The sequence below is a fragment of the Citrus sinensis genome, chromosome 9 (genome assembly GCF_022201045.2).
Source record: "Citrus sinensis cultivar Valencia sweet orange chromosome 9, DVS_A1.0, whole genome shotgun sequence".
Taxonomy (NCBI): domain Eukaryota; kingdom Viridiplantae; phylum Streptophyta; class Magnoliopsida; order Sapindales; family Rutaceae; genus Citrus; species Citrus sinensis.
Window position 1 is genome coordinate 31365983 of NC_068564.1, and position 205780 is coordinate 31571762.

A 205780-nucleotide genomic window follows, 5' to 3' on the forward strand; every position below is an offset into this window, starting at 1 on the left:
AGCACCAGCAACACCAGCACCAACAATGATAACATCGGGGCCGGAAACATTCTCCGGCAGAGAATGTTCGTTATCTGCGGATGTCAAAACGACGTCATTTTCCATCTTGTTGTAATTCTTTCTGCTCTTGGGTAACTTCTTCATCTTGTTAGGGCGCAAAATTATGAGAAGAAGCAAGCCAATAAGAGAAGTAGCAAAGAAAGTGCCAATGAACTGATCAATCATCAACATCATTCTTTTTTCGGTTCTGAATTCAGACAAATGTCTGCGAAAAATGAATGCAATATCTTGATTGTCTTTCTTGATTTGTTGGTAAGCTTTTGATTCGATGAGTGATTGTGAGCAGAGGCCTGAGAGGCTTAATAAATAGAAAGATCACATGCGGGGTGGTGGTGTTTTTGGTCAAGAGAACTTCAATGCCAAATTGTAACTTCTGCAATATCAACTGTTTTTTGAGTCAGCAGCCAGCTACGACGACTGGTCCTTCAGCGACTCTAAACTCATCATGTTTCCTATTACTTTTATTTTTTATTACCAGTATTTTGAAGGATTTTTTTTTATTATCACTAAAATGGAATCTTGCTAAGTCATTTAATACAAAATTTTACATCAATTTAAGAATTGTAAATTAAAAAATTAATTGTGAAAAATATAGAAGTTCAAGCCCATTTTAAATTTATGAGCATACTTTTAAGTAAGATTAAGCTCGTAGGCTTTTATAGTATGTTTAGAATCAGACTTGTGCACAAACAGATCCACACTATTTTTTTTTTCACATAAAATGAACCAATAAGAAAAGCGGCTTGTACACTTAAAAATTATTAAAGGATAAATTTTGCTATACTCCTTAGAGTTTGGGTCAATTATTCTATTAGTCCTTGTATTCTTATTTCAAAATATCAAGATTGTTATTTCTATCACTGTTTGATCTAATTTTTTGAGAACAAATTTAATATGCTACAGGTGAAAAGTAGAAAATAATTAAGTATATTTTATATATTAAAAATAGATACACAAGAAAATATTTTAGGAAACTTATAAAATACAAGAATTACCAAACCCTTAAGGAATAAAGCAACACTTTCCTTTATTAGAATTAATAAAAGTTGATATATGGAATATTGAGAACGAGTATAGTATTGTATATATATTTGTACCCTTTATTCTCCTTGTTGCTTGACGACGAAGGACCACGGCCATGACAAAATAAGTTATAATTACCGTCAAGTTCAAGTCTTTATGAATCTATGTATTGATAAATAAAAGGATTTTTCTATCTGGAAATGCACTCACTTGGAGGCTGAAACTAAGGGAGTTACCAGAGAAGATATGTTGAGTGTTATGCACAGATTAGTGGGTACGCTGGCCAAGATTGAGCTTGATTTTGTAGCAGCTATATGGTGATTTACGTGGCATGTAAGGAACAAACTCGTCGTTGAGGGAAGAAACCAAACCCCATGTTTTCATCTACTAAGGGTAAAACAGTCATGGATGTTAGAACCAAAAAAAAATTGATAAAAACCATTACCTACAACCCATGAACATTCATGTTGTACCAACAAAAATCAATAACAAATTATGCAAAAACATACATGAATCCATAACACTAAATTGCTCTTTAGGATTGTGTGGTTGGCCTTCTAGATCAACACGTTCTCCTAGTGAATCCTTTGATATCATATGCACTGTCTCTCTAATGATGGTATGTCAGTAGAGAATAGAATGATATACGTGACTTAAGGATCATAACCACTTATATAGACAACCTTTTCCTGTTGTCATTAGGTATTCCTAATTCTGTCCATCATAGAATTAGAATACAATTAGGTCTCTACACATTAAAGGCCCACACCCGTTAGATACATTAAAGGCCATAATACCAAACACCTTAATAGATCACTTTTAACTAGGCTTAAACTTATATAACAGTTTGCAATACATAATTATTCACATATAAGCCTGATGTTGGATTAAAAATCCAACAATGCTAAATTAAAAATCCAACAATGGATGCTTATCAAAAAGTGAAGGTGAAGGAACAAAATTGCAAAAAAAAAAAGCAAAGAAGATAGAAAACTGCGAGAATAGAGTCCACTACCTATCAATTGCTTAAAAGTCAATGTTGATGTTGTTGTCCATAAAGATAAGCAAGTTGTAGGTTTAAGGGAACTCACTAGGCCAAGTGATAGTTGCAGCAATGAAAACATAAAATTTCAAGGGAATATTTCTCTTGTAGAAACTCAAGCTGTCAAATAGGGGATAGAGGTGGCAAAAGAGGCAAGCCTCACAGATGTGATTTTTGAAACAAATTGCAGTGAATTGGCTGACTTAACCAACAACAAAACCAACAATAGAACAGAAATTTGGTGGACTATATCATAGATTCAAAGAAGTAAATAAAATTTTCAATCGGCAATAGTCCAACATGTACCAAAGCATTGTAATATTCTTGCTCACTCTCTCACTAAAAGAGCTTTTAGAAGCTCGAAATATGTCATATGGCTGGATGGATTCCCAGCTAATATATTGTATTTGTTTTTTTTATTATTATTATCTCAAATGAATGAAAGGGTTACTTCAATTTTTTCTAAACAATAAAAAGATTTTTCTAAGTTACATGTATTTTAACTTACAATCAAATTTTTTTAGTGTAAAAATGAGTAATACAGTAGTGGAGTCTGATGGGCTTGTGAGTGAATTTTACTTAGCTATAAGTTACAATAAACATAACTTAAAGTGACTCTGAATAAAATTGATATTGTTCAATTCCTAGGATTGTCAATATTTACATTTTAAGTAATTCACAATACTTTTGTGTCAACTTTAAATTCTATTTAATATGGTAACGTTGCAGTAGCCATTCACCGCTAAAAAAAAGTATTATTTTATGGGAAATACTTGGTGTAAAGAAAGATGAGAGAAATAAAGAAGAAAAAAGAAGAAAGAGAGTGGGTGGGTAGAGAGAGAGAAGACAAATATTTCTCATCTTTCTCTACACCTAGCACTACTCTTATTTTATTGTTATAATAGGTAGCTAGTCTATATATACTAGAGCAAGCTATTTGTGAGTCTATGTAAATTTAAATAAAATTGATACCATTCAATTCTTGGGATTTTCACTATTAGTGTTTTTAAACCGTTCACATACTGAGACTCTATTTTGGTTTAAGTCTTAATAAGCGAAAAAATATTATTATTGAGATTCATTAAAAAATAAATAAATAAATAAAAGTGATCTCTAATAGAACTACAAGTTTTAGATTGATCAATTGATGATGATTCACATTTTTGTAGTCATATTATCCAACCTAAATACCCTCTAAAATAAAATATAGAAAGTAGGATGAGAAAAATTGGTCCCATCTACTTTGGGGCATGATCACTTTCCATATTTACAAAATGATCAAGATTTTTGCCATATTTTTGTACATAATAGTTATAATTCTTGGCATACATGTGCATGTGCATGCTATATATACTTGATTCTTATCATACAAGCACCACCTAAGGGTCTTGATGGTTATAATATATATCACATAATAAAATTGATTCCTGTCATATATATTTACATCCCATGTCAAAATGCCATGATTGAAAAGGATCTGCATGTGATTCCTAGAAATGATCATTTAAATTTTAGCAAGTTGTTTTACAAATTCATGAGACTTCAACATAAGGATACGCTGGAAACAATTAATGAAGTTCTTCATTATATGCATGATGTGCATCCGGCCGATTTAGATTTGTCACAAATTAAAAAATAACGACAACGATTATAATTTTTTTTTTGAATTGATCGAATACAAAAAAGTAATTTTACAAATTAAAGAATCACGCTTGAGATAATTAAAGAGCACCCCTCCTAAAAATCTCAAGTAACACACCCTTAATCACTTTATGGACACGTAATTGATAGCAACAAAACACGATTAAGAGACATTAATGTCGATAAACAGGAGGAGCTCTATACAACGCCGGAACAGTGGCAGGGAAAAACATTTGCCTCACTCCCTCCGCTTTGATGATGGGAAAAAGAATTTCTGAAGCACCCTGTAAGAATATGAAATTTTTTTTATGAATCAAAATAATCCGAACGATTATTTAAATCATTAATTGAAAAGCAATGTCCGGATAAAAAATTACTTCTCTCCTACAAATATTTGTACTTTACAAAATACAAATTGTGGTAATACTAATATAGTATCACTTTATGTTTACTCCAATTAATATTTTGTAAAATACAGATATCCGTGCCTGATGAGAATTTTGATGATAGAAAACATACGTACCCAAATTAGCTTAGCACCAATCCACAAGCGTTTAGGCGAAGGAAATGGTAGTAACAAACGGCCAACACCAAATACTGCCATTGCTAAGAAATGGAAAATTAAGCTTGACGGGCGAGGATTTAGGCCTGAGAGTAGAGCCATTGCTCCTGATGTGTAAATTCCTCCAAGCCCTAAATAATCAACACTTGCTTGCCGCATCATCTCTCTTGCTTCATCTGATGATGCTGAAAACACTTGGTAAACAGAATTTGCCAGAGTGTTTATTGTAGATGCCACCGGCTGCGTGCATGAAAGAAAAACAATTTTATTTTCGGGCGCAAATTAAATTTTATAGTATGTTTGTAGTAACGTTTCTTAGTAGTTAATATTATAACTAACTTCGTGCCGTTATACTTGATACCAAGTGATTAAATTTGACGTTTACCTTGCGTAAGACGTAAAAGGATTCGAGGTACTTGTTAAGAGAAGCGGCATCATGAAAATCATGCAGAGGCTTAATAAGATTTCTAAGCACGACGATGTCAGAGAGAGCCACGGTCATTCCACCACCAGTTAAAGGATGGCGCATGTTGAACGCATCTCCCAGCAAAAGGGCTCCGGGTGTAGGCTTCGGGACAGCCGGCATACTTTTGTTTGTCATTGTTCTAATGTTGCCTTTTCCAACTGTAGAAATGAATGCATCACGAAACTCAATTGGTACCTGAAATAAACACCAAGTTCATAATTAATATGGGATTCCTTATGTATACATTTTTTTGGAAAAAAAAATTATATGTATAAATATAAATCATTTAGTAACATAAAGATGCACCTGCGGTGCTACTTTGGTCTTCAAATATTTTGTCATTTCACCATTGGCAACTGAAGGTAATTTCTGACCGGGAACATCAACCAAGCACCTCACTTCTGTGCTACTAATTGGGTAAAACAAGATGGGTGAAGGATCTGCTAAAACTACGTGCCCGTGATTTGGGACTGGAAGCTGACAGTTCTCCAATACCATACCGACAAAACATGATGGTATTTCAACCTGTTGAGACAAGTCAATTCGATACTATCAATTAGCCAGCTGCTTGGTAAGAAAAGACTAATTAGGGATACTAATAATTAATTTGCAGAGACCAACATATAACTAATTAAAAAATAAGATAGAAATTTCCACCTTTGGGTTACAAAGAGACCGGCGCAAATTGGAGAAGCCACCGTCACATACAATCGTAAGAGGAGCACAAGATTTATGCTCTTGACCGTCCTTAGTTTTGTAATGAATTCCTTTTACGATTCCATTTTCTTCAAACAGTGATGTCACTGTCCCTTCCTCCATCCGTACACTGAATTGATCATTAAATTGTCAAATGTTAATTAATTAATTAATTGATTGATTTGTACTTTGGAATTGAACAATTAATCATCATGATCATGTAACAATCAGTCAAAGCAAAGCGCAAATTAAAGAAATTAATTAATATATGCATGCTTTTCTCTTTTGTTGAAATCTGGACCAATCAATGCATTGGAGTTGACGAACTTTTTATCTTTAATTTACTCCAGACAATTTTAACGTAATCAATGCGAAAATGTGTACGTACTTCGGAAGAGAAGCAGCTTTTTCTCTCATTCTTTGAATGAACCGGCCATTGTGAAAGCTCCTGCCGGCGACATTGGCCTGAAATTTCCCCAGTGGGTATGGAGATTTCGTAATTTTTCCATTCTTGAAGAGAGCATATCCAACTACAGGTTGAGCATCGATTCCTTCCACACAATCTGCATGCATTCACCAAATTAAACAAGTGTAATAATTAAATTTTAGTGATGTTATGGTCGCACATATTATTGTGATTTAATTTCAACAAAATTAAATTAATATGATACGTACCCTCGAGGCCTAGTTCAATTAGTTTCAAGTATCCTCCAGGCTGAAGCAATTCACCAACGATTCTGTCAGGCTGCGTCATATCTCTTTCTATCACATGAACTCGCCTTCCATCCTGCATATATATTTTTCAATTGATTATTACTAAGTCATCAAGTGACTCGAGATAAACATCCAAAAAAAAAATGAAAATAAAATTTTACGTACCGTGCCAAGGGTATGAGCTAGGGCAGCACCAGCGACACCAGCGCCAACAACGATGACATCAGGTCCGGCAACACTCTCCGGTGAGGAATGTCGGTTGTTAGGGGATGCCATGACGACGTCGTTATCGATCTTGTAATACTTTCTGTTGTTCTTGGGTAACTTCCTCATCTTGTTAGGTCGCAGAATTAAGAGAAGAAGCAATCCAATGAGAGAAGTAACAAAGAAAGTGCCAACAATGAATTGATCAATCATCAACACCATTTTTCCTTTTCCCTCTTGGGATCCAAAAATTCAAGCAACTGTTTGCAATAATATTAATGCAGGATATATCTTGACTGTATTTCTTGATTTGTTTGGTAATTTTTTTGATGGGATGAGAGATTGTGAGCAGAGATGCTTTGTATATATAGAGATCCCATGTGGGGTTGTAGCGTTAATAAATTTCTGTGTCAAAATGTAAACTCTTTCATTGACTGAAATATCAACTGTTTTCTCAGTTAGCAGCTAGCTACGATGACTCGGCCTTCAATGACTTTAAACTCATCGTATTATCGTTGTTATTATTTTTTAAGATTATTTTTTTTAAAGATTATTGTCATCAATATCTTTTGACGTATGGTGTGATATTATGAAAACCAATGACTGAAAAATTTAGGCAATAATACATTTAACCGTTACTCGAAAACTGATCGAAATTAATTGATTCATATTCTAATATTATTGACATATGGAATTGAGAAACGATTTTATACCCATAATTCCTTTGGTTCCTTTACAACAAAAAGATCACAGCAAACGACGACAAGTGATATATAATTGCGGTGAAGTTGTTCGTCATTGTGGTTGTGATATACAATTGCCGTGAAGTGAGATATAATTTTGGTTCCTTTAAAATTCAAGCAATAAAATTTAATCCATTTATCAATAATTCGTGTCACTTATTTAATATTTAATTTTTTTTAAAGGTTTGCTTAATATAACTTTTAAAATATTTGTAGCAGTACCTATTATTACATAAGAATATTTTCGTGCCCAGACCTTGAGGATTACATTACAGCCGAACAAACGATCATCTTGTGCGGAACACAATAATATAATATAGGAGTCTTAAAACCACTTGAAAAAAGATTAGGATTTAGGACAGATATCAGTTGTGTTTTGATATTTATACAAGGTTGTGAGTTATAAGATCACTTTTGATAACTAAAATTTTGTGATAATTATTACACAATAAGCAAAAAATACCACTATATATTATTTCATTACTGAAGATTTTTATTTTATCATTTTGACATCTGCATGAGTAAAATTTCACTAAGGTCCTTCGAGTTTGTCTTAAATGTACTAGATTCACAGATGTTTTAGAAATATCACATATGCCCCAAAAGCTTTGTTTTTGTTTTTATTTATTTATTTATTTATTATTATTTTTTAGTTTCCATTAATCTTAAAGGTGGTTCTCGTCACAAATTTGACAAAAACATTGTTACATTATTGTTATCCTTTTCAAGTTGATTATTGTTTTCACAATCCCCAACTCCTAAATATATGTTTGAGTATAGGCCCTTGAGATTGTGGTCGAGTGATTTTCAAGTAGTTTTATTTAGTTGGCCACTCAAGTTTAAATTTTGGAAAGGTAAGGGATAAAAAGTAAATTTGGACTTTACTCACCTCCTTACCGAACATATGCGGGGTATAAAATTTTCATGTTCATCACCTATTTTATTTTATTATTATTATTATTATTATTATTATTAGGCCCTCACTTTTGAGTCCACAGAGGTAATGCTTTCACATTCAATTATTGTACCTCGTCTTCATGGTAGTTCATACCATGTCTACACAGTTGCAAAAACCAAATTACAATTTCTAGCAGGTTGTGACATGACATCTATCAGTAGCTTAGATTCGATAAACTATATTCAATAATGCTTCAGACATTTGTTTTTATTGCATACAAATGGCGAAGAGAGATAACAACAAATCCCTTTTGTAAGACATTTGTTTTAGTGTTCAAACGTTAAAATGCTTTTAACAATACTCGGTCAAATTAATCCTCGCCTTCGTCGCATTTTAATGATTTTTAACAGGAATTAGTAGCTGGGTCTTGACTCTTGATCAAATTCACTAGCATTTGCCGAAATTGTTTCTGCCGAAAGACAAGAATGTGGAACCGCTTCCATCGAAAATCTTGACAGCTCGAAATTTCTGTGTCTGATCTCTTGGATTTTTGCCCATGTACTCTTGTGCCGCTGAAGCATTATTGACTTGTGAGGAGAACGCGTGATGTGGTACAATATAGTGGTTCATAAGTAGTGAATTAGTCAACATTAATGTGATACAATATAGTAGTTCATAAGTAGTGAATTATTCAACATTCAAGTCAAATTATGACCCAAGTCATATCTATATCTTAAATAAATTTGGTTATTTTTATAATCAGAAAAGGACAAATACACTTATAGTTTTAAGGTTTGTTCTAATAGATTGTTAAACCCTTAACATTTTAGAAATAGACAACTTAGATCCTTTCATTTTTAGAAATCGATAACTAAATCTTATTTGTATTAGTGAATTCTATTTTTTTCTTTTTGAAGAGAGAGGGAGAGAGTTTTAATATGATGAGCAATTAACCTGAAATCAGATTAATAGAATGTCAAACACAGCACTTATAATCAATATTTTCACTTAATCTACTTCGTTTGCCAGTTGTTCTTACAAGTATAATATTATATATGATCCAATACTAAATAATTACCAATGTTGAATACTTCAATCTTCTTCTTCTAGGAGACTCGATTTGACTTAATTGTATCTCTTTTCTTCATGATCAAAAGTTCTATGGCTTCCCCTTCAAGGTGTATTGTCCTATTCACATTGTCCTATATATATATATATATATATATATATATACATACATACATATACCAAAATTAAGCATAATCTATAAATAGCTGACTTATTCAGATGGAGGGAAAAAATAATAAAACACCTACTGAATTAAAAAGTTTACATGATGCAGCTCACAAATAATGCCGCCTACGACTCTTTCAGCAGTATACCGAGCAGCGAATTGGCAAATTCAAATTGTTAATTAGCGGCTACATGGCTTTGTGAGGCGGACAACAAATAAAAACAGATGGTCCGAATATTATAACAGTTAAACACGACTTTTTAATTTCACTATAATTATTTTAAAGAGAGTATTTAAAAATCTTTGTTGTTGAAGAAACTTTAGCTAACGTACCGTTTTACTATTCTTTCATTTATTTATTCATTCATTTATTATTATTGTTTTGGGGTAAATTACTCCAACTTATTCCTAAGATTGAATTCATCCATTAATCCAAGATACTTAATATTCCGCAAAATCGGGGAAGCTTATTCGGATAATATATAGACAAACGCCAATAGTCAGTTTGAGTCTGATCCCATTTTAGCTAATTAATCATGATCTTTCCAGTTTTCGAATCTGGCAAGTCCCTATAAAAATTGCATTTAATCAACTCAAAGAATATTGATGAAAAATGATCATAGGAGTTCAGAAGATAGGTTGATGAATTAATCAACTCAAAGAATGTTGAATATTAGCTTTCGTCCCTTTTCTTTCCATTTTCTTTTTTCTTCTTAGGACTGCAGAAAGCTAGATAAAAAATTCTATCAAAAATTTGACTAAATTGAAAATTTTATCATTTTTATGCCCATTTTTTTTGTTTAGCAAACTCATTTATATATTTATTTTTTAGGCGTCTAAATCTGACGGTTTATTCATTAGGGCCCCAAGTCAATTTTACAAATGTTATGTTATAACCCTTCCAAGTATTTGATATTTTTCATTAAGACACAAGGAACCAAAATTCTTGTTCCACCATTGATTAGGAATTTGAACTCTATACATACATTTTGTACTATTTTAAAGGTTTTACTAGTTGAACTAACAGGCATTAGGATATTGTAATTGTTATTTTACCTTTTAAAATTACGCTAGATTATAGTTTATGATTCATAGCATATGAAATAAAATGCCAAAATTATTGACTTTTTCAGCACCAAATTAAGCAACTAGTTAATTTAGCAAATGGCAAGGCTTGTATCCATGTTCCCATCAGTTTGAATTAATCAACGTCTACTTTTGTCCATTAAGGGTGAAAAAAAAAAAGGCATATGCTGCTAGTTTTTCCCAATAAATCATAAAAAAACTTTTAGACGCGTTCATGAATGAAATAAATCTGAGGGCCCTAAAATTTAGTGCAGCAATAATTATCACCTTTTCTGGAGTCTTGAAATTGAATTAAAATCGTCAACTTCTTTCCACTAACCGGAGAATCAAGATTCTCTTCTGATCTGATCATGTTCTTAGCAAATAACTCAATCACTGATTGGTTTTTTTTTTTTTAAAGGATCTCACTGGTTATTTGCTCAGGACATGATCAGATCAGGAGAGAATTATGATCCTACAATTAGTGGAAAGAAGTTGACGATCCATGCGTTAACTCGATAATATTTATAAAGCTACCAAATGCCATATCTTTATTTAATAACTTAATAAAGATCTCCTCCTACTCCATTGGCAGCTATGTAAAATTCCCATTCATCCAAACTCCAGTATCAACTACTTATCATGACCCGCTTTTAATGTCGTATGTGAATGCACAACATCTTTTTTTTTTTTTTCTATAATATACGGTACAATTTTTTTATTATTGTTTAGCCCAATAGTAACTCAATTTCCTCCGTATCAATATGACCAGAGTTCAAACCCAGATCTTATTTCTTAATATTAGATTTTACCATCTCAACTAGATAACACTTATAATATATATTACAAACTTATTAATACTATTATAGGAGACTAACTTTGATATCGTAAAATAGAGATGAGCACAGTTTGAAAATCAATTTTCAGAGACAGAGATATACCCCAAACAAGTGGTGCAGATACAATTGAGAGGATTTGCATTCTTCTTTGACATTCTCTAACACTGTTTAATGCATGCGAAAATATTGGCAGTGGAAATTCCAGTTTTCTCTCCACTGGTTGTTGTTTTGGCAAGATTCTCATCTTGATCAATTTATGGAACCTCGAATAGCTTCCATGCTGTAAACAGAGTGTTAATGCTCGAACTGAATTCTCTCCCAATAAGATCTAATAAAAAAGAAAATTGATGAAATTATATCAGACGCTAATTACAAAATGTGAAGAGTATCGACGAAATTATATCCTTTAACATAAAAAGCAAATCACTCGCTGGTTTTCTCAATGTAGAGAGTTTGAATCTCCTCGTGTTGTGAGAGTATATTTTATTTGAATTTGGACTTGACTTATTCTAACTAATGTGCCTGGACAAGATTTCTCAAGTTTACCAAAGCTTTTAAGTTTTAAAAAATTGATGATATGTGTACACTACTGCCCATGTACGAGTACTAAGTGAGTATTCTTAAGAACTCTAAAAAGGAAGAATAAACTTTCACTCATACTTATTCATTGTGGTGCAAACACTAATAAATTTTTACTATATTATAATTTTTAAATGAAAGGACCCTAATCAGTCACACATATTTAAGAATTTACACCTTATTTGCATTATTGCATGCTTACTATAATGGGCACAATACTTGTTATATTTAGATGGGGAGATTGCTAGTTTCACCCAAATGGAATCGATATATACCACTTACCTCCTATTGTTTTTATAATATCCGATAACTCGCATGGAATCATAATTTTACATTATTAACCTTATTTTTAAATACACTTTTATTCATATTTATTATAAATTAAATAAATCATATAAATTGAAATTAAAATAAATACTCAAATACAAAAAATAAGAAATATAAGTTTCTGTGTGGATAAAAAATTAATAATAAGATATTTTTCTTGTACTTTATGTTATTTTTTAACATTTTTTTCTTAAAATATTTATATACTTCACATTCCCAAGATAAATTATCACGAAAAATGACCAATTTACCCAACTTTTCCTTAATTTTTTTTTTATACCAGGAATTTTTTGGACATTTTAAAAAGAAATAGGAGATAAATGGTATATACTAATTTAGTAGGGGAATTGAAACAGACAATTTCCCTACTGACAATAATTTTTGACATACATCTATATAATTGTGGTCGTGATTTTGGTTCATTACGATAATGAATAAGAAATATCGTAGGATCATAAATTGATCTCGTTAAGATTCGTTCTTTTGTTATTATTTTTAATTAACTACGAAAGAAGAACCTTTTGAATCGTTAGAAGTGGAACATGAAAATTAAAAACAAAGCATGAACCATACAGAAGAACAACAAACAAACAAACAAAGAATCAACCTGTGTTCTCATCATGATTTATTTAATTATAATAAATATTTGTAATGTTTAGATGAAACACTAGAGAAAGAAAAAATAATAGAAAAAAATTTGATTGGTGAGCAGTGATTCATTCTAATAATAAAACAAAAGTCACGTCATATTTGAAATCTTGCAACTTTATTTTGACTGTAGATTTGTCTCAATTGGAAAAGGTCGGGTCTAAGCATCGAGAATATAACAGGCCATGCAATGCAACAAAGGATACAAATAATAAAAAAGTAAAACAACAGTAACTCATAAGTTTATGAATCCTCATGTGGTTTTCCCTCTCCTATATAAATGGAAAGCAATGCTCTCTTCTCTCCACAAGTAGCTGCTTCCCAAGAAAATCAATCTCAGGCATCAGTATTAAAGTTGTGGGTTTATTTAATTAGGGCAAAGTTAGGAAAAAAAAATGTGGAAGCTGAAACTTTCAGAAGGGATTAATGAACCATGGGTTAGAAGTTTGAACAATCATGTTGGCAGACAAGTTTGGGAGTTTGAGCCAAGTCTTGGAACTCCTGAAGAACTAGCTCAAGTTGAAAAACTTCGCAATGACTTCACCAAGAATCGGTTTCAAATGAAACACAGTTCTGATCTTCTAATGAGACTTCAGGTGATTAATGTTTTTTTTTTTCTTTTTTGCGTTAATAACAAGTAACCTCTTAATTAATTACGTATTGGTTTTGTAGTTTGTAAAAGAGAATCCATGTGATATGAAGAGGCAGCTGCCTCAGGTGAAAGTCGAAGAGAATAGTGAAGAAGAAGTAAATGAGGAGGCTGTAAATACGACATTGAGAAGAGCTCTGAGGTTCTATTCAACTCTGCAGTCTGAGGACGGCTTCTGGCCTGGTGACTATGCCGGCCCTTTATTTCTTCTACCTTGCTTGGTATGATCCTTACTTTGTACTTTACTTTTTACTTTTTAATTCTTCGTGTCATTTTGATCAGTAATTCTCCTACGCACGATAAGACTTTATTAGTAAAATCTCGCGACTGTAAGAAGTCTGAGGTCCATACACTGTTTGTGTCAGCATTTTATCTCTCTATCATTTTTGCACTCTGACAAGTTTCAATGTTTCATTGTGCTTTAAAATGGCTGAGTGAATAAGGGATGGGAGGATCCGTGGAGTAAAAAGGACAGACTAAAAAATAAATAATTTTTCTTCTATAAATAATTAATTGATTATTTCAAACTTTAAAGTCTAAGGAGCCCATAGTCCATGCGATCTTTTTATTTATTTATTTTTTAAACAAAAGGGCTTAGTTAAAAACTAGGCAACAACCATTCGCGGGTAAGCAGACCCAAATACATCATGCAACAGCCACCCTTGAGTTCCGGATGGAGGAGTTGAAGCAAAAGAAGAGTTTGGTTGGCAAGGTAATCAGCTGCAAATTAGTTTCTCGATAGTTGTGCGACAGAGATACCTGCCAATTCCTATTAAGAAGTCTTTTAATTCCCTGAATAAGAGAGGAGTAAGTATTGGGATGACTGTTATTTGTGGCCAGGATCTTAGTGGTACACCGACTGTCAACTTCAACTCGCAGTTGTCGAATCCCAATATTCCAAGCAGGCTGCAAACCTTGAAATAGACCCCAAAGCTCCGCCCCAGTAATAGTGCAATGACCAATATTCATACCAAAACCATGAACCCATTCTCCGCAATAATTTCTGATGAGGCCACCTGCACTAGCACTAAACAACCTATATGATAGATTATTTTATATTATTATTATTATTTATTTGCATAGCATCAGAAAGGCTGTTAGAGAACTTTTGCGGGTCATTATTATTATTTTTTACAAAAACCTTCGAGCCTCGACTCTTTTATACCATTACAGAAAATTATAATAATTCAACCCATTAACACTCACAAAAATCTTATACACAATTCACAGATTAAAATAACTAATAATATAATTATTAATGTTTACATTAATTTTGTTGTTACAGGTGATCGGTTTATACATAACGGGTGATTTGAACACAATTTTACAAGTGGAATATCGTCGAGAGATGCTGCGCTATCTATATAACCATCAGGTATTGCATTACTATTACTATTATTTTCATAAATTTATTTATCTGAGTTTCTGTTGAACATTAACGAATAATTTCATACAATTCCCTAATGTGGCCTTCCTGTGTATTATAGAACGAAGATGGAGGCTGGGGATTGCATATAGAAGGGGAAAGCACAATGTTGAATACAGTACTTTCCTACGTAGGGCTGAGATTGCTTGGAGAGCGAATGGATGGTGGAGATGGCGCTATTGAGAAAGCCCGAAAATGGATTCTTGGTCGCGGTGGAGCTACCTACATTCCTTCATGGGGAAAGATATGGCTTTCGGTATAATCACATATATTAATAAAATCATCACCATCATCATTGTCAATTATAGTGTTATTTTTGTTTTTAACATGATTTATTTTGTAAATTTGGTAGGTACTCGGTGTATATGATTGGAGTGGGAATAATCCAATTCCTCCGGAGACATGGCTTCTCCCTGATTTTTTACCTACTCATCCAGGTTACTATTACTATTGTTGTTATAAATCAATACTTAATTGGTAGACAAAAAAGTTCACATGTAACATATATATAATGTGACATACATAATTGATTTATTAATAATATGCAGGACGAATGTGGTGCCACACTCGGTTGGTACTGTTGCCAACATCGTATTTATACGGAAAAAGATTTGTGGGGAAAATCAACTCTCTTGTTTTATGTTTAAGAGAAGAGCTCTATACTCGTCCTTATGAGAAAATTGATTGGAACCGTGCCAGATTTCTTTGTGCTCAGGTATTCAACTCTTCTTTAATTTGGTGCCAGATTTCTTCTTATGGCTTCAAATGAACATTATAAAACTTTAATTTCGTGAACATCACTGATAAACAGTGTTAATTATTGGACAAAATTAATTAGTTGTATGTTTTTGCAGGAGGATCTTTATCGGCAACACCCCATGTTCCAAGACATGTTATGGAACTTTTCTCACAAGGTTGCGGAACCCCTTCTGAAGAAATGGCCTTTTTCTAAAATTAGACAGATTGCTCTTGACACTGTCATGAAACATATTCACTATGAAGACGAGAACACTCAGTACATCTGCATTGCTGGTGTCAACAAGGTACTTCACATTAAATTTGTAACAGAACAAAATTAGGAAAGAACTAAACATACTTTAGATGAATGGCCTAATTAATTAGTTAAATGCGTGTCACTGTTATTCAGGTACTAAACATGCTTTGCCGTTGGGTTGAAGACCCTAATTCTGAGGCTTATAAGCATCACCTTGCAAGAATTAAGGATTATCTCTGGGTAGCGGAAGATGGAATGAAAATGCAGGTTCGAATCTAAGATTTAATTTCTCAGCTTGCTATTGCAGATATTCGGATGTTGTAAAATTCAAATTCACAATATTACTTAAGAATCATATTTAAATTTTATAATGTACATACGTGCAAGATTTTCAGTTCGCACGTGAGAATTCTCAATGCATGAGCTAATAATGAAGTTCAATTAAACTATTGATTTGCAGGCATACAATGGGTCACAATTATGGGATACCGCTTTTGCGGTTCATGCAATCCTGTCTACGAACCTTGTCGATGAATATGGTTCAATGCTAAAGAAAGCAAACAATTACATTAAAACTACTCAAGTAATTAACTCACTTCCAAATCTGAGCTATTTAAGGTTTAATTACCCATTTGATATTTACACTAACTAATTATTTTGTTTATTATGTTTTAATTAACTTGTTTTGATCAGGTTCGGACAAAGAGCTTTGAAGATCCAAGTTGTTGGTATCGCCATGAATTCCAAGAAGGCTGGCCTTTCTCAAGTCTCGATAATGGCTGGATTGCAACTGATACTACTGCTGAAGGATTGAACGTATATATTCACGCTCTTGCCTCATATTTTACTTTTTCCAAAATTTATGCCTACATTTCTTTTCTAACCAATGGGACATATGCTAAATTTCAAAAGCACGTCGAATAAAGTGTTTGATAAACACCCACTTTTACTTGGCAGCTAATAGTGATTCCACAATGACTGTGAATGAAAAGCCACTGCTCGGTGTCAAACATAACTTAATAGTAGTTCTGGTTTGTTTACAGGTGTCGGTCTTATTATCAGAGATGTCTTATGACCTTGTGGGAGAAGCAATACCATTGAATCGGTTATTTGAAGCTGTAAATGTTGTGTTGTCCTTACAGGTATTACTTCAGGCCACACATGTTAACCAATAATATGCCACTTACAGACTTTGTGTACAAACTGACGTGGCGTTATCGAGTTAATATTGCATGCCACAGCCTCTGCATTGATAAACATTTCTCTTTAAAATTACAGAACAGCAGCGGGGGAGTTGCATCGTACGAACGGACAAGATCTTATGCTTGGATGGAGGTGCAGATTCTTTCTGCTTCAAATAATTTTTTGAAAGGAAAATTAAAAACTTGATTGAAGTTTCAACAATTTGTTTCCATAATTGCAGATGTTAAATCCAGTTGAAAATTTTGGAGAGAGCATTATAGATTACCAGTATGTGGAATGCACTTCATCGACAATCCAATGCCTAAAATCATTCACAAAGCATTATCCGAAACATCGAAGGAGAGAAATTGAAGAATTTATAGCCAAGGGAGCCAACTTCATTGAGAGCATACAACGACCCGATGGCTCGTGGTATGCTTTTACAGGAGTTTTTTTCCCCAGGCTGTGCTATAATAGAACTGATTCGGACACAGTTTTGACATAATCCTGACGATTAACATGAATAATTTTATGAATTTAGGTACGGGTCATGGGGAGTGTGCTTCACATATGGAACATGGTTCGGTATAAAGGGGCTGGTGGATTCTGGAAGAAAATATGAAAACAGCCAGAGCATTAGAAAAGCTTGTGATTTCTTGCTATCCAAACAGCTTGATTCTGGTGGCTGGGGAGAAAGCTACCTTTCTTGTGTTGATAGGGTAACTCATTCAACTCTTATTTTATTTTCTTAGCTTGGTCTGAGTTTCTTAATTGCCCGGGGAAATGAAATTTATTTATTCAATGAAATTTTTGTGTAGGTTTACACAAATTTGGAAGGAAACAAGGCACATAATGTAAACACTGCGTGGGCAATGTTAGCTCTCATCGAAGCTGGCCAGGTGATTTTTCTTTTTTCCTTTTAATTAGTTTCAAATTGTACATATTTTTATCTATTCAGTTAACAAAATCTTAGCACTAATGACCGTGTTCTTTTATTTCATTTACTGTTTGATGGATTAGGCACATAGAGATCCAACCCCATTACATCGTGCTGCTAGGGTGCTGATCAATTCACAAATGGAAAATGGTGATTTTCCACAACAGGTAAATAATCTATGATGACAAGTTCTATAACAAGAATTATAATTATAATTAATATAAACTTAACGATATATTTTATCATTATACATGCTTATGTGTGTTATTTTTAATTTTTTTGCACAGGAAATCATGGGATCTTTTACCAGGAATTGTATGATCAGTTACTCGGCTTGGAGAAATATCTGTCCGATTTGGGCAGTTGGGGCATATTACAATCGTGTGTTGCTCCCTTCTAAGAAATTTTAAATATACAAATGTTCATTTAATAAATTGTAATTATTAAATTAATTTAAAGAAAAGCAATTAAAATAGTCATCTACTATGTGACTCCACATGTAATTGAATTGAATTCAAGTATACATTCACTCTTATCAAATATACATATATAAAATACGTGCTTATTTACCAAAATTCCTTCTTTTCATACTGTCAAGTGTAAAATATTATTTTCCTTCATTTACTTTTTACCTGCGCAACTCATTTAAGGATTCCAAGGCTCGGTTAGTTTTAGCTTTTTGGCAGCACAACTGATGGTGTAATAAAAATATAAGTTCTAAAAATGATAACAAATAACTTTTATTTGACACAACAGTTGGAGTTTTCATTTCGCAACATGTTGTGAATTTTAAGCCACAACACTAAATACCAACTAGAGCCTAAAACCAATTATATCAAAGACCGTAAACATCATGTATTTATCTAACATGCACATACGGCACACAATAAAGATCAGTCTACTTTGTTTCAAGGACTCCTCACTTCACTTGCATGAGTGAAAACTTTCAATACAATATCAAAAATTACAAATATTACAAACATGAAGAATTTATCCAACAGCTAGACTCAATTCCTTTGCTGATCTGCAGTTCCTAATATATAGGGGGGTCCTAAATACAAAATTTGTGACTGTGATTTATAATTAGAAGCAAGAGAGGTGACTGCCTATGACATTTAAAAAAGAAAATAATCATTTAAGGTGTTAAATCAAAATTATATTTGAATACAATAATACCTCAGGACTCCTATAATTGTGAGTTGCTGAGGAAACTGACCACGCATCTAGCACTTTGGAACATTTTATCAATTTTCTGCCATACTGCACTTTGAACTTCCAGAAGCTTCCTTGCCTTATCCTGTAATTTTGTGTGGCATCGTATCGTTTCACCATGTATCTGACCAAAAAAAGATGGATAAGATACCAAGACAACTGTATTATTGGAAAACAAGTTTGGGAACTCGGCATGCAAAGTGTTACTCTTTTGTCACATCTCTAACGTATCACTGTATTTTTTGCTACAAAGAATTTAAATAACAAAAGAAAAATGCTTATTTTAGTAAAACAATTAGCAGACATAAAAAAGCAAAGGAAAATTTATACCTTCAGAAACAACCTGATAACAGCTTGTATAAACTCGAAATTATTTCTGCATGAAATCTCGTGAATCAAATAATCCAGAAGCAGTTCAATCGATAAATACTCAGGTCTTTTATCAAGTTCTTGGTGATCATCATGATCAATGATCTGAAGCATTCGAAGTTCCATATCCAAAGTAGATGGGGACAGACTTTTAATATAATCAGTAAATGCTGAAACTGCAACACGTTAAAGTAAGCAATCTAAGAGATTGAGCAAAAGTACTTCATAATAATTGCAAAAGAAAATTTCAGTTGAAAAAATGATTAGCATATAGGAAGACATGCTCACAATTTTTCATCTCTGCACAGGAATGAAGAAGTTGTATAAATTGGGACACTGGGATGTCAGGTTTTGTCTTGTTTTCCACCTTAAGGTTTTCTGTATCCTCCTTAGTGGACTCACTAGGCTTAAACAATATTTCTCCTGAAAGGGATGGAACTGAAGGCAAGAAGAAAGGAGCCTTCTCTGGTTTCTTAGGAGGCTCAATTGGTTTATTGCGGGCCTGAAAGATATGGGATTGTGTGCAAAATTAATATTGAATGCTGATCAATGAGACATGAAACAAATAAACTGCAATATATGTGAAGAACTCTCACTGCATAAAAAGGTTAAAAAGTGAAAAGCAAAGATGCATAAAAGAGAGAAGAGAGACCTTAATAATATCCAGATTGATCAAGCTTTGCCACTGGCTTTTAGGCAATAATGACAGAGTAACTAAATCTGGGATCTGCTGCTTGAAAGTTGGTAAACCAGAACTGTCCTTGGGTACTCTGTCTGTACGGTGAACATCAGGCTGGCTAGAATTCTCGTCTTGGCAACCTTCAACTGACGAAACGGATGGCATTTTGACGCTCACTATTTCCTTTCCACTTGCGTAAGAATCAATATTTGAATCTCCAGAGAACATACAACGATTAACCCTGACATAATTATCAGCTAAAGATATTTAATATTAGATTAAAAGTAGTCCAAAAAAGTGATGCACCCTCAGACATTTTAAAAGATTGGTTGACATTGCAACTGCCATCACTCAATGCATTTTAATGCATTAAATTCTGCTAGAAGAGGTCCAGTAGATAAAAATTCCAACCAGTGTTCAGATGCTCTATTAAATATACCATCCAAGATGAGTAATAAATGATGGAAAACTTACCATAGATAAACCCCATTCTGATCAACATGGGCAGTTGCTAAAACATCCATATTTGGTGAGAGAGACAATGCTGTGATAGACACATCAACATGTATTGCGTCAATTTGTCTTGCCAAGATAACATCCCAAATTCTGAGGCTCCCATCCATGCCAGATGACAAAAGCCATTTCCCATCCTCACTGAAACAAAAATCTGTAATGCGGTCTGTGTGACCTTCAAATTTGCGAACCATACGTAGTGCCACAACATCAAACAAACGGATAACTAGATCATCCGCCACAGTAGCCAAAAGCCCTTGGAGATTATTTCAAAACAACCTTTGATTATAAAATCATCCAATGAACATGAAATAATGAAAGATAGATGAGAAACCAGGCATCTGTTCCCAGGTGCACTAATTTTTTTTTCCCTCTTTTTTTCTGTGTGTGAGAGAGAGCGAGAGAGAGAGAGAGAGATGTCAGATTACCATTAACTCGATGGTAAACAATCTTAACCAAAGAACAGCCAACTTCCCATCTGGATTTTAGATCACGTCCCTTGAAATCCCAAACCTGCAGAGGATATCTTAGAGCAGTAATACAATACTTCACCATAAACTTTGTTCAAACCAACCAACATTCTCTAGCATTTTTATCAAGGATTATAAATAATGAGTTTCCATACAATACTTCCACATTTTTAAGCTATTGAGCATCATGATAGAAAAACTTGACAGTGACCACAAATGAGACTTGCCGTATGCAGAATCGAGACAGTTGGCCACTTATGGCTTCAAAGGAACCACAGAAATCCAGATCCTTGCAGTCATTCTCCAATAAATTCTACAGGTATCAAATCTACCTAATTATTTCTATCACCCCCTGAAAACTAATATATAGTTAAAATGCAAATTGTTATGTCCTTTTTTAATCCACAATTCAAAACTCATAATCTTATCAGAGCCCACTTCAGTTAAGGGTCTGTTCATGATTTGCTCATTCTATGAATAACACAGGACAATCCATTGTATGGAGCGACGTAGGGGTGTGCATGTGTTAATGTGCATATCAACCCGACAAGCTTGTTAATTGAATTGAACCATGGATCTGAGGACATGTTTTAGAACTTAGTTTCTATCATGGAACTCTTTCCAATCAACTTAACCTTTTAAAATTAATGGTTTTTCAAGAAAAATTAACATTAAATGAACTTGAACTCTACAAATCTTGAGTGGGACATTTGATTCACATTATCTGTTCTAAGATTGTAATTATTATTCAATAGTTAATCATTTATTTCCATTTTTTGATTAGTTGTTAGACTATAATGGAGATTACCATTTTTTTTTTTGGTCTAACCATTTGTTTTCATTTAATTAGTTGAGACTCATCGTCCATGAAGAGCTAATGGGGAAGAGGTCACCTCCAAACCACCATACACTCATTTCATTCTTAAAAAACCATTTTACTCAGCCAGTTCACACGCTTAGAATTAGACCCTCTATACTTCTGTCTCCAAAAACTAAAGGCAGCAGATGGAAGGAATAGTGTCATCTAAAGTAAAACAGTTATATATTATTTTTGGTCAATCCAAACATAGGAATGTAATTTATTTTTTTGCCAAAGATAAAACAAGACACATCAAGATTAATTGACATTATCGGAGGTTAAAAGTTCTTTGAAACAAGATCTACAATGGGTCCGTTTGGGATTGATGTTGGGCAGCACTAAAGTGTTTGATAAATATTAACTACTATAACTTGAAAACTATGTTGATGTGATTTTTCACTTGTATGATGGAAAACCTATCACCTCTTTAATAATTTTGTTAGAATTATTATTTAAAATTTATAATTACTATATACTATTAACTTTTGTTTCATCATTACAACTTTTTTCCATAGTTACAGCACCTCACTCCCAAATAAAACCTTTATGCACGTACACACAACCACACAGGTAAATCACATGTGTGGTAAAGAAAGCAGTGCATACAAATCTGGAGAAAAAAATGCAGACCTTTATATCACCGTGATATCCAGCACTAATCATTAGAGTATTTGTTGAGTCACAAGCAACTCCAACCACTTCACCATTATGGGCATAGTTGCTTCTTTCTGACATGTCCAGATAACTTCCTCGGCTGATTCCTGATTGAAGGTTAAATCGTTCAATCCAACCACCGGCTGTTCCAAGAACAGCAAAATTTCCACATGCACTGATAGTGCAGGCCTATTACCAGATTAAGAAAAAGTCAACAAGTCATCATCTCTATCCATATAAAATATAAGGAACCATGAATTCAAGGAAATATTTCCTTGAATTTTCAGATTTCATTAACCCACAATTTCTGCAATCAAGGGATAACTAAATACAGTAACCAATACAGCCGTTATGTGAAAAATCTGTCTAATGCAAATTTCAGAAAAAATAAAATTGAAGAGATAACAAGATAATTAGACAATGATAGATGGAGATGAATAGAAGATTGAAATGCAGACCTTGACAGCTGTTGGATTTTCTGGACATGGTCTCAGGATGTGCTCACCAAGAACGAAGTTTTGAAGCCTCCACACATATGCCTGTGCAGTATCCATATGACATGTAACAACGTTGCACCAATCCCGCTCCCTAATTTCAGCTGAGACAAATATTTTGACAGAATTGGAGGAAAATCATATTAATTTGCAGAATGAGCTGACTAAGCAAGTCATACTGGAAAAAGGTATGCATAATAGCCTTTTGGTCAATTCCTTATTCAGACTCCAATGCTATATTTCTTACTTCTTCATATGATCATTAATGTGGTAAACTAGAACATAAATTAACCAGACTAATGAATTCCAAGGTCACAATCGTTTAATTTACAATGGATTACATCCCCAACAGATGCACTAGAGTTCAAATATGAATCTTTCAAAATGCATGGCAAAGCAATAAATAGTATCTGAAAAGTATCACGATAACGAATCAATGAAAATGTATGAAATACATAATAAAAGTATCAAGCAACATGCTCGAAGCACCCCCTAGTGTTCAGGTGATCTTTTGAATCATTGCCAATGTCAAGCCCAGATAGCGATAAGTCTCTCGGTACAGATTAACTGTTTAAATATACTAGATAAACTACACTAACCTGAAGCATGAAGGAAGAAAAATGTCAAATTAACTTCTTATCTATTAAAAGAGCAAATTAATCATATAGCCCGATCTTATACAAGATTATTTCCCCTACATAATGGCTTAAGTATAGTTCTCATGACAGGTCAACTGAATGTAATCAGTCAAAATTAGAGAAAATAAGTCATTCAATGATATTGTACCCACTATCAGAAGCATCCATCTGAGATAGCACCTGAACCAAAACAAATGAAGTAAGAAAAGTCTGAAACGAAGATCATACCACAATCAAATGCAATAACGGGCTTTAATTTCAACTCCTCTTCCTGAAAATTAAGCAAATAAAATAAGAAACTGATTATTTATAAAGTTCATAGTGAAATAGATTATTCAACAGTAAGAACTACAAATATTTTGCCTCAATTACATCAATAGAAACTGAAGAAATCAAATTATATAAAATTGCATGCAACTACAATAGACTCACAACAAGTATTGAGGGATTAGACACGTCTGATGGATGGGTTTTCCTAATTATGAAACTAAGAATACGAGCTCTGGATAATATATAACTACTTCCAATCTTCACATAATTATACATTGCTCACAGATTAAATATTTATACAGCCAGAAAATTGAATTAAGAAAGAACTATTGCCCTCAATTAGTTTGAACACTAACAGGCATTGCACCAATCATACCTTCATTTTGAGTTTCCTGGCTCGTTTGGCTACATGTCGCTGAGAAAGCTCCCTACTTTGTTGATCCTAATAGCGACAAAAAATAGAAAAAGTGGCATCATGTGAATACAAATTACAAAGGGAAAATGAGTAAAGTAGCATTTTTCCAATGGTTAGCTAGAAGTTCTACAAGCACAGTGAAAAATATATTTGAAGCAAACCAAGGTTCATATTCTATTGATGAGTAAAGCCGACCTGAATTACAGAGAAAAGGCGAAATGCACGATCTTGACCAGCTGATAGAATGTGTCTCCCATTGGCATAGAACCTGTCATAAGTAGAAAGCAAAATACAAAAAAAATGAATGAGTGAAAATGGCATCCAATTTCCCTAACAAAATTTTTGCAGATTGAATAGAATCGGCATTAGCTGATAGCTTAGGGGAAAAGAGATAGAACAGGCACAAAGTTGTATAGAAGTGACGGACCTAGAATTCTAAAATACCAAATTAAAAAGAAAAGGACAAGAAGGGCTATGTATAACTGATTGGAATGAGAAAATGTTTACTTATGTTCTATTATGACTATGATTTAGCCTAAAATCACACCAGAAACATCCAACCTGATGCAAAGTGGGGGAGCACTATGCCCGCTTCGAAAGCGCAAAAGACGAGGATCTCCGTCAGTTGTGTCAAAAATCCACATCTACAAGAAATATAATGTCACATACTTATTTGAATTCAATGTGATAGATATGCAAACCAACAATTGCAAGTTAAACTACTTTTGCTACTGATACAAATTCTTTTAGCATACCCACTATCCAATAGAATAACTTCCTTTAACATTCACATGGACAATTGTTTGAAATTTAAAGAGGCAGACTTAGGGTTTCATCAATTTTCAGGACTTGGCACCACAATCAACAAATTTATTTGTTTATTTTTTTTCCATAAGAAACCAACATTTTATAAGGAGGAATAAACAATAAGACAATATGTACAAAAAGTCTATGGGGGCCACCTAAATTTTACCCGAATTGACTATGACTTGTAATAATTATGAACTCTTCTCCATGAAGTTCATCAGAAAGTTAGAGAATAAGGATAATCAATAATCTTACTTTAATTGAGTTGTCTGCTGATGCACTCATCAGCACAGGCTCGTTAGCAAAGAAATGCAATGAAATAATTGCATTGTCATGAGCTTCTCTTATGACTGATTGAAGCCTTCTTTTCTCAAGATTCCAAATGCTTATGACACCAGATGAAGCTCCTGACGCCAGAAGCGGCTGCCCATCTAAACATGTGCACCATTAAGCAAAAATACTTGATTATTTCACAAGTAAACATCAAGACCAGTAGAAAACTAGGACACACATAATCGGTGATCAGGCAACTATGACATATTATTTATAATTACAACAAAGAATTCAAATTATGCATGCATCCACAATATCAATAAAGGACAATCATGTAATGTAAAACATAATGAAAAGATTTCTAAGTCTAGGATAATTCTCACACGATCATGAGGGTATTATCCTATGATGAGATTTAAATGTTCTGGAGACCTTGAAGAATCTGCACAGAAGTGTTTCCTGAATTAGGGATAATCAATCAAATGCATGGATTTGTTTTATCTTCCTAGCGTATGAAAGGAGTATTTTGCAAGTTACTGATAGAAAGGCATCCTTTTCTACCACAATATAAATGTTTCAATTCTTAAAATTATAGAACAGACACTGCAGGCCACATTTATAGGAATCTGGAGGCTTAATTTAATATAAAAGGACAAAAGAAGTAATAGCAATAGCTGTGAAATGGGACACCATTTTTTAGCTGCAATAGAGAACCCAAGATACTGAAAATTTCTTCAACATTTTTTCTTTATCAGTTTCCCAAGAAAAATAAACATGGATGGTGCTAGAGAACAACTAGCTACATAACAATTTAGCTTCAATAGATACAGTAGCAATAATAATGGTATTGAATTATAAACACAAATATCTGAACTCTTACCTGAGCTGAATGCCAAGGCAGTTACAGCACCTCTCATAGAATGCGTAAACGTAACCAACTCCTCATCATAACGAACATTATGAACATGAATTTTCCCATCTGAACAACCAACAGCAACAACATCAAGTGCAGGTGACGAAACACAACTAGAGATGGATGATCCCCATCCCTTAAACTCATAAAGCTTTTTCTTTGTACTAATATTCCAAAGCTGTAGAGAACCCTCCTGACTACCTACAATAACCTGTCACATACTTCCCCATGTAAAACAAAAACAAAAAGGTAATAGAAACACATTCTTAGTGTAAGTTGTTAACTGCTATGCTTATGCTTAATATTGAAAGCACGAAAGTTAAAAGCTGCAGCAACTCAATCGCAAACATACCATAATAACAAAGCCGTAAAATGAAAACTTTACCTTGTTTAAGTAAGTATCCGGATGCATTATACAAGTAGGAGTAAACTTATCATCTAACTTAACATGCCCAACCGGAGCAAGATTCTCTTCAATTCCTTTAAATGCCCATATGAACATATTCCCATCAATGTCAATGCTTAGAATATGTTCTCCAAATAATAACAGCAAGTTCACTTTAGCACTATGCCTACTCCAAGTAGCTACCTATTGAACCATAATCACAATAATTAGTTTATTCAATGACTCAAATGAAAAAAAAAAAGGAAAAGAAAAAAAAGAGACCTCTATTTTTTTTTTCTACTGGGTGAAATTCATACCTGATGTGCGCGTTTAACAACAGCAATGTGATTACCATAAGCAGCGAATGTGTAATCACGATATGAAGCAAGAGCTCTGATTTTTTTGGGCAATTGAGGGCCAACAAGGACCAAATTCAGCTTAGCGCACTGCAAAAGAGAAACAAAAAAATAATTTTTTTTCAGTTGCTTCGAACAATTACAACGTATACAAGCAAAAGAACTAATTAGTTGGCTGTTTGTACATACATTGTAAATGTGAAAAGCTTTGCCGACGCTAACGGTGACGAAATTTTCGGTGCCAAGACGCTGAACGGAGAAAGGAACGCTGCTTGTTATGTAGCCGATTGCTTTGTACGGCTCGAATATCCCCATTTTTATTTTTTATTTTTGTTGTTTTTGCAATCGGAAATTGGAGAAAATTTCAAGCTAAGAGAGTTTAGCGGTCACAGCAGAAGGAGACGTAAAGTGGGAGAGGGTTTAGGGTTTAGGGTTTGTTATTTTGTTTTCGCCGTTATGGCTGGCTGCACAGATTTGGGTTAGTTTTCAAATTCCAAGTTCTTCGTGGTTGGTTTTCTCTAAACTCTTTCAGAAAAATGGTTTACTTTTGCAAATTTTCAGGTTGGGTTTTCAGGTGCATAAATAAATGGTGCCAATTGCATACGTTAAGAGAGATATGATGAAAAATATTAAGAATATGATTGAGATTGCATTAGATTGTCAGATTAATAATTATTTGATAATTTAATATTTAAAAAATATTTGATAAATACCTTTTAAAATAGGTTATTTAGAAATTTAATTCTTTAAAAATTTAGTAAATAACTATCAATTAAAAAGTCGTTGGAACTTAGAGTGTGTTTGGGATTACTTTTGCTTCTCAAGGAGTCAACATCTACCTTGATTTAAAAAAATAAAAAATCAACTTTATAAATAATTTAGAAAGGTGTTTAATAGATGAAGATTATTTGACAATCACTTTTCAAATAATTAACTATGGATGTTTGGTAAGTAAAAGTTAAAAGTGTGATGCTCATGTGCAACGATAGTTAATTATTTGAAAAGTTCATTTTTATCGAAATCTTTAAAACTATTATAATCAAAATAATTCATAAAAATGTAATACTATAGATATATGTGTGCATAACAAAAAAATTCTACTCACTCATTAAACTTGTAAGCGATTTTATTTCTTAATCTCTCCATCAGGACCATCACTCAACATTTAGGAACATTGCTACATTGAAATGCTCCTTTTCTCCACTTGTGTTTGTTATAAGTGGAGAACTAGACAAGGAATTCGTTTAAGAGTGAAAAATTAAGTTACATTGAAATGCTTCTGACAGTGTAATAATGTGAAAAAGTGTATAATTTTTTGAGTGAGTAGAAAGTTCATTGAAATAAATTATTAATGTTTATTTATTCTTTTTCCTATGCTAACTGCTACTAACTATTGAATATGAATAATCATTGGACGGAATCTATTAACTTTTTGTCATATGACTCTGCTTTCTTGCCCATTCTAGTACATAGAGCACTTCAGCTTGTGCAACCTCCTCATTGTCTACTCTATGCACTGCAATTTGCCATAAAAAACTAATGGGTAATGCTACACATCCTAAATTTTTTATTCCAAAAATTTATCCCAAATGATGTGTCATTTATCAATTGGTTGGTGAGATAATATAACTAATTCACTTGGATCTTGTAAAGAATTATCAACCATTCAATTAATGACACATCATTTGGGATAATTTTTTGGAATAAAAAATTTGGGTGTGTAGCACTATTGAAAACTAATGCCGATAGTAAACAAGTCCATTTTTGTCGTCGCACATGAACATCACACTTTTGGTTTTACTTACCAAACATCTATAGTTAATTATTTGAAAAATGATTGTCAAATAATCTTCATTTACTAAACACCTTCCTAAATTATTTATGAAGCTGAAAAAAATCAAGGTAGAAGTTGATTCCTCGGGAAGCAAAAGTAATTTCAAACATACTTTTAGTTCTGGCTACTTTTTAATTGATAGTTATTTACTAAATTCCTAAGGAATCAGATTTCTAAATAATGTATTTTAAAAAATATTTACCAAATATTTGTTGGATGCTAAATTGTCAAACAATCACTTATTTGAACTTTGTTCACTTTTTTTTTTAATTTTTAAATAATGACAAAATATAAAATATTTAGAAATTAGATATAATAATTTATTTACATAAAACATTAAAATTATATTTCTGAAAGTCAATTCTAATAATTCTCATTTTAAGAAGACTTAAGTGAAATTTTACAAGATTGCTTTGACTATTGTGTAACTCCAAATAACACCACATAAAACCTATGAAAAATTATGTGCACCTCAACATAAAACCCATCATAACTGGACTTAGACAAATTTTTTGAACATCTTTGTTCTAATTTAAACTTCAAATGCACCCATTAAAATTTTAAAAATTTCAATTTTTTTTTTAACTCATGCATGGGTTTAAAGTGAAATTAATTTCTCAAGACCCATACGACAACTTAGAAAAATGATATCTTCCAATTTCATTCTTTCTCGGATTACTGATTTGGCTTCTCTTCTCGACGAGTCGCTCCCTCGATGCCATATGGAAATGATTAAAGAACACCCGACCGTTGAATCATTGTAAAATGTTTCACAATAGTTGGCACGAAGATTACAGGAGCTAGTAGGCCATGAGAATGGTGCTACTATCAGAATAATCGGCAACCATCGGGTTAGATGAGAATCCGAGATCGAACTGAGAGAAGAATCGTCGCATTATTTCAAAACTTGCATTTTTTTTTCCCAGCATATGCAATTGTTTTGTCGAGCAGCCATGCATGTAAATCAAAATCGTCCATACATACAAACAACAGTCAGACGCTACAAAAATGAAATTTCTTTTCATGATTTCTTCAATAAATCAAAATCAATCCATTTCCAGGATACCGCATGGCATAAAATATCAAATCCAGTTATCTCTCATCAAATACAAGAAAAATTATAAAATTTTATTGTTCAATGTACAAATGTTGTAATTCTAAACTAAAACCAACACTTGCAAACTAAATTGAAACCACCTTCTTTTTCTTTTTCTCCTTGCTGTTATCTATTCCCTGCATGTCGACATATGTGAAAGATACAAAAAGACCAGATAAAAGTTCTCTTCTCCTACAAGAAATAAGGAACCAGAGAAACAAGTAAGAATGAAAGGCCTCAACTACTTCGACTCATCCATGGAGTCACTACGGTTACAAGATTGAGACATTAAATTCTTGTCATCCTGCCTTGACTCTTCAGACTCGGACAACTTGGAAACAGAATCTTCCAGTGCTTCCAGGAAAGATAAAACAGTGAATTTGTCTGCAAGATAAAGTGACAAGGCATAAACTTCTTAGGTCATATACACAGTTTTTTAGTAGCTCTGTTACTAGTGAGGAGTTGTAGAATCTTAAAGAAGCTGCAGAACTTATTATAAAGCCAGCATCAGGCAGTGAGTTCCACAAACAATTGATTTTCACAAACAAAGGTTGTCACATAGCTTCAAAGGGTAAGAGTTTGACGTCACGATTCATGAACAAATAAGCTAACTCATAGAATCATAATTATTTTTTCCTCAACTTTTCCATGTAGCTTCCCACTTGAAGACTCGATTATTCATGGATTACACAACGATATATTACAACTCAATAAAAGAAACAGTAACTAATCAACAGTTAGAAAGGGTTTCTCTGCAATATCAGAATTTATACCAATAATCAGATTGATATCCACGAGTCTAACAGAACCCCCAACCCAGTAAAAAAAAAAAGCAAAGCAAATTATTTTTACACTTGCTGAATACTTACATTTACTTGGGTCAACCCCAAATTGAGACAAATCTATCTGTCCTGTTTTTAATACCTGCAAGCAACAGGTATAAAAGTCATACTCGTAAATTGGCTACTCTCTTGCCAAAATGAAAAGTAACAAATATGGGTGTCCAATTTCTCACGTAAGTAAATGAATCTACTTGTTGACGAAAAGGTGGGCTCTGCAGCAACTCTAATAACTCCTCTGGAGTCCATTGACCCTGCAACATCATAACAGTCTCAACTCACAACAATATTAAAACATTAGAAAAATTCAAAAACAAAAATAGTATATACCTCAGGTAAGTATGGAGCTAATCTCTGCTCCAATGGCAATGTTTCAATCAATGGCATTATCAAATCTGGCTTCAAGATGTCTCCCAATCCCAAGCCTGACATAGCAGAAAGAGAAAGCATAAAGATATGGTCCAAATAAAACAGAAGAGACAATTTATCAGCTATCAGCAACACAAGATCACCATTTTGCATCATGCAGAGACATGATTTACTAGGATCTATCATTTTTCTTAGACCCGGAGTCATTTTCTAGAAATAAGTGCTTGATTCTTATTACGTATCAAAAGGGCAGCATGATCAAACTGATATATTGCAAACTTATCTTTTGTGACTCCACTTCTGCTATGCTTTGCTTCTTCATTTCAAGTTATTTTAATAATTTAGAATTCCAAAAGGAAAGAGACTAAAACAAACACCAGTATCTACAATATGGAGAAAAAGCAAGGACAAATCACTCAAAGCTAATTTTTATACAAGGAAAGAATGATTTATGAAAGAAACTGGTGATTCAGATTGAGAACACCTACAAACAGATAACTAGAAAAGAGAGATTCCCCTCAAAAGACTCTAAACCCCAAAAGCAATATAGAAACCAAGAGGAATGTATGTAATGGCATCAATTACTGTCTTTAAACAGACATCTTCACACACTAGAGAATATAATAATCTCAAATTATCACCTCCATCTGGATCTTCTGTTATATCTGCAACATATTAGTGATGCAACAAACCTGTCAGAGCTCAGAGCAATTTAAGGCGAAAATTTAAAAACAGAAAAAGAATTATGTGACTAAAGAACAGACCTGCAGGTCCAATGTTACTAAAGATTCTTTGCAGATCTTCCAATTTAACTGGTCCTGATGAAGATGTTACGTCACTAATTGCTTCTCCACCTAAGTTTGGGACCACCAAATTTCCTGCTCTGAAAGTCATTTGAAAACCTCAATATAATAAGTCCAGTTAATCCCAACTAATATCTTTAAAAAAATATCTTGTCATCAAAACTGAAAATCAATTACAGCTACTTTCAGAAATGTGCATGGCTGCATCACAAATACTGCCCAATAGGAAGTGCAAGTGAAATATCAGAACAATAAAATCAGATGAATCGGCTTAACAGCCTATCAGTTGCAATTCATTCTACAAGGTTTTATAACAGAATAACAATTAAGTCAATTCCCCGTTATCTTTGGAAATGACTTCGGCAACATTGATGATTGATACTAACAAGACCAGCCTACCAATGAAAACTAGTGGATAATATTCAGTATCAATTTCTGATAGAAATAATTAGACGACTACAAAATCTATTACCCTAACATAAGGAACTGTCATAAGAAAGAAAAAAAACATACAAATAAGACAGCAAAAAGGATCAGTCACATTAATATTGGAGCCATCGGGAATCTCTAACCTACATTGTTCAAGATAAATCAGTGATTCATGACAGAAATGCAACAAATCCTAACATTTCAAGGGCAAGGAACTGGCCCTTCACAAAACTACATATCAAGACCTTTTAATTTTTCATTTATAACTGAAAAAAAATATGAAGAGTGACACAACATCATCCAGCACCCATGTTGAGGTTGCCACATTCAATGGGACTGTAATAAGGTGGTTTCTATTGTCTATTCATTTATCTTCTGTACTTTATCATATTTTTCTTTTCCACATTGCCAATTCCTAAACCACCTCTAATTTTAGGCCTTGCAACCTTAACCCACTTCATAAGATGAAATTCGTAGCCATTTCCATATCCTTCCCAAAAAAGCCTCTCATCATCTTCTCAATTCTTTTCACAATTCCGCACGGAATTTATAGAGCTCTCTTAGCGCTTTGGAGGTTTCCCTAGGAGAAGATCTCCCTTTGACACTCAGTTATTCGAAGCAAGTATGGAATTCATCCAAGTGGATGAGATGCAAACATGATTAGGAATGGGTCCAATAGAAGCCCTTGGAAAACTATATCTAAAGAATACCCCATTTTTCTTGGTTTTGTTACTTTAAAAATGGGTAATGGGAATGCTATTCGTTTTTGGGGGATAAATGGAGGGGTGATGTTCTGTTTTGTGAGAAATTCCCTCACTTGTGTAGATATGTCTTTCTAGGAATATCATGATTTTCTCTAGCAAGACTTTCTTTCTACTCACAAAGAATTGGAATTGGATGTTCAATTTTAAAAGAAATTTGAACGATAGAGGTTGAAGAACTTGCAACACTCAAGTCGAGTATTCAAAATATTTGTATTGACGAATTGGAGGAAGACAAAAGGATATGGAGCTGGAAGCCTCAGGAAGTTGTGCGATGATTATTCTGCTGGAGAGGGTTTTCCTCCTTCAAAATGATTTGGGAGGCTAGCATCCCCCCTAAAATCCAAGTCTTCTTCTGGACCTTGGCACAAGGGAAATTAAATTCTGGAGAACTGATTTCAATGAAAATTTCCTAATTTTTGTCACTCTCCTTCTTAGAGTGTGATGTGCAAGAGAAGTGCATCTTTTTCTTCATTGTTTTGTGGCTTCAAAATTGTGGTATAAATTGTGCAAAGAAGCTAAGTTTTTGTGGGTCATTCCGGATTCGTGTGATTTTTTTCTTATGGAGTATATCCTTTGCTTTTAGCAGAGGAACAAAGGTTAAAACTGTTTGGAAACGAGCAATGGCAGTACTGTTTTGGGTGATCGTATTTTTGAGGGGAAAGTGAAGATAATGCTGAAGAACTGTGGGATAGATATTGTTTTCTTGCTTTTTTTTGGGCTTCAGTTTCTAAAGAGTTTCAAGATTCACCTTTTTTAAAAAATAAAAAATAAAATTCCATGCATCAAAACTGGAATGGGGTTTTGAGATAGGGAGCTAGAACTAATTCTAGCCTTGTACAGGGGTGATTAGCTATACTTTTGTATAGCACAAATAGTCATAGGTCCACTATAAAGCCTACCGGCCAGAAAGTCCTCCAGAATGGGAAAGCCGATCAAAAGACTATTCCATAACCGACACTTGTTGCCGAATTGAGGGGGCTTGGCTTGTACCAGGCTCTAAAAGAGTTTTCTTCAAGCGACCAATCTTTCCATCCACAACAAACAGAAAAGAGAAGACCAAAACAAAACACCCGAATTAGATTATGTCATCCTTCCTATTTTCAATAGTCTCCCATTTGGGCCCAAAATGGGTCCAAGAAGAAAAGTTGGGTTTTTCATTAAAACTAATTCAGCTTTTTCCCCACCAAAACATTCTTTGGTCATAAAGAGGCGTCCCAAATGGGAGGAAATAAATGTTCGTATTTTTGAGGAGAAAAGTGCAGATAATGCTGAAGAACTGTGGGATAGATATCATTTTCTTGCTTCTCTTTGGGCTTCAGTTTCTAAAGAGTTTCAAGATTCATCCTTTTTCTTCATACATCAAAACTGTGATGGGGTTTTAAGATAAGGAGTTATGACTCTAGCCTTGAGTAGGAGTGATTAGGTATACTGTCGTATAGGACAAATAGTCATAGTTTTTGTTTTCTTAGTGGACAGCTGGTCCACTTTCTGTTTTAAATCTTCTTCATTAATACATTTTTTAGTTTCTTATCAAAATATATTCATGCACAATTGTACAGATTATGTAAATAATAAAAGGTAACCTATTGTCTTCCATTAAATAGAACAAACAAGTTATATATAACATAATAGGGTTTTAAACTTACATACAATGCCTAATGCTGGGATATTAACTTGTAAAGTAAGAATAAGCAGAGGATCGGGTTCAAATTCACGGAGAGCAAAAATGGCTATATTCCAATATGATAATTACTCTGTTTCTTGGTTAGGTTGCAATTTAACAGTTAAACTGTTTCAGAATCCTATCTAATCAAGTTGATCATGCAGTTTCACGGTAAAGTCTCAAGTCAAACCCAAAGCAACTAAACCCACTAAAAAACCTAATAAAAAAAATTTCCAACTTTCCTTTTTTTCCTCTACAAATAAATGAGTTTCCAATTATAGTAATTGTACCTTGATGAGACATCATCTTCAACCATATCTTCAGACACTTGTAGAGGAACAGAAGCATCGAGCTCTTCTTCATTAACAAACACTGCAAGTGGGCAAGATAAACATATCACCATAGTTGAACAAATAATTATCAATGCCTGTACTCAGTTTTCTAACTATGATTATGGGCTTTGACAAACAAACCCAAAATCCACCAATCCAAGGTTTCTAACATCCCATAAAACTCTGTCATCCTACATAAGATGCATATCTATCGAAGATTAGAATATAAAAGAAAGTTAAAAAACATCAGAAATAAGGAGAGACGACGGAAACTTTTTTTTTGGGGGGGGGGGGGGGGGGGGTTCAAATACATGAGAAAAAGGTATAGCTACAATGCTCCGATATAAAAGTTGAAAAGAGAAGAGGAAAGATGGAAATAAGTCACATGCAATCCTAGAAAAATATGAACTGGAAAGAAACAATAAGTCATGCACATTAATTAGGCTGAAAAGAGATCTGAGAAGCAACAAGTCATATACAAGAATGAGCAGTATGATCTGTTCTGGGAGTAAGGAATTATTTGAAGAAAACTTATCTGAAAAGAGGTTCAGATGTTTTATGACTATATTTTGGATAAAATTAAAACAGGAATTAATATTAGATACCTAAAGGTCGATTGATGAAATAGTTGACAGAGTTACACAATTGTGAATCTTCTTCAGCTTTAGGCTCCTGGAAACAATATGAACACAAATGTCAGAGTCCAGAGAACAGATAACAAAGAAGCAAAACAATGACTCTAACCTGCATCCAGAGAAAGAACTTCCTATCATCCGTATTGAACTTTAGAATATAGACCCTTCCTGATGCTTGATTAACCTGAGCAAAACAAAAATATTAGATAAAAGATAACTCAAACAGGTTGAACTCCTATGAAAGCTGTTATTTCAAAATAATATACCTTCTCAAACACTGCCTCATGAGGAAAAACAATCTGATCCTGTGATTTCTTGCATTAAGGAATAGCAAAAGATGTTCCAGGAACAAGAATCACTAGTAATGGGGACATTAGCGAGCAACCAATAACAACAGAACAATAGTATAGGAGGTGGATTTCAAGCAGGCAGACCGAGTTTTAATGGCCACTGAATCTAGATTATGTAGTCAGGACAACAAAGGGCAAATAGTAAACATCACACTGTGTCAGTTTTCATGCACGTATAATCCTCAACAAGTGAACCTGCAGCAACCACAGATATATGTACATAGAATACAAAACTAGATGCTGTATTCGCTTTCTAGCACACCTTGAAATGTCCTTCACAACAAACCCATGTTTATTCATTCAGTCCATTGATCGAAAACAAGTCCCGAAAAGTGCAGACTCAAAACAAATGGTGGACTGTCACACTATTGAAATTACTATGATTATGAATTGAGCTTTAAAGGGAACTAACAAGAAACTGGAAACAGTAGCATAAATGAATCCAAGAAGACAAGCGTGAACATAATCTAGTAAGTTGAAGAGAAAAATACATAACATGATCATTTGGATACATCTTCAACAACATTGCGAGTGCGATCAAGCCACTGAAAATGGATTAAACCATGTTCACCCTGACCCAAAAAAAGAAAAAGAAAAAAGTGAACAGGTTTTCATTCAAAGATTGTAAAAAATAATTGCACCAAATGCTACCGAAGTGTAACACTCTTCAAACTGCCCATACCCTTGCTATGCGAACAAGTCCTTTACGTGAATCAGGAACAACCTTCTTTCCGTCAAAAGTCATTTTACCAGCACGAAACTCCAGCAAAATTTCCTGAACAAATATTCGTTTATACGATTTTTAAAAAAAATAAATGCCAAATCACCATAAAATACAAAATGAAAAAAATTGCGAAAAGAAATAAAAAAAAGGAAAATCAGACATATTAATAAAAAAATCTCACACTTAATCTGTACCAACTGTTAAAGTAATTATCAATTGCCGTATTATACAAATCATCAAATAATTTCACTTTAAAGAGAAAATCACATGAAAAATATGACCCTTAAATAAAAATAATAACAATAATAATAATATTTGTAATAACATTAAAGTGCCTGGCGAATGAAAGAATTATGAAGTTACCTGCATTGCTGGAGAAGCTGCGGTCGACGATGAGCCCATTCCTCCAGTTTTCTATTGTGAATGTTTGTTTCAATCAACACAAGGAGCAAATTGGGGATTCAATTAAGTGCGATAAAAAATTATCCCAATTTTTAATTAAACCCTAGAAAGGAGACGACGAAAGAATTCTCTAGGTGGTTTATACTTTATCATGAGTAGAGAGAGAAAACGGTGCCGGATCGGGCACTCAAATTCAAACGTTAGTTATCAATTAAAGGGATTTATCTGTTATTGTCCTTAGCTTTTTGTCTTTTTCTATTTTTAGACATAGTGTGCATGTTTTCCCACAGAGGTCCTCACTTGGGTAGTGGACTTGTTAGTACAAATGGTCAAACTATGTACCTCTTCAAGAAATAATAACAATTAGGGATCTAAATGTTATTAACCCACTTGTTTTAGTATTTTTTTGCCGTAGCTTTTAATTTGATGTGCAATCTATCAAAGCGGCAGCGAGAACGAGAGAGATGGGAGATAATGGCATTAGCACATGCACATCCCCTTCAATTTGGGAAGAAGTTGATCAATCTGAAAGGTGAAGCATCGCTTTTTTTTTTTTGCTCAATTATTTGATTTCTGCCCATTATTTTAAAATTAATATAATTTCCATTTGGTTATACAGTTACCTTGTGTGTTCTATGTATGAAGAGGCAGCTTCGCTAGGTTCATCTGTTTTAAAGCGTCTTCGAGACAGTAACAATAATTATAATGAAGAGTCGTATGATATGATGGAATCTGCTGGCATGGTCTTCGTTCAGTCGTTGAAGGAACTTGGCCGGTACATAACATGTTTCTTTATTTACCGTAAATGCTGGCTTTTGTTCTTTGAGGTATTGTGACTTTTAATCTACAGCTGTTGTCAAATTTAAGTAAGTAGATGGTTGGGTGTTTATCAGCTGCTCTGTAATAGTAGTGGGTGTTTTTCAAACACATTAGCTGCTCTGCTTTTGAAGTTAAACAGTAGCTGGACTGTTACAAATAAACCCTTATCATGGAACATGCTTGAGACGATAATACTCAAGTTGGATTAAGTGGAAAAGCAGAAGTTTCAGTGATTTCATTTTTTGCACCTCAATTTCATAACTTGGTGTTTCTCTCTGGGTATTGTTTTTTCTATCATGACATGGACAAGAAAATGGGTATCCAAGTGTAAAACATTATTTAAAAACAAATACTAATAATTGTTGCTTCCATTGGTCTATGCAGGGTGGCAGATATTCTGAATGAGCTTAAGTTATTGTTCACATCTGTTACAGATATCCCTGTTCAAGTTCTTCTCACTGGGTAAACTAATTAATCTCTCTCTTTTTGCATTTTTCTTTATTATATTATATAATCCATGCAAAATGATTTTGATTTAAATGTGAAACTTCATTTGCTATTATGTTTGAGTGGTAATTTGTTTGTAAAGCTATTACAAATTTGCAGAAACATGTCAAAGTTATTATTGATGTAATTGAACTGCCCGTGTTCACCTACCGTTTACTGCAGCCTATTAGATGTTTCAAAAAACTTTAATAAGTTCCTAAGACCCTCATAGACAATAAGTTTTCTACCAATATTATGTTTTCTGAAACTGTTAATTTTTGTTCCAGCGCTATTTTTATTTATAAAAAATATCCTTATGACATTGGAGGAGATAACGAACTCTGGAGCTGTTAATGGGTTATATTTGTTGGCATTTGTTCATCATGTTTTTAACCTGTGTGCGTGAATTTATTCTGATTTGAAGAAAGTGACTCGATGTTTCTGGCAGTGGTTTCAATTTTCTTTTGTAATTTGTGTTAATTAGGGTGTGTTTGGAGATATCAGAAGGATCGTATGCTGATGTTCAGGAATTTCTTGAGGAATTCCTTAGCAAGTGGAGCTGTGTGGATGGAAAATACTATGTAATTACTGTTGCAGAAAAAAAGGCGGATTCAACTGAAGGATGTGATGGTCAGTTAGTTTTGGGAATTGATCAGTATTTAGAAGTTGTTGAGATGTATGCTGTGACTCTCCTTGGGACCGTTTTGAATGATGTGGATCTTGCAATCTCCTGGATTGAGAATGCTGCATTACCTGAGGAAAATCGCCAGGTAAAGTATAATACATTGCATATTAGTCTTCCAACAAATTCTGACCAGATATATAGATGTCAATGAAAACATCACAAATGGTACTAGATGCTAGGAAACATGACTTTGTAATTTGGTCACCCATCAATTTCTATACAGCTCTTAGAAGATTAGATCCGGTGGTATAATAATTTTATTGTTGACCAATATATTTCTCAATAGAAAGTCAAGGGAGACTAAATTTAAAAATTTTGATTGCTAGTGGAATTGCTGGAAATTTTACTGTTTTATCACTGCCATGAATTTTCTAGGATCTTTTGAGAAGATTACACTCTCTGTACTCTCTCAAAGCCAGCACTGGGTCAGAAGGCTCATCACTGCTGCCAGATGATTTCCAACAAGCTCATCCTTTGAAAGATCCAAATGTATCTGAGAGGTCTTCAGAAACCTTAAATACTAGCTACCTGCCTATCAGAGAGAATGTGACCAATCAAACAATTTTGAAAGTTTCCAGACAAACTTACCCAGGTTTCTGGTGGTTCTGGCCTATCACCTTGAAGCTTGGTAATGCTCGGATTGTCTTATCTAACAAGAAGATTGTGCTTGGCTGTTTGATCTTTCTCGCATATTATGTTATTCAGAGGAAAAGAACTGATATAAGGAGGTAAGATATTGTATTCTTGCTGGTTTTATATATCTCTATGGTATTGGATTTCATATAAAGGAATCATGCTCCTCCTGCTGACTGTCTTTTTCACTCCATAATTGCAGCTTGGCTCTGCTCAGTCATTGTTTATAAATTGTTAATCAGTTAAAGTTTGGCAATCCTCTCTTGGGTTAAAAGGACATGCACTTTCATATAATGTAAATTGAATGAATATTCCATTGGTGAATTGGAGGGAGTTGGATATCATGAAAAAATGATTATTGATGTACAACAGCTAAGCATTTGAGTTTGTAAAACTGGAGTGATCGTTGGGACTGGCGTACCCCAGTCACTTAAATGTCAACTGTTCACCTTACTAAGGGGAATGGACGCTGATCCTTTTGCGTGAAATATTGAATCGTTTTGTTTATTCCTGGTGTATGTCATTGAATTGCAGTGAGAAACAAGAAATATTTTTGGAGTTATTTCTAAAGAAAACTTGTTATTGCTTACTAGTGCTTAGGATGGTTGTAATTATTTCTTATGTGGCCGGGTACTTATTTAGCTGCAAAATGCAAGCATTCAGTTATAGTAGTATCATGATTATTATAGCACAAATATCCATGTCGATCTTGAAGGAATACCTGTATAAAAGATGGTTTAGTCCAAATACAAATTTTCCATTATAATTCATTTGAAGTTTTAAATATATCTTATTATTCATTTCAGGAGTGCTTGGAGAAAAATTTTATCCGTGAAGAAGGCTTTGGTAGACTTGTGGCAGCTAGCATTTTCATACCAAGTGAATCCTCTAGCTGCGGTTCAACCTCTTCCTGCTGCAACACGAGGAGGGCGCTAATGAGATTTCAAGTCCTTACCATCTTCTGTTATGCCGCTTATTCTTATTCTTTGATGGATGACCTTCAGAATGGCAAACTCTATTATGTTCCTGGTCATGATGCTTTGAAATTGATGTCAGGCATGCAGAATTGCAGAAATGAGGATGTAGCTTGATAAAAGTGCATGCATGACAGACTGGGCAATCTTTGCTGTGTTCTTTGCCCGGTGAAAAATAATAAATCGGAGATCCTAGTCTTTAGTTGAAATAATTATAATTTTGCTTATTTTTAAGCAATTATGTAAATTGTAGAAATCTGATCAAATCGGCAATGGTTATGTGTCACAATTTTATAGATTGACTTCCCACAGTCCGACTAATCAAAGTGACACATGGCCCGCACACAATAACATGACGATGCCTAATCGCGACGGCTCCATAATGTAAACGTTGCTATACATCAAAAAACATGCGATCTCGATGCTATGTATATTCTGTTTTTGTTATTTTTTTATTTGCAAATAAAATTGTGTGATTAAAAGTCACTTTTGTATAACAAGGACAAAGTATGGTGCTATAACAATCAATTTGAAGAAAATTTTGATAATTTTCTTTTCGATTTAAAAAAGAAAAAAAGAAAAAAAGAAAAATGACTGCGATGCAAAAGGCTCTCTCCACTCTCTTGAAAATGGGGTAAAAATTTGAAAGGCTTTAAATTTCAATTAAAAATTAATGAGGATATTTCTGTCATTTAGGAAAAACAAAAACTGGCTTCCATGGAATGCGCACGGTTATAAGAATAATGCTTTCGCTCTGCTTCCCCACTGAAGTTGCAAGAGTTGCAGCTGCTGCAGCGGGGAAAGCGTTTCGACGACTCTCGATGGAAAGCCAAAGTCGTGCGGAGAAAAAAGTATACGTTCATTATAACCACACTGATTCTTGCAAATTCGCCCGTTGGACTGCCAAAGAAAGTTATGAATTCATGCGCGCAAGGCCCTGGCAAGACGTCGTCGATTTTTATTCCGATATAGTCAGCGGCCGCTTAACTTTGTCAGACTTGTTTGGAACTGAGGTGGGTTACTTCTAGTTTTTCTGTTTCTTGTTATTTTAGAGAAATGCTGAAACTGGATTTGTTAAACTTATTGTAGAGAACAAGAACAAGTTCTATTCATAACGATGAAAATGAAATTCCAGAAGTTGAAGCCGGCAGTGATGCAAATGAAGATAGAGCTGGGTCTGGGAGATGGGCTAGAGCTAATTTTAAAATAGTTGTTTCTTATCATGGACCTTCTTTTGATGGGTGGCAAAAACAGCCTGATTTGAACACCGTTCAAGGGTAACTTTTTTCTCAATTTCCATTTTGAAATTAATTCGAAAGTAAGGGATCTACTTATTTGGTAAAAACACACTTTTATTACTTGACAGCTAATGATCCCTAAACATATCCTTAGATTCTGTTTGGGATTATGGTAATGTGACAATGCTGTGAAATGAAAGCTCTACTGTTTGGTAGAGGTTAATTTCGACAAAGTAGTAACAGTAATATAGATTTTTTATTAAAAACCATGCTGTAAAATCACCTTAACTTTGAAACCAAAGTTGCAAGTGTTTGCCAACACTTTACAGCTGCTGCCAGAGAGCAATGCCAAATGGAGCCTATTGCTACCACCTTTTGTTTTGATGAGGTCAAAAATAGTTTGGAACTTGTTCAGCATTACTTCGATTACACCCATACTATTTGCTGTTTTCAAGTTTTCCTCATATGCCTTTGCTACTCTTTTTTTTCTTTTGTTTTTCTTTCTTCCCCAACTGCAGTTTAGTAGAAAAATGTCTTGGGAGTTTTGTTGATGAAAAGAGAGCTAAGTTGTTGAAAGAGAAGTGTAAACCATTGGAAGGCTGTGCTCTTGTTGCTGGTCGAACTGACAAAGGAGTGACAGCACTTCAACAAGTGTGTTCTTTCTGTATGTTATTTATTATAAACTCGTGTTCCTATAAAATCAGATCGCCTATCTACAGTTAGTTCATTTTTAGATATTGCTTATTTTTTCCCAATCCTTACATAACATAACATTTGATATGATAAGAAAATTCTAATATATATAGACCTAAAACTGCAATTCTTCCTTGTTGGAATCTTCTTTTGGCTCTTGTCATCTGTCTGTTCTTAGAGATGCTAATGATCTCATCTCACCATAAATAACTGGTTTGGTTGACTGATAATTCATGTGTCACTCATAAATGCTGCCTTTGTATTATATATGGTATGTGACTTCTGTATGTATTCTCTTGCGAACAAGATATTCCTAGCTTGTAAGCTTGTAGCCTTTTTTGAGAATGTGCGCCAGTGAAAACAGATGAGAAATGATTTCTTTGAAGCTTATGGGATTTACAGGAATAATATTGTCACATCTACCTTTGTTGGGTTACATGTTTCTGACCTTTAAGTGATGATAATTTTAGATACCTGGAGGAAGGATGTAAAACCTTCTGAAATTGAAGATGCAATCAACTCAGCGGCACCAGGAAAAATCAGGGTAATATCTGTTTCTCAGGTAAGATTTGCTTCCTGATCTACATGGGTTTTTCTCTTTGTTTAAAACTGTAACTGGCACATTATTATCTGTCAGAATAACTATCTACTATCTTTAAGATATGGATTTCAAATATTACATTAGGTGTCGCGAGTATTCCATCCCAACTTCTCTGCCAAATGGAGGCGGTATTTGTATATATTTCCTCTCAATGATGGAGAAAAAAGGGAGCAAAGCATTGACAGTGAGGTAGAAGTGGAGAATTTCCACACCAGTAACAATGTTGGTAAGCAGAGTAATGGATGCTATGAAAATATTGAGAACCTACTTATCAATGATGAGGGTGGGTTCGGAAGTCATGAGAAACCTAGAAATTTTACCATATGCCGTGTCAATCTGCTCCTACAGAGACTGGAGGGAAAGTTATTGTCCTACAAGACTTTTGCTCGTGATACTAAAGCCTCCAGAAACATGTAAGAAATTAACTCTCTGTAGCTTAGAAAGCCGTTTGTCTGATTATTTCTGTACCTTGGTTTTAGAATACATTACTTTGTTAATTATATAATAACACTTCCATTTCACTGATGCAACTTGAAATGTTGGTATGCTGCGATGATTACTGATATTAGAAACTAGACTTCTTTTCTAATATTTCTTGAAATTAGTTCTTAATTTGCAACTCATCTGCTGAATATTCGGTTATTGTTATCAAGTCCTATCAAACCCGACTTTTGTTGTAAAGCTGAGTTGAACTTAAGTTTCTTGGCGCTTATGGGACTGGACAAGTTGTGTTGGCTCAAGATTACTATCAGTGTGTTAATTTGATTCACTTTAAGGAATAGCTAGGTGACCTGAAGATTCTAGTGACATGTCTTGAATTTTTGCTCATTGTCTAATGAACTTCCTAATGGCAACATTCTTTATGTTTCAGAGGTCCACCAACCGAATGTTTCATCTACCATGCTCGAGCCACTGAAGCCACATTACCATGTCCAGTAAATGTATGTCATCATTAACCAGCTTGTTTTGCATCTGGATGGGAACGCAAATTCTAATTACGGGAATTTTTTTTTTTAGCTAGTCACACCTGGAAGAATAATGCTTCTACTTGCGGCTGGGTAGAAATTAAAAGTAATTCAAAATGGCTTGCATAGAATATCTATTGCAACAGCATAGTTTTTTTGCATTAAAACAAAAACAAAAGCAGCTATGTTTTTTTCATTTTTTTTTCCCCTTTTTCATTCAAATGTTGCCTTAAACACACAGCTATATTTATATCTTCTCATTACTTAGATCTTATAACTGCTTTTTAACTTCCTAGAAATAAAATTGCATATAGAAAATACGGCTTTGCATTGAGCTTAAAAACTAAACTAATGCCATTAGATGATTTGGGACAATTTGACAGATGATTTGGTATTTAGGATTTACTGTGCACTGAGCAAACTTGGAATATCTGAATCAGACATTAGTAATATAAATTGATGGAGGAAGATTGGTTGACTTTTTGTAATTACTCAGAATAATTGGAAGTTCAAAAATGTTATAGACCATGTGTCCAACAAGATATATGGTAATGATTGTCAAAATATTTAGTACAAGACTCTTTGGGTTTTATTTCCGCCACAATCATTTATCAAAATTAGGAAATGTTTAAGAATGATTTGATGAATCAGTTGATTTTTCATTTTCCAACTCTCTTGGAAAAACGTTGATGATTGTTATTCTTGTCTGAAACGGCTAAAACTAAATAATTCTGGATGTTTCTTTTACTGATACTGATTTTCTATCCCTGTAGGATCATGGGGAAGGAAGAAAGGTAATGTGTGTTGAGCTGGTTGCTAATCGCTTCCTACGCAAGGTATTCAAGTCACTTGTTTACTAGTCATTTAGTTAACTTGTCATTTAGTTCACTCATGAAGAAGTGACTTTGACATATTTATCACAAATATATGACATATCAGAACTGCAAAAGCCATTATTGATGTCCAATTGTTTGGCTTTCTATTTAAGGTCCTCATTGAATTTGTTACTCAATTAGCTCAGTGGGATTCTTATTAGTAAATTCATCTTATTCTTACCATGATTGGCCGGGTGATTTTGGGATTTTATCTAAGTTCACTGTATGTACTGCATATGATAGATGGTACGTGTTCTTGTTGCCACATTGGTAAGGGAAGCAGCTGCTGGGGCTGATGAGGATGCACTGCTGAAGCTTGTGGATGCTACATGTAGACGTGCCACAGCTCCCCCAGCACCGCCTGAGGGCCTGTGTCTCGTGGATGTTGGATATACAAATTTTGATCCTCAAAATTCTCTTATCCCTTGAGATTTATTTTCTGTCAGTGTGACTAATGTTCATATCCAACTTTTTTTAATATTTAAGTAGGAAGCTTGGCTTTAGTTTGTATGTACAGCAAAACTTCTGTATAGTCATATTATATCAGCTAATTTTATTACTATAAGGGGATTATAACTTAAAAAAAATGTTGTTACAAAATAATTTTGCCTTAATTATTTTTAGCGCAAGTGAGATAGAGGTAAAGCATGTCATACATGAATAATTTATGAATGGAGAATGTCAAATCTAATGCGTAAGATAGATATGGTTTCAAAAAATTATTTAGTGCTAGAAATATTTAAAATCATCTTATTAAAAGTATAAAGAATAAATTATTATTTCAAATGATTTTAGAAAAATATTTTATTTTATCTTAAATCTTTAATATAATGTATAGATAATTATTACTATACATGGGTAAGTTTGTCTAACAACTTCTTAAAATGAGAATTAAAAAGATTATAAGTTTTTGTAATGTCAAATTTATTCTTATTTATAATCGGTTTAAATTGGAATTATAATTTTTTATAACTATTTGAAATTTAATCGGACTATAGGGAAGTTTAATACTTTCATGGCATTAAATTTTTACTTGCTAATGTTAGGACTAGCATGTGAGACCTATTGAGAGTTACACCTTCACGCCATTTGTATTTGTTTATTTTTTCAAATCTCCAGGAAGAAGGTTTGGGCGGGGCTGGTGTCAAGATAAAAGGGTTTTCCCGACAGAAATGATCCTTTTGTTATTGGGACAGCAGCATGCGAGCTGATCTCAGGCTCTCTTAAACTCTTTCAAGCAATTAATATTTAACCGAACGCTAAACAAAACGTTTGCCACCTCAGCAAAATTCGGCATTTACATTTGATTAAATGTAACAAAATCTTATGCTTAGTGCTTTTTTAGTGAGAACATCTTTACTTTAAAATGTTACTAAAATATAAAAAATTATATTTTTTTATTTTTTTACTGCATCCTTACTTTAACAAAATAAGAATTGCCTCGTCAGAGAATTGGAGAATAATTTTACATACACCCACTACATTAAGGTTTTAGTTTACTTTGCTAGTACCTTACAGTCTTGGCCCGACATTGATTATAATCCTGTAGGAATTGGGATGCTTCTTGATACCAGTGAGGTGATCAGTCGAAATAATAAACCAACAGTTAAAAATGAAAAAAAACTACAGACTAGAAATTCTGTCAAAGGTAAAGGTAAAGGCTGTGCGGAGATTTCTGAAGCATAGAAAGAAAAGGAGACCGAGTCAACAATCGAAAGGCTCCGTTTGATATTTTCTGTTACCCCTTCGTAAAATAACCTCATTGTGAGAGGCTATTCTTAGCACCTCCAGTTTCTGCTTTCACCTCTCTCCTTGAATGCCATCAAATTTCAAGCTTCAATCCCAAGCTTCCTCTCTCCACCCCGGCGCCCGAAAGAGCAAAAAGCAAAAGCACCAATTCGTCATTGCAGCCCCTTGTGTAAAGGGCGCGCACGACGCCCCTCTGTCGTTTGTGCGCGTGCAATTGCTGCAACGTCGTCGTCCACCTTATAATTACTATGCTATGTCTAAAATTACTAGACATGAACCACTCCTTCTTATATTTTTTAATATCGTAATAACGTCATGTTTCTTGTCGTGTTCGAGCTTAACGGATTCTCAAACCCTCCTCACTTTAAAACAATCTTTATCTAATCCCACTGCCTTGGCGAATTGGGATGACAGGACGCCGCCATGCAATGAGAATGGTGCCAACTGGAATGGCGTTCTTTGTCACAGAGGTAAGATATGGGGTCTGAAACTTGAGGACATGGGGCTTCAGGGCAATATTGACATTACCATTTTAAAGGAGCTGCGAGAAATGAGAACCCTCAGCTTGATGAGGAATAATTTGGAAGGTCCAATGCCTGACCTGAGACAACTTGGTAATGGTGCCTTGAGAAGTGTGTATTTGTCGAATAATCGATTCTCTGGGGAGATTCCTACAGATGCTTTTGATGGTATGACTTCTTTAAGGAAGCTCCTTTTGGCAGATAATCAGTTTAATGGTCCAATTCCAGAATCATTGACCCGCTTGTCTAGGCTTGTGGAGTTGAGACTTGAAGGCAACAAATTTGAAGGCCAAATACCAGACTTTCAGCAAAAAGATTTAGCGTCTTTCAACGTTTCCAATAATGCTTTGTTTGGTTCCATCCCTCCAGCTCTCAGAGAATTGGATCCTAGCTCCTTTTCAGGTCAGTGTTTTCTTGTCTCTATTGTCACTATCTTGTAACGAATGCATGATTGAATTAAATTACAAAGGCAGAATCACACTTTCATTTCTCGATATAGTGGAAACATAAACTTAATAATGCATCATCAATTATTCGCCTAGTATTAAAACATTGACCTAAAGAAAGTACATTATACGAAATGGACATTAAATTAAACCTTTATTATTTGGTGTCTCACACGTTGTTTGTTCAAGCAGGCAATAGAGATTTATGTGGAGAGCCATTGGGATCACCATGCAATAGCCCTACCCCCAGCCCCAGCCCGAGCCCGGGTCCCAGCCCCGAAAGCAGCCCTACTCCAAGCCCTATCCCTCTCCCAAACCATCCTCCTAACCCTATCCCCAGCCCCAGCCATGATCCCCACGCCAGCTCCCACTCGCCTCCAGCCCCGCCACCTGGTAATGATTCCGCCGGTTCCGGGAGTTCTAACTCAACATTGGTTATAGCATCTGCTACAACAGTTTCCGTAGTGGCAATTGCAGCTGTAGTTGCAGCTATCTTCGTCATTGAGCGAAAGAGAAAACGGGAACGGGGAGTCTCAATAGAGAACCCGCCGCCGCTACCGCCACCATCATCAAACCTTCAGAAGACATCGGGGATCAGGGAATCAGGGCAGTGCTCGCCAAGCTCAACGGAGGCCGTGGTGGGTGGCAAGAAACCTGAGATCAAGCTTTCGTTTGTCAGAGATGACGTTGAGAGGTTTGATTTGCATGACTTGTTAAGAGCCTCGGCTGAAATACTGGGTAGTGGCTGCTTTGGATCTTCTTACAAGGCTTCGCTTTCGACTGGGGCCATGATGGTGGTTAAGAGATTTAAGCAAATGAACAATGTTGGCAGGGAAGAATTTCAAGAGCATATGAGGAGACTAGGTAGATTGAGACATCCGAATTTGCTTCCTCTTGTTGCTTATTATTATAGGAAAGAAGAGAAGCTTTTGGTCCATGAATTTGTCCCGAAACGAAGCTTGGCTGTTAACCTCCACGGTATGTACAAGTCTCTTTCATAAATCCTTAATTTGCAAATTATATATTGAGAGACTCTATGTATTGTAGTGGCGAAATTAGGGTTTTGGTAATTAAACGAGACCATAAGGCAGAAACAAAAAAATTTTAGGAGGTCGTAACATAAAATTGTATTTCTGAGGAACCAAACCATATAATAATTTTATATAAAACTGAGCTGAGTTTCAGTAAAAGCCCTTGTCTTTTCTGGCTTCCTTGATTATTTGCCCGCTGAGGCAGAATCAAGATGGGAATTAAGAAATCAGAGAATGGAGAGGCCCCATTACTATGCTCATGTTTAGCATTGAAATGATTAGAAGATGATTTTGATTTTTTCTGTCCCCCCGACTGTCCTTACTCGAAAAACATTCAGCCCTTTCACATAAATTCCACTTTTCCTTTCAGGTCACCAAGCTCTAGGGCAACCAAGTCTGGATTGGCCATCGCGCTTGAAAATCGTCAAAGGAGTTGCCAAGGGCCTGCAGTACCTTTACAGAGAGTTGCCAAGCCTAATCGCACCACACGGTCACATCAAATCCTCGAACGTGCTTCTCAATGAGTCCTTGGAGCCTGTACTTGCCGACTACGGCCTCATCCCCGTAATGAATCAAGAGAGTGCACAAGAGCTCATGATTGCCTATAAATCTCCGGAGTTCTTACAACTCGGCCGAATTACAAAGAAGACCGACGTGTGGAGTCTTGGAGTTTTGATTCTCGAAATCATGACCGGAAAATTCCCCGCAAATTTCTTGCAACAGGGAAAGAAAGCAGATGGCGATTTGGCTAGTTGGGTTAATTCAGTCCTCGCAAATGGAGACAACAGAACTGAGGTGTTTGACAAAGAAATGGCGGACGAAAGGAATAGCGAAGGTGAAATGGTGAAATTGTTGAAGATTGGATTGGCTTGTTGTGAAGAGGAGGTGGAGAAGAGATTGGATTTGAAGGAAGCTGTTGAAAAAATTGAAGAGGTGAAAGAGAGAGATGGTGATGAAGATTTTTACTCTTCATATGCAAGTGAAGCTGACCTTAGGTCTCCAAGAGGGAAGTCTGATGAATTCACTTTCTCTTAAATAATGATCATCACATGCAACTCATCGTGCATTGAGATAAAACGATTAATTTATTGATTGATTTGAGTGATGTGTTAAATTATTTTTTTTACCCAGAACAGGAAAAAAAATTAAAAAAGAAAAAAGAAAAAAGAAAAAGAAGAAGAAGAAAGAATATTATTTGGTACTAACTGAGAGTAGCTTCTCCGGAAGAATTGAAAGAATATGGAAGGTGGAATTGGGATGGGGGGGCACGCATGCAATGGATAGTAATTGATGTTTTAACGTGAGAGTGTGAGTGTAAAAGTAAAGGTGTGGGATGGAAGTAAAGTTGAGGATGTGATTTTGTTTCGCTCTTTACTTCTCTCTTTGAGTTTTACTTTGTTTGCCAAAAAACAACAGGCATGTTATGTTCATTATGAGAAGTGGATATATACATGATTGATGGATACCGTTATGTTTGTTTCATACTTGGCTTGAACTGTTCTGGGTAAGTAATATAATAAATTGATTTTTTATAATACAATACCTAGCAAACTATCTCTGACCCCCAGGTATATATTTTTCTGCCGCTTCAGTGTCTTAAGTGATATCAAATGAGCAATATAATCCATTGTCACCAAGGGTTCCAAATAATACACCTCACACAAATGTGAATATAGATTGATTTTTTTTTTTTTTTTTGGTTCTCGAATTAGCAAGAGGCCAACCATGTGTTCATATTTTGCAGTGCAATTAATATATATAAATGGGTCTGCAGCCTAAATAAAATACATCAAATTTTACAGTAGTAAGATTTTATTAAAAGTAGAAAAATTTGACTTATATTACCATAACCAAAAAAAAAAAAACTGGTTTTCTATATTAACCAAAAGAAACAAACGATCATGAAATCATAATTTTTCTGCCCAAACTTAATATAGCACATTATTCTAAGCCCAGACAGGATTTTTCATTTTTTTCACGAATCCTGCCACAGCACGCGATTTGCTAGGCGTTTTCGTTAATTGATGTCATATTTGGAGGACATTTTCTGTCCTTCATTCTTCGAGTCATAGTGGCAATTAAGTTACGGGGTTAATTAAGAGCTTTACAATGAATTCGATACTTTCGGAATTTGATCTTAATAACTATCATTCTTCTATTATAATTTTTCTTCCATATTTGCAGTATATTTATTTATACGTATCATTCATAATCAAGTAGCAAGATAGCTGTTTCCAAAATTTATATCTAGAAAGATTTGGCTCTAGCTAGGGTCAATTTTCTCAACCGTAAAAAAGATAAAACAATATAGAGACTGACATGGCAATGTATGGTTGGTAATTTGACTGGACGAGAGATGATTTATTTCAGTCTTTCGTTTTATGCGGCGAAAATCTCAACTGCCCTTCAATCGTGCTAGACTCTCGAACTAATGTTTGGTTTAACTTTTATACCCATTTACCGCACCCTTTTTAGTTTTGTTTCATTCTCTCATGGAAGCTGGAGAGGTGAGTGCGTAATTTTTTTTTTCTTTTTTTCAAATTGTCATAATTAAAAGTTGTTGATTGGTCAGTGCTGCTAACATGCATGTTTTCCAATAGATATTGGTCTTTCGTGTTCCTCTCTCCATTGATGGGATCTGTCGCTTGACGCTACTTAGAAATTTCTTTTCTACATAATATCATTCTTGAATGTCATGGTTTTATGAAGGATAAGACTTATTATGTTATGTTCTCCTGGTTAGATGTATCTTTAGTAGTGATTTTTTATTTAATAAAGTTATCCTTGTGGCCTAGTCTAGCGGAGGTTACTTGTGACTTCTATAATATTTTGTATTGCAGTCACTTTCACTTGATGAATGAACATGTGGAATCCAAGGGAGAATGAACAAGAACAACAAAGGGAAGGAAGGGAGAAGATAGTAGCTGTGGCAATTGATAAAGACAAATTCAGCCAACATGCTCTCAAATGGGCTGCTGATAATATTCTTAGCCGACACCAAACTATCAAACTTGTTCATGTCATTCAAAAATCACATTCCAATAGCCAATATTCAGGTCTCTCTCGCTGTCCCCTTAATTTTCTTGATTCATTTTTTTTTTCCCGTATGATTATGTTACAACAAAACATGAGAATTTCAAGCATATTTGCATATTCAGTCATTTTCCAGTGCAGTATGTCTGGATATAGGATTATATTTTAATCAGATATGAAAATACTTTGAGCTGATAGGATTATATTGAACTTCTTCGTCTACTATGAACGTCTGCACTTTTTAAAATTTAGACGAAAAGAATTAACAAATAACAAAATTTTCTTAATGTAGCAAACAAAAAAAAAAAACTTTTAAGAGTTTGTAATTTTTTGTGTTTTAACGCGGATCGGCACTAGATAATTCTTGTCGGTGGGATTAAATTTGTGAGGAACAACAAGTTTAATTTTGTGCAAAAAGGATACATTAAATTTATAATTTTAATCAATTCTCTCTTTAATTAATTACCTGCAGTAGGAATTAGTGAGGAATTGATTGAACAACAGCAGCACGATATTCATGCCATGGAAGTGTTCCTTCCATTTCGCTGTTACTGCACCCGTAGGCATGTGAGTTTTTAATTTACCATCCTTCTGCTTATTTTCTTTTAAGCTACTTATTGCTCTATAAAATTATTAAAAAACTTTATTACCTTTTCTTAATCATTCTAAATATAGTTTAATTTCATATATTAGATACAATGTGAACTTGTTGTATTGGAGCGTCAGGATGTAGCAAGAGCACTAATTGAGTATGTCTCCCAATATGGAGTGGAAACTATGTTGCTCGGTGCCCCAACAAAGAATGGACTCTCCAGGTATATATATATATATATATGTATAAGTAACAATTTCAATTTGTGGCACTGTTGCTCACCAATACTCTGATAAGCAACGGCGCCCATTATGTGCATACGAGAACATAATGGAACTAATCATTAATTGAATATGTGTTTTAATTTGTTTATAGATCTTCTTTTTGCAGGCTATTCAAGGCTTCAGATACTCCGGGCACCGTATTAAAATGGGCACCTGATTTTTGCAATGTATACATTGTCTCAAAAGGAAAGTGCCATGCCCTGCGATCTGCAACTCGCCCAGTCCCTCCCGTCCCAACAGAACCTCTCACTCCTCGCACTCGCCTCTTGGCTGAAGCAGCCGCAAATGCCATGTACACACACACACACGCATTCGCAAACTCAGTTTCTAGGAAAATTATATAAAGTGAAGCTAAACTATAACCGATGATAAAAAAAATAATTGATTTTTTGTAGAAGGAACTATGATGAATTTTCAACTGCGGAGATGGAACTGACACTTTCAAACTCAGGGAGGCTGAGTACTGACAGCAATTTCTTTTCATTTTATGAAAGTCTGGGGCTTAACATGGAGGGGAAGAGCTTTGATTCACCGCGAGCCAGCAGGGGTTCAATTAATCTCACCTCTTTACCTGAATTGCCATCAATTTCAAATGACAGCTCAGGAACTTCCAGTTCATCACAGAATATGGTAACTTAATAAATCAAGTTCTACATATACGGTGTGTTCCATCACTGTAACATGAATATGTGCATGCAAGAGACTTAATATTGTTTCTTTGTTCAATGAAATTTAATTTCTAGGAGGATATGGAAGATGATGTTAAACGGCTTAAAATGGAGCTCAAGCAAACAATGGACATGTACAATGCAGCCTGCAAAGAAGCTCTTGCTGCTAAACAGAAGGTACCTAGTGCTTTGAATTTCCGTCTTCCGAGAGTGATTGCTCCAGTAGTGTTCAAACTTGTTCCCACCACTCTCATTTTATAACCTTTAATTTTTCATTACAAATTTTGCAATACAAATATCCTACGTTTTACAGTAGTATACACAATATATCATATGCAAGTTGGGGGTAGCCATAAATGAAAACTTCTGTGAATCAACAATAAAGAACTTCCAAGGCTTAAGGACTTTCAATGAACAGCTTAAATCATGGCATAAGACCGGTTCTTGTGATCGTTGGCTCATATATATTTTGGTCTCGGTCTCGGTCTCGGTCTCTTAGCTTTCACACCTATTTTGGTCTCTGACGCTTGTCATTAATCGGACTCTTACCGAATAACTTAAATTTTTGGTCTCTCACAGGCAGTGGAACTAGAAAAATGGAAAATGAAAGAAGAGAAAAGACTGAAAGAGACACAAATGGGCGAAGAGAGGGGGAAAGCAAAAATAAAGGCAGCAATTGAAGCAGCAGAAGCAGCTCAGAAAATTGCCAAGTTAGAGGTGCAGAAGAGAGTGAATGCAGAAGCTAAAGCACTGAAGGAAGCTGAAGAAAAGAGAAAGCTGTTAGATGCTTTATGGCAGTCCCATATGGTTCTTAAATACCAAAGCCTATTCCATATTTTGGTTGTTTTAATTCTGTTTTATTTTTATTTTACGGTGCTTAGAAAAAGTTTTTAAAGAACTAAAGTATCCTAACAAATAAAGTTGGGTATATTTTGCGGACTGCTTATTAATTTCAGCTGAAAAATTTGACTTGCTACATAGTTTTTTAATTATACTAAGTTCAATTAAAACATCATATGCATGTCACTCATTATAAACTCTACATGACTATCACATTAATAACAAAATAAACCATTTAATCAACATTCGCTTGCTGCAATATCATTTTGAAATACAAATTTCGTATTAAAACTTTCTGTCTATGACTTTATTTTTGTGGGTGAATGTAATACCGTCATCTTTTAAAAGAACGACTGCAATTGAACGTGTGTATTATTGTTTAAACTTATTTGAATTAAATATGAACTATTGTCAAGGTTGTGATTTTGACCCTCATCTTTAACTACAAATTGTTAATAAATTTGCCCCAAATCTAGGGGAAAATACAAAAGCTATAAAAAGAGATTAAATTATTAATAAATTTATAAAACCTTTGCCATCCAATTTGTAATGAAATGGTGCAATGGCATTGTCTTTTAATTGAAAACGATATTCGGCAGCATATATGCCGAATAGATAATGGTGACATTAAATTAAATTGCGCAGATTGCTTGATTTTATATGCTTGATCTTCTTTAGAGAAGACTCGATGAAGTTTTACTTTGTGATGGATGGAATATGATCCTCTCCTGATCTAAGCATTGCTGAATTTTTAAGGATCTTTTGTAATGTGTCTTTTAGTGGCAGTATATGGGTAAGATTTAACTTCTTTTACTTTTTTATATATTAACAACCAATCAGCAATTGAGTTATTTGCTCAGAATATGATCACATCAGGAGAGAATCCTGATCTGTGATGGATGTTATTCTTTGAGTTGTAAGAGTCCTTTGGCCTCTATTTATAGTTAAAATTGAGATGTAATAAGAGAATTAGATCATTTTTAATTTGAACAAATGACAAATTTATCTATTTCCATTTCAGTTAATGTCATTTTATATTTCTCTCATTTCAACAATCTCATCTAGTTTCCTCCAATATCTGAAAATTCGTTTTACTATCTCTCTAATAAAGAAAAACTCGGGTTCCGCGTTAGGAAATTTCCAACTACCGTGCTAACATTGCTATTATTATTATTTCTCAGATTATGAGAATGATAACAGAACATGAGACGTGCATTTAAAAATTCTAGAGAAAGACAAAACAACTTAAGTAACAATACATTGTTGGGTTAGTTTCTCACACAATATTTAAGGAACAATACATTGTTGGGTTCGTTTCTCACGAAACAAAACTGTGGTTGTAATCAAAACAAACACTCGCAACTTTTTTATTTCGTGTTCATGTTAAGTAATTTCTTAGAGCTCAACAAGAAGAATCAGAGAGCTGCGTGCACTAATCATCAAAGAGGAAAAGGGAAAGAAACGGGAGACTACGATGGCTAGAAGGAATGGAGATAAACAAGAAGAAGCAGTTGCGGTGGCCATTGACAAGGACAAGGGAAGCCAATACGCCCTCAGATGGGCTGTTGATCATCTTCTGTCTAGAGGCCAGAATCTTACTCTTCTTCATGTTAAACAAAGAGTATCCTCCGTTCCAAATCCATGTAGGAGTTTCTCTCTCTCATCATCACCATTGTTGTTATTATTATTATTCTTTTTCGCCCGTATCCTTGTTTCGATTTCGATTAACATTTTCTCATGTATGCATGCAGCTGGGAACAGTGTTGCCATCTCCAAGGTTAACAATGAGGTTGCCAGAATATACAAGCAACAAGTTGATAATCAAGCCAAAGAGTTGTTCGTTCCATTTCGATGCTTTTGTACAAGAAAAGAAGTGAGTCCTGCTTCCTTGTCGCCCTTTTTTTTTATTTAAAAAAAAAAAACCCTTGAAAATTTAAATTTATTGGTGTTTTGTTAACATCGTGCTTTGATTATTATAAACTTGCAAAAGATCAAATGCAAAGAAATCGTACTAGAAGACACGGATATAGCGAAGGCTCTAATCGACTATGTTTCATCCCATACAATCGAGACTTTAGTACTCGGGGCAGCATCAAGAACCGGATTCGTCAAGTAATATAAAGATTCTGATGCTGTAACAAAATTAATTAATTAGTATCATGCATGTGAAACCTCTGAATGCTGATCTCACAACCTTATTTGACAGAAGATTCAAAACTGCAGACATTCCAAGTAATGTGTCCAAAGGTGCTCCGGATTACTGCAATGTCTATGTTATAGGCAAAGGAAAGATCTCTTCCGTACGATCTGCAACCGCGTCAGTACCGGTAAGAGCTTCCCCAGGTAGTCAGCTGCAGAGCCAATCCAGACAACCCAGCCACAGTTCTGATTCGTATGAATCAGCTATGACCAATAGCCAAAGTTCCCGAGGTTAGTTTGCTTCTGTATCTAGCTACACCAGCAAAATTCAACTAGATTTTTAACGTTTTACATCACTTACATGAGTTGCTATTTCTGCAGCTGAGCGAACACCACCTACAACCAGCAGCCTGATTAATGACGATGTCCCAATCAAGTAAGTAAGAATAAAACAGCTGCCAAATCAAAACTGTAAATAATGGTGTAGAAGCTCAGCTGACCTGATAAAAACTGCAACAGATCGCCATTCTTAAGAGGCAAAGGCTCTATCCCTAAATACGAGCCTTCACTGCCGGAATCTGACATATCATTTGTGAGCAGTGGAAGACCAAGTACCGATCGGATGATTTATGACATGGATTTCGGAATGACCCCTTGGCTCTCAACCGGCTCAGATTATGAGTCCAGCAGCTTTGTTTCATTGCAATCAGGAAGCAGGTCAATAGATAGGAATTCTTCACCCGATGAATTCTCGTCATACTCACAGGAAAGTGGGAGAACGTCATCGTCATCACAAAGCCAAAGCGTGGTAAAGGCATAAACATGCACATAACGAGTCTATGTTTATGTTAAGTAAACTCAAGACACAACATGAATTTCTAATTTGCTTGATAAAATGACAGGAAGAAGTAGAAGTTGAGATGAGGAGGCTCAGGCTAGAACTCAGGCAAACAATGGATATGTACAGCGCAGCCTGCAAGGAAGCACTCGCAGCAAAACAGAAGGTATAGAGAGCTGAAATTTCCTTCAAGCATATTAAAAGTTCATCAAACAGGCCCTCAAAGATTCAACCTAACAATGTATCATTGTAGGCCAGGGAGCTTCATCGCTGGAAATTAGAAGAAAAGCAGAAATTAGAAGACGCGCGTATGGCAGAGGAAGCTGCACTGGCACTTGCAGAGAAGGAGAGAGCAAAGTGTAAAAGAGCAATCGAGGCAGCTGAAGCAGCCCAAAGGATTGCTGAACTAGAAGCACAAAAATGCAAGAACGTCGAATTTAAGGCCCTAAGAGAAGCTAAGGAGAGGAAGGCAGCGCTAAATTCTCTAACAGTTGATCTCAGGTATAGAAAGTACAGTATTGAGGAGATTGAAGAAGCGACAGAAAATTTTTCAAACTCTCGCAAGATTGGAGAAGGAGGTTATGGACCAGTTTACAAGAGTTATCTGGACCATACACCAGTAGCGATAAAAGTTCTACGTCCAGATGCAGCTCAAGGACGATCACAATTTCAGCAAGAAGTAAAAAAAACAAATTTTAAACTGCTTACTTACTAAAACTTAGAATTTTTTAAGTAATAATATGTTGCATTAGTTTATGAGTACATCTTATCTTTAATTATTTATGTCCTCTATATTCTAAAATATACAGGTTGAAGTATTATGCAACATACGGCATCCAAACATGGTTCTCCTCCTAGGAGCTTGCCCAGAATTTGGCTGCCTAATCTATGAGTACATGGCTAACGGGAGCTTAGAGGACCGTCTCTTCCGTCGAGGTGGCTCTCCTGTTCTTCCTTGGCAAATAAGATTCCGAATAGCTGCTGAAATTGCCACAGCTCTCCTTTTCCTGCACCAGACCAAGCCAGAACCACTTGTGCACCGTGACCTAAAACCTGGAAACATTCTTCTTGACCGTAACTATGTCAGCAAGATTAGTGATGTTGGCTTGGCCAGGCTTGTCCCTCCAGCAGTAGCTGACTCCGTAACTCAGTATCGCATGACTTCAGCAGCAGGAACTTTCTGCTACATTGACCCAGAATATCAGCAAACGGGCATGCTTGGAGTTAAATCTGACGTCTACTCACTAGGCATTCTACTTCTACAAATAATAACAGCCAAGCCACCAATGGGATTGGCTCATCAGGTAGAACGGTCTATTGAAAATGGGACTTTTGATGAGACACTCGACCCCGCAGTTCCTGACTGGCCAGTTGAAGAGGCATTAATCCTTGCCAAACTAGCTCTTCAGTGTGCTGAGCTAAGACGAAAAGACAGGCCAGATCTTGGGAAGGTTGTGGTACCTAAGCTGAACATATTGAGAGCACTCGCTGAAGAAACGATGCCTGCCGTCAATCTTGCAAGTGGAGCAGGGTCTTCTCCAAGTTATAGTCAAGTTTCCACAGTACAGGTGAGCTGCCAATACAAAATGTAAACTATCTTTCATTTTATTTCATGGACTATCTATGCAAATCTGATTAGAAATGAAATTCTAGAACAATCATGTAAATTGTTTCTGCTTTTCTGGTGCCGCAGAAAAATGAAGCATGCAAGTAATAATCTATTTGTTCAAAAGTAATTTATTAAGGACATCACAGGAGATCAATTAATTACACGAAACCAAATCACTCTTAAACCTCCAGACTACAAACCTTTGAAGCTTTTTTATAAAAAAAAATTTCTTTGTCAGGAACTGATCAGTGATTCTCAATCACTGCAATCTGGAGATAGCTCAAGGAGCCGTTCAAGCTCTACATCTATTCCAGGAAGGAGATATAAAGTACAAATGAAATATTTCTTCTTTAAAAATTGAACATAGCCAGATTTCAGTCCAAACACCACTTGACTCTTGTTTAACTCTCTTGGCAGGGCATGGAAGAGAGGGGATAAAACAAAAGGTTAAACCTGATTCAGCAACATAGAAGGATAATTGCTCAGCTATTCTTATCAAGTCCTAAGTTTGCAATTGTTTCTCCTGCTGAACAAAACTAGTCATAGTCAAATCCTAGAAGAATTGTATGGTAGCAAAATTACATACTTCCTGTTCAGCTATACTTTCTAACTTTGCAATTACCTTTTGAGCTTTGATGATTACATTCAATAAGGATGCCAAACTAATATTGCTGGACATAAAAAAATAACATTAATAAATTAATAAGCATAAATAAACAGATTTTAAAAGATGGTCAAGTAGCTGGATTTAATGTGAGACCATTATACTGATTTTTGATGTCTTGAAAAGAATGACTTCAATAACTCTGCATAAGCAGTATTGACAATCACATAAAGTAGGAAATGTGAAAATGTTAAACTAAAGAAAAGACTGAAGTAGGGTACAGCAGAAGTCTGCAGTTGACTCTCCAGGATAATCTGCCTCTTAGATGGATATCCTTCTTTGAGGATTGAAAAAACTGAATTGGGATTCGAGATATATTATAAGAAAAGAAAGCAGTAACAAAAAAAATTTTAGCACGAGCAGTACCAAAGTGAACAAGTCTTCTCTTGCTATAATGCAGGACCTGCAAAAATGTCATTCTATAAACAATGAGCAACAAGATCAATAAAGGGTTCAAAGAATGAAACGGTGTAAGCAATAAGTATTTTGTCCATTAAAGAGAATAAACTTTATATCTCTTCCAAATATGTGGCATTCCATAAGAATATAATATATACAACTAGGTAACATGTCCTTCTTACCTTTATCCAACATCCGTGGTCTCCTTTATCAATGAATCCTACTTCACTAATATCATGTCATCCAGTCTCCAGTGTGTCACTGGTTGCTGTCCAACTCAATGAAGCATAATGCTTTTGAGACAAAGGAAGGACAACCATCAAAGATCTGGACCATAAGAGAAAGGCATTGGTCCTGGTAACATTTATTCTTCGAAACAATTAAAAAAAAAATTATGCAGGAAACACCATGCAATACTTAGGAAGACCAATGTCTTTGCAGAAACAACTACCTTTGTCATATAAGAATTCGAGACAGATGTGAGTTGCTCTTTGATTCAAAGTGTAATCACCTCGAACTGAAAGTAAGCTCTCACAAGTAAGCATTAGTAAATGGTCAGGTTATTTCTCCATACAGACAGCAGGCAACTAGTCAGTAATTCCAAAATATCTGGTTTCTTCGAAGTTGTTTCTTGAGATATACTGCAATTAACTTCCTATATGTCCATTTCCTCTGCCTCTTAAATTCCAAAAAAGCCTCTGAGCTTGAGTGGAAATCCCCTTTACCAAAAGCCTCAAACACGTAGGGATCCGTTGATACAACTGGAGAATCATCCAAATTCATTTTACTCAAACCAAAGTCCAAGTTTCTTCCCAGTCTTTTATCCAGGTAAGCATCAACAACACAACCATAAGTCACTAGATCAGGACCAACACTTTCATGTTTCATATGCTCAAGACTAAGATGGAGATCCCAGAACATAGACATTCTTGAAAAGGCCACAGCTCTTATATTAAATGTAGTGAGATCAGGATGGAAACCGGCCTCAGACATTCTCATAAATTCTCTTTGCAAGCTTTTCATTTTGAAGTTTCCAGCATAAGATAAGAGCAGAAGGTTCCACAGAAGATTTCCCAAATCTTTCCTACCAAGACCAACATCCCTCAGAAACTCACCTAGCATAAAAAACTTTCTTTCTTTCAAATAAGTGAAAGACACTGCCCTGATTCCTTCTTTATCAATAAGATGTCTAGACCTTTTAAGACGGCCATAAGCAGTCTCCATTTCGGTCAAGGAACCAAACCTGCTATAATATATAATAAAGGCATTCCCTGTGGCAGAATCCACAGAGAAACCCCTCGAAACCATTTCTTTCAATGTATTCTCCATTAATTCAAGCTGCCCTTGCTTCCCAAAGCAAGAGATAGCTCGTGAGTACACCTCAGGTAATAGGTCCGCATTTCTACAACTTACTTGATCAATTATACTGATTATTTCGTTAAAACACCCAATCCTCCCATAAGCATCCATTAAATCCGATAATACTTGAACACTAAGCACAAAAGAACTACTCAACAACTCTTCCCAAACCACCTGTGCCTCGAGTACAAATCCATTATTTGCATAACACAGCATCAAAGCACACAAAGTAGAGTTGTCGGGCAAAAGCCCTTCAGATTTCACCGTATTTACAAGCTGGTGTGCCAAATGAGGCTTCTTTTTCCTACCTAAGTCTTCAACTAATGAAGCACAATCAACAAAACCTTCTTGCTTCCTATAACGAATTATCTGTGTGATTTAAGAAAAGTGACAAATGCTGATAATGCATCAGACTTACCCAACAAATTTGGAAAATTTATCAGGATAATACAAAATAAGTGCCCCAAAAAAAGAAATAGAAAGATCGTACCTTTCGCGCCAAGTCCCCATTTTTGGGATGGGTTTGATGGGAGGGAACGTTAAAACGCTTGAATTTGAAAGAGCCATGCAGGCTGAGAGAAAAAGTTTCCATTTTTATTTTATTTTTTTGAACTTTTTGCAGAGAGAAAAAAGAGAAACTAATGGCAGAATCTTTATGCTTGGAGTTTGAGTTTGTTAATGAAGAGCTTTTGGTGTAGGCCCAATTGGCCCAAATGTAGAAGAGCATGGGCCCGTGGTTGTTCTCATAAACTTTCTACAGAAAAATACACTACTCCCCTTCCCCTTATTATTTAGTGAAAATTCAATTCTTGTAAAGTAATTTCAGAATCGTACAAATACCCCCCTTAGCTTTTAAAAGGAGACACATCCCCATTTCATCTTTTTTTATCCCATTGTTAAAATTGAAGTCCTGATGAGTTATACTTCAAATTGGAATTTAATAAAGGTTAAATATGAATGTTAAGTAGTACTATTTTTTTAATTTGTGATATTATTGCTATTAAAATATAGCACAACATATGTTTTTAGTGATTTTTAAGCTTAAAATTAATTAGTTTCAAATATAAAATGAAGTACTAGACATACTTTTATATGTTTTGAAAATTTTTATATAGAAATACTTTCAAAATTTTAGCAAAGACACGTATTGGTATCTTCCTAGTTTTGAATTGGGAATATGCATTATGTTGTTTGAACTTAAACAAGGGGAAAAAAAAAAAGGCAGTTTTGGACAAAAATAAAATTGGATAGCAAACACATTATTTTTATTGGATGAAATAAAGTTGAGTAGCTGTCACCTTTTTTTAAAAAAATAAATAAATAATTGATTTGGCTATCTTCTTCTTTTTCTTTGGTCCTCAAAAGCCTCACAAGAATGCCGTGAAAACTTTTGTTGCATTGAGTCACATCACAGAAATTTCAATATTTTGATGATGCCATCATGTCCAAGATTAATTTTAATAGTGTATAGTTTACTAATATCTTGACAAGTGATCACTATGAATGAAAGTACCCACAGTGATTAATTTTTTTAACACCTAAAGCTTTTTTAAATTGGCTGACTGCTATACAATTCTAAATAAATAAAATAAGGCGTTGTTATTTTATTTCAATTTCATGATCAACAATTACAAGTATTGACATGATTTATTATTTTATAAATTTAAAAACGCATTAGTTGGTAATTTCCAATAGGAAACAGTTGTGAAAAAGAAAGAGCACTATGTATGTAGTAGGGAGATTTGTTTTGTCTCCACCCACTTGTCTTAAGATGATGACTTTTTCTCATGCAAGTGATTGGCCTTGCCCTGTGATTTTTATTACTATTGGTGGCCTGCTAGATTTTCTTTTTGCTTTTTTTGTTTTTCTTAGAATGCTTTTGTTAATTGAAAGCACATGTAAGAAAACCCCTTTTTTTTAATATATATATATATATATATATATAATTTTCCATGTAAATTTTTTTTAAAAAGATATTTCTGTAATATACAATAATATATGCTTTGTAAAATAACTATTCTTTTTAATTACAATATTTTTATCTGCTCATCCCAGTTTGAAAGAAATTAGACTATGTCAAGAAAATTTAATACAATCCTTACAGATGTAATAAGGCAATGCTTTACACATGCACAGCATTCTTTGACCTTGTAAAACTTAGTTTTTTCTCTTTTTTTTAAATTTCTGTAATTAATAAGGTAAAGATGAAAAATCATTATTGAGACCTTATTATTTATATCAATTTCCTGTTTTATATGTCATTATTATTATATACATATATATATATATATATATATATATATATATATATATATGCTTATTACATAATCCCAACTCTTAAAACAATATTTAAGAAAATGAACTCATTTTAATTGATTACAGCTTAAAACTTACTCAGAATACTTTTTTTTAATTTCTTCTGGAAAACAGTTACAAATGAGTTGTACAAACCATAATAATATATATTGTAGTTTAGAAACAATAATCAAATTACCATATCATCTGATGTGATAAAATATATATATATATATATATGACACATATTTACAACAGTTTCGGAAAATGATAGTTATTGATATAATTAATACATTTGCTGAGGACCAAGCTTTATTCATCCTTATCTAGTGATATGTTCACATTTTTTAAACTACTGACACATACTTTAAACAAAATGTGGACATGGGCACAAGATAATTAAATTTTATATCTCAATTATTCCTCGAATTATCTATCAACAACTATATGAAACTCTTGAGGCAATGCTTGAAAAGGGGAAAAAGAAAACAAGATATAAAAAGACAAGCAAAAAAAATAAATCATAATAAACGATAATAATAATAATAATAATAATAATGAAAGAACAATAATTACGCAAACAAAAAGAATCAAATATATTATTATAACTCACACATAAATAGAACTGTTTATATTCCCATTCTGTTGAAGCAGCATGAGTTAGAGAATAGGGAGAGAGCAGAAACTTTTCCTCCTCTCTCTTTCTTTCTCTCTTTATTATCATCTCAAATTAGGCAGCTTCACAAGAGCTGCTGCTGCTGCTGCAAGTCTCTAAAATGAAGGGCTTCAATGGCAAAAAGAAACTCACCATCAATCTTTCACTTTTCACGAATTTAGCAGATTCATTGGCTGCTGCTTCGTCATGTTTAAGTCCAAACAAATCTCCAAGAATTTTCCAAAACACTAGTGTTGTGGGACTCAGTATAGTGGCAGCCATGATGACGAACAACCCATCAGATGAAAATATTTTATCTTCGTCATCAAGGCCTGTTCCTATTGTTTGCTCATCAGCAGCAGCAGCTAAGAAGCCAAGAGTTGCGATGAATGATAATATTATTAACGATGATCTTGGCCGTCGTCAAGTTGACGAATTATCCGAGAGTTACACTTGTGTTATTTCGCATTTTGGAAGCAATTTGGTGCACAAACGTGTATTCTTTGATGAAGATGATGAGGAAGATGATGATGATAGTGACAGTGTGTTCTTTGCTTCTTCTTCACCCATGAATGTTGGTTTTGAAATCAAGAGAGAGTTCTGGAGCCGGGATTTTCTCAGTTCTTGCTTTCTTTGCTGCAAGAAGCTTCATGGACTTGATGTTTTCATGTACAGGTCAGCGTTCTTGAATCTGCAGTTTGTTTTCGTTTTCTTGATGAATTATGAATGATATTATATTTCTTAATTTTTAATTTTTAGCAGATTTTTTATATTTCTAGTTTATATTTAGAGAACTTTTCAATCAAGTGTGATCAGTTCTTTGTTCTTAATTTCTGTTTCCATTTTGTGAAAACTGAAAAGAGTGTTTTTGCAGCAACAGGAATTTCCTCATCAATATCTTGAAAGAATTGCATTTCTTTTACTTTATTTTTTAATTTTTTTTCTTTCTCAATTGTGAGATTTCCAAATCAAATGTGTCCAAATAATTGCTTAGCTGTTCCTGTACAAGGATCTCGGCTCATGGAAGTTATTGCCTTTTTTTTTTTTTCTTCTGCCGTTTTAACTTCCTTACGAAGTTATTTGACCAAGAAAATGCAATTAACTTTCAAAGTCATACACAGATTCATTTGCATCAGCATTTGCTGGAAACATTCATTATTCTTTCACTGCAAGATTGAAGCTCATGTGATTAGTACTAATGTTGTTCATTATTTTAATCACTTGTCCCAAATATCAATCATGTATTGGTTCGGTTAAAAACTCAGATCATTAGAAATTTTAGTTCAACTCGATTAGATTTTTTTCTTATTATTCCCCTTGTACACATTAGTTTCATATAAAAGCCAATGTCGATTTTACAAGTCGGTGTGCTTCTTAATGAAAATTTATTATTGATAAAAACAAAAACAAAAATCCCATTTGGCTGGCTTTTATGTGGATCACAAATTTAGAGATATTTTCCCTTTTATTTATATTATTCATGACAGTGAAATGCCAATAATTGATACAGAAATGCCCAATAGTCTTTTTCCTTCTACCGTGTGTGGTGTTCATTCTCTTGGGACTTTATGTCATGAAAATAACTTAAGATTTTTTTTTTTTTTTAATAATTCTTCTTGCAAAGCATTCAATAAGAACATTATACGAAAGAAAATACAAATTCAAGCTATGGTCGTACATTTACAACGCCATTTATATATTTTTTATACAGTATAGTGTTGTTTGTAAACGTGGTGTCATAGTTTTAAGTTGTTGAGAAAATTTTGGAGTCACTAATAGTAAAACATTCGATGTCCCTCTCGTACGCAGAGGGGAGAATGCTTTTTGCAGCGCAGAATGCAGGGACAAGCATATTAGAAGTGATGATGATCTCAAAGAGAATTGTGGATTCGAAGCCCGGAAACAGCTTGATTACTCTGCCTCCCCCTGCTCTCGGCCACAGCCGGTCTTCGCCGCCGGAGTTACCGTGGCATGAGCAAAATTTTAAATAAATAAAACTACAGAGCATAAGTTGGTAGAGCCAACAACTAGGGAGAGAGAGAGAGAGAGAGTAGATAGCATTGCAAGGATATTGCAATGGGGTAAAGAGATTTTGGTTACTATAAAGTTTGCAATATGTTTGATTTGAACCCAAGGAGACATGACTGTGCATTTTCTATATAGTCAATAATTATCATCGATTATATTTATAACTCTTTCGCCTATTTTTTCAGACCTATGGATTTTTGCGCATGTTTGTGTAATTTTTACTTATAAATAAGACAATGGACACTAGTATAAAATTGAAAAAGGAAAAATGTTATTTTGTAGAAAAACACGCCAAAACAATTTGACATTATGATACATTAATACTATTAAGAAATGGAAAATTAATCAAAGCACCAACGAAAGTGGCATAGATTTGATTTGAAGGCAAGCTCTGATTGGTTGCAAGTTAGTGCATTTAAATTAAGAATTTTAAAAGCAAAATATTGTCATATTGATGCTTATAGGTTGTGATTGAAATCAGCCTATTCAAATATTAAAAAATAAAAATCTTTAGCGAGATGGCGTACCAAATCATCCACTCGCCTGATCAATAAAATCTTGTTACATTTATTTTAAAAATTTGACCACTTACATATATTATGATTTCGAGAGAACTATGGTCCTGTCGAAATCATTTTACTAAGACTTTCTCCAAACATTAATAACAAGGATCCAGTTACCTTGCAACAGTTGAAGGGTACCACGGCAACAATTTAAGCAACCACCCAATTATCAACATTCAAACTGATTGCCACTTAAAAAACCACAGAAGTTTATTTAACAATACAATTATTTTTGTGAAAAAAAAAAAGAAAATTACTGAAAAACCCACTACCCAGTTTCTAAGCTCTGGTTATTTATCACAGTTTCTAAGCTCTGGTTATTTATCACATCTTTCTAACCCCTAATTACATCTTTCGGCTCCATAAAATTAAGACAACACTCATCACCACCATCAAAATCAGTAAATCACTAAGAGTTTATGCACCGAATATACTATTTTACAGTATTCCTAGAAAAATGACAACACCCAATGTGGTTAATGGTACCAGTAAGTGTAATGAGGAAGAGTCATGGCCTTTGACTTTGACTGACCAAAGCTGTTAAGTGGTTGCAATTCCAGAAGAGACTCATCTAAGCAGTTGCACCAGCCATTTCATTTGGAGTTGTTGCCAAAACAATCTTCTGGGGCTGTAGGCATACATGCAAAAGATCAAAATGAATTGGGGAGAGGTAGTCGTTTATGGTAACAGAATGTTTATAAGAAATTGGGGCATGTAAAACAAAATTCATCCGTATGTTATGTTTCAACTTTTAGGAACATAGGAGTCCCAAAAACTTTACATCATTGATAAAAACTAAAAATGTGGCTTGTAGATGTGCAAGATGTGGAAATATCGGTCCAGTTCATCTCATTTCTCAAGAGTTTCCTCAAACAGCTTTAATTGTGTAGAAAAAGGAATGGTTAGAAATGGAAAACAAAGGATAGGAATATTTATGTTCAGGGTCATTGGTTTCTTACTGCTTGCAACTCCTGTTCATGTTTTGGAATGAACGCAGTGTCAACCTTCCCATTTTTGAAGTCCTGTAGAAAAATTTGGAAAATTAGGAAGATCCAACAGTTTAAAACTGAAACAAGTGGTGGTCTTACATAGAAGATGCACAAGACTTGTATATAATAGCTTTACTTACCTCAACATCAAGGATAAGTTTATGGTATTCGATGGTTGTAGGAACACCTGGAAATAGTTCAAACAATGTTATGAGACACGGAAATATGATAGATTGTGAGTTCAGATGAAACAAAACTCAAATTTTAAAGGTTGCTGAGTGGTGAACCACAATGCAATGTAGAAAAGGCCATGACTCTACCAGGTAAGATAATTGTTTTACAGGCGTATAGTGTCAAATGAGCCCAAGACGGCCCATGTCAAATTTCCACACTCAATTATTATATGCATGATAATAAAATTGCTTTTTGTAATTTATCCTGTTTCTGTAAGAAGCGCATAACTTGAGACACTTATTTCTGAAGTATGTAGACTTTACCTGTGATAATAGTGTCATTAAGAGCCCTTTTCATGCGCTCAATTGCCTTTTCTCTAGTTGGAGCCCATACAATAAGCTACAATGAAATATTTTCCCAATTAGTAAGAAGACCATGTTAAACTTGTACGTTCAAATTAGATGAGTAATAAAAATTAGCATGGTAACTTCATTTGATGAAATTAGCACAGTAGCTGTAGAGTTCAACTGCAAGATAAAGAAAAGTTATCCAGAAAATGCCTACGCAGCACCAGGTGAAAAGGACTAAAAGAAAAATATTTCTAATGTAAATGGAAATTACTAATTTGTACTGTATTAGACTCGTATACACGAAAAATTTCAAAAAAGACAACATAAGATATCAGAGTAAAAATGTCTATCATGCATAAATCTCTCACTTTTAAGCCCCAGGCCATAATATATATTCCACATTTCTCTCGTCCACTTTCTGTTTCTCATTTTGTCATAAATGTCCATTGTTCAGGGTAAAGACATTTTAAACTTATGGTTGAAAATGCAACTTAAATAGTACACATTTTTACTAATCAGAAACTATTATGTTCCAGTTGGTTTGAGGTCTCGTTGTAGTTGGGATTAATAAAACATGATTTCAGGCATTTTCCAGTCTATATAGAGCGGCCATCCCTAAGAAAGATGACAAAATTTTATTCACCAGTTAAGAAATTCTAATCAAACCCTCATGGACAGACACAGAAGCTACCACCAGTGGATTAATATTCTAATCCATAGACTATATAATTGAGTGCAAACCTACTGAAATGCTGATACCTAACCCCTCAAACGAAACTCTCCTTTGTATTATCTGACAAAATACACAATTCACGGAACCAATGGGTATTCCTCTTGTGAATACACCCATACAAAATAGCATGCCATGTCTGCAGATGATGAAATAAACCACTCATACATACGCCAAGCCACCAAGCAAAAACAAATACATGTAGAGGGAAGAATATGGCAAACCTTTCCAAGAAGAGAATCATAGCTTGGAGGAACCACATAATCAGGATAAACATGGCTATCCATTCTGACAAATGGGCCACCAGCTGGCAAGTATGCTGTTATTCTCCCTGTGTTCAAAGAAGAATGAGTATTTTGCAGAAAGTGAGAAAAAGGACTCTCCCAAACTATTTCATGTCTTTTCAAAGTTTATACTTTCTCTCGAGTTTCTGAAAACCTTGTTGGTGAATAGACATGCATGGATGCACTATGATTCCAAACAGAGAGAAAAAGAATATGTGAAGGAACATAAACCTAATGAAACAGGCAAAAAGGGTAAAAGCCACTGTTGTTTCACAGTGAAATCATTTAGCCTCGGATACATACTAAATGAATGAAAAGAGATTTCATTCGATTGGCAAACCTCATCTATTGTCCAAACAGGTATGACAAGTTTGGAAACCATAAAGAAAGAGGAAACCTGGCACAAGAGGTGCCAACTACAAAAGAGACACGCACACAAACACTGCACACATTCAGTGTGCAATATACATGTTATACAAACATACCTGGCCCAGGTCGGAAGTTTTTAAAAGGATCTTCTGCATTGATACGGCATTCAATTGAATGTCCTTGGAGCACAATATCTTCCTGTAAGTGAAAAAAAACCCAGCAAAAGCTTAAAAAGAACGGCCTATGGTGAGTATTTATTTTTATTCTTCCTTTGAAAATATCCCTTTCTGGATACCTGTTTGTAGCGGAGTTTTCCTCCCATTGCAACATAAATTTGTTCCTCAATCAAGTCAACAGAGGAAATCATTTCTGTCACAGGATGCTCAACCTGAGTTTTTCTCAAAAGGGAAAAATGATATTTAGTAGGTGTTATAAATAATCCCATGTGCAGAGAGTTATAACAACAATGTATTCAGTAGTATTCAGAAGCATAACCCTAGCACTTAGACTACCTGGATACGAGTGTTCATTTCCATGAAGTAGAAGGAACCTCTTTCATCCAAAAGAAACTCAACCGTTCCGACACCAATGTAACCAATGGATGCTGCTGCTGCAACAGCTGCATCACCCATGGCTTTCCGCAGTTCAGGGGTCAATGCAGGAGACGGAGCTTCTTCCAAAAGCTTTTGGTTACGTCTCTGAATAAGTCATATTCAACAGCACTGGTCACTTCAATAAGCTAGTTTTCCAACAAGATGAAATGACAAAAGTAATGATATGAGAAAAGAAAGAGCTCCCAAAAATAAAATAATTCTCAAGCCTGAAGGTTTTAATTCAAATATACAGAGTAGACACTTCACTTAACACCAGAACATGCTTAGGGTTGTATGAGAACTCCAGGTAAATGAATGCAAGTCCATTCTTCTACAAGATGAAATAAGGGAGAAAAGCAGAATCTATTTTCATTTTAATTAATCCACTTTATTTGGTCAAATATTGTACTCATGCCGAGTAATTTCAAGTAGTGGCTTGAAAATCATAATTTGATCTCTGTGTGTGTGTGTATTTCAATTACCTGGATGCTGCAGTCACGTTCACCAAAGTGGACAACATTGCCATATTTATCAGCAAGAACCTGTAGTGACAAAATGATTCAGGATGATTTTTTACAGAATAAATTAGAAGAGAGGGGGAAAAAATGTTGTTCTACGCCAACAGTATGTTACAATTCAACATGAAAATGTGTTAACACCTTATACATTGACGAGATTGAATACTACATGACTTTACTTCTTTTCCAATTCCAGTGATATAAAACTATTTTCAGTTTCTGAGGTACTCTATAATCAACTCAAATGAAAACTTTTGGTTTCATAATTGCCCATTTCACCCATATGCCACTATCATGAATGTGTACCCTTCTAGGGACAAAAGCATTTTTCAAAATTTGTCCTTTTGTGTAAAAACCTAACCCTGAGTAAGCCTGCTACAATGTTATTTGTCAGGAAGAAAACTCAGCTAAAATGTGTCCTCTAAGTTTCCTTAGAAGTAATCAATTTTTGGTCATTCTCTTTCTATGGCTTAGACTGTATAATTTCCGTAGGTCATTGGTGCAATTTTTTCAATAAAACGCTAATCACAAAGATAACACTTTAAGAACACTAATTACCTGGAATTCAATATGTCTTGGATTTTGAACGTATTTTTCCAAATAAACTCCATCATTTCCAAATGCAGCGGCAGCTTCACTCTTAGCTTGCTGTGAAACAAATAAAATACACACAATCAACTTATAGCAAACATCACTCATACAATGCATATAAGCTTTTCTAGAAAACTGAAATAGTAAGATTTAAATGATATAAAATAAATTGAGCAAGTGGGATGGCAGTCACTGCTATGACATCAAAATTTGGAAAAATCGTATCCTTGTTCAACAAGAGTATCAGGTTCAATAAGAACATGAATGAAACACTAACACATGGAAGCAAACTATTGGTACGGGCATGAGAACTTTCTTGAGCAAGAATCCGGACCGACTTCAAATTATACAACAGATCAAGTATTAAATTAACTTTTTTTGGGGGTGGGGGGGGGGGGGGTGTTGCCATACTTCGCAATTTTGAGAAAGGAAGAAAATTACAGACATGAATATAGTCAAATATTTGAATTGGTATTATTAAATAGAATTGATATTATCTCTTTCCAAGAGGCAAATGGCATAATTTGGAAATGCTACTTCATTCTTGGGAATTCATCTATCTTTGAAAGGGTAAAAAAAGTATATTTTTGTCATGTTTTTTTTTCTGGTTTTTCAGCTTTTAATTCTTTCCATCATTATTCCCTCTTAAAATTTTGAAAAAATCATTAATATTATATCATACCCAATCCAACCCACATCAAAGTCTTTCCATCCTCCTAATACCTAAATTTAGCCATTTTTTTAAACAATCCTAGCATTAAATCTCTTTGTTGGGCAACTAACATATTACAAAGATCCAGCATATTGGACCAGCATGTCTTCTACCACCAGAACAACTGGGTACTCGTAAGTAATAAGCAAGCAAATTGCATCAGCTACCAGTTTCATATCAAATAGGAAAAACATATGCTTGTTAATATAATGATATAAGCTCAATCCAAAAAGATTATACCCAAAAAAAAAAAGAAAGATATTCCCCTGCTGGACTTGGACACCTAGAAAACACTAAGACAAATTTTGCATGTTGGAAAAGAATTGTGCTTAACAGCTAGAGAGAAAATATTACAAGAAATTGCAAAATAAATGGGAGTCCCTGGAATAACCTCATGGGAACAGCTCAAATTAAGGGCCAAACCTGAAGCAACTTAACAAATTCACCAGGTTCTTTAGCAAGACGCATTCCACGTCCTCCACCACCGGCAGTTGCCTAAAAAACATAAAACAGGTTTCAAATCAATGCAATTGAAAGAACTAAAGTTTGTCTTGTGTTTCATTTGATTGCTTATAAGTACTAAGAACAAGATCAGAAATTTGAGTCTCCGCAAATCCATTTCCACAAATCTCTCATAAGGTTTTACATTTTCTAGAATTTATCCTAACAAATGGAGTACTGATCAAGAACAATATATTTCAGAAAACACTGAAATCTATTCTGCATCAGTTATGTAGAGGCAATGGCTGTAGCCAGAACAAGGCACAAATTGTTCAGAGAGGAAACCACTGACCTTGATCATCACAGGAAATCCTAGCTCATCGGCTAGCTTGACTGCTTCTTCTGTGCTCTGTAATGACAATTAACACAACAATGTTAACCAAAAATATGCAAAATCACTTTTGTCACTATTTGGTGGAAAGTGTGATACCTGTAACAATCCATCACTACCCGGGACAGTAGGAACACCTGCATTCTTCATTGTTTCCCTAGCAGTTGACTTGTCGCCCATAATGCGGATGCTGTCAGGCTGCCAAACCAAAAATTCAAATGCTTTTTTATTTTAATTTTATTTACCAAATACAGGAGCAAGAGATACCTTTAAGCATCAGTTTTAGTAAATCCTTTATGAGCTAAACATGAATACAAAATTCATTCCTGACACCAGCTTTGTTTTGTAGAATCCCCCCCCCCCCCCCCCCCATGCTCTCCATATTTAACTACTTACAAGATGTTTAACTCAGAATGCTACATTAAACTAAATATGCTACATACTAATAATTTGAAATAACAATAGAGCAAATTTATTCAAAGAACAAGGAGTAATATTACATTTTCTATTGTCATTGTATGGATCCCTGATTTTGATGACTTACATTGGGACCAATAAAGTTAATTCCGTGTTCTCTGCACATTTCAACAAAAACAGCATTCTCAGCAAGGAATCCATATCCAGGATGCAACATTGTACATCCTCGGCTAATAGCAGCAGACAGTACGTTTGGAATCAATAAATACCTGTTAAAAAAAAAAAAAGCCAAATGGATTTAAAAAAAAAAACTACACTCGAGACTCATGGAAAAGAACAAAATGATAGGGATGCATGCATGTGTGCATGTATGGACATCCCCACTTACGATTGGCTACTAGGAGCTTCACCAATGCAAACGGATTCATCCGCCAATTTAACATGAAGGGCATCCTTATCGATGGTGGAGTAAACAGCAACACAAGGTATCCCCATTTCATGAGCCGTCCTGATAACCCTCACAGCAATCTCTCCTCTATTGGCCACTAGGATTTTCTCCTGACGACACGTCACTTTGAGAGCTCCGCCGCCACTGCAACGCCTCTTTAACTTACCGCCAACTCCAGCCACTACTTGCCTCGGAAAGTTCACCGTCCTGCTCCCCACCATAAAGCTACATTGCGAACTTCTCAAAATCCCCTTGCCCCTCCCAACAAACAATCCCTGAAAAACCAATCGATCGATCAATCGATAATAAATTTACATGAACAAAGGGGTTGGAAATTAAAAAATGACGTACGGGAGAAGTGGTGGTGACAGATTTGGACATGGTCATGGAGGCGTCCATTGCGTGCGTAGAGGTAGGATCTGAATCCAAGCAAGAAAGCCACCAGCACAATGAGACTTGTGAGATTTTAGTTTGAGATTTTGAAGGGGCAGTTGGCGATGGAAACGAGGGGACTCACTGATTGAATGCTCCGCCTCTTTTGGTTGGAAACCAAAATGAATTTGGGCTTATGCTTACTCTTTTGCCTTACTCACACAGTCAGACTTTCTCTTCAGAGTCCATTTGGTCCAATCATATCATGCCACCTCATCTGCATGCTTGTTGCCGTTGGGGCCCGCTTTTTTTTCTCATTTTTAAATGATTTCGGCAAAATTGAAGCTGTTTTGACTTTTATATGACTTGTATTGGCGTGTTGTAAATGAGTAGGAGTTTGTTGGGTAGTCTAACAAATACAAACTATCGATTCAGTAGAATTGTATATTGCTAAAAAATTGGATACTTTCTATGAATTGTATTTTTTCTGAATTCTTATTAATCAATAATTTTAATAAAAAAAAGTTGAGAGAGATGGGCTTAAAGTTTAGTAAATAAATGAAAAAAAAATGCACTTGATTTACACAGAAAGAATTTCACTAGAGAAAATTTGAGAGCTTTCACTAGCGAAACAAATACGATGTTAAACTTAAATGGAAAAAGCTATTTACCCCGAATTTGTCCCTCGAATTTGCTCTTCGAAAGACAAAACGCACCGTTTAATAATTTGATTGCTATTTACTTTTGAAGCACGTGTTTTTTTAGTTGTTTTATGTAAAAAAAAAAGACAGTCAACGTGCAGCATTTATTTCATTTGCTGCGTTTCAGCTATGCGCACTTATTTCCTTTGCTTTGCTTTTGAAAGTAAAAGTGAAAGTTAAGTGGAAAGTAAATAAAGCAACACGTGTGGAGAGAAAAAACCAAACGATGCGTTTTGTTTTTCGAGACGCAAATTTGGGTAAATAGCAGCACTCTAACGCTTCCTGCTCCCTTCTCTAAAGGATTTTGTACGAATCAGATCCTTAAATTCAGATTTTCATTAATTTTTAGCCCAAAGCGTTACTCGACTGGACTCCACTTTAGTTGGGCCACATTTTCTATTCGAATCTAATTTTTTATTTGACAGGGACTATTCGCACCTCTAGAATTTCTTATAAAACCCCCCGTTGTCAAGACCTATTTTCATTTTAGAAATATCCTTTTTCTATTTTTTCTTTCCTTTTCTTCTGTTCAACTCCAATTATAATTTCTAAATCAAAATTTTGAATGAACAAATCATATATGTTTAACTGAAAAAAATCATGTATATTTGAATTAATTAGAGTAAAAAGTGGACTTAGGTAGATAACTTTTAATTTTTTTAACATAAAAAAGGAAGAAAAATAAAAAAAAAATTCTTTTAAGATTATATGTTAAATTAAATATGAATGAGTCGAGTGATAAGAGTAAGAATTTATTAGTAGAATTACATTAATTAGAATGCAAAGTGTTTGTAAAGAAACAATATATATATATGGAAAACAGTAGTGTAGTTGTAGAGGTGTAAATAGTTAAAGAAAGTATAGAAATCTAATTAAAGTTATTATGTTCTTTAATATAATTAAGATAGAATAGGAGTTTTATAAGGTTTATGAAAGGGTGTCAATAATCCAACTGTTTTTCTTTAAGAAGGTGAAAATCTTAAATAATTAAACCACTTACATTACATATATAGAAAGTCATCATTTAGAATCATTCTCATCATATACGATGAATTTGAAAACTTTTTAATGAAATTTGAATTTATTAATTATGTATGCTCTCGTCCAACCCTTTTGTCTACAAATCAAATATCTAATATAGTTTAAACGCGTGCAATGTATCCAATCTAGTTCACACACTATACTCCTCATTTTTTTTTCCTTGTGAAACCGCATTTGTAAATCATATTCATAGTTTTTGACGAACATCTTTTTAATTCCAAAAAATAAGCCTACTTGGTGAGTTGTTCTCGTTCTCGTTCACATAAGTCGTCATGCACTTGGGTGGAGGGAGGAATTGTCAAAGAGACGATGTGAAAGTGATATAGCTTTAGTGGTGCATGACATGTAAAAACTTGTGTACGTAATTTTGCATTGACAAAAGAAGAAACCAACAAGGGTTTACTTGTTCGTAATTAATTAAGAATAGAGCCGTCCAAAGTTATTGATTATTGGAGGCTTTAGTTTGACGCTAAGCAAGTTGGGATTAATAAGAGAAATGAAAGTTTACCTTGAGAGGCATTACACCTAACCACAACAACTACAAAATCTGACTCCTCCTACCTTGTTTTCAAAAAAGCCAATGGATTTTTTTTTGAAACCATTGGGCACCGACCATCTCAAGTCCCACCAACCACCATCTCCATTCATATATAATCCCATGCTTCCCTCCTTCAACATTCAAAATTAATCAAACACGTCCTCTCTTCAAACATGGCAAATCTTGTTACAATTTCATTCTTTAGCATCCTTCTCACAATCTCACTGCTTTCGTTCAACAAATCTTTAAATCTTATATCAATCACTCTCCCTCTTGTTCCTCTTATTGCATACGTTTTGAAATCCTTTTTAAAATCTTCGAAAGCCTTTTACCCTCCAACTCCTATCTCTATCCCAATATTTGGCAATTGGCTCCAAGTTGGCAATGACCTTAACCACAGGTTACTAGCATCAATGGCACAAATTTACGGCCCCGTATTCCGTCTAAAACTTGGTTCAAAAAATTTAATAGTGGTATCAGAGCCAGACCTAGCTACCCAAGTACTACACACGCAAGGTGTAGAATTCGGATCCCGCCCACGCAACGTGGTTTTCGATATTTTCACGGGCAATGGACAGGACATGGTGTTCACTGTTTATGGTGAGCATTGGCGCAAAATGCGTAGGATTATGACACTGCCATTTTTCACCAATAAAGTTGTGCACAATTACAGTGACATGTGGGAGCAGGAAATGGACCTAGTGGTGCATGACTTGAAAAATGATTATGAGAGTGTGAGCACAAAAGGGATTGTTATTAGGAAGCGTTTGCAGCTCATGCTATACAATATTATGTATAGGATGATGTTTGATGCAAAATTTGAGTCACAAGAGGATCCTTTGTTCATTGAAGCAACTAGGTTTAATTCTGAAAGGAGTCGGTTGGCTCAAAGTTTTGAGTACAATTATGGAGATTTTATTCCTTTGCTCAGGCCATTTTTAAGAGGGTACTTGAACAAGTGCAGAGACTTGCAGAGTAGGAGGTTGGCTTTCTTTAACAACAATTTTGTTGAGAAAAGAAGGTAAAAAACTCTTTTTTATTTTAAAAACATGCGAACATTTGCACATGGGAACTCTTTTCATTTTTTTGGCTTTTTAATATTCTCAAAAGGATATTAGTGTACATACTTGATAATTCTAATTTGCATTTTCTTTTTTCTTGCAGGAAAATCATGGCTGCCAATGGAGAGAAGCACAAGATAAGCTGCGCCATTGATCACATAATTGATGCTCAAATGAAAGGGGAGATCACTGAAGAAAATGTTATTTACATTGTTGAGAACATAAATGTGGCGGCAATAGAAACAACACTATGGTCCATGGAATGGGCAATAGCTGAGTTAGTCAATCACCCAGAGGTTCAACAGAAGATCCGTCGTGAAATCTCGACAGTCCTTAAAGGAAATCCGGTCACAGAATCAAACCTGCATGAATTACCGTACCTGCAAGCCGCAGTAAAAGAGGTACTAAGATTACACACTCCAATTCCGTTGTTGGTGCCACATATGAATCTAGAAGAAGCAAAACTTGGAGGCTTCACAATTCCTAAAGAGTCCAAAATTGTGGTGAATGCATGGTGGCTAGCAAACAACCCCAAATGGTGGGAAAAACCTGAGGAGTTTCGGCCAGAGAGATTCTTGGAAGAGGAATGTAATATTGATGCTGTTGCTGGTGGTGGCAAAGTTGACTTCAGGTACTTGCCTTTTGGCGTGGGAAGGCGAAGCTGCCCTGGAATCATACTTGCATTACCAATCTTGGGGCTTGTGATTGCAAAACTGGTGACATCTTTTGAGATGAAAGCTCCACAAGGGATAGATAAGATTGACGTGAGTGAAAAAGGAGGCCAATTCAGCTTGCACATTGCAAATCATTCAACTGTTGTCTTCGATCCGATAATGGAATCACTTTCCCAACCAATGCCACAGTAACTTCTCTTCAGAATGTTTCACGTGTTTACATCATCAGACTATTGAATAAATAATTGTTTTGAGTAAGTAGAGATGAATGTTACCAATTGTCCCATCACATGTATTTCCATTTTTCACTCCAAATCTGCGTTAAGTAGATAATTCCAGCAAAGGAAACCTTTTCTCGCTTCACAAGTTGGGAAATTAAGATGACTAATTTTATTGGAAGATGGTAGAATCTACACTTTTTGTACACTCAATGGTCAAAAGTCAAAATTAGGCCATACAAACTTTGATGCTTTTGCTTTCTACAATTCACCTGACCCGGAATACAATCAAGTGAAAGCAAAATGGTACCGACTAATCCACTAGTTTAAGGACATGCCGCACCTTCACTAAACTTCAATTTCCAATTATAACCTTAAGTCCTTAATTTGCAGGCTGTAGCTTGTGTCGAATTTTGAGAAAGATGCGAATTATGAACAGAATCCCCATAAACAATGTAATGTCCAAAAGCTGAAGAACTGTTAGCATTTTGGTAGGCTACTGTTAAGCATTCCCATTATCGGAGCTGCTACAGGCTTGATGGGGAAGGACAGAATTTCCAAAATCTCCATCCAAGCTCATCTGCTGTACTTCTTGTGGAGATAAAATCTTTATGCAACGGACACAATTCACAAACTCCCTGAAAAATCCCAAACCAAACAATGTATTAGGCAACCCAAGTTTATTGACATATGGATTGGAAATCAGTCGCAAAGATTTCAATATAGAGGTTTTTGGTCAAACAATACTACGACATGTAACAGTAAGAAGAAATTTTCTCAGTTTAGAATGTATCTCAAAAGTTCAAGATCAGGTTCCAGAAATATGATAAATAGGGACAAAGCAAGAACAATACAGGTTTAAAAATGGAAAATAATAATAATACTACGTTAGGAAGCTTGGAGCCTAGTAAATAAATCACCGAGGGCTGAACCTTGTCATACTTCAATAGAATCAAACTATAGTTATTTGGTGGAGGGCTGCACTAATAAATATTACCCAACAATAATGAAAACTTAAGCATTAAAATTCATTTATTGGAAAGAAGCAAAGGGCTTACTTCCAAGGGTCGTCACCAACTAGCAGGACATCGTTCTCGTGATCCACATACACAAGCTTCCAGCCTATCCTTCCTCGATCTTCAAGTTGCCCCTCTATGCCAAACCTACGAGCAAGGTCTTGCTTGAGCTCATCATAACCTGAGTAACGTGTGATATCAATAGATCTTCCAACAGCTCCACGTTTGTACACCTACAAAAATTGTACTTAATATAAGATCTTGACTATTTTAAATTTCAGTCTACTGAAATTCAATTCGAGAAAATCAAACCTTGGTATAAGTCCTCATTCTCTGTGGAAATTGGGGGGGCGGGGCCCAAGGACCTCCATTCAAGAAACTGCTGTCATTTATCGTGGAATCAATTGAATTAAATGCCATATCTGGAACTCCAAATGACTGCGAAACAATTGAGGATGACAGCTCCTGCTGAGCATCTTTTGAATTTTCATAGTTAGCAAGCATTGCTCCTGAAGAGATATTATTCGAGAAATCCTTCCCCAATCCCATCATGCCCTTTGTAAGCAATGGATCAGGATTCATGGATCCCAACGGTCCATCAATGTTAGCCCCATATGGAATGTTACTCCTGGGATCAACCGGAACTTCCCCAACTTGACTTGTGTCTCTCAACGTTGACTGCAGATTGTAGGACAATGAGTTGTTGTTCTGCTGTAAATGGACATCATTCTGAGAAAGGCAAACTGAAGTTGTGGAAGATGATGTGTCCAAATAGTCTGTCTGTGTAGCTGCACCATTTAGGTATGTTTGTGGGGTAAAAAAACCTTGGTTCTGAGTCTTGGATATATTCACTGAAGGCTTCACATCGGACTTGTGCGGCAAATCTTTGACCAAGTTAGCATTAGATGGCATGGTTTCCAAAGCACTTGGATTCAAAAGTGCGGAAGCAGATTGAGCCACTTCCTCTCCAATTCCAGCACTTCGGTGCGTCCGACTATTTATTGTTGGTTGAATCAAGCGTTGACAGTTGTTTGTGGAAGGTGAAGTGGAACAAGAAGGATTATCATCAGTAATCACAGACTGCCCTACTCCTGCAGCTCCTGTCAATGCACTGTTACCAGCAGTAGAAACTGGATTGATAATATGGGATGCAGGGAGCCCCATATGTCCGGGCATTTGAGGCAGTATGCCAGGTTGCTGTTGCTCGAGCTTCGGCTGCTGGGGAGGTTGGGAGAATTGAACATTGTTTAAGCTGCCACTATTTGCTATCTGCTGCGACATAATGTTTGACTGAGGAAGTGAGGTTGGTGTTACTTGATGCATTTCCAGCATCTGTGTGGGTGTCCCAGATCTAGAGAAGCTCTGGGATGCATCTAAAAGCTGCCTTTGCTGATCTTGAAGTTGAATAAGTTGAGCAGGCTGTTGAAGTGCAGACTGTTGTGATAAAAGTGATTGCCGTTGTTGCTGAAGCTTCTGCAACAGATGCAGCTGAATCTGCTTGTCAGACATTTGTAAATTTTGGTTTATTGGATCAGGAAGCTGGGTTTGCATAAGGTTTTGCTGTTGGTTCTGGCCCATTATGTGTTGTTGTTGCTGCTGCTGCTGCAGGTTTTGAGGAAGGTTTGCTGGAAGCTGAGGGTTTTGAATAGATGGCTGCTGCTGAAGAATATTACTAGTTTGGACAAGATTTTGAGGCTGAAGAACTTGAGCCTGAACTGGACCAGAGGGTAAATTTTGAGTAATCATATTTTGCCTTGATTGTTGAGAAATATCACCCAGTGGCTGCTGCGGTAGAATATTTGACCCTAGTGGGTTCACAGTGGATGGCAGCTTCGCGAGCTGATCAATCTGCGGCACTTGCTGTGGCAGGCTCTGGCCAGTATACTGCAAGTTATTTTGCTGAGGCATTTGTGAAAGACCTCCATTGAGGTTTTGCAAAATGGACCCTGGTAAGGAATGCATGTAACTTGACTGCATGGCATTTGCCAGGGATGGATTTTGCTGCATGTTCATCCACTGGACCAAGCTTAGTCCAGGAAGAGACTGCGAATCCTTCACACCAAAATCATCACCGATCCATGGCATAGTCCTCTTGAATACGTTATCCAAATCAGATGCATCATCATCTGCAATAGCATATAACCTAAGGTAAAATGTCTCATCAATACTATGGTTGCGAAATAAGCCCTTTCTTCGCTTTTATTGGACCGGAAAAAGATATTCTAATGCCAGGAATAGTGTAAGAAAGCATATTCAGGAGTAAATCATAAGCTTAGCACTCTGGCATTCTAAACCATTTCACAGACCAAATACATTTTAAGGTCAAACACTGCCAAAAGATGACAGACAGAGAGAATCTACGTTCAAAACCCTGTACAACTGCATTCAATGCAATCAGTTTATTCCATGCACATTTATGGTCCATTGAATGGGATGGAATACACACATCAAACACATACACAGTGCCCATAAAACTCAATGGTAGGATCAGTCAATGGAAAGTATAACACACAACAAACAACCACCAAGCAAATGCCAATGCAAAGGGGTACCCAGGAGAAGACAATCTAAGAAAGAAGGAAGTTATATCTTAACCAATCAAAATATACTTAAATAGACATCAAGTACTAGGCATACCTGCTTGCCTTGGATGCTTGGATCTAAAGAATGGAGGAGGGCAAATGAAAAATGGAGCAGTCACTGGTTCAATCTCCCAAATTGAGACACGATTGCGCTTTTCCCCAGCAGTAGACTCATCCCAACCAACCTACTAACAGATATGGGTTAATAACAGTGAATATGAAAAAATAATGACATTGTTTAATTTGCTTAAAACGGCATTGTATCAACCTGCAAATTGCGCCATTGAGAGTTCTTCCATCTGACAGGATCAAGATCACTGATACCCGTAATTGTACCCATATACCTGCAAATCACATGCCTTTAGATTAGTAATTTGATAAATACTTCATAAATTTTGCAGGCCATTTTGTTCAAATTCAGGAACGCAATCTGGGATCTTAATAAAAATGAATCCAGACCAAGAATTTACAAGTAACGTTTTTAGTTTCATTTTAAGCAAGGTACCAAGAGATTAAAATGCAAAATTAAAAATTTCAAATTTGGACCAATCAGAGGCCATTCTCTTGAGTATTTTTCATGTCAAACCAGATTCAAAATCACAAAGAGAATAGTAACTTAAAAACAACTACCTTCTTGTTCCTGACTCTTCAGTTTCAAACATCATCCTAAAGCGCATGCCAAGTGAGATTTGGTTACTGTGCACTGCTTTGTAGTACTTGGCCAATGGGACAACAAATTCTGAAGGACTAGCCCTGCATTAATAAGGAAAAATGTAATTTAGGGTAAGGTCTCAACACCTAGAAACTTAAGTCATCCTACATAAACTGATTTGAGACACACACTAGCATACGGTTATTTCCACAAAGGTTTTGCTTCATCTCACTACCAAACCATAGAGTTGTGCCACAAATAAAAAAGCTAAGTTTCTGACCTTGGATTATAAAAGACAGTGAAGGGACTATTATTTGCAGCTGCATGTGCTGCTGCTGCTAGGATTCCAATATGCATACTGTCACTTGAGAGTACTGATGAGGATAGATTGGCGGGCTGCCTGTTAGCTCGCCTAATGCCTAAGAGTAGCTGTTGCTTTTCATCTCTGCACACACATACAAAGGATCAGAACAACAATAAAATGGATTTTTGATTGCAACAAGAGTTTTTTACATAAAGAAAGCAAACATTTTTCTGAAAATTATATCAAGAGAAAGAATTTCCAAGGAATCTCAGTTCACTACCATTTCCTAATGAATAATTTCCAGGGAGTCCAGTTCATTACTCTTACCTAATAAACAAAACAGAGTCACCAGCAAAAAGCCTCTTTCCACTAACAAATAAGCTCCAGCCTGTTGTAAGCAAGTGTCGTTTCGGTTGTCCTGAGTACAAAGAATTGTTATCAAATACTTGCAACTGGAAAAGGTCAGAGCATGAAAAGTAATAGTAAAAAAACTTTATGGATTAAAGTAGTGAAATACCAAGGCTGCAAAATGGACATACCCCGATAGATATGACGGAAGGTCCATATATTATCATGCAAATCCCTGGCCATAAGTTCTTGAGCAGGTGGTTGCATTGAGAAATCCTATCACAGGAAAAAGAATTAAGATCCAACTGCAAAAGTACATAGTGACCTTCGATATAAGAGAAAGCTACTCACAAGAGGAGGGAAAATCTTCTCAGCAGCACGACGTGGCACAGAGAAACCTCCATGAGTGCTCGTATCACTTGCTGTCAAAGTTTTGCAGAAGAACTCTGTTTGTGGTTTGTTTGACTTCAGTGCAAGATCCGATCTTAACAACGCCTCCCTATCATACTGAAAACAGGATGTTGGTGGATTAAGTTTTTTGAGGCAGCAACTTAAATTTGAAGCAGCATTGGGATTGGGCATGTCATTGCTAATTTGCATCTAGTTGCCTTGTTTGATTTGATGAAACAACTACATTATATTCTATAAAGTATTTCAATGGCATATAAAGTGTTCCAATGGCATGTTCACAGATCAAGTACAAAATGAAGATCCTTTAGTTATTAGAAACCAAGCCCTTACAGAAGGAACAGGTTGGAGAGTCATTTGAGCATACACTTCATCTGTTTCTGTGTCGGCCTACAAAATCAAACACAAGAAAGTTGAAATCACTATTCACTGTGAAATACAACCTTATGAATTAGGTTGTTGGGTAAGAAAAATGAAAATCTAATAAGGTCAAGTGCATACATGCAAGGTGACATTGAGAAGAATACACAGTAGCTTTGATGGAAGATTTGGATAGTTTGGTATTTGGCCATCAATATCCTTCTTCATAGATGCTGCCACCTGTAGCCATAAATTCCAATCCAAGTCAGAGAATGAACTTAGTCCAAAAAGAAGACACCAACAAAAAGGCACAAAGCATCCATATACAACAATCCATCAGTCCTTTAGCTGACAGTGTTTAATGCTTAGAGCATAGCAATAGCTTTAACTGGAACAAGAAGTAATAATTAACCTCTTCCCTCCTAGTCCTGGTTTAGCGACGGTAAACAAAGCTATCCACAATACATAACTTTTGGGAATTCTTAAACTATTATTGGAGGAGAGTAGAGCATGACAGTGAGTAAGATTTTCCACATTTTGATGAAAAAGAAATTCAAGAAATATATAATGAATAATAAATGCTAGACACAAAACTATTGTATATAAATTGACCTGGTATGATTTTGAGTTTGACTTTGAGTTTTCATTCAGCCAATAATCTCATATTATGTAAATTTGTCCATAATAGTTTGTACATGTACAAATACATGGTAATGATAACAAGTAACAACACTAACTGTACAAATTCCCATACAAACTACATAGTGATACAAATGTCATCAGTATATCACTCGCACGCTTTGTAGGCATAGTAGAATTACACTATCAATTGGTTGACTTTAAGAAACAGGAAAAATGCAATAAAAAGTCAACAACACGTTACTAGCAATTCAGCAGTAGTTAGAAAGTTGAAGAGGCAACACCATCTAAACTCAGGGTAAAATGGTAATTTACTTAAACAACCAAAGTGCTCGCTTTAACAAGATCGTTGCAATCTAATCCGCAATTATTATTTCACCCAACCAACAACCGATATTATTATTATCAGGCAGCAATACAAAATGTAATGAAAAGAGAAACGAAGAAACGGAACGGCACCTGCTCGCTGTGGCCTTGTGGGAAGTACACGACGTGGGTCCCAGCAGCGGGCAAGTTCACCAACGGTCCTGCACACGCGTGCCATAGCTCCGTGTTTATAGTCTTCTTCTCCCCTCCTCCTCCTGCAATCAACCGTCACCCGCCCATTCGCCCAACGTATTTAATTTTTTTATTAAAAAAAAAAACTTTTTTTTGGTAAGAGAAGAAAAATCCAATAAAGTCTTTTCTTTTTAATTTAAATAAAGACAACTGAGAAAACTACAAAAGCTTGAAAACTGATCCGCGATTCGTTCTATGCTTCCTTCTCAGTTCTTTATTTTTTTGATTCACCTTGCATATACACAAATCTATAAAGACGAAAAGAGAGAGAAGAGCTGACCTTCGCCGGAATTTGAAGCAGCTCCGGCAGTGTTTGCCGGTGTCTTCATTGCTCTTTCCGACGCTCTATTCCAACTTTATAGGAAATTTGATCAGTTAATTTTTCACTGACTCATTGATTTTCTCAACAAGTCAATAACACTATCAACCAAGCTATAACTAAAACTGGTGGAAGCTCAGATCAGCTGGGACAAAAACACTCCCCAAAAAAAGTGCTTTTGAGGAAAGCCAAGTCAACAAAAAGGAACTGAAATTTTACCGGCTGAAATTTTCCCGGCCAAAGTCGCCGGGAAGTGAGGGGACAAGTGGCCGGGGAAAGGGGGGACGGAGACAGAAAGAAGAGGAAGAGAGTACAAATAAAAAATGAAAAATAAAGAAATTAGTCTTTGTTTTTTTTGGGTTTGTTAAGTTCTACAGAGACCAAAATGCTGAAGCTTTGCCCCCTACCTTCCCCTACATTACCCAGACATTTTCTTTCCTCTTCTCTCCTTTTACTCTCTCTCAATTCTCAGTCTCTGTCTCTCTCTCTCTCTCTCTCTCCCTTTTTGCCCCTTAAATGTAGAAAGTTGTAATATATTGCATAAACTAAGTTAAGCTAATTTTTAAATTTAACCATGGTTAATCTGTTCTACTACTGTTCTTGTTGTTTATTGAGCAAACAACTTCTAGGTCTCTGCTTTTAAGAAATATTACAAAGCCATGTCAGATTATGGTTTTATGTTCAGGGATTACACCATTTCTTCTTTACATAGATAGAAAATAGAATTTATGAGACAATTACTTAAAAGTACATTTTGTATAATAGCTATCTCTCTCTATTTGATAAAAAATCATCTCATGATCTTGAACCGAACTTACTTGGGATCGCAAATTCCAAATTTATTTATAAAGAATAGATGTAATTATATTGGTGTCTATAATTGATTTTTTATTCTTTAAAGTATAGAAGTATTGATGGCAACTAAGGGCCGTGCCAGGAGGTGGAAGGAGTGGCCTAAGCCCTTGCTAACTTAAATAATAATAATAATAAATTAATGAATTTATTTTTGTTTTAGTGATTGATTTATTATTAATTGTCTTAAAAAATCTTTTAATTTATGAAATTTTTAAAATTCAATATCTTCTCTTAGTTCCTTTTTTCGCCTTTTTCTCTAGAATATCATAATTTATCATTTATGTGTTATAATAGATTCTATTATCTTCCTCTTGTTTGTTAATTTATTTATCAAATTAAGATCATTTATGATAATTTCTTTCTTTTATCTCTATTTCAATTATTAAAGAATTTATCATCATAAACAAACCCATTGACAAACTACAACTGCAAGCTCTTATTAAAGCTAAAATTAAAAGTTGTCAAGATTTTAAATTCTAACAAACTAATAGTTTAATGCACATCATAGGATAAATAACAAGATATTAATTGATAAACTAATAAACCACTAAAAATTACAGGTAAATCGTTTTGGAATTTAAACAATATCATTGAATGAAATTTAGTATCTCAATATTAAAAAATAAAATAAAATTGCGATGTTGTATAATTTAGTCCATCCAGTATATAATTCTTGGTTTGGCTCTAATCAAGGGATGATATAGAATATAATGTATAAGTAGTGATTAAAGAATCTATCAAATAGATGAGGTCGAGAATGAAACAAAAAATTTGCATTAAAATTACAATGTTATAGGATTTTTTTTTTTTCCAAAAAAACAAAACCAATATTATAATACCGTGGTGATTTCAATTAAATAACAATTATGAGGTTATAGTTGGTAAAGCATCCAGGAACATGACAGTGGGACTTGTATGGAAGCGATCACAATCTATTTCCTTTCTTGTAATTTATAGAAAGTAACAGATCCGTAAGTTATTATTCAATTGTTTATTTTGATCACTTATCAACTAACCCACCAGGCAAGTGTAGACAAAATGATGCGTTTATTGACCCATTGTTTTGACCATCGCCATCACTTTCCACTTTCTAATTACCCCCCCCCCCCCCCCCCCCCTCCATTATTAACCTGATGCACATGTTTATTTATTTATTTATTTATTAATTTTTCCTCCCTAACCTTTCTTTTTTCTTTTTTTTTTTCTTTTTTTTCCACAGACCTTAATTAGTTTCCACTCTCGGTTTTGGCAAGTCAAATTCTTTAACATCATGTTTCAATGTTCCACGCTTTGTTCCAAGAAAACTCGACATTATCTTTACATTACGCTCCAACTAGTTTTCATCTACAGCATTGAACTTTTTTAGCACAATATCATTTGCAAAACTTTCATATACAAATGCACAGGTTAGCAGTCACATAAATAATTGAACGAACATGGCCAAGCTCAATGGCTTAAGTATATTAGAGTGATGCAACAACTTTCGGACTCAAAACATGATCAGGTGGATTGGAAAAAGATTGAAATACTATAAAATTAAAAATAATACGATCATTAACATAAATAATGATAATTTACAACTTCACTACACACACACACACATATATATATATATATAGTCCTTTTTTTTTAATGAGAACATTACTTCTTTAATCAAGTGAAGATACTACTCAAATATTAAAAAAAAACAATTTTAATACATTAGAAATTATTTTTTATCTATTACTTTATTGAAATATGCATTTTAATACATTGAAAAAGACATTTTCATTTTAATCAAGTTAGGATATCATTAAAATTTAAATAAAATATGAATTTTAATACACTCGAGATACTTTTTTGTATCTCTTAATCTCTTAAAATTTATATTTTTATTTGTCAATATAATCCTTACGTTAATAAAATAAGAGTAAAATTGTATATATATGGACTAAAAAAATGGATTTCCTATTTAAAACATTACAATAAAATAATATAAAATAATAATTGGAATTGGTAGATGATTAATGGCTTCTAATGGGATCTTGAAACTTGGAATTGGTTTCCATTATTGAAGATGAGAGCTGGACACGGCTGCCCTCACATGGGGGACTGTACGGTCAGTGGGTCACCTCACTTGCAATATAATCCTATTCTTAAGTGAAAATTAAGAAACGTAATTGCACAATACTTTTTATTATTATTTAATAGTTTTGATACAAAATCGAAAGGAAGTTCCCACCGGGCCTAATAACCACTAGCTGACGTGGCGAACATGTCGGCGGCCGTGGGCCCATCGTGCATGTGCGATGTTGACAGCTCCACAATTTTTTAAACATTCTATTTTCCAGTGTCCCTGTACTTTTACCTCGAACCACTGACGATTACTATGAATCCACAGTTCGTATATCTTTTAGTTGGTTTCCAAATTTTACTATTCCTGCATTATTACCAATGTTCTATGCATTTATGTCCTTATCTCCCCTAACATGCTTTATATATAATGGATAAAAAAAAATTATTAATAATAATAAACCAATAAACCTGAATCCATTATGCACAAAAGTTAGTTTTAAAATATTATTTTTGACAAAAGTTAAACCATAAAAGTCCATATATCTTTTATTCAAACACCATGAACAAGAATAATTACATCAAGCTAATAAAAAATTAAATCAAATTGGTTCGTTATTTTAAAACTCAAACTAAAGTTAATTAAGAATCGGTTGGTTCTCTAACCAAACAAGTTCCAATGTGTCAGTTCAAAAATTTTTGTCCATCCCTATCCCCATAACATTCCATGCTCATTTATATGATACAAATTATATTTTCAGTGTATTTATAGGTGTGAGCGTAATTTTAGAAATGATTAATGGACCATTTGCTAAAGGGGGTATTTACGTGCAAAAATCTTTTTCCTAGTGAGTTACATTATTATTCATCAGGGTGCCCAATTTTATAATACAAATTGCTGCACGTATAATAATTTATTGGCCAATCACGTTCTCCCTTCACAGTGAAGGGCTGTGGCCGCGTTTCCTGGAAACGTTCGTGGTAGGGGCCACTTATTTTGACCATCTACAGCAACAAGCGTCTGATGGGCTGCTGACATGGCATGATCAACGGCCATAACGGATTCCAGTTGGAAAGACAATATTGGAGCCGTTGATTCTTGTGGTCACTTGGTGACTGGGCTCCGTTCCCGAATATTATTGCATTATCGGTCAGGGCCGTAGAATCTGTGAAACGGTTAGGCCAAATTTCCTCGCTTAACATGCTACATTATTTAATTTCCAGTATCTTATCATCCGCTTAATTAATGTACTCATGCAATTTTCTCAAGATTTATAATATTTCCCCTAATACACTAGAATAAAGCCTTTTTTAGTATTGAAGTATTGTAACTTGAAAGTTACGCGCTACTGCTGTTATAAAAAAAAATTATAAATATGAAATAAAAATTAATAATATGTAATAAATATAATTTTTAAGTAATAACTTTGATAAAATTAAGAAAGATATAACAGATTTTTCATCATACAAGTGTAAAATCAAATCAATTTAACTTTTAATTTATTACAGCTAGTGTTTATTATACACTTTAGTACTGTAGTTTTTAAATTATAGTCGTTCAATCTCAATTCCAAATGGAGTCTGAGTAGAGGTTTCATATATTGTAAATTAAAAATAAATAGATGCACAGAGCTATCGTAAACCTGTAAGAGGTTCGAGTATAATGGTATCAATCTATGTTCATAATTTGCTCATGAAATTCATGGGCTCAGGTTGTCATGTTACAGAGCTGGCAAAACAGGTTATTGAGTCATATTCGTGACGTGTCAGTTTCATACCCTGTTAAATTTAGGCCGACCCAAACATGATCCCTTTTCGTGTTAAAATATTAAAATCCTTACCCAACACGGAAAATAGATAGATTACCCAATAATCTGCTTAATATCTATATATTTAATAAAATTTACACACACACACACACACACACACATATATATATAATTTTAATGATATTATAAAATATACATATTTGTCGAAATATTACACATTTGCACTATTGAAATTTTAATTATATATATGTAAATAATATTATATGTGGATATTATAAAATATATATGTCTACTAATATTTTACATATTTTCACTATTGAAATTCTAAATCTATATAAAATTTTATAAATGAAGCAATGTGTATATGTTCATCTTTTCAACAAAAATGAAAAGATATATTTTGTCCAATATTTGAGTTTTAATAACAATAACTTATAAATTAATTTAGAATAAAAAATATAATCGTACCATTGGTCGAATAAATGGGTCAATAACTTTAACCCTAACTTGACAAGGGAAAAAATCGTGTCAACTCACATCGCGTCTTTTTAATAATCGTGTCAAATTTAGCGATGCATACCCATTTATTCATATTGTGTTCATGTCGGGTAATATGTTTGTGTCAAATTTTACTAACTCTAGTCATGTATATCTTCTCTTTTAATTAGAAATTTAGTCTAATTCAGCTCAAAATCATCGCAGTTATGTTATAATGGAATTAACTTTGGTTAAGTTGCAAGAGATATATAACTACTGGATATCAAGATGTTGAAAAATGCATAGGTTGAGGTAAGCCAATTGATAATGTTTAATGACCAACCATTGAAAAGCAGGAAAAAAATAAAGAAAGAAAATGACATCTCATTGAATTGATGTAAGGAGTCGTTCATTGTACTTGGCAAAGAAAGGCCTTTGCTAACATAAAAATTTAGCTTGACGACATCCACATCCTACATAACCTAACATTTATGCAATGGCAATAATTGTGCAAACAAAGATTTCTTCTTCTTATTATTATTCTTCCTTATGGAATTTTGATTCTACGGTATTTCATCTTCTATTTCCATACGGACGTCATTGGTTGCCCACCACTTAAATTCATTATAAGGCAAATATATTTTGTCCTTTTAACATATAAAATACTAGTTTAATAATTAAAAAAAGTTTAAATTCCACATTGAATTGAGTAGATGTTAATAGATTCAAATCATTTAATATCGATTTAAATGATTTCACTGCAATAACTTAATAGATTTGAAGTTATTCCCAATAATAACCTAAAATGAAAAGTTAAAAAAAATATTCTTTAGTTATAAATAAATGATAATCTTCCTTGATGTTAATGGAATTTGTATACTTTTTTTTTTTTTTACCTCTTCAAATGAAATTTATCAAAAACTTATTTAATACAAAAGTACAAACTATGTTCTCGACGGGAAATCTTAAAAAGATCAGGGATCTCGATGTTATTACTCCGAAACAACAAAATATGACAGATGAAACAACCTTCGAAGAGAGTGAGCGTGAAGAACTGGCAGCCCAAATCACGGCGGACTTGACGGGGTTGCAGAGCCGTAAATGCGCCACGTGGCAGGAGTGCGGAAGGAATAATAGTTAATTTATTGGTGAAGTAGAAACCACAATGAGTGAGAAATGGACGTCTCCGATTTAAATAAAGTTTTTTTAAAAAATATCGTATGAATCTACAAAAGTTAAAAAAAAGGCGAACCACATCGGTGGCTACGGACTCCGGCTAAGTCGGCTACTAATATAATATAATAGCCCACTCTTCACGAAAGCACGCCTTCTTTTGTTGGGATTAGCCAAAAGCTTTTACTTTTCTTTCTTCCTTTCTTTTTTTTTTTTTTTTTTTTTAAATCTTTTCATTTAAATAATATCGTATTTAAAATTATGTCCGATTCAAATTTTTTGTCATTGATAATAATAAGGCAAATGCTATGTTATATGTAACATACACATTTCATAATAATCACATAAAATATGTGGGTTCATAATTTGTGTGGTTGTTGTGGAGTGTGTATGTTACATTCATAGGGACTCTGTAATAATAATATCATTACAGGTAACAACTTACTCGTCAAGCCTATAGAAGTCAAGTCCCTCCCAAATTGTGGAAAAATATGCATAATTTTATAAACTATAGTGGATTACCAATAGATATTTAATAAGAGAACACTTATTTTTTACAATGTGTGAAAGTAAGAGTTCGAATGAAATACTCATAAAAGTAATTATTTATTTAGCTTATGTAAATAAATGCACCGATGAGTTGCTCCCAAAGAATTCTCATCATAATTACTTGGAGATTGAAAAATAAAGATAATTAATCAATTAAAAGGAGTATTGGGTAGCCTTATTTTTGGTTTTGAAAGAAAAATAAAAAATATAAAATTGTGAGGTGTTTGTGTTTGGCGGCATTATCATCTTTATGAACATAATTTAACTTGTCCTATTCTCTCGCTTGTCGTTTAATGGGGCCCTCATGTCGTCGTATAGAGATGAAAAATTGAAAATCTGGAGATAACATGTAGGGACAGACAATTTAACCAAAGAGCATGCAGCTCACCAAATGCATACAACAACTGAAGAAGAAGGTCAACTTCTTTAAATAGTTAACATTAAGAAGTAATGAGGTAAAAACTAATTTAAAAGCCAGCCAAGTACACATCTATCCGAGAACCACTTGCAATTTGGATGATAATGTGAAAAACAAAAAAAAAAGTTCAAGACCTTTCAAATATAAAGTAAATCGAATCTAATATTAGTTTTAGATATTCAAACCATCGAATCTAATATTATTTTAGATATTCAAATCATACTAAAGTAGAGATGATCCAATTAACAAATTCAAAAAAAAATTATATAATTAAACCAATCGAGTAATTCATTCACTCTAATAATATACAACTTTAAAAAACAAACAGTATAATTTTTTTTCTTTTTTAGAATCACACGAGATTGTTATTCAAATTATAACTCATATTATATGAGAATATTATTTTTTGAATGCTTTAACCATGATATAATGTTATTGAATGATCTCATAACCATCTTAAATAACTTTTTCTATTGCGTAATTAAAGTCAATAAATAAAGAATAGACGCGTGGCTTGGTTATTTTAAAGGATATTCGAATGCCCCCATAAAGATTTGATCCCATTCTACCCATTGATCATCCCTCCACTAAAAGGCAAAAGGAGTAAGAAAAAAGAGTCGAAAGTGGTGGAGTGCATTCATGAAAAGCACATTCTCTTTGCTTGTGGAAATTACAAGGTTCTCATTTTAGCAATAACTAAGAATCAAATGCAATGTAAGGAAGAAAAAAAAAAAAAGAGCCCACATCCTCCCCCATCCTATAGATCGAAATGAAGATATGTTCTAAGCCATCTATTGCTGTGAATTTATTTGGATATGAACCACACACCCATTCGATTTGACTAGAGGAATGACAGCCACAAAACAGCGCATATATCATACATGGCCGCCATGGGTTAGTATTTTGGATCGACGCTACTAAGAGAAATATAATAGGTCAAATTGCATTTAATTCAAAGCATATGCCAATTCGATATGTTTTTTTTTTTAAACATAGATCCCACAAGCCAGCTCACGTGTCTCTTTCCATTATTTTTATGTGACAGCCCCTGTTTGTTCAAGTCCCCCTTGTATCATTTAAGGGAATGCCTATAAATGCGCCTATAAATTATAAAGAGTTGCTATTACATACAGACGTTTGTAAATTTAAAAATGATATAGGAGACCAGACAGTATTATCTAGCTACTATATAGTATGAAATCATAGTTAAAAATGCCGTCTAAACTCAAGACAAAGTGAATTTTGTTATAATTAAAAAAAAATTATAATCCAATTTTTTTATACGAAAGCGGCGATTATTCGTAATTAAAATATATAGGCATTTGCACTTGAGAGTTTATAGTCAATAATAATAATAATAATAATCTAACATGCATGCATGGTGGGTGGCTAAGTAATATCAAGTATTCGTCATAGTCTAAATAGATGATACATCTACATCTAATTAATTTGAATGATAAAATCATAAATTGTGATTGAGACAAATGAAAAACAACATGAGACCCCCCATTTTTAATGCACGTCCATCGTCACATGGAATGTTGTGGTTAAGTCAACATCTGAAAGTAAAAGTTTTATCTATGAATAATGTGTTTTTTTTTTTTTTGGCCTTAAGAGAAATAATTATAAATTATAATCTAATACATCGTGGTAATTAGCAGAGAATATGTGTTAACGTTTGGAAGCTTTGAAAGGGAATTTGATTGAGTGTATGATGGAATCGAGTATAAATAACTTTTGATTGAAAAGCACTGGTCCTCGTTCAGCAGTATTTTCCAGAATTCAGATAAGAGGATTCTCCTAATTCTTCTTCTTTTTCGCCTGAAAGGAGATTCTAATTAAGAATTTGGGACCAATATGTTTATGTCTGTAGATGAGCGTGATGGAATATTGGCAAGAAGCTCAAACGATATCAAGAATTGTAAGTGACATAAGTGTGTCGACCTAGGAAATGACCTATCTTGTCTCCTCGCCATAGAGACAAATTCACAATTCATGAAAATAATCGAAAATGTTACCATGAAATGCCCTGAATTAGATAGATGTTGTAGAGACAAGAAAACACTGACAGAAATTGAAATGGTCTTGGTGCACAGGCCGCCAATTTGCAACGGTTTTTATCCCCCAAAATGTATACTTTACAATGAACTAATGGTTACAATCATGAGCTCAAAAATCTGTCGCGCTACCAATACCCAGTTACAAGTGTTAAAACAAATGTAAAAATGGCCGGCAACTTAATAACAACTTCCCAATTCATTGCTAATGGGATACCGCACGATACCTATATGCAAGCGTAAAGTCTTTTTCTTCAAGAACAATGCTTGAGGTACAAAATATGGCCCGGACCAATTAATCAATTTGGGTTACGAGAAAAATGGCCGTTTTTTACCAATGAAAGCAGCTACACCACTTCATGATGGCTAATGCTTGGTGGAAGTGGATAGCAGCTGTGTTGCTCAGATGATCTCTAAGCAAGCAGCTGTGCTTAATGTTTTCTATGCTTTAGTTGTTACTATTCGAGAGTTATTAAGCAGAAACTGACAGATTTTTATCACTCACATCTATCGTGAAGCAAATTCAGCTGCGGACTTCATGCCTAATATGGCTCATGCATTTCCTTTTGGTTTACACTTGTTCCCTAAGCTGTCTGTGTGTGTTTATTCTATTATTTCGCAAGACATATTTGGAATTACTCAACCCCATCTTGTTCCTATCTCTCTCTGACGAGCCCCCATTAATAAAAAAAAACAAAAAAACAGCTACACCACTTGAACAAACTCTTTTTTCTTTTTTTAATTTCATTTGTTATTTTTTTTAATATGACAAACCTTTCTAATCAGCAAGAGACAAGAAATTTGCTTAAACAAAGAAATATAATTCCAATGACTGCGTAAGTACCGATGACTCACTAGCGCCTCACTAATTAAACACATTCTCGGTAACATGTTTTTTCAGACTAAATACATATATTACCTGCTAGTTAGATAAACAGGAGATGGTCTTGCAAAAAGAAATCAAAGAATATTCACAACAAAATTTGATCCCACCCTCTGACGATGCCACAATACACTCTGATATGTATGCACCAAGCATGAAGTAAAAGACATGCACAAACGAACATATAGAAATCATATGTTCAAGAGACATGGATCTGGTATAGAAACTTATATAACTTTTTTTTTTCTAAATCCCAAAATGAAGCTTACCCAGTTACCCTGCAGCACCTGATACTCTTTCGCTTCTTCTCTTGAAACATAACCCAGTACTATAAGTTGGTGTATGAAACAAGTACAAACATTAACCACTTCATCGACGAAAAGAGGATCTATGTATTAGGCCTCATAGAGTTTAACTGTTATTTCCGGATTAACCAGGTTCTCATTCTTCAGCTCTGAACTTATGGTCACTAGAGATTGGACTACCACTGTACATCTGTTTTGGTGCTCTCCTTGCTTGCTTTGCTGGCCGAGGATTGGGATCGGAAATGGGAGCTTCAACAGGTGGAGCTGGGAGAGCTGGCCTACCAAGCTGCAAGTCTGTAAAATTATCTGGACTTACCCAAGAAAGGGGACTCACTGCAAAAGGAAAGGAAAAAAAGAAAAGGAATTTTCATCGGTTGTGTTGTATTTTTTCTACTTACATCAAACGAGAGTTAATTATTTAAAAGCTTTTTGGATGGCCAAATATTCCTGGTTCCTGTGGTTATAGAGATCACATTAAAACCATAGGAAGATATCCAGTGCAAAGCATATTGGTGACATACGGACATCCTGATGTTCAAGCAGGACAGCCCATATTAAGGTGATCATATTGGCTCCAATTTACCCAATGCCAAAAGAAAATTGCTGCGAGAGTTGACCTCAAAGTCTATAATACAAAGTGACCAGGCCTTAAATGTCAATTTGGATGTAGAGACAATGTTAATAACAGAAGAAGATGTGAAATCCAAAAACGGCATGAGAATCTGACACAAGAAAACAGTTAAAAGCTTTCAGGAGGACCAAACCAAAACCTACTGAGAGAATGAAGCAAACAAGCCTACAGTATAAAAAAGGACCTTCAGAAAAAAAAGCTTTTCCAGCACAACTGCCTTGCTTCTCATTTTAACAAATAAAAAAGGAATGCATTCTAAAAACTTTTCCCTGGAAATGAGTTTTACTGCTGGGAGAAATGCTTCTGTAAAATATGGTTAATAGACATCATAAAATACAATTATTACATTTTTTACATAGGTTCCTGGACAGTATAATTTCAATCTTGGAAAGAAGTCAATGCCAGGTAGGAGAATCAAGAAGATACTTTTCTATTTTTTGAAAGGTAAAAAACAGTTTTATTTATTTTAGTCAAGAATAAACTGCAATTATGTATTTCTTAAAATATTGAATCAGGTAAAAGAATAGCAGCCAAATATATTTCCTATTCAGAACAGAACAAGTCAGCGAGTACATAAGTTTCATCGTCGTACCTGCTCTAGGTTCAAGAGCTTTAGGAGTATCATGAGAAGTGTGAGCTTTAGAAACACGCTTTCTCACATAGTTTTCCTGCAAAGGCTTGGGGATTTGAAATGAAAACTGTGACATTTTCACACCAGCTCTGGCATACTCGGGATGCTCTAACAAGTACCTACAAGGTCATAGCACAAAGAATAGAATGTTAAACAAATACATAAGAGAGCAAATATGCTGAAAACCTACAAGAGACACTCCTGAATATACAAGTTAAAGAAATATAAAATAAGTTAACGTAAGAAAAACATATAGCAGAAATAGCAAACACAATAATGGTTCATTTAAGGGAAAATGCATACTTCTGAATCTCAACCATTGAGCGAAGTTTCTTGCCAGATGGTGCTTCGTAATACCTGAACATATTGAGAAAAAGAAAAATAATAATAAAGAAGTTAATTACTGAAATGCATAGCTTTAATAAGAGCTTCACAGCTGAGAAACAATCAGTGCACTTTCTAGCACAATATCAAGCTATAGAATAATTAAGATATGTGTGTCTTTCAGTTGGTCAAATAGAAAAATGTTGAGATGTTAAGAAGGTGGGAAATGTAAAAATTATTTACCAATAAAATGAAAAGGTAAAATAGATTAATAAATCAAATAGGAAAGGACACATACACATCAGCAAACTTGGTACTTCCTTCACCTCTGATTCGTAGTAGCCGTTGCCAACCAGGAGGCGGCTGAGCAATGTTGGGCTTATCTATAGCCCAAAGCCGGCTACCATCTTGAGAGATGTCTGTTGGATCATCACATGAAACATCAGGACGCCATTCACGAGCTTTTTCGCAGGTAAAAGGATTTTCCAAAACATGCTCACGTATTTCTTCATATTTCTCTTTTGTTGGAATGAGTCTCCATTTAAAACAGTCAGCACACTGGACAGTGAATGCCCCTACAGATGGCAAAACTCTAGATTGCGTATTTGGACCTGAATATCTCCCAAATGGTGCACGATTATACTGAAAAGATTCAGGGACAGGCTCAATTTCACTTGTGCCATTGGCTGTGGGATCATAAAGCACCAATTGTTTAGAGGCATCCCCATTAATTTGGTCATCTCCCTCCACTGTCTCATCAGATTGACCCTCTGAAGCTGATGAAGAGGTTGAAGAAGGCACATCTATAGGTTCGTGAAGAGATTCATCCAGGTTACTTAATAAACTTGAACCAAGAAATTCATTTGCTTCCTTCTCCACCCTAACAGAAGCTTTTCCAGAATGCGACTGCATCTGAATAGATCTCAACTATCTGTTAGGCTGTTACATAAAATACCAATGAGTAAAGCATGAAACCAGATCTCAAAAGTTAAATTCTTTAGATGTTATGATATCAGCCATGAACTTCAAGTAGAAACATATCTTTGTTTAACCAAATCAACATCCAAAAGTTCAAAAATCATGTTTTATCATAAAAGATGACATATATAAGAAAATAAGCCAATTTCTGCCAGCACAATTGCCCAGAACCCCCATCAAAAGATAGTACATAATTGGGATATAAAATTACATGCGATTCGCAAAGGGTTCAATAAAACAATCAAGAAGTCTAATATAGACTTCCCAATTTCAAGGGTGAGAGTCATATTCTTCTCGTCTAATTGATACTCAGGCTATAAGCTGATTAGAAAGCTCAACTTTACGGTGTATTATAGTTGGCAGGGATGAAAATTAACAAATGCTGTGAGATCTTCCATCAACCAAGCCCAACAATGCTGTGAGCTAGACTTAAACTTTCAAGAATATAGAAGTTGACACTATCATCAATGAGTATGGCAATGCATTCGATAGCCTGGTTGGGTAGCAGATAATCGCTCATACATATAGCATACTCAGTAAAGATACGTACCCCTTATCTGACCACAATGGAGCATAGTCCAGCAAACATATGCTCTTTTCCCTTTGATTTCCTAAGTCATATTCCCCTTCCCATCCTCTATAGCATTCGAACATTAGAGTAGAATATGGTCTATCTCATAGTCTCTGTCTCTCAAATGCATAACCAAATGCAAGAAAGCCGAAAATAACAAATGATAAAACCAACCACCCCCACAAATTACACTCATAAGACTCCATGACTATATAATAAGAGCACCACTGTGGATCAGAGTACATGAATGGTACTCCATGCCTAAAAACGTCAGCTACATGAACCAAGCAATCTAGAAGGGCACGTTCCCATGTGCAAGTAAAATAAATTAAGAAACCTGAATCATTATTTAGAGCATACAAATAAACTCTTACAATGTGGGCAACTCCAACCAACCTAGAGCAATCCCCATTGCTGAAGCACTCACATTCTAGAGCATTCACTAACAAGCTAGTTTTGAGGAATTGTCTTCTGTAATATTGTAAAGCGTGCAACTACAGATATCATAACAAATAATCCTTGCTTGCTTACAGACAACCTACTCAGATTTTCTACTTCCTTTTTATTTCTTCTGTTTGCTTTCTTATAAGGCAATGGATCCTCCTCACACCAATCAAAGATGTTAAACTTTCTACACGCGCAAGCAGCGAGTTAACTGACAACTTAAGCAAACTCATTACCATTCGAAATAGCCGGCATTCACTCGATATTTTATTATGTAACAAAAACTTTCAAAAATATATTAATATCAAACATATAGCTTATCAGCGCAATGTCGACATTATATAGACAATTCAAATAAAAACTAACCTATTAATGTAGATGAAAGCTGAAAAGAAAAAAAATATATCTCTTCACAGCTTCTGCTTCCGCTACCATGTGAAAGCTAATCAACTACTCCATTCATCTGCGTTAATCGCCGCTGAAATAAAGACGTTACCAGTGAAAAACAAATGATCTGAAAGTTCAAAAAAATTAATAATCAGAACTAACAATACAACGCCGTTCGCATCACGACGGATAATATATTAGATATTAGAATTCATCCGCGTAAAATAACAATCAGTTATGCTTTGGATCAGCAAATAAATTTAAAAATTTCCATAGAATTCATAAAATTTTAAAAAAATAACAAATAAGAAAAGAAAATGCTTACGCAAAAAAAATCAGCTCTGCAGGAGAACAAAGATCAGAGGCGATGAATCAAACAAACTTCGGGGAGTGCAGAAGAAGAAAAAGAGGGAGATCTGAGTGGATGATGAGATCAGAGCCGTTTGTTAAAAAGCAAAATGCAAGGAGCTACGTACACAGATGTCAAATGATCATTTGTAGTTGCAGGTTTGCCTCCGCTTGTTTCTTCTCCTCGGTAATAGAGAGGGAGAAGAGAGATAAAATAAAGAGTCCAAGACAGAGAGACATCAAAATGTTGATCGTAAAATTTTTTGTTTCTATAATATATATAAAAAAAATATATATATTTTTTTCTTTTCAACTTGCAAATGTGAGAAAATGAAAGGAACATGGACATCCATTTACGTTTATTGCCAGTAAATTTTTAACTTGTAATAAAAAGGTAAATCTAGTGGCGTCATTTAAATGCTCAGCTAATTATGGTAATTATCTTTCTTAAATTAGTTGTTGAGGGGCACTTGAATATCATTATCTGGAACATGTAATTAAGGGAGGGAAATGCATTAGATACTTTTACTTTCTTGCCATTTATAACCAGCAACCACGTGATGACAAAGTAATAGAGTTGATTTCTCACCCCTTGTCTTTGACTAACGTGGTATGTGGATAATATTTACAAGTCAGTTGCTGTAAACAACTATCGTATTTTCATAAATTTTAAAAAAAAAATCATGTTATATAATTTAATAAAAAAAGTCAATAATTAGTTTTTTTTTTTGGTAGGATTGAACAGAGCCTAGTCGAATTTATAGCCTCCCACCTAAATACAATAACGAGTTGTATAAAATTACTTGAAAATCATACAATTAAAATTGTGTTTGAGGTTGGTAATAAGTAATTTTAGTTTGAGTTGGTAATAATTATTGATTGTTATAAATTTTTGTGTATAAACTTTATAATTATAGTCATCTTGCGTTATTGAGGGTATCCAACAATAAACATAAAAAATGTAATTGGGTACTAAGTATGTTCAGGTAAAGTGTTGCTAAGGAGATTAAGATAGCCTACTTTAAACTCCCAAGTTAAAAAAAAAAATATATATATGTTTATATATACCCAACTGCTTGTTTCTTACGAAGTACGATGCCCGAATCAAAGATCATGCTTGTGTTTTATTGGCCAATGTTGTTCAGGAGGGTTCATTTTTTGAAAGGTATGTATTCTACTCGTTGATTTAAAATCCGATGTTGTATTGTGCAATAGCCTTCGAGAATATAAAAATCACAATAGATATGAATATTAAAGCACTAATTAACGGCCTCCCATGTCGTTAGAGATGTCATTAGAGAAAACTTTTAGTTTTTATAGTCATAAGTGAGATTTTAGTCATTTTTGAAATTGAGATACTATAACTTTTAAGTTGTAATTGCTGTGAAAAAAAAAATTATAACTATGAAATAAAAATTAATAATATGTAGTAAATATAAATTTTAAATAATAATTTTAACAAAATTATTAAAAATATAATAAATTTTATATCATACAAATGAAAAATCATATTAATATAATTTTTAAATTATAACAATTAATATTTATTAAATACTTTAATACTATACCTTTTAAATTACATATGTTCAACCTTAATTTTAAACTGAGCATTTGAACTCATGATATATTTATGCTCTGTCATCTATTATAAACACAACGCATATTTATGAGCCACATAAAATATATGGTGTGGATTTTGAAAAGCAGCGATAAATTTTGGATGGTGGGAATTTAGCTACTTAGAGGGGGGTTGGCCCAATTGAAAAGCTAGCAGGCCCAATTATGGCCTTCCGTTCGCGAAGAACAGGCCTATCCATGAAGCCGAACAGGCTACCATTTTCGAGCGTCAAAATCAACCACCCCCAAACCAAAATAAAAAATAAAAAAAACGACGGGGATTTTGATTTTGAAGCGGAAGGGGAAGCAGAGAGAGTGGAGAGATCAAGAGGCTGTCAAGTGAAGTGAGCATAAAAAAATGGGTGGAGGAATGGAGGCGAACAAGAACAGGTTCATAGAGGAATGGGGGGCAGCGAGAGAGAATTTGGAGCACAATTTCAGGTGGACTCGCCGCAACTTGGCCCTTGTTGGCTTATTCGGCATCGCTGTCCCTGTTTTCATCTACAAAGGCATCGTCAAAGAATTCGTAATTTCTCTTTCCCGATTTTCTTTTCTTAGATCTAAGCTTTCGAATCGATATCCTCTCCCAGTACAACACTTTTGTTGATTAACTGGAAAAATTGTAAGTAATTGTCGTTTAGGGCTAGAATAACAATTGATAATTGTTCAGGATTAAAGTGGTGATTTGAAGATATTACTGTAGTTATATACTTTTGCTAAATTAGACGAGAACTTGAAACTATGAGAGTGAGTAATACTGCTTTTAATATTTTGTTTTTAACAATTTACTTGTGTGTTTCGTTTCTGAATTACAACTGATGAAATGGATGAGTTTCAATTAACAATTTACATTGACTGACGGCTTGCCGTCAGTGTTGCTTTGCCATCTGGCATGGGGATTTTTTGTTTTGCACTCAATACTTGCCCTGTTAGGGGTAGCACTAGTTAGGAATTCTGGTATGAGTAATATTATTTTGTCCCAAACTTATATTAGTTCGTGCGGCATTATATCATATGGATCAGTGAATGATGTGGTTAAACTATTTGGTTTGAGCAAATCACTGAGGCTGAGAAATTGGGATAAGTTTGATAAGAGCGGCATTAATCTTTTGTCATTCCTACAATCAACCTTGCTGAAAGGAAGTGTGCAACCAATATAAATGCATGGGGTTTTAATGTTATGTTGCAATATTTAGGTTTAAATATTAGCAGAGGGTTGATTTTTCTTAAGAGTTTAGTACTGAGTATCTCCGATTAATTGGGCACAAAATTTATTTATAAAATTAGTTGATCTCAAGTTATTTTCTTTGCTGCTTTGTTTAATTATTGATTCTCATGACATATTTGCTGAACTCTGTGACAGCACATGCAAGATGAAGATGCAGGCAGACCATACAGGAAGTTCCTGTGAGTTTTTCTTCTAATATTTGTTTAATAATAACTACGATGAAGAAAAACTGAGTTTGTAGTTTTCCAGCATTTGGGAACTACTTTCCTTTGCTGTTGTAGTTTGAATTCTGCTTATGCTTGAATATTCCAATGTTATTTGAAGATTGTTTTTTTTGGGTAATGCTTCAATCCATTTGCCTTGGAGCTTCCCATGCTTCTTATATTGTGGAATCTGCTTCACTGTTACTGTAATTGTTTTGGATTATGTTATAATTGCGTGCACAGAAGCTGCATATAGAAGTAAGATGCTCTTTCACATCTTATTCTAGTACGCATGATAGAACAAATCTAATGTATGAGCTGATTACCTGTTTCAATGTAATAAAGAAACTGAGAAGATACGTACGTTTTGAGATCGTTTGTTGCTGCAATGGCTCTACAAAATTGACATAGAAACTTTACTGCACAATAATGTACATTGTATTGGCAGGGATAGAGGCCTCTCCTTTACTTTTGATTGAATGGAGTCGGCCTGAGGTAGAAGTGAAATGATGTCCTCTGATTCCTCAGCTGAAAATTGCATTCCATCCTAACCATGTTTTGTGCATGCCAAATGCCTTAAGCTTGGTCATTGTCTTGTTCTTAGTTGAAATTTTTCATTCCTTTCAATGATCACTTTTTTTGAAAATATTGTTTCTTATTGATTAATTTGTTACCCCCCCCCCCCCCTCCTTCTTTACAACTCGTAATATAGCTTTGAAATTTTTGACTATATCACACTTGCTGACATGATTACAAATTTACTTTTCAAAATGATGTCACTCTTTATGTTTGCTCTTTATTGTTTCATCAGGAGGGCCATTGAGAATTTTTTATTTTTTTTCACATGTTTCGATTTTAGTAGGGGGGGGGGGGGGGGTATACGGTTCGGTTCTGATCCAAAACTGAACCGACCGGAACCGAACAGTTCTCAACAGAACCGAATCCAAACCGAATGTTAGAACCGAACCAAGTGAAGTATTTTGTTTTGATTCGGTTCAATTCGACCGGCAGCTGCTGGCTGTAATTGAATGATTCACGCCGGTCACAAGTTAAACAACATGCAGTTCACGGGCGCAACGTAAACCACCTCAGGAGACACCTTCAAAATTTCATCAATCAATTACGCCATGCCCCAAAAAAAAATGTTCAATTCACATCAAGTTAAAATAATTCGACTCTTTGCACTCATTGGAGCTCTGCAATTGACACAAATTATATTAACGGGATTTCGTCTCTATTTTGTTACCCCACCACCATATTTTCTTCGCATTTATGTATGATGATCGAATAGAATAGATCACTCCTTGAATTTTCATTCCACAGACACAAAAATGGAGCCCCAATTGCAGCATGTCTGCAGGATTATCATTCTCTTCATCATCACCGCTAACACTCTGTTGGGCACTTCTCAACCTGGAAAGTACCGTTTAAGCCCGGAAGATCACAACGCAACCATATATGAGATGACGGCAGGCGGCTGGCGAAGATGAGGCAAGCGAGTGCCAGCTGACTCGTGAGTGGTGGGCGCTGGCGGAGATGACGGCAGAAAAGCGTGAGAGGCTGACCAGCCTCGTGGATTAATTATTATGAGCGAAATTGTTGCACATATCAATAAATGACATGACGATTAATTTATAATATAATTATATTTAATGTAATATGAATGAGGTTACACTTTTCAATCAATATTTAGACTTTCCTAATTATAATTGTAAATTGTAATATCGTGTAATTTTATAAATTATGAAATTATTATTCAATAAATAATACCACAACAACACTTCTGTAAAAAATTTGTGACATCACTTAAAAAATCGGTGTTGTGCTTGATGATAGGTCGTCCTGATTTTGTGGGCATAAAAGCTAAAAGCCCATGTAGAAGCTGACAGCCCTATTAATCCACTCACGTTTGGCGGGAAAATTAAGTACCCATTTTGGTGTACGTGGAAGCTTCCTTCTCCCCATTTTTTATAAAACCCTAATAAAAAGCATAAACAACCGGCCGACTGAGACACTCCAAAATTTTTCATCTGCCTGAGCTTCAGTTCTGATTACAAATATGACGGTGCTTCGATCTCGCGTAATACCTCCAACTAAACCCGAAATTGAAACCTTAAAGCATCCGGCGAATAAGATCGAGCCCGCCACTCCCGCCCGGACCTGGGACACTACTCGACCTGCTTCCAGTGGTGATGACGATGGTGGTGACGCGGGCAGGAAGAGGAAATTGGATGTGAGTGAAAATTTACTGGGTTTAGAGGGTGGGGATAGTGAAGGATTTTTGAATTTGAGGTCGGGGAAGAAGGTTATAAAGAGAATCGGGGAAACTGATGGGGGTAATTCTGTCGATGGGAAAGAGAAAGAGAATGGGAAGGAAACAATGGATTTTGAAGAAGTTAGAATGTTGAGGGAAGTGAGTAAAGATGGCGCTGATGTAGATAAATTGGACATAAAACAAAATGCTGATGGGAGTTGTAGTGAAAAGCGTCGAAGAAGGTTTGGTAGAGAGGAGAAAGGGAAGGCGAAGTTAATTGATGAAGATTCGACGGTGAATGGCAGTGAATTTATCAATTTGGATTTGGAATTGGGTACTAAACATTCTGAAGAAAATGTAGGTAGCGTGAGTGAACCGAGAACGGAACAAAGGGTAGATAAGAAAAGTAGTGTTAGACTAAGTGAATCGAGAATGGAACAATTCAGGGATATAGCTAGGCAAAACGCATCTAAGTTTGCTTATTTCAATGTAGAGGAGAATCATTTGTCTGATGATAATGAAAGGCTAGTGGTGGCAGATGGAGAAGTGGGGAGGGAGATTGAAGATTGGCCTGGTCCTTTCTCTACTGCAATGAAAATTGTTAGGGATCGAGAGAAGAAGCTGAGTGGGGGGCAGAGGATTGGCTCTTTGGACCCAAAAAAGAAAAGTAATTCATCAATATTGTGGATTCCCAGAAAGGGCCAGCGTCAGGGCCCGAAATTAATCATTCCATCATTGAAGGAATTGAGTATGAAAATTCTTGTTCAGAATGCTGACGCAATCACTTCACTTGAACATGTCCCGGATGCACTGAGGCACAAGCTTAGTTTCATGCTCTGTGATTCTCGGCAAATGAATAGTCATTTTCTGAACCTCCTTTTCAGTGGGTCTCCTACTGAGATCCGTCTAAGGGATTGTTCTTGGCTTACAGAGCAAGAGTTCACTAAAGCTTTTGTGAGCTGTGACACCAAGAACTTGACGGTATGGTCCTTTCTTGAGAATGATGGCTTTTTTTTTTTTTGTATTTCTTACGGTTGCATTAGTTTGGTGTTCAGTTCACTTTGTATTCCGGTCTTCGTTCGCAATAATTTGTCGAGTGCTTTGTTTCAGTTTAAATGCTTCCCTTAGTGTTTGGCATATCTTGTTAATAGTTAGCAGAGGAGTTCATGGAACTGTGGCCAACAGTTGTAATTTGTGGACAATATTTGCAAGTACCATTAGAAAATACGCCACTGGAAATATAGCTTTGTGACCTTTTGTTTCTTTTGAGTTCAGTATTATCTTGTCAAAAGACTTTTTTTTTTTGAAGTCAGCAATGTGTAAGTGCAGTTTCCTTGATGAATATGTAATTTAGTTTTTTTGTTTCTTTTTGGGTGTAACTGTTGGGAGAATTGAAAGTCTTTGCTTTATCAATCAGGTTCTCCAACTTGACCGATGTGGACGCTGTATGCCAGATTACATTCTGCTATCTACCTTAGCTAGTTCATTGAATAGCTTGCCTTCCCTCACAACTTTATCCATCTGTGGTGCATGCCGGATTTCAGATGTCGGGTTTAAGGCACTTGTGACTTCAGCTCCTGCTCTAAGATCTATAAATCTCAGCCAATGCTCTCTTCTTACCTCAACTAGCATGGACATCTTGGCTGACAAGTTGGGTTCATTTATACAAGAACTGTATATTAATGATTGCCAAAGTCTTAATGCTATGCTTATTCTGCCAGCACTGAGGAAGCTAAAACATTTGGAAGTTCTGTCAGTAGCAGGCATCGAAACTGTTACTGATGAATTTGTCAGGGGATTTGTTTATGCATGTGGTCATAATATGAAGGAGCTTATTTTGACTGATTGTGTGTAAGTTTCTAAAGCTATAATATGTTATTGTTTTTTGAGATCCCTTGGATTCAGAATTGTTTGGCTTCTTTATTTATGTTTGGTTCCAAATTTGGTGCAGGAAATTGACTGATTTTTCCTTGAAAGTCATTGCTGAAACCTGTCCCAGACTATGTACCCTTGATCTTTCTAACTTGTACAAATTGACAGATTTTGGTATTGGGTATCTTGCTAATGGCTGTCAAGCTATTCAAACTTTAAAACTCTGTCGCAATGCATTCAGGTTTGTTTTTCACCGCGATTTTGGGGTTTAGTGGTTTTATCTTCTTCCTTGTCAGCGCAGCAAAATCTACTGTAGCATCCCACCATTCTTTATTTCTGCTAGTTGAGATCTTAAAATGTTAGTTTTATTCATATTTATTTATCATGTGCTCCTGCAGATTATTTTATTGTAAATGTTTACATGCTTTACATCTGAGCGTGAACATAATTGTAGAATTCCTTTGTAATAGTTGATTCTTATTTTTGGGAGCCCTTTGGCAATACCAACAAGCACTAGCTTCATGAATAATACATCATGTGATTACTTCTTCTTCTTCTTCTTCTTCTTCTTTTTGCCTTTGTGGATATGTAAGATGAAAGGCAGAAACTGTCCTAAGCCTGCCTCCAATCCTTGATGCATTGGTATTCTTCTCCACAAGCTTCACTAAATCATTATTGGAAGTGCATTCTCATAAATTGCTTAATGTTGGTTTTTCAGATTGGTTGAACTGCCTATCTGTGTTGTATATATTCATTAATGCTTAGCAGTGATTTGATTGAACTTTGAAACTTTTTCAGTGAGTCTTCTAAGCCATTGAAGATTGTGATATGCATACTTGGTTTTGTCTCCAACTTAGAGTTTTGTACTTTTGTTCACCCAAATATGTTTATGTAGGTGTTTTCTATAAGCATGTAATTTCTGAAGAAAGTCAGCTCTAGAGAAGTTTTTGGGCACTGATGTTTTCTGGCTGATTCAGATACATATATTGGAAACTACTTTGAAATGTTTTCTTTGTTTTCATGTGATGTAAGACTCTAGATATGAAAGTATAGTCTTAGGGTTTGCTGAAGAATACATAGAGTTTAGAGGGCCTTTTTTATACTATGAGTTAGGCATTCCCCTTGTGTAGAGAATTTGAATGTCCCAAGCCATCATTTGCCCTCTCTCCTAGAAGTAAACGTTAATTGATTCTGGTGAACGTATTTAATCTGTTGTGTTTAATGTATGATTATGCTTTGTTCCTTTTGGCGCATCGTCAATGTGATTTCTAGGCATTTTCGATCCTCTCAGGTACAGTCCTGACATTAATGACATAACTCTCATTTTTGCTACCTTCTTCTGTATATTACAGTGATGAAGCAATTGCTGCATTCCTGGAAACAGCTGGGGAGCCTTTGAAAGAACTTTCATTAAACAATGTCAGGAAGGTAAGCTTGTTAATTCCTTTTCTGAGGTGTGGTCTGTGTGTTTATCTTAGGTTCTTTTTAAGAAATTGTTCAACATGATATTGCAATTGTCCCTCAGTTGCGCTGTATGCATATTATTTCAAGGATTGATTTGAGAGTTTCTTGAATTGGTTCTTACGTGAATTTCATATGAGAAAATTCTGCATTGCTATTGCATGAATCCCTTATATGCTTGATTATCTCTTTTGGATCCCAATCTTTTACCAAGCTAGGGTAATTACCTGCTTCATTTTCAGTTTAGTTGGGATGAAGGGCTTTCTTGGAGTTAAAAGTATATTGTCAAGATTTTTGATAGGGGTATTTGTAACTTTTTCTTAGGTTGCTGACAATACTGCCTTATCACTTGCCAAACGATCAAACAAATTGGTAAATTTGGATTTATCATGGTGCCGGAATTTGTCAGATGAAGCTCTGGGTCTGATTGTTGATAGCTGTTTGTCACTGAGGATGCTCAAACTTTTTGGATGTTCTCAGGTGTGCTCCCTGTGTTATACAAATATTACAAATCCATCTAATCATCGGGAAAGAAAACTATACATATTCTGGGCTTTAAAGACTAATATTTAACTATGCTACTTGTGTAGATTACAAACGCTTTCCTGGATGGTCATTCAAATCCGGATGTGCAAATCATCGGTTTGAAGATGTCTCCAGTATTGGAACATGTCAAGGTACCTGATTTTCATGAAGGTCCATTGCATTATTCCTCTGTTTTATCCTCGTTGTGATCCAAAAATTGGATTCTTAGATGTGGGGTGTTGACATCGTCATTTATTGCAACCGGGAAAATTCAATATATAAAGGGCACATTTTGTTTTTTTGTTTTTTGGAAAGATAGTATAAAAGCAGTTACATATGATATTTTTATTGTATAGATTTTCTATAATCCCTGACAGCTTCAATTATGCCCTTCTTCCCCTCGTGTAAACATGGAGAAATCCTTGTTTTCGATGGATGCCTGCCGCAGAGAATTATGAGAGAGCAGCCGATTGTACAAGCTGACTCAAAATCTCATGGATTTTACCATTTTAGACACTCCGACAACTTAAGAGACCTCATATCAATCGAGCATAGATTTAACATTGAAGTTTCATAATCAGTGTTTTCGAATCAGAATTTACGTACGGGAAATTTCATTTACCCCCGCAAGTCATTACATTGTTTATTACATACCGCTAGTGGTTGACTGACTTTGGCAAATGAAAATAATATGTTTAGCCTTATTAGGGGGTTTCTCTTACAAACAAGATTTTTAAAAAATTAAAATTAAAAAGCCAATCGAAGAGGAGGAAAAAAGAAAAAAAAAAGATCATCTTTAATTAAGGAGAAATTTTAGAATGCATCAAATGTAATACAATCAATTAATATATATATATATATATATATATATATATATATATATATATATATATATATAAAATGTGTGTTTAAATTTCATATAACCATCATTTATATGATGATTTTTTAAAATAAAAACACATATGTCTAGGGATGGCAAAATCTCAGGCTGGGTCCGGGTATCGCAATGACCAAACCTGACCCAGATGCATAGATATCCGGGCCATGTTGTGCCGGGTTTTAATCCAGGTACCCGGATTTTTTTTTTAATATTATATGTGTATATATATATATATATATATTGGTAATTTTATAAGTTTTAAATTTATTTTAATAAAATTTGACATGAAAATGTGAATTTTAAGTGTTTACAATTATATATATATATATAATAAATGAGTCAAATAAATATAAATATTTAAAATAATATATATTTTATAATATTTTTTAATAAAATCCGTGTTTCGGGTTTATCAAGTGATGTCCAAGACTGGCCCGATTTCATATCTGGTCCAAAACGCCCGGGTACGGTTCGGGTTCAGATCGAATGGGTATTTTTGCTACTCCTACATATGTCATAACATGATTTTTTTATTGTATGGTTGATATGGTATCTCTGATGTATTTTAGAATTTTTCTTAATTTTCTTAATTAAGAAAAAGAATTTTGTTTGAAGTCGAAGTCCTCCACCATAAACTCTTTGTGAAAAAAAGTCTTATAATCATCTTTCTTTTGAGTGTTGAAAATTGATTTGAAAAAAAAAAAAAAAAGAAAGAAAGGCAGCTGCCAATTTTGTTGCCTTTGAAACCTTTGAAAAGTGGCTAAAATGTTCCAAAAACATTTCAGCCACTTGCCTTGATTGTAGGCAAGTTTTGCCTGTAAGGAAAAGAGGAAGAAGAGCATTTTCTCCTAAAAATTTAGAGCTTCCAACATGGGAGAGAAACGTTCTTAAGCATGTAGATATATTAAAAGAGCATTTGGATCCTCAATATGGATATTATGACTTTGTTTTGTTAAGGAATATTTCTCAAGATTATGTATTCGGGGTTTGGATGAGAGAAAATGATTTATGAGAATGTGGTTGTAATAATTGTTTACATAGTAAATATTTTTTCTTTGACTGTTTTTTAACAACGACTATAGTTTTTTTTTTTTAGATTTGAAGTTTTCCACGTAAATTTTGTGTTGTGTGATTGGTGGATTCTCCATTTAATTTTTTCCATTTATTCGTAACTTGACAAATTGCTTAAAAGTGATCTTGGATTAGTTTACGAGTTTGATTCAACAATAATTTTATTATTAAAACTAATTAAAATATTTATTTAATTATAGTTTATTTAATTTCTTATGAATTAAAAATGAAAACTAAATTAATATCAAATAAAAATTATTTTTAATTTTTTTCTTATAAAAATTATATTATAATATTACGATTTTGATTATGCATAAAAATTCTATTTTATTTGGAACTTCCAATCAACGTCAATGATATTATTTAAATATAAGTCATAATTTAATTATTTCTAGTTATATTATAAATATTTAATAATATTTTTTTAAATTAATTAAATATTTTTAATATTAAATAAAAATTATTTTAAAATGTAAATTATAAAATTATTTAATAGTTATTTGAGTTAAAATACTATTATAAGTTAATGTAGAAAATGGATTTACAAATATTATTTAAATAAATAAATTAACTATTTTTAGTCTTACCAAATAAACATTTTGTATTATTATTAATTAAAAATAGGATTAATTATTATTTAAACTGAAGTGAATGAAATTTATTTAAATTTAAATTTAAATTTCATAAAATATTATTTTATTAATGAGTTATATTTGCTGAATTTTTTTAATTAATTACTTACATAATTTAATAATGAATTACATGATTCATTGTTACATAATAAATTGAGTAATTAATTTGCTTAAACGATAAAGCTTATCCTAAGTAATTATTCCATGGGGCTATATTTGGAAGACAAGATTGGATTACATTAACTTTTAGGATTAGATTAGATTATATATAATATTATTTTTAGTTTGGTACAATATCGGACATGCCTATGTTAATTTAATTTAATAAAGTTAAATAACTATTTAAATAATATAATATTTTAAAATTATATTGATAATTATTGACTTTAATATCTAATATTCAATACTACTATAAAGAAATATTTGGTTATTTTTATGTTTAATATTCAATACTAGTTTAAATAAATTAATGAATAAAAATTTGATATTTTATGTAAAATAAAATTATAGGCTAAAAAAATTATGAAATTTATTATTATGTTTAATTTTTATTAAAATATTAGGTTAAATAAAAAAACAAGAGTGATAAAGCGGTTACAAATTCTTCATTTAATTGCAAAGCATAAAGAAAAGAAAAGAAAAGATTCTGCACAGCCTGCGGTGGGGACGGACAAGAACATTAAAATGGCGGCAACTACTGATGAGAAGAGTGAGAGTGATTCTGAAATGCCAAATATTTATGAAGGCGGTATCTTTAAAAAAAAAAATTTGGTTACCACCAGGTACAGTGATTGCTGCTGCAAATACTACTGTGGCAAATCAGTGCTGCTACTAAAGACAAAGAGGATGCCGTATCTTTTCATCCATTTCTCGCCTTCTTTAACCAGTTCCTTACGTGACTCCGTAAACACTGTTGCTGGTGTTTTCCCTGCACAACTTTTTTCCTATTTATACTCTAGCCGTACAATTTTCTCCTCTTCCTGTATCAAACTTCCAGTGTCCGTATGCAAGTCTACGGTATTATTATTATTAAAAAAATAGGGATGTCTTTTTTTCAGCCCAGATCTCTCACAGGATTTGAACTTGAGTGACTAATTAAATAAAATTACTTAGAAATCCACCAAGCTAAGCTAAGCCTTTGAGGACGTCAATAAATATGTAAAGTAGTACCTCTCAACTGTGGCTGCAATGCTTATTGCTTAATAATCGCCTTAAACCAACGTCACTCATGCTGCGTCTGCATAGTTGCACCGGAGATGAGACTGAATCGATGCTGAGGTGTCAATTGTCCGGCTAAACGCAAAATATATTTTACCAGAAGTGTTTCAAAACTGCCCGTTTGAAATGGGATTGAATACGTTTTCTTGACCGTTCTTAACTGAAGTCATGATATCAGTATTCATGAAGCTACTTTCATAGTCTAGCTAGTATACTAATTGCCTCTGCGCAAAGCTGCTTTACAAGTTTAAGTGCTCGATGATGGATCAATTTTATCTCTTATATTTCCTTATTGTTTGGAACTGCTTGCATCTAGTTTAAGTGTTAATCATTATGTAAGTAATGATCGATGATGAAATTAATTAATATAGCAATTATGAGGTTCCACGTCTTAGACTTAGAAATACCTAAAATTTTAAAATGTCTCCAAATTCCCTTTTCGGTGAGAACAAATTAGTTCATTTGATTCAAACTAGAATCTGAAATTAAATTTGGTAATCTAGGAAGAACAATCATGAGAACAAATCAAGGTAGGCATTTCATTTCTTGAATTAGTTCGTGTTAGCTCTCTTGATCAGTGCTTGATTAGAGTGAAAGGCCAGAAATTGCTATTGTAATATGAAATATGCAATCAACATATTAGGAGTTTTTCTTTTTTAATTTTTGTGGAAATTAAAGATATTAGGAACTTAGACCCAAGAGATTGATGTAAATCTATATCACCTCACACAAAATAAAAACTTAATGATTTCAGTAAATCAATGTGTCTATCCACGCCAACACAAAAATTTTTGGCCAATACATGTGCCTGTACATATCGATATAGACATAAAAAACTAATCATAGTTTAAATCTTTATAACATCGATGTGAGTCCTCATCTGGTGAGTTCACTCGATTAAATAATGGATTAAAGTTAAAGAAAACAAGAATGAACTCCATATTCCAATTAAAGTATATATATATATGCTTTGCTTTGAAGGAGTGCAATCTAGACGTAAATAATGTATTAATTTTTCAATGCATTGCTTTGAAAAACCAATGTATTCATTTTTCAAAAATAAACTATCTTTTTCACTAATTGACAAGGGTGTCCCTTATGTAGCGTACTTTTCAATTTTGGAGCAAAATTTTCTTATATACATTGTCAACAAAAAGAAACTAACAGGTGGGCTTCAACTAAAATTCTAATTACGTACCTAACATTCGAGATGCAGACATTTCAACAATAACATGCACACCGCCGCACCGCCCCGAGACACTCACAATGATAAATAAAGCGTTGCCGTAAATTTAGCCGTCTCCCAATTACAAATGCCGCAATCAAAAGAGAGTCACGACCGTATAATTCAATTGAAGCTACCTCGGCATAACCTTCAACGTGTTTCTGTGTCAAGTCTAAGATGAGAATTGTTAATTGGCCAACTGTAAATAGCCAAGAGAATCTATTAGGAATTTATATATATATAATTGTGGTATAAGCTCAAAGATATACTGTGATTAGCTCGAAAATCCTCCTACTAATTTGATCTAGAGAGATATAATAACCTACTCCAACTTCTATGGAAGGAAATAGATATGTCCTTATTAGGACTAGAACTTATGGGCTGTTGAAGATACCTAACTCTAGCATAGCTAAGGCATGACTCAGAAAAAAATTGTAAATTTTCTCTTTTCATTATCGTCCCAAAATTTTAAAAGACTCTCCCTCTTCGTTACCTCATTTTAATTATTTTCTCTCTCTCTTCAATATTCATCTCTAATCTAGTTGCTGACATTTTTGAAACCTAGTGAAGAACAAGAAGATTTTTAACGATCAAGATGATTTTGCTAGCAAACTTGTGCTCCGTTGTTACAGTCCCACTTTTTTTTATCCCACTGAATTGCAACCATTGCTTTTGGCTGTCGCTACGAATGAACTTAAAAAACAGATAACTCATGTGGGTGCTTGAGTCAAAGATTTGAACAAATGCTAAGTCTAAGTCATCTTGGAGAAAACTTTACCCGTAATGGCGGAAATCAATAGCCGAATCTGCTAGCAAGATCGTGCAAACCAATGATGCAAGGTGATTATTTTTTTTATGTTTTCGATATTGTCAATAATTTTTTGCGAAAAAACCAAGTACAGATTGCCAATATATTCCAACCTTTAATTAAAGTATCAAAGGTATTTTAAATCGTACCAACTCGGAAGCCACACTAACATTGCAAAAGAAACCTCCTCAAAATAATGTATAATGCTTATTAAAATAATTTTTTTCATTATGACAATAAATAGTAAGCCAACTGAAAAGTAAATGAATAAAACTTAACGACAGCCAGTACATCGAAAATATGAAAATAAATAATAATAATAATAATAATAATAATAACAATAATGGTGGCAGCCACTCATGCTTCAAAAATCTTCTTCTTCCTCGTCATAAAAATCTTCTTCTTTTCAGTGGTAATGACAACAATCATTTTGGCTTTGGGTAAAATAAAAAAAGGCTGCCAAAATTATTTCATCAACAAAAACCTCCTTGTTTTTCATTAGGTTTCAAAGATCGACAGTAGCTAGAATAGGGATGAAAATTGAAAAGAAAAAAAGATAATTAGAATGTGGTACTGAAGAGAGAACATAATATTTATTGTCTCTAATTTTTTAAAATTTAAAAATTTAAAAAGAATAAAAAAAGAAGAAATTTAATATTTTTTTAATATATATTATCATGTGTCTAATTATTCTTAATTAATGGTCATGCCGTGGAATAAAGAGGTTGTTGGATTATTTGAACCTTTTCATTTTTCATAATTTTTAATGCCTTAAATTTAATAAACCGCTGCCTATCACCTTCGAAGGCGTAAATCGTAATCCGCAAATTAAGACAACTTTGCATCTTTTTGTTTTTTTTTTTTTTATGACAAGACAACTTTGCATCTTCACTCAAGGATTCAGAATTTCAGGCCACTGAACCCAATCACTTCCGCTTCCTACATGTCTTAAAAAATCAGCCGACAATAGCTTTCCCTTAATCTAAATCTTGTTTGATTTTCGGACGGGGACGGGGGACCCACCTGGCCGCTTTTGTCACGAGAAGGGTACGATGGGACATAAGTACGTCACACGTGGGTCGCGCTCCTTTGCAGTTGGAGGAGAGCGCACAATGCACTTTCGCATTTCGCTAGTGGACAAAATGAACGTGCTCGAACGCTGCAGCGTACCAAGATTAGTTAATTAGTTATCGTTATCAACGCCCCAACTCAAGGCAATGCAATAATAACACTCAGCCCCCTTCAAAAATATCTAATCCCTAATAGCCACGAAAGTAAGGCAAATGCTATGTTACAATTAATGTAACATACACACTCAACAACAACCACACAAATTGTGTGGGCCCATTATTTGTGTGGTTGTTGTTGAGTGTGTATGTTACATTAATTGTAACATAGAGGCTCCCCGAAAGTAATCATCCAAAACCTTTTTGTTGGTAGATTTGGAATTTTACAAGCCAACAAAAAATAGTGCGGTACATTTATCCGCGAAACTGACGAGGCAATTTTGATTCATCTGTATTTTAGTTAAAAATATTTAGTGTACTAGTTTATTTATTTGTGTCAATGTATTATTAAAGATAAAACACATCATATTGCCTTCAATTTTTATTGTCATCTAAACTAATAGTGTCTATTAACGAATATATCTAAATAAATATTTTCCAAATTATAGGAATATAAATATTATTTTCTCTTAAAGCTTGACATGAAACATAACATAACAAGGAAATTTTAGAATACATATAAATATTTTATCAATCACATAATTAGTAAATAATATTATAATATATATGCACTTATTTTTAAAAATTATAATTATATATGCATTTATTTTTAAAAATTATATCCTGCCTTTAGGCGGACTTTTACTAAGCCCATGCGTGCCAATTTAACATCTGTTAGTGACCTATTTAAGTGGTCTATGACATTCTCAGGTGCACGTATCCTCATTTTTTTAAATGCAGACACGCTTTTAATCAACACAGTGTAAGATCGTTAATTTTTTATGAACGATAAAATCATACGGTTTAAAATAGTTAAAAACTAACTCTCTTAAATCTCATGATTTAAAAATATATCTGCATAAGAAAAAATAAGGATGCTCGCACTCAAGAAAGACTAATATTAATTGTATCACTTCAAGAGTTGGACTATTGACACATCTCTTAGCATTCTTTTCAAATCCCTTTTCTGTATATATTCTTATTAGTTTCTAAAATAACCTTCATTTATTGTACTTTCTTAATAAACCCCTACGTCAATATTTAAAATAAAATTGTTAAGTGCTCTCTCTCACCCTTCTCCCGTTTCAAACTGCTTTCAACTTTTTCTTGATTAGAGCGTTTGTGAATTTTTTATTTTTATCTCTATCTCTCTTTGTTTTCTTAGTGGATAATAATTTTGGTATATACATAAAGAACGTGTGTGAATCTAAAAGAAAAACTTGGTCTATGTAAATAAATTATATAAAAATAAATTTCACAAAATTATCTTTCCCACAAAAATTTAATTTATATTTAGATTAAATTCTTATTCTATGATAATTCATTGTTTCTTAATAAAATCCTTAAATATAAAGTATAAATTTATAAATACAAAATAAGAGGGGTTTCATACGAGGTGTGCCAATAGCATCACCCTTACTTTAAATGTGCTCTGAAATTTCTTAAACAATGGACGCGGAGGTGTCCAAGCCACATATCATCACGCGCTGATCCCTTGCTTTAAAAGGGGGGGGGGGGGGGGGGGTTTTAAAAAAGCAAGAAAAGAAACAGGAAGTCTCTTTGATCTTCAAGAGCATATCATTTATGAAGAAGCTGCTAGTAAGCTCTTGAAACTTGAATTGTTCAGACTTTGATCCCAAAAGTGCCCATCAATGGTGACTTTGAAAGCAGGAAGCAGACCACCATGGGTGGGATTAGGAGCAGCAGTTTGGGTGCAAATAGCAGCTGGGAATGCATACAATTTCCCTCTGTACTCACATTCTTTGAAATCGGTGCTTGGATTTAACCAACACCAGCTGACCATGCTTGGTGTTGCTAATGATATTGGTGAAAACATGGGCTTGCTTCCTGGTCTTGCATCCAACAAGTTCCCTCCTTGGCTTGTTCTCTTCATTGGTTCCCTCGCTTGCTTCTTTGGTTATGGTGTCCTCTGGCTTGCTGTTAGCCGCACTGTTGAATCTTTGCCTTACTGGTTGGTGAGTATTCTTTCATCTGTCCTTCACTGAGTATTTGTTCTATATGGGTATATCATTTAGTCTTTTCAGATCATTTATAATGAAATTTCCTTGATTGAAATTGGCATCTGCTGTAGTGTAAGGGTTGTTTAGAATTGAGTTACTTCAGCTTTTAGTCTACAGCCATTGGGAACTGAAATCACTAACTGTCAAGTAAAAGTGCATATTAGCTAACAGCTGAACTCTAGTGGTTACTAAACACGCTCTCTAAAATTTAAGTAGAAGCACAATGGTCACAGACATACCTTAGATTTTTATTCTAGTACACAGTTGATTTCTGCTATTGTATTTTCCAAATGGCTCTTCTAGTGCATTTGTATATTTTTAGCACTGCCATCACAAAACGACTAAGTCAAAAAATTGAAGGAGTATGTGAGCACAAAACTTTTGCGGGGATTTGCTTTGCCTCCTGGACCTTGTTAGATGTTCAATAGAATGGAAGGTTTTTTTTTTTTTTTTTTTTTGAGAAGATAATAGAATGGAAGTTAGCTAAAGCTTTAACAGATCGTTTCTCATTTTGACTTTTTTTTTCACCCCCGGGTATGAAATTACAATTTCACTTCATCTCTGGCTCTCAAATTTATGCTGATCAATGTTTGATTCTTTAGTTAAATCAATTGTGAGCCAGCTCAAGATATGGACTTTCACAGTTTATAATTATTTATAAATATATAGTTATAGTTATTCATTCTTTGCAATTTTACAGTTATGGATTGCACTTTGTGTTGCCACCAATAGTAGTGCTTGGTTGGGCACGGCTGTGCTTGTAACCAACATGAGAAACTTCCCTCTCAGTCGAGGCACTGTCGCCGGCATTCTCAAAGGCTATGGGGGACTCAGTGCTGCTGTATTCACAGAAATTTACAACATGCTGCTTCATAATTCATCTTCTAAGCTACTACTGGTCCTTGCAGTTGGGGTTCCCGTTGTATGTCTTGTAATGATGTATTTTGTTAGGCCCTGTACTCCCGCTTCTGGTGAAGACTCGGCAGCACCCAGCCACTTTCTTTTTACCCAAGCAGCTAGTGTTGTGCTTGGCTTCTTTCTTCTAACAACCACAATATTAGATCATATGATTCCTTTAAGTGCCTCAATTTCTTATGCTTCTCTTTTCATAATGATTATCCTTCTCATGGCTCCTCTTGCAATACCTGTAAAGATGACAATTTGTCGCAAGAGAACTAGCGAATCAGGGATACTTGACCAATCGGTAGGGTCTTCGGACTCTGTTGTTCGGGCTGGAGGTGATGCAGACAAATCAGAGCCACTATTGGATCCATCCTCATCAACAACAGATTTGGGAAGTTTTCGCGACAATGATGATGTATCAGAGGTGGCGTTGCTTCTTGCTGAAGGTGAGGGTGCCGTGAGGAGGAAGAAGAGGAGGCCTAAAAGAGGAGAAGATTTCAAATTTACAGAAGCTGTAGTCAAGGCAGATTTCTGGCTTCTTTTCCTGGTTTATTTTGCTGGAGTTGGTTCAGGGGTAACTGTTCTCAATAATCTGGCTCAGATAGGGATTGCACAAGGCGTGCATGATACCACTATTTTGTTGTCTCTATTCAGCTTTTGCAACTTTGTGGGTCGACTTGGTGGGGGAGTAGTTTCTGAACACTTTGTCAGGTTAGTACAATCTGAGCTAGGAAATGAATTAGCACATCATCTAATTATTTTTCAAGATTCTTAAGACTTCAAAAATCAGGTTCTTAGCTTTCAGTTCTCCTGACAAGCTATGAAAAAAAACATCCAAACTTTTCAAAGTTAGCTATGAATATGAACCAGTTGAACATCCATACATTATTGTAATGTAATTTCTAATAAATGCTAAAATGATTACTCAACATCAAAATTTGTAGCTTGAATGTCGAAATTCAGTTTATTGGTCTATTTGCATATTTAAAGATACCAAATGGTAAACTCAGTTCTTTTCCGGGTTGCTTGCAGGAAAACAATCCCTCGTACAATTTGGATGACATGCACTCAAGTAATTATGATCATTACATACCTTCTGTTTGCTTCTTCTATTGATGGTACTCTTTATGCTGCAACTGCATTGCTTGGAATCTGCTACGGTGTTCAATTTTCCATCATGATCCCAACTGTCTCTGAGCTTTTTGGCTTAGAGCATTTTGGCCTAATTTCTAACTTCTTAGCATTAGGGAATCCTCTTGCTGCATTCCTTTTCTCTGGTCTCTTGGCAGGGTATATATATGATAATGAGGCAGCAAAGCAGCAGGGGTTTAACCTGTTAACTTCAAATGTCATCTCCTGCTTGGGTCCAAATTGCTTCAGGATCACCTTTTTTGTGCTGGCTGGTGTCTGCTGTGTTGGTTCTATTTTCAGCATTATTTTAAATATAAGGATAAGGCCTGTTTATCAAATGCTTTATGCTGGGGGTTCCTTCAGATTACCCCAAACTTCAAACAAGTGAGATAATTGAAGTGAAGACCGGTGGCTTCTGAACTTTTTGTTGAGTTTTCCAGGAGCACGTCTTATAACCATTCAGGCTTTAGTAAGTTTGTTTTTAGGCTCTGATGAATGCAGCTCCAATTTGTTGCTAAGCTCAAGTCAACACACATCTATCCTGTAATATATGCGCATTATCCGTTGTCACAGACTGTGATTCAGTTCCTTTTTCTTGGTGTGGAAAGATCTCTGCCTTAAAACAAAAACAGAGAGCTCGCAGGCCTTGACCTTATTCTATAGTATAGAACAGAGGCATTCTGGGCCGACTACTACGACTACATGCGCATCTAGTGCAGTGGCTTGGAATAAAAACCTTGAGAAGTATTAGATCGGTTATATCTTTTTCTAATTTGTACTGTGATCTGTAAGAAGTAGATATATGAATATGTGCCATTGCTGTAACAGTAGATTCGCCGCTCACAGTTTGTACTTTGATAGAATGTTTTCAGTTCGATTATATATAGCTTTCCAATATATGCTTGAGATCCAATTACTTGGATTGTATTAATCATTGTCACTACAATATTGGGATTTGGAAGGTTGGTCTTGTTTTGCAGGTCTCAATGAAGGGGATCATAAATTATGTTTATGTTAGCTATTAAAGCTGTAGTTAGTGAACTTTAAGCCAGATCAACCTCATTGAACTGGAAACTAGTAACACAGTAACAGCATTATTTATAATGGTGGGTAAGAAAAGTTTATACTTGGCAACTAATGAATGTCCCCGGCTGTTATGATCTATAAAATAGCTAAATTCAGTCGTAATAAAAGTTCAGATTTGATAATACACGCCGCTATTTAACAGCTATAGACAAATGATTAACATATACACACCGGCATGCACACAGCCACACACACACACACACACCCATCATAGAGGGTCTATTTCAGATTTTATTATGTGTGAGAGTTGTTACATTTATAGAATACATAATGAAGTTTTTGTGCATATATAGGTGTAAATATTAAAGCTTACCCAACTGCTTAAAATGAAGAAGCCCATATGATATAAACCATGCATAAGGATCCTGCTACAAATGAACCTTAAATTCTATTAAATATATTAAGGCAACTCCTAATCATATCACATAAACTAATGAACCCAAAAAGAAGAAAGAAAGAAGTTCTATGAAAACATACACGGTCTCTCTCTCTTTAACATTTGAAACTGGAGAAAACACAAAACATCAAGTGGGTTTCAAGTCCTGAAACAGAGTAGCCCACAGTGTCTGATCATCAAATCCACCACCACCACTACTCAACCTTTCCTTGCTGCTGTCAGCATAAACCCTAGGGCTTGGAGGCCTTCTATCCACGGGCCCAGACAATTTTGGGCTTCTGTTAGCATACATCCTTCCATCTATTGGCCCAGATGGAGTCCTGTAAGTAAACATCGCTCTCTCTTGCATGCTTCTATCAAGCGGCCCTGATAGCTTCAAGCTTCGATTAGCTACCGTCAGGTTCTCTTGAGCCACTCTGCCATCCAATGGCCCAGATTTTGCTATCCTCCTGGGTTTGAGCACAGGCTTCTCCACTTTAATCTCCTTCTCACTCTTGTACGTCCTTGTCATTATTGCTCCTTTGCATTGCTCTTGATAGAGGGTTGGCTCAGGTTCAGGCAACCTCTTGATGGAAACAACGTCGTGAAAAATCAACTTGTGGAGGCACTTAGCGATGTTCTTCCTAGTTTTGTTGAGTGCTGAAACAAGCTTGGAAAAGCTCTTTGGGCCAACCCCAACTTCTTTTCTAGCGAGCTTGAGTATCTCTAGCCTGTGCTTGGCTACTGAAATGCCCATGCTTTGAAGAAACTCATGGTTGAAGTAGCTTAAATCTTCTTTTTGGAGCTCATTGCGAACAAATGCAAGGCCATACTCATATACTAGAGATGGTTCAAGATTGGTTCTTGATAACCAAGAGAACCAGTCCATTGGCAACTTGTTTTGTTGTAATAGATCGATGATTATGGTAAGTTTTGGGTCTATGTGCCTATTTATATAAACAAACATGTGATGTGGGGTGGTCCTAGAGATAATACAAGGAGAAGATAAGAAGGTGAAGATTGTGTGAGTGCTGTGTATCTCTCTTTGTGAAATTTGGATGTTAGTTGAGTTTTGAGAGTGACACAAATAGAAATTTGTGGAATTCAGGAAACTTACTGATCTTGTTGTACAGTAGTAAGTAGTTGGGTGTACTTTTTATGTCATGAGTGTTGCGTTTGTTGCGCTCACCAAAAGCCAGCCAAGCGATCAAAGAAAGATATGTTGTATTATATAATTTATGTCCCCCACTATAGTGGTAAGAAAATAAATGGGTATTGGCAAAAGAAGTGCCAATTGAAGGGCTGGCTTATGCTATTTTTGTTGCGGTTGGGATGGGGTTGAGTAGTAGACGATGATGGTGCATAATTTGGCAATTCACTATCTAACTACTAGCCTTTCTGTATGTTCTAGTTCCATTTACATGTCTTTATCTCATTGTACAGTTAACTTTTCTTTAAGGCCAATTTGCTTTCAGGCCAATTAATCGCCTATTAACTACTCATAGCTATTGGACTACCTACGGAAAACAATTTTCAACCCTAGGAGTAGATTTTTTTTTCCCCTCTTTGAGGGCACATTTGAGCTATGCTATTTGTTTGTTCAAGACAAATCTCCAGCCTGACAATATCTTTATCAGTTCTTAAAAAGTTTAATCCTTGAGATTAAAAGTATCAATTTCTCATACACGCTTCAGTCGTGGCTGTGCTCGATGCACCTATAAGTTGTGTTATAATAGTATGAGTTTAAAATTATGGCTCCAAAAGTGAGAGACGACTCAGATGCGGTCATCAAGCACACTGAACGATTTAACTACAATAACCTACCAGACGTACTGTGCCAATTAACATGGCAAAAAGTCTAAGTGCAATCCATAAATGTCATTTTCTCAGTTTGGTTGAAACATTATCACGAGCGGCAGGTAAAAAATAGATACGCAGGCCTTCAGAAGTCATAACATGGGGCTTGAAATTGGTGGAACTTAAGCATATTAAATTTCTATAATGTACAGTTAAAGCACTCAAGAAAAAGAAGGGAAGCTTCCGATATTTTTGTTATTATTGTAAGCAGAGAGATAGAATGTGCATGATTAGAGAGTGATTAATTAGGGTCCCAGAAATTGACAGGCTACGTGTATTTATGCATATTGAGGTGCCCCAAGTTGTTAAGAGACTGTTGCAATGCCATTGCTAATTTGCTATATTACTCCTCTCAACAAATCATGTAGTGTGATAACTATGTATCCAAACAAATAAGGTATATATATTATGCCAATATTTCTGTTTCTTAATTCTCGCTTTTATCTTTTCGGCCAAACTAAAGTACTAATGAAGCTGAGCAATTTCGTAGAAACTCCTGGGTGTAAAAGTAAGTTGGCCATTCATTAAAAATTAAGAATTGGTAGACATGCACGTGCTTCCGTCAATTCATGAGTTAAGAGATCTTGTAGCAAATGCACATGCTTCCATCGATTTGTGAATTAATTAGGCCTTCCACACCAAGGATTACCTTTGACCAGTTCTTTGTCACCTCAGCTTCAGATCAAGGTAATGGTATAAACCCTTCAATGGCCCCCCTCGCCACTCTGATTTGAGAGTTCACAGCTGCCCAACGGTTAGACGTTGCACAAGAGAAGAACTTTTTGATTGGATGGTTCTCCCTCTTTTTTTACTCCAACTTTAAGGAAAAGGGTTCAATTCTTATAAGTGGTAAAATACTGATAAATTTTTCTGTTTTCTGTTATTTATTATTGTAAAATTTCATAGCTAATTCTCGACTGCATTTATCAGTCATTGCGTGTTAATCAAGGTTGGTCCGAACTTGGCTTTGTATATACAATCTGATTCATGTCATGCGATCTAAGATAGAGCGGGTGGGTGGGGTGGGTGAGTTGGCAAGCTGCAACATTAAGTAGTAGTATTACTTTTTGACTTTCCATATCTGCTGACTTTCTATATCTGCTATGTAAAAAATGGGCTTGTGATTTGCAAGGGAGACAGCTTAAAGCCCATAAGTTCCATTCCCCATTAGTCCAATTTATCTGAAAGTGAGAGCTTAACCGGAATTATTAACCCACATAGGCCTTCGCGTCAAATCCAAAACTTATATGTGCGTTGTATTTAGTCTAAAAGTTAAGGACCTAATTGTAATTTTATTAAGTGAACCCAGCACTAACCCGGCCTGAGACCCGATACCCGGTTTGGTTTTCGAAATTGTGAATTAGGGTTGACGTCGCTCGTGCTTGGCTCTCTTCTCCATCTCTATTCACAGACCTTTGCGAACTTCAATTCCCTGGAAATCATCCCCATGAAAGAAATGGGCGAAACCGAAGAAGTGGGCTCATCGTTGATAAAGCAGCTAGCGTCCTGCAACAAGGGCACCCGCGAGAAAGCCCTAAACGCTCTCTTAAAGAACTGGCTCCCGAACCAGACCCAGATCTCCGACGACGACATGAAGAAGCTCTGGAAGGGCCTCTTCTACTGCGTTTGGCACGCCGATAAGCTCGCCTTTCAAACCCAGCTCATCGAATTCCTCGCCTCTGTCATCACTTCCCTCGATCTCCCCCTCGCCATTCACTACTTCTCCACTTTCTTGCTCACCATGCGCCGTGAGTGGACCGGCATCGACGGCTTGAGGTTAGATAAGTTTTACTTGTTAGTTAGGCGTTTCTTGCGTTATTATTTTCAGATTATGAAGAAGAATTTGTGGGATATTGAGCTTGTGAAGAAATTAATGGGTGTTCTAGTTCATAGGAGTTTGTTATCAGATGACAAGTTCCTTGGGAATGGTGTGAATTATCATATTGTGTCTGTTTTCGTTGAGGAGATTAGGGCTTTTCTTCCGTTGAGGAAGGAAGTAGTTGAGGACATTTTTGGCCCGTTTGTTTCGGTTATGGCAAAAGTTCAGGATAAGGTGCTTGTTGGGAAAATTAAAAGTAATGTGTTTGATGTATTGTCGAAGATGGGAAGAAGGTTGTTGGATGTGAAGAAGTCGGGTGGGGAGGTTGATTCGAGTGATGAGGTGGTGTTGTTGGGGACAATTGCGATCGTATTGGGGTTTTCGGGGAAGTTTTTTGAGTTGGGTTCTTCAGTTGAGTGTTGTCAAGGGAATAGGAAGGTGTTATTTAGTTTGCATGAAGAGTTTCTGAAGTTAGAGAAGGACTTTGGGTCTTCTGGGGTTGAGATTTCAATTCCTGATGTTAGTGTTGGTGATGAAGATGAAGATGATGAGGTGCCAAATTTGGTTCCTATTAGTAGTTACATGGATGTCGATGGTTCTGGTGATGATGTTGCTGAGGGAGCTGCTTCCGATGAGGTTTTGAACAAATGCAAGAAAGGGAAGAAGGCATCCAGTGGCAATGACAAAAATGGCAAAAAGTCAAAGAAGAAGAAAAAAAAGAATGCTGTTAGTGATGTTGGTAGTGAAACTAGTCTTAGTGGTAAGGACGACGAGAATATAGTTAATGCAACCAGTAACGATTCTATTGATGAACAGAATCATGATACAAATTTCATACCATTTAATGAGTCTGTGATTTCAAATCTCCAAATGCAGTTCGAGAAGGTTGCTGCTGAAGTGGGAATGGAAGACAATGTTGACACTGCTTGTGATTTGCCTCAAGATAGGGCTAATGGTACTAATGGCACTGTCTCCAAGAAGAGGAAGAGAGTGAAGAATAAGGATGGGAAGCAATCAAAAAATCCAGAATCGACTCGTGAAGGTGATGCTGATGATTGTCTAACTGCTAAGAGCGGGGAGAAGTCTGCAAAGAAGGTAAGGTTTTCCATGAAGAGCAATTTAGTGTGGAAACCTCAAAGTCCTTTGCCTCCTCAAAGTCTGAGATTACCGCCATCTGTTGCTCCGAGAGGAAGTGCTCTTAAGAAAGGGGTGCCACCAGGTCCCGTTATGGAGATGTCTGTTGCAAGCAAGAAGGTGAAACAGAGAGCTAAATCTGTGAAGAAGGCTCGGAAGGTTATAAAGATAAAGAATCCAACCCTTAAAGGTGCAAGGAAGTTGAAATCTCTTTCCGCCTAATAGAGTTTATGTTGTAGGTTTCTGTTATGTTGGATCAAAATTGATTTCATGCTTGTTTTGAATTTCCCTATACTTTAAAAAGCTGTTGTGCTTTCTTTTGCTGTACAATTTTAGATTTTCAAATTCCTCAATTTTGATTTCTTAAAAGGAATGGAAGAGAGAAATGATGAATTAAAGAGAAATGTTGTGCTGGATTTGTGTTTTGTTTTCTCTTCTGTTAACTTTATTTCTGATGTTCAATTACTTTCTCATGAATTGCATTTCGTTTCCTGCCATTTTATTTTGAGTGATGATATAGTCATAAACTCTTGTACAAATTTATCTTGTACAAACTGATGTGGCATTAATTCATTGGTTGAATGAAAATATAAAATAATAAAAATAAATCATGTGGGTCAAGAGATATTTAATTCAACTAATAAATTAACGTCATATCAGTTTATACAAAATACATTTGTACAAGAGTTTGTGGTTATATCATTACTCTTTTATTTTATATGAGTCATTGAATGTTGCCTCCTTTTAGGATCCTAATTGCAAATAAATTATCTCCATGTTTATTATGTAGCAGAAAACAATCATTTGGAGTTTGCTACTTTCTAGTTCTATGAGAGGATATGCCTTTTTATAAAAAGCATTTAGCTTTTGTATTGTTAATATTATAGCATTTATTTTGAATGGATATGGAAAATTCTGGCTTGCACGTGTAGTTGTAATAACGATTTAGCAATAAGCCAATAAAACAAATTGTTAACAACATATTTAATACAGGGGTTTTTATTATACTTTGCAACAAGACTTTCTTTACAACAAGACTTTACTGTTATTGCTATGCCGCTTATTTTTTAGGTGAGTCACTGATGTGTGGCAATAGACTAATAAGTCCCTTCCTTTTTTCCCTTTTTTTTTTGTCACTTAGGTCCCTCGACTGTAATTGACACACACTCAATTTAGCTCTACAAAGGCTAAATCGACATTCTCTATTAAGATCCCAAACACCTAAAAATCACCCAAAGAAAAAAAAAAAACACACACACACACACACACAAATTTCGCCGTGCAAAAACTTCCAACACAGAAAACATTAGCCGAAGATGCGTGCATTGTAGGATTAGGACAGCTTCCAAGCTTTGCCACCTTTCATGTTGAACTTCTTTATCCTTCCAAAGAACATAACTAGAATGAGGATTAATTTCCCTCCGTTACTCCATTTCCCTACCAATCCAAACCACTTGTCTTTGCATGAAATTTCGGGTTTCAATTGTCTTTCACAGCTATAACCAGTAGAGAATCCCACATTCCCGTATGCACTACAAGTGATCATATAAATTTGAGTTAATTAGACCGTAAGAGAACTAAATTACCCTTTTGAGCATTAAAAGAATGCGATCAGTAAATGTTTTAACCTCCAAAAGATTTCAATTCATTTAAATGTTTTTATGTAGTAACCAGATTCGGAGAAGGGCGTGTCTGTTTCTAGAAATAACTTTCGACAGGGATTAGATGAATAAACAATGAAAGAAAGCCGTGAAAATGACGTTGATACCCCGGAAAAATTGAAAAAAGAGTTAAAAGAAGGAAAGCATATGGACTCACCTTATGACTTCAATGGTGATGCTTAACACATTGAAGTTGAGGGGGTCTTGCTTCATCTTATGTCTCTCGGTGATGCATATTAGGATGATGAAGATCGCCAAATAAGAAAGTTGTGAAAATGCCAAACACTCCAGCAAACTCTTGGTTTCTTTTTCCTTCTCTTTGCAATTTTTTGAATCCCCTTCATCACAATTTCTTGTCGGTAAAAATGATGTATATGGTGGAAGATACCTTCAAAACAACCATACACAACATGACAAATTTTATGAATATATACTAAAGTGTCTTATGGTTAGTTTATTGAAATAGTTTTCGTGATTTATTAGTGATCTTTCATTTTTTAAACAGAAATAACAAAACGAATATGGGATTTATTATAATTTTTTTTGTATGTTATGTTCAGTCAAGTATCTAATTCATTTTATCCCATTAATATCTTATATAATTTTTACAGATGGTAAATGGAGGATCGTGATCACCCACGATCTTGTATTGTGGTGAGATATGGGCATATAAGTACGTAGCTTCAATTTAGGTGGACTTTTATTCCTCAAACGCTTCTTTGACATGGAACGCAACTAGCAATGATATAAAGAATAATAGCACACTTGTGGGGTCAAACGAACAGATTAACAGACCACCCACTTCAATGAAATGACAAGTCAGTCAATTTATATATCTTTCCAAATTTGAATATTAATCATAGCTAGTGCCCAATTTCTCATTCCGTACGCATATGGTCGTTAATGGACTTTTTCATTTTGGTATAGGATAGGGATTTTCTCATACTGCATTTTCTCTCTTAATCTCTTCTAACTAAATGGGTAGTTAAAATTAAATTTTAAATTTTAATGTTGATGATTAAATTGATTTCTTTTAGTTTATTTAGAATTAAACTATTTTTTTTTTCACTAGATCTGATTTTATTAAAAGAAATTAGGGGAAAAATAAACACTAAAGTTAGCTACATATTAATGGAATATAGAATAAGTCTGCAGCTACATATTCTACCACCTACTACAATAATTGGGATTTGTTTCTGGAACTTAATTCTGATTTGTGTTGTCTAATATGAAAATGACAGAAAGAAAGAATGATTTATCACTTAGTTTGTTTCAAAATTTAATCATAGCATATTAGAATTCTTAAAAAGAATATATAAAACCCTTTCCTTCTATTTCTCTCGGGCCTCACATCACTTTATTATTTTAAATCTGTCCTTAACTATTGAATATGATTGTTTATATTTTTAGAAAAAGAATTAAATATGCCTATTGTTTTCCTATTAAATTGGCGTATGAGAGGGATTTTTAATGTTACATTCCAATATTTCAAACACACACACACACACACACACACACCAAATAACAATAATAACAATAATAAGAAGAAGAAGAAGAAATAGAAGAAATTAATTAATTAACTTCTAATGACAATAGAGTCGAAACGTTGCCTTAGTAAAAAAAAAATTAACACAAAATTTGAAATTTTTATCCATATAATGGATCTCGTTGTGCATCACATGGTATAATATATTTGATACCAAAGACTTAAAATATATATATGTCAGAGGTCACTCAAAAGCTTAAATTATTGGACATTTTAATTTTACTAAAAAAAAATTATACAAACTGAAGTGCATAAAATTAGCAGAGAAATAGGATTAAAATTATTGAATAAATGAAATTAAAAATACCAGTGGTGAAAAATGATAATATTACAATGTTATATCAATCTGTATGAAAGTTTATTATGAGAATTTTCTGCATAGTATTACTAGGAAGCGAAGTTCTTACAATAAGGAATTAAGAATCTAATTCCTATAAATTTATTGAATTAAACACCCCCCCCCCCCCCCCCAAACAAAAAAAATTGCATAGAATTGATATGGCGAAATTCTTATTCTTACATATAATTAATTACTATGCATCCAGAATTTCGAAGCAAACAAGAATATGAAAAATTGCATAGGATTGATATGGCGAAATTCTTATTCTTACATATAATTAATTACTATGCATCCAGAATTTCGAAGAATATTTCATATTCTTGTTTGCTTTTTATTTCTATAAAGTATAAACTACACATCATGTATACATAAATGGCTACTTAAAGAATAAGTTCCTGTTTTCAGAGATCATCCTTTTCTCTTTTGTTGTCAAATATTTCTTATTTTCGCAATTTTTAGTGCGGATTAATTTAATCATGGTCAAATATGGAATATTAGACGCATCAAAAAAGGCTACAATTCTTCTTATTATCATTCAAAAAAAAAAATATGTAGATATAAATTTTTGAATTTATTTTATTTTAAACAATATTCTATGATTTTATGTTGGGAGATTGGTAGTTTTTTTACCATTTAGTTCCCTATTATTTTCATAATACCTAATAATTTCCTTCACCATAATTTTAAAATATTAAGCTTATTTTCAACTCTTTTATTCATATATATCATAAATTAAATAAATCAAATAAATAAAAAATTTAAATATTAAAAGATATATAGATTTTGGTGTAAAAAAATTAATAATAAGATATTTTTGCTTAAACTTTTATTATTTTAATTATTTTTATCATAAATATATATTTTATATTCTTGAGACCAAATATCAAATAAATGGATCATTTATTCCTTTTTTTTTTTAATTTTTAGTGTCAAGGAGTTATTTTATATTATAGATCAATAAGAAGGTGACGATATTCCTTTTATGATCTCATTGATTAGCGGCCTGACATAATTTTGTCAAAAAAACAAGAGGTTCAAAATTTGTAAACGGAAACTTGTCAATGCTGCATGAAAAAATATTAAAGGCATGGAAGAACTCACATCATAACAACAAAGAGGACCAAGATTGCTGGTGAAATGATGGAGAGATCAAGGACAGATTCGCCAGTATGCCTCGAATTAACGACTTCAAACAAGGAAGCGACGAGTTTCTGATAAAAATTTAAATCATCCATGGCCTCCGAGTTCCATTCCAAGGAACAGAAAATCACCAGCTGCACTATTATGAACCCAAAAACAGTAATAGCCAAAAAACAAGAACGAGACCTAGAGAGCAAATGGTCATAGCCTATCTCTCTATAATTCTTCAACAAGTAATCACACTCTTCTCTCTTTGTGATTTTCTTCAGAACCCAGATTGCGAATCGCAAGCAAGCTGGATATAATGTGTTGCCAAGGAGGACTTGTGGAATTAAAAGCAACAAGAGGCCTGAATTTTCCTTAAAAACAATCATGTTTTCATTTGTAGGGACAAAACCACAATTTGAGAAAGTGGAAACAATTGTGAAAAGTGAGAATGTTTCCGCTTGGAGACCCTTCTGCTCTAGTACGTGCTTTGCACTAGGAATGAGACTTATGTACCATAACACCAAACATGAACCACCAACATGAACTATTAAGAAATAACCTAGTACCACATAACACAAGTACCTGATGGAGTTGTGTTTTAAAATTGTATTGTTGTTGTTCTTGTTGTTCTTGTTGTCAAAGCTAATATGATCTGTTTTTTCGGAACAACAGATGGAGTTTAATTCAATCTGTTCAACAGATTTTGTGGGTTTTGAAGAAGGAGTGATAAGGAGATGATCATTATGTTTGGGAAGCTTGGATTTGATGAAGAAGAGTTCAAGCATGGACATGAAAACTTCACCTCCAGCTAGCATCAAAATGGTCATGATTATGAGTTGGCAATTTGAAAAAACCTCCATTTCAACAGTGCCCATGCTCGAATCCGTTGCGGCAGACACAGAGGTGAAGAAAACATCGAAGGTTTTTGGGGTCGTGGAGTGAGTTCTAGGCTTTGTGACACTTAAAAGAAAGTATCCTAATAAAGAGAGAGCTGTAAAATAACAAAGGTGAAGCATTAGAGGGTTCATAATGTATTTGACAGCCAAGAAAATAAATGTCGACATGAAGCAAGAGATTTTGGTTGAACAATTGAAGAAAATAAGGCCTGGTTTCATACTAGAAGAACCGAAGTTTTTCATTTTTTTTTTTTTACAGAGAGAAAATTAAAATGGCCCGAGGATATGGGAATTTTGGGGGTGTAACAAGGAGGTTTTATAGTGGAGCGCGGTGTTCTGTACAATTCTCTTAACTTGGTGGAGTTCCTGTGCATGAAGATGGTTAGCTAGTTGCGAAAAGTTAAAAAAGAAAAAAAAATGTAATAGATAACATAGTGGAATTGTTATTAATTCCAAATGATGATCGAACGGTTAGCGATACCATAGGTGATGAGAATAAATCATTTGGTTCCGTATGTAGGCGTGTCACTATCCAACTTTGTTGGGGGCAGGCGCGGCCTGTTAGGAAAAGGGAGAAAAATTTACGTGGGATTGTCTCAATGATTTAGCATACTTCGAATCCATTGATCGTCCGACTTCGAGTTCACTGCTCCGTCACATGACAGAGCATGCGCCAGTGGACTTATCCCACCACCTCAAGATAGACTTAAACAATTCGATACCAGCCGATTGTGAAGTCTTTATGGCCAAATATTGAGATGGTGCAACAGTCCTACACAAAATTTTCTCTCGGTAGAAGAATCTATCCAAGCTATAATACGACCGAGTGGCTCGACTTACTTTACTAACGATACACACGCTCTGCTCGAAAGGATATTCTTATTCTGTTTGATTGGTTGAATAGTAAGGTACGTGTTTTGGTGCTACTGAATAATCAAATTATGTGAGTATTATATTGTAGTGGGATATGTATAGCAGAATCAAATTCAATATTGTATTATTGCACTACGTTTTGGTGTGGTAAATATGTAGTCTTTACAAAACAAATTCGATCTGCTGACAAGTCCCCATCTCATTAGACTGGCCATTGACTTGTCCTTCCTATGGTTGCTTTCTGATATTGACTAGTTTGTGTCAGATAGAAGCTTTTGAAGGTTCAAGAGATGCAATGTTGCAACATTGACTAGCTTCCGAACAGAAATCAAATCGACAATTGTTTTTAATATTTGTCAGTATTAATTAATGTGTGAACAGTGTTTCCTCATGTCGACGTGCGCCTTAAAATGGAAGTTTAAAAATTAGACATCGCTGTCTAACTATAATAATTAAACAAACTCAACCGTTATTGAAGCAATTTTATTAATAAAATCAAGAATTAAATTTTATTAATTAATAATATATAAATATAATAAACGGGGTGGTGCTCTCTGTTGCTCCAATTCTGAGCTACTTGAAATAAAATAATAAAATGATATGAAAACTACCTCTGAAATAAATAAATAGTTTAAAGTGGCCATGATCCTTCATAACTTTCTGAAAGTGCTTTCTTTCTTTCTTGCTTTGTTAATTAATTTGACGTAGGGAGGAAACAAAGGACGCAATTAATTATATGAGAGGCCAATATTTTTGGGTTTTGACAAATGGCACCATGGGTTGGTGCTTATATAAAAGCTGCATGTTGGTATTATGGAAGACTTATCGTGATCTGATCAATTTAATTAAGAAGAATGGGATGAAGGCGACCAACACTTTCGAAAAATTTTGCATGGATTTTTAATGGTAAGAAGCTTATCGGCAATATGAAGATTGCATGTGCCATTTTCTTGGCCTCAAAAAATATGGTCGGTCGGCTTTGTGTTCTGGGGCACTCAAAATTATTTTGGTCCACAAATCCACTTAAGATTGTGGATTTTTATCATATTCCAATTCATAACCAAGGCGGTGAGTGGTCAGTGGCGATTACTGATTAGCAGAATAAAATGATTCGCTTTTTTCCTCCAAGAATGACATTTTAGTCCTAAATCCGTTCCTAATTCAGTAATTCTTCTAATAATACCCTATTATATGTTTTTCAGTCCAGCTATATTGCCGTAGTGATATGATACCATGCTATTTTATTTTGTTATTCAAGAGAATTTCGATTGATTTTTAATTATAAATATTAATAAAATTTTAATTATAATATATCAGCGTATAAAAAAAATAAATAAATAACGCCTTTCATTTTTTCACGAAGTAATCATTTTGCTTATTTATGGTATGGATATCGACTTGGAGCGCATGCTTTTATTGTCGTCTATTCCATCAACACCATAAAATGATGCTTTTTTTCGCTGCTTTATGATCGTAAGTTCTCACCCTGTCTGAGTTTTCTCGGTTGAGTGAATGCTTTTTAATTGTTGAACACACTTCTCTCTTACCAAGCTGATAAAATGCTGAGCATTAAACTTTGTTTGCATCATATCACATTTGCCAATCGGTAATTAGAATAAATTATAATTGAACAAAAAATTAGAATTAAAAGAGACTAGAATTAGAATGAGGAATGACAATTAGAATAAATTATTTAATTTAATTGTTAGAATCAAAATCGAAATAAATTGTATTATTATCGATGTGTTATTATTATTATTTTTTTAGAAGTCATTGATGTGTTTACTCTATTTTGAAATGTAAAGACTTGTGGCAAGTTACTAAAATGACATCAATTGACTATTGTCATTATTTATTATAATAATTACAATTATTATTATTCAAAATAATTATTGTTAATAATATAAATAATAAAGAAAAATTGAAAATAATAACAATAGTAATAGGCAAAAAGTTGTCTATTTTCCAAGGACATTACTTCCAATACTTTAATGATATTGGTAATTGGAATAGACTGTAATTGTAATTAGAATAAGTTGTTTACTTTAGTTGTAAGAATCAAAATTGAAAAATGTTGTATTCCCATTTGTGTGTTTACTTTGTCTAGGTATCAGAATAAATTGTTACAAGTTGTCAAAATATTCTCAATTAGTTATTGTCTTTAGTATTATTATTATCTATTATAACAGTAACAATAATAATGATAAAAATAATAATAACAATAGTAGTTATTATTATTAAAAATAAGAATACGACTACTACAAACATGGATGGCAAAAAAGCTGGGATTGGCCTAAGCCCAGCCCATTTCCACAAACATTTCCACAGACTTTGGCCTGAATCTCTCACATGAGGGTTTGGACAAGGGCACAAGGAAAAAAAAGCTCAGGCCAAGCACAAGTCCTTTATTTTTTTAAAAATAAAATTAAAAAATAATGGAAAATAAAAAATAAGCTTAAATCCCTAATTCATATATCAATAATGAATAAAAAAACTTAAATTATAATACTAAACACTCTTTTAAATATTAGTTAATTAAGAAGGTACTTGAATTAGAGAATATAATACTAAAAATTTAAATCTTTAAACTTTTATTTGCTTTATTTATTATTTTATTTTAAAAATATTCATTTTATTTAATTCATTGTTGATTATAACAACTTGATTATTATTAACGCATTTTAGGTTTACAACAATTTTTAAAAAAAATTGAAAAAATAAGTGAAAGCCTAAGCTCGACTCAAGCCCGCAGTGAGCTTGGCTTAGGCTCGACCCTTACAATTATACTCTAATGAGCTTGGGTATGGGCTTAAAAAAGTCTAGGCTAAACCTGCATTTTGCCATCCCTAATTATGAAGAAGAAGAAGAAGAATGACAACAAGTCAACAACAACAACAATAATAAAATATTAAATATATTTTAATCGACACACAAGTATTAGATGATACGTCGTTTATCTCTTTAAGAAAATGACTTGTCATTAGAGAGATGAAGATAAGGATGACATATAATCTACATCATTTGTACAACAAGCATACAAAAATAGTGTACACAATTGCATACTCTAGATGAAGCATTCTTTATGTTTTAACAATAAACAACATGCCATTGTAGTTACAAATAAGTCAACAATCCGACTTTTTGTTCCTTTCTTAACAAACAACATGCCATATTTGCAGTTGGATTCTAATTAATTTTAACAGAAGTAAGATATTATTAGTTTTTAACAGTTACATGGAATAATAATCATTTTATACACACACACATATATGATCACAATATTTGAATTTTTATTTGAGTGCCAATTACTATTGGTCACTCGTTTATTATATGACAAATTTTATGATTTGTAAAATTATTTACTTAGTATCTAATAGATAGATTACTCAATTTTAATAGTAATTATAATAGCAACTTCAATTGCAAGTACAACTATTAATTACAATTAAAACTATAATTGTTGTTTTAGTAAAATAACAAAATAATAAACTTTAGCTATATAAACATACCGTTTACCATAATATTATAGATTCCACAATCATCTTTTTTTTTTTTTTTGGTTGCATATGAAATTCTTCAAGAATACAATAGAATTAAGGGAAAACTAAGTCATGTGACAATTTATTTATTTTTTAAAAAAAAGTTATCACAAAAGAATATTCCACAATCATTTTTTTAGTCTTTTGTTGGATATAAAATTCTTAAAGAATACTCTAAAATTAAGGGAAAACTAAGTCACCTGACAAATTTTTTTTCTAAAAGTTATCACAAAAGAATATGGTTATCAACTAACTAGGGATAGTATTAGGCACGAAATGAAAAAAGAAAAAAGTATGAAATCCTTTCTGGATCTAAATATTATTAAAAAAAAATGATATAGTTAGCATTAGGGTAGGTAGAACTAATTCCAGAAAAATTGGTTCAATTCAATTTTCGAGTTCTGGTTTGGTATTTTTTTCCTTAAGACCGAAATCATATTGGAAAAAACCACGAACTTTTTTCTATATTAAAATAGTACTAGGTGGCAAGATTTAACAAGACACAAGAAATAAAAATTTTAAAAAAAGTTTGTGAGAAAATTAAAAAATTATAAATATTTGAAGGACCTGACCGAAAGTTTTGGTTTCGGATTGATTTTTTATTTTTGTTGATTCTATTTTTATTGGTTCTTTACAATTTAGTATTGGAACGAAACAACTCGTTGCCCACCCTTAATTAGCATCTAGCACTCAAGGTTATTTTAAATAAAACAACCGTTGTGAAACTTTACTTGGGAGATAATAAGTCATCTATTTTTCAAAGATATTGCTTCTAATACTTTAATGATCTGTTTATTACATTGTAATTAGAATGGACTAGAGTCATAATTATAATAAATTGTTTACTTTAGCTGTAGGATTTAGAATTGGAATAAGTTGTATTTTCATTAATGAGTTTACTTTGTCTAGGTATCAAACTAGATTGTTACAAGTTGCCAAATTGTCCTTAATTAATTATTGTTCCTTGCATTACTATTATTATTATTATTATTATTACTACTACTACTACCAATTATGATCATAACAATAATAATGATAATGATGATGATGGTGATGAATAATATTGACTATAAATTTAATCATCACACAAGTACCAGATGACTTGTCGTTTATTGTTTTGATACTCACTGACATGCATTTCACAAGATAATTATTTAATGACATGTTGCCTACGTAATTCACAAAACCAACATGCATAACCAGTACGCATCGGCGCATACTCTAGATGACACATGGTCTATGTTTTTTTTTTAAATTTTTATAGTCAATGAAATGTCATTAACTTTATATATATGAAAATGACTTGACATTTCTCTTCTCTTTTGACAAACGACACATCATCTATGAGTTTGAATTCTAAATGATTTAAACAAAAGTGAGAGATGGATTGTTTTCAACGGTTATATAAAATAATAATTATTACAATTGTGATTTAAAAAAATACAAAAATATAAGTGATCACAATATTTAAGTCCCATCTACTGTGGTCACTTATATATTCGATAATGAATTTTAGAATTTAAAAATTACTTACTTACCATCAAATAAATGGGTTACTCAATCTTAATAGTTATTATAATAAAAATTTCAATTACTAACAACAACTATTAGTTACAATTAAAACTATAATAATTATTATAATATAAGATAATAAATTTAAATATACCATTGTACCATATTATTATAGCTTGAAATCCACAAACTTTTTTGTCCCATATTTTGTTGTATATGAAATTCTTCAAGAATATCATGTGATAAATTAATTTTGAGAGTTATTACGAAAAAATATGTTTATCAACTAGCTAGGGATAGTTTTTTTTTTTTTTGATGAAACTGGATATTCATTAAGAAGAAGAGCCAAACAAATCAACAATTAAGAACGGAGGTGGAACAACCCTCCACTCTCCGTGGCCTGACAAAGAATTCCCTGCCTGAGCTACAGAGTGGGCAACGAAATTCGCAGACCGTCTAACGAAAGAGAAAGATACATCTCGTATTGAATTAGACACAGCACGACAATCTTCAATAACAAGGCTAAAACTACTAGGACCCGAGAGATTATTAACTAGAGCATTGTACACATTTAAGCATTCCATCTCAATAGTTACATTAGACAATTGTAGTTGCTTAATCCAACTAAGGGCCTCGCAAACACCAAGGGCTTCAGCATCACGGGCACTAAATTTTCCAGGAATGCTACAACACCTAGCTGCCACAAATGCACCATTTGAGTCTCTTATAACATTGCCAAAGCCAATATAACCCCTGGAAGCAAACAGTTTTATGTGTGAAATAAAAAAAGAAAAAAGCATGAAATCCTTTTGAGAGCCAAATACTATTAAAAAAGAAAAAGAAAAGATAGGATTAGCATTAGGACCAGAGAGAATTAAACTCGTTCTAAAAAGAATCGGTTGGGTTCAGTATTTTTTCCTTAAGATTGGAACCGAATCGAAAATAACCATTAACTTTTATTATATTAAAATAGTATCAGGCGCAATGATTAAATAAGACATAAGGAAAAAAAATTTACAAAGTTAAATTTTGTGAGAAATAATAAAAAAATTTATTCCAATTTAAATTTTTTCATTTAATTTTTATTAGCTCTTTAGAACTCAATACTAAATTGAACGTGTCTGTTGTCCACCCCCAATTAGCATTTAATAGTTAAGATGGTGGATATATATATATGTGTGTGTATATATATAAATATTTCAATATGAAATTTTAAAATGTAGAAACGTCTGAAAAAAAAGTATAAATCATACGGTTTAAGTGCTTCAAGTTGTAAGTATTTAAAACCTGTAATTTTAAAATTTTACCGGACTTTTCCCATACTTTAAGATCTCATACCAATATATATATAATAAATAATAAATAAATAAATAAATAAAAGGAGTGTATTGTGTAATTAGTGGCGATTACGCTCAGCAAGCAAGCAAGCAAAACATACGCATTCAATAAAAAAAAAATACAGCTTGACCGCAACTACACTCCACTAGTATTTGTCGGGTGATTTACCAATTTTAGTGCAATTATTTAACATCATCTCGAATTCGAACGGAATTTATTAGTTTTCTATCAATTCAAGTTACAACAACCCTACAGTTGTCATTGTTCGAGCTCATATCGACTCATCTCTCTCTCTCTCTCTCTCTCTCTCTCTCTCTCTCTCTCTATATATATATATATATATATATATACACACGCGCACACACACACACTGGGGATATAGGAAGTCTATACCTAAAATTGAGTTAAATCTAGTTAAAAAATATTTGGTAAACTTTTACGAGAGTAACTATTCATGAGGCGTTAAAAGCAGAAGATGATAGTCCATGATGAGAAAGTTGTTGTCGCTTCAAATTACTTCCAATTTATTTATTTCTTTTAGATGCCAAAGCATTTCGAATATCATGAATTCAGAATCACCAATCATCCATTAGATGCTCAACTTGGGCAAATGCATTCGATACTACATACATAAATAATTAAATGAAAAAACAGTTCACCACCATGGTGTTTTGATTGAATGGCTCTCAAATAGTTTCATTTTAGCGACCAACCGACTTTGAACCTTAAAAGAGGTGGGAGATTAAAAATAAAAATTAAAAAAAATCAGTCAAGGTCTAACTTTATTGTCAACAAGCGATTTTCTTATGACTTAGGTTTTAGGTCCGATCTTTAAAGTAGTGTTAGGGGAAAAAAAAGAAAAAAAGAAAAAAAGGGGTGAAAAATGGTCTTGAAATGGAATGATTATCATGCCAACTATATCAAGTTAATTTGTCTTGAAATGGAATGACCAACGGGAAGGGTGCATCGCGTGGTGGCGCAATTGCGTATTGCAATTTCATTAGGGGGGGGGGGGGGGGGGCGGGCTTTTATACCCAACGCATCTCGTCAATTGACAATCCACACCCACCTCTAAGTCTAATGAGAATTCAAACAAAAGTTGGCGATCACTCACACATCAATTGCAGCATATCATATGCTGTCGTGTTGGTAGTAATTAAATGTGGTCCCCTTTTTTTTTCTTTTTTTTTTTAATAAGCATCTGAAAATTGTACCGACATGCACGTAAATCTACAAACACGTGCTTCTTAAACAGATCACGTACAAGCAATGGCGGAATTAGGATTTTGGTTTCACAAGAGCCATAATAGAACAACTATAAATTTTTAATTGGATTATAACGTAAAATCTACGGAATTGTAGAGGCTAACAGTGGGCTCTAATGGATAAATCATACACTTTAGTAGGCGATAATAAATCCTTCCAAGTCAGATCAATTTTCTTGAAGGATAATATCATAATCGGAGAAAAATGTATGATATTCAAGGCAATGAATTTGGAAAAAGAAATTCCACGATGTACGACTGTCGACATTCAAACTCAAACTAACATTCCGGAGTTGCGTTTCAATAAAATATATGTGATTCAACAAAAATGAAATGAACAAATGGAACTGTGATGCAGTAAGGTACCGAAGAGGAGTTGGGTTCTGGTCAGATTACCCGAGCAGAGTCACCTGGTTCACAAATCAATACAGCCGAATCTGCGTTTAACTGGCTAGCTAACTCAGGCTGGAGCTCAAAATATTCTCTCCTGACATATGACGCAGCTTCTTCTGCACGATCAGCATCTACAAGTGCAAGACAGCATCCTCTAAATCCAGCGCCACTAAAACGTGCTCCAAATACTCCAGGTGCCCTTTGGAGAATCTCATTCAGTTGTATCAATGGCTCAGAACCTTTAAAGTAACCATTAAAAGGACAAAACATGAATAAATCTCAGGTTACATAAGCTATGCAGAAACCAAGGGTTTAAATGATAAGAGTACCTTGTGACCAGATTTAATTTTAAATCATCCACTTCAAAAACTAACAGCCAATATTTGATTGTAAAATGAATTCAACATCATTATTCTCATTCCTTAGTTATATGCTGGGGTAGAATGGGAAAACACTGAAACTAGATGAAATTTTATATGGCACAGCTGCCAAAAAAATTAACATGACCAAATTAAATTATCATAAAAGTCAAAATGATTTTTTAGAAAAATATATTTGAGAAAGAAATTGCATTATAAAAAAAAAAAGCGCCAGGTCACAGTCTAGTACTGTGCACAGCATCTGTTAGAATTAGTACTAATATTAATTCACATCGGTTGGGAAAAAGACATCACTGTGAATTGTAGGATACTTGATTACAGTCATATGAAAATATAGGTGCACACCGCTATGATTAAAACTAATGTATAAAGGAAAACAATGGACGGAATTAAGGTTGTACCACATTCATAGTTATGAATAGAACTTAGACCAGAGGCTGAAATGAGTTTTCCAAAATCTTCTAAATTGCCTGATTTCCAAGCTTTAAGTCCTGAAACAATAAAATATATCCACAAGTTTTATAAAGCACAAAACCTAATAGACATTAATTTCCAATATGATTTCAAGAAACCATGTCCAGAAAGCAATGCCTTTTGCAGCCCGCCTGTTCTCTGTGAAATAATGCTGTGCTCTTTTAGCTATAATGGGCTCCAGTTCACTCTGTACAGAAAGAGAGTTGTATAAAAAGCAATAGAATAGTCACAATGAAATTCTTTTAAGCAAGTTCATAAGGGACTTAAAAAAATATATATATTATGAAATAGAATAGTCTCTCCAATATCGACAACAAGTTTTGAATATAATTGACATGAAAATTTGCAGTCCTAGAAACTGTGTTAATTGTCATGATGCCATGTCCGAGTCCCTATCTATAAAGTTGTAAGGCCATTTGGATGATCAATTGGTTACCTCTCCCTGGGGAAAATTTCTATTCCATAGGAAAGCTCATTCAGACTGATTATATATGGCTTCCTGAAGACAAGTTTCGTCATCTGGCTCTTGACTTGCTAGGCCATTACCAACAGCACTCACTGTAGCAGATACTTTTCCATAGGGGAAAATTAATGGAGATTCCATTAGAGACCTAGGTACTTATGCTGGGCATTAGTGTAGGACTTCAGGTCAATTACATATTGTTTATCTTTTTTTTTTAAAGTTATTATCTATATAATTATGTTTTAGTTATATTCAGATTCTGATCTCTTTCTTCGATTAAAATCACTATTAGTCTAATACCAATAATTGGAATCATTTCAGTATAATAAGGATATATATGTATCCACGATTGAAAATTTGTTAATAGTATGCTTTTAAAACATATGAAAGGTTCCTATGGTTATTTTGGATTAGATTTAACTTAAGGTGCAACATCTTGTTTGTACCTAAGCCTATAAGTCTGTCTAACCGGTCCTTACTCCTTAGACCAGCATTGACGAATAAAGCATAATGATTTCACACTCCTTTCAATTCAAAATTCTCCTTTTCAACTTCTTTCTTCCTTTTATTTCCTTTCTCTAATTTCTCCAAAGATAAGAAAGCTGAACTCTGTCCTTAAATACCATAAATTGGAACTCATTTAATCACAACCATGAACCTGCTGCAAGCCAATTACCTTGTGAGCTTCATAAACCTCTTCTTCAACTGTTAGAAATAAAATCAAAATCATTATCAGCTGTAACATAACAAAACTTGAGAACAAAATTAGGTGAAAGTACTAGCCATTGCACAATCGAGGCTCCATTTCAGCTTTTCCAGAGGCACTGTAAAACATAAGAAAAGTAGGTGTAACTGATATGTATGTGATTCACAAGTTGTCAGAACACATGCATATTAGGGAAAATCACCACATTAAGCAACTGAAAAATATCCTGCAGCAGTAGGATCTAAGTTACAAGGGAAAGGATCATACCATAGAAGAAATTTTGCTGCCTCTTGACATTCTGCAACTCGACAATTATATCCGGGATTGTTAGTCAGGGCACACCTCAAGCCTGAAAACGCCAATAATATTTTGTAGGACTTTTTAAACTCAGTTTCGCCACCGTTCTGAGGTTCTCGAGGTTGTATAATTTCGTATTCCTTAGACTACACATGCCAAACAAGATTCATGAAACAAAACCACTAATCTAATAAAATAGGAGGAAAATGTTAAATCAAATGAAAGTGGAGAATTGGTTGGTGCATCTGCAGTTCACATTTTGAGAAACCGATCAGCTAAATTTTTGAGATCTTTTAAAGACAGAAAAGAAACATGAAGCAACTGCAAGAACAAAAATAACATGATTCTTTTTTTATCAGGATTTTTTTTTTAAAAAAAAAAAAATAGATAGGCTAATCACAAAAACAACATGAAGTGCAATGCCTGACAGAGAAATTAAGGAAACAAAAGAGGAAAAAACTACACATCCTAGAGATATATACATGCAATATTTATTTCCCTTGTTGGAGGTGGATTTCTATTCCTTTTTTCAAAAATATCCATATCCTTCTTTTGCTAAGGATAGTGGCCATTATAAATAATGTGGCACATTTAGTTGCTTTGTATCCTCAGCAGCTGTAAAGAAAATACATTGTGAAACAAGAAATGTGTTGTTGCCTCTTGCTAAATGTGTATAGAGCAGAAGCTGTAGACACGAAGTGGTGAGATATAACATACGCAAAAAGTTTGTGTTAGCCAATAATTTTTCTTAATAATTATCAGTTTCTTATCAATATTGAATAACCCGAACTACCCATTTTAGATTAGCTCAATATGTACCCAGAAGGCCAATATATTTTAGAAAGCTAATCTAGTGGACCAAGGATTTTTCCTGGGCCTGGCTGGGTCTTACCTGGTCTCTCTCGGTCACTGCCAAAAAAAACTTAATGTCTATTATATGAAATTTTATCCACATTTGAATGTTTCTCAATTATACGCACCAGTAATTATTATGAAACATGAGAATTGTACAAATTCTTATCACATCCAATGAGGGAATCTCAGTTACATGAAGTTAGGAACTCAAAAGAATTTTCAATTAGAATATTAGTCTTCATAGGAAAACTAAAGTACTTCTCAATCAATTATTTTTTACTAGTTACGAAATGATACCATAAATATTATCCAAACATGTTATGTTTTTGATAAATTTGATTTTGTCAAAAATCAAATTCCTCATGCAACTACGCTGTAGTGCAAATTCATGCTGTAGAATGATACACAAGGCAGAATGAGCTAAATAATTCAATAAAGGTTTAAAATCTGACTCTTCAATTGATGAAGTCGACTTGAATAGATACAAATGTAAAGAGATTGATTCTTACGAACATTTGATACAGATACAAACAACTATACGTTACCTTGCAGTCCATGCACATTAGACAACCATATCTTGAAAGTAATATAGCTGACTGATCAAGTATGCCATTCCTTAGACCCAAATATCCATTTTCAATTAACCTAAATGAGCAGAAAAGTAAGATGTTAGAAAGTTCTAATGCTCTAAAACTTTGGAAAATGCTATGAGATCTTTAACAATGTATATAATACGAGCTCCTAAGTATCGTGATTATAAAGCAGCAATTACTAAATTCTTGATAATAAAATACATCTCAGTTATTCCAATGCTTCTGAGTATTCAATTATTCATGATAAGGAAGCAGGTGTATATGTAGGTCATATTAAGTTTTCTAGTAATTATAATGAGACGGATGCCTTTTGCCATACCCTTTTCAGTAACCTGCAGATCAATCTAGATAAGCTGTCTATTAAATCACAAATAAAGATACAAACAGACATACAGCAAATAAATTCATGTGTAGAAGAAACCTACCGATCATATTCTATGTTATCCAAAGGAGTTACATTCATATCATTTGCACTTTCCAAAGCCAAAAGATAAGCAATTCCTACCTGTAAAATATTTTGTAATGTTATGCATTGGAAAGATATCAATTCTTTACAACAGAAAAGCACTGCTCAAAAAGCTGAAATTCCGAAAACCACCATTGTTAGTCCCCTATTTGGAAAATTTACTTGTTTATTGTATTAATTATGCCTTAATCCCTTTCCCTGTTCGTCATTTTCTCCTACACATATGAGATTCTGTTTTAATTTGTTTTAAATTAAGTAGGCTTCTCCATTGTATTATGACCAATAAAAGTCAATTCTGGCTCTCCCTTAATATTAAATTAAATATTTTCACTACATCTACTTGACCATGATCTATTAAAATTCCTATGACATTTGCCCCCCCCCCCCCCTCAATTTTATGAAATCTTCTTTTCTTCTTAATAGAGTGGTAATAATAGGTTTCTCTTCAGGAAATTCAGAGATTAATAATTTCAAGCAATTATATTGTCTTTGTCATTACATTTCCCAGGATAAGCATTCCTCAGCACTCAGCAGTCGATATATTAGAAGGAAAAGACATGCTTACCGCAGCAGAAGAGCTAAGGCCTGAACTGTCAAGATTATCGGAACCACAGATGTACCCAATAATGCCCTGCAATGATCACAACCGATCACTGAAATTTCCAGACAAGCAAGAGTTTTACAGGAGAAAGCACTAAAGTATCAGACAAGCCACGTGTCATCATTTTAGTAGTATTGAAAGTATATTAAAAAGAGAGCACCACAACAAATCATTAATCAGAGCAAGTTTACATGACATGAGTGCTCAATGCCTTACATGTCTGGCAAAAGGAAACAAAATGTATATCTTATCCAAAGTTCTGGATTCAAGGGCAATAGAAGCTTATCTTTGATAACCCATATGATAGAGCAAATAAATGATTCATAAAGTAACAACAGAGAAATATTTTAACCTCGGTAAGAATGTTCCCTCTACTCTGTAGAGCATATAGGGCTCCTCTAGCATAATTTCCCCATTTGCATTCTTCTTTTATTTTAGCAGAATCACTTGCATAGACAGCATGATGTTTCTTAACCGAATTTGTTGGTTGCTGAATTTCGTCAATTCTATCATAACCCAAAATGCAAAATAATTCAATTATAATGAAGCATAGCATTACATGTGAAGCAGTGCAATTAAATTCACACATAAAGATCAACAATTTTACGCAGAGAAGAAGTTACATGCAGAGCAAGCAACGACAGTCCACAAGTATGACAGTCAATTTGTTTTAAAAGAGAATCTAGAGTAGTTTTATATTCTTAGCGTCAGGCTGAATCAAGCATCTTTAGTTTTTTTCGACAATTTAGGAACTATTCTCCTTCTAAGAGTTCCGAGGTATTACTTGTTTAAGGGGGACTTCTTATTTGTTTAAAATAGATTTAGAAGTTCATTTTAACTTGCTTTTCCTATTTGAGTAGGAGTAATGGTAATCGTTCACAATATATTTGGTTTCTTTCCTTACGCAATCAGTCATTTTTCATGTATTTGGCCAAAGATTATGATGATGCAATAATGTTCTTCTCTCTTTTTTGTCTTTGTATTTTATTCCCCCCAGTTTGTATTCCTCTTACTTAGCTATAATTGAAAAACAATGCCATCTGATATGTCTGGTTTAGATAATTCACACCATTAACCCCAGTGAGATTGAAGTGTGATAATAGTTGGATTAAAAAAAAATTGAAAATTTATTGTGTATCTAATATATACAAAGATAATATAAGCAATAGAATATGACAGGGAATATGTAAAACAGTTTCCACACCTGAACCTAACTTCTCCATCAAACTGGCCTGACCGCAGCACAACCTACACCGAAAACTTTCAAATTCAGCATATTAGTGACATTGGATGCAATTCTTAAGGTGGATATATGCAGGAATCTTTCTTCAAGGACATGCATTACAGCTTCCTGATCCAGCTGATAAGTTTCGGATTTAAATCAGGAATACAATTAGCTGGGAAGTTAAGAGTAGATAAACCATTATCACAATCAATATCTGAAGGAACAGACTGATTCTCTCTCTAGTGGTGATTTAAGCCTCAAATCTCTGAAACCTTCTGACTTTTACACAGTTATAAATCAAGGCCTCGCATCTCTATATTTTTTCATGCTTTCAATCTATATATACTCAGAGAATCAGCGATGGAGATGACACATAAAAATTTCTCTGTGGGGTACAATTGATCAACTAAAACTTCCAAACAAGTCCAAACTACTTACATGAAATTGAAACGTAAAATGATTGTCTCATCTTTACCTCAGTGTCACCAGAAGGTACAAATCCTAGAAGTATTCCTTTGTTTATTGTCATAGCTGAAACAGTTCCTCCCTGCAAGCATCAAGCAGAAATAGAAAAAATACCTTTTTAGTTTATGAAATTTGATGTGATGAAGGTTGCAGACGAAAACAGCTATGTTGAAGTCCAGAAAATGTCACAAACCAATAAGGGCACTTAATCTATAGCTGTGGTAGAAGGTTGCAGACGGAAACAGCTATGTTGAAGTCCAGAAAATGTCACAAACCAATAAGGGTACTTAATCTATAGCTGTGGTAGACAAGGACACTAGCTAGCAAATATAAACAAGTGGCTAGTCGGTAAACATTAGCTGCCAAGTAAGAGTTCGTGGATGTGCTTTCGACATTGAGCCAAAAAGCACTCCAGTTACAAGCAAACTCTCTATTCAAAGAGATGAAAATATAATTATAATTACTACTAGCATTTCTTAAAGACTATGTAAAATATGAGTTTCTTAATTTTCCTATAAAAAATATAACCACTATGGTCATCATTAATCAGAACTACGAAATCAAAGCATATTGAACTAACCTGATGATCAATATGAGCTCCCAGTGGACAGATACGATAAGGAGACACAACAACTCGAACCTCTTCAGCATCTCTCCCAGACATCTCAGAAACTTTATTCCTCATTTCTTTTAACTGCAACAAGTAAAAGAAAATAAAAACTCAAACAAAAACCAACAGCGCAGCATTCAATGAATAAGAAATGTATAAATCATAAGGCCAAAATCAGCATTAAGAAAGAAACCCAGATATATTTTTTACAAATTTAAAGCCACCCATGATAACCAATCTAGAGGAAACAATGAAACCAAACCACATAGAATGTAAAGATTAATACCTGGTCTTCGGTAGGCCAAGAAAATTCACCCATATTTGCAAGTGAAAATGAAACTTTCACGCCCACCGTAACCCACCCAAATGAGGAAAATATTTATAAGCCTATATGGGATCCTTCGGAGAGTGCCGACAGCGACAAACGGAGACAGATGAGCAGAAACGTGAAATAAAAGCAAAGCACTAAGGACAAGAGTTTTTCAATGATAGGAAGTCACACTGCCAGTTCAGTCATTGTTAATTATTTTTCTTGGATCTTAATCAAGATAAGATCCAACTGTTGTTTTTTGCGTTGTCTTGTTTTACTTGTATACGCAATTTTAGAGAATTTTTAACCGCATTTGGAAATGCTTTAGCCATAATGTTCTGTCTTTACTTATTTGACCGTTGGGATTTACCATTTTAACAAAGGTGTATTGAGTCTACTTGATCATAAATCCATTTTGTTTATTTATTTATTTATTAGATGACATTATTACTTAAATTACAATTGAAACTAATTTATAAATTTTATATCGTACAATCTAAATTTTATCCGCTATAATATTTTAAAAAATATTATTTTTACTTAACTTGAAAAAGAAATTAAACCCCTACAATGTGTTATAAGGTCTTGTACTGTACTCGTGGCCTCATAATTGTGAGGGTAGGTTCTAACCCCTCGGTTTTAGTCGAGCGGCTAAAAAATATATATATATTTGGTTAGTCATGATTAATTACATTCACATCTTGAGTTTTTATCATTTCTCATATAAGGTTACAATTTTGTCTGTTGTATCAAATATATCCTTATTAGTACTATACTCATAATCACAAACTACCAATAATATCACTCTTTTAGTAACAAAATACCTTTTTAACTGGTCACTCGACCTTTGCTCGGGTGGTTAGGGGCACCTACCCTCCAAATATGAGGGCAGCAATTCAAATCGCTACGAATACATTTTGGGGCCAATCCTCGTGGCGTATAATACAATTCCTCATAACGTATAATCATTTCGGCCACTTATTTTTATTTTAATAATCTAATAATAATTTTTTTTAATATTCATTCATTCATCTAAAAATAGAGAGACTTAGGAACATGTTTTTGAAAGTTTAGGAAATCTTTATTTAATTTTTATTATTTAATACAATGATAACGAGATTGTCTCCCCAATACATATGAGCAAAATTTAAATAATCACTGTAACAACTTCATCACATGTCCCTTTACGAATACAAAATTTTGATCATCTATAATTTCATTAAACTTTAAACGATAAAAACCAACGGTGCAAATCAACCCTCATGCTGATAATAATTTAATAAAAAATAGAAAATGACATCTTAATTTGCAACATAGCTGGACCCATTAATTTGGTACCAAGTACAACTCATTCCAATTGCTAATTATTCAACCCACTATAATTTAAATTTGATGTTGACTGGTCTGTCCACGAAGGGCTCTCTTATAAAAAAAAAAAAATCTCTACTTTGATACGGGAAACCGCGCTTCCCGTAACACGTAACCATAAAATCACACTCGCTCACTCGCACAATAGAAAAATATGGGCTCCTGCTATACATGCTAGCTGTCGTCAATCATCATGAACTTTTAATTGATTTGTTCAAAGCTAAATGGAGTTGCTTCAATTCACTTCATCACCATTACTACACGGTTCTTCTAATTTCATCAACTCTCCAGAATTCTACAAGAGTAAGCTGAGTAATTTGAAGAAGCCGCCAACGACGACGTTTCGATGTTGCAATCATCCGAATAAGACTAGTCATTTTGCAAATTCAAAAGCGTTTGAGAATGTGACTAAGAATTTGGTGATCAGAGCGAGCAAAAGTGCTGAGTTGGAGACTGCGGTTATCGAGAAGCCTCCATCGCAGCGGTTTCAGGTTTCTAAAGGCTATCCGACGCCGTTTGGCGCTACTCTTCGCGACGGCGGTGTCAATTTCTCTATCTTCTCCAGCAATGCGGTTTCCGCTAGTCTTTGCTTGATTACTCTCTCGGATTTGCAAGAGGTAAATTTTTTTAGTTTTACTTTAAAAAAAAAAATTGCTGGAATTTCACTAATTAATGACCGATTATTTTATTACGCAGAATAAGGTCACTGAAGAGATTGCTCTTGATTCTTTCGCTAATAAAACTGGAGATGTGTGGCATGTATTTCTCAAAGGAGACTTCAAAGATATGTTATATGGCTACAAATTCGACGGAAAGTTTTCTCCCCAAGAAGGACATTACTTTGACCCTACGAAGATAGTTCTGGATCCGTATGCAAAAGTTAGTTTTATTTGATTAATTGGATGTTATAATTTGTTTGAGCTTGTATGTTGCAGAATTGTTACTGAATTTGCTTTTTGTATTTTATAGGCAGTGATAAGCAGAGCACAATTTGGCGTTTTAGGGCCTGATGAAAATTGCTGGCCTCAAATGGCCTGCTTGGTGCCTACTCCTGAAGATGAGGTAACGAATGAAAATAGCTAATGTTATTTTGTTAACTCGATTTTCTCTTACAGTCTCATGTTGTGAACATGGGAGTTCAAGAAAAAGTAGAGTAATGAAAGTAGAGCATAAGTGTGGAAGTAGAAATTCCATAGTTGATGACAATACGACAAAAGTCAACCATCATTTTTTTAGTCACCTGCAATAGCAATAAGCTTGATGGTCAAGTGAATACTTACCTATAGCTATATATATCTCTCTGACAGTAATTTCCCTATTTCTTTAGGGCTCCCTATGAATTTCAAATTCTTTGCTTCTTTGCTTCTATTGCTATCTAACTTGCAGGAGCATAATTCAAAAAAAAAAAAACAAAATAAAATTGCAGAAGCATTTCACCCCTTTTTTCTTCTCAAATTATTATTATCGTTTTATTTTGGAGTTTTTGGGTGGAAGAAAACAACCATTGTTTGCTGGGACATTACTTGTATCAACTGTGTATCTTAGCTTAGTAACATTGATAGGCCTTTAAAATTTCCTTCTGCACTTAAATGTAGTAAGATACAGTGTCGATTCCTTGTCTCCCGGCAAACTTACCTGGTGACACATGGCAGTTATATGATTATTTTCCAACATTCTATTTTTTTCAGTTTGACTGGGAAGGAGATTTACCTCTGAAGTATCCACAGAGAGATCTTATAATATATGAAGTGCATGTTCGAGGATTCACAAGGCATGAATCAAGCAAGACTGAACACCCTGGTACATACCTAGGTGTTGTGGAGAAGCTTGATCACTTGAAGGTAAAATTTAGGCATTTTAGAATGACATTTCGCATTCTTATGAACTTTTGTTTTAGATGAGAAGAATAGTATAATAGGCTTACAATCTAAAGGTATTAGTGCTGGACATCTCATTTTGTGCCTTGTAAGTTTATCTCTTATACTGTGGCCTCACGTCAAGCATGAAGACATGGGTAAGGATGCAGGATACGACCTGATAACTGCAATGATATGACAAACCATAATGAGATGTGGCAATTATTGGATAAGTTATTACAAAATGTGATATCTTGTTGATCGTGCATGTCTAGTAATGATTGTGGTTCACATCTATGCATTTAATGGGGTTCTTTTACAACCATAAATGACATTAAATAGTTCATTTTCTCTTATGATGATTTGTACTATCTTTATTTTCTTTTCTCTATATTCATGTCTTAACCAACAGAAGTTATCTCCTACTGGATTATGGAAAGTAGGTTTATGAAGAAGCTAATGCAGTAACTATAGAGTTTGTCCTGAAGCCAGCAACTGGAATTTAGGTGCCTTCCTCTGCTTCATTGGAATTTTTTTTTTCTTTTCTCCAACATGTTCAAACTAACCTTCTTTGACTTTCTTTTCACACAGCAGTAAAATCTTCTTAATAATGGCCTCGGGTCTATCAACTTGTTGAAAAAGCCTGACCAAGCCCGTTTTGAGTGAAACATGTGGTAATTGTAACATTTGGATTTCCAACTTTTAAGCATAATTGTCAGAACTAACTAGTTTCAGATTTTGAACTTCAAACCAGAATTCTTTTACTTTGCTAAGACTTTGAACAGATTCAGAACTACTGCTCCTTCCTCCCGTGACCTCTGCAAACACACATAAATAATTTAGTGAAACACCTCAAAAACCCAAACTTTATGCACCATACCAAATTGTCTTATGAAATTAAATTAATAATGAGACTTGAATAAGAGTGTCTATATGGCCAATATTGTTAAAGTTGGTCTTTAGGGAAGTCTCCTAGAGAAAACTAAATAAAAACTTGAATTATTGAGCAGCTTCAAGAACTTGTTATGGATTTTCATTGATCTAAATTTCTCAATCCCTCCTTTCACTTTACAGTGGTGAAGGAAATAAAACGTCCCCCACCCCCAAAATGATAGTTCCACTTCCATTTTATTCTTTGATTTATCTTTGCGTAAGGTTTTATTTTAGTGCATGCATTTTATCTTAACTTATTTAAACAATTTAGTTGTATGTCTGAAACTCTGAATATTATCTCTTTGTTTTGTAGGACCTTGGAATCAACTGTTTAGAGTTAATGCCATGTCATGAATTCAATGAGCTGGAGTACTTCAGCTATAATTCAGTCTTGGGTGATTATAAGTACAATATTTTACCTTTTATCTAAATTTATTTTTGGAGTATGCATTTCGCTATGAAGCAAGAAGTAAGAAATGTTTTGATAAACTTTATGCCACATTCCTCTGAGATAATGTACTGCTTTTCTGATGCAAATAGGCTTCACTCTTGTTGCTTCTAAAATAGTTAACAGTTCATGAGAAGATAAACTCGTCTTCACCATGTCTATTATCAAAACTAATACTTGCCAGATAAATTTACATCATTTCGTTGATGTTGCTATATATAGGGAAACTTTCATCCAGACCCTAAACGTTTGATCTAAATACATGTAAACAGACGTGGTTTGGTTTTTCATTAAAAAACTCTTTGCTGTTAGTTTAAGGAGTCAGTGTGTGGTCCCCTTTGGCAAAGCAACCATTCAGCTTGTCTTCCTGCTGACATGTTGAAGGTCTTGAACCGTAAATTTGGTACCCACCGAAGACCCCTTGCTGTAGATATCAAAGCCTCTGATTTCCTTTGCACTTTGCTGCTATACATTCTTTTGATTGACAGAGTTTTGTCTCTTAAGAAGTTGTGTAATATAGATCTGTCTTGATACCTCTACGTTAAGAGGGTTCTCTTTGTACGGTCAGGGGGAAAAAAGAACAATATGAGAATGCAAATAATCTGTTGTTGTATGGTTGTTTGTGCTTCCCCAGAAGGAACTACAACTGAAACCAATTAATTCTGCCGTTGGGCATTAGCTTAAGTGGTAAATGGTATAGCTAAGGTTGGGAGATCTTGGTTTCAACTACCATGAATAGAAAAGTACAATTAATATTAACTGATCTTTCTGACCTTTATATGCATGGTTAAACTGTTGCTGCGGAAGGATGAACTAATGCAATAGAAGGACAAAAATGTAAGATGATCGATAGATAGGGATATTTTTGATATTCCGTTGATTCTTGAAAATATCAAAATAAAGAAATAAAACTAAATTCACATTGATTCTAAAAAGACCCGTGAATCTAGTTGTTAAAACTTGTTGATCCCACTGGATACTGAGAAATAACGAGAACAAAACTTGAACTAAGAGTTTATTTCAAGAAATAGTCAATAAGTAAGGTCTGCTTGTAGAAGTCACAAAAGACATTTATTTATATTAACTACAATTTATCCTAATTTAACTAGAAAAACTATTTTATTAAGACTCAAACCTAAATTAGGAATACAACTCAAATAAGCATGCCTAAATAATAAAACTCTAAATAGGCAACCAAATTAAACTAGAATACAAATTAATTAAAGTATCCCTATATATTATAAATTCAGTCTATTTAGGATTTATTTAATTACTTGCTTTGCATCATTTATGATCTTTTAAAACTTGTGGGAGAACATGTTGAAGCATTGTTGTGATACTTGTGTATATAACATTTCTCATCAGGGTGAATTTTTGGGGATATTCAACCATCAATTACTTTTCTCCTATGATAAGTTATTCATCTGCTGGCATACGTAACTGTGGCCATGATGCAATAAATGAATTCAAGCTTCTTGTGAGGGAAGCACATAAACGAGGAATTGAGGTGATAGCTGGTGACAATCTGATTGAAATTTTTTTTTTTTAAAGTTTTAAAATTGACATCTAATTTTACGTAAGCAGGTGGTCATGGATGTCGTTTTCAATCACACTGCTGAAGGGAATGACAAAGGGCCTATTTTGTCCTTTAGAGGTGTCGATAACAGTGTCTATTACATGTTAGCCCCCAAGGTATAGCTGTTGACACAGTACTACTAGATTTAGTACACCTTAGAATATGTGATTCTAGTATGCAAGTAATTGTTCTAGTATGTTCAAATATTTTAGCCACTCCATTTGATGGATATTTAATGTCCTAAAATATGGTTGCTTGATTTACATGTGCACTTCTATCATTACATCATGGTTCTAAGTTTGAGATGACTTTGTCTTGATCTCATATGTCATATTGTGAATATTATATTTTCCCTTCTTTATGGAGGATTGATTAATACTGCTTCCTTTCTCTGGCCCAAACAGTTATCTGGATTTTGTTTGCCACCTTTGATATTTTAAGTCGGTCAGTCCTACTTGGATTATAAACTGTTAAACTCCTAAATATGTTCTTGTGAGTGATTTTCTTTTCGCTCGGGCATTCCTTCATCATAATTGATTGTTTGCAGGGAGAATTTTATAACTATTCAGGCTGTGGGAATACATTCAATTGCAACCATCCTGTTGTTCGTCAATTCATAGTTGATTGTTTGAGGTTAGATTTTCAGCAGTATCTTAACCAGGGTGTTATATATTATCTTTCCAGTAGATTCATCAGTGTCTTAACAAGAATATCAGATTTTATCTCTTCTGTTTAAAATATCTTTTAACTCAGATTGCCAGAGTACCTTTGAATTCTTACCAGAAAGTCTCTCAAAATTTAGTGAACGTGGTACAGAATCAATAATCAAGTTTTATCGCTTATTTCAGATATTGGAATTTTAGAGTTATTATTTATGAGAAGCAAATTGTTGTTTGTTTTAGTCAGATGTGTTACTTGTTTGGTAGATGTAGTTTTTGTAATTTGGTTTCCTTATTTAAGTAGGATTTAGGAGTAGATTCTTACCTTCCCAGTTTTCGTTCCAGTTAATGTTCGCTGTTGCTATGAATACTGTGTTTGGAGGAAATAGCAAATTAGAAGTTGAAGAGTATAACTGGAGAAGGCTAAGGCAGAAATTTAATATAAAGCAATTCTTATGCATAAGGATTTTCAAAATTACATAGAAGCAGCCTTTGAGCCTGTGATGACAAAAAAAATTCTGTGATAAAAGGAATTGAGAAAATCGGGTTTACAGATGCTTCTGTTAATTAGAGTGAATTTGACCATGGAAAGGGGAAAGGTTTATGCAGAAGTCTTCTCAATTGTTGAATCCTTTTTTATACATTATTCTGCATGCTCAAGTTTAAATTCCATTTGTTTGCATATTTTTTGCTGCTAGACAGCTTTTCTTTAATTTTACATGGGGTCTTCAATATTTCTATCTTGTGCGACAGATATTGGGTAACAGAAATGCACGTGGATGGATTTCGCTTTGATCTTGCTTCTATAATGACCAGGGGTAGCAGGTAGGGTAGCAGGTTAACAGCTAACTTTTCTGATGATATCGTATTCAATTTATACTGGAGACTTATTTTTGTTTTTCTGAATTGTGATTGTACTGTCTTTATGTTCTCGACAAGTCTCTGGGATTCAGTCAATGTATATGGGATCCCAATAGAAGGTGATTTGCTGACAACTGGCACCCCTCTCAGCAGCCCACCATTGATTGACTTGATAAGCAACGATCCAATCCTTCGCGGAGTCAAGGTATTATTTTTTAATTTCTTCTCCACTCTCCTTTACAAACTTTGGTCTTTCATTCTCAAGGGAATTTAGCACTTGTTAGATAGCTTTCAGGTCTCTAAAGAGTACCTTAGCATCTTCACCAATGATGGATGATTTAAGTGTTTGTCAAGGCAGGAGTGATTAATGATTGCCAAAGTATATTGAACCTAACAATGATAAAAGTCTCTTGCATATTTAAAAACCAGCTAGTTTTCTACCTAACAGAATATTTGTTTGCCAGTCCGAAGGCCTGGAACAGTTGGGCAAGTGCATTAATTATATAAACTAGCTTTTCTCAAGTATCCAGAGCATTAATTTCCTTTTTTTTTAATAAAAAAAGTTATTTCTTTTGTTTTGACCTGTGGCTTTGCTATAATAAAAAGGTTAACCAACTCTTTTATTTCTCTTTCAAATAGCTTATAGCAGAAGCGTGGGATACAGGTGGCCTATATCAAGTTGGCATATTTCCGCATTGGGGTATTTGGTCAGAATGGAATGGGAAGGTCAGTTGGATATTGAATTTTGTATCTATCATCCCAATTTGTCTGTAGTGAATGGAAGAGAAGAAATATAAAACACATTGTCGCTGCTGCTGTCCTCCTAGGCCCTTTGATTTAATGTGTGGAAATTTCTAGTCGTTATTCATTTCATTTTGAACCTCCAACTATAACATACATTATTACATAATTACATTCATCTGAGTTATATCTCTGCCAAATAAAGGCCATGATCTGATTGGTGTATTCATTTGGATACAGTATCGTGACATAGTGCGACAGTTTATAAAGGGTACTGATGGCTTTGCTGGTGCTTTTGCTGAGTGCCTATGTGGGAGTCCGAATTTATATCAGGTATGTCTGCATTTACTTTGAACGTTTCATTTGCCATTTTCGTTGTTTTAAGTAATTTTTCCTTCAAAAATTTAACTATTGCATTTTCATGATTTCCTTGGTATCATACAAATTATGAATTTTAGTATTCTTTGGTGTCCATTACTGTCCATGAAAATATGATATTTTGGAATGTTTTATAAATCAGGGGGGAGGAAGGAAACCATGGAACAGTATCAACTTCGTATGTGCACATGATGGTTTTTCGTTGGCTGACCTAGTTAGCTATAACCAAAAACATAATTTGGCAAATGGGGAAGACAACAATGATGGAGAGACTCATAATAATAGCTGGAACTGTGGACAGGTAACAACACTCATCCTCTTTGTTGACATCTGGTCCATATATTTAAATATATATTGGTAAAAATTTTATTAGTTTCTTATAACAATATTGTCTGCAGGATGGTTTTTTTTTTTTTTTTTCCTTTGCTGTGTTTTTGTGTGATAAGTTGACCATGATTGTCTTTCTCTTGGGTTGGATTAAGTTGTTTTATTAATAATACACACACACACACACTTGATTTTGTAAGTCATGCAATAATCTCCTTTGAAATCTGAGGGATTTGTCAGTGTCATTTACTTGACTGCATAAATCAGCTGGGGAATCGCTCTGCCGGTACACGCAACATCATCTACGACTAATGCTGCTAGACATTTATCTTTAACTAATTGCTTAATAATGGAATTCATTAAATCACTGTGTACTATGACAATTAAGTAAACAGATGATCAAGTGGTTTTGACAATTTGGTTAGTTGCAATTGTTTGCTTCATTTGTATTTGTGGATATTAGCTTAAAGCTTCTAGTATCTCCATGGTTCAAAGTTCTACCAACCATAATATTCTATATATGAATCCAAACTTGTATTGCTCATTCTGTTACTTTTACGTACGAGACTTCATTCTGATAATAAAAAATAAAAAATAGGAGGGAGAGTTTGCAAATATTTTGGTGAAGAAGCTGAGAAGACGGCAAATGCGGAATTTCTTCCTTTGCCTCATGGTTTCCCAGGTAAGATTTGATATTGACAACTACTTTTAAATTGTCTCATAAATTAGACAATTCCTTAATCTTGAAGGTTGTGAGCACAATATCTTTATCAAATATTTGAACACAAACCCCAGAGAAAATTATACCTACTTAATGTTCATAGTATTAGTAACTATAATACCAGGCCATAAAACCTCGACTGGAGTTATCCTTCCTCCTTCCCCTCTCCCCCCCCCCCCCCCCCCCCCCAACAAGTTTCTTTTCGTATTCTCTTTGTTTTTCATTTCTTGTCTGACTAATGGGTTATCTTTGTCTGACCAGGGTGTGCCAATGATTTCAATGGGTGATGAATATGGTCACACAAAAGGGGGGAACAACAACACATATTGCCATGATAATGATGTGAACCTCTGCACTTTGCTTATTTCTGGCACTTTGTTAACCCAGTGACTAATTCATGAGTCATGATACAGATCAACTATTTTCGGTGGGATAAAAAGGAAGAGTCCAAATCAGACTTCTTTAGATTTTGCTGCCTTTTGACCAAATTTCGCCAGTAAGTAACTACTTCTTGGTGCTTTAGGTTATGATTTTGCCTTTTATATATATTTCAAACTTTTTGGTTCTTCCTGGGGTGTCACCATTTTATTTAATCTTGCAGTGAATGCGAGTCACTTGGTTTAAGTGACTTCCCAACCGCAGACAGGTTGCAGTGGCATGGTCATGCTCCTGGGTTGCCAGACTGGTCTGACAAAAGCCGTTTTGTGGCTTTCACTCTGGTAACTCTTTCATTGCTCTTATCTTCATCTGAGTACTTAAAAGTTTCACCCACACTGGAATTAAATACTGAGGCATCTGTAAATGCTAGTGCATCTTGTGGCACAAAAATAAAGTTATTGGAATTTTTTCTCTGTTCTTTAAAACTGGCTTGTAAGAGAACATATCATCATAATCTAGCATGATTCAAAAAATGCTTCTTGCATTGCTTAGTTTTAGCATTATCTTTAGTATTATCAAACACCTGAAAAACTATCATTTGGTCATTGATGGGAAATCTTCAGACTTACACAGTGATGCTATTTCTTGATCATATACATTTCATTTGACTGTTCTATGGAATGATTGATGTTTATGGTTATAAAATTCATCTCAGATTGACTCTGTGAAGGGAAAAATCTATGTTGCCTTCAATGCCAGTCACTTGCCTGTGATTATTTCACTGCCAGAGCGGCCTGGATATAGATGGGAGCCCTTGGTAGACACCAGCAAGCCTGTACCATTCGACTTCCTCTCCAGTGACCTACCTGCAAAGGAGATAGCTATTAAACAGTATGCTCCCTTCCTTGACGCCAATCTGTATCCCATGCTTAGTTATTCCTCCATCATTTTGTTACAATTACCAGATGAAAATGCCTAGTAAATAATTACCAGGGCAAGCCCGTGTGAATGTGAAGGTATTGTTTCAAAATCGTATAAAATAATTTTTTTAAATCCATGTAAATAAGGCCTGAACCCTCGAGTGAATGTTAGGGCTATTGGTACCGATTGTTGTCCCATCTGGGGTAGTCTTATAATTATATGCAAGTCTATTATCTATTGAAATAAAAATTCACTTTGTTATTAATGGTGTTTTTTTTTTCCTCTCCCTTTTCCCCCACAACTCTTGCTGTTCTTAAAATCATTAAATTGACTGGAGGTCCTTTATTTCTATGTGTCCATTAACTTTGTTATTTAAAAAAAAAAAAAAGTGAAAGACTATTGAATATTTTTACTTTCTCAAATATTTGAGAGATGTCTACTCTACTCATTTCAAGAGAGAAAAAATTGTTCTCCCACACAATTACATCATAATTAGAAAGGAAATTTTAATCCCTACAATATTTTTTTAGGGGTTTGAACCGTTGCCTTCATAAAATGTGAGGACAATGGGTCTACTATTCAGTCTTTACCCAAGTGACAATTATTAAATACTTATGAGTAATCAAAATGATGGATGATTTGTCATCTCTACTTCAAGTTTCAAATTGTTAATAATAAGTAACATTTTACTCAATTGCAAATACATAAGAGAATAAAAGTATTTTTTTTTAGACGACGAAGGTAAAAGTTAATTGTATATTCATAAATCATCAGTAGTCTCTAGATAGCTATTTTATATTCCAGTTAATTCTATAAATAACTTCATTGTGATATTTAAGTGAATATGACATTCAAACTCTCAAAGTGTTTCTTAACATGAATCAAGATTCTCTTCTGATCTGATTATATCTTGAGCAAATAACTAATCACTGATTAGTTGTTAATAAATAAATAAATAAAAAAAAGTTAAATATTACCTATACACTACTATTAAAAAATATATAATAAAACATCATTAAAAATTCAATAATGCTTAGATCAGGAGATGACGTCGTTCCTCTTTAACATATACATAGGCCTCATTAATTTCAGAGCATGACCTTCAAACTCTTAAAGCTTTTCTCAATGTACACGTAGACCGCTTTGATTTTAGTAAACACACGCCTCCATCCATTAGTCTGGCGCGGCGGTAAAGCTGATGATGGTAATACTTGTGTTATTGGGCCTATGTCGACATATGCACCCCACATGCAGCTTCGTTGCGATTCATTCGCAAGACTAATTAATCTCATTATCACTTAAATCTCAAAATTTTTTATTATGATAGTACATTCAGTGTCTTGAAAATGTCATGCTCAACATGTTGATTGTCTACTCATACTCACCGAATTTTGTTCATATTACAATTTAGGAGGTTTATGTGTCCATTTTTAAAATCAAAAGTCTTTGTTTGCATTGAAATATACTTATCCCTAATGATTTGAATCAGTGATATGACATTACGATGAGATTACATGTATTAGATATTTATTTATCACGAGCCTTAGTTGGTGCATTGCATAATTTGCATTCTTCGACTAAAATACTGTCAATCTGTGCATTAATTGCAACTAAAACACCTCGAGAATTAGCTATGTGCCTTCCAAGAATTGTATTTCAACCTTGTAAATATATCGTCATTCGATGAATCTAGAGAATAGATATAAGATTTAGATTTACAATAACTTTTTTCCTCCTATATATATCCACCATAAATGAAATTGACGACGAAAGACGCCAAAGCAATGCCACTCTAGCAAGTAAGTACAAATGGAGAAGAAGAAACAAATGGACCTAAAATAAAAAATGGTGGGGGAAAGTGATCTTGGTGGAATGTACGAAGATGAGACGTCTGGCACGCCCCTCAAGAAACGTGTTATGGGGATTCGGTGCCCTCCTTGCCGCGTGCACTTCTCTATTCTATTCTCCTCTTCAATTCATCTGGGCTGTTCTGATTCTGACTCTAGACACCCCCGATGAATTGGTGGCACAAAATGAGAAGAATTTGGGTCTCTGTTTCACCAAGAGTCAAGCCTCGTAAACCTGGTGCTTAATTTGCCTTCTTCTTTAATTTCGTCGCTGATGGTTTTGTTATGGGTTCTTGAATCTTGATGATGATCATATATAGTATAATAACTCTGCTTTTGCAGGCGTTGCTGGTGGTGAAACTGGAATTAGAGATGATGCGAGTGGTCTGTTAAAGCTGCGTGATGATGTCAAAATGTGCGCGTATAATGATGTACAGGTAATGTGGAACATGTTATCCAAGTCCCCCCATAAAGAACTAAAGCAGGCAACCGCGGCGGCAGCAAACACTCAACCTCGCAATTCCAAATGCAGCAAGCATAGGTGGAGGTTCACTTGGAGGTTTCCCTTTTGGTCCGATCACAACTAGTAACAGTTCTTTGTTCCGTTAACCAATCAAACTAGCAGCTGTTGCAAACTTAGGCGGCTGTAAATATAAATATATAGAGAGAGACATATAGAAGTACAAGAAGTATATGTAGTACAATACTTGCTCATATAGTAATACATAATTCAGTTTATTTTCATAATCAAGTACAAATTGGACAGCACAGTTGACATGGTGGAATAAAATTGAACAAGTGACATGTCTCCCTAACCGCTGAGTTGAAGAAACCTTAGTGCCATGGGATGCTTGGCTTCCGAGAGCAGATCAGGTTTCAGAACTTCCACAATCTCACCATTCACTAGCAGGCAAACGACGTCGGCGATCCTTTGGATTTGTTTGATGCTGTGAGAGACCATGACAATTGTCATTCCATGTTTCTTCTTCAGCTTAACTAACACATCCTCTATGTTCTGTGTCGATATTGGATCCAATGCACTCGTTGGCTCATCCAGAAGCAGAACCTCTGGTTCGTTGGCCAGTGTTCGAGCTAGAGCAACTCTTTGAGCTTGGCCAACTGATATTTCGGCACCCGTTTTGCTAAGGAAAGAGGAGTCGAGGTCTGCAAGTGAGAGCAACTTGTAAACCTCATTCTCGGTTAATTTCTTTCCCCTCAATTGTGGTCCATATCGAATATTATCAGCAACTGTGCCTGAAAGAGGGATTAATAAATGTTCATATATCAATAGCCATAGCTTCACAAGTGCCAAGTTTGATTGGAGTATTTAGGTCCCTCTCATCCCAAACAATTTATGTCATGTAGCTTTCCATTACAGATGAAGGATTGTTACCAACACATTTAAGAAAAAATTAAATACATAAAAGTATCGCAATTTCTTAATAGTCTGATTACAGTACTGTACTTCTGCTTGACTTTGGAAGCGCAACAACTAAAGCATTTAACTAAAATATGGATAAATATTTAATTAAAAAACATGGGTGTAGTGGAAATTAAAAGGTGCGGTTAGCTATATATTTAGGATTCAAGAGTCGCATGGCTATCTCTCCCTTTAAATATCGGAGTAAATTGGGTAAAAAAATGACCTAAAATGAATCGAAATGACTTCAAAAATATTTTAGACTGTGTTATAATAAAAAAAAAAATGATGCAGGCCAAACTTCAATAGATTTCTAACTAAAATGTTATGTCAAATTCCACTATAGATCTCTAATATTTACCTTCTTACTCATTTTTGAGGTGTCTATCAATATTCTATTCTAGTAATTCAATTTCCCAGCCGCCGACTAAAAATCCAGTAACTTTAATACTAAATAAGGACTAGGATACCTTATTTATCTGAACTTTTACCCCCTAATAAATACATAAATGGGGTAAAAGCTCGTTTAGTCCCTATATTTTGAAGTTAGTGCCTGTTTAGTCCCTATATTTTTAAAAATACCTCAAACTATCCCTACCATTAAATTATTGACACTTTTGCCATTATCTTTTGTTCCTTTTAACTTATTTTTATAATATTGCCCTATTATAATAATTTTTTAGACATTATTAAAAAGAAAAAAATAACCCTATTATAATAATTTTTTTAGACATTATTAAAAAGAAAAAAATATATTACCAATTTAACACCAAAAAATAAAATAAAATAAAAAGTATATATTAATTTTTGTGGAACACACTCTTGAGTTAAAATATTAATTTTTCTAAAAAAATTGATAATGTAATTTTTTACGATATTAAATTTTTAGACATACGTGAGCTTCCACAAAAATTAATATATACCTTTTTTGTTTTTATTTTATTTTTGAGTTTAATTTGATAATTTAATTTTTTATTAATATCCAAAAAAGAAATATTATTGTAAAAATATAATATTGTAAAAACAAGTTAAAAATAATAAAAAAATAATGGCATAAGTGTCAATATTTAGTAGCAGGGACGTTTTAAGGTGTTTTTAAAAATACAGGGACTAAATGGACACTAACCTCATAATATAGGGACTAAACAAGCTTTTACCCTACATAAATGTAACAGATAGTGGAAAAATAAAACAGTTAAAAATATATGTAAATCATACTTAATTACTGCGAATATACAGAAATCTCCCAAGATCTTTAGAAGAAGCTAAAGAAAGCCGAGGAAAGCTATTAATTTTTTTTTTTAAAAAAAAAAAAACAAACAAAGCTACTTTTTAGCAAGCGACAACGAAAGCCTTTCTAATCGCTACTGGCACGAACACGTAGGAGGCTACTCCTAAAGTTTCCAATAAGAAGTAGAACAAAGAAAAGGACCACAAAATAATTTAAAAAAAAAAAAAAATAGAAGAAAGACGATTAAATAAATAAATAAATAAATAATAAGGCGCTACAGCCACAACCACAACTCGCGCCGAAGAATAAGACAACGGGACCAACACAACACGCGGCAATTAATTAAGGCTATAATAAATTAAGTGGTAATTAATTAAAGAAAACTCAAAAAAAAAAAAAAAAAAAAAGAAGAAGAATATAACCTTCGAAGAGAGCCGGAATCTGGAAGAGCATGCCAACTTTACGACGAAGAGAGAGAACGTCGAGATCAGTAATATCGCGGCCGTCCAAGAACACCGTACCAGAGGGTGGCTCCCACAGACGGTTCAGCGCCCTCAACAGGGTTGATTTGCCGCTTCCACTGGGCCCAATGATCCCCATGATCACCCCCTTTGGTATCTCCATATTGACCCCCTTCAGTATCGGAGCCCCATCATCCGATTCTTTTCTCAACTCCCGTACCCGAAACTTCGGTTTCTGAATTTGATTATCATCTTCAGCTTCAGCTTCTCCCGGCACCGTCAATAGATGCTCACGAACTTCATCTGCACAACAACCAAAAAAAAAAAAAAAAAATTACTAATAAATAAATAAATTGCTAATAGGAATTTGTGAATAAACATGGAAGAAGAAGGAAGATTAGTATCATGGTATGGTGAACACCTCGAAAGAGTGAACAAGTTGAAGGCATTTTCTGTATTACTTCAATCTGAGAAACGCAGAGCAGATTGATACAGCTACTAACTAACTATAAACTGAGGGGAAAAGGTTAATAACATATATGTCCCTACTTTCTTAAAATGTTCTCGTATAACCATAAGTGTTTTCCCACCGCATCAAATGAGTCCCTAACTAGTAACTCAACAACAAGTAATTAAGACATGGGGTAAATATTTGACACTTTTGGAACAACTATCTCGTTGTGTAAGAATCATGAAAGATCAAGGATCAAAAAACAAAACACTAAAGACCTGCCCCAGTTCTGACTTCTCAGTTCAGGATTTTCAGTCCGAATGAAGCCTTTCCCTTTTTTTTTTTTTTTTTTGAACTTTTTAAGATTCATCTGATAGCTACCGGTGGACACCAAATGGTATTAAAATAAATAATTATTGTACGGGCAGATAAATCAACATCCATCTTACTTCAACTTCAACTAACAAACATTCAGAAAAGAATTCGAATATATCAGAATTTGAATGAAATCTTAAAATGTTTGGATGCACGTTCTTGTTTTTATTTTGCGTCCTCTAGTTTTAGCGTTGTGTTTTCTGCGTGAGATGTGAAATAAAATTCTTCATTGTAGTACGAGTATAACAATCCATGAGCTAAATACCACCTTGCATTTTTGTAACTGATTAATAAATGTTTCCCTATACAATAACACCATGAATATGCAGACGTAAAATTGACCTGATGGTTACTTGGGTTCGAGCAGAAGAAGCCCGCGTGGGCCACAAAAAAGTAGCTGGGCCTTATTTAGGACTGAATGATTGGGCCGGAGTTGCTGGTTGGTTTTGACCTTTTGGAGTTATTCTGTTTTTCATTTAATATTTTATTCTAAAAATCATTTTCAGCTGGATGTAATATTGTAATTAAAACAAAATAAAGGTGTCGTAGTATCTTATATCTGATACTGATAATAAATAACCCTAATCAATCATCTTTGAATTAATCTGGTAGATCTCTTCAGACTGCTACATTATCATAACTCCAATTTTATTCATACCACCGCATCAAAAACCAACAAATCTCTCGATAAAAACTTGTCCCCACACAAACACGTCTGTCAATTGTCATGTCTCTAATAAATTAACAAAAGTGGATTTTTCCCATTTGTTCTTTCTCCAATTCCTATTCGATCGGGGAGCCTTACGGCACATGCATCGGATGGAATGAATATAGTTCATTCAATTAAACAAACTCTTCTTTTATTAGGCGAATTCTTTATATTATTATTTTAATGTGCTCATTAACTCGGCCGGTGAATGTCGAAATCAATGGTTAAAAAGTTTCAGCAACAAACCAGTAAATTGTACCAGTCTGAAAGGTAAGGTACAAGGAGGTTCAATAGAAATGGCAAAAATCTGTACAATGCAGGAGCCCAGTAATGTCGATTTATTAGCAGAAAAAAGAGCTGTGGGACCGAAGCTTGAGTTGCGGGTTTGGTTCAGTGCTGTAATACCAAACACAAATCACGTGTTTGGTTCCAGGTCTTGGGCCTTCAGATTCACACAACCCCAGCTAACTACAATTCTAGCTACGCATAGATAGATAGGCAGGCTAGCATCGTAGTTTAAATGAATAGAGGTGGTCATAAATCTGAGTATCATGGCGTCATGTTCGTGAACTCGTGAAAGTTGTGATAATTTGAAAGGCTTTATGGTGTTCAAAGCTGATATTGATGACGAAAGGTCGTTAAATCCACACAACCACCTCTTTTCTGTCTCTGTTCCTGAACGTAATGTGGGGTGTTTCAGTTACTGTCTGAATCGTTTTCATCATGTCCTATCTGTCAAATCTCTTTCCTCTCCGTTCCGTTATTGTTCCTTACTGCCTTTGTTTTTATCCTTTCACCATAACATTAAAGTCCCTATTCTTTAGAGATATCATTTATTGAGTATATTTTTTTTATTCACATCTAATTCGGTTCCCTTTTGTCTTGCCTCAATCCTCATCTTGTTTTTGGTCCGAAAGCCATTATTAAAGTCAGTCCCTTGATAACCAACAAGCGTGTAGATCAACTGACATGAAGTTATTTTATCTTAACCAAGGTCTTCGGTTCGAATCTTGAGAATGCAGCTGCGTTAAATATTTATTGGGAGAACTTTACCGCCCTAGTGGTCCTACCCGACTCGAATTTGAATTAATCAGGACCCAATATGATCTTCAGATATCAGATGATTTAATATACCGAAAAATAAAAGTCAGTCCCTTGATGAATTTGCTCATTTTAAGATATGGACATGACCTAAAAATGATCTTTGGCATAGCTCAAAGTGGCCCCAACATGTCAGTGATATTGTAGTGTGTATAGAACTAATCCATGCCGTTTGATAAAATATCCAACTAATTGATGGTTACATCACATGAAAAAGAATTACAAACCATGCCATTTCTGTAAATTTATAAAACATTAGGGAACTCCATGTTATAAGGCCACTTCATTTTTCTTTCGTTTTCCTTCAAATCATGACGCCCCATGAGAATAATTTATAACAAGCACATTCAAGTCAGTTACACACCTTTGTCTTATCTGCTTTGTAAGTTTTATCAGAAACCCCATCTCACAGAATCTCTCCAAAAACTTTTCATTTTCTTCCAAAAAAGAAAGGGAAAAAAAAAAAAAAAGAACACCAGCGGCAGACATGGGCGTTTTCGAGCCCCCATCACAAATCTCCGTCTGGGTTTCTTTCCTCATCGTCATCCTGATTACGCCTTCTCTCGCGGATAATCACGATTCGAGAACAACAAACAACAACTCATTATGCCCCCCTCCTTTCATTCAAGATAAAGCAAATGCAAATGCAAATAAGAATTTCTCACCATTTAAGCCGAGCATGGCAGTCGTAGTTGGTGTTTTAACCACCATGTTCTCTATGACTTTCCTTCTGTTACTCTACGCCAAGCACTGCAAGCGTGGAAACAGCGTCGTCGGTTACGGTACTAGTCACTCCGCTCTGATAAATCCATCCTCCACCAATCGCAAGAACTCAGGGATTGACCGTACGGTGATCGAGTCGTTACCGATATTCAGATTCGGTGCACTCAGGGGTCACAAGGACGGGCTCGAATGCGCTGTTTGCTTGACTAGGTTCGAGCCAACGGAAGTTTTAAGACTCTTGCCCAAATGCAAGCACGCCTTCCACGTGGAGTGTGTTGATACTTGGCTCGACAGTCACTCTACTTGCCCTCTTTGTCGATACCGAGTTGACCCTGAAGATATTCTTCTCAGCTTTGAAAAGAATATTGACTCCGCTGAGTCGGAGGCCGCGCCACCCGAGCCCAACCCGAACCACCCCGAGTTTCGACGAGTTTCCGGGAGGCACTCCTCAGCTGGGGAGTTCGGTTCGTGTTCTCAGAATCCGACGTCGTCTAGGAGGTCGCTTGATGGGGCTTTTTCCAAAAAGAGAGAGCAGGCAGAGTCCGTGGCCGTTGGATGCTTCGACCGTCCGAGAAAGGACGGGTTGTTGTTGACCGATGGATTGACGGCCGATAGGAAGAGCTCCGAGAGGAGATTTGAGCACCGGATAATTATTTCGGCAGGCGCCGGTGCCGGCGGTGGGTTCAGCCGTAGGTGGAGTGACGTACAGCCGTCGGATCTGCTGTATCTGCGGTCAGAGATGTTGCTCAGTGATAGCCGTAGATTTGCTTCGGGATCATCGCGGCCGTCAGTGAAAAGACAACAGCAAATGCTTGTACCGCTGGCGCTGCAGCATCGCACTAGCAGCAGCACTGGCATTGATGGTGGTGGGAGTGCGAATGGCAGCGGTGTAATAAATTCGAGAAGCGTGTCGGAAATCACGGGATTGAGCAGGTTTTCCAACAGCGGGGAGAGTTATAGCAGTAGAATTACTATGAGTAACAGAAATAATCATAGACAGCGACACGCAGGGCTTGTGTCGAGATGGTTGGCTTGGATTTCTTCTCAGTCGCAGTCGCTGCCAGATGTACGGTCCGATCGCACTACTACCGATATTGTCTAGCAATTCACACGCCACGCGACAACAGAAAATCAACTTTTAACCTTCTTTTTTTTTTTTTAATACAACTTTTAACTTTCTTTATTCTTATTTTAGAGAGCATGATTCTTGAATGAAGCCAGGCCAAATGAATTGTAATTTAGATGAGAGAATCGGATGCTATGGATGGAGGGATGGATATTCTAGACAACCACGGATATCAAGGGAGCACGTAGATCGAAGAAGAAGAAGAAGAAGATGATGAACTGCTTTATTTTGTTTAATTTTTTTTTTAAAAAAAAAAATTAAGTCCCCTTTGCTCATGCTGAGTTACAACTTAGAATTAGATAATAGAGAATAGTGTAGTAACTGAAGCGGTATTTGGTCATTTTCTCTTTATCGAGTCGAGCGACAGCCAATTGTGAACATTTTTGTATAAACAAAATTCAGAAAGCGAGAAAACCGACGACGAGAAGAGGGGCAAAATTTAGTGGGAATGATTGTAATTTTTTTATTTTTTTATTTTTTCATTTGCTAAATCTAGATCCTAGAATATGATTTTAAAGTCCTGGGAAACGATGGGGGGTCCCATCTGCTTCATCCACCAGCCTATCAACCAATTGGACCCCACGTGACATGGGAAAAGAGGTGAGAGAAATAAATTATACAAATTAAGAAAATTTAAATAAAATTGTAGTATGAGGATAAGTAAGAATTAAACACATATTAATTTTTTCAATAAGTTATTTACATTTATAGTTATTTTTTTTAATTTTGTATTTGTTACTTCCTATCTAACTAAAATAAATTATATAAATTTAGAATAATTTATTTTTTTATTTTTTATTGATTAAATATTTTTATACTTAAGATTACTTTCAAACTACAATCTTACAATATGTGTTATTCAAACTAATAATTAACATTAAAAAGTTCATTACCTAGAAATTTTTTTTTTATGTAGGATAACAATAAAATAATAAAAAATTACTTTAAGTTTTAACAATAAAAAAATAAAATGAAAAATATTTTATTTTCAAAAATAAAATAAATATGATTAAAAAAAAAGTTTCATGAGAAGATTAAAAGAGGTGTCAATAGTACAACTCAAAAAGGGTTTCACAGACGTTTCTACTTTCTTCAACCAATAATCAAAAGTTCAACAGAAACTAGTTCATTTATTGCCTTGCCACGCAAGTTGAAATGTTAATTGAATAATTGACTGATAATGCGTGCGCCGGCAAACAAAAAGTCTAGTTATTCATGCACTTAAGCAACCGGAAGGGCTGTTTAGCCTTAATACATGTGCATGGCCAATCAAATTAAATTGCCACGGCTTAGCCGGCGACATATTAGGTACCCCAAGGCTTTGCAAATCCATTGCTATCTAAGCTATATACGAACTAAGAAAAAATTACTAAAGAAATTGAAGGATTATAAAGCAATGACAGAATGAACTATAACAAAGAGTGATGTTACAATGTTGATTATTTTGTCCTTTTCCTTTAAAACTGTATGATTTTACAGTTAATTATGTCTTTCTTCTTGATTATTTTTTCTGTTTAAAATCGGTTCTCCATAAAATAAACTAATCAACAAGGGCAACTATATGCTCAGCGGTCATTGAACAAAAAATATGCTAACCTTTGGAACATAATCCAGCTTTTACACATGATCGTAGTAAAGTTCCCACTTCACGGACCTTAGCACCGTTTTCAAGTCAAGTTTTGAACAAAGACTTCCTTGTGCATAAGTTGAAATATAAAAGTGTCAGGAAGAAGAATGAAGCGTGCAAGGAGAAGTCTTCTATACAATATACAGTACCCCATATAGTCCCTCTTGCAGTATATTTATATTTTCAGATATGCGACCCACAATCGAACCCTGATCCTGCACCCTAAATCTGGCTCTATAAGCACATAACAGATATGCATATAAACATAAAATTTAAGAACACTACCATCACCCTCAAGCTGGAGCAAATAGATCAACCATTATCTAGCTTGCAGCACGAAGTAGTATATATATTAAAGTAGGGACGAGATTTTTTTCCAGATTTGGATATCCATGGACCCTGATAGATCCCTAACTCTCAAAAGAGTGCTTTGGGCCCAAAAGGGGCAATTTAAAATGCAAAAATCGCAAATGAAGATAATTTCGTAAACCAACAAATGAAAACGGTGCTAAGAAACAATCAACAAGGACTGACACAAGAAACACAATAAACTTGACTGTGTCACTATTTAATAACCAAATTTCCTGAAGTGAGACTTGCTCATGCTTACCAACAAGGACAGACAACCTAACACAAAAGCAATAAACTATAGAAAGAAAAAAAAAACGAAAAAACTCTAATGAAACATTCAACTTCAATGATATTCTTTCTCAATTGTCATGGAAGTCAGTTTGGTCTAGTTTTGGCAGGTTTTAATGAGCAAAGTATCAGATTTCTTATTTCAATCCAGTACAATCCCTCCAAACTATAAATCAAATAAAGAAAATTGACAATTGGGTTTGGATCAATTGGTCAGTTTGACAAGGACCCTCAACATCCTAGCTTCCTCATATGCCTTGAAAAACAACTCTGACTTCTGCCCTTCCAAAGCACGATGCCCTCTCTCTTAGCTCATTTACCGCCCTCCAACTATTTGCTTTCTAAAATATGAAAAAACTCAACAATATCCCACCACCACCAACCCTGCCTCACTTAGCTTACCTAGCACAAATTAAGGTCCTTCAAAGAGACAGCAGAAGTAAAATTTTCTTCCTTAGTATCCCCTCACAAACACCTTCACATGAATCAAAGGTCTTTCCAAGAGACCCATATTACAATAAACCTCAAAACTTGGTTGCATGAACGACAGATCTGTACAGTGGCCTGCTTCATTCATGCCCATGGACCACACGCAATGAGAGAGAAGCTAGGTTTTAGAATATTTCTACTAATATATCCTTTTGCACTCTCAGCTTTTTAAATCAAGATTGGCCTCAAAGCTTATAATCATTGAGATTACTCTTATTCCGAAGTTATTTTCAAACCCGACAACTGTAGAGAACAACATATGATGTCAATCAAATAAAACAATTGAACCGATCCTCAAAATGCATCAATCACATTAGCTCAATACACTCTAGCTCCTCCCTCCCCTACTCAATGCATCCCATTCAGGAAAACCAAACAGTTAAAGAGACAAGAAAAGCCAAGTATGCATTTCAATTAAATTCCCCACCTCCCCACAAAACACCATTTTCCCAAGGAGATTAAATTTCAGAAAAGAAAATTGAAAAAAACAAGCATAAGACAGCAGCAGCAAAATAATTGAAGTTCTGTTAACAATCTATCTAGGAAGACAGGAGCTACAAAGACAACACTTGTACAAACTCTAAACAAAAATGATACTTTAAACAAGTCAATTGCAAAAACCAACAAAGGTTACATTGAGAACAACACAGCATATCACTATATAACCGCACCTTGTTCACAATATTAGTAACCAATATACACAAATATTATTCAAACAAAAATAAAAATCAATATTCCCAAAAAAAAAAAAAAAAGACAAAGTACAACTTGTGGGGAGATCTGTACATTGAGTAAGAGATCAGCTCAAACAGAAGGTATATTATTGAAAGAAAAGCCTTTGTATCCCTTGTACGCATAATACGCAATTCGTGTATAATAAAATCCCGGTATAAACAGAATCGCGCCCAGTACTGCAAAGAAAACCCCTGATTCGCCACCAAAAATTTGAAAAAAAAAAATTCAATGAACAAGATCCCATACATAATTATAATTAACTCAAAATTAATCAAAATGTAATTAAGTAGGTACCGTGAGCGCGGTCACCGCCGACTCTGTTGTAGGCCATGATGGTGCCGCAGATGATGCCGAAAGTGCCGAAAACGAGGAGAGAAACGGCAAGGACGATCTCTTTGATCGGAGGCCGATTGTTGACGGTGTATGATGTCTCCATCATTATGTCCTCGTCGGATATCGAGAAAGCGTGGTCCACGTACGCCATTGTTCGATTCGTGAATTCCAATTTCGGATTTTTTCGTATAGTGGGAGGTTTTGATTCTTGTCTAGGGTTTGGCTGCTTGCGTGCCTTGCGTTGGAGTTTTCTAGTTCTCAAAGCTCGAGACTTTTCAATTCAAAGAGAAAGTTCTAATCAATCAATAAAAAATAGAAGAAAAGGATCGCGATCTGCGAAGCATTTTGGCTGAGTATGCCACGTAGCCAAATAGATAATGATATTCGCGCGAGTATTCTGACTATTGCGTTTGCGCCAATCCAAATTCCCGAGTTCAGAATCGGGTCGGTTAATGTTTTATCCGAGGGGTGTTTTGGTCTTACGGATATAAAAATTAGTTGTTTACTAAACTTTGTTTGAATGATGATATTTTACGAAACAAAATTTTGACAAAATTAGTTGCAAACAATGCCCTAAATGTGATTTGATTAATATCCAGGGGCCTGAACGTTATAACTCATATAACAAACAACTTAATCAAAGGCGAGGGGGAGAGGCACCGCGCTGCTGTGTTGCAGCTTAAAGAAAATGTCAAATATGAAAAAAATGGGGAAGAAGAAGAAGAAGAGGAAGCAGAAGCAAGATAACACGAACTCCATCTTCGCCATCTTAGTGGCAGCCCTCTCCAACAGCAACAACAACTACTCCGAATTCATAATTAAAAAATGCTTAAACAGACTGCGGCTCTCACTTCTCTCCCAATCCCAACCAACTCTCCCCATTCCTATTCTCTCTTTGCTCCCCGTCCTCCTTAACTCCAAGTAAGGATAGCGCGTATCTGTCACCAAACACACTCTCAATCCTATGTGTATGCATGTATGCACGTATGCTTTGATTCTTCGACTAATTTAATTATTAATTTGCAGATGTAGCGGCGGAATTGCGGGCCTCAGCGCGGAGATTGTGGGGGCCGCATCGCTCTTGTCTTTAGAAACGAACAAACAAATTGCTGCGGACGCGGAAATTGTCCGGGGTCTGGTGTCTTTGTTGCGGAATTCGGAGAAGAGAGTTTTGGTTGCCGCTGCTAATGCTGTTTTGGATTTGTCTACCACTTCAGTTGGAAGGCAGAAGTTGTTAGAATCCTCTGCTTTGGAGGCCCTTTTGTGAGTATTTTGAAAAGTAATTTATCTGCATTTGTTAATGTTATATTATATGGTTCAGTGTTGTAAAGTCAATAATCATGTCACTTTTAACTGCATATTTTTTATGTCGTATTATCTTTTGATTTTTAGCACATCTTGGCGTAAATTGTGATTACTAGTTGGCTTAACAGTTAACATCTATCAGACTTGTATTTCGTGAGGTTCATAGATCATCAACTTTGGTTTCTTTATGCGCTGGGGAAAATGGAAATGAAGCCTCTCTCTGTATAGCCTGCGAAGAAGATGAATTTCTTGTATTGCTTCTGGATGCTGCAATAGTTTTGATTAATAGCTGTGATATTGAACAATTGCTGAGGATACCAAGGAAGCTGTATGAAAGTCTTTTTGTATTCTTAAAAGAGCTGTGGATAAAAGTTCGAGATCAGTTGTTATCTGGCAATATTATGAGGTCTAATCGAGAGAAGCATTTTTGTTCGAGCAAAATCACTGTTAATAGTTTGGCGGAAAGCATTTTTAGGCTATCCCTTAATGCTGATCAATTCACGACAATTTCAAAAGAGAGAATTGAAAGAAGTATTTTTTCTTTGAATGAGGGTTGTTTTGAGAATTTCGTTGTAAATTATTGGGAGGTTTCACCCTTTCTTGTAAGAAGAAGCACGGATTCTTTGATTGAAGGGAATGATATTTTCACCTCATTTGTACAAGGTCTAAGTTCCCAAGAATCAATTTGTTCCTTCCTTTCTTGTATCTTTCAACGTCTTATTTCTTGTCTACCTATTGCTTCAGATGAATTGGACATTCTTAGTTTCTTGAATGACATGAGACATAAACTGGGCTGTCCTCTTGTGTATGAGCAGGACATACGGGTTTTAAAAACAGATAAGATCTCAAAAAAAGAGGTGCATTTTTTTCCCAGAATTTCAGATTCTTTTGACGTCAAGGATCCGTATTTGATTTATGCTAATGATATTTCAAAATGTGAAGAAGCATATAAAGAGGGTTATACAATTGCTCTGCGTGGAATGGAATTTCGCTTTGAGTGTCTTGCTAATATTGCAGATGGTTTAGCTTCATTGTTTGGTCAACCATCAGTAGGTGCCAATATGTACTTGACACCACCTAATTCTCAAGGGTTGGCTTCCCACTACGACGATCATTGTGTGTTTGTATGTCAACTTTTTGGAACTAAGCAGTGGAAAATTTTTGCGCAGCCTAGTGTGCAGTTACCTCGCCTGTACAATCCTTGTGATATTGTGAATGGTGTAGAGGCTGAGAGTTCCATGGCAGAGTGCAGACAATTTTTACTCAGGGAAGGTGATATTTTATATATTCCTAGAGGTTTTTCTCATGAGGCATGCACAGAAGATGATGGACGCACTGGATCGGCTGAGTTTTCCTTACACCTGACCCTTGGCGTTGAAGTTGAACGTCCATTTGAGTAAGTAAAGATTACCAAATCATCTTCTTCCTCCTCTTTTTCTTCTTCATCTTCCTCTTCAATTTTTTTTTTTTTTCAAAATGAAAAAATTGATCTAATGAGTTAATTTATTAGTTCCTTTTCCTTTTTTCCTTTCTTACATCATGAAAGCTTATAAGTCTATTTTGATACCGTGAATTTATTTTCATCTTTAATGTTAAAAGTATGCCCTGTGGTGTTGTTGATTTAGGTGCACCATATCTTTCTGTAGATTCTTGATATAAATGTTCTTGTGCGACATTGAATTTCTTTTCATTTATAAATTATATGATAATGCAAATCTTCTTCAAACCCCAACCTTGTGAATTTGGCACATGAACATGAACTTTTTGTATATATTTTATTTCTGAGCGACAACTGTTTCTCATAAATATATTTAAGTTCTTGCTTCTTTTTTCAAATATAAGATATGTGAATTTCCTGGAACCATTTCAATATATGGCCGATTGGAAAGGTCTGTGAAGTAGAAAGGGTTTAAGGCTCTGAAGTTTAATATGACTAGGATTTGCAAGGGTTTGAGTGGTAAAGAGTGGCTGAAACTGGTTACCGTATAATGCGGAGGACAACAAAACTAAAGGGTTCTGACATTGTCGTGATGGATTAGTTGTTGGCTTTATTAGTGGAAGAAGGATCTGTCAGTGGCTTGAATCTAGGTGCTGATGATGCGGAAGGTTGGAGTTGAGAAAATAGGAGTCTAGGAATAGAAACCATGAGTAATTTTTTAATGTGAATTTTCTACTAACTATTTGGTGCCAATATTTGAACTTGTGAAAGAGATTGAGAAATAGAAAAAGAAAGAAGAGTACAATCAAGAACTTGCAGTTATCACAAGAATTCCGTAGATATCATAAAACGCTGCGTTTTTCTAGGAACTTCGATAAAGAAAAACCAAATTTTAATAGATTTAGCAAGCAGTTAATGGACTCTACTAACAGCACATTCCATCAAATCAAAAAATTATTTTTACACTTTGAAATCTAAAGCTCCACATAGTTACTTACTCAAAGGAATCATAACTTCTACAAATTCATTGGACCCATTACCTTAGTCTTTTGCGTTTAAAAAGAGATCATATTCTCTCACCGGTCAGTATGCTGTGTCAAGTTTGTATGGTTAAGCTCTCCCAGTGCATGCATGCTTGGGTTTAAATTTGCTTATCTCCAAGCTACTTATTACACTTCTCTTGTCTTGCTGATTACATTGCTATCAATTTGGACTCAAGCACATACCTTCAATTGATAAGATAGTCAAGTTGATAGGTATGCGAAAAATTACTAGTAATTTGAATTGTGAGGATGGGTAATATGGTACTATCTTCTTGATTAAATCATTTTGTATAGGGGATGATGGTCTTTGTAAAATGTGGGTTGGCCTAGGAATTTCAACTTAAACTGCATAGCCTGATCAATAACTAATACTGTCAGAAAGTCTGGATTTATTGGATTATTAAATTCTAGAATGGTAAGATCTAAATCTTTCTCGAACTGTCGTGTACTGTTGATATTAGAATTAATTTTTTCATATAATCCTCCAAGGATATTTTGTTGATGCACAGATGGTCAGCAAATCATTATTCTACTGTAGAAAGGGCTCTCTTATGTATTCTTCTTCCCTTCAGTTCATTAATTCTCTCTTCTCTCTAAATTTTTCTTTGTAGACTTTATTTATTTGTTTTCTTTATTTTGCACTCTTATTCAACTCTCTACTTTTTCTGATAGTTTAACTATCCATTCTCTATAAAGGCTTTGTTTTGAAGTAAACGGCTAGTTTTGATTGTCATTGGTACACCTGAAGCTCATCTGGACATTTGAAATGTATTTTGGAAAATCTTCTTTTTTGGTGTATTGTATTAAATATTATTTTGAAAGATGAAAACCAACAATACATGTGCACTGGCCCTTGCTGTTGACAGAATTAAAAAATATAGATTCTTTTTTTTTTTTTTTTGGGAGACATATAGACAAGGTTTTAGGCTATTGTCTTCAAAAAAGCTGACGACTCAGCATATCATTTGTATATTTTATAGATGTGATGAAATCCATATTGATTTTCATCTAAAAAATAGAGATCTTTAATATTCCATTCTAAATATATTTGGACCACTGAGATTAGATTTAGTGCTTTTTAATTGAGGATAAGCTAGGAATTTTTTATGGAAGTTAGTTAGCTAGTAGTCACTATTGAACCTGAACGGTTAACCAAAGTTTATCAATCAACAAGAGTGGGGAAAAGATTAGGTAATTCAAAAACGTTGTAAAATTGTATGGTTGTTATTCTTCACCAATCCACATTGTCATGATGTATCAACTTCACTTCAGCATCTTTTAGGCTTACAAATTCACTGTTGAAGTTAATTTGAAACACGGTTTGGATTGAAACAGAATCTAGAAAATGGTTGAAACAACTTTGTTCTGATGAGAATTTCAGATAGTGGAATGTACTAGAAAATTTTAAAATTTTTCATTTCATTTTTTAGACAAAAGTTTCAACACATGTCAAGTACAATAATGAAAAGATAAAACTTTCAATACTGAAGTTAGATAATCTGCTGGAGTTTTCTATGTTTCTAATAAGATACTGAACTACTTTCTTTCATTTAATCACAGGTGGGAGGGATTTGCTCATGTCGCTCTCTGTTGTTGGAACCAAGCCCAAAAAACACACCATCATGCTTCTATTGAGTCTTTTTCTGGAATTCTGAATCTCATGTCTGTCAATCTGTTGCATCTTCTTATTGGATTATTTGGACATTCTGATCCTACATTTCGCAAGGCTTGTTTGGTTGGTGCGGTTTCTCGGCCATCTGATACCAAAGACTGGTTCTATCTGAACCAGAAAACCATCTTCAACGAGTTGATTGGCAAAATAAGTGCTGACTCAAATTTCTTGGAGTTGCTTAGTAGTATGGAAGTGGCTATTCGAGAAAACACAGATCCCTTTCAACAAATGAGGTGGCTCCAGTTTCTCGATTGGAACAGAGAAACCCTGGAAGGTCATGATCGGAATTTACCTTTTACAGGAGCTGAAATCATGTTCCCCTTATATGCTGAGCACAAAGACATAGCAGAAACGACATTTATGCAGGTTAAATCTAAATTTTGTAGTGAGGTTTCATTTGAAGATGTTATTGAAAGATATAAGATGCTACTTGGTAAATACAAGGAGACCAGAAAACAATACATGAATGGAATGATGTCACTTCATTGTAATTGACTGTAATGGTAAGATAATTTCCTACTGAATCAATGATACATTGTTTGTGTATTTTAGGTTTACTTTTTCCTATTGAATCTTCGATGTGTGTTTCATTTTCCTGGCATACTTTTCAAACTTTTGGTAGATTTATGGATTCCCTTTTGTAATCTGTAAGGTATTATTGATTGATTTATAATGATATCATGAAGAGGTTATTGATTGTAGATAGCAGGTGATGTAAATATGCTCTTATATCGTAGGAAACTCAAATATTACAAGTATGGCTTTGCTCAAAGCAAAGAGATAAAAAGAAAGACAACAGCGCAAACACAGCGGCAACAAAAATACTTTGATTCTAGTTATGCATTGATCTATGGACTAGAAATAGCAGGTGTGCAGGACTCCCTCCATCGAACAACTTTGAAGGCATTCTACGGCTTGGGATGTCTTGGAGTAGGAGTTGGATGAGTTGTGACTCCATGGTAGTCGATGTGGTAAACAATCTCATCAAAATCATTGGTGCTGGCTGCATATTTCACAGTTGATTGTTTTGTCTTAGCATCAATGGCCTGCATTTCACACTATTCAACTCAGTTATCCTTAATGCTTCAGATAATCTGTAAGTATGAACTTCTGGAAGTAAAAGTTCTCCCCACCCCCAACCCTTTTCCTGTTACCTGAGTCCTGTGGCGTGGATTCTTGTGGTTTGGTGGTGATATTGGCACTTCTGTGAACGTTCTTCTTCCGGGGTAAAATGTTGATGCAGCAGAGGAGGCAGTGCTTTTGGAGAAGAGATACAAAGAAATTGTGATCATACAGAGGAAAATGAAATGCAGAGATTTCATTATTTTATAGTTCAAAGAAAATTTTTGAATTTGTTGAAAGAGTATTGATTAGAAGAGCAAATATATATGCAGCAGGCTCCAGTTCTGGATGCAATTGAGAGAGAGAGAGAGAGGGAGGCATAGAAGCAATAATTTTCCTTTTTTGAATATCAGGTAGAAGCAATAATTGATCATGGGACCGGAGAAACATGTTCTAAACCCATGCCCATGATTCTGTTGTTTACAGGAACGAGAGAGAGGCCCATGACCAAACCAAATTTATAGTAATTTCACACCAGTTTTTTTTTTTTTTAAAAAAAAAAAATAAACAATCAGGATGCATATAGCATCTGATGTTATTCTCAGAATTGAAGTTGCAGTAGTGGCTTTTCAGCGCGAGAAAAACTTGTGCAGTACAAAATACAAATATACGCTTCAACTATTCCTCCTTTACCACAGCTCTATATTTTATTTTTGATTTTCTAATTATATTATGACACGCCGATTTTTTTTTAAAAAAAAAACAATTTAGAAAACAGAAACAAACATCCCCACAAACTATAATCTGGAGGGACAAGAGTTAATGAATTTGATTATTGTTTGGGAAGTTAATAGGAGAGTAGGAATTTGGGGTATCCGAGCACGTGTTCGTTCTAAGCCAAACGAAACCAATCACCTTTGAATTATTAATCTGTGTTTTGTCCTTAGCCCATAATGTCTATTGTGGCGATCTCACACTCTATTTCATTGGTAGTATATATTGTTACTTCCGTTTCTTCTCTCCATATACAATATCTTACAATTTTCTCCAAAAGAAATGGATGAAATCAAAGCATTTTTTTTTTATTTAATAAATATCGCAGCAACAATGATACTTGTACCCCAACAAATTTAACATATAATACGATACTATTGTCAATTATTGTGTTAAGCGATTATTTATTTTTAACTTTTAAATGTTAATTTATATGAATATCATGTATATGTCATATCAATTGGAATATAAATACTTTATATCTTTTTTGTTGTGAAAATATGGATGGATTCTCAATTTACAATGTTCGTGGATTGTTTTGCAATACCGCAGCATCAAAGTGTGGATCTTGATGGATTCTAATATCAAAGTGCCAACTCTACTTTGTGCATTATAAATTTATTGAGGTGGCGAGGGATGTAAAAAAGAAAAGAAGCATCAGCTTCTCCATTACTCTGTCTCTTTAATTTTTTTCATCAATTTTCTCTCTTTCTAAGTTTTTAGTCATATCTCTTACTAGATTTATAATTGTCTTTTGGTTAGCTCATATGTAAATTCAATAATTCATAACACCTTGAACTATTTTAGAGGAGATTTATCGTTACAAAATGGCACATCATAATCTTTTGTCTTAGCACTTTGAGTCCTTTTAGCATTTCTCTTTTGCTTTAGCACTTGGGTCCGTTGACAGTTGACAACTGGCATAACGAGACGCAAGGTGGCTTCAACAATATTAAGAGGTATTTTCATGCGAGCACTAATAGTTCAGAAAATATGCACTTAAGTCCTCAGGTTCAAAAAGTATGACACACCTAATAACTACTCACGAACACCAGAACAAATCGATTCTCTTACACTCGAATGTGCAACTCTTCTTTTTCGTAAATGTACCTTTTTCACATATTTTTAAGGTTGAGGTTTGAGCTTCTTTCCTAGATATTGGATCGGGCATGCAGTCACGTTAGAGTAGCGTTTATTTTTTAAATTAGAGTGAGAATTTTGAGAAGCATAAATTTTGAAATTAGAGTATAGAGTGGGAGTGTGAGTGTGAGTATATTATTTACTTATACTAAAATGAAAATAGAAAATATGAATTAGAATTCTATTTATATATTTAAGTAAATTATTTTAAATTATAATTTTACTCTTATTTAAAGAATTTTAGTTTTTAATTATAAAGTGAATAAAAAAATATGTTTGCAAAATAAACTATTTACTTTATTGTTAATTTTAATGATTTAAGTTAAAAACTATTGATAAGAGTAACACAAATGATTGATTATTATTAATTATTAATTATTAATATTAAATAAATATAATACTATTAAAATTAAATGAATATAAGAATATTATATTTTCAAATAAAGATAGTATATAGTAATATTATTAATTCTCTAAGAGTATCATAATATTATTTTTAAGTAATTTTAACATAGAATGAATTTAAATTATTATTTTAACTAGATATAATAATAATATATTTAAATAAGTTTAATAATAATATTTTATTTTAATAAATATAATTATATTGTATTTAATAATAGAATGGTAAAAAAAAAAAATGAGGCATGAGCCTTTAAGGGAGTGGGAATCCCATTTCTCAATTAAAAAAGAGTGAAATCCACGTATTGAAACTCCTACTCCCCATTCTTAAACGAACAAGTAAACGCTTGAATGTGAAAAATCTACACTACCCACTTATGCTCCAATAAGTAAACACAACATATGTATAATATGCTGTATTTTTTATATTATTTAAACATGTTAATTATAAATTTTACAAAAGCAGCTGTTGGCGACCGTTTATAACTTAGCTAACTTATCATTTTCTTTTTTATTTATAGCCAAAAGCACATATAATTTGAACAAAATTGCCTTTTAAAGGAGTGTATGGTCTAAATTTTTCTTCTCAAAACAAAATAAACCCATTAGTAAAAGCGCATGAATGCTCGATAAAATGTAGAACAGAAAAACACTTGATAGATACATGTCTTAAGTGAAAAACGCGAATTAGATATTCGACAAAATGTCAAACTCGCATTCAAAAAAAATGAAAAATAAAAAACAAAAATGCTCACACTCTATTCCTTGCTCCTATTAGAAGCTAACACACTAGATGAAAATGGGATCACTTCACTTCCAGTCCTTACAGAACATGCTCTCTCGAACAATCAACAAATGGCAAGCAACAACCGCTACACATTGACAATCTTTGTGTTGTTGATTCTGTTTCTTTTAAGCATCTTGCTCATAAGCAAACGCAGTCTAGAACCCTCTCTCTCACTCTACAGAAGCTTCTTCTCACAAGCCCACGTTGCTCTTAACTCGCCAGCTGACTCAGCCGAAACCCCAACTGAGTCGAGACAATCCAACATCAGTGTCAGTGAAGTATTCGTTGAAGAAGATAAAGAGACCCCAGCTGCTCAAAATGAGTCCTTTGTTGACAATCATAATAATAATAATGGAGACGTTTCATTTGAGAGAGTCAACGGGGCGTGTGATTTGTATATGGGGAGTTGGGTGAAAGACGAAGGGTACCCAGTTTATAGACCCGGTTCTTGCCCTTATGTGGATGAGGCATTTGATTGCCAAATGAATGGACGGCGAGATTCATCGTATCTTAGATGGAGATGGAAGCCTGACGGCTGTGATCTTCCAAGGTGTGATTTTTAAATTTCCCTTTTTTTTTCTGGTTTTATGAATGTTTCTTGAAATGTGATGATTTGTGGTTTTTGTTTCTGTTTTGGATTGAATGCATTATTTATGAATTTTTTCATCAGAGAAGCAATTAGTATTTGTTTTGAATTACATAGATACAAATGCACTTCTTTTACTTACTATATCAACTTTTCTGATACTCTTTTTGGTTGTAATAGCTTAGTAAGTTGTAATATTGCAATTTTCAGAATGTAGATGTTAGGCTGCGGTATCCATGATGGGTCTTATTAGTTCTCCTCTGTAAGATGGCTCAAGTCGTGGAGAAGGAGAGATGTATTCTGCTGTAAGCAAGGCTACAAAAGCTACTTCTTCTGACCAATTAATAGCTTTAAATTAACAAATCAATCTTGCCATCTGGATGATAATCCTTTTATAATCCATGTTTGATAGTTGATAGGAGAATCTTTTCCTCATCCATTGGTATTGAGGTTAAGAATGCATTTGGGCATCTGAATTTCTATTTCTGCATTCTGTTTTCACAGCAAAATCCATATGAAGTGGTATTTTATCTTGTCATGGGGAGAAATTTCATAATTTTCATCATTTTAAATCTTGTAGATTATTTAGTAGCCAGTGAGCTTCCAGTGTTGAATTTCCTGCTTCTGCTTGCCATGGAACTGGCTTGGATTCCATGCTTTCATCCTTTTTTGGTTATATTACTCAAGTTGATTTGCCTACCTATACTTACTACTGTTTTCTATTTATTGCTTCCTGGTTTGAAAATTTTCAGATCTGTTGTATGATATTTTCTTCAATTTCCTTTCATTGGTAGGTTTAATGCTACAGACTTCTTGGAGAGACTAAGAGGTAAAAGGCTGATGCTGGTTGGGGATTCCATGAATCGGAACCAATTTGAGTCACTCCTATGCCTCCTCCGTGAAGGTCTGACTAATAAGAGCAGAATGTACGAGATCTATGGTCACAAGATAACAAAAGGAAGGGGCTACTATGTATTCACTTTTCTGGTAATTCAAACTTTATTCTCTCTCATTGCTTCTTTAGATTAATAAGAGTGCCGGACCAAGTTCTTTACATCCTCTTACAAATGCCTTTGTCTCAATAATTTATTAAAACATAGTGTTATTTCCCCAATGTTATTCGTTTTGAGTGTTGGAATTGGTATTGATTATGGTTACAATTGGGGTTAGCATCTTGTTAGGGCTTTGGAGTTTGGACTGTTGAACAAATAATTTTTCTGGGAGACCATGCATGGTCTTTTCTGTTATGCAGGAATTTTTATGTTTTGGCTAAATTTTCTTTTTCTCCTTGGGATGTAAACAGTTAAAAGGAGTAGTAGTTGCTTGATTGTATACAACTGCATATGAATACTACTCAGCAGTTTTATAGGCTCATAGGATGGTGATATTGGCTGAAAGTAGGAAGTAGAGTAAATTAACTAGTATCTGATTCGAAGATCTTTGAAAATCTGGGCAGGACTATAATTGTACAGTGGAATTTGTGAGGTCGCATTTCCTTGTGAAGGAAGGTGTCCGTATTAACGGGCAAGGTGATTCAAACCCAACTCTTTCAGTTGATCAAATTGACAAGAAAGCTAATAAATGGAAGCGGGCTGACATCCTTGTTTTCAATACTGGCCACTGGTGGGTTCATGGAAAGACTGCACGAGGGTATGTCTGCAATCTTCCGTTTTTCATGGACCTCATATTTGCTTCATCTTCGAGCAGAAATTTGGCTCCATTTTTTATGCTTACGACTGAGATCTGAAAATCCTGTTATGCTTAAAGTAGATGAAAATAGCTACTCTCTTATGTTGACAATTTAACCTCTCAAAGTACATGTAAAAGTTCATATCTTCACATATGGGGACACATATATATGTTATGAATTTTTTAAAAGCTTTCCTTTTTATTTATTGAAGTAAAAGTAACATAAATTTCATATCAGTGATACTTGTTACTGTTGCTTTTTGGTTTATCCCAATATTAGCTTCCCTAGAAAACTGAAAAACATGCATAATTAATTGATGCAGGAAAAATTACTTCAAAGAAGGCGATTATCTCTATCCAAAGTTTGATGCAGTTGAAGCTTATCGAAGGGCTTTAAAAACCTGGGGCAAATGGATTGATGATAACATAAAACCATCAAAGCAGTTGGTATTCTATCGTGGATATTCTTCAGCCCATTTCAGGTATACAAATATGCTTTTTATCTTATTACAATGGCAACGGGCATTGAATATTTTTTGTCCCCTTCATTCAGATATTGAAACTGAATGCCTCTTCTATATTCTCCCCTGTTCGAAGATTGGATAAATTGCAAAAATCAATCTTAACATATTGAAACTTAGCCGTGCCGTCTTTATGCATGTTATTTCTGCCATAACTTCTCTTTTAAAGGACCAATCGATAAGGAACTCAAAGAAACTTAGAACATTAAATTTCAGTTATTAATTATCAACACAAAAGTAAACAGATATGCAAGCTGTTGTTGCAGCAGAGTGGCTATCTCATCTATGGTTTATTGATTACAATTGTTTGAAACAGAGGTGGAGATTGGGACTCGGGTGGATCATGCAATGGGGAGACTGAGCCAATCTTCAGCGGGCCATTCCTTGATAGCTATCCTTTGAAAATGAAGATAGTAGAGGAGGTGATCCAAGAAATGCGTAATCCAGTAATACTATTGAATGTGACAAGATTGACCAATTATCGCAAAGATGGCCATCCTTCTATATATGGCCAGAATGTCACTGATGGAAAAAAGATTTCCAGGAGACGCCAAGACTGCAGTCATTGGTGTCTTCCCGGGGTTCCCGATGCCTGGAATGAGCTAATATATGCCACACTGGTTTTCAAACAAACGGTTTCCATTCAGAGGTAAAAGTAATGATGTGCCCAATAGATTTTCCTTTTTCTTCTTGTTTCTTTCCTTTTTCCTAAGAATATAATATCTATTTACACATTAGATGATATGTTGAGACAGTCATCCATAGAAATCTTGGACGCCAAGTTTAGACCATCAAACATGAGCCATATATAAAAATGTAGAAGAATTTAATCAACAGTTGAGTCAAGATCCCCTTTTGTAAACTTTATAATTAGTAGAAAAGTCAAAACAGATTGTGGAATTGATTGTTGAAATTTGATTGTCAAAGGGGCTTTGCTTTTGTAAGATGATTATGCAAAAAAACTTCCAAGAGAAACAAATAAGCCATCCTCGGAACTTCCTGGAAACATCAAACATGACACAGTACATTTTGAACAAATAAAATGACAAGGGAGAATATCGTGATGCTTCTTGGAAATGATTGTTGCAATTTGATTGTCAAAGCGTGAAAGGGGAGGTTTTATTTTTATTTTTTCAAATTGAAACATAGTATGAAGTTGAGAAATTTAATGAAGACTTTGGGAAACGAACAGTCTGATGGACTGTAACATAATGAATTAGTCAAACCTCTTATCCGTAAAGAAAAAGTTAGGCAAAACCTCAACTTTAGGGGATATGGGAACTTAGTCAAATGATATAAATTGTTTATTATTGAGAATTAGGATTTGATAACTGGGCATAAATGATTTGTTAAAGACTGCAAGCCTGCAACCGCGTAAGTGCCATTGCCAATACCAACAATCTTTGTCTATGGATACTTGTGGTTGTAGAAAGCTAAAGTCAACTTAAGCTTTGTGGTGGCTCATTAAATAATCTCAGTACCAGGTACTGTGGAAAAAGGCTTCTCGTAATAGGAATTCATATGATAATAAAAAAGAAAAGTATTTTAAAAAAAAAAAAGACAATGACTAAGTTTGGATTAGTTTATGGTGGAGCACTGATAATGATTGCGTGGTAAGTATAGATTTAATATCTATTTTTATGATTGTGCAGTCATCACCAGTACTCTACTGTGAAGCTACAACCCAACTCAACCGGACCTTAAAAAAATAAATAAATAAATAAATAAACAAATGACATTAACTTCGTGGTTACTAATGGAGTATTAATTTAGCATTTATTATTATTTTTTTTAAGGAAAAAACAAGAAGGCCAGTTCTGGCTGCAGCCTAGCCCTCGATAGGCCTATGTCAATTGGCTTGCATGTTGCGTGCATCTATAGAATTGACATAATGCAACAAGACTTTGAGTCCACAATTGTAATGTGCATTCATTACAATTCTATGTTGGGCAAGGTCCTAACCTCCTAATACTAAATTTTTTCATGACTCAAAATGGTGATAATTCTCGTTACTCTCCTCAATCAAACGAGTGAACCCCACTCACACTAAATAAACTCTTTATGTGGTCATATTTATGTACATCCTAACGAGACTTGGCACTACTCTTTAAAATAATCATATTAATAATCCATAATTAATTTGATTTACCGAAAAAGCCTGTTGCCCTAGCCTTTTTGAGTTTTGACAATGGAGCAAATTATTAATGCATGGCTTGTATCAGTGAAACCTAAAAATTTCCCAATGAGTAGATGAGTAAGTGGACCGTTGCCTAATTTCCACTTCGGCAACATTAATTACTTTGTTAATCATATTAATTTTAAAATTAATCGTACATCAACATAACTTTGTCATTTTGAATTGATGATATAAGCATCGTATAAAAATTATGACTGAAATATTTATAGTTGCTTTGTTATTTATTGAAAGTTTATCTTAATGCATTTTGCACACTTTGATATTGGTTATTTTCTCTCTTTTTTTTAAAAAAAAATAAATAAATATCTTTATTCACAATTTTCATGGAAATTTTGGATTATCAAATAACATAATACAAAATTTCATAAAATTCTCTGAACTTTTCTGTTTTTTTATCGGTTTCTTTCTTAATTGATTAATCACTAACTGTAGCATCAAAGTGCCTTTTACAAGCAGCACATGTGAAAGAGTCAACCAGGAAAAGAAAGAGGAGCTTCAATTTGAAGATTTTATTTTGAGTTGTGTCAATGAGTTTGTTAGTACTTAGTGGTATTTTTTTTTTAATATTATTTCTTTCCGTAGTTTCTCATTCTCATGGTCAAACCTCTTCAGCTCTCTCTCTCTTTTTTTTTTTTCTTTTTTTTGTCCTTCACTAATTTCTTTTCAAACACGTCTATCCTTTTTCCAAACACCATCAAGATGTACGTTGACTATAGTTTCAAAATATTCATGTTCTATAATTGAATAATATCCTCATTAATTGCTTACCAAGGAAGAGAAAAGCCTGCAACCATTCGTAGCTTACAAAATCAATCCACATTGGAAACATAACGCATTTCTTCATATGAAACTCAAAACATAATTTATTATCTCTAATTAGGGAGACTTAAATCCCCCCTTAAATATATGCATCAATTATTTCTTTTAAGCCAGCTAATATACATTAAATTTTGTTAAACTTAAACCTACAAAATTAATTAATTAGGTTCATTTGTGGCATTGAAGCGTCTTTGCCATTTGTTATTCTTAAGGACCACATCAGTATTAACGCCCGCATTTTTCCCTTCATCGCTCGTTCTCATAATTTTCTCGCACGAAGGGCACGTTGTAGCCTTTTGAAGCTGAATAAATAATGGCGACGATGCTCCGGCTTTTGCCGATTGTAGTTCTTGTAATTCTTTCTTCAATCTCTTGTTCTCGTCGGTTAAGCTTTCACAACATTTCTTCAAAAATTCGCAATCAACTTCGTTTTGTTTCAACTTCGTCCTGCAACGTAAATGGATCCTCACGGTGTTAATTAGAATACAGAAATGAATGAAGATTACACCTTAATTAATGATATTTATAATTACCTCGCTCTCCTGTTTTGAAACCAAACTTCAACTTGTCTTGGTTCCAGACTCAATTGCTCGGCCAACGCCTGCTTCTGGGACTGGATTCAAGCTCTTTAATATCAGTCAATAAAATTTACTTCGTATTAATTACAAAATGTAACATAAAAAATACCATCAAAAAAAGAATTATTCTCCAATAGATTTGTAATATTCGAAGGCAATTGACATTTTTTTTTTTTACGGGACTATCTAAGAAGTTCATCAGCTCGTAAAATCTTCTAGGTGAAACAAATAGTATGCATCCATGGGAAAACTACCAAGAATAATATTAAGAAGAATTTAATCGCAATGAACTAATATTATTCATTCGATCATGAAAAAATTATAAAAGCATAAAAAAGTTACCGAGTTGAGAGTAGCATGCAATTTGAAGCTATCTTCAAGCAACCTTGATTGCTCTATAGTGAGTCTCAGTTTCTTCCTGCCGCTAATATTAATTCTCTTGCTATTACCATTCCCAACTCCGGCTTTACCATCATCTTGGCTCATCTTCGAACCTGAGCCGATGCTCAAATTATGATCCATACGACCGGTATCTTCATCTTTAGGGCACAAAGTAAACGATAAGTCTAAGAAAGCCCTAGCGGCAGAACGCTTATTATTATTGTTGTTATTATTATCCTTGGGTCTCTCGTGCCTCCCCGCCGCATGCTCGCCTACACCAAGCCCTAGGCAGAGCCCTGTGTTGCACTCTTCAGCAGCTGCCATGGTGTGTTTTTCGAAAAGAGAGAGTGATATGGATATAATTGAAAGCTGCAGGGGTGAGGAATCGTGGGTGGGGGGGTTTTATAATGCAACAGTAATGAAAGGGTATTGATTTTTTATTTTTTTATTTTTTTGTGGGTCAATCAGTTATTATAAGTGATGAATAATGATAATTAAGGATATGATGTGAAAAGAGACAGTAAAGAAAGGCATGCGTTAGAATTTTAGGACTATGACTTCCTTTTCGGAAACTTAAAATACTTTGTTAATGCAATAACATGTTTGACTTTGCGAATTCTACGGGATTTTCTTTTATTATCATTATTATTAATGATGAAACTTCAATTGAGTCCATTTTCTACCAAACCATTTCTTCCGAACACTTTCTAGCCGACAAAATGTTTTGTCTATCGTCACTTCTGGGGTGGCAAGTGTTTCTTATTTTCTGTTGTTTTGAGGTTTTATTTATTTTGAAGGAAAATTAGCAAAAAAGAAAAGCAGTGCAACTTCTGATTGGTGCATGCTCGTCGGTAGATTACATGGTTGGTGAATGGTCAAGAATCGAAAGACAAGGACCACGGAAAAGTATTGAAAAGACTGAAACTTTTGAATGATTAAAAATTCATTTTAAAGATTAATTTATTCAAAACACCCTTATTTTATTTTTTGCCGCTTTATTTTATTTTGATTTTGATACAGTTTCGTCCTTCACTCTTCATTGACAGTTTCTAATTTTTCGTTACACTTCTAAAAGTTTTTCATTGGTGACCTCAAAATTTCACAATATGCTATTAAATATATCACGAGTTAAGGATCCCAAAAAAAAAAAAAAGAAATTGAGGTATTACCAATGAAAAATAAGGAGTTCAGTGTAATATATTGGAATCATTCTCCATTAAAATATGTGTTACCTCTTGCAAGGAGCAAGACAAGGTGATATCCAAATTTCAGTGAAGGACGGGCCGCCATCCTTATCCCTTTCCTTCGTAAATATGCAGCTAATTTGCTTGAGATGGATTTGATCGATATGTACAATTAAACTTGTCGAGGATAATGAAATTATAATAAGTTAATGGCGTTACTGGAATTAACCAATATAAGTTGGCACATGTTCACAGTTTATGGAAGAGACGCAAAGAATTTATTATGATTTTTTTTTTCATTTAGAAAGGTTTTAATAAATTATTAGTTAATTCCCATATCTATGCTTTTATATCGAGACAATAGACTTACTTATTAAGACAGTCGACAAAAGAAAATGTCACAAATCGTCACCAATAATCCATCCTATTATGAGCTTAAACATTTTTTTTATGCGCCATTAAGAGTTCTATAAACGGGATCTATTTATAAAAAGAAAAATGAAAAGAATTCAAAAAAAAAAAAGGCTTGGGTTTATTTGTTCCAAACATCTTATTTGCGGCCTTTCAAAATTAATTTCAAAGTACAACCATTACAAGCTAGCCTTAAATTCCTTTCAATGTTGAGTTAGACATAGTTGGTATGCTAAACTAAAAGAAGGCACATATATAATTGGAGTCCTAGCTAACAGATGGTTCATGGTCCAATTTTAATTAGAGGATAAGAATAACGGTATTCGGCAACCGCTCATTCCATGAGCAGTTAATTTATATAGTTTCACAGTTGACTTAAGTTTGATCGATGTAATGATCATTCTGTCGTTACAAATTAATATCTATAGTAATTTGTATCTTAATATTTTGATTTTAATTTAACTGATTTGTATACATTGTTCTTATAAAAAGATCTCCAAAAGGTTCATCTAATTTTATTTTTTGTCAAACACAAAATTCGATACAATTAAGGCATGTAGCGTTGCATAGCATAGCATTAATGGTGCACCATTCCGTGAGTTTAATAAATAGAAACGTGAAAGCTCAAGGATTTTCAACAGAGCGGGGGAAGCTGTGCTGTAATTTTACCTCTTTTAAGGAGCAAATCAAGGTGGCAGTAAAATATCAGTAAGAACTTGGCCCATCTTCATCCTAGGTTGATATGTATCGATGTATCTAACAGGTATTTGAAACTGAAGGTACTTTGCTTGAGATGGTACTTAATATTCAATTAAATTTATAAAGCTACGTTGGTCAAATTATAAATTGAATTGAGATATTGAAATTTTGACCAATAGAGGTTGGCTTTTGAGCAAAGGAATTTATTGTGAATAAACGTTCTAACAACTCGTAATTAGTGGCAGTCCCACACTCTGTACATTTTTATTTGTATAGTAGACTTATTATTAATATAGTCGACAAAGACTCAAAAAGCTAATGTTTATAAAAAGAAAATTTAAAAAAAAAAAGAGAGGTCACGATAATAACCCAAATCAAATTGCAGCATAATATAAGTTGTATTATATTTAAAGATAAAAATATATAAAACCAATTTACTTTCTTTTGAATGTACCTTTTAACACCCCTTGAAAATTCTTACGAATTTTAACCTCAATGAGAATAATAATGGAAATCAAAATGATCTTATTAAAACTCCATGTCAAAATTATAAGTTCTCTTCTTTTTTTAAAAAAAATAAATTTTATAAAATATTTAACTAATCATTTTTACAACTGACAACAATTATTATAAAAGTTACAACATTATCAAACTAGCTTTTATTCTTTTTTTTTTTTAACTAGAAGTCTTCTTAAGTAGATTTTCAATTGCAAATCAACAGTAAAATAATAGATTCAATAAGAAATTAAATAAATACAAAATAATTGAATAAATCATAACTCACAAAATAATAATATTAATAGTTTGAAGTATAGAAAAGTTTTTTCATAACATTTCAATGTCAATCTAACTTAAAACGAAAAAAAAAATAATTATTAAATTTGGAGGTGTTCTATGGAGAGAGGTGTGAAGAACTCTGAACAGAGAGGGAGAATCATCTCTTCTTCTTTAGGTTAGTCATGACTTGTCCACGTGTAGGGTTCTGTTTGAAATTAAAATAGGTGTTATATATAACCTTACAATGGGATATTTTAAGTGTGCCCGATCTAGGAATGGCAAAATTTCGGGCCGGGTCCGAGTATTGCAATGACCGGACACTGCCCGGATGCAACCGGTCTGGGTTCAGGCTAGGTTTTAATTCGGGTATCTGAATTTTATATTTTTTAATATTATGTGTATATATTTTTTATTTTTTGGTAATTTTATAAGTTTTAAATTTATTTCAATAAAATTTAACATGAAAATATAAACTTTATATATGTATAATAAATGAGTCAAATAAATATAAATATTTAAAATAATATATATTTTATAATTTTTTTAAATAAAATTCAAATTCCGGGTTTATCAAGTGATGTCCATAACCGACCCGGCTTCATACCCAGCCCACAACACCTGGGTACGGTCCGGATCCAGACAGGATGGGTATTTTTGCCACCTCTAGTCCGATCAAGTGACTATTTAAGGCTGGTTTCTGACTGGGCCCTTAAACGGCTGAACACCCGAACCACAGCTCAGTTGACTTAATTCTTATAGCGAAAATGAGAGGTCATGGTTCAAGTCCAAGAGGTGAGGGGCTCATTGTACCTCAAAAATCTCTCAATAGACCATAACAACAACGTGTAACGGGAGCAACTGTCAGGCCCAAATAAGTGACCACAGAAATCAGCATTTGATTTTCGACCAATTTCTGTTGGCTACTACGAGAACGAAAAATCTACAACTTTTCTGCTTTTTAACCATTTACCGAATTTTAAACAAACTCAGAAACCATGATATACTCATAAACAATGGCAAATTATGGATCCGTATTCAGTCTCAAGAATCATAGATAAATATATGTTCAGATCAATCAGATATTCATTCACACAGCACATAATAATTGATATGCCATGCATGGAGGCCCATACATGACCACTACTATCATACTATTGGGATACCGGTGGCTCTTCGAAAGCAAAAATATGAAGAAAGTAAAAGGAAAAAAAAAAAGTCATGGAATACAAGAATTTTATGAGGAATATCCCTCTACAGGAGGAAAACCAATGACATACAACAAAGAAAGCCAATATCACAAATCTCTAGCTACACCGATGACATCCAAGCCCCTCAACTCTCTGGCTCTCTCTTTGTGCCCTCAAACACGCTTTGCACTTTTAAGGGGCCTTCTAGAGAACTCTCAATGACATGACATCAACTCACTATTCCAGAACTTGAAACTAAAGTGAATAAGCTGTTCACAGAACCAGGAAAAGCCTGGAAAAGACTCAAATATACACAAAATTAAAGTAACTAGCTACAATCCAGTACCTACTGCCTATAATAAATTACCCTATCATAACCAAAAAAAAATACCCCAAAACATACAAAGTCCACCCAGAATCCCCTCGCTGTTTAGGACGATCCTTGTTTTAATTGTTCTTAACCTTAAGAATTCTCAGCTTCCTTCTTAGTTTTGCAGCTGATCTGTCTCTCTAAGGACAGCAGAGTGGTTAAAATCTAACATCCAGTGTTGATCCAATTCAGTCTTGATTCAACATTATTTATAACCATGAAACTTCTTATTTTAGTTCAAGTACAGCAACAAAAAATTGAGCATCCATTCTCAAATTCAGTCCTAAATAAAATCTAAACAACCGAAAAGAAGACATGTAAGCAAATTTGACTGGGCTAGAAGTATTTTGTCAGTAAGGTGTTGTGACTTTCAACCTGCAGTTGCCATGAAATTGAATCACCAGCTATCTAGCACAAAAGGGCACCCCATTGGCAAACATTAGGTATCAAGTGAAACTAAGTGTTCACCAAACAGTTTAGCAGCTCCAAACATTCGCCAACAAAATGTCAGTCACATTTAAAATTTCAAACGTTTGGGAAAAATTGGAAAAGAATTTCAATCAACGGCTATAATGCCGCAAGATGTGCTTCATTTTGCAAAATCTTACTATCTTAATCACTTAGAATTCGCAAAATCTTACTATCTTAATCACTTGGAATTCATAAGCAGTTCATTCATTGCAAATGTATAACACAATCTGATCAAATACCATAAAAAAATCCACAACCCAATTAAACTCTTATCAAAACTAAGTTAACGAACAGCATTAAAAAAGAAAATAAAAATTCACCTAAGATAACCAGGGATCTTAATGCGAATAAAGAGCATACTCATAATATAAGCAATGACAATGGAAGAGATCCCAGCAGAGGCATAAGAGACCTTAACACTCTTAGCCCTATTCTTATCAAGAGCGAGATCCAAAAGCACGAAGCCCATCCCGCCGAGCACGAACATGAACCCAGAAGAGAGTCCCTCGATGATGTACTGCCCGTTGACGCGGCCGGGTAGGAAGACGACGGGGCGTACGGAACCGGTGGCGGGGTCCTGCGTGGACCCGATGCCAGGAGGCTCAACGATGACGTCGTAGACGAAGCCCGACACGACCATAAAGTAGGTTAGGAGGACGAGGGCGAAGACGGTCATTGGGGATGGGAGCGTGAATGACGGCAGCTTCAGGCGGAGACGCGGCGGGCGGATGATCGAGTAAGGGAAGATTTTGAGGATGTGGAACAGTGGGTCAATTGACGACTGCGATGCGTCGGATTGTGATGCGAGGGTTTGTGCTGCTTCTGCTTTCGGAGCCATTTTTGCAGAAGTATGTGAATCGTCCTGAATTGGATCAGAGTCGAAACGACTAAGGCGTGGAGAGAAAAATAATAAAAACCGGACGACCGATTCAGTTGATTCGATTTTATTTTCAGATTTCAGTTTTCGATTTTCTGGGGAAAAAAAAAGAAAAAGAAAAAGAAAAAAACGATGACAATGGGGTCTCGAAATGGGCTTATTTTGAGGCCTAAGTTATGCCATGCAGGGAGGGACCGTTTTGTATTGCTTTTCAGCGAATTAAAATTAATTTTGAAAAATTATTGTTTAGTAATTTTTTTAGAAATCACTTTTGGTATAATCATTTGATCTTAAAATTTTAAATTATTTTTATTAATTAAAAATAAAATTACTAATTTTAAAAAAATTTATTATTTTACCAATCATATTGAGATCACAAAATATAAAAATAAATCTAATAGTATAAAATATTTATTTTAATTATCAATTATCATATATACATAATAAAAAATATTTTATATATGTGCTTATAAATATGTAAATAAATTTTATTCAATATTATGTCTAATTCAATTATTTACATTTTTAATGTAGTTTAATATTGAAATTTACTAAACACTCATGACTGCTTTTAAAATTCATAGCTGATTATTTTTACAAAATTTACCAAACACTTTTAAAAATAAATTTTATTAAATGTTTAATTAATTCTCTTCACAACTGATTATTTTTACAGTTCAGCTAATATTAATTATTTTTAAAAGTTGTAACAGTACCAAACTGGCTCGCAATGCACTTGATTGAGTATGAAATACGAATAGAGATTGATGCCACAGCAAGTTAATGCTAATTAGGTAAATTAGTTACTGTAGCTTAATAAACTATTAGCAAATGATAGACAAAGTATTATAGAGCACTAAATATTTGGTGACACTATAATGGGCAAATGAATTATGGTCCAAAAGCGTTGCTTTTTATTTATTATCTACCACGGCACTTCTTGATATATTAACATTGTTAATTAATGTTTGCACCGCTTATTTAAGATACAAAACACGTCAATACGCGAGTAAAATCAATCCCCTGGCACACAACGTTGCTAGAGATCCTTTTCGTTGTCAAAATCAAATATTAATAATTATTGATATGACCCTAAATATTTCACCAAGCCTATAGAAAAAAAAATGGTCACAAATTTATTAGCATTATCAAGCCCATCTCCATCCTCCACTCTCCACCATACGTATTATGATAATAAGAAAACGGAGATTACGAAGAAAATTGAAAGGGAAAGAATAGACATTATTCAACGCGGAAAGTTTGCTCATATTAGAATAGTAATAATAAAAATTGATCTACTGTGTATGATAAACCATTTGGCATGTGTTAATGTAAGGACAAAAAATTAGTATTACAAAGTCGTTGTTCTAATTAACAAATACGCTTTTAATGCCACAGCACAGTTTTAAAAAACATAGTTGAAGGTCACTTACCAGTCTTACACTATACAATAAATCTACAGCTGATTCAAAATAAATCATTAAAAGATGTCTTCTAGATAGCTTTAACGTGCGATTTGCGAGATTTCCGGTCGAGTAAAAGAATGAAACGAGGAAGAGGGGGACACATTTTCTATGAAATAAGTCCCTAACCTAGGTTAAACTAACTAAGTTGCTCTTCTTGTTGTGATATAAAAATAAAATTATAAGTCGATGTACCCACATCCACAATATTATAGCGTGTTTACTGATCAGTAACCAGAATGAAATATAATCATAATTGAATGAAATTAGAATGGGCTGAAATCAGAATGAGAATTATAATAAGCTGTTTATTTTAATCGTGGGAATCCAAATTGAAATGAACTGTATTGTTATTGATGTATTTGTTTTATCTTAAAATTAGAATGGATAGTTACAAATTACTAGATTGACTTTAATTTATCATTGTTATAGTAATAATAATAATAATAATAATAAAAAAATAAAATACAAATTTCTGACATATAAGTGGAGTAATATGACCACTTTAGGAAATGAGAATCTTATTCTCATCTCTCCACAAGAGAATGAGGATTCATATTCCGCCTCTTATTTAAGCAAGTAAACACATCTTTCATTCTCATTTCTATTCTCAATAAATAAATATATCATTAAAGTATATACTTACAAATTAAATATGTAGTTATTGCAATAGGGATGATAGTAAACAACTCATCCTCCTTCATAAATACTAGTTGTTTAAAAGTGTGAGATAAAATTATAAAAAAAAAACTCATCCTCCGAACACACTATAATACAATTTATACGTATGGGATGGAGAAACAAGGGGCTTGTTTTGTGCAAGTGGAAAAGATGGGTCTTTCTTTGCGAAAAGGAAAAAGATCAGAGATTCTACTGTCATCAGCAGAACTTAGGAATCATCAAGAGATGTAACAGAATCTGATTTGGAAGGAAGGAGATCCGACGGCTGTGGTGGTGTGGAGCACGTCGCGGTCAATAGAGGTGTCAGCCACAAGTAAATTCTCCCGTGCGCTTTCCGAAAAAAAACAAAAGCAAACAGGTTTCACGCGTACCCGAAGGGAAAAAAACACACACCGGGACACTTTACCAGCCCTCGCTGTCGGTCGGTGAACACCGTGATTTTTCATTCTCTCCTCATTTTTTCCGCAATCAACGCTTATTTCGGTTCCACGTGTTTCTTCTTTCCCGTTTGATTTCATTTTCTTTTTTCTTTTTTCTTTTTCCTGCCGTTGTATTTAAAAAAAGAAAAAGACTTAAAAAATAGTAATACTACTATGAGTCTATGAGATGCTCTTCTTGTCTGTTACTCTTTCGTTTTTACTAATTTGAGAGAGAGAGAGAGAGAGAGAGAGAATTAGAAGCAATGAAAATGGTGTATAGTCGTGAGATTTTGAACTTCTTGGTGAAGAAAGATGTGAGGAAAATCCTGAAGCGCAAGGATAGTGATGCTGGCGAAAGAGGTGCTTAATTTTATTTTCATTTTTTTTTTGTTTTTCATCATGAGTAGTGCATTTCAGCTACAGCGTGCTTTCATTATTAGAGATTTATGAAAGAAATATACACAATGGATTTAGTTCAGGATCACTAAAATGCAATCAGCTTGATTGAAGTACTGGAGGAAGACAAGGCAATGAGAGTATTTTATTTATTTATTTATTTGAATTTATGAATTCAGGAAAAGCTCTGGAGGAGCTGCAAGCCTCTCTTTTTAACAGATTTCGCTCGCCCGATGGTGCAAAGCGTCAGGAGCAGCGTTTATGCGGGCCCATTGCTTCTCTTACATTCAATTTTGTGGTTGCTGTCAGCATTATTTTCATGAACAAATGGGTTTGTATTGAGTTGAATTTCCTTATCGCCCTTTCTGTTTCTAAATGAGGCGGCTTCCTACTCCGTACTGAATCTTATCCCTTTTTTTTTTTTTTTAATATCTTCAGGTACTTAAAAATATTGGGTTCCAATTCCCCATTTTTCTCAGTTTTATTCACTATGCAGTAAGCTGGGCCTTGATGGCCGTTCTAAATGCTTTTGCTCTTCTCCCAGCATCTCCTCCTGCAAAATCAGGCCTCTTATCTTTATTTACTCTTGGATTTGTTATGTCGTTCTCCACCGGCCTCGCTAATGTCAGTTTGAAGTACAACAGGTGAGATTTCATACTCCTATTTGCCACACTTAGTTTCCCTGTTTTAAAGTCTAAAATTATTATTATTATTTCATTTTTTCCAGTGTGGGATTTTATCAAATGGCTAAGATTGCTGTTACACCATCAATTGTTTTGGCAGAATTTATATGTTACAGAAAGAGAGTTTCTGTATTGAAGGTAACTTTTCCATTCTGGCACATCCAACATGGATGCACATAAAAATGATGTTTTTTTTTTTTTGTCAGTTAGACTTCAAGATTGTAGACTGTGAATATGTAGATTTTTTTCAATGATTTTTATCATTTTTCGATTAGAGAGATATTTCGTGTATCATTGAGGTTACGGAGGAAAATTCTTAACACTATGTTCATGAATGACATCCTGCAATCATAGCTTGAACTTGTGGTTGACATCAACTTGTTTGTGTATGTTTGAGAGGCTACTGGAGAATATAAATTGTTGAACATTTTGTATACAATAGAGTTGGGTTTAAGTTGATGATTTTCCGCAACCTGGTGCATGTTTCAGTCAGATTTTTCTTCTTATTCTTATTCCTGCTTCCCCTCTATATTGCACAACATCTTTGTAATGATTTGTCTTATTGGAAAATATTTGGATGTGAGTTATGAACCTTTTTTTCCATATGGGAGAGTGTTTCTTTTAAACCTCATAACTGAGGTATGAGTAACAGGTTATTAAATAACATAACTGGAGATGGAACCTGTTTTTGACTTAATTAAGATAAGCCCTACAACTTTCAGGTGCCTATTTGAAGGTTTGCTCGTGAACCTATTGAACTGAAAAAAGAATGAGAAGAAAAATTTTATTTTTGTAAGTTTTATGTAATCTAATATCTCCTTCTGTGCATCCCTTGAGGTTTTCCTATTGTCTTATAGGTTGTGATACATTAAAAAGCTGCGAAAAGCGGTTCAATGTTTGTATTGTTTGCATAGTAAATATGCCTGTAGAATCTTCCTACTTTCAGATTCCAAGAAAAGTTCTAAATGACCCGATTTTTGTCAGACTGTGACACTTTACACTTAGGCTTTTGTGACAATTACTTTAACTTGATGATAGGTTCATTAGTACTGTGATACACCACTTATGACAGTAACAATAGTTTTCATGAAATGCTGTTAGTTTTCAACCGCACGAAACTTTTCCATGATATATTTCAGGTCATTACACTTACGGCGGTATCTATTGGTGTTGCTGTTGCTACGGTAACTGATTTACAATTTAGTCTGTTTGGTGCTTGTGTGGCATTGGCGTGGATAGTACCCAGTGCAGTTAACAAAATTCTCTGGTCCAATCTGCAGCAGCGAGAGAGTTGGACAGCATTAGCGTATGTTGCATGCTTGCTTAACTACTCAACTGTTCTCAACATTGTTTCGTCATTATAATACTTCATATTAGCAATTTACCAAGTTTCATTTTACCAAAAATTGTTCTTCAGGTTAATGTGGAAGACAACCCCAATCACTTTGCTTTTTCTCGGTTCTTTGATTCCATGCTTAGATCCTCCTGGTGTTCTCTCCTTCAACTGGAACTTCAGTAACACCTTGGCGATTCTTATGTCTGCTTTTCTTGGCTTCTTGCTGCAGTGGTCAGGTGCTTTGGCACTTGGGTGAGTGATTCTTTTCATTCTGTTAAACCATTCCAAGCAATGTCCTCCCCTTTGTGTGTGTGCATGCGTTTGTATTTGTTTGGGGTGGGGAGTTGTTTTGGGGTTTGGAAAATATATGAGTTTCAGTCATTGTCTTCATTTGTGGTCGACCGTAGACTGCCTTGTCTTCCTGGATTGGGTAACTCATGGTGAGTAATTGGGCAAACTTAATTACTGTTCTTGGGTAAAAGACTTCAAGAAGGAAAAATGCAACTCAATGCACCATTCCTGGAAATCACATATCAGATGCTGTAGTTTGAAGATGATCATTTAATCTTTGCCAAAATTCAAATTATTTTCTGGAACATTCTGTCCAATGAATATTTGAATACTTAAAACTTTTGAACTCACTGAGGGACGTTGGCTTCTCCTATTAAATTGTAAAAACATATTCACTTGTCTTATGTCACTTTGAATTTATGCTATCATTATCGTCCTTGGTGTCTTCAGGTTCAAACTGGATGTCCCGAGTGTCTTTAGGTTCAAATCAGATGTACATACATATATATTTTCTTAACTTAGGTTACTAATTTTGTGCTTTTTTGGTTCTATTTCCTTTCCCAGGGCTACATCAGCCATATCTCATGTCGTCCTTGGACAATTCAAGACATGTATTATACTTTTGGGAAACTACTACATTTTCGGTGCAAATCCGGGCACAACTAGTATCTGTGGAGCTTTTGTAGCTATTGCGGGTATGTCTTTTTACACATACCTTAATTTATGCAACTCAAAGCATCAATCAAGTAAAGCATCCCTACAAAATGGTTCCTCTTTACCAAAATCAAAATTGAGCAAAGAGAATGGAGAAAAGCATGACGGATATGGTGATGAAAGTGTTTAACAACAATACAAGGTATTGTGCTATTAGAAATGCCTGCTTTAACTCTAGGTTTTGTTCCACATTTCTCTAGGCTATTATAAATAACGACTCATATTCATTCATTATTTATAGACCACTTCTAGGATACTTTGCAAATCTGAGTTTAGTTTTAGTTTATATTGCTAACCTTGGTTTAAAGGGTTTCATGTAAATTTTGTGGAGTGGTATGCTAATCTCCTCCGTGGCTTGATCATTGTACATATGAATGACTTGAAAGATTCTTCACAACAGTGTAATAATATCACTTTTCAATGTTATCCTACCCCTTTTTGTGATTCTCTCTCTTTCTTTTTCTCCAACAAACCCCCCCCCCCCCCCCCCCCACCAAAAAAAACTCTTTATTCTTTGGGAAAAGAGTACTTTCCCCATTCTCAAGAGTCAATACTACAATTTAGATAGTTTAGAAACTACAGTAATCTTTGGTGAGGCCCAATTGCATATATGTGACTTAGAGGGTTCTAAGCCCAAGAAGAAACGCCTAAATCTTACTTGGGTGGGCTAAATCCAAATAATTTTTATTTTTTCCTTTTCTTCCCCAAGACTCGAACTCGAGTGGTCAGCTGCTACAAGTTTCATGTTGTTACCAATCCAACCACGCCTTTGGGGGCACCCACTTTCATATTTGTGGGAGGGTGGATTTTTTAAATAAGTCTCCCCTCGAGGGAACTCAATCTGCATTTACTATGTGTTTTAGTTTATGTTATTACCGTTATGGCCACCGTTGATCAAAATCTCTGGTTGCGCCACTGCTTACGTCCTCAACAAAGTTGATTTGTTGAAGCCTGAAGGCACTAATCTGCCAACCCCATACGTTCTCTAAAGTTATTGCCTAAGTGGCCTTGTGCGATACTTTATTTAACTTGAAACTCAAAAAGGATAAATTAAGAGGGATACGCATGATCAGAACCCTAAGGCAGCACTTAATATTGAGAGTTTGTATCTTTAACTCTACAGCAATCCATTTTGCTTTAAATTAGTTGACTATACGGACCAAACTTTTGTTGAATAACAAAACCTCCCTATAAGCAGCACCATTATGGAATTGATAGCATGTTATATATTTAGCTTTACATACAAATAATAATAATAATAATAATCGTAAAAAGGACAAAGCATCAAGCATGGCTATTTGAGTTGGTGTATGGTATTTGATTTGTCTGCCCATCTGAACTCTTGCTTCACTTTGACAACACGCGGTGGCGGTGGAATCTGTTGACTCTTCATAACAAGAAAATATTTATATAGAATTCAGTTTTCTTTTCTTTTTATTTTAATAATAACTGTCAGCCCAGAAATCCGAATATTATTAGATGTATGTATAAGCAAACCTCGGAATGTGGAACTCAGAAATAAAAACAATTTAGAAATTAAAAAAAAAAAAAAGAAGATTTACACGGAGAGATATAAGGTGTCGGCTTTAGGGTTTACAAAAATCCTAAAAAAACATTTTGTTTATTAAAGACTTGTCTGGGACAAGACATAAAAATTAAGACGACGTTCATGTGCCATGCAAAGTACTTACAAATCTTAAACTCATAAACAACGGACACCCCTTTGCCTGACCACGTGACTGTATTACAATAATGCAATACAATGAACTGGATTTTAATATAATATATATATAATATTTCACTTCAATTGGCTTGTAAGCTTCCTTAATTAATCTTAAATTTTGAATAAATAAAATTAAGAATGCTAGAAAGGGGTCAGCTTGGCTGGCTTTAAGATACTAATGGGACGGGATACACATGCACTGTTTTCCGGTTGGCTTTGATTGATGGAATTTTTTTTTTTTTTGGGGTCATGTTTCTGTTTTTAAATTTGAACCCTCATTTTTATTTTTTTCTGGGTTGCATGCTAAGATTGGATGGATGGAGGTTTTGTCTCTTCTTTTGGATCTTTTGGACGTCCAATTATTGTTAATAAGATTTCATATGGATAAGGTATATTTTGTACAATGAATTAGTAGCAGTATAACACTGAATTGCTACTAAAATGATAACATTATTTTACTAAACACAAAAGGTTGGCTATTTTTTTGTCAGCTATCCGAGGTAATAAATATACTTTTGTTGTGAATTTCTTAAGAGTAGAAGCATGTGTTGCTTCAATAGAGATATAATGTATTGAGTTCTGATCATATAAAGGAGGTGAAAGCTTGCTAATGTTCGGTAAATTGTTGAGGGAATGGTCCAGTGTAGATTGTTGACCTATCAAAGGTTGAAATGCGGATCGTAATTTTTTTTTAACTTTTTGTTATAATTTTGAGGCATCAAGTCATTTTGTATATAAACTATAAAGCGTTGAATGTCAGCCTTCTAAGAAAGTGAGTGAACATCCGTCCTAAAAAAAAATAACTCTAAATATTGATTCATCATTTTTTTTTAAAAAAATATATATATATCGTATGATATCTAAATAACCCCATTAATTAATCTTGATCCCTCCAATTTTTTCTTTCATAACATGATCGCTTATGTATATGAAACATGTTGATTTCTTGAATAATACAAACTGCTACGTAATAATTAATGTATGAATTTCTCTTAAAATAAATGTTTTGGGAACATGGTAACATGGCCAACTGAAAACAAATTTGTTAACTGTCAGAAAGATGAATGTCAATGGAAACATGCATTTGCCATCCTACAGTATAAAATTACCCCTCTCTCTCTCTATATATATAGTTTTTTTATAACGAGGACGTCTTCACTTTGTTAAAACAAAGATATCTTCATTATATATAAATATATTTTTTTATGTATTGACAATATTTATGTATTACGTACAAAAAGACGAATTTTGTCTTTGAAAAATAAAAAATATTTCCATCTACATATTATAATTGTAACTAGTGAACAAATTTTACTTAGAAGAATAATTTTTCTAGTTTGGAAGTCACATGCTCTCAAGTTTGGAGCATTTGTACATGCAAATTACAAGGTAGACCCAAATAATACATTCAATGTATGACAAAGATGATGAGTGATAGATCTTTTAATATATTATTATACCTATATTTTTAATATATTGTTATCCCACAAACTGATAAATCGTATCTAGAAAATCATGCCTTTTGAATTGCACATTTATTCATAGTTGCATCATACAGAAAATGGTTGAAAATTGAAGGGATCTCAACGCTTCTCTTCGCATGAAAAAGGGATTAGACGAGTAATTTATCTAAGTGATTTGCAAAAGTTGACTAATTCTAAATCAATTTTACAAGTATTGGCTTGGAATAAATTAAAAGTTAATATGTATACATTTTGCATCGACAATTTTGGATTTTGCAATAATGTAACCCTTTGAAATAAAATAATCTTTGTTAGATAGGTAATACTGTACTTCATTATTAGTTAGAGAAACCCCTCGTTTACTTCTCAATATACTTGTCAAAATGAGTCAAGTTATTATTGAATGCCTCTTGAAAGTCCACGAAATACTTTTTAATTCCCATATTATGAAATAAATTATTTTCAATTTCTTGAAAACAAACTCAAAACAAGATCCATGACTCCAAATTGTCACTA

General features: G+C 34.4%; 30 protein-coding genes and 2 long non-coding RNA genes across 49 annotated transcripts; 17 read left to right on the forward strand and 15 right to left on the reverse strand.

Moving 5' to 3' along the window:
- Positions 1-3850: 3850 nt before the first annotated feature.
- On the reverse strand, positions 3851-6718 carry LOC102614721 (squalene epoxidase 3-like). The gene is made up of 8 exons (XM_006474588.3): positions 6370-6718; positions 6166-6277; positions 5879-6053; positions 5452-5620; positions 5101-5319; positions 4714-4989; positions 4290-4568; positions 3851-4050 (listed from the first exon to the last, which is right to left on the reverse strand). The coding sequence occupies exons 1-8, from the start codon at positions 6628-6630 to the stop codon at positions 3940-3942; spliced, it is 1602 nt and encodes a 533-aa protein (XP_006474651.2). The 5' UTR covers positions 6631-6718; the 3' UTR covers positions 3851-3939.
- A 6358-nt stretch (positions 6719-13076) lies between these two features.
- LOC102614438 (cycloartenol synthase 2-like) lies at positions 13077-18482 on the forward strand. Its single transcript, XM_006474587.2, has 17 exons — positions 13077-13337; positions 13414-13611; positions 14676-14765; positions 14878-15072; positions 15169-15253; positions 15365-15531; positions 15671-15859; positions 15964-16077; positions 16271-16393; positions 16504-16626; positions 16854-16952; positions 17089-17145; positions 17234-17424; positions 17534-17711; positions 17811-17891; positions 18013-18096; positions 18217-18482. Exons 1-17 carry the CDS (start codon positions 13137-13139, stop codon positions 18337-18339), a joined length of 2298 nt encoding a protein of 765 aa, XP_006474650.1. The 5' UTR covers positions 13077-13136; the 3' UTR covers positions 18340-18482.
- Positions 18483-18831: 349 nt separating this feature from the next.
- LOC102623825 (U3 small nucleolar RNA-associated protein 21 homolog) lies at positions 18832-27798 on the reverse strand. Its single transcript, XM_006474274.4, has 17 exons — positions 27426-27798; positions 27198-27326; positions 26881-27084; positions 26463-26706; positions 25565-25740; positions 25064-25146; positions 24698-24770; positions 24464-24529; positions 24046-24088; positions 23144-23283; positions 22662-22874; positions 21131-21215; positions 20664-20958; positions 20163-20430; positions 19799-20012; positions 19472-19686; positions 18832-19265 (listed from the first exon to the last, which is right to left on the reverse strand). The coding sequence occupies exons 1-17, from the start codon at positions 27549-27551 to the stop codon at positions 19116-19118; spliced, it is 2724 nt and encodes a 907-aa protein (XP_006474337.1). The 5' UTR covers positions 27552-27798; the 3' UTR covers positions 18832-19115.
- A 2307-nt stretch (positions 27799-30105) lies between these two features.
- LOC102623545 (26S proteasome regulatory subunit RPN13) lies at positions 30106-37641 on the reverse strand. Of its 2 annotated transcripts, XM_006474273.4 has the most exons (13): positions 37438-37638; positions 37033-37125; positions 36863-36922; positions 36267-36305; positions 36110-36184; positions 35971-36037; positions 35324-35405; positions 32139-32257; positions 32016-32039; positions 31336-31430; positions 31182-31259; positions 31036-31090; positions 30106-30550 (listed from the first exon to the last, which is right to left on the reverse strand). In XM_006474273.4, the coding sequence occupies exons 1-13, from the start codon at positions 37474-37476 to the stop codon at positions 30408-30410; spliced, it is 969 nt and encodes a 322-aa protein (XP_006474336.1). In that variant the 5' UTR covers positions 37477-37638; the 3' UTR covers positions 30106-30407. The 2 variants fall into 2 exon arrangements, with proteins under 2 accessions (XP_006474336.1, XP_024953451.1); XM_025097683.2 differs by lacking the exon at positions 32016-32039 and having other exon boundaries at positions 37438-37641.
- Positions 37642-37858: 217 nt separating this feature from the next.
- Positions 37859-41369, forward strand: LOC102623243 (protein APEM9). The gene is made up of 6 exons (XM_006474272.4): positions 37859-38008; positions 38096-38251; positions 38680-38757; positions 39266-39551; positions 39842-40194; positions 40906-41369. The coding sequence occupies exons 1-6, from the start codon at positions 37941-37943 to the stop codon at positions 41033-41035; spliced, it is 1071 nt and encodes a 356-aa protein (XP_006474335.1). The 5' UTR covers positions 37859-37940; the 3' UTR covers positions 41036-41369.
- Positions 41370-41749: 380 nt separating this feature from the next.
- LOC102622951 (uncharacterized) lies at positions 41750-46048 on the forward strand. Its single transcript, XM_006474271.4, has 8 exons — positions 41750-42086; positions 42163-42350; positions 42830-42975; positions 43475-43566; positions 43690-44018; positions 44477-44546; positions 45344-45406; positions 45689-46048. The coding sequence occupies exons 1-8, from the start codon at positions 41796-41798 to the stop codon at positions 45872-45874; spliced, it is 1365 nt and encodes a 454-aa protein (XP_006474334.1). The 5' UTR covers positions 41750-41795; the 3' UTR covers positions 45875-46048.
- A 1356-nt stretch (positions 46049-47404) lies between these two features.
- Positions 47405-50693, forward strand: LOC102614152 (pollen receptor-like kinase 2). The gene is made up of 3 exons (XM_052434233.1): positions 47405-48117; positions 48354-49139; positions 49563-50693. Exons 1-3 carry the CDS (start codon positions 47448-47450, stop codon positions 50225-50227), a joined length of 2121 nt encoding a protein of 706 aa, XP_052290193.1. The 5' UTR covers positions 47405-47447; the 3' UTR covers positions 50228-50693.
- Positions 50694-52055: 1362 nt separating this feature from the next.
- LOC102613850 (U-box domain-containing protein 35) lies at positions 52056-59633 on the forward strand. Its single transcript, XM_025097727.2, has 18 exons — positions 52056-52248; positions 52701-52792; positions 52919-53040; positions 53208-53393; positions 53497-53731; positions 53845-53946; positions 54349-54576; positions 56009-56252; positions 56361-56482; positions 56582-56721; positions 56816-57039; positions 57130-57184; positions 57247-57556; positions 57651-57752; positions 57840-58265; positions 58396-59154; positions 59434-59523; positions 59613-59633. Exons 1-18 carry the CDS (start codon positions 52056-52058, stop codon positions 59631-59633), a joined length of 3651 nt encoding a protein of 1216 aa, XP_024953495.2.
- LOC102621662 (pentatricopeptide repeat-containing protein At3g42630) lies at positions 58282-62266 on the reverse strand. Of its 7 annotated transcripts, XM_006474268.4 has the most exons (6): positions 62108-62266; positions 60710-61986; positions 60441-60585; positions 60226-60262; positions 59818-59866; positions 58282-59159 (listed from the first exon to the last, which is right to left on the reverse strand). In XM_006474268.4, exons 1-2 carry the CDS (start codon positions 62207-62209, stop codon positions 60850-60852), a joined length of 1239 nt encoding a protein of 412 aa, XP_006474331.1. In that variant the 5' UTR covers positions 62210-62266; the 3' UTR covers positions 58282-59159; positions 59818-59866; positions 60226-60262; positions 60441-60585; positions 60710-60849. The 7 variants fall into 7 exon arrangements, with proteins under 7 accessions (XP_006474331.1, XP_006474328.1, XP_015384573.1 ...); XM_006474265.4 differs by lacking the exon at positions 59818-59866; XM_015529087.3 differs by having other exon boundaries at positions 58282-59866.
- Positions 62267-64548: 2282 nt separating this feature from the next.
- On the forward strand, positions 64549-66759 carry LOC102621375 (hypothetical protein). Its single transcript, XM_006474264.3, has 2 exons — positions 64549-65242; positions 66377-66759. Exons 1-2 carry the CDS (start codon positions 64689-64691, stop codon positions 66540-66542), a joined length of 720 nt encoding a protein of 239 aa, XP_006474327.1. The 5' UTR covers positions 64549-64688; the 3' UTR covers positions 66543-66759.
- Positions 66760-67139: 380 nt separating this feature from the next.
- On the reverse strand, positions 67140-74728 carry LOC102621103 (biotin carboxylase 2, chloroplastic). 2 transcript variants are annotated; one of them, XM_006474263.4, is made up of 16 exons: positions 74517-74727; positions 74106-74440; positions 73845-73986; positions 73400-73498; positions 73262-73318; positions 72892-72963; positions 71724-71813; positions 71130-71189; positions 70567-70752; positions 70350-70442; positions 70171-70252; positions 69626-69732; positions 68645-68720; positions 68288-68334; positions 68118-68180; positions 67140-67786 (listed from the first exon to the last, which is right to left on the reverse strand). In XM_006474263.4, the coding sequence occupies exons 1-16, from the start codon at positions 74562-74564 to the stop codon at positions 67730-67732; spliced, it is 1614 nt and encodes a 537-aa protein (XP_006474326.1). In that variant the 5' UTR covers positions 74565-74727; the 3' UTR covers positions 67140-67729. The 2 variants fall into 2 exon arrangements, with proteins under 2 accessions (XP_006474326.1, XP_024953060.1); XM_025097292.2 differs by lacking the exon at positions 67140-67786 and adding an exon at positions 67836-68034 and having other exon boundaries at positions 74517-74728.
- A 2257-nt stretch (positions 74729-76985) lies between these two features.
- On the forward strand, positions 76986-78813 carry C4H1 (cinnamate 4-hydroxylase CYP73). Its single transcript, NM_001288840.1, is given in 2 exon segments — positions 76986-77838; positions 77982-78813. Coding segments are annotated over 2 exon segments (1611 nt in total). The 5' UTR covers positions 76986-76990; the 3' UTR covers positions 78745-78813.
- A 106-nt stretch (positions 78814-78919) lies between these two features.
- Positions 78920-86469, reverse strand: LOC102620808 (auxin response factor 19-like). Its single transcript, XM_006474262.4, is given in 15 exon segments — positions 78920-79275; positions 79278-79408; positions 79829-80019; positions 80099-81912; positions 82424-82553; positions 82637-82712; positions 82999-83121; positions 83301-83465; positions 83652-83742; positions 83864-83948; positions 84024-84179; positions 84414-84470; positions 84582-84680; positions 85539-85660; positions 85918-86469. Coding segments are annotated over 15 exon segments (3420 nt in total). The 5' UTR covers positions 85967-86469; the 3' UTR covers positions 78920-79144.
- Positions 86470-96106: 9637 nt separating this feature from the next.
- LOC102619302 (methyl-CpG-binding domain-containing protein 2) lies at positions 96107-101087 on the reverse strand. Of its 7 annotated transcripts, none has more exons than XM_006474259.4 (6): positions 100937-101087; positions 100440-100587; positions 98379-99019; positions 98060-98113; positions 97718-97875; positions 96107-96827 (listed from the first exon to the last, which is right to left on the reverse strand). In XM_006474259.4, the coding sequence occupies exons 3-6, from the start codon at positions 98990-98992 to the stop codon at positions 96631-96633; spliced, it is 1023 nt and encodes a 340-aa protein (XP_006474322.1). In that variant the 5' UTR covers positions 98993-99019; positions 100440-100587; positions 100937-101087; the 3' UTR covers positions 96107-96630. The 7 variants fall into 7 exon arrangements, with proteins under 7 accessions (XP_006474322.1, XP_024953326.1, XP_006474323.1 ...); XM_025097558.2 differs by having other exon boundaries at positions 98379-98992; positions 100440-100551; positions 100937-101074; XM_006474260.4 differs by having other exon boundaries at positions 100440-100551; positions 100937-101073.
- A 1593-nt stretch (positions 101088-102680) lies between these two features.
- Positions 102681-104227, forward strand: LOC102618997 (hypothetical protein). Its single transcript, XM_006474254.4, has 2 exons — positions 102681-102951; positions 103789-104227. The coding sequence occupies exons 1-2, from the start codon at positions 102784-102786 to the stop codon at positions 103834-103836; spliced, it is 216 nt and encodes a 71-aa protein (XP_006474317.1). The 5' UTR covers positions 102681-102783; the 3' UTR covers positions 103837-104227.
- Positions 104228-105774: 1547 nt separating this feature from the next.
- LOC102618698 (uncharacterized) lies at positions 105775-110335 on the forward strand. Its single transcript, XM_006474253.4, has 6 exons — positions 105775-107091; positions 107528-107961; positions 108062-108223; positions 109335-109410; positions 109768-109923; positions 110034-110335. The coding sequence occupies exons 1-6, from the start codon at positions 105916-105918 to the stop codon at positions 110175-110177; spliced, it is 2148 nt and encodes a 715-aa protein (XP_006474316.1). The 5' UTR covers positions 105775-105915; the 3' UTR covers positions 110178-110335.
- An 8201-nt stretch (positions 110336-118536) lies between these two features.
- On the forward strand, positions 118537-122014 carry LOC102618418 (protein NUCLEAR FUSION DEFECTIVE 4-like). Its single transcript, XM_006474252.3, has 3 exons — positions 118537-119004; positions 119750-120663; positions 120985-122014. The coding sequence occupies exons 1-3, from the start codon at positions 118681-118683 to the stop codon at positions 121469-121471; spliced, it is 1725 nt and encodes a 574-aa protein (XP_006474315.1). The 5' UTR covers positions 118537-118680; the 3' UTR covers positions 121472-122014.
- Positions 122015-122490: 476 nt separating this feature from the next.
- LOC102618137 (uncharacterized) lies at positions 122491-123815 on the reverse strand. Its single transcript, XM_025097192.2, has one exon. It carries the CDS (start codon positions 123510-123512, stop codon positions 122694-122696), a length of 819 nt encoding a protein of 272 aa, XP_024952960.1. The 5' UTR covers positions 123513-123815; the 3' UTR covers positions 122491-122693.
- A 1937-nt stretch (positions 123816-125752) lies between these two features.
- On the forward strand, positions 125753-127771 carry LOC102617850 (uncharacterized). Its single transcript, XM_006474250.4, has one exon. It carries the CDS (start codon positions 125850-125852, stop codon positions 127575-127577), a length of 1728 nt encoding a protein of 575 aa, XP_006474313.1. The 5' UTR covers positions 125753-125849; the 3' UTR covers positions 127578-127771.
- Positions 127772-128061: 290 nt separating this feature from the next.
- LOC102617564 (cation transporter HKT1;3-like) lies at positions 128062-133303 on the reverse strand. Its single transcript, XM_006474249.4, has 3 exons — positions 132004-133303; positions 129174-129404; positions 128062-128887 (listed from the first exon to the last, which is right to left on the reverse strand). Exons 1-3 carry the CDS (start codon positions 133167-133169, stop codon positions 128689-128691), a joined length of 1596 nt encoding a protein of 531 aa, XP_006474312.2. The 5' UTR covers positions 133170-133303; the 3' UTR covers positions 128062-128688.
- Positions 133304-141645: 8342 nt separating this feature from the next.
- LOC102617068 (galacturonokinase) lies at positions 141646-149544 on the reverse strand. Of its 3 annotated transcripts, none has more exons than XM_052434263.1 (14): positions 149268-149544; positions 148952-149065; positions 148382-148453; positions 147886-147929; positions 147034-147127; positions 146646-146711; positions 146040-146119; positions 145567-145666; positions 144137-144312; positions 143947-143987; positions 143840-143868; positions 142818-142887; positions 142628-142717; positions 141646-142085 (listed from the first exon to the last, which is right to left on the reverse strand). In XM_052434263.1, exons 1-14 carry the CDS (start codon positions 149298-149300, stop codon positions 141841-141843), a joined length of 1254 nt encoding a protein of 417 aa, XP_052290223.1. In that variant the 5' UTR covers positions 149301-149544; the 3' UTR covers positions 141646-141840. The 3 variants fall into 3 exon arrangements, with proteins under 3 accessions (XP_052290223.1, XP_006474310.1, XP_006474311.1); XM_006474247.3 differs by having other exon boundaries at positions 147034-147187; XM_006474248.4 differs by lacking the exon at positions 149268-149544 and adding an exon at positions 149192-149242 and having other exon boundaries at positions 147034-147187.
- A 1203-nt stretch (positions 149545-150747) lies between these two features.
- Positions 150748-160723, forward strand: LOC102616774 (isoamylase 1, chloroplastic). The gene is made up of 18 exons (XM_006474246.4): positions 150748-151276; positions 151356-151538; positions 151629-151721; positions 152348-152500; positions 153762-153853; positions 155262-155403; positions 155481-155588; positions 156020-156105; positions 156885-156956; positions 157071-157197; positions 157632-157718; positions 157974-158066; positions 158254-158412; positions 159037-159120; positions 159421-159501; positions 159573-159655; positions 159761-159878; positions 160253-160723. Exons 1-18 carry the CDS (start codon positions 150884-150886, stop codon positions 160514-160516), a joined length of 2418 nt encoding a protein of 805 aa, XP_006474309.1. The 5' UTR covers positions 150748-150883; the 3' UTR covers positions 160517-160723.
- Positions 160724-162029: 1306 nt separating this feature from the next.
- On the forward strand, positions 162030-163204 carry LOC127900004 (uncharacterized). Its single transcript, XR_008051909.1, has 2 exons — positions 162030-162543; positions 162648-163204. It is a non-coding gene; the product is annotated as an uncharacterized LOC127900004 (long non-coding RNA).
- Positions 162987-166005, reverse strand: LOC102616487 (ABC transporter I family member 17). The gene is made up of 3 exons (XM_006474245.4): positions 165839-166005; positions 165379-165720; positions 162987-163559 (listed from the first exon to the last, which is right to left on the reverse strand). The coding sequence occupies exons 1-3, from the start codon at positions 165864-165866 to the stop codon at positions 163117-163119; spliced, it is 813 nt and encodes a 270-aa protein (XP_006474308.1). The 5' UTR covers positions 165867-166005; the 3' UTR covers positions 162987-163116.
- A 2425-nt stretch (positions 166006-168430) lies between these two features.
- LOC107175109 (RING-H2 finger protein ATL43) lies at positions 168431-170177 on the forward strand. The gene has a single exon (XM_052433173.1). It carries the CDS (start codon positions 168541-168543, stop codon positions 169876-169878), a length of 1338 nt encoding a protein of 445 aa, XP_052289133.1. The 5' UTR covers positions 168431-168540; the 3' UTR covers positions 169879-170177.
- Positions 170178-173268: 3091 nt separating this feature from the next.
- On the reverse strand, positions 173269-174089 carry LOC102615705 (uncharacterized). The gene is made up of 2 exons (XM_006474243.4): positions 173687-174089; positions 173269-173583 (listed from the first exon to the last, which is right to left on the reverse strand). The coding sequence occupies exons 1-2, from the start codon at positions 173874-173876 to the stop codon at positions 173462-173464; spliced, it is 312 nt and encodes a 103-aa protein (XP_006474306.1). The 5' UTR covers positions 173877-174089; the 3' UTR covers positions 173269-173461.
- Positions 174090-174368: 279 nt separating this feature from the next.
- On the forward strand, positions 174369-179773 carry LOC102615404 (uncharacterized). The gene is made up of 4 exons (XM_006474242.4): positions 174369-174646; positions 174752-174988; positions 175173-176426; positions 179072-179773. Exons 1-4 carry the CDS (start codon positions 174414-174416, stop codon positions 179676-179678), a joined length of 2331 nt encoding a protein of 776 aa, XP_006474305.1. The 5' UTR covers positions 174369-174413; the 3' UTR covers positions 179679-179773.
- A 120-nt stretch (positions 179774-179893) lies between these two features.
- LOC107176481 (uncharacterized) lies at positions 179894-181258 on the reverse strand. Of its 2 annotated transcripts, none has more exons than XR_001507813.3 (2): positions 180338-181258; positions 179894-180229 (listed from the first exon to the last, which is right to left on the reverse strand). It is a non-coding gene; the product is annotated as an uncharacterized LOC107176481 (long non-coding RNA). The 2 variants fall into 2 exon arrangements; XR_001507814.3 differs by having other exon boundaries at positions 179894-180241.
- A 1913-nt stretch (positions 181259-183171) lies between these two features.
- Positions 183172-187057, forward strand: LOC102615127 (protein trichome birefringence-like 5). Its single transcript, XM_006474241.4, has 5 exons — positions 183172-183898; positions 184729-184921; positions 185391-185584; positions 185947-186105; positions 186461-187057. The coding sequence occupies exons 1-5, from the start codon at positions 183309-183311 to the stop codon at positions 186795-186797; spliced, it is 1473 nt and encodes a 490-aa protein (XP_006474304.1). The 5' UTR covers positions 183172-183308; the 3' UTR covers positions 186798-187057.
- Positions 187058-189038: 1981 nt separating this feature from the next.
- Positions 189039-190805, reverse strand: LOC107176446 (homeobox-leucine zipper protein HAT22-like). The gene is made up of 3 exons (XM_015528962.2): positions 190081-190805; positions 189694-189773; positions 189039-189607 (listed from the first exon to the last, which is right to left on the reverse strand). The coding sequence occupies exons 1-3, from the start codon at positions 190441-190443 to the stop codon at positions 189319-189321; spliced, it is 732 nt and encodes a 243-aa protein (XP_015384448.1). The 5' UTR covers positions 190444-190805; the 3' UTR covers positions 189039-189318.
- A 4568-nt stretch (positions 190806-195373) lies between these two features.
- Positions 195374-196253, reverse strand: LOC102614820 (uncharacterized). Its single transcript, XM_006474240.4, has one exon. The coding sequence runs from the start codon at positions 196054-196056 to the stop codon at positions 195535-195537; it is 522 nt and encodes a 173-aa protein (XP_006474303.1). The 5' UTR covers positions 196057-196253; the 3' UTR covers positions 195374-195534.
- Positions 196254-198324: 2071 nt separating this feature from the next.
- On the forward strand, positions 198325-202504 carry LOC102614533 (nucleotide-sugar uncharacterized transporter 1). The gene is made up of 7 exons (XM_006474239.4): positions 198325-199018; positions 199234-199385; positions 199493-199698; positions 199782-199875; positions 200877-201043; positions 201155-201325; positions 201929-202504. Exons 1-7 carry the CDS (start codon positions 198922-198924, stop codon positions 202206-202208), a joined length of 1167 nt encoding a protein of 388 aa, XP_006474302.1. The 5' UTR covers positions 198325-198921; the 3' UTR covers positions 202209-202504.
- Positions 202505-205780: the final 3276 nt, after the last annotated feature.

Excerpts from the sequence above, each read along its gene's own strand:
- LOC102614721 (XM_006474588.3), bottom strand. The coding sequence starts at position 6,630 with ATGGTGTTGATGATTGATCAATTCATTGTTGGCACTTTCTTTGTTACT. Across the intron at positions 5,320-5,451 it reads GGTCTCTTTGTAACCCAAAG|GTTGAAATACCATCATGTTT; the intron begins GTGGAAATTTCT and ends TTGTCTCAACAG. Across the intron at positions 4,569-4,713 it reads CCTTTTACGTCTTACGCAAG|CCGGTGGCATCTACAATAAA; the intron begins GTAAACGTCAAA and ends TCATGCACGCAG.
- LOC102614438 (XM_006474587.2), top strand. The coding sequence starts at position 13,137 with ATGTGGAAGCTGAAACTTTCAGAAGGGATTAATGAACCATGGGTTAGA. Across the intron at positions 17,712-17,810 it reads ACCTTTCTTGTGTTGATAGG|GTTTACACAAATTTGGAAGG; the intron begins GTAACTCATTCA and ends ATTTTTGTGTAG. Across the intron at positions 17,892-18,012 it reads CTCTCATCGAAGCTGGCCAG|GCACATAGAGATCCAACCCC; the intron begins GTGATTTTTCTT and ends TTGATGGATTAG.
- LOC102623825 (XM_006474274.4), bottom strand. The coding sequence starts at position 27,551 with ATGGGGATATTCGAGCCGTACAAAGCAATCGGCTACATAACAAGCAGC. Across the intron at positions 24,771-25,063 it reads GCTCCCCCACTTTGCATCAG|GTTCTATGCCAATGGGAGAC; the intron begins GTTGGATGTTTC and ends TACTTATGACAG. Across the intron at positions 19,266-19,471 it reads TTATCAGGTTGTTTCTGAAG|ATACATGGTGAAACGATACG; the intron begins GTATAAATTTTC and ends TTTTTTGGTCAG.
- LOC102623545 (XM_006474273.4), bottom strand. The coding sequence starts at position 37,476 with ATGGGCTCATCGTCGACCGCAGCTTCTCCAGCAATGCAG. Across the intron at positions 36,306-36,862 it reads CTCGCAATGTTGTTGAAGAT|GATCAGATTGTTTTTCCTCA; the intron begins GTATCCAAATGA and ends AAGAAATCACAG. Across the intron at positions 32,040-32,138 it reads TAGTAACATTGGACCTGCAG|ATATAACAGAAGATCCAGAT; the intron begins GTCTGTTCTTTA and ends AATATGTTGCAG.
- LOC102623243 (XM_006474272.4), top strand. The coding sequence starts at position 37,941 with ATGGGAGATAATGGCATTAGCACATGCACATCCCCTTCAATTTGGGAA. Across the intron at positions 38,252-38,679 it reads TCGTTGAAGGAACTTGGCCG|GGTGGCAGATATTCTGAATG; the intron begins GTACATAACATG and ends TGGTCTATGCAG. Across the intron at positions 40,195-40,905 it reads AAAAGAACTGATATAAGGAG|GAGTGCTTGGAGAAAAATTT; the intron begins GTAAGATATTGT and ends TATTCATTTCAG.
- LOC102622951 (XM_006474271.4), top strand. The coding sequence starts at position 41,796 with ATGCGCACGGTTATAAGAATAATGCTTTCGCTCTGCTTCCCCACTGAA. Across the intron at positions 42,976-43,474 it reads TCAACAAGTGTGTTCTTTCT|ATACCTGGAGGAAGGATGTA; the intron begins GTATGTTATTTA and ends TGATAATTTTAG. Across the intron at positions 44,547-45,343 it reads CATTACCATGTCCAGTAAAT|GATCATGGGGAAGGAAGAAA; the intron begins GTATGTCATCAT and ends CTATCCCTGTAG.
- LOC102614152 (XM_052434233.1), top strand. The coding sequence starts at position 47,448 with ATGTCTAAAATTACTAGACATGAACCACTCCTTCTTATATTTTTTAAT. Across the intron at positions 48,118-48,353 it reads GGATCCTAGCTCCTTTTCAG|GCAATAGAGATTTATGTGGA; the intron begins GTCAGTGTTTTC and ends TTGTTCAAGCAG. Across the intron at positions 49,140-49,562 it reads CTTGGCTGTTAACCTCCACG|GTCACCAAGCTCTAGGGCAA; the intron begins GTATGTACAAGT and ends TTTTCCTTTCAG.
- LOC102613850 (XM_025097727.2), top strand. The coding sequence starts at position 52,056 with ATGTGGAATCCAAGGGAGAATGAACAAGAACAACAAAGGGAAGGAAGG. Across the intron at positions 57,753-57,839 it reads CACTCGCAGCAAAACAGAAG|GCCAGGGAGCTTCATCGCTG; the intron begins GTATAGAGAGCT and ends GTATCATTGTAG. Across the intron at positions 59,524-59,612 it reads TTCCAGGAAGGAGATATAAA|GGCATGGAAGAGAGGGGATA; the intron begins GTACAAATGAAA and ends CTCTCTTGGCAG.
- LOC102621662 (XM_006474265.4), bottom strand. The coding sequence starts at position 62,209 with ATGGAAACTTTTTCTCTCAGCCTGCATGGCTCTTTCAAATTCAAGCGT. Across the intron at positions 61,987-62,107 it reads ATGGGGACTTGGCGCGAAAG|ATAATTCGTTATAGGAAGCA; the intron begins GTACGATCTTTC and ends TAAATCACACAG.
- LOC102621375 (XM_006474264.3), top strand. The coding sequence starts at position 64,689 with ATGAAGGGCTTCAATGGCAAAAAGAAACTCACCATCAATCTTTCACTT. Across the intron at positions 65,243-66,376 it reads CTTGATGTTTTCATGTACAG|AGGGGAGAATGCTTTTTGCA; the intron begins GTCAGCGTTCTT and ends TCTCGTACGCAG.
- LOC102621103 (XM_006474263.4), bottom strand. The coding sequence starts at position 74,564 with ATGGACGCCTCCATGACCATGTCCAAATCTGTCACCACCACTTCTCCC. Across the intron at positions 69,733-70,170 it reads AAACTTCCGACCTGGGCCAG|GGAGAATAACAGCATACTTG; the intron begins GTATGTTTGTAT and ends CTTTGAACACAG. Across the intron at positions 67,787-68,117 it reads ATGAACAGGAGTTGCAAGCA|CCCCAGAAGATTGTTTTGGC; the intron begins GTAAGAAACCAA and ends GTATGCCTACAG.
- LOC102619302 (XM_006474259.4), bottom strand. The coding sequence starts at position 98,992 with ATGCAGTCGCATTCTGGAAAAGCTTCTGTTAGGGTGGAGAAGGAAGCA. Across the intron at positions 97,876-98,059 it reads TCAATGGTTGAGATTCAGAA|GTACTTGTTAGAGCATCCCG; the intron begins GTATGCATTTTC and ends ATGACCTTGTAG. Across the intron at positions 96,828-97,717 it reads AGCTCTTGAACCTAGAGCAG|TGAGTCCCCTTTCTTGGGTA; the intron begins GTACGACGATGA and ends TTCCTTTTGCAG.
- LOC102618997 (XM_006474254.4), top strand. The coding sequence starts at position 102,784 with ATGGGTGGAGGAATGGAGGCGAACAAGAACAGGTTCATAGAGGAATGG. Across the intron at positions 102,952-103,788 it reads AAGGCATCGTCAAAGAATTC|CACATGCAAGATGAAGATGC; the intron begins GTAATTTCTCTT and ends ACTCTGTGACAG.
- LOC102618698 (XM_006474253.4), top strand. The coding sequence starts at position 105,916 with ATGACGGTGCTTCGATCTCGCGTAATACCTCCAACTAAACCCGAAATT. Across the intron at positions 107,092-107,527 it reads GTGACACCAAGAACTTGACG|GTTCTCCAACTTGACCGATG; the intron begins GTATGGTCCTTT and ends TTTATCAATCAG. Across the intron at positions 107,962-108,061 it reads CTTATTTTGACTGATTGTGT|GAAATTGACTGATTTTTCCT; the intron begins GTAAGTTTCTAA and ends AATTTGGTGCAG.
- LOC102618418 (XM_006474252.3), top strand. The coding sequence starts at position 118,681 with ATGGTGACTTTGAAAGCAGGAAGCAGACCACCATGGGTGGGATTAGGA. Across the intron at positions 119,005-119,749 it reads AATCTTTGCCTTACTGGTTG|TTATGGATTGCACTTTGTGT; the intron begins GTGAGTATTCTT and ends GCAATTTTACAG. Across the intron at positions 120,664-120,984 it reads GTTTCTGAACACTTTGTCAG|GAAAACAATCCCTCGTACAA; the intron begins GTTAGTACAATC and ends GGTTGCTTGCAG.
- LOC102618137 (XM_025097192.2), bottom strand. The coding sequence starts at position 123,512 with ATGTTTGTTTATATAAATAGGCACATAGACCCAAAACTTACCATAATC.
- LOC102617850 (XM_006474250.4), top strand. The coding sequence starts at position 125,850 with ATGAAAGAAATGGGCGAAACCGAAGAAGTGGGCTCATCGTTGATAAAG.
- LOC102617564 (XM_006474249.4), bottom strand. The coding sequence starts at position 133,169 with ATGAAAAACTTCGGTTCTTCTAGTATGAAACCAGGCCTTATTTTCTTC. Across the intron at positions 129,405-132,003 it reads GTCCTCTTTGTTGTTATGAT|GTATCTTCCACCATATACAT; the intron begins GTGAGTTCTTCC and ends GTTGTTTTGAAG. Across the intron at positions 128,888-129,173 it reads ATCACCATTGAAGTCATAAG|TGCATACGGGAATGTGGGAT; the intron begins GTGAGTCCATAT and ends GATCACTTGTAG.
- LOC102617068 (XM_006474247.3), bottom strand. The coding sequence starts at position 149,300 with ATGGGTGAATTTTCTTGGCCTACCGAAGACCAG. Across the intron at positions 146,712-147,033 it reads GAGGGAACATTCTTACCGAG|GGCATTATTGGGTACATCTG; the intron begins GTTAAAATATTT and ends TGATCATTGCAG. Across the intron at positions 143,988-144,136 it reads GCAGCAAAATTTCTTCTATG|TGCCTCTGGAAAAGCTGAAA; the intron begins GTATGATCCTTT and ends TATGTTTTACAG.
- LOC102616774 (XM_006474246.4), top strand. The coding sequence starts at position 150,884 with ATGGAGTTGCTTCAATTCACTTCATCACCATTACTACACGGTTCTTCT. Across the intron at positions 157,198-157,631 it reads CAATCCTTCGCGGAGTCAAG|CTTATAGCAGAAGCGTGGGA; the intron begins GTATTATTTTTT and ends TCTTTCAAATAG. Across the intron at positions 158,067-158,253 it reads GGAGTCCGAATTTATATCAG|GGGGGAGGAAGGAAACCATG; the intron begins GTATGTCTGCAT and ends TTTATAAATCAG.
- LOC102616487 (XM_006474245.4), bottom strand. The coding sequence starts at position 165,866 with ATGCCTTCAACTTGTTCACTCTTTCGAG. Across the intron at positions 165,721-165,838 it reads AACTTGTTCACTCTTTCGAG|ATGAAGTTCGTGAGCATCTA; the intron begins GTGTTCACCATA and ends GTTGTTGTGCAG. Across the intron at positions 163,560-165,378 it reads GATTCCGGCTCTCTTCGAAG|GCACAGTTGCTGATAATATT; the intron begins GTTATATTCTTC and ends TCCCTCTTTCAG.
- LOC107175109 (XM_052433173.1), top strand. The coding sequence starts at position 168,541 with ATGGGCGTTTTCGAGCCCCCATCACAAATCTCCGTCTGGGTTTCTTTC.
- LOC102615705 (XM_006474243.4), bottom strand. The coding sequence starts at position 173,876 with ATGGCGTACGTGGACCACGCTTTCTCGATATCCGACGAGGACATAATG. Across the intron at positions 173,584-173,686 it reads CGGCGGTGACCGCGCTCACG|GGGTTTTCTTTGCAGTACTG; the intron begins GTACCTACTTAA and ends GTGGCGAATCAG.
- LOC102615404 (XM_006474242.4), top strand. The coding sequence starts at position 174,414 with ATGTCAAATATGAAAAAAATGGGGAAGAAGAAGAAGAAGAGGAAGCAG. Across the intron at positions 174,989-175,172 it reads TCTGCTTTGGAGGCCCTTTT|ACTTGTATTTCGTGAGGTTC; the intron begins GTGAGTATTTTG and ends AACATCTATCAG. Across the intron at positions 176,427-179,071 it reads GAAGTTGAACGTCCATTTGA|GTGGGAGGGATTTGCTCATG; the intron begins GTAAGTAAAGAT and ends ATTTAATCACAG.
- LOC102615127 (XM_006474241.4), top strand. The coding sequence starts at position 183,309 with ATGCTCACACTCTATTCCTTGCTCCTATTAGAAGCTAACACACTAGAT. Across the intron at positions 183,899-184,728 it reads GACGGCTGTGATCTTCCAAG|GTTTAATGCTACAGACTTCT; the intron begins GTGTGATTTTTA and ends TTTCATTGGTAG. Across the intron at positions 185,585-185,946 it reads CATGGAAAGACTGCACGAGG|GAAAAATTACTTCAAAGAAG; the intron begins GTATGTCTGCAA and ends TAATTGATGCAG.
- LOC107176446 (XM_015528962.2), bottom strand. The coding sequence starts at position 190,443 with ATGGCAGCTGCTGAAGAGTGCAACACAGGGCTCTGCCTAGGGCTTGGT. Across the intron at positions 189,774-190,080 it reads TGCATGCTACTCTCAACTCG|TCCCAGAAGCAGGCGTTGGC; the intron begins GTAACTTTTTTA and ends GCTTGAATCCAG. Across the intron at positions 189,608-189,693 it reads TTTCAAAACAGGAGAGCGAG|GACGAAGTTGAAACAAAACG; the intron begins GTAATTATAAAT and ends TTTACGTTGCAG.
- LOC102614820 (XM_006474240.4), bottom strand. The coding sequence starts at position 196,056 with ATGGCTCCGAAAGCAGAAGCAGCACAAACCCTCGCATCACAATCCGAC.
- LOC102614533 (XM_006474239.4), top strand. The coding sequence starts at position 198,922 with ATGAAAATGGTGTATAGTCGTGAGATTTTGAACTTCTTGGTGAAGAAA. Across the intron at positions 199,386-199,492 it reads TTATTTTCATGAACAAATGG|GTACTTAAAAATATTGGGTT; the intron begins GTTTGTATTGAG and ends TAATATCTTCAG. Across the intron at positions 201,044-201,154 it reads GAGAGTTGGACAGCATTAGC|GTTAATGTGGAAGACAACCC; the intron begins GTATGTTGCATG and ends ATTGTTCTTCAG.